At 43.5% G+C, this 244541-nt stretch overlaps 1 protein-coding gene across 2 annotated transcripts; it reads right to left on the reverse strand.

Annotated features, from left to right (window-relative positions):
• Window positions 1-61837: 61837 nt before the first annotated feature.
• Window positions 61838-241302, reverse strand: LOC130282380 (transmembrane protein 150A-like). 2 transcript variants are annotated; one of them, XM_056530572.1, is made up of 8 exons: window positions 241276-241302; window positions 166001-166145; window positions 165124-165171; window positions 140330-140401; window positions 105798-105865; window positions 92572-92699; window positions 84256-84433; window positions 61838-63604 (listed from the first exon to the last, which is right to left on the reverse strand). In XM_056530572.1, the coding sequence occupies exons 3-8, from the start codon at window positions 165162-165164 to the stop codon at window positions 63360-63362; spliced, it is 732 nt and encodes a 243-aa protein (XP_056386547.1). In that variant the 5' UTR covers window positions 165165-165171; window positions 166001-166145; window positions 241276-241302; the 3' UTR covers window positions 61838-63359. The 2 variants fall into 2 exon arrangements, with proteins under 2 accessions (XP_056386547.1, XP_056386546.1); XM_056530571.1 differs by lacking the exons at window positions 166001-166145; window positions 241276-241302 and adding an exon at window positions 217776-218187.
• Between the last annotated feature and the right edge of the window lie 3239 nt (window positions 241303-244541).

The following is a 244541-nucleotide window of genomic DNA, read 5'->3' on the forward strand; positions in this document are numbered from 1 at the left end:
TTGTTGGTCCTACTACCTAAACTGGTCCTATGTACCAACTCCTCAGCCCTGATTTTACTTTGTAAGTAGTCGGGGTTCTCCCCACTAGATGGAGCTGAAGCTCTTCTGATGCTTTTTCAGCGGATTTACTGTTCTTATTTTGTTCATATGTTTTGTCTTCTCTCCCCCATGTCACTAGGGGGTTTGTTTTGTTTCCCTGCATGGACTCAGCGGTTCACTGCTACCTCTTTTGTACGTTGCTACCTGTCTTTTTTCTGTCTTTGTGACTGTTCCTACATGTCTATGTGTGTTATTAGGACAGACACTGATGTGTTTCTTTTATTTAGACTTTTACTATGGCTGATCTCAGAGTGATGTCAAGGAACATCAGAGGAGCCCATACCCCGTGTAAGAAAAATTCCAAAATTTTATGAAAAAATTGAAAATTTTGCATTTTTTTTTACTTTGAAGCTCTCTGCCATATTCCAAATAAATGATATATTGATTCACATATACAACATGTCTACTTTATGATTGCATCATGAAGTTGACATGTTTTTACTTTTGGAAGACATCAGAGGGCTTCAAATTACAGCAGCAATTTTCCAATTTTCTGTTTTGAAGTGGATTTGAAGGGCCTTCTTTTTTAGAAATTCCCCACAAATGACCCCATTATAAAAACAGCACCCCTCAAAGTATTCAAAATGTCATTCAAAAGGTTTGTTAACCCTTTAGGTGTTTCACAGGAATAGCAGCAAATTGATGGAGAAAATTCAAAATCTTCATTTTTTACACTGGCATGTTCTTGTAGACCCAGTTTTTGAATTTTTACAAGGGGTAAAAGGAGAGAAATCTTCCTAAAATGTGTAACCCAATTTCTCTTGAGTAAGGAAATACCTCATATGTGGATGTCAAGTGTTCGGCGGGTGCACTAGAGGGCTCAGAAGGGAAGGAGCTACAGTGGAATTTTGGAGAGTGACTTTTTCTGAAATGGTTTTTGTTGGGCATGTTGCATTTAGGAAGCCCCTATGGTGCCAGAACAGCAAAAAAAAAAAAAACCACATGGCATACTATTTTGGAAACTACACACCTCAAGGCACGTAACAAGGGGTCCAGTGAGCCTTAACACAGCACAGGTGTTTCACAACTTTTTGTTAAACTTGGATGTGTAAATGATTTTTTTTTTTTTTTTGAAATGCTAGTTTTCCCCCAAATTTTAAATTTTTACAAGGGATAATAGGACAAAATGCCCCCCCAAAATTTGTAACCCCATCTCTTCTGAGTATGGAAATATCCCATGTGTGGACGTCAAGTGCTCTGCTGGCGCACTACAATGCTCAGAAGAGAAGGAGTCACATATGGCTATTGAAAAGCGAATTTTGCTGAAATGGTTTTTGGAGGGCATGTCGCATTTAGGAAGCCCCTATGGTGCCAGAACAGCAAAAAAAAAAACACATGGCATACTATTTTGGAAACTACACCCCTCAAGGAACGCAACAAGGGGTAGAGTGAGACTTAACACCTCACAGGTGTTTGACGTCTTTTTGTTAAAGTCGGATGTGTAAAGGAAAAAAAATTTTTTTCACTAAAATGCTAGTTTTCCCCCAAATTTTACATTTTTTACAAGGGGTAATAGGAGAAAATGACCCCCAAAATTTGTAACCCCATTTCTTCTGAGTATGGAAATACCCAATGTGTGGATGTCAAGTGCTCTGCTGGCGCACTACAATGCTCAGAAGAGGAGGAGCGCCATTGAGCTTTTGGAGACAGAATTTGGTTGGAATAGAAGTCGGGGGCCATGTGCATTTACAAAGCCCCCCGTGGTGCTAGAACAGTTACATTTTTCATTTTCACGGACCACTGTTCCAAAAAACTGTCAGACACCTGTGGGGCGTAAATGCTCACTGTACCCCTTATTACATTACATTACATGAGGGGTGTAGTTTCCAAAATGGGGTCACATGTGGGGGGGTCCATTGTTCTGGCTCTATGGGGGCTTTGTAAACACACGTGGCCTTCAATTCCAGACACATTTTCTTTTGAAAATCCCAATGGTGCTCCTTCTCTTCTGAGCATTGTAGTGTGCCAGCAGAGCACTTTACATCCACATATGGGGTATGTTCTTACTCAGAAGACTTTTTTCCTATTTTTCCTTGTGAAAATGAAAAATTTTGGGTAACACCAACATTTTAGCATTTTTTTTTTTATTTTTCCATCCAACTTTAATGAAAATTCTTCAAACACCTGTGGGGTGTTCAGGTGCACTATACCCTTTGTTACGTTCCGTGAGGGGTGTCGTTTCCAAAATGGGGTCACATGTGGGTATTTCTTTTTTTGCGTTTATGGCAGAACCGCTGTAAAATCAGCCACCCCTGTGCAAATCACCAATTTAGGCTTCAAATGTACATAGTGCGCTCTCACTCCAGAGCATTTTACGCCCACATCTGGGGTATTTCCGTACTCAGGAGAAATTGCGTTACAAATTTTTGGGGGTCTTTTTTTCCTTTTAACACTTGTGAAAATAAAAAGTATGTGGCAACACCAGCATGTCAGTGTAATTAATTTTTTTTTTTTTTTACACTAACAGGCTGGTGTAGACCCCAACTTTTCCTTTTCATAAGCGGTAAAAGGAGAAAAAGCCCCCCAAAATTTGCAGTGCAATTTCTCCCGAGTATGGAAATACCCCATATGTGGCCCTAAACTGTTTCCTTGAAATACGACATGGCTCCGAAGTGAAAGAGCGCCATGCGCATTTGAGGACTAAATTAGGCATTGCATAGGGGTGGACATAGGGTGTCTCCAGCTGTTGCTAAACTCCCAGCATGCCTGGACAGTCAGTGGCTGTCCGGAAATGCTGAGAGTTGTTGTTTTGCAACAGCTGGAGGCTCCATTTTGGAAACACTGCAGTACAATACGCTTTTCATTTTTATTGGGGGGGACAGTGTAAGGGGTGTCTATGTAGTGTTTTATCCTTTATTATGTGTTAGTGTAGTGTAGTGTAGTGTTTTTAGGGTACGTTTGCACTGGCAGAGGTTTACAGTGAGCTTCCCGCTAGAAATTTGCGCTGCGGCGAAAAATTTGCCGCAGCTCATACTTGAAGCAGGAAACTTACTGTAAACCTGCCCGTGTGAATGAACCCTGTACGTTCACATGGGGGGGGGGGAGGGGGGAACCTCCAGCTGTTTCAAAACTACAACTCCCAGCATGTACTGACAGACTGTGCATGCTGGGAGTTGTAGTTTTGCAACCAGTGTGCCTATAGCTGTTGCAAAACTACAACTCCCAGCATGTACTGATGCTGGGAGATGTAGTTGTGCAACAGCTGGACCTACGCAACTACAACTCCCAGCATGCCGAGACAGCCGGAATCAGCACAAATCGCAAGTGTGAATTCACTTGCGATTTGCACCGATCGTCAACATGGGGGGGGTCTGATGACCCCCCTGGGCATTTGCGCGGTGTGCCTGCTGATCGATATCAGTAGTCACCCCAGTCCGGTCCCCGCCCAGCGGGGACCGAAATTCCCACGGGCGTACAGGTATGCCCTGGGTCCTTAAGACCCAGGTACAGAAGGCGTATCCATACACCCTGGATCCTGTACGGGTTAAGGGGTCAAAACAGACAGCCCAGAAAGGATGGGTGAGAATGCTACCCTTAACCAGATTATAGTGACAGCCGTTTCAAACCACTAAGGAATTTTATCAGACCAGCAGTCTGATGAAACACCTTAGTGGTGTGAAACAGCTGTCACTATTGTCTGATTAGGAGTAGAATTCTTACCTGTCCTTGCTGGGCTGTTTGTTTTGAACTGCATGAAGATGAAAGAAACCACTGCTACACATCAATGGTGAGTGCTCTCATATTTGATCTACTGAACTCTATGGTAAATAGCTTGATTTGTTCCTGCACAATTTTCTAAACTGACAATTTTGGGATTCTCTAGCTCAAGTGTTACGTTAAGACTGACTATACAGATACAGGAGACTTCCAGTTTTGTTCAGGGGTAAACTATGTAGGGGTTCCACATCAATTACTTTATATGGCCTTACTGTGATGTATTGTCTTTGTGAAACAGGCATCTCACCTGAATACACTGACAGGTGACTGGACAAGCACTGTAAGCCAATGTTGCCCAGTTTGTGTGCAATGGAGTCCGCAGAAGTCCTCCGTCCAATGCTACCACTCTTCCATCCTTTCAGCAAGGATTGGGTATGAAGGAATTGCAGATTGTAATACTCTGTTTGGACTCAACAAAAATATCACTGAAAAATGGGACCAAAATCAACCAAAAAAAAATAAATCACAGAGAAGAGGCCACACTTACTGGTTACTGGTACATGGGCAGATTAGGCAATTATTTCCACTATGATGCAGATCAGCCACAATGCTATATAAGGGGAGTTTGCACAAGTGCAACATACTGATGAACAACCAAGGGGGGTAGCTGCAGGTTGCACACAGATAAGGCATACTCAGGGCGCAAATTAGCGTGTAGTGCACCATTCTGTCTTAGGTAGGTAGCCAAGTAGCTAGGTAGATAAGTATATAGGTAGGTAGCCTGATTGGTAGCTATGTTAGTAGCTAAGTAGTAGCTATATAGATAGATAGCTATGTTGTTTAGGTAGCTAGGATGATTGGGTAGCTATGTTGGTTAAGTAGCCAGGTATGTAGGTATGTTAGGTAGCCAGCTGCATCCTTTCCCCCAAGATGCCAGGATAAAGGGGGGAAAAAGGAAAGAAAAACAAAAAAAAACTAAATTATTCTTACCTCATCAAGTACCACTTGTCACGATGCCGGCTGGCAGGTAGTGGATCCTCTGTGCCAGAGAGGGATTGGCGTGGACCGTGCTAGTGGATCGGTTCTAAGTCACTACTGGTTTTCACCAGAGCCCGCCGCAAAGCGGGATGGTCTTGCTGCGGCGGTAGTGACCAGGTCGTATCCACTAGCAACGGCTCAACCTCTCTGACTGCTGAAGATAGGCGCGGTACAAGGGAGTAGACAGAAGCAAGGTCGGACGTAGCAGAAGGTCGGGGCAGGCAGCAAGGATCGTAGTCGGGGGCAACGGCAGGAGGTCTGGAACACAGGCTAGGAACACACAAGGAAACGCTTTCACTGGCACAATGGCAACAAGATCCGGCGAGGGAGTGAAGGGGAAGTGAGGTATAAATAGGGAGTGCACAGGTGAACACACTAATTGGAACCACTGCGCCAATCAGCGGCGCAGTGGCCCTTTAAATCGCAGAGACCCGGCGCGCGCGCGCCCTAGGGAGCGGGGCCGCGCGCGCCGGGACAGGACAGACGGAGAGCGAGTCAGGTACGGGAGCCGGGATGCGCATCGCGAGCGGGCGCTACCCGCATCGCGAATCGCATCCCGGCTGGAGACGGTATCGCAGCGCACCGGGTCAGTGGAGCTGCCCGGAGCGCTGCGGTAGCGAGAGAGAAGCGAGCGCTCCGGGGAGGAGCGGGGACCCGGAGCGCTCGGCGTAACAGTACCCCCCCCCTTGGGTCTGTAATAAAATCCATACCAATCAGAGACCAAGGCTGTTCGGGGACAGGCAGAGGATGAAGAAAACCAGCGGGCTTCTGGCGAGGAGTCTTATCCCGGGCACAGACAGTGCAGGCTCGCACAAAGTCCACGACATCCGTCTCCAGAGTCGGCCACCAATAGAAGCGAGAGATGAGTTGCACAGATTTCTTGATGCCTGCATGACCTGCGAGATGGGAGGAGTGACCCCATTTGAGGATTCCGAGGCGTTGGCGTGGAGAGACGAAGGTCTTTCCTGGAGGAGTTTGCCTGATGGAGGCTGGAGAAGTGGAAATCAGGCAGTCAGGAGGAATGATGTGTTGCGGAGAGAGTTCAACTTCCGAGGCATCCGAGGAACGAGAGAGAGCATCGGCCCTAATGTTCTTATCGGCAGGCCGAAAGTGAATTTCAAAATTAAATCGGGCAAAGAACAGAGACCAAGTATCCTAGGAAAGGAAGAGATTGGCATTCAAACAGACATTTCTCTATCTTGGCATAAAGTTGATTGTCACGAAGTCTCTGAAGAACCATACGGACATGCTGGCGGTGTTCTTCTAGATTGGCAGAAAAAATCAGGATATCGTCCAGATATACAACAACACAGGAGTATAAGAGATCACGAAAAATTTCATTAACAAAGTCTTGGAAGACGGCAGGGGCGTTGCACAGGCCAAAGGGCATGACCAGATACTCAAAGTGTCCATCTCTAGTGTTAAATGCCGTTTTCCATTCATCCCCCTCTCTGATGCGGATGAGATTATAAGCACCTCTTAAGTCCAGTTTGGTAAAGATGTGGGCACCTTGGAGGCGATCAAAGAGTTCAGAGATGAGGGGTAGGGGGTAGCGGTTCTTTACCGTGATTTTATTAAGACCGCGGTAGTCAATGCAAGGACGTAGAGAGCCATCTTTTTTGGACACAAAGAAAAATCCGGCTCCGGCAGGAGAGGAGGATTTACGGATAAAGCCTTTTTTTAAATTTTCCTGGATGTACTCCGACATAGCAAGAGTCTCTGGGGCGGACAGAGGATAGATTCTGCCCCGGGGTGGAGTAGTGCCCGGGAGGAGGTCAATAGGACAATCATAAGGCCTGTGAGGAGGTAGAGTCTCAGCTTGTTTTTTGCAAAAAACATCCGCAAAGTCGATATAGGCCTTAGGGAGACCGGTTACAGGGGGAACCACAGAGTCACGGCAAGGGGTACTGGGAACCGGTTTTAGGCAGTCCTTGAAACAAGAGGGCCCCCAACTCTTGATCTCCCCAGTGGACCAATCCAGGGTTGGGGAATGGAGTTGAAGCCAGGGTAGTCCAAGGAGGATTTCGGAAGTGCAATTGGGGAGGACCAAAAATTCAATCTTCTCGTGATGAGGTCCGATGCACATTAGAAGGGGCTCCGTGCGGAAACGTATGGTACAGTCCAATCTTTCATTGTTTACACAATTGATGTAGAGGGGTCTGGCGAGACTGGTCACTGGGATGTTGAACCTGTTGACGAGAGAGGCCAAAATAAAATTTCCTGCAGATCCGGAATCCAAGAAGGCCATAGTAGAGAAGGAGAAGGCAGAGGCAGATATCCGCACAGGCACAGTAAGACGTGGAGAAGCAGAGTAGACATCAAGGACTGTCTCACCTTTGTGCGGAGTCAGCGTACGTCTTTCCAGGCGGGGAGGACGGATAGGACAATCCTTCAGGAAGTGTTCGGTACTGGCACAGTACAGGCAGAGATTCTCCATGCGGCGTCGTGTCCTCTCTTGAGGTGTCAGGCGAGACCGGTCGACCTGCATAGCCTCCACGGCGGGAGGCACAGGAACGGATTGCAGGGGACCAGAGGAGAGAGGAGCCGGGGAGAAAAAACGCCTTGTGCGAACAAAGTCCATATCCTGGCGGAGCTCCTGACGCCTTTCGGAAAAACGCATGTCAATGCGAGTGGCAAGATGGATGAGTTCATGTAGGTTAGCAGGGATTTCTCGTGCGGCCAGAACATCTTTAATGTTGCTGGATAGGCCTTTTTTAAAGGTCGCGCAGAGGGCCTCATTATTCCAGGATAATTCTGAAGCAAGAGTACGGAATTGTACGGCGTACTCGCCAACGGAAGAATTACCCTGGACCAGGTTCAACAGGGCAGTCTCAGCAGAAGAAACTCGGGCAGGTTCCTCAAAGACACTTCGAATTTCCGAGAAGAAGGAGTGTATAGAGGCAGTGACGGGGTCATTGCGGTCCCAGAGCGGTGTGGCCCATGACAGAGCTTTTCCAGACAGAAGGCTGACTACGAAAGCCACCTTAGACCTTTCAGTAGGAAACTGGTCCGACATCATCTCCAAGTGCAGGGAACATTGGGAAAGAAAGCCACGGCAGAATTTAGAGTCCCCATCAAATTTATCCGGCAAGGATAGTCGTAGACCAGAAGCGGCCACTCGCTGCGGAGGAGGTGCAGGAGCTGGCGGAGGAGATGATTGCTGAAGCTGTGGTAGTAGCTGCTGTAGCATCACGGTCAGTTGAGACAGCTGTTGGCCTTGTTGCGCTATCTGTTGTGACTGCTGGGCGACCACCGTGGTGAGGTCGGCGACAACTGGCAGAGGAACTTCAGCGGGATCCATGGCCGGATCTACTGTCACGATGCCGGCTGGCAGGTAGTGGATCCTCTGTGCCAGAGAGGGATTGGCGTGGACCGTGCTAGTGGATCGGTTCTAAGTCACTACTGGTTTTCACCAGAGCCCGCCGCAAAGCGGGATGGTCTTGCTGCGGCGGTAGTGACCAGGTCGTATCCACTAGCAACGGCTCAACCTCTCTGACTGCTGAAGATAGGCGCGGTACAAGGGAGTAGACAGAAGCAAGGTCGGACGTAGCAGAAGGTCGGGGCAGGCAGCAAGGATCGTAGTCGGGGGCAATGGCAGGAGGTCTGGAACACAGGCTAGGAACACACAAGGAAACGCTTTCACTGGCACAATGGCAACAAGATCCGGCGAGGGAGTGAAGGGGAAGTGAGGTATAAATAGGGAGTGCACAGGTGAACACACTAATTGGAACCACTGCGCCAATCAGCGGCGCAGTGGCCCTTTAAATCGCAGAGACCCGGCGCGCGCGCGCCCTAGGGAGCGGGGCCGCGCGCGCCGGGACAGGACAGACGGAGAGCGAGTCAGGTACGGGAGCCGGGATGCGCATCGCGAGCGGGCGCTACCCGCATCGCGAATCGCATCCCGGCTGGAGACGGTATCGCAGCGCACCGGGTCAGTGGAGCTGCCCGGAGCGCTGCGGTAGCGAGAGAGAAGCGAGCGCTCCGGGGAGGAGCGGGGACCCGGAGCGCTCGGCGTAACACCACTCATCAGTTTCCTCCACAGTACAGTACTCTTCCAGAGTGCAGCAACCAATGAGGGACATCATCAGCACCTTTATTGCGCGGAGACAGAGGTCTTGGGCCTACCCTCAGTGTAGGCCATTGGAGCTACATTTTTACAGAGAACAGGGCCACAGACTGGGTACAGTATATGAGTAAGTGGCTCAATTTCTAGATTGCAGAGCAACAGCTTATGATGGAACTATGTGAGTGACAATATGGAACACATTGAATAGTGCTATATGCAAAACAGGAGTCCTGCATACAGCGGGCATGCTAAAAACAAGGGGTCCTACGTATATGGGGAAAGCCAAGAGAGAGTCCTACCTATAGATGGCAAATTACTGACAGAGGAGTCCTATCTATATAGGGGGCAAACAACCTACGGGGGGGGGGGGGTCATATCAACTTTTGACATGTCTGTGACAATCAAACCTTTTTACATATACACACAGTGCAGACCACAACTTTGGACACACCTTCTCATTCAGAGTTTTCTTTATTTTCATGACAATGAAAATTGTAGATTCACACTGAAGGCATCAAAACTATGAATTAACACATGTGGAATTATATACCTAACTAAAAAGTGTAAAACAACTGAAAATATGACATATTTTAGGTTCTTCAAAGTAGCCACCTTTTGCTTTGATTACTGCTTTGCACACTCTTGGCATTCTCTTGTTGACATTCAAGAGGTAATCACCTGAAATGGTTTTCACTTCACAGGTGTGCTGGTGTGGAGGAGGAGGTGTAATGGTGACACTGTTGGGGATTTATTCAAAATTGAAGGCATACTGAACCAGCATGGCTACCACAGTATCTTGCAGCGGCATGCTATTCCATCCGGTTTGCGTTTAGTTGGACAATCATTTATTTTTCAACATGACAATGACCCCAAACACACCTCCAGGCTGTGTAAGGGCTATTTGACCAAGAAGGAGAGTGATGGGGTTCTGCGCCAGATGACCTGGCCTCCACAGTCACCGGACCTGAACCCAATCGAGATGGTTTGGGGTGAGCTGGACCGCAGAGTGAAGGCAAAAAGGGCCAACAAGTGCTAAGCATCTCTGGGAACTCCTTCAAGACTGTTGGAAGACCATTTCAGGTGACTACCTCTTGAAGCTCATCAAGAAAATGCCAAGAATGTGCAAAGCAGTAATCAAAGCAAAAGGCTAGAACCTAGAATATTACATATTTTCACACTTTTTTTGTTATGTCTATAATTCCACATGTGTTAATTCATAGTTTTGATGCCTTCAGTGTGAATCTACAATTTTCATAGTCATGAAAATAAAGAAAACTCTGAATGAGAAAGTGTGTCCAAACTTTTGGTCTGTACTGTATATATATATATATATATATATATATATATATATACACACATACAGTGAAGGAAAAAAGTATTTAGTCAGCCTGTAATTTAGAGGCCTGTAATTTTCATCATAGGTATACTGTAATGCTGTAATTTTCATCATAGGTATACCTTATGAGAGACACAATGAGGGGGAAAAAAATCACATTGTCTGATTTTTTAAGAATTTATTTGCAAATTATGGTGGAAAATAAGTATTTGGTCACCTACAAACAGGCAAGATTTCTGGTTCTCACAGACCAGTAACTTCTTCTTTAAGAGTCTCCTCTGTCCTCCACTCGTTACCTGTATTAATGGCACCTGTTTGAACTTGTTATCAGTATAAAAGACACCTGTACACAACCTCAAACAGTCACACCCCAAACTCCACTATGGCCAAGACCAAAGAGTTGTCAAAGGACACCAAAAACAAAATTGTAGACCTGCACCAGGCTGGAAAGACTGAATCTTCAATAGGCAAGCAGCTTGGTGTGAAGAAATCAACTGTGGAAGCAATTATTAGAAAATGGAAGACATACAAGACCACTGGGGAGGGGGAGAGTTAGTGAATGACCTGCAGAGAGCTGGGACCAAAGTAACAAAGGCTACCATCAGTATCACACTACGCTGCCAGGGACTAAAGTCATGCAGTGCCAGACGTGTTCCCCTGCTTAAGCCAGTACATGTCCAGGCCCATCTGAAGTTTGCTAGAGAGCATTTGGATGATCCAGAAGAGGATTGGGAGAATGTCATATGGTCAGATGAAACCAATTTACTTTTTGGTAAAAACTCGTCATGTTTGGAGGAGAAAGAATGCTGAGTTGCATCCAAAGAACACCATACCTACTGTGAAGCATGAGGGTGGAAACATCATGCTTTTGAGTGAAAACCTCCTTCCATCAACAAGGGCATTGAGGATGAAACATGGCTGGGTCTTTCAGCATGACTTTGATTCCAAACACACCACCCGGGCAATGAAGGAGTGGCTTCGTAAGAAGCATTTCAAGGTCCTGGAGTGGCCTAGCCAGTCTCCAGATCTCATCCCATAGAAAACCTTTGGAGGGAGTTGAAAGTCTGTGTTGCCCAGAGACAGCCCCAAAACATCACTGATTTAGTAGATCTGCATGGAGGAATGGGCCAAAATACCAGCAACAGTGTGTGAAAACCTTGTGAAGACTTACAGAAAACGTTTAACCTCTGTCATTGCCAACAAAGGGTATATAACAAAGTACTGAGATGAACTTTTGTTATTGACCAAATACTTATTTTCCACCATAATTTGCAAATAAATTCTTTAAAAAACAGACAATGTGATTTCATGGATTTTTTTTTTCTCATTATGTCTCTCATAGTGTAGGTATACCTATGATGAAAATGTCAGGCCTCTCATCTTTTTAAGTGGGAGAACTTGCACAATTGGTAACTGACTAAATACTTTTTTGCCCTACTGTGTGTGTGTGTGTGTGTGTGTGTGTGTGTATATATATATATATATATATATATATATATATATAGTGACACATACCTAGCTATTTAAAATTGTCCCCTCTTCCCTTATCCTTCACATTTTACTGCTATCTTTATGAAGTGCTGTCTGCCATCTCTTTAGTGAAAGGTAAATTTTTGCTATATAATGCTCACTGCTGATGGCAGACAGTAGAGATGAGTGAACTTACAGTAAATTCGATTCATCACGAACTTCCTCTTTCCTAGGAATGTATCTACCTTTTCCAGCCCACCGGAGCACCTGAAGGCTGAACTAATTTACGCAGGATAAGTCATCAACTGCCGAGCCGAGAAGTTTATGACGAATCGAATTTACTGTAAGTTCGCTCATCTCTAGCAGACAGCAATAAATATATACTGATAGCAATAGGAGGAGAACCATGGAGAAATGTAGACATATGGGAAGAAAGAAGTGGTTTAAACTCCATAACAGCCCTTTGTGTAGGTCTATGTCTCAGTTAATCAGCTGTTTGGGCCCTCCCAGAAATAAAAAGTGAACCGGAAGCCTCATTTATGTACTTTGTGTAGTGGTGTCGCTGGCTTACTTTGACCTTTAGGATACTAGGGGGAGCTGTTGTACAACTAAACAGCGGGCCAAGTGTCGGCAGCTCAGGACAGGTGAGGGACACCAGGGGAAGGGGGACAGGTGATGGGCCACTGCAGACTCCTAGCAGAGAAGTGTGTGTCCTGATTCCCGTGATCGGGACACACACCTTGCTGCTCAGGATTTATATGTGCAGAACGCTGTCATCAGCTGGTCAGATTTGACTAGCTGATAGGAGAGATCGCTATGGGACGAAACCCTCCTAGGTCCCGAGGCAAGATGGCTGGCTATTAGTGATAGCCACCATCTTACTTGGTGCGGCGGGATGCCAGTAGCGGGCAGACGCATGAAGTACATGTACGTCATAGGTCAGGAAAACCTTCCTGGACATGACGTACATGTATGTCATGGGTCCGGAAGGGGTTAAACAAAAATACCCTACACTTACTTCTCATTTGGTCCCTGTAGCCTTCAGTATCTCTGCTCCCGGGCCCTTGTATGCTCTACTTTAAAGTGCTGGCCACACAGATGTTCCACCTTAACCAGTGCTTGGCAAAACAGCACACTGACATATCAAATTCCGGAACCAGGACCACAGTGGAGACCGTTTTGTTTTTCCTCCTCGTCTTTTAGGAGGCGGAGGCATCCTTTTTATTTTCCCATCCACAGAGCCAAATGAGAGATTGTTTTTTGCGTGACCAATTGCACTTTGTAATGACACCTTTCATTTTACCATAAATGGGGGGTGCGGTTGAATTAAAAAACCCAGTGCACTTTAAAGGGGTACTCCGGGGCTTACACATCTTATCCCCAATCCAAAGAATAGGGGATAAGATGCCTGATTGCAGGAGTCCCGCAGCTGGGGACACCCATGATCATGCATGCGGCACCCCGTTTGTAATCAGTCCCCGGAGCGTGTTCGCTCCGGGTCTGATTACGCTCGACCGCAGGGCCGGCAACGTGTGACGTCATGCTCCGCCCCTCAATGCAAGCCTACGGGAGGGGGCGAACACGCTCCGGGGACTGATTACAAACGGGGTGCCGCGTGCATGATCTCGGGGGTCCCCAGCTGCGGGACTCCCGCGATCAGGCATCTTATCCCCTATCCTTTGGATAAGGGATAAGATGTGTAAGCACCGGAGTACCCCTTTAAGGTAAAACTGACATGTTGAAAAATTTTAACAAAATACCTATTTCTGACATCTATAACTTACTAAATTTTTTGTATACGGGGCTTTATGAGGGCTTATGTTATAAAGCATGATCTGTAGTTTTTATCACTAACACTTTTGCATCGATGTGTCTATTTTATTCTGGGATGTAAGGTAACCAAAAATTAGCAATTTGGACATTTTGTATTGTTTTACTTTTAGACCTTATGGGATCATTGACATTATACTTTAATAGTTTAGAAATTTTTTAATAGTTCGGAGATTTTTTTAAACTTTTTTTTTTTTACATTAAAAAGTAAAAAGGGAAAAGAAGAATGATTAACATTTTTATTGGTGGAGGAGCTTATTCACATTTTTTTTTTTTTTACTATTTAACCAGCAACCCACTGTGTTTTAAGTGATCACAGCTTCTGCACTCGCTTGATGTGCATGACATAAATGTACATCATGATGTGCAAAGTACCATGGCACCACAACGTACATTTTCTTTGTGTGTCCTATAGGGGTTAACCTGGCACCACCACAACACAATGGAAAATTTAGATTTTTTTTGACAGTTTATCAATATGACCTTTTAGGTTATTTAGAGCCTCGTAGTACTGAGAAAATATTTCAGATATTTGTGCTTGATCATAAGTATCTACTTTGTCAAGGTTTTAATTTTAGGAAACAAAGTCACCTGTTCCCTCAATATATTAGTCAAGCTAAGGACTGCCCGGATTTGTGAGGGTTCAGGCATATATCTGTAACAAAATGGATTTAAGGATTTCTATTGCAGAAAATGGCAGGAGAGTGATTGTTAAGGGTCCCTTCACACTACGTATTTTTCGAGTGGAACTCCACTCCAGAAAAAATATGGTGCAGCAGCCTCCAGTTGTTTTCAGTGTGATTCTGCTCCATGCCCCATTCAGGCTACATAAATTCCATACCCCTTAGACTCCTGTTCATTCTTTTGGCAAAATGAGCTGGAAAATGCATTGCCGTCTATGGAGACAGCGCATTTCTGAGTGGTCCTAGCACTGGCTTCTGCCTGTACCCACAGATAGAATCTCTGCTTACTGATGATTTCTGGAGCCTTTACCCACTTAAGGCAGACTCTGCTTTGTATCAAAATTTCTTCATGTTTAATACAATCTCAAAATCTGTACCTTATTTATTTTGCAAGGAGCAAAGATAGTTAAAGTATAGTAATAAGAGCAATAAATTAAAATAAATAGCAAGTCTAGTAAAACACACATAATAAAGCAAAGTAGTTGTAGTGTGTCTTTTTCATCCATAGATGGCAGCATTTGCAAGTGTACATTGAACAGGGAAGAAACCAGTAGATGCTACTTTACATTAACATCACCCCACCTCCAGTTATATGAAATAAATATCTATATACTATATACTTACTGTGTAATGGTGATGTCTGCTTATCATGACAAGGTTAGCCAACTATAAAAACAGAAATAAATACACACATGCCTTCTAGGGTATATTCACACACACACATCAGATCTGCAATTACGGATCCACAGTTGCTGATTTGAGCCACTGCGTTTTTTTGGCGAATTATTTTCTGTTAAGGAAAGTGGGCTGCAGAACACCCGCAGCAGAAAATATGCCCGTAATCCACCCGTGATGCACAGGATTTTCTGCTGCAGATTTCAATGTAAACTAAATAACTGGGCACAGCTTTCAATCTGCAGTTACAAATCCTGTGCATCAAATCTGTGCAGGATCCTATACATGTGAAGGTACCCTTAGGGTACATTTATACACAGGATCTGCAGCGGATTTGAAGTTGTAAAATCTGCAATTGCCGATCTGCAACTGCGGATTTTACAAGGCACTTCTTATGTGTTTTTGATTGCCTTGGAAATTTGCAATTGTGGATCTGCAAGTTAAAATCTGCAGTGGATTGGTGTGTGTGAAAGCACCCTTACAAAACTTTAGTGAAAAAACGAGTTGTTCTAGAGCTCGCTGGATTCAACCTTTGTACTGAAGTAGGATACCACAACTACAAGGCGCATGACTGGAGTGATTTTAGATACATACTCCGGGTATGGCCAAATAACCTGTTGGAGAAATAACCTGTTGGAGAAAAATGGGCTTTCAGACAGTTTATTTAACACACCATTATCACATATAAATAACAATATAAACAGTATCAACATTCTATACATAACATGACCAAAAATGACAGAATGGGTCCCTGGAGGTCTCAACTGTATTCTGAAATTTCACCAAACCGAAGGCACTAAATTTTCCTTTTACCCTTGGCCGCAACTCCCTGACCCAAGGGCACCCACACAGCTCAGTGCCTGTTTCCATCCAAAACTCCTGGGGCCCCTACACACCACCAAGAGGCCCAGTCCAGCTGTACCATAATAACTGTCCAACTCGCCTCCATTTCCATACTCCTAACAATATTTTTAAAACCTTACACACCTACAAGGACCCATAGACCTGCCACAGATGAAAGAGAGAGACACCTCACAAACTTTCATCCCGCCACACCCGAACAGCCGTTTCAATGCCCTCCTGCAGTGCCAGAGCCCATAGATCTGAACCAATCGCACTCAGATGCACACCATCATCCATCAAAAACTCACCCGGCTCGCCCTCCAACTCCACATGTCGGACCACAATCCCCCCATCAAGCCGAACAAAATGGCCCACCTCCTTATCCAACTTCACCCGGTCTTTGTTTAAGCGGACCACCAATGGCGTAACGCCAAACCCTCTTAGCCACCATATCTGACCACAACACCACCATACCTGGGAAAGTGGACGACAAATGAAGAAGGTCCATCTTAATATTGTGAATAATCTCGCGAGAGGGGCGTAAACCTGTATCGTCCCCCCCCCGCATGCACCACAAGCACATCCGGAGAACGATCAAGCGCCGCATGAAACTGAACCTCCCTCAACAACTGACTCCATAACATACCCCCAACCCCAATCCAACGCAACAAAGCCACAACCTGGCAAACCCCAGCTGCATCCCGTCAGGGCGAACTGCCACATGCCGTGCTCCGCAATCCACACCAAACAAGGCGAAGGATCTGTAAAACACAAAAAGAAAGAAGATTCAAGCCACCTAAAAATTACCCCAGTTCACATAAATCCCACCAAAAGAACAGACCCCCTCCCCCCTACAGCAGGTGAAGACGCACATACAGGCGGGACTGATCAGATTCCCACCTCCCTATCTGTCTAATGCGATCAGCCCCCAAACCCCACCTCGCCACTTCCGTAGCATCGCCAATCCTGAAGGAATGGGAACTATAATCCCTTGGCACCAAACCCTGCACTGCCAGACACGGCCAAAAAACGGCCACAAACTGATACCGGGACATGAACCCATGCACCAACAACACAACTGGACCCACTGGACGCACCTCCAAAAAAGCCCTCAAACACCCCACCAGACAAACCCCCGAACCAGCCAACTCCCCCAACACCAACCAACGACCCCGTCCAGACTGATCCGTCTTTGACCGACGGATCCGACACCGCACTTCATCGACCCCCAGCTCCACATTCCCAAACAACAAACCACCCACTGAAGACCGACTGAGCACCACCAATTCAGACACCCGAAAATCACCAAAAAAGGCCAAAGAAAAAGCCAAACGGAACAAAGAAGCCTCGTAAGCATCCCTACATTCCAACACCACCCTGCCAGCCAAAATCACTAGAAGGTCAAAAGACACCAGACGCCAAGTATCCGACCTCACCCTCCCGTTCTGATAGCCCCGCAGAGCCCACATAACTAAAAAATGCTTGTTCACATCCACTAACCCCCTGGACGCAAACCAAAAGACCAAAGCTGACATGTGCACCGTAATTCCATATACAGACAACCCCAACTCATACAACATGCCAACAAAGTACAACACCATCGAAACCCAATCATCCGCAGACGTACCGGCGCCCACCCTAACCAGCAGCCGCTCCCACCAAATCTTAGAATACGCATCCCATGTGCGGTCAGACAACGACCTCCGAATCAAATCCGCTGCTGATCCCAGGCCACGCCCCACAGCCGCTCGGAACAAGGAATCCCGCACTGCTCTGCATCCGGTGCCAGTCCTTGAAACCTTTCCCACTGTTAACGAGAAAGAGAATCAGCAACCTAGTTGACCACCCCGGGAACATGCACCGCCACAAACTGAGCATTTAAAAGCAGACCATGCAGCACTAAGTGTTGCAGCAAGCGCAACACAGGAGGCGAACTGGATGTTTGATTATTAATAGCATGCACGACCCCCATGTTAGCGCAACGGAAGTGCACCCGCCGAGCCTTCAAATGGTCACCCCAAATCTCAGCGGCCAGGACTATCAGAAATAATTCAAGCAAAACAAAGTTAGTCAACAATCCTCCAGGAAGCAGGCCAGATGCCCGCACTCTATTGCCCCTGAAAAAAGGCCCCAAAGCCCACTGACCCAAGGGCATCAGTAAACAACTCCAATTCATCTGTCTCCACCACCTCAGCCATCGAAATCGACCTACCATTATAAACTGACAACTCCCACACCAACAGATCCTCCCTCACTTCCAGGGATAAGCACACAAAATGGTGCGGAACTGTAACCCTAGCTGTAGCCATTGCCAAGCGCTGACAGAAAACCCGCCCTGTGGGCAAGATCCAACAGGCAAAATTCAACTTGCCCAGCAAAGATTGCACCTCACGTAGATGCACTTTCCTACGCTGTCGACACTGAGCCACTGACTGGCGCACATCCTCCAACTCATCCTCCGGAAGCCGGCACTCCATGAGATCACAGTCAATGATAATCCCCAAAAATATGACCACCGACACCGGACCTTCCGTTTTGTCAGCCCCAACGGCACCCCAAAACCTCGGGGCACCGCATCAATAGTGTGCAACAAAACAGAACAAACCCTCGAACCCCCCCCAAAAAAAATCTACCATTTCAGTGAAGCACAGAAGACCAGCCGGCCTCACGCTTCACCACCCACTCCAAAAAGCAACTAAACGTCTCAATGTAAGTACATGAAATAGAACAACCCATGGCCAAACAACAATCCACATAATACTGCCCACCCCAACAAACGAAAACTATCCGGATGAACCAGTAACAAGTGAAACGTCGATTCAATATCAGTCTTAGCCAACAAAGCCCCTTGTCCAAACTTCCGCACCCACCGAACCGCTGCATCAAAGGACATGTACGAAACCGAACAAATATCCGCATCAATACCATCGTTTAACGACGACCCAGCAGGGTATGACAAATGATGGATCAGCCTAAATGTACCCGGCTCCTTTTTGGGAACCAACCCCAGAGGCGAAACCACCAGGTCACCCAAGGGGGGGGCTCGCAAACAGGCCCACCATGTGACCCAAAGCGACCTCACCCGACAACTTCTCACAATCCTCGTCACAATCTGAGGATAACGGTAGGCCGACACCAGATTTCATCCCTCCGCCCCCGACGCCACAACCGTACTAGGGATACGAAACCCTTCACGAAAATCCAACTCTAACAAACCTGCCACTGCCCTATCTGGATACAGCCTTAGAAATGGGAGCATCTCGGCCACTTTCACCTTGCCCCGCCTAAAACAACGTAAGCGACTATGGGCACCCCCACATCCGGAGCACTCATGTTTAAATTTACAGTCAGAGAGAAACTTGCAGTATCCCTCACTGTATTGCCAGCAACAGCCCCGGTGCATACCGGCCTACTGCTCTGCTGTTGAGGAGCCGCCAGCCACCCATTGAAAGGGCTGCGACCCGCCACATGGCGCCGACATCAAACACATCCATAAGCTAATATCTTTGTGGTCCCAGCGCAGTGACAGACGCACCGCCTTGCATTGACGAAACTGTTCATCATACTGCAACCATGCAATGGTTATGGGGGGCATAAGCTTCCCTAACAGAGTCAAAATAACAAAAAAGAGCCGAACAATGTTCAGGCGCCTTTTCACCTATCACACTGGCAAAAATGGAGAAGGCCTGCATCCAATTAGAAAAAGTTCACGGAATCAACCAATACCGGCGCTTGTCCTCCCCCTCCTTCTTACTCTCATCTGGCTTTTCCCTATCCAGGTTGAATTTTTCTAACAGAAGCAAAGAAAAAATTTCGATATACTCGTCCTTCCAATTTTTTTCTTTAACTTCAGGCTTCAAATGCGCACCCAGGGGGCCCTCAAAGCACACATAAACCTCCCCTTTAGCCGCATCAGCCAAACGCACTTCATCAACCTCCTTAGAGGCAACCGCAGGAGCCCCAGACCCACCGCCCGCAGTCACCACCGACACAGGCCTACCTGCAGCACTCGCAACAGCATCCACCGGAGACATCACCCCTTCAGCACCCACCGGAGAAGGCCCTGACCTTGCTGCCCCCCATACAGACACCGGGGACCCACGAAGGACCCGCCCCCCCAACCCGCTGCGTCAGAACCCCCAACAGCTGGACTAATAAATGCCTAACTGGAGCATCTCATCCCCCAATAACCCCAGAGAAAGCGCACTCACCAAGCCGACCTGAGCCAGCCGACCCAGCAGAGTCCTGACGTCTGCCAACCGGAACCGCCAGCTCCAGTCCTCTGCGCTGAAATGGAGGAGTCACCAGAAGAAGCAGGCATGCTGTCAGGCACCGAGGGACTGGCTGTCACCTGTGCCGAAGAGGAATGTGACTCGGAGTCCTCTGAAGCAGAAGAGGGGGGGCGGGGCTAACACCCCCCCCCTCCGTCATCCATCAGAGTCCTGCTGTTGTTTCGCATCTGGTCAGCAGGGGGCGCAGGCACACAGAGCCCCTGAGGCAGCCCTGCCTCTCACTGCAGCCAGCACAGCCCTGCTGTCATGCCGCATCTGGTCAGCAGAGGGCGCAGACACACAGAGTCCCGGAGGCAGCCCTTCCTCTCACTGCAGGCTCCTGTGCCCGTGCAGTGCAAGAGCAGCAGGGGAAGAAATGGGGCCGGCCCTACATCCAGAGTGAGCCGCCCCGTCATCAGACACCGCAGCAGAGGTCCCAGCTCCGCTCTCTGCCGCACAAGTAGTTCGAGGATGGTCTGGCCGCACTCTAGCCCCGATCCCTAGCAGGGGGCCTGGCCGCAGCAGTAGTCTGGGAGCTCTCGACGATCAGAGGATGAAGAGCTGGCAGGCGGGCCCGCCCCAGCCGCATCCCTGCCACTAGCCGCAGATGGCCTCTAGAACACCTTTGGCTCAGTAGTCTCCACAGCAGCCACAGGTACCTGAGGGCCCTGGCTGGGACTCCTCACCTGGTGCCGGGATCTAGGAGCCAACTCAGGACTGAGGCGCTCCGGTGCTCGGGAGCGCCACATCCTGTACCGCTGACCAGAAGGGGGACACCTCACCCCCTTTGCTCCCCAACATCTGTTGAATCTGCCCCTGAAGCCAGGCTTCACCATGGATGATGACCGCTGAACGGAGCCGGAGCAGCAAGTCGTCCACTGAAGACATGGCGTTAGTGTTCCCACAGACACGTCCATTTCTTCACCTAACTTTCTCGACGCTGGCTCCTCCCCCTTCCAGCCCTTACATACCCCCATTACTCCACCCCCTGGCTACTGCGCCCCCCAATAGCAAACCCCACTAGGAAAACTGCCCATTTAACCGCCAAATGTTGGTGAAACCTTTTAACCCTTTAAATACACTAAAACCCCTGTCAAGCTCCTACTCCGCTAGGGTGTTCCGCTAGGGTGTTATCTAGCTCCATAGGCTCCCATTCACACTAAAGAGTCTCCAGCTGGAAAAAATCAGGGCAGAGATTCTGAGGGCGGATAGGATCATGCAGATATTGCTGGTTCTTTATAGATGGCAATGTATTCTGTATGGTGCTTCATCAAAAGAATGGACATGTTTATTCTTTTAGTAAAGAAATTTCAGTGACGGAAAGCTCCGCCACTAAATTTCCTTGTTCCCCAGAATCCAATTGACAGTACCACACTGGAATTTGCAACGGAATTCTGCTTGGAAATTCAGTAATGGAAATGTGCCATAACAAGTCAGTTACTGAAATCACTTCCCCTCTCAAAATGCAAGCCTTACAACACTAAGCACAATGCAAGCATCAGATGGAGTGGTATAAAGCCACTGGAATCTGGAACAGTACAAATGTGTTCTCTGGAGTGATGAATCGCGATTCTCTATCTGGCAGTCTAATGGATCAGTCTAAGTATGAAGAATGCCAGGAGAAGGTTACCTGCCTGACTGCATTGTGCCAACTGTAAAGTTTGGTTTAGGAGGGATAATGCTATGCGGTTGATGTGCAGTGGTTGGCCATAGCCATTAGTTCCATTAAAAGAAAACTGTAATGCTTTTAGAATACCAAGTCATTTTGGACAGTTTAGGAGAGTTTTGTGAGACAAAAGCTTAACTGACCTCAAAAACATCCAACATCTCTGGGGTGAACTAGACTTCACAAATTCTCTTTAGATGAATGTTCAAAAATTCACACAGAATAAATACACACATCAGAAGACCCAGTCTAGGTACTGATCTCTTTCCCACCGTAAACAACACTGAACAAACTGAAAATACTGGGGTCCGTCTTTGTTCAATTAGTAAAGAAAAATAAAACTTAGCCTTTATTTATTAAAGGCTATCAATTAAAATTAGAATAGCAAAATATCAATGTGCATGAGGACTAACAAACATATAATAACAAAGTGCATAATGCATAGCAGCACCTATATAGAATGGGTATGAAAAATGCTAGTAGCAGATATTGCTGGTAGGTAAAACAACTGGCAATGGCCAATAGGAATTAGGGTGTAAAGTGTAGACCAACTCTATGGTACCTACTAGGATCCTTAGGGGGTTTAAGGTGTGGGCCCCCAATAGCTGGCCTTACTTCTTATCTTCCCCTAACTGTTTGATACGTAACTGGGGCACTCGCCCTAAAAAGGGCGACCCCCGTATCGCTGGTACCTGGCCCCTACTCTGTCAAGCAGGTCTAATGATACAAATGCATAATTCATAAAGCCCCAATATACAAATATAAGACAGAGTGTGTCTTGTACATTGGAGGTTATCATATTATACACACTACAATATGATCTTGCTCTACATCTCTTTATATTGCAAGTGAAGTTCAGTGGATATGACCACTCTAACATTTATCATAAGACATGTATAATTGTGAAGAAAACTCATTGTATTTTCATCACAATACACAAAAATCTAAAAAGTGGGACTCCTGTCAGGCATCTATTAAATCTATGGCAAGTCCTCTGAAAACTGGTGCACTGTTTAAGCACTATGCCAGCATCTCTCCTGCATGCAGTCTGCACCAGATTTGTCAAAAGATTGCACATCCTCTTAAAGAATCAAGCATAGGCTAAATCAGTGACAGCACTGATCTAAATATGTCTAAATACGTTGACAAATCCAATGTGCTCTCACACTATTTATAGAATCCTGGTAGCAGAATGAGTGGCTGCATTTAGCCACTCATCTCCCCTACAGCAGCAAGTGAATGGCCATCCATGTGAATGCCTAGACAAGTCACATGCAATGTCACGCACCTGAATGCGGGCGGTCTGGAACAGGATGTGGATCCTCCACCTGTGTGACTGATGACTCGGACCGTATCAGGGAGCGGAGTCTAAGGTGCCGCTGGTCTTCACCAGAGCCCGCTGCAAAGCAGGATGGATTTGCTGCAGCAGGTGACACTCAGGTTGCTACACCCAATACGGCTCGACTACACAAGTAACTGGGCAAGGCGAGGTACAGGAGGATGAGATAGAGGCGTAGTCAATGTAGAAAAAGGTCAAGGCAGGCAGCAAAGGTCCATAGTCAAAAAACTTAGCAAGGAAGTCTGGTAACACGGGTAGGCAAAACAGGCAATGGGAATGCTTTTTCTTAGGCAATGAGCACTGAAGATGTGGTAGGGGGGTGTGGGTGGTGCAGGAACTTATAATGTGGTGTCAGGTGCAAAGACTAATTATGGGCACACTGGCCCTTTAAATTTCAGAGCTCCGTCGCGCGCACCCTAGGAGACGGGGACGTACGCGGCGGAGCTGAGTTAAAGTGGAAGCAGAGCGGGGTAAGTGACGGGCTGGGATTCGCATGCGGGCGCGTCCCGTGATGCGAATCCCAGCCCCGCCGACAGATGGGGACCCCGGTACACTGCGCTCATGGCCGGAGCTTGTGGCCGGAGCACAGCGCGTGACAGTACCCCCCCCCCTTTGGTCTCCCCCTCTTCTTATTGCTCAGAAACATTTTAAGAAGAGCTTGGTCCAGAATATTGTCCTGAGGCTCCCAAGACCTCTCCTCAGGACCAAATCCTTCCCAATCCACAAGTAGCGTTTCCCTCTGACCAGCTTGGAGCCAAGAATTTCCTTTACAGCAAAAACATCAGAGGTACCAGAGATGGAGGAAGGTGTGATGTGTTTTTGAGAAAAACGGTTGTGTGATAGCATCACTATGATCCCATAGTAGAGTAGCCCAGGCCAAGGCCCTACCAGACAGGAGACTGATGACGAAGGCCACCTTTGCTCGTTCTGTGGAGAACTGGTCCGCCATTAGTTCTATGTGCATGGAGCACTGCGTCACGAAACCCCAACAGGACTTGGGATCCCCCTCAAACTTCTCAGGAAGCAACAAACGGAGTTTTGATCCGGAGGAAACTGCAGGAGTGGAAGGCTGTACTGGAGCTGGAGGAGGCTGTGGCGGGTTCTGCTGGGCAGATAGCAGCTGCTGCATGGAGTATATCTGGTATATTGATTATTAAATAATTATTGATTATTACTTGTGTTTTTTTTCTGTAGGAATCATCTCTCTAAGAGGGGGGTGGTATCTGTTGGTTAAGGTTGCAATTAGAGATGAGGGAGCTGAATCTGGCGAACCTAGATTCGACCCGAATTTTTGGATTTTTCCATCTCACCGAACACTCGAGCTATTACCTTTATCGGCTCACGCGAGCCGGTAAATAGCACAAAACAAGCAGGGTGGGCAGCGGGCGATGAGATGATGCAGGGAAAGCAGAAGATCACATGATAACCCAGGTCTATCATGTGATTTGCGGATTACTGTGTCAATCAAGCTCAAAGGCCAATAGGACACAGCCAGGGACACACATAAAATGGCACTGACGTCACCCACAGCGTTCACAGCGCTCGGAACTTCTGCAGAGAGGATACAGAGAGAAAGGGAAAAAGCCAGACATAGGGACAGTTAGTGGTTAGAAAGACAGAGATACAGATTAAAAAGAGAGAGAAACATAGATAGATACAGATTAGAAAGAGAGACCGTGGGGGAGATTCATCAAAACCAGTGTAGAGGAAGAGTGGTGCAGTTGCCCATAGCAACCAATCAGATTGCTTCTTTCATTTTTAACAAGGTCTTTGAAAAATGAAAGAAGCAATCTGATTGGTTGCTATGGGCAACTGGGCAACCTTTACTTTGCACAGGCTTTGATAAATCTCAGTACTTGTGTGTGTGAACAGGAGTAAATCCCCATACAAGAAACCTACAGGGGCTTCTATACAGCAGATAAGGGGACATCCTTCTCACAGCCTCTGAAGGACTCCTCTTTTGCCACCACAAATCCAAAGCCTTTTTCAAGGTTCATACCTACAACTACCTAAATTGAATAGTGTACCTGAACCAGCTACAGTAGCCATTGCCGTGATTTGTATTTAGCCTGTAGTTCTGTTGCATTTTATATAGTTCCACAGACACTGTCCGTACGCATGGTGCAGTAATCTCAGCTAAGCGTGTTGATAAGTTCTACGTATCTGCTATCTAGCCTGTAGTTTTAATACAGGTCTGTTGCATTTCATACAGTTTTACAAACACCTTTAGTATGCATTGTGCCGTAATTTCAGCCAGTCAAAAAGTGTGTTGAAAAGTAATATGTATCTGCTATCGAACCTGTAGTGTTATTAGAGGTCTGTTGTATTCCATATAGTTCTGCAAACACCATCAGTGCGTATTGTGCAGTAATCTCAGCCAGTCAAGAAGCGTGTGGATAAGTAATATGTATCTACTATCTAGCCTGTAGCATTCATAGGGGTCTGTATTTCATACAGTTCCACAAACACCTTCAATACTCATTGTGCGGTCATCTTTGCAACACAAAAAGCGTTCAAAATGCTGAAACTTAGATTTGACAAGTAGGTTCGCAAAAATTCACCCAAAAAGGATAAAAGTTACCCATAAAAACATGTCTGGAAAAGGAGTTGGTGGACAGGGTAGAGGGCAGAAGAGCCCCAAGGAGTTTGACGTTGATGATGGTGTGGTGTTGGACAGGACATGGGAACCACCTGTGCATGAGCTGACGTGTTACAAGCAGGAGGGTAGTGCAGTGTCAGCGAAGAAGAGCGTAGCTGAGGTAGGGGAAAAACCTGGGAAACGAAACATGCGTAGGGCTGCTGGTCTGATTAGCTCGGGTGACTGTGACGCTGCTGCATGCTCGGGTTCTAATAAAAAACCATCCCGAGGAGGGCACAGTCAGGTGGTGCAGTCTCTGTACGATATTCTCACGTGTGGAACTTAATCTCCACCTAACCTGATGCAGAGAACGTGGCAATAGGTCATGTCTGCAAACAGAAAGTAAGCTGTGGCCAGGGTGTGAGTGTAGTGACTACATCTCTACACAGGTATACTGTATGGAGCGTCACCACAAAGCAGTGTGGGACAGTCGAGACGCCCCAGAACGTGAGGAAAACACTGCTGCTAGTGTTGATCCTCCAGATCCCTCCCAACTGTCTAACAGCCAGGCCTCTTCCACAGGCAGCACATTTTCGGGATTTGCCTCATCTGTGTCGTGCCCTCCTCCTCCCCAATCCCATCAGTTATTCATTGGGGAATCCATGTCCTCCAGACAACAGTATTCTCCCAGTCACCCTGTTGTAGTGCGTCTAAATTTGTACCTGGACAAGTTGTTGGTGGTGCAGGCCCTCCAATACCATTTTGTGTACTCCACAGCCTTCAGGCAACTAATGAGGTGTGCCCAGCCCAGGTGGTGCATACCTAGTCGCCATTATTTTCCAAAAAAAAGCCATCCCCACTTTGCACAATCATGTGACGAGAGGGTGGGCCACTCTATGAACTTGTATAGAAGTAGAAAGGCAAAAAAGAACCGAAAGGCAGCGCCTCGTGTATTACCCTCAGAAGGTAGGGAGTCCAACAATAAGTGTGGAATATAACACCCGGAATTAGGATCTGGGTGGCCGCTCACCTTACTGCAGAAATAATGCGCATATCACCCCTTAAGGGTACTCAAATTGTGGGATCAGCTGCTCAGCCTGATGGTCGCAGGAGGGGGTAACCCGTCCTGAAGAAACCTGAACAGTAATAAAGAAAGAAGAGACCAAAGTATTCAGAGTCGCAAAGAGGATATTATCCAAAGGCTTTTATTCGGGTTACAGGAATACAAGGTTATGATGCGCTTCGGGGCATGTTACCCCTTCCTCAGACAACCTAATGCACTATAGGCACCAGCAGGCTTTATATAGCACAAGATGGAGGTTTCTAGACACTTGATCACACACCATCAGTCCAATTGATCCCCCTTGGTCTAAACGAGATGGTGGAAAATGCCCTATAATGACTCTAGTAATAATGTGTATCTGTAGGTCCATTTATAATCCCACGATTCACGGTATTTCCTTGTAAGGGACTGCGTCCTGGAGGTACGTTATATTGATTATATAAATTTTAGATTATGTACTTTTACCTATTCTCCATTGGCACACAACCTTCTGTTACCATGAGTGTGCTTTTAATGACACCTTTTTATGCAATTTTTATGTATTTATCTATATATTCCTATTTTGGGTCATCTCTATTATTAACCATTTTAAATGTACATGCATTTTTTGTATCTATACATTTTAGCCATTTGTATTTATATATGGGTTTATGTATTTCTTTTACCTATATCTAAATGTCCTTATTAAGCATAGTGAATACAGACTGAGTATTAGCAACTATTCTCTTGCTTTATTATTGCATTCACCTCTGGTTTTGTATACCCTGCTGGTCGTATTAATTATACTTACATCTGACTGCCTCCTGATTAGCTCGTTTTATTTATGTGGACTAATATGTGCTGTTTCTGTTCATTTAGGACACTCTCATATTCTGCCTGCACTGATCGCTTTGTTAACAAATATATGGTTACCTACGATCTTGTTGCCAGTCCGTGATCCTGCTCTATGCCGCACAGCCTCGGACCTTAGCAACGCGTCCCTAGCGATATCTGTCAAAGGACGCCGTTGCCGCCCGCTGCCCACGGAGCTCTGCGCTGATAACACAGCTCGACACAGCTCGCCTGTTTGTTTATTAAAAAAACACATGGCCAGTTTGTTTACTATTTGTTATAAAGACTTCTATAGAGCCTCGCTTTGAGGTTTTCACTACCGGGATGTGCTGTCTTCATACCGTTAAGATCAGCAGTTGTTTCTTAGTTATATGTATGTATATACAGTGGATCAACATATGTTATATTATACTAATAGTGAATATGCTGTTTGTGATATATTATTACTTGTTTTTTTTTTTTTTTTTTAAACAAAGAATTTTATGCTGGATGTGACATCATGTTAACTCCACCCCTTGACCTGTACTTACCTCCATCTTATGCTATATAAAGCCTGCTGGTGCCAGTAGTGCTTTAGGTTGTCTGAGGCAGGGGTAACATACCCCGAAACGCGTCATAACCTTGTATTCCTGTAACCTGAATAAAAGCCTTTGGATAATATCCTCTTTGCGACCCTGAATACCTTGGATTAAGCAGCGCCTGGTTCCAGTGGTCTCTTCTTTCTTTATTACTCTATGAAGTTGTCTTTGAGCAGAACCGTGCACACCACTGTTGATACATGGGCAATACATGTCTTTTATGGCCCACAGGGTCAACATCCTGCAGAATGAGGCTCCACTGCAACAAGGCCAGCAAATTGTTATCACACCTCCATGGTTGCGCTAATCGGGTTCAACTGCTATCACCCCCCACCTGTCCTCCCTCCTCCACAGACATCTTGCACCCCATGGGGAAGGGCTTAGCTTATTCTCCTCCTCACCACCCCCCCACCCCCCTTCTTTCATGCTGTGTTACACCTGCTGAGCCTGGGTTAGAAAAGCCACACAGCAGAGGAGCTGCTGCTCTGTCTGCAACAAGAGGTTTCACACTGGTCTTCAAGTCATGAGCTGACACCAGCTGACACTGGTTTCCAAGGCGTGCGCTGCATGTAGGTGACATGACACACTCTCCCTGTTTGGCACACGTGCTAAACCTTGTGATCAAATGTTTCTTGACAACTTGTCCAGGTGTCAAGCCAGTGGTGTCTGAGTACAGGAAAATTTGCTTCTGGTTTAGCCGTTCGTATGCTTTTAAACATGACTTGCTTCACCTATAGCGCCAAAACAGTGTTCCCCAACATCGCTTTATTTGCGACATACCAACAGGTTGAACTCAAATTTACACATGTTGGACCACCTCTACCAGCAGCGCAAAGTGGTGACCAACTTTCTCATACAACAGCCAGACAACTTCTGGTGCCAGTGTGATCTACAGCTCAGGGATTGGCAGCTAATCAGGGACACTTGTCCATGCTCATGCCTTTTGAGGAGGCTACAAGATATGTCAGCAAGGAAAACAGTGGCTTTGGTGATGTAATGCCTCTGATATTCCTTTTGGAGCAGATGCTGATGGTGATGATGGAAGAAGGAGGGATGGAGGAGACTTCACATCTTGATAGCAGCAGTATGGATGTTCTCATTGAGGACGAGTTGGATGAGGAGGTTGTGGGACCCGAGGAGGAGGATTTGGAGATGGACTCTATGGAAGAGAGAGGGGACAAGGACCTTACTCAAAGCGACACGGATGAGAACAAGGAGGAGCATGACCAACCCTGGCAGTATGGGATGGAGGTGAAACAAGCTGGCAAAGATGGCTAGGTGTATACTTTCCTGCTTGCACAATAACAAGCATATTGTGGGAAGAGTGGAGAGGAGCCTCTTGCTGGGGTCCACTAGAGGCAGGACCATCAGCAGCAGCAGTGGCAGCATCTTGACATTTGAGCACATGATAGCAAAGTTTTTGCATCCTGTATGCTCCCGACATGAGTCATCAAAGGGATGTAAACCACCACTTTAACAACCAGGTTGAGACCTACCTCAGAAGTGCCCTTTCTCTGACAGACACCATGAGCCCAGACCCCATGGACTTCTGGCTCACCAGATTAAACAATTGGCCAGAACTTGCCCAGTTTGCCATCAGTGTTTTTGTCTTGTCCACCCTCTAGTGTGGATTCGTAGAGAGTGTTCAGCGCAGCAGGTGGCGTGGTCATGACAAAGTAAACAAGATTGTCAGCCAGCAGTGTCGAAAACTCACTTTTACTAAAATAAATCAGGCATGGATCAGTAAGGAATTTAAACCTCCTGTGCCAGACGCCTCTGATTAGGCAGTACAACCAACACCCCCTGCTGCTGGATGCTAGTGACATGTGTCCGCCATCTCATGCTGTACACTAGTGACATCTGTTCGCCATCTCATGTTGTACAATAGTAACATCTGTCAGCCACCAGCCCACCACCTTCCTGCCACTACCAGTCCGCCATCTCATGCTGTAAGCTATAAACATCTGTCTTCCATCTCATGCTGTATGCTATTAACATCAGTCAGCCACCACCTGCTGTATGTGGGCTACAACTAGTAACACCAATCCACCATCACCCTACCAGCCAGGCCTACATATACACAAGCCATCATCCCCAGAAAAGGGATAATTTTTTCGGCTTTTCATACAAGATCTATTTCTTTTTCAGTCTTCAAAATGGGCAAGCTGGAATAGTTACCATGGGTTACCGCATGTCACCATAACTGATCCTAAAAACACTTGAAACCTCTGTGTAACATTGTATGGAGTGTATTCAAGTCGTTTTAGAGCTGTTAGGCAGTGTTTTAACCCCTTCAGGACGGAGCCCATTTTGGCCTTAAGGACCGGAGCGTTTTTTGCACATCTGACCACTGTCACTTTAAACATTAATAACTCTGGAATGCTTTTAGTTATCATTCTGATTCCGAGATTGTTTTTTCGTGACATATTCTACTTTAACATAGTGGTAAATTTTTGTCGATACTTGCATCCTTTTTTGGTGAAAAATCCGTAAATTTGATGAAAAATTTGAAAATTTAGCATTTTTCTAACTTTGAAGCTTTCTGCTTGTAAGGAAAATGGATATTACGAATACATTTTTTTTTGGTTCACATATACAATATGTCTACTTTATGTTTGCATCATAAAATTGACGCGTTTTTACTTTTGGAAGACACCAGAGGGCTTCAACGGTCAGCAGCAATTTTCCGATTTTTCACAAAATTTTCAAACTCAGTATTTTTCAGGGACCAGTTCAGGTTTGAAGTGGATTTGAAGGGTCTTCATATTAGAAATACCCCATAAATGACCCCATTATAAAAACTACACCCCCCAAAGTATTCAAAATGACATTCAGTCAGCGTTTTAACCCTTTAGGTGTTTCACACGAATAGCAGCAAAGTGAAGGAGAAAATTCACAATCTTCATTTTTTACACTCACATGTTCTTGTAGACCCAATTTCTGAATTTTTACAAGGGGTAAAAGGACAAAATTTTTACTTGTATTTGTAGCCCAATTTCTCTCGAGTAAGCACATACCTCATATGTCTATGTAAAGTGTTCGGCGGGCGCAGTAGAGGGCTCAGAAGGGAAGGAGCGACAAGGGGATTTTGGAGAGTACGTTTTTCTGAAATGGTTTTTGGGGGGCATGTTACCTTTAGGAAGCCCTTATGGTGCCAGAACAGCAAAAAAAAACCACATGGCATACCATTTTGGAAACTAGACCCCTCGGGGAATGTAACATGGGATAAAGTGAACCTTAATACCCCACAGGTGTTTCACGACTTTTGCAAATGTAAAAAATAAATAAAAAATTTTACCTAAAATGCTTGTTTTCCCCAAAAAATTTTATTTTTAAAAAGGGTAATAGCAGAAAATACCCCTAAAAATTTGAAGCCCAATTTCTCCCGATTCAGAAAACACCCCATATGGGGGTGAAAAGTGCTCTGCTGGCGCACTACAGGTCTCAGAAGAGAAGGAGTCACATTTGGCTTTTTGAACGCAAATTTTGCTCTGGGGGCATGCCGCATTTAGGAAGCCCCTATGGTGCCAGGATAGCAAAAAAAAACCACATGGCATACCATTTTGGAAACTAGACCCCTCGGGGAACGTAACAAGGGGTTAAGTGAACCTTTATACCCCACAGGTGTTTCACGACTTTTGCATATGTAAAAAAATTTTTTTTTTTTTTACCTAAAATGCTTGTTTTCCCAAAAATTTTACATTTTTAAAAAGGGTAAAAGCAGAAAATACCCCCCAAAATTTGTAACACAATTTCTCCCGAGTACGGCGATACCCCATATGTGACCCTAAACTGTTGCCTTGAAATACGACAGGGCTCCAAAGTGAGAGCGCCATGCGCATTTGAGGCCTAAATTAGGGACTTGCATAGGGGTGGACATAGGGGTATTCTACGCCAGTGATTCCCAAACAGGGTGCCTCCAGCTGTTGCAAAACTCCCAGCATGCCTGGACAGTCAACGGCTGTCCGACAATACTGGGAGTTGTTTTGCAACAGCTGGAGGCTCCGTTCTGGAAACAGTGGTGTACCAGACGTTTTTCATTTTTATTGGGGAGGGGAGGGGGGCTGTGTAGGGGTATGTGTATATGTAGTGTTTTTTACTTTTTATTTTATTTTTTGTGTTAGTGTAGTGTAGTGTTTTTAGGGTACAGTCGCACGGGCGGGGGTTCACAGTAGTTTCTCGCTGGCAATTTGAGCTGCAGCAGAAAGTTTGCGGCAGCTCAAATTTGCAGCCCGATACTTACTGTAAGCCTCCGCCCATGTGAGTGTACCCTGTACGTTCACATTGGGGGGGACATCCAGCTGTTGCATAACTACAACTCCCAGCATGCCCGTTGGCTGTCGGTGACTGCTGAGAGTTGTAGTTTTGTAACAACTGTAGGCACACTGGTTATGTATCACTGAGTTTGTGACCTAACTCAGTGTTTCACAACCAGTGTGCCTCCAGCTGTTGCAAAACTACAACTCCCAGCATGTACGGTGCATGGTGTACGGTGACTGCTGAGAGTTGTAGTTTGCAACAGCTGGAGGCACACCGGTCGTGAAACACTGAGTTAGGTAAAAAAAAAACTCTGAGTTTCACAACCAGTGTGCCTTCAGCTGTTGCAAAACTACAACTCTCAGCAGTCACCGACAGCCAACGGGCATGCTGGGAGTTGTAGTTATGCAACCAGCAGATGCACCACTACAACTCCCAGCATGCACTTTAGCTGTTTGTGCAAGCTGGGAGTTGTAGTTATACAACAGCTGAAGGTACACTTTTCCATAGAAAGAATGTGCCTCCAGCTGTTGCAAAACCATAAGTCCCAGCATGCCCATAAGGGAATGCTGGGAGTTGTGGTGGTCTGCCTCCTGCTGTTGCATAACTACAGCTCCCAGCATGCCCTTTTTGCATGCTGGGAGCTGTTGCTAAGCAACAGCAGGAGGCTGTCACTCACCTCCAACGATCCAGACGCTGCAGGTCAGTCCCGCCGCCGCAGCTGCTCCTGGGGCCCCGATCCCAACAGGGACGCCGGGGATCGGGGTCCCCAGCACCGGGGGTCGTCTTCCCGCACCCGCTCACGTCCTCCAGAAGAGGGGCGGAGCGGGTGCGGGAGTGACACCCGCAGCAGGCGCCCTGATTGGTCGGCCGGTAATCCGGCCGACGAATCAGGGCGATCGTGAGGTGGCACCAGTGCCACCTCACCCCTGCAGGCTCTGGCTGTTCGGGGCCGTCAGAGACGGCCCCGAACAGCCAGTAATTCCGGGTCACCGGGTCACCGGAGACCCGATTGACCCGGAATCGCCGCAGATCGCTGGACTGAATTGTCCAGCGATCTGCGGCGATCGCCGACATGGGGGGGCATAATGACCCCCCTGGGCGATATGCCGGGATGCCTGCTGAACGATTTCAGCAGGCATCCGGCTCCGGTCCCCAACCGGCTAGCGGTGGGGGCCGGAATTCCCACGGGCGTATGGATACGCCCTCGGTCCTTAAGGACTCGGGATTCAGGGCGTATCCATACGCCCTATGTCCTGAAGAGGTTAAACATGTTTAGGGGCTTATTTCATTGCCGGTTCAAGTCGAACCGAGTTGAACTGAACTTGCAATTTTTTGTCGAGTCCGTCAAACCGAACTTTTCAAAAGTTCGCTCAACTCTAGTTGTAACCATGGATTGGGTAACTAAATATATTTTTTATATTGTTAAAAATCTCAAAAAGAGAATTATAAAAATATAAAAATATGAATAACAATAACAATGGATAATACGATTATACTAGAGGGAACAACAGCACCAGCTAAATTGTGCTGAAAAGAAAGCACTTCCTGGTTCTATGGTTTAAAAGTAGCGACATTAAATATACACTGGTTTTGTTTGTCACTTTTGCGGCTGTTTGCTGGTTTCAGTTACATTCATTATGAAGACTCTATTAAGGAATCATACAGTTGAGGCTCTGTTCTCATTTGCATTGGATGCCCTGTTCTGAGCATCCATTGTAGATTTAGTCATATTTAAAGGGGTACTCCGGTGGAAAACTTTTTTTCTTTTTAGATCAACTGGTGCCAGAAAGTTAAACAGATTTGTAAATGACTTACTAAAAAAAAATCTTAATCCTTCCAGTACTTAATAGCTGCTGAATACTACAGAGGAAATTCTTTTCTTTTTGGAACACATTTACATTTACATATATAGAGAAGAATAACATGTCATTTACTGAGCAGCATGGAGTCACCAAGATTTGAGCTGGAACAATTCATTCCACACAGATGTTAACTCAAGTGTTAAACTGGCTCAAAATCAAAAGGATTTATCAAAATCACATGCACAGGCATTACTGTGGATTGTAATAGAAATTTGGGGACTTAATATCGGTGGAATGTTATTAAACCAATCTGGCTGTCCTAATAGGTTTACAGAGTTTAATGCCATGGTAACTTTTATCACCAAAAAATGCTGCACCTTCATACCGACCAGAGCCTTATTTGAAGTAGCACCATGTAATTCATTAAATCTGGCACCTGAGTAAGATGTGGACATGTTAAACACTGAGAGGCACTTAGGAATGTACACCATTGCTTAGCACTCTCTATGTGGAAGGAAAGAATGCAACACCACTTTCTAGAATGTTAACCCATCAGATCCTGGTGGAACAGTCATTTCCAAGATCATTTGAGGCATTTGAGTTACTAGCCCCAAAGCACTAGGAATAGTTAAAATACAAATAATACATTAATGAATAATACATTATTCATGTACATCTTTCCCTGTATTCTTTTTATTGTATTTGAATTATATATTTATATTTATTTTTAAAGGATCAGTAGCATAAAACTTTCCTTAAACATTGTATAATGCGTGTGAATATATAACTATGCATTTTATGAGTTGGACTTAATGTTTTCATTAGATAGGCTAATTAACGATACCGCAGCTAATTACCACATGTGTTTTTGACACAAATTACTAAAATCACAGCAAAAGTGGCCCATTTTATCATAATTATGAATATGTTGATCCTCTGCAGCAAAACCTCCATGTGATAACTAGCTGCGGCCCTGCTATTTAGCTGCAACATGTGAAAACAGCCTAACCTAGGAGTGATACAAGTGAAGAGGATAACAAGACTTTGCTTTAGGCTTTGTCTGGATGTAGTGGGTCAGGTGTAGCTCTTGCCACAGGGATGGGTACCACATGGCAAAAATGCAACTTTTGTAGCAAAGGTGAAACTTTTTAAGAATGAAACAGAAAAAAAATCAGAACAAAAAGGTAGGTCACTAGCAGATTTTGCTGTACATTTAAACAATTTTCTCAGAATTTATACAAATACTGTAGAGCAAACTTCAAACATAAGTGAGGCTTATCACCAGCCTTAGGTTTATGCCCCATTCACATTACGTTGCCGCCGATCAGGACATACAAGAAGTATTATGGTCTAATTTGCTAATGTTGTCCTTCAGAAGTTTGTGGTTCGGAGTTGTTGGTAGAAGACCCCCTGGAAAATGGATTTAGCTGCGCTCACTATTGGCAGACAGGATTAAGCGATCCCACAGTTGTACTCACTATTTTATTGAGGCAACAAGTAACAAACAGAACTATAGAAACACATAAATAGATAGGTTTTTTTTAGGGGTAGACCCCCCCCCCCCCCCCCCCATATTGTCAGATCAACCTTGTATGACAAATTTGCATTCTCCGTCAGCCAAATCCTCCTTTTTAGGGTGCGTTCACACGCTGGTAACTAGTAGCGGGTTTCCCGCTGTGGGAAACCCACTGCAAGTTACGCTACCATTCATTTGAATGGGTCCGTGGACAGTCCAAAAATCTGACACTATTGCGGACTGTTTGTGGACCCATTTAAATCAATGGTAGTGTAACTCGCAGCAGGATTCCCACAGCAGGAATATCGTGTGAACGCACCCTTAATTGGGATTAATTGCACTATATTAGCACCTTCTGAAGTTTTTTTTAGTTTTCTTTACATAATGCTGTCCTTTGCGCAATGGAGGGGGAGCCAGCATGCAGAACTTCCCTGCCTCCTTCCTCTCTGCTCCCTTATGCCCACCCACAGTGCAGTCATATCATTGAAGGGTCTTCCATGAATATTTATGGGGTGGGGGCGGCAGTGGCGTTGCTAGGGTTGGTGTCACCCGGTGCGGTAGAAAATGGTGTCACCCCCATACCTCCCCCTCCCCCCAGTAAGTTTTTAGCCTGTTGTAGCGCATTGTGAGAAATTCCAGTATAATAATCAGATATACCAGCTGCCACAGAATAGGAAAGTGTTAAAGAAGTTTTCACCATTGAAATATACAGCTCCCAGAATTACTTAAAGGGGTACTCCACTGGAAAACATTTACTTTTATATCAACTGGTGCCAGAAAGTTAAACAGATTTTTAAATTACTTCTATTTAAAATCTTAATACTTACAGTACTTATAAGCTGGTGTATGCTCAACTGGAATTTGTGTAGTTCTTTCCAGTCTGACCACAGTGCTATTTGCTGACACCTCTGTCCATGTCAGGAACTGTCCAGAGCGGGATAGGTTTGCAATGGGGATTTGCTCCTACTATGGACAGTTCTTGACATGGACAGAGTTGTCAGCACAGAGCACTGTGATCAGACAGAAAATAAATTAAAAAAGAAAATTACTTCCTGTGAATCGCTTATACAGCAGCTAATAAGTACTGGAAGGATTAAGATTTTTAAATAGAAGTAATTTACAAATCTGTTTAACTTTGTAGCACCAGTTGATTACATTTTTTTTATTACAGTAGAGTACCGCTTTGAGCAGTGGTGAGGTTATGCTGGGAGTTGTAGTTTCACTGACCTAACTGTAGAACTGACAAGCGACTACAGCTCTGATAGGACATAGAGAGGACAATGATATCAGTGACTACAGGTGACGTCTTCTCTATAGTCTTCACTTATCTAATTCAGATGGTACATACCACTTGTTCCAGCTAAAACTTCTCTCTGCAGAATGTGACGCCCAGACGTCTCCTCACTATGTCAGCGAATTCTCATCCTCTATATGAAAACAATAATTATTATAAACCTGCCAGACACTGTATCCTCTAAATATAATACTACTATACACTATACTCTTTGATTATAAACCTTCCATACACCATACCCACTGAATATAATACTACCACACACTGTACATTCTGGATATAATACCAACACATACTGTACACTCTGAATATAAATCTGTCACATACTGTACCCCTGAATATAATACTATCACATACTGTACCCTCTGAATATAATACTACCACACACTGTACATTCTGAATATATTACCAACACATACTGTACCCTCTGAATATAAATCTGCCACATACTGTACCCCTGAATATACCGCCATACACTGTACCCACTGAATATAATACTATCACACACTGTACATTCTGAATATAATACCAACACATACTGTACACTCTGAATATAAATCTGCCACATACTGTACCCCTGAATATAATACCACCACACACTGTACCCACTGAATATAATACTACAACACATTGTACATTCTGAATATATTACCAACACATACTGTACCCTCTGAATATAAATCTGCCACATACTGTACCCCTGAATATAATACCGCCACACACTATACCCTCTGAATATAATACTACCACAAACTGCGCCCTCTGAATATAATACTACCACAAACTGCGCCATCTGAAAATAAATCTGCCACATACTGTACCCTCTGAATATAAATCTGCCACATACTGTACCCCTGAATATAAATCTGCCACATACTGTACACCTGAATATAATACCGCCACATACTGTACCCTCGGAATATAATACTACCACCCACTGCACCCTCTGAATATAATACTTAGAGATGAGCAAACTACAGTAAATTCAACTCGTCACAAACTTCTCTGCTCGGCAGTTGATGCCTTATCCTGCGTAAATTAGTTCAGCTTTCAGGTGCTCCTGTGGGCTGGAAAAGGTCGATACAGACCTAGGAGACTCTTTCCTAGGACTGTATCCACCTTTTCCAGCCCACCGGAGTACCTGAAGGCTGAACTAATTTACGCAGGATAAGTCATCAACTGCCGAGCCGAGAAGTTTGTGACGAATCGAATTTACTGTAAGTTCGCTCATCTCTAATAATACTACCACAAACTGCGCCCTCTGTATATAATACTACCACAAACTGCGCCCTCTGAATATAACGTTGCCATACACTGCCCCCTCTGAATATAATACTACCACCCACTGCGCCCTCTGAATATAACGTTGCCATACAGTGCACCGTCTGAATATAATACCACAACCAAAGTAAAACCCCTCAACATCCGTTAGCTGATGCTATTACCACGGTAGGGGGGGTATTGGTGGTGTTGCTAGTGGATGATGGGGGTGCTACTACTTGGGGGTGTTGCTGGAGGATGATGAGGGTGCTACTGGCCATTCCCCCTGGCAGTATCACCCCCATCATCCATCGGCAGGATCATCCTCCTGGCAGGAGCACCTCCATCATCCACCATCAGGATATGTTGATGGAGGTACTGCTGGGGGGGGGGGGGTGTTGCTGGTGGATGATGAGGGGGCTACTGCCAGGGGGGGAGCATTAGGTAGGCAGCAGTGCCCCCACATTAAGTAGGTCGCAGTTTCCCCACATTAGGTAGCATCTATTCCCCACATTAGGCAGCATAGATTCCCCACATTTGGTACCATTTCCCCCACATTAGGTAGGTACCAGTTACCCCACATTAGGTAGCAATTTCCCCACATTAGGTAGCAATTTCCCCACATTAGGTAGCACAGATTCCCCACATTCGGTAGCATAGATTTCCCACATAAGGTAGCATAGACTTCTCACATTTGGTAGCACAGATTCCCCACATTAGGTAGCATAGACTCCCCACATTAGGTAGCATAGACTCCGCACATTTGGTAGCATAGACTCCCCACATTAGGTAGCATGGACTCCGCACATTTGGTAGTAGTTTCCCCACATTAGGCCGCAGGTTCCCCACAATGGGTCAAAGTCTCCCCACAATAGATCGCTGGTTATACCCCCCCCCCCCCTACACACACACACACAATAAATAAAAAAACACATACAACACAGAGAGACAAACAAACAAACACACACACACAGTCAGAGAGACACACTCACAGACACACACACAGAGTCACACAGTCACACACAGTCACACACACACAGAGTCGCACAAACACAGAGTCACACACACACTCAGAGAGTCACACAAACACACACAGTCACATACACACAGTCACACACAAGCATAGATAGAGACAGAGAGACAGACATACACACTCACCCATCCAGCGCAGCGCTCCTTCTCACCGGGCGCCGTGTGAGTGACGTAACTCACGTCCTCCTGCGCGGCCATGCGGCGTGACGTCAGGCCGGCGCAGACATAGGAGCGGAGGACCGGCACAGTGCTGGTGAAGGTGAGGGGTGTGATGACGGTCGGGCGCACAGTGAAGGTGAAAGAGGGGGTTTGCTGACGGACGGGCGCACCGCACACACAGCGCAGAGGAGGGGGGTTGCTGACGGATGGGAGGCCGGTCGGGCACAGATTGGGGGGGGGGGGGGTGCTGCAGAGCGTCTTGGTGTCACCCCATTAGGTTGGTGTCACCCGGTGCGGGCCGCACCCCCCGCACCCGGGTCGCAACGCCACTGGGGGGCGGGAATATGGGGGCAAAGTGGAGGAAGGCAAGGAAGCTCTTCATGCCGACTTCTGTCTCCATTGCACAACGTAGTTGTAGTCCATTGCACGAAGGACAGCATTAGAATGTTAACAATAGACCCTAATACTTTTTGTACCTCGAACCGTGGCACCGATTGAAGTTATATTTTATTTTAATTCGGTTCACCTGCACTATAACCCTGTGTATTGGGTTTAGTTTGGGTAAACCATATGTCAGTTTCCCTTTAAGCGTATCTATCATATCACAGAAAAAAAAAATGCTTCTATATGTTACATACTAGGTCATGCAGATTCTTTACATGCCTTTTTTTATGTGTCCAGCTTCTGTATTTGGCTCACAAAGCCCTCCATTCTGCTGCTCACTAATTCTGACATCCACTGCTCAGGAAGGGGCATGTCCTAGGCAAGCATTGAGCTTGCCCTCACTCACCATGCATTCACTTCCTCCCCGAGTTTTCATTCAATCACTGCAGGCTACTCTGTAATCCCTCCTCTCTGTCTTCAGACAGGAGTCTTATAAACAGGACAGGAGTGAGAAACTGAGGAGTGCTAGTCCCACCCTCCCTTACTGGTCTTTGTTATAGCCTGTACTTCAGCAGGGACTAAAATGATGCGGCAGCTGGAGAGGATTATGTTCTGGGTGGTATGGGGACCCCTATTTGTCTTGCTAATATGTACAACATCTAAAAACTTTTAGAATCTGACAGTGCCCATTTAAGATTTGATCTAACCATAAGTCAAATGAGATGCAGTCGCATGAAACTTATGTTGAGCTCTGTCTGAGGATTCACTTGCAATGTGAAACCAAAAGTTCAGTAGGTTTGGATATTTCACAACTAGGAGGTTGCAGTTATACCACATACCATGTAGTAACACATCCACATTAACAATCATTACTGACATGATGATACATTATGTGGAAATGAGACCTTGCAATCTTAGCATTCAGTGACCAAATCGCTACATTCAGGATTAAACTGCATTAGGCTAGATTTCCACCAAGGTTTTTGTCCTGCTTTTTATTGGCTTTAAAACACCAGAAAAACTGCCACTGTTTTTCCATGCATTTTGGCGTTTTTTCTGGCGTTTTTACCTTTGTGTCAAATTTGCCTTTTTTGGCCCCTTTGGCGTTTTTTGTACAAAATAATTTGAGTACCAAAAAAAAAAAATATGCAGTAGGGATGTAAACAAATGTATTTAACTAAATGCTTTTTTTTATAACGAAAGTTTTTTTCTAAAGTGTGTGTGTGTGTTTAACTTTTTTTTCTCTTTTTATTTTTTAGGTAGTGCTACTACTCCCTGCATGGAACACACTGTTCCATGATGGGAGTAGTACCTGTAGACATATTTCCCCGGATGTAACTCCTGACACCCGATGTGATCGTCCATAATATGGCAGAGATGCGGAGCGGCTCTATACAGTGCTTGCATCTCTGCTCTGTACTCTGGCCAGTGATGTGAATAGAACATCACTAATTCATATTTTCCGCCCAGAGTGGTGATTGGCTGGATGGTTGCAGCCAATCACAGCTCTCAGAGGGAAATATGAATGAGTGATGTTCTATTCATATCACTGGCCGGAGTATAGTGCAGAGATGCGGAGCACAGGAGAAAGCAGCTCCATCTCTGCAATAGATAGGCTGATCGCAGTAGGTGTCAGGAGTGACATCCGCTGTGATGTGTCCTTAACTGCAAGTACTATTACTCCCAACACGGAGCACACTCTGCTCCATGCTGGGAGCTGTAGTATCTGCATTAATAGACAGATCACAGCAAGTGTAACTTCTGACACCTGTTGCGATCTGTCTATTAATGCAGGTACTACAGCTCCCAGCATGGAGCAGAGTGTGCCATATGTTGGGAGTAGTAGTACTTGTAGTTAAGAACAGATCACAGCGGGTATCACTCCTGACACCCGCTGTGATCCTGCTGTATAATATATAGATGGGCCGGCCGCTCTTCTATGGTCCCCTGCACTGACGTATATACACATATTCCAATTTTCCACAGAGAGTTGTGATTGGCTGGAACCATCTGGCCAATCACAGCTCTCTCTAGTACTCCCATCATTGAACAATGTGTTCCATGCTGGGAGTAGTAGTACTACCTAAAAAAATGTTGAAAAAAAAGTGAAAAACACACACACTACATCTTTATTATTGTCGGCTACATTTTTAGTGCTTTACCCGCCCGCCCACATAAATTGATCCCCGTTTAAAAATTAATAAAAATTTCATAATAAAAAAGAAAAATTTTCATTAAATACAATTTTTTCCCATCACTACTGTATCTTTTTTATTATTTTTTTTAAATGGTACCCTACAAAATTTTTATAAAAAAGGTATCTCCATTACTTTTTTTTGGATCGCTAAAGTCCAAAAAAAGAATAAAAACTGCCTGCAAAAATGCAAAAGTTGAAACCAACATGGCGTTTTTCTTGGCGTTCTTGCTCTCCCATAGACTTCTATGGGAGGAAAACGCCACAATTTCTGTGCAAAAAACGCCAAACTAGGTTTTGTCGGACGTTTTGAAAAACCAGCCTCTGAGCCCAAAATTGCTGAAAAACGCCAAAAGGATGAAAAAAAAACCAAACTGAAAAACGCCAAGTGGATCTGACATTTTGCAGTTTACTATTGACTTGCAGCTAACATCTGGTTGCTGCGTTTTTTTTCGCTGAAAAATTGGCATTTTTTATGGTGTTTTTGCAAAAAAATCCTCCTCAGTGAAATTCCAGCCTTACCAGGATTTATTTTTCCTATTAAATGACCAGACACAGTTGAGTGTTTTAGTGTTTGAGTGTTTGACACCTACATGTTAATTTATCCAAATTATTTCTGTATTTTTCTCTACAACACACTGGGCTCGGATAAAGTAATAAAAAACAGGTATTTCCCATCTTATTTTTGGTAGTATAAAGTTTTATCGTGGTTTGCGTGTTTCAATTTCTCAGAAAGAAAAGTGCATTTTTATTTATTTACTTATTTATTTTTTAAATGGGCACGGTCATTAAAAATGATTTTTAATATTGGGTTGCTTATGCCAAATACATAACTTTTGTAATTGGCTTGAACGTTCATATACTTATGTTGTGTGGCTGGTTGTAAGCTACCTTTATAGACAGGGAAGAGATCTATATAGTTAGTGCTGGACAAGCAGGATTTATTTTGGGTGAAGGCTGTATTTTAAAAAATTTTGGCTCAAAAATAAAAACATGAAAAGCCCTGTTATTTGAGTGGCTGGGTGGAACAAATGGAAGGAGGGGGACTGGGTGGAGTCACCCAGACAATCGGTATTTGATGACCAAGCCGTAACATAGATCAACAATCATGCCAGCTCCCTTTAAACTGAAGCTGATTAGCAGAAGGAAAATGTGTAAAATATATACATCTATAGAGAAAATATTCCCCACTCATTTAAAATGTGCTACTAAAGCACAAAGCAATTAGAAAAATAAAAATAAGTGTAAGGCTGGGTTCACACATAGCACTCCGGTTAGTTTTTTTTTATCCAAAGCCTGGAATGTTACTAGCCCCCCCCAAAAAAAAAAAACACCTTAAAAAGAAAAACTGACAGTTCACCCGCACTAAACCCAGTATACTGGGTTATAGTGCAGGTAAACAGCATTAAGTTGTGGGGTCACTAACTTGAAATAATGAAGGATTGCAGGAGTTAGGGGTCCTTTATCTTTCTGCTGCATTACAAAGCTTTGCGCCACAGCTCGCCTTGCTTCCCTGTCTTCTGCATATTCCCCACCCCAGTAATGAACATTGAAAACTATTCACTCATGTCGCTAGTAATGTGAGAGGGACTATTTATCTGATTCATTACTGGAGCAGGCCAAAGCGTAGAATATGGAGAAGGCAGGGGAGCACAGCAAGCCGACCCCCCACCTCCATTGTGCACAGCTGGAAATTAAGGACCACTAACTCTTGCAATTCTCCATGATTCATTCCTGTTCACCCGCACTATTGCCCAGTATACTGGGTTTGGCGCAGGTGAACAAGCTGTCAGTTTCCCATTTAAGTTTTTTTTCCGGGCTAGTAAAATTCCAGGCTTTGGCTAAAAAAAAAATAAACAAAATGGTATGTGTGAAGCCAGCCTACATTTCTTTTTACTTTTCTAATTGTTTAAACCGTATTTATTACAGTTTACATGGGTGTTTTACGGGCGCATATACACATTGATATTCTAGCCTCAAGTCGCATATAAGTCTGTGTGAAGCCAACCTAAGCATGAAAAGCTTGTCCGACATCTGTTGTCAGTCTGCTCAGCTCTAGTAACTGTAGCCTATACTCCGCACCCAGATTACATGATTTATTAGTAACCGAGCATTATCCGTCACTGATCTCTAGTTATCCGGCCATCTCTTCTCGCCCTTATTTCACATTTATCCTTGATAGTGACTCTAAAGCACTGTTTATGATATAGCCCTTTACTGACATTATACACATTTGGCCTTTACAATATAATATTGGTAAAAGATTAATTTTCATTAAAAAAGGACTCTATGATGACTCTAGAAAACCCTATTAGGGTAGGGTCACATACAGCGTATATACAGTGTATTTCACTATGCGCAAAATATGCTTCATATTCTCCTATGAGAAGTCCAGTGAGGTTTGAATGGGGACCTGTGTATCAGTCACTTTGGCACGCTAGGCCACCTTCAAAACGTACTGCACACACAGGGCTGCTGCCAGGTAGCCCTGTGTGTCTGTTCATAGGAGATTAGCCGGCATATTTCCCGCTGCACAGGGGATTTCACACAGTGTGAAATATGCTGCGTATTCGCTACGTGTTACCCTAACCTTAGGGTCTATTTATACATGGCAGATTTGCTGAAGAAATTTCTGCAACTGTCCCATTCATTTAATATATGGAACAGATTTTTAGTCTAAACCAATTTTTTTTAGCAAGAAATCTAAAAAACATTTTTTTTATTTTTTTAATCTTAACATCCAGACAGTCAAAAGTTTTCTAAAGTGACAAGAAAATTAAGTTATCTCACACTTTACTACAGTGTCAGGTCCAAAATGGAATAGTTTTTAATGTGTATCCTCTGCTGATGGCACACCCCGCACTCATGAACAAACTGGCATTAATAAATCTCCCCCAATGTGATTTTCTGCCATGGAGTACAAAGAAGCCCATAGAAAACACAACAAATAAAAAAAAAACTACAAAAACAAAACAACAAATCGCTTACTTTACAGCAGCAGGCCTGGTACAGAGAACATTTGTCTAAGCTAACATGGTTTAATGACCATAAAATGGAAAAACAGGACATAGGAACATATGAGTGCAGAATAGTGATCAGTAATCCGGTTAGTGTCTGGATTAGTTTTTTTTTAACTCTATCATGGATATTTAAGGTCTCATATTAGGAAGGAGAATTATATAGAAAATAGAGAGGTACACTATAAGGCTAGGAATAACTGCACAGTTAATGTTTCTTTACAAAAAAAAAAAGCCATCATGGACCGTCATTTAAATTCAACCATAGACCATTGCATGTCTCTGTATAAAAAGGTCACCACTTTCACAATAAATATCAATGTACAAACATGTTGATACAACTAAATCTGTATCTCTATTGTGTCTGTGTAAGAACATTTTGTGCTGTTCTTGCACAACAATGATCATGTGGCGGTCTTCACCAAAAAACTCACCTAAGGCCTCAATAACAGCAGTGTGAGCCCCAAAAAACACTCTGAAGTTGTACAGGCCTGCTCGGTATAACCAGGGCTCATTTTGGGTATATAAAGCATACCTGTACTTTAAAAAACTGTTTTGGGCTCACATTGCTACTATTGAGGCCTCAACCCCTTAAGGACTCAGCCCATTTTAGCCTTAAAGGGGTATTCCAGGAAAAAACTTTTTTTTTTTATATATCAACTGGCCCTAGAAAGTTAAACAGATTTGTAAATTCCTTCTATTAAAACATCTTAATCCTTTCAGTACTTATGAGCTTCTGAAGTTGAGTTGTTCTTTTCTGTCTAAGTGCTCTCCAATGACACCTGTCTCAGGAACTGTCCAGAGTAGAAACAAATCCCCATAGCAAACCTCTTCTACTGCAGTTCCCAAAACAAGCAGAGATGTCAGCAGAGAGCACTGTTGCCAGAGAGAAAAGAACAACTCCACTTCAGCAGCTGATAATTATTGGATGGATTAAGACTTTTTAATAGAAGTAATTTACAAATCTGTTTAACTTTCTGGGGCCAGTTGATAAAAAAAAAAACAAAAAAAAAAAACGTTTTTTCCTGGAATAAGAAATTTTTTTTTTTACGTTTTAGTTTTTTCCTCCCAGTCTTCTAAAAATCAAAACCCTTGTATATATTTTCATCTACAGATGAGTATGAGGGCTTTTTTTTTTTTGCGTGACCAGTTTTACTTATTTTACCATAAAATGTATGGCACAACCAAAAAAATACTATTTGGGTGGCGAAATAGAAAAGAAAAGGTTTTGTTTTCACGCTGTACAATTTACGGTAACAATGACATGTTTTCTTTATTTTGTGGGTCAATACGATTAAAATGATACCCATGACTGCATACTTTTCTATTACTGTTGCGCTTTAAAAAAAATGCAAACTTTTTAATCAAATTAGTACGTTTAAAATCCCTCTATTTAACTGACCTATAAAATGTTTCCGTATAAGAGGTGTTATGAGGGCTAATTTTTTGCACCATGATCTGCACGTTTTATTGATACCACATTTGCATATATAAAACTTTCAATAAATTTATCAAATTTTGGGGGGAACAAAATGATACAAAAAGAAAAAAAAACAGTAATTTTGGACTTTTTTACGTTCAATGTACGGGATCATTAACATTATGTTTTAACCCCTTAAGGACCAAGGGCGTACAGGTACGCCCTTGGTCCTGCTCTCCTGATATAATGCGGGGTTACACAGTAACCCCGCGTCATATCACGGCGGGCCCGGCATCATAGTGAAGCCGGGACCCGCCTCTAATAGCGCGCAGCGCTGATCGCGGCGCCGCGCGCTATTAACCCTTTAGCCGCGCGCTAAAAGCGAAACCGAAAGTGGCCTGCTAGCTCAGTCGGGCTGTTCGGGATAGCCGCGGCTAATTGCGGCATCCCGAACAGTTTAGAGGACAGCAGGAGGGCCCCTACCTGCCTCCTCGCTGTCCGATCGCCGAATGACTGCTCAGTGCCTGAGATCCAGGCATGAGCAGCCATGCGGCAGAATCGTTGATCACTGGTTTCTTATGAGAAACCAGTGATCAATGATGAAGGTCAGTGTGTGCAGTGTTATAGGTCCCTATGGGACCTATAACACTGCAAAAAAAAAGTGGAAAAAAAAAGGGAATAAAGAACATTTAACTCCTCCCCTATTAAAAGTTTGAATCACCCCCTTTTTCCAATAAAAAAAAAAAAACACAGTGTAAATAAAAATAAAAATAAACATATATGGTATCACCGCGTGCGGAAATGTCCGAATTATAAAAATATATCATTAATTAAACCGCTCGGTCAATGGCGTGCGCGCAAAAAAATTCCAAAGTCCAAAATAGTGCATTTTTGGTCACTTTTTATATCATTTAAAAATGAATAAAAAGCCATCAATACATCCTATCAATGCAAAAATGGTACCGTTAAAAACTTCAGGTCACGGAGCAAAAAATGAGCCCTCATACCGCCCCATACACGGAAAAATAAAAAAGTTATAGGGGTCATAAGATGACAATTTTAAACATATTAATTTTCCTGCATGTAGTTAGGATTTTTTCCAGAAGTCCAACAAAATCAAACCTATATAAGTAGGGTATCATTTTAATCGTATGGACCTACAGAATAAAGATAAGGTGTCATTTTTACCAAAAAATGTACTACGTAGAAACGGAAGCCCCCAAAAGTTACAAAACGGCGTTTTTTTTTTTCAATTTTGTCGCACAATAATTTTTTTTTCCATTTCACCGTAGATTTTGGGGCAAAATGACTGATGCCATTACAAAGTAGAATTGGTGGCGCAAAAAATAAGCCATCATATGGATTTTTAGGTGCAAAATTGAAAGAGTTATGACTTTTTAAAGGCAAGGAGCAAAAAATGAAAATGCAAAAACGGAAAAAACCCCGGTCCTTAAGGGGTTAAGAGTTCAGATATTTATGCACACGGCGATACCAAATATGTTTATTATTTTTTATTATTATTATTTTACACTTTTTGGGAGTAAAATGGGAAAAAGGGACATTATACATTTTTATTGGGGGAGGGGATTTTTCAAATTTTTTAATACTTTTTTTTAACCTTTATTTTTAGTCCCCATAAGGGACTATTTATAGCAATCACTTGACAGCGCAACAGCTGTCACCCATTCTGATGCCGAGGAACTTGTGAACTGTCCTGCTATCTGATGTGATTTTATGCACCTCTGAAATAAAGAAACAGCACGGTTTGCACCTTGAACGCTGGTGAGTGCGGCCCATTCATTCTTTATGTATGCACTTGACGGCCGGAGACAGGTGAGGGGACCTCTAGCTGCCATTATGGATGATCATTCATATTAGTAACCGCACTGCCGCAGATGCCGTGATCTGTATTGATCACGACATCTGAAGGGTTAATGGCACACATTAGCGCGATCGCTGATGTGCTCCATTACCGGTGGGTCCCTGGCTGCTGATAGCAGCCGGGACCTGCCGTGCATGACTCGAGTATCGATCTGAAGCTCGCGGTCATGTACAGGACGTAAATGTACGTTCTGGTGCTTTAAGTACCACCGCACCAGTATGTACATTTACGTCCTGCATCATTAAGGGGTTAAAGGGGTACTCCGGATGAAAAAAGGTTTTCAAATCAACTGGTGACAGAACATTATACAAATGTGTAAATTGCTTCTATCTAAAAATCGTAAACCTTCTAGTACTTAGCTGCTGTATGCTCCAGAGGAAGTTGTGTAGTTATTTAGCAGAGGATCTTTTGGGGACATATCTCAGGACCTACCCTATATATTTTAGTATGTTACTCCTCGGACTCCTGTTCACCCACACTAACACAGTATAATGGGTTTAGTGTGGGTGAACAGGCTGACAGTTTTCCTTTTAACCCGTACAGGACCTAGGGCATATGGATACGCCTTCTGTACCTGGGTCTTAAGGACCCAGGGCGTACCTGTACGCCCGTGGGAATTTCGGTTCCCGCCGTGCGCCGGGCGGGGACCGGACTGGGGTGACTGCAAATGCCCAGGGGGGTCATCAGACCCCCTCATGTCGGCGATCGGCGCAAATCGCAAGTGAATTCACACTTGCGATTTGCGCCGATTCCGGGTCATACGGGTCTATGGTGACCCGGTATATAAGGGGGATCACGGTTGTCTAAGACACCCACGATCCCCCTGAAGCGATAGGAGTGAGGTGGCAGAGGTGCCACCCCTCCTATCTCTGCTATTGGTGGTCTAGACGCGACCACCAATAGCAGATCGGGGGTGGGAGGGTTTACTTTCGTTTTCCCCGTCCTGCCCACCCACAATAGGCGGGGCAGAATGGGGAACCGAAGGGGATCGGGCGCGGAAGATCCATTTACCCGTCGGTGGAAGCTGTGGGACGGTATCGGCGGCGGTGATCGACGCGGGCGGCGATGTCGTGCGGCAGAAGAGGACGGCTCCCTGGATCCGACGGAAGCCGGTAAGTTGCCTAGCAACATCTAGAGGCCTACAGTCTGAGACTGAAGCGCTCCAGATGTTGCAAAACTACAACTCCCAGCATGCCCAGACAGCTGCTGGGCATGCTGGGATTTGCAGTTTTGCAACAGCTGGAGGTCTACAGTTTAGAGACCACTGCACAGTGATCTCTATACTGTAGCACTCTAGATCTTGCAAAACTACAACTCCTAGCATGCCCACACAGCAGTTTGCTTTCTTTGCATGCTGGGATTTGTAGTTTTGCAACATCTGGAGGTCCACAGTTTGGAGTCACAGTGCAGTGGTCTCTATCTGTAGCCCTCCAAATGTTGCAAAGCTGCAAATCCCAGCATGCCGAAACAGCTGTCTCAGCATGCTGGGAGTTGTAGTTGCGTACCTCTAGCTGTTGCATAACTAGATCTCCAGCATGCCCTTCAGCGATCAGTACATGCTGAGAGTTGTGGTTTTGCAACAGCTATAGGCACACTGGTTGGAAAATACTGAGTTAGGTAACAGAACCTAACTGAAGGTTTTCCAACCAGTGTGCCTCCAGCTGTTGCAAAACTACAACTCCCAGCAAGCACGGTCTGTCAGTACATGCTGGGAGTTGTAGTTTTGAAACAGCTGGAGGTTTGCCCCCCCATGTGAACGTACAGGGTACATTCACACGGGCAGGTTTACAGTAAGTTTCCTGCTTCACCGCAGCGCAAATTTCTAGCGGGAAGCTCACTGTAAACCTGCGCCCGTGTGAATGTACCCTAAAAACACTACACTACACTAACACATAATAAAGAGTAAAACACTACATAAAAACTCCCTTACACTGTCCCCCCCCCCAATAAAAATGAAAAACGTATTGTACAGCAGTGTTTCCAAAACGGAGCCTCCAGCTGTTGCAAAACAACAACTCCCAGCATTTCCGGACAGCCACTGACTGTCCAGGCATGCTAGGAGTTTAGCAACAGCTGGAGACACCATGTTTGGGAATCACTGGTGTAGAATACCCCTATGTCCACCCCTATGCAATCCCTAATTTAGTCCTCAAATGCGCATGGCGCTCTCTCACTTCAGATCCCCGTCGGATTTCAAGGAAACAGTTTAGGGCCACATATGGGGTATCTCTGTACTCTGGAGAAATTGCATTACAAATTTTGGGGGGCTTTTTCTCCTTTTACCCCTTATGAAAAGGAAAAGTTGGGGGCTACTGACAGCCTGTCAGTGTAAAAAAATTAAAAAATTTCCACTAACATGCTGGTGTTGTCCTTTACTTTTTATTTTCACGAGTGTTAAAAGGAAGAAAAGACCCCAAAAATTTGTAACGCAATTTCTCCTGAGTACGGAAATACCCCATATGTGGGTGTAAAATGCTCTGCGGGCACATAACAAGGCTCAGGAGTGAGAGCGCACCATGTACATTTGAAGCCTAAATTGGTGATTTGCACAGGGGTGGCTGATTTTACAGCGGTTCTGCCATAAACGCAAAAAAAAGAAATACCCACACGTGACCCCATTTTGGAAACTACACCCCTCATGGAAAGTAACAAGGGGTATAGTGAGCCTTAACACCCCACAGGTGTTTGACGAATTTTCATTAAAGTTGGATTGAAAAATGAAAAAAAAATTACTAAAATGCTGGTGTTACCCCAAATTTTTCATTTTCACAAGGAAAAATAGGAAAAAGCCCCCCAAAATTTGTAACCCCATTTCTTCTGAGTAAGAACATACCCCATATGTGGATGTAAAGTGCTCTGCGGGTGCACTACAATGCTCAGAAGAGAAGGAACACCATTTGGATTTTGAAGATAAAATTTGAAGGCTACGTGTGTTTACAAAGCCCCCATAGAGCCAGAACAATGGACCCCCCCGACATATGACCCCATTTTGGAAACTACACCCCTCACGTAATGTAATAAGGGGTACAGTGAATATTTACGCCCCACAGGTGCCTGACAGATTTTTGGAACAGTGGTCTGTGAAAATGAAAATGTTCTGGCACCACGGGGGGGGGGGTGTCTTTGTAAACGCACATGGCCCCCGACTACTATTCCAACCAAATTCTGTCTTCAAAAGCTCAATGGTGCTCCTTCTCTTCTGAGCATTGTAGTGCGCCAGCAGAGCACTTGACATCCACACATGGGGTATTTCCATACTCAGAAGAAATGGGGTTACAAATTTTGGGGGTCATTTTCTCCTATTACCCCTTGTAAAAATATAAAATGTGGGGGAAAACCAGCATTTTAGTGAAAAATGTTTTCATTTACACATCCGACTTTAGCAAAAAGTCGTCAAACACCTGTGAGGTGTTATGGCTCACTGTACCCCTTGTTGTGTTCCTTGAGGGGTGTAGTTTCTAAAATAGTATGCCATGTGTTTTTTTTTTTTTTTTTTTTTTGCTGTTCTGGCACCATAGGGGCTTCCTAAATGTGACATGCCCTCCAAAAACATTTCAGCAAAATTTGCTTTTCAAAAGCCAAATGTGACTCCTTCTCTTCTGAGCATTGTAGTGCGCCAGTAGAGCATTTGACGTCCACACTTGGGGTATTTCCATACTCAGAAGAGATGGGGTTACAAATTTTGGGGGGCATTTTGTCCTATTATCCCTTGTAAAAATTTAAAATTTGGGGGAAAACTAGCATTTTAGTGGAAAAAAAAAATAAATCATTTACACATCCAACTTTAACAAAAAGTCGTGAAGCACCTGTGGGGTGTTAAGGCTCACTGGACCCAAAATAGTTTCCAAAATAGTATGCCATGTGTTTTTTTTTGCTGTTTTGGCACCATAGGGGCTTCCTAAATGTGACATGCCCCACAAATACCATTTCAGAAAAACTCACTCTCCAAAATCCCATTGTCGCTCCTTTGCTTCTGAGCCCTCTACTGCGCCCGCCGTACACTTGACATACACATATGAGGTATTTCCTTACTCGAGAGAAATTGGGTTGCACATTTTAGGAAGATTTCTCTCCTTTTACCCCTTGTAAAAATTCAAAAACTGGGTCTACAAGAACATGCCAGTGTAAAAAATGAAGATTTTGAATTTTCTCCTTCAATTTGCTGCTATTCCTGTGAAACACCTAAAGGGTTAACAAACCTTTTGAATGTAATTCTGAATACTTTGAGGGGTGCATTTTTTATAAAAATTTTATAAAATCCACTTCAAAACAGAACTGGTCCCTGAAAAATTTAGATTTTGAAAATTTTGTGAAAAATTGGAAAATTGCTGCTGAACTTTGAAGCCCTCTGATCTCTTCCAAAAGTAAAAACATGTCAACATTATGATGCAAACATAAAGTAGACATTTTGTATATGTGAATCAATATATAATTTATTTGGAATATTCATTTTCCTTATAAGCAGAGAGCTTCAAATTTAAAAAAAATGCTAAGTTTTCAATTTTTTCATCAAATTTTGGAATTTTTCACCAAGAAACAATGCAAGTATCGACAAAATTTTACCACTAACATAAAGTAGAATATGTCACGAAAAAACATTCTCGGAATCAGAATGAAAGGTAAAAGCATCCCAGAGTTATTAATGCTTAAAGTGAAAGTGGTCAGATGTTCAAAAAATGGCCGGGTCCTACAGTCAAAATTGGCTGGGTCCTTAAGGGGTTAAGGCCAAAATGGGCTGTGTCTTTAAGGAGTTAAAGGGGTACTTCAATTATACAGTTTTGTAAATGACTTCTATATAAAAAAATATTTTTCCTTCAAGTACTTATCAGCTGTATGCTCCAGAGGACGTTGTGTAGTTCTTTTCAATCTGACCACAGTGCTCTCTGCTGCCACCTCTGTCAGGAACTGTCCAGAGCACAAGTAAATCCTCAAAGCAAACCTCTCCTGCTCCAGACGGTTTCTGACACAGAGGTGGCAGCAGTGAGCACTGTGGTCAGATTGAAAAGAACTACACAACTTCCTCTGGAGCATACAGCTGATAAGTACTTGAAGGGAAAATATTTTTTTTTATATAGAAGTCATTTACAAATCTGTATAATTGAAGTACCCCTTTAACTCCTTAAAGACACAGCCCATTTTGGCCTTAAAAGGAAAACTGTCAGCCTGTTCACCCACACTAAACCCATTATACTGTGTTAGTGTGGGTGAACAGGAGTCCGAGGGGCCACTTACTTAAATATATAGGGTAGGTCCTGAGATATGTCCCCAAAAGATCCTCTGCTAAATTCAGTAAATTGTGACAAGGATGTGGAGTCACAAACAATAAATATGTAATAAATATATATCTATATCAGGACCTACTGGACATATTTAAGGAAGTGACCTCTCATTGGACTCCTGTTTACCCACACTATAACCCAGTGTATTGGGTTTAGTGTGGGTAAACCGGCTGACACTTTTTCTTTAAGGACACTTCCAGCTTTATTTTAGCATTTTAATTTTTTAACTCCTTGCCTTCTAAGAGCTAGAATGCTTATTTTTCCATCGACAGACCCATAAGTGCTTGTTTTTTTGCCTAACCAACTGTACATTGTAAGGACACCTTTTATTTTATTTTACCATACAAATGTATGGCATAACAAAAAAATATTTAGTGGGGAAACTGAAAAGAAAAATGCAAATTTAGAAGTTTTTTTTTTTAAAGCAGTACACTTTACAGTAAAAGTGACATGTTCTCTTTATTCTGTAGGTTAATACGATTAAAATGATATTCATGCTTACGTGCTTTTCTATTATTTTTAACTCGATTGCTATTACTGTTCAGTGCTATGCATAGACTTGCATGGGACTTTTAGCCTAACCCGCCCCCATTTACAAGGGTCAGGTTTTTGTCTAATTTACCTATCCTATATTTTTTATTGACATATAAGTAACATGTGTAGTTAGTTCAAAATATCTCCAGCCCTTTTGATGTGTTGCTGGAATGCAGATACACACACACAGTAGAATCTCCCAATAATCTCCCTCTATAGAGAGATGTCCCCTATTGGCAAAAAGGGCTCAACAGTCTTTCTAAGTGACTGAATACTGTACTGTACTCACTACAGAGTGTAATTACCAATAATACACATTAAAAAGCGATATTACAGGGCCGTTTAATCACCCCTCATCACCCTCCAGTACCATTTCATTCCCCCATGCCATTTTATTTCCTCTCTTGATCACCCGGGCCACTTCATTCCTCCCTTCTTGAACCCCCTGTGCCACATCATTTCCCCTTGACCACCTGTGTAATTTCATCCGCCCTTTATTCACCTGTGCCAAATCACCCCCCTTTACCCATGCCACATAATTTCCCCTTGATCCCCTTGTGCCATTTCATTTCCCCTTTATCCCCGTGCCACTTTATTTCCCCTGTGCCAAATCACCCCCCTCTTGCCACCTGTGCCACCTGTGTCACATAAATTTCCCCCCCTTTGTCATTTCATTCCTACTTCATTACCCACTGTGCAAGCTCATCACCCCCTCTTTACCACCCCCTGTGCCATTTCATCCCCCCTGTGCTATTCCCCCCCCTTTATCCGCCCCGTGTTCTGTGACAAATCATCCCCCACTTAGCACTTGTGCCAATTACTTTTCCCCTTCCCTCCTCCCCCAGTTGTTCTTCTTACCTGGCCTGCAGGCTCAGGTGCAGGAGTTTGAAGTTCTCCTGCTGTCTCTGCGCTGCAATTGCTGAGAGCAGCGGCGGCTGCCAATAGTGACAAATGACGCTTCTGACATCCTGTGCGCTGCACTCCCTGAGAGGCTGTGAGCTCCTTGCATCACTCGTTAGTGTCCGAAGCTGCTGCTCTCAGTAATTGCAGTGCAGAGGACATCATGAGAATGCCAAACCCACTGAGAGCCTCTGCACCTGAGCCTACTAGCCAGGTAAGAACAACAGGGGGAGGAGGGAAGAGAAAAGAGATGTGGCACAAGGAGTAAGGGGGAGATGATTTGGCAAAGAGCACAAGGGAATAAAGTGGGGTGGTGCTCGGCCTGCTCCAGAAGCTTGACCTGAGTCTCAATTTTATCCAAAAAGCATGTAGATAAGCAAAGACAGCACTCCAGCGATCCGGAATAGTGAAAAGATGTGGTTTGTGTTGGGTGAATAAACCACTTCTTTTCACCACTCCGGATCGCTGGAGTGCAGTTTTTGCTTAAATACATGCTATATACTAGCTGAGTACCTGGCGCTGACTGTTTTTTCCTACCTTATCCTTGTGGGGGAGGAAAAGCAACAAAGGAGGAAGATTTTGTCCTCATATCCTGTCCCCAAATCCTGACCCCATATCCCGACCCCAAATCCACTCCTCCTATTTTGTTCTCATATCTCAACCCCATACCCTGTCCTCATATCCCATCCTCATAGCTAATCCTCATTTCTATTCCTCCTATCCCGTCCTCAGGTGGGGCTGCATTGTGGTAAAGATATTGTAAACTGGAAATAAAAGGTGTGTGGATTAAAAGGTGGGCGTGTCTTTGTGAAATGGAACATGGCATTCAGGGAGGGTGTGGCTTACCAGCCGGAATGACGCATTAACCAGGAGAAGCAGAGCGGAGCTTGTGGAGTAAGGTACCAGAAGTCCTATATTTTTGCATGGGACTTGAAACAAAAAACCCATCCTTCACATATAGGGGCAGGTTAGGGGTTAATTTAACTATTATATATTTTTATTTGACATATAAAGTAACATGTGACCAAGTATTATCCAAATATCTCCAGCCGTTTGGAAGTTTCCCATAGACTTGTATGGGACTTTAAATAAAAACCCTGACTCTCGTAAATGGGGGTGGGTAAGGGTTAAATTACCTAACCGATGTTTGTTGTTGACATGTAACATGTGTGCCAAGTTTCATGTTAATATCTTAAGCCGTGTGGAAGTGATGCTGGAACATACACAAATACACACACATTCATGCACACATACACACACACACACACACATATTCATGCACACACACACACACATATTCATGCACACATACACACACACATATTCATGCACACATACACACACATTCATGCACACATACACATTCATGCACACATACACACACACATTCATGCACACATACACACACACACACATACAGTAACCCCCCGACATGCGATGGCCCCGACATATGATAAAATCGACATACGATGGCCTCTCAGAGGCCATCGCATGTCGATGTCAGCATCGACATAAGATGCTTTTATATGTCGGGGCCATCGCATTAACTGCTATCCGACAGCGCAAAATGCTTAAGCTGCTGTCGGATAGCAGTTTAAGCATCCCGGACAGGTTCGCTTACCTATTCCCGCTGCTCCGGGTCCACTTCGCGATCCTCCGGCGTCTTCTGTATCTTCTCCAGGGTCCGGGCCTCGCTTTCCGGCGTCGTTATTACGTCACTACGCACGCCGCGCCGGCGCAGCAGCATAATAATGTCACCAGAAAGCAAGGCCCGGACCCTGCAGAAGATGCGGAAGAAGCCAGAGGATCGCGAAGAAGACACCGGAGCAGCGGGACAGCATCGGGAGCCCCTGGGACAGCATCGGGAGCGGTGAGGACGCGGTCCGGAGCGACGGGGACAGGTGAGTATAACTTCCTATACTTTACATTGCACGGATCCCTCAACATACGATGGATTCGACAAATGATGGGTCGTTTGGAACAAATTACCATCCGATGTTGAGGGACCACTGTACACACACACATTCATGCACACATACACACACACATTCATGCACACACACACATACACACACATTCATGCACACATACACACATTCATGCACACATACACACACACACACATACACACACACATTCATGCACACATACACACACATACATGCACACATACACACACATTCATGCACACATACACACACACATACATGCACACATACACACACATTCATGCACACACACACATACACACATTGAGTTTTATATATATATATATATCATGTATGTAAGCAAAGACATCACTCCAGCGATCTGGAATAGTGAAAAGATGTGGTTTGTGATGGGTGAATAAACCACATCTTTTCACTATTTCGGATCACTGGAGTGCAGTCTTTGCTTACATAGATGCTATCTATCTATCAATATATTATATCTTTCTATCAATATATTATATCTATCTATATATCTATCTATCTCTAGCGAGATAGAGTGTGTGCGTGTGTTAATAAATTCTTTTTATTAACAGAGTTAAGTATTTTTTATTTAGCTTTTTGTTTATATTGTTAATTTGTAATAAGATTTGGGAGGAAACCATTTTATGAATTTTTGTAATCCATACTTTGTTATTCATAGGCTTATAATCCCCGACTGCATTGACTGAACAGGCAGGAAGAATTCACAGTGTACAACTAAAGATGGCATTCGGAGAAAGAAGGTGGTTATTGATGTACTAGCTTGGCAATGTGTTATGTAAGCAAACATAAAAGAAAGTGCAATACTACAGCAAAGAAGGGGCTTGGCACTGAACTGCTGCTGCTGAGAGGGGATTACAACAAGGAAGGGGTTACACCACAAAAGGAGCCCAAGTGTAAGCAATGAACTGATGCTGCTAATGATATGCTGCACAAAATATTATGGCTGGTCAGAGATAGTAAGGAATCCTTCATTTTACTTTTCAGTTAGTCTGGGAGGAGGCAGGCAGACTGAAGATGCATTCCAAATTCCTTCCTGGCTTCCAGTATATAGTCAAACACTGGATCCACCACCATTCACAGCAGAGGTCAGCATCCCCCCAATTCCTGTAGAATTACCTCTTAAAAAGTTAGAGAATTCCCAGTAGCATTTCAAATTCTGAAAGGAACATGTCCTGTTCAGGCCAGCTCAGGCAAGATGGCCGCTCACATAATAGGTTAAAAATGAAATAAATAAAAAAAATTGCAATCAGAAAATAGAAACCGATCAGAAAAAAAAATGAACATGTTTTAGTATCCCACTCTAATCAGTTATAAAAAGAATAATAATTATAATAATCTGGTTAATATATTTCTTTAAAGATAATGAATAGAATTTTTTGGGTGAGCACTCATGCTATTCGATGAGGACAAGTTGTGTAAGAGTTAGTGTTTACTCAACTGACAAATTAATAGAGGTATTGTATTTATCTAACCAAAACCAAGGGCAAAGAGGGGAATTCACCAAGCTGTTTAGTGAAGTGCTTTAGACTAGTTTTATGCAGTGGGCACTAATTTATTATCTGCGACTTTTCTCTGAAAGCCTCAAAAAAGTCGCAGCACCGCGATTTACACACAAACTCACAACATGTCATTTCAGCCCTGGAAAACTGTCTAAACGAGTAGCATGGGTGTAGGAGCCGGTTAATTTATCAAGTGGTGCGCGACCTTTGGTGAATTTGGAGCAGGAAGGTATATTCTTAGGTGACTTTTCACATCTATAACAGCACATATACTGGTAAAATATTGATGAATGCCCCTCAAAGTATCTAAAAGAAAAGCCATTTTTGTAACAACACAAAAACACTCGACAAATGTGTAGTTGGATACAAATTTTTCTTTGGTCATTCTTTAAAAGATAATACATTTGGTTGATTCACAAAGATAAAGGATGACTGTTCAAGTGTAACCAGAATTACAGAGCCAAGTTGGTCCTATGACATTATAAAGTATACTTTATCATATTGTTTTTTTACCAATCAAACTTCAAGGATAAACTATACAATATATGAGGCCTAATTGTTTATATGGATGAAATTAAATACAAAACCTTAGGATTTTTCTAATACAGATCATTTCATTTTAACATTGCAGAACTAGTATGTCCTCTTCACACTGCAGGATCTCTTACAATGTGAACACAGATTGGCACAAAAAATGTAAATGATTCCAACAGTGAACATGCTTTCAGTACATTGTTATGCTTTTACATATGTTTGATACACCCAAAAGAGGACCGCACCCATTGCATATTTAATAAACTTCTAAAATAAAGCTGCATATTGGCTTGACATGGAGATATGGCTGTTTTCTTTTTAAGCCTCATGCAAAACCTGAAAATGTATTTGTCTGTTAAACCCAATATCCTAATTTCTATTCTGTGCAATACGAAGTGGATCCAGGATAAATACATTGGCTTGATGTTTTAGAATGACAATTTTTTGAATTTTCGAGTGAAATGTGCAAGCTGAAATTTTTTACTCTTCCCTGCATAGACACCATTATGCTAGTTATGAAGAATCTTTGTATTTCCTACATGCCAGTTATGCTGATATATTGATATTTAACAGTCATCAAAAAGCCCCCTCATAGTACTATATCTTGGCTTTTTGAAATCAGGCAACATTACGGGAGGAACAAGATATTGCCGTTAAATGGGTTTTCTGACCCCAGGGTTAAAAATAGCAAAAAAAAAAAAAGCTTACCCAGCTTTCAAATCCACTGCTGCTCCAGTGGATTGCAACACATGATAATAGCAGCCAATCACCAATCATAGGAGGGAAATCCATGGAAAGTCTCTGCTGTGGCCAGTCATTGGCTGACGCAGTTATGTGTCAAGAAGGCATGTCATCACCACTAGTGGCGGACCAGAAATGGTTGGTATTAGAGTGAGTGTGTTTAAAAGGCAAGTGTAACATTTTGTTATTTTAGCCCAGAAACTTTAGAAACTACTTAAAAAAAAGGTGCACAGATAGAACAACACATTGCAACAAAGTTTTTTTATGCATACATTATTATAAAAATAAGCAGTTCTGCATAGTAAAGGAATTTAGTAAGGCACCTCCTGTGTAGAAAGCTTGTTTTGCTACATGGTCTAACAGAATTTCATATCTTAACCTGAAATGTTCTGTATTTTTTTTTTAAATTAACACTCTGGGGGTAATTTATAATTCCCTGTACCAGTGCAGTGTGGCAAAATTGTGTAGAATTGTTGCACAAAAAATTGGCAAAATTGTTGCAAGCTCAGTTCCTGCTCACTGTGCACTGGTTCAGGGAATGACAAATCCCTCCTTTCTGCTAGGAAAAAGTTCTATTGGCAGAATCCTGTCTATGCGAATATAAAGGCAGCAGCTCTGTGTATTGTAAACCTGTAATGACTGCTTAAAATGTTGTACTGGGGTAACATCTGAATAATAATTTCATGTATACGATATCACTTGTGACCTTTCTTTCAATACTGTATGAGCTGTCATATTGAGTTACGTTGGTAACAAATAGACTAGATTAAGTTGAGAGCGTTTGGGCTTTTGTTAACAATTCTGTAGAATACATACACTGTCACGATTTTCCATATAACAAGACTAATTTGCTTCAGTTAAGATATAAACTGCATAATGCAAATTGAGTGCGATAAGAGAAAAGAGGCATGGTCTAGATCTGCAACTAAAGTAACATCTATAACAGATAATGGGCCTCATTTACTAAGCTGAAACCGACCAGTTTTTGTCTGGTTATTTTGGCGCAGAGTGTCTGCGCCAGTCTGCGCCTGGAAAATCCGACAAACCTGACATTGCACTCTGAAGAGCCAAAAAAGGGGCATGGTCTGTCGCAAAGGGGGCGTGACTGGCCAGAAAGGGGGTGCGGTTTCACAACCCAACCAATTTACTAATGAATACACAGAAAATCCTGTGGATAAATAGTTGGAAATATCCACCTAAAAAAGCTGGTCAGAAAATGTTCCCGACTTTTCCCAATAGTAAATAGAGAGGAATCCTGCAAGTCTGAAACAACTTTTCCCACTAGTAAAAACCCAACACTCTTAGTAAATGAGGCCCAATGTGCCAGTTTTAGGCTATGTTCACATCTGCATCAGAAACTTCATTGGGGGCCTTAGTTGCGGATTCCAGAAAATTACCAGGACAAAAGAAAAAGCAAGAAGTATTTTTTCTCTCATAAATTCCAGTGAAATGACAGGTACCATGCTGGAAAACTGACAGACCCCATTAGATGGAGTCTGTTGGTCTCTATTGGCATCCATCGTGCAGCAAATTCTTGAGTCTATAAAAACAATTGCATGTTAAATTATATTAAGTGTTAGACTAAATGGGAATCACAATACCCAATGATGGGAATCCAAATCAGTAGATAGCGGTATACCATGAATTGCTTTAACTAACTTTAACAAGTTAAGCACTACTCCATTAGAATGACTTTAATGTCATCAGTTAAATGTGCATTATCAAAAACTTTTTATATGTTGATCATCTTGGCAAAACATTAAAGGGGTTATCCAGGAAAAAACTTTTTTTTATATATCAACTGGCTCCAGAAAGTTAAACAGATTTGTAAATTACTTCTATTACAAAATCTTAATCCTTTCAGTACTTATGAGTTGCTGAAGTTGAGCTGTTTTTTTTCTGTCTAAGTGCTCTCTGATGACACGTGTCTCGGGAACCGCCCAGTTTAGAAGCAAATCCCCATAGCAAACCTCTTCTACTCTGCTGACATTTCTGCTTGTCTCGGGAACTGCACACTGTTGCCGGACAGAAAACAACAACTCAACTTCAGCAGTTGATAATTATTGAAAGGATTAAGATTTTTTAATAGAAGTCATTTACAAATCTGTTTAACTTTCTGGAGCCAGTTGATATATAAAAAAAAGTTTTTTCATGGAATACCCCTTTAACCTTTTTAATAAACTTCATAAGACCATTTTATTTCCTTTTTATAGAAATGATGGCTTATTAAATCATGGTTTTGTCCAAGCTGAAGCACAGGCATGGACAAAGTCCAGTAAGTGAGGGTGGGCTAGCACTCCTCTGTGCTCTCCCCTGTCTGAAGCGAGCGCTAGCCCACCCTCACTTACTGGACTTTGTCCATGCCTGTGCTCCATGATTTCTATAAAAAGGAAAAATGATTTTCTTATAGAAGTATATTAGAAAGGTTAATGTTTTGCCAAATGTACAACCTATAAAACGTTTTTCTATCTGACAGTGCCCATTTAAATGCAAAGGTTAGGTTAACCACTTACTGAAAAAAATACAGACTTATTTCACGTTCACATTGACAAGGTTACACTATTATCATTGCTTGAACCTTTAGACACTGAGGTTAATTTATTGAAGAGCTTTTGCCAGTGCTCTGTTTTGCACAAGAATTTTCAACATTTTTGAACTTTATGTCACTCTTGCCAAAATGAAGTCAGGAAGAAGGGCTTGGCCTCCCATAGCGCAGTGGGCTTCTTATATTTACACCAAAAAATGACTTATGTCACAGCTCAAATGTATGTAATAGCTAGCATAGATCCCCATTTATGGTACATGGGCAGCTACAGATGCACGCCCCGCTTAATAAATGTGTTGCCTCTTACTACAGTGCAGTTTTCAAGACCATAGGAAATACTGATCTTAGTAAATTACCACCTCAGTCTATAAGGACATAGCAGAACATGACATTCATTGGTTTCTTTCACCTATCCATGCCTAATAAATGGCTGCAGAAGTAACATTGAAGCAACCAAGCCAGAAAATGCATTAGAAGGTTTATGCACTCTCTACATTGAAGCAAACTAGACCTATTCCTAAACCCTCAAAGAATTAGTTTAATACATTCTAGGGGTAATACAGGGATATATGTGTAATGAGTCTATGAATGATAATCTAGTTTTATTAAGGCAGTCTGGTTTTGTTGGTCCTACATTTCTTGTTCAATTGATAAGGCCCCCTAGGTAGCATAATGCCTATAAACCCATATCACACCTGAAATGCCAGAATGTACCATTTAGTTTTCCAAGAAACAGTATTTTTGTGATAAATCTTCATATACTATATTATAGCTCTTGTATATCTGACATAAAATAACTTTGCCTTGGTCTTTTGTTGCAGAGTCTCTTGAATATAGAAATTACCTATATAAAAATATACATTTTTTTTATGGTCGGTTCCTTAATGTCCTGTACATATAATATAGACTTCATATGCTAGCCCACCAACTTCAGAACAGTCCAGGAGAAAAAATTATCAGCTTTTTCGTTGTTTAATTTTTTTTTTTTTTTTTTTGGTACTGTGATGAGCCCTCGAAGCCTCTACTACAGAGGGCAATGTCTTCGTGCTTGTAAGGATCATAAGGCGGCTCAGGGGGTGCATATGATGTCCATAAAAATACTGTGATGCGGTCAGATCATAGCCATGTTCTCAGATGTGCTGTGAGCATGAGGAGTTGTTGGAGTGCTGGTTCCTGCCTTATAGCTTTTTGGAGCCCTGCTTGCTTTTAGGAGGACCAGAAAGGTATCAGTAGAGATTGCCCCAAATTCGAAGGCAAAAGTCCCATAGTAAATTAGAACATTTATTATGAAGGTCCATTCACACAAAGCAGCCATGTGTTGAAGCACAAAGCCTTCCTGTATGAAAAGGACACCACCTGTAAAGTTAGAGTTAAGAAAATGTAACAAAATAAAACACAAATCGCATAGGTTTCTAACATTAGCACTAAACCCTAATGCAATCAAAGCAATAAACAATTCATTTGTTACCTACTTTTGGAAAATAAGGAAAAAGGTCTACAGGTTTGTCCATTTTGGGGAGTATTCATAAATAAAAATAAGCAAACATTTTGAACAAAAAATTGTGACCTTTTGAATTTTTCACCTTGATTGTCAAGTGTGGTGCAGAGCATGGCATAAAGTGGGCATGACAGGTGGCAAGGCTCCTGCGACACTTTATTTATCACAATTTACATTATAGAGGTTATATAAATCAAAGCAAAATCTACACTAGCTTAGAGCTAGATTTCAGAACGCAGCTGCCACTTAACCCCCTGATGTATTAATTGGTCTGTGCCTCCTAATAAACCAGGGAAGCGATAAGCAGACCGGAGTGTGAAATGCCAGTCTTGATAAATTCCCTCCTAAAGGTCCTTTTACACAGGCAGATAATGACCTGTTACAGGTGCCCATCCACCATATAAGTCGATCGGCACTTAAAAGACCATTCACACAACCCAGTTTTCAGGAGTGAATGGCCACGGATATTATTACTACTATCTGTAGCACATCCTCTGTTTATATGGGAAAATGCGTTGCCGACACTTTTTATGGCAATGCGATCAACCAATGAACATATTGGGTCATTTGTTGGCTGATTGCAGTGCCCTTTTACATTGGGCAATAATCAGAAGTGAATGTTCGTACAAACATTTGTTTGGCCAATAACCACCCCATAGGCATACTAAAGTGGGATAACAAAAAAAACCAGAATGAAATTTATGTCCTGGATGTACATTTATGTTATAGACTGTGAGTGACAGCTGCTATCAGCAGCCGTGCACTTGCTTTTAAACAAACAATTGCTGTGCAATTTAACTAACCCTGCAACACTCACATACTCTTTGGTGGAAAATATCAGCAAAATCCCAAGCCAAACTACACACGTAAAGTGGACTGTCCTTTACTATCCATTTTAAAAGGATACTTCGGTGTGACCAAAACATCATATATAACTGGGGCTGTACAAAAGTGAAGGGGGAGGAAAGGGAGTCTCCTACTGTTCCCCCACCATTCATCTATTTCACCTGCTTCCAAGACAAGAGCTTGGAGCAGGACCTGCCCACCTGCCACTGGATGAAAAGGGACACTGCTGTGGCCACTGATGGGCTGAGCAGGCAAGTCTTGCTCCAAGCTCTCGTCTTGGAAGCAGTTAGAAGGACGGTGGGTGAAGTGGACAGGGGATATGAAGAAGGAGAAATGCATGGTAGCAGGCTTCACACTCCAGTTTGCAGCAATCTCCATTCTACAGCCCAAGGATGGAGATCACCGCATATGCGTGCGATTCACCCTGCTTGCTCTCCTAATAAGTGGAGGTCTCAGCACAGAGATCTTAACCGATCAAAACTTTTGGCATGTCTCTGGCAAAAAATTTTTTGATAAGAGTCATAAGCCTATAAAAAGGTCCCCAAGCCTGACAAACCTAAAAGGTCATGTGAAGAGAATTCCAATGCCATTCTCGTGAACAGTCTCAGTAAGGAGCCTTAAGTCGTTTAAGACTATGTTCAAGTAAATCCAGTAAATTCCACAAAAAATTATTGTATTCACTTCAATGCAATTCCTGCAGGGGAAATTCTGCATCAGAAATTCTACTTTGTGAATGGGACAGTGGAATATCATTGAAAAGTATTGGCTTTAACCCCTTAAACCCTTCAGGACTCAGCGTTTTTCCGTTTTTGCATTTTCATTTTTTCCTCATCACCTTCTAAAAATCATAACACTTTCAATTTTGAACCTAAAATTCCATATGATGGCTTATTTTTTGCGCCACCAATTCTACTTTGCAGTGACAGTCATTTTACCAAAAAAAAATCTACGGCAAAACGGAAAAAAAGTTCATTGTGCGACAAAATTGAATCCTTTTGTAAATTTTGGGGGCTTCCGTTTCTACACAGTGCATTCTCTTTATTCTGTAGGTCCATATGGTTAAAACAATACCCTACTTATATAGGTTTGATTTTGTCGCACTTCTGAAAAAAATCATAACTACATGCAGGAAAAAAAAATTGCGCCGTGTTCTGAAGTTTGTATCGGTACCATTTTTGCATTGATCGGACTTTTTGATTGCTTTTTATTCATTTTTTTATTATATAAAAAGTGACAAAAAATACGCTATGTTGGACTTTGGAATTTTTTTGCGCGTACGCCATTGACCGTGCGGTTTAATTAACGATATATTTTTATAGTTCAGACATTTACGCACGCGGCGATACCACATATGTTTATTTTTATTTACACAGTTTTTTTTTTTATGAGAAAAAGGGGGTGAGTCAAACTTTTATTAGGGAAGGGGTTAAATGACCTTTGCTACCTTTTTTTTTTACCTTTTTTTTTTTTGCAGTGCTATAGCTCCCATAGGGACCAATAACACTGCACACACTGATCTTTTAACCTGATCCCTGCAAAGCCATAGCTTTGCATGGATCAGCGAGATAGGGGCTCGATTGCTCAAGCCTGTAGCTCAGGCTTGGAGCAATCAAAAGCCGATCGGACGTGACGAAGCAAGGTAAGGGGGTCTCCGCTCGTGTCCTAGCTGATCGGGATATAACTATCACTTTCAGATGTGGCGGTCAACTTTGATCGCCGCGTCTGAATGGTTAATAGCACGCGGCACAATGATCGGTGCCGTGCGCTGTTAGCCCAGGGTCCCGGCTATGACTAACAGTCATAGTCACGATCACGGTTTTAAACACCGTGACCGGGCTCAGGGCGCACAGGTACGCCCTGCGTCCTTAAGAGGTTAAGGACCAGGGGGTTTTCCGTTTTTGCACTTTCATTTTTTCCTTCTTACCTTTAGAAAACTCATAACTCTTTAAATTTTGCACCTAAAAATCCATATTATGGCTTATTTTTTGCACCACCAATTCTACTTTGTAATGACATTAGTCATTTTACCCAAAAATCTACAACGAAACAGAAAAAAAATATATATTGTGCGACATAATTGAAGAAAAAACACCATTTTGTAACTTTTGGGGGCTTCCGTTCCTACGCAGTACATTTTTCGGTAAAAATGACACCTTATCTTTATTCTATTGGTCCATAAGATTAAAATGATCCACTACTTATATAGGTTTGATTTTGTATTACTTACATCATAACTACATGCAGGAAAATGTATACGTTTAAAATTGTCATCTTCTGACCCCTATAACTTTTTAATTTTTTCGCGTACGGGGTGGTATGAGGGCAAATTTTTTGCACCATGATCTGAAGTTTTTAGCGGTACCATTTTTGTATTGATCGGACTTTATTGCTTTTTATTCATTTTTTCATGATATAAAAAGTGACCAAAAATACATTATTTTGGCACGTACGCCATTGACCGTGCGGTTTAATTAACTATATATTTTTATAATTCGGACATTTCCACACGCTGCGATACCACATGTTTATTTTTTTATTTTTTATTGACATGTTTTGTTTTTTTAAATGGGAAAAGGGAGGTGATTCAAACTTTTATCACGGATGGGGTTAAATGATCTTTATTTACTTTTTTTTTTGCAGTGTTATAGCTCCCATAGGGGGCTATAATACTGCACACACTGATCTTTTACATTGATCAATGATTCTGCCACTTGATTGCTCAAGCCTGGGTCTCAGGCACTGAGCAGTCATTCGGCGATCGGACAACAGGAATAAGGTAAGGGGACCCTCCGCAGAGATCCTGAACAGCTCCCTGAGCTAACTGGCATTGGTTTACTTTCACTTTAGACGCAGCATTCAACTTTAAACGCTGCGTCTAAAGGGTTAATAGCGCGCGGCACCACGATCAGTGCTGCGCGCTATTAGCCACGGGTACTGGCCGTTGTTAAAGGCCGGGCCCGACCCGCTATGACGCGAGGCCACACCCTGGCCTCTGCTTATAGTAAGGGAGAGGATTTAGGACGTACCGGTACATCCTTGGTCCTTAAGGGGTTAAATTCATGCAGAATGTTCATACATAATTCCATGCAGAAATTCTGGAGTGTGAACACAGCCTAACTACTCATTCTTTTAAAGCAACTTATTAGCATCAGAATGCAAAAGGTAGAATAATTTAAACATTACAAAAATCTTTAAAGGGGTACAGTCTTTAAAGGGGTACTCTGTCCCTAGACATCTTATCCCCTATCCAAAGGATAGGGGATAAGATGTCTGATTGCCGGGGTCCTGCTGCTGGGGACCCCCGCAATCTCCCTAGAGCGTCGGGTGCAGCACTGAAGACTCGTGAAGTCACAGCCATGCCCCCCTCCTGATGTCATGGCCACGTCCCCTATAGTCTATAGGAGATGGCGTGATGGCCGTCACCGCCCCCCTCTTATAGACTTTCATTGAAGGGGCATGGGTGTGACATCACGAGCCTCCGCCCTGCATTGGCAGTCTTCTGGCATGGAGCGAAGCTGCCTGGGATGCCGCAGCCGAGATCGCTGGGGTCACCAACAACGGGACCCCCCGATCAGATGGGCGGAGTACCTCTTTAACTCCTATATAGCTGTATTGCATGTCAGCTACTGCATTACAAATCTGTCAGTTTACATTAGACATAGATTAGCCTGATTTCCTGCTCCATTAACAGACTTGATCCATCTTGTAGAATAATTATAGAAATATATCTTACAGTGATAGCTTATGCAATTCTATACCATCGTCCACGAGAGGTTAACCTACACCTTAATGATTTGCTGCTAGTTCTAACACGTGTTCAGGTGTAACTGCATCACATGTAACACCACTGTGTATATAAATCATGTCAGAACATTATCCAATTGCACTAAAACAGTCAGACATTTCCCAATCATCTGTATCATATAATTAATGAAACCAGGTTTAATTGTTATTTTATTGTATTGTAATTTGGAATTCAAGAAGGTATTTGCTAATATAGTGCAACTAGTTGCCACCTCCTAAAAGTCTGCTTTCTTCTAGATCAGTGATCTCCAAACTGTGGCCCTCCAGCTGTTGCAAAGTTACACCCCAGCTGTCCAGGTAGCCAATGCCTGTCTGTGCTGTAGTTTTGCAACAGCTGGAGGGCCACAGTTTAGAGACCACTGATCTAGTTCAACAGAATAGAATAGCTGGGGAGGGGGGAGGGGTTGGAAGATCAGAAGCAAATGTGTTATTCTAGGATACATTCACACCTATTGTGTTTGCAGTGGATTTGATGCCATGTTTAATCATTGATTTACACAGAAATTAATATGTCCAGCACAAATCCAGTAAAATTTCTTTCAATCTTTATTATAAAGGCATGAAAACCAAACAGCAGATACCGGTAGATGGCACGAACGAGTTTGGGGCAGTCATATGCCCTTAGTCATAATGAGTTGCACTGAGCATATTGATTTCTGGCATCGACAGGCAAGGCTGTGCTGCAGATCTGTCTGAGAGTGGTCGTAAAGCTACTGGGTTAAAGGGGTACTCCACTGGAAAAAAAAATTTTTTTAAATCAACTGGCACCAGAAAGTTAAAGATTTGTAAATTACTTCTGTTTAAAAACTGTAATCCTTCCAGTACTTATCAGTTGCTGTATGTTCCACAGGAAGTTCTTTCTGTCTGACCCCAGTGTTCTCTGTTGACACCTCTGTTCATTTTAGGAACTGTCCAGAGTAGAAGTAAATATCCATAGCAAACCTATCCTGCTCCGGACAGTTCCTTAAATGGACAGAGGTGTCAGCAGAGAAAACTGTGGTCAGACAGAAAGGAAATTAAAAAAGAAAAGAACTTCCTGTGGAGCATATAGCAGCTGATAAGTACTGGAAGGGTTAAGATTTTTAAATAGAAGTAATTTACAAAACAAAACAAAAATATTTTTCAGGGGAGTACCCCTTTAATTGTATGCATGCAGACTAGTTAGACCATGTGGTCTTTTTTCTACTGAAAGTCTTTTGTGTTCCTATGATAACTTTGGCTTGATGACCCTCTGTCCGTTTTTAAGTTAATCTTTAACTATGGATTTCTTTTTGTCTTTTACATTTTCCTCCTTAGCAGGATTCTAGGATAACACAGACATTTCCAAATCTAATAGCAGAATTCAATTTAGATATTCAATTAAATCTAATGCAGCCCTATTTTTGCATGCTACAAATAAATATTCAGGATGAAGTACTATAACAAAAAGCAAAATGGAAAAGACTTCCGGTCCTGGCGCCACCATGAGGGGACTCCGCTAAAGGAGCTCCCGCTCCTCCCGGCCCTGACCGCATCTCTCTATCAGTCACCCTTGCCCCCCACCGCCCTCCCCGACAGCCTCAACACCTGACCACCTGCTCCTGGTGCTTACCTGGCTGTATGGAGCGTTATTTACTCCGCAGCCATCAGAAAACCCCGGCTCAAGATGGAGCTTGCTTGGCCTCTTCAAAGCGATCAGCAGCGCCATGTGGTCCCGCTGCTGCGAAACAGAAGCGCCAGCTCTCTCTCCTCTCATACCAGGCAGCTGCAGGATTACTCGGTGACTCGCCTGTGAGACCGCTTGCATCGCCCTCTGCTCCTCCACCTCTGCAGGTTAGAACTGTATCCGGGGGCTGCCTCATCCATGCTCCTCACTGACTCACACGACCTTAAGATGGCGGTGGGAAGGTCCCTGAACCTCCTCTCCAGTCTCCCTGCACTACTGAGGACCCACATGTCATTTTACCATCTGCTGCAGCTTCTAGCCAGCTCCTGTAAGGCTAAGTTTCCACTTGTTTTTTTTTCTGGCAGTTTTCAGAAAACTGCCATTGCAGTTTTTGAGCCAATGTCAGAAGTGGATCCACAAGGGAGGAGAAGTGTAAGTTCTTCCTTTATATGTCCTATTCCTTTTGAATACACTTCTGGATTTGGCTCAAAAACTGCAGTGGCAGTTTTCCAAAAACTGCCAGAAAAAGAACCAAGTGTAAACTTAGCCTTAGAGAGACAGCCAGCAGAAGCCCCTTCTTTACCCACTACAGCAGGCCAGCCTCTGTTTGATTTTAAAACGCTGGCGGCAAAAGTAATGTCCCAGATCGTGCCTCACTTGCAGAGGACACTGGAAGCAACCCTACAAGCTTCCTTTGATAAGCTTCAGACTGATCTCGCACAAACCCCCAGCTACAGTGGCAGAGGTTAAAACGCTGGAAAGGGGCCATGCCGATTTGTCTGCTTATGTATCGGCTCTCCAACAGGAAAAGGCTAGCCTTTGGGATAAACTAGATGACCTAGAAACTTACGCATAGTGGTACTCTCTGATCAAATACCGTCCTTTTATCTTCAGCGTGTCTGTGAAATGGAACTCTCTGATGCCCTGGGCCTTGACCATTATTGCAGGGTGGAACGGGCACACAGACTAGGTGCAGACCCTGGGATCCGCGATAACAACATAACATACATGCGATCTTCACAACCTGGGCAACAAAACCGACCCCACCATTATTGCAGTTATCTTTAAACTACTAGATTATAATGACCGCCCGGCCTTGCTACGGGCTTTCAGACAACGTTCCACCCCTCTAGTGATCCGTGACTGCCAGGTCTTAATATTTCAGGACTTCTCGGTGCCTGTGGCAAAGAGGCGCAGGGCCTTTAGTGGGGTGTGTTCTGAACTGTTCTGGCGCAAGACTAAATTTCGACTCCAATACCCTGCTGTCCTGCGTATCTTCCATGATGATGGCTCCTCTTTAGTCTTCAACAGCCCGGCTGCTGCGGAAGCCGCTGTGCACAGTCCTGCCGGATCCAGCTGCATGAGGGGGACCACACGCAGTTCCCAAGAGAAGTCCCCTTCCATCTCTCCTCGAGGCTCCGGTTCCCAGCGTGAGATCTTCTGATTCCTTGCGATCTACCCAGTGGTCACTTAATGGATGACCATTGGAGGCATTAACCGCTGACCCTCTAAATGCTGCCGCCATGGTGCCTTCTGATATGTTGTCCCACCATCCTGGTAAATACGAATGTTTGAGTCGGTCTGCTCTTGTACTGTTACCTACTACTACTCTCAGGGCCTGGGATTACTAGGGACCCCTTGTTTGGTGGGGAAGGATAGTATTTGTTGTTTCCATGTTCTTAAAAGGGGGTGTTTCCAAATGTATTTTTTTGGGGGTGGGGTTCTATGTTGCCTTTTCATACATGCATCCAGCCGGGAGGCTGCGTTCTCTATGCTGGTAGAAAAAAGTCCCTAACATGGTGTAGGATGCCCCTGTACTGTCCCTGTGCACTGAGTGTATCTTGTAAGGTTCAGTATTGCATTTTAATTTTGTCTTACTTATTTTGACCCCTAACTGTTGAGGCCTAGTACTTAGGTCTTGACCAAAGCAATGCGTGTGTTTTTTCGTGTGAGTGTGTAGTTCCACCTTCTCTCTTTCCCCATCCCCCCCTCTTTTTTTTTCTTCTCTCTCTTTCTCCCTCTCTCTATAGCCATGCACTTGATGTCCTGGAACATCAAGGGTCTCCATTCTCCCAACAAGCGAATGCAGATTCTGCGCCACCTGAATAGACTCCATCCTTATGTCGCTATGCTCCAGGAAACTCATCTGGCCACTGAGGATCTGACCCACATGGTCCAAGCTTCGGGTAGGTGCCGTTGTGGCTCCAACTATAGGAGGCAAGGCAGGCACTCTAATTCTCATACACAACAATTTTGGGGGTACAGTAATAGCCCAGGAGGTAGATCGGAAAGGCCTTTGGGTATGGGTGCATTTACGTTATGGGACTTTAACTTGTATAACTGTTATGCTCCTAATGGAGATAAATCTTATTTCCAATCTTTTGGGACAAAGCTTTTAGCTGATACTATTCCCAGCAAGGTAGTAGGTGGCAACATGAATGCTGTTGTGGTAACTGTAGAGGACAAGAAGGGAGGTTCTGCAGATCTTACACTTCCTCTACCTAGTGACAAGGTGTTTTCCATGTTTCTGGAATCCTCTGGCCTCAGGGACCCTTGGCGATTGATGCACCCGGACAGCAGAGACTCACTTTTCACATAGCCACTCTTCATGGTCCCGAATAGATTACCTACTGGTTTCCCGGGATCTATTAACTTGTGTAGCGACCTCAGATATACACATTATGATGGTTTCCGACCATTCACCTATTTCTATTTCCCTGCCTGACTCCTTCCTGTGGGGTACCGATTTTCAATGGCGCTTCCCCACCTATATGGTGAAGGATGACAATTTTACTGACTCTCTGAAAAGTTGGTGGACGGAGTTCTCCTGGTGAAACAGTGCTCATTCTTCCAATGCCCCCTTATACTGGCAATCAGCTAAATGAGTGCTTCATAGTCGCCTGATTGTCTATATGTCCACGGCAAAAAATCCCTCCACCACTTCCAAGAAGCTAGTAAGGCCTTGCAATCCGCCTACACCTCCTATATATCAGCCCTCAGCAGCAGTGTGTCAGGCATGGAAGGTGGTGGAAACTACCTATGACCTTTGTTCAGAGTGTAAATGTCTGGCTGCTTACTCTAGATTCTGTGCGGAATTGTTCCATTTCGGCAATAAGTCTGGTCGCCTCCTTGCACGTCTGGCTAAGGGCCGCAAACCTCCCCAGCACTTCTCCTCTTTGCATGACGATTCCGGGACGACACACACTGACCCAAAAAATGATTAACTCCTAGTTCTGCACCTATAACATGTCTCTTTACTCTTCTTCCCCTGCGGACATGGCTTCTGGTAAGGCGTTTCTGGAGTCGGTACACTTGCCCTCAATATCCCCTGATCACCGAGACGCTCTAAACGCGGACTTCACTGAAGAAGAAGTTCGCCGGACCATAAAGAGGGGTTCTCCGGTGAATTCTACAAAATCTTGGTTGATCAGGTGACGCCTCCTTTAACGTCTTACTTCAACCAACTCCTTCACTCCGGTTCCCTGCCCCTGCACTCTAATACTGCCACCATTAAGCTCCTACTAAAACCTGGCAAAAATCCGCTGCTACCTGACCGCCTCCATGTATTTCTATGGGTACATGGAGGAGCGTGTCAGCCGGCGCTTCGTGCGGGGTACGGCATGCCCCCCTTCCAGCCGACTGTCAGGGCCCCCGTGCAGGAGATAGCAGGGTGCCCAATGCTCGGACCCCCCGTGATCCATAACTTATCCCCTAAGTTATATTTCACCAGACTACTCCTTTAATAGCACAGTCTCATACAGCTCTGCATTCTGCTCTATAATTAGAAAATAAAATAACATTTGGGGCAGACCATTGGGGGGGGGGGTTAGGCCTTGAGCTGTGTAAGGGGCCCCGAAATTTCTGATGGCAGCCCTGCTGGAGAGCAACCGCTGTTACTGGCCCTGGACGCTGAAAAGGCATTTCATAATGTTAGGTGGGACTGGCTCGGGATGGTGCTGGACAAGATCGTCATCACCGGTCACTTTCAAACCTTTTGTATGCCTACAGGCACAAATTCATACCTCTGGCATTCTGTAACTGCCCTTTCCCCTCTTTAAGGGAAAGTGGCAGTGATGTCCCCTGTCCCCCCCTCTTAATCTGGCATCCGAACCCTTTTTACGGACAATGTTTTGATCTTTCTGAGCTGACCCAGGAGCCCATTATGCCCTTCTGATTTCCGCATTGGACCACTTTGGGACCTTCTCGGGCTATAAAATTTACCAACTGAAATGTGAACTCCTCCCACTAGGGCCCCCTAAACCTGCTTCTGGAGTACTTTGGGCATACCCAGGGATCTTGTTAAAACCTTTATGACCTACCTGGGGATTAAAATTACACATTGAACAAACCCCCTTCGTTTAAACAGACAGGACGAACTAAGTTGTTGGAGTCATTTACCAATCTCCTTTCTGGGTATATGCCATCTGATCAAAATGATCAGTTTTCCTAGACTCATATCATTACATACGTTGCCTATTGTGTTGAAACATAAAGATGTGATCTCTCTCAACTCAGTTTTTATGCACTTTATATGGGTGGGCCTGCAAATTGCTTTACAAAAATGTATGTTATATCGGGCCGATGGAGGAGTGGGATTCTGTGGAATTTGGTGTCCTGTTTACACACTCGCATTCCGTGCCTTCCCACCCATATAAAGCTCTCGACGATTAGGGACACCATCCTGATTCGTAAAGCTTACGGCTTCCCTTTTCTGCTGTCTGGGTGTCTCAATCTCTGGGGTCACCCGGAATTTACTCCGGGCAGGGAGGACAGTTTCTTTTAGACCTGGCGTCACAGGGGGATCAACTTGGCGAAGCAGCTGATGCATGCTGAGGAACGGCGATGGCTTGCACCGCGAGAATTATTAACTAACTTCTATCTGCCGCTTTCTCATTTTCTCCATGTATCTCAGTTTCTTTCTTTCTCTACCTCTAGACTTCGTAACCCATCCTCTGAAGTGTTTCCCTCCCTCTTTGAGGACATGGTAGGTCTGCAGCCTAGGAAGGCAACAATCTCTGCTTTATATACATACAGTCATGGCCGTAAATGTTTGCACCCCAGAAATTTTTCTAGAAAATGAAGTATTTCTCAAAGAAAAGGATTGCAGTAACATGTTTTGCTATACACATGTTTATTCCCTTTGTGTGTTTTGGAACTAAACCAAAAAAGGGAGGAAAAAAAGCTAATTGGACATAATGTCACACCAAACTCCAAAAATGGGCTGTACAAAATTATTGGCACCCTTTCAAAACTGTGGAAAAATAAAAAATAGTTTCAAGCATGTGATGCTCCTTTTAACTCACCTGGGGCAAGTAACAGGTGTGGGGAATATAAAAATCACACCTGAAAGCAGATACAAAGGAGAGAAGTTCACTTAGTCTTTGCATTGTGTGTCTGTGTGCCACACTAAGCATGGACAACAGAAAAAGGAGAAGAGAACTGTCTGAGGACTTGAGAACCAAAGTTGTGGAAAAATATCAACGAGCTCAAGGTTACAAGTCCATCTCCAGAGATCTAGATTTGCCTTTGTCCACAGTGTGCAACATTATCAAGAAGTTTGCAACCCATGGCACTGTAGCTAATCTCCCTGGGCATGGACGGAAGAGAAAAATTGATGAAAGGTGTCAACGCAGGATAGTCTGGATAGTGGAAAAGTAGCCCCAAACAAGTTCTAAAGATATTCAAGCTGTCCTGGAGGCTCAGGGAGCATCAGTGTCAGCGCAAACTATCCGTCGATATTTAAATGAAATGAAACACTATGGCAGGAGACAGAGGAGGACCCTACTGCTGACACAGAGGTATAAAAAAGCAAGACTACATTTTGCCAAAATGAACTTGAGTGAGCCAAAATCCTTCTGGGAAAACGTCTTGTGGACAGATGAGACCAAAATAGAGCTTTTTGGCAAAGCATATCATTCTACTGTTTACCGAAAATACAGTGAAATATGGTGGAGGTTCAGTGACGTTTTGGGGTTGTTTTGCTGCACTGGGTGCCTTGAATGTGTGTAAGGCATCATGAAATCTGAGGAATACCAACGGATTTTGGGCCGCACTGTACAGCCCAGTGTCAAGCTGGGTTTGCGTCTGAGATCTTGGGTCTTCCAGCAGGACAATGACCCCAAACATACATTAAAAAGCACCCAGAAATGGATGGCAACAAAGCGCTGGAGAGTTCTGAAATGGTCAGCAATGAGTCCAGATCTAAATCCCATTGAACACCTGTGGAGAGATCTTAAAATTGCTGTTGGGAAAAGGTGCCCTTCCAATAAGAGAGACCTGGAGTGGTTTGTAAAGGAAGAGTGGTCCAAAATTTCGACTGAGAGGTGTAAGAAGCTTATTGATGGGTATTTGAAGAGACTGATTTTTTTTTTCCAAAGTGTGTGCAACCAAACATTAAGTTAAGGGTGCCAATAATTTTGTCCAGACCATTTTTGGAGTTTGGTGTGACATTATATCCAATTTGTTTTTTTTTTCCTCTCCTTTTTTGGTTTAGTTCCAATACACACAAAGGGAATAAACGTGTATAGCAAACATGTGTTACTGCAATCCTTTTCTATGAGAAATACTTTCTAGAAATATTTCAGGGGGTGCCAACATTTACAGCCATGACTGTAGATGCTTTAATGACTGCCTTCTAAAGGTTTCCAAACATACACTTTTTGCTAAATGGGAATTGGTCCTTCAAGACTCTGATATACGTGAGCGAATACTGGAGGAGTGGGCAAAAGTCAGGACTACTGTCATCAACGAATGCGTCAAAACTTTTTTAAACTGATGCACTTTGGTTACCTGTGCTTCAATGTCTCGGCCACCCCCGCATTCCTGGACAGACTTACTTCCTGTCCAAAATGAGGTACTCCCGACACGGACTTCTACCATGGCATCTGGACTTATTCGAAGTCACAATTCTTCTGGGCACTATTATAGCTTACATTGCTATATATTGGTCCGTTCGGGTCCCCTTTACTCCTCAGGCCCTCCTGTTCCAGTCTGTCGACCCCTCTGTTGCGGAGGAGGTAGGTATGCGTTAAATCCCGAAATTCCTCCATCTCCTAGTGGCCAAACACATGCTCTTACATGACTGGCTTAAGACTGTCACACCAGCCGTGTCCGATGTTGTGGACGAACTCAAAGATTTTTTTGGAGGTGGGCAGACTGGACACAGAAAGGCACAGAGCGCACAACGTGAAGAAATACTTCGCAAAATGGCGTACCTTTTTAACTGCTTACTTCACCAATCCCCAAATAGATGCCATTGTCCTACCCTTCCGACTCACTGAATGGTATTCCTTAGCATCACTCAGTAATACTCTGGGTCCTCTCTGTTTGTCAGATGATTTTGGAGTGATACTTTTCAGTTGATCGACCTGAGACTGGAGACCTTCTTTCTTTTTCTCTCCTTCTTTCTTGAACCTTGCCCCCTTCCCGTTTGTACTGTGTCGTATGAGTGATTGGTTGGTTATATTATTTTATATCTGCTAGTCTTCTCTCTAGTTGAGATGTTGTGATTGCCATTATATATTGTTATGACCGGATGATCCTCTTATTGTGTATTTGCTTAATTGTGTGGGTACTCATGTTGCTCCTCTTTGGCCTTGTGGTTTAACTTATTTTATGCACTGTTCATCTAAAATTGAAAAAACTAATAAACAGAGTTTAAAAAAATAAAAAAAGCAAAATGGTATTAGCATATAATAGCCTAGCAGATGTTACTTTGGGTTAATATTCTGAGTACTGATACTTTATCTTATATCTATATTACATTTATGTTAATTTCCCTATCACAGGCCAATACAGCATTTACTATTATAACATTTGATACTTGCCGTCATCCAAAATGCATATGCCCTGAGTAAATATAGGTTGGAGGGCAATAGTGGATCACTTAGCTGTGCCAAGTATATATCAGCACTGCCTTGCTCTGTTAAGAGCTTCATGCTATCCAAACCACAAGTTGCAGGACAACGGGAAAGGATCTCTAATGACCTGTAAGGGGCCATATGAAATTGCAAGGGGGCTTCAAGGAATATCCATTCAAGTGAAATGGGTTAAGCTGCAGTACCAGGCACAGCTGCAAATTATTCATATGAAGCTGTTTCTGGAACAGTGTATACGACACCAGGCTTCAGCAGATGTCACAGGCCATTTTTTCCTCATGGTCAGAACCCCTCAAAGCACACACAGAAAATTCATGGAAATTCCTGGAAAACCCTTATTAGGGTCTATTCACACGGGCAGAATTTCCGCACCAATTCCGCTTCCTTGAATGGTTTCTGGCTTGTGCATATTTTGTGTGAAGTTGCTGTTGGATTGGTGCGGAAATTCAGAAGTATGGAATCACATTGAAGTTTATTAGGCTTCCATTTGAGGTGGAATTTCGCAAGCGTAAATTCTGCCGTGTGAATAGACCCTTAGGAGTCTAGTTTGCTAAAGTATTTGGGAAATACCTATTGAGTATTACGGGTCCATACCGTACCTTTGATTTTGCGTGAAGACACAAATTTGAATAAAAAAAAATTAATGCTTATTAAAAAGGAAATCTGTCACCAGTGTCACCTGCACTAACCTGTCGGTACAGACAGGTAGTGCAGATGACACTGAAGACAATGGTACTTACCTTGTCCCGTTCCATGGCGGGGATTTCCGGTAATCTTGTCTGTTATCTCCAGCTCCGGGCACCCGGCTTGGGGCATGGGCGGAGCTTAGTGATATCACCGCTGCTGCTCTCTGCTGGGTCCCACAGCTAAAGAACGCAGCGGTGACTTCACTAAGCTCCGCCCGTGCCCCAAGCCGGGCCTGGAGCTGGAGCTAACAGACAAGATTACCGGAGATCCCCGCCACAGAATGGTACTGACAGGTTAGTGCAGGTGACACTGGTGACAAATTTCCTTTAAAGGAGATATTCTCCCAAAGCAGGAACTGCTGTATATTGCAGGATTCCCTGTTCATGTACAGTATTGAGCAGCAGCCTGGTAAATGTCCAATGTAATATATGTCATTTTGCACCTCTAAGAATTGTGCACCCAGGCAACTGCCTCTGTACCAATAAGAGAAAAAAAAACATAAAAAAAGAGGGAAAATAAACTTATGCTGTTAAAGTCTTCCAAAAAATGCAGCGAGCCTAAACAGATTCAAAGTCTGTTTATTGTCAAGTTTCCTGGAGAAAAGTATTTGAGTCCTCTGATAAACCCCAGATAAATACTCTTATAAAATTCTTTAACCCACTTAATCCAAAGAGATTAGTACAGCCTGGTACTCCTGATGTTGTGTCTCCTGTATGAAGCCACATGCAGGGTGAACACCAAGCAGTTTCAAAAGGGGCTGAGCACTTGTTATGCATGCTATAAACCACTGCTATCTCGTAATCCATGATGCTAAAGTGGGGATATCAGTCCTGAAGTCTAAAACCTGGATTGACAGGTAGTTTACATACAGCATGTCACCCATTCAGAGTTATTACATGGGGTGATTATTGACTAAATGTCAGCTGATTGGATCCTTTTGGCCTACTTAAAGTTCATCACGCAGTTCCCTGTGTAATATGGGATGTGTTGTCCACAGGTTACTGCAGGAAGGGGCCACACAAATGATCCAGTGATCGTTCGCTTTGCCAACTCTGCAAGACAACATGGTAAATTTTTATTCTACTAGATCCAGCTCATGGAAATAGTGTAGAAGTCTCCAGTATTTTCATCCAGCCACCTCCAACTGATATGGATATGACAAGGAAGGCAAAATGACACTTTTGGCCTCCACTAACTAATGGCGTTGAGGCTATGGATCCGGGGCCTATTCTGACGCCTATGTTAAGCAGACACTGTTTAGCGCAGCCTTCAGCTAATATCAATCACTTACAATATACATGGGCTACAGCTTACGATGTCCAAGAAACAAAAACATACTAAAACTGTGTACTATAATGCCACCCTTATGGTACATAGCACAGCATTGCTAGCACAGACTTGCCAAAAGTTCGACATTAGACAGCAAAGTAGCATCCAAGTGGTGGGGAGTATACATTTTATACTCATCTCACTTAGAGATAAATGTGCTACCTATAGGAGAGACTGAAGAATCTGATCTATAAATACAGCCAGTCTTACCAGAAGTGATCTGAACATTCACCAGACTGCTTGCATACCATGAGAATCAAATGTGAGGCAGTCAATATTTTGTTGTGTTTCCCAAAGGATGTTCTATAAATAGAACATAAGTAGTCAGAATCTTACTGGGATGTAATATAATAATAAGACAGCTCTTTGTTAGATTACAAGCCTAGATTTAATCAGGACAATAGAATACAAGAGTGTATATTTAGAAAATCTACACAGGAATCACCTTTGGGGGTTTGGGATGCAAGTATCTATCTTAATTCAATTCTATATATTTAGGTTTTGATGACGTTTGGGTTTTCTAACTTAAAAAAAAAACATAGAAGATTGAGGTTAGAAAAAAGACCATCGGTCCATCTTCTCTGCCTTTATATTATGGCTGGGCTACTCGAATCAAAGACATTCAAGAAGTTGTCCATAAGCTGCTCCTGTGTTGTCTGGTCTGTGTGCTTGGGTCATTGTTGTAGGTGAACCTTTAGCCCAGTCTTGGTCACCTCTTAACAATCCCTTTTCCCAGATTACTTAGTTTGTTGAGGCAGCTAGCACTAGGAAGAGTCCTTATTGTTCTAATCTTTTTCTATTTAAGGAATTCTATTTTACCATTTTTCATTATGGGGTATTAAGTGAAGAATGATGGGGGGGGGGGGTATGTAAGAGGGTCTTAAAACTTTCTGAAAGATTTGTGTATTCTATATTCCAAGCATAATTACATTCACTTACTGTGGATTTACCAATCACATTTGTTAAAGGTTTTTCCCAAGCACTTACTAAAATAATTTTTGACATTACTTCTGTTCTTCCCCAGATCACCTCATCCCGCGTCCCCTTGTTTTTCCACATAACATTTATAAACTTTTATTTTTATTTTTTTATTTTTTTTACAGTAAAACTTACAAATGTATTTTAGTGTACTGAGCACCCTTATAGTTATTGCATGCTAAAGGAGTACTCAGGATCAAAAGTTATCCTCTTTCCACAAGATTATGAGAAAGCCCCTTTGAGTGACAGCTCTAACATCCAATCAGGAAAAGGCTAGAGCCAACACTCAGGAGATTTAGTATGAAGGTTCGACCTTTCAGGGACTTGCTAGATACTACAATACCTGTGTTTTTTGTAGTTTTATCTACATGACTGGAACCCTAGTTTTTTTTTACTTCTTTCCACATCATCTATATAAGGCTGTGAGAAGTTTGAGCATTCAAGGACTGACAAATGTACAAAAATGTCCAAGTGAGGAAAATGTCTTAATATCTGGTGACCAAGTAGATAGCAATTCTCATATTTCAAAGTTGAGACCTTAAAACAAACAGTTTTGCAACTTTAGATAACTTAGGCACCAGACTTTTGTTATTTTTCCCCAAATGCATTTTAATGTATTTCTTTATTGAGGCCAACTGAAGTCAAGCTGTAACTGTTCAGTTAAGCCAACACAGACTTTGGTCAGACAACAAGTGAGCAAAGACCAAACCTTAGTAGTTATGACACATTTTGATTTGCCCTGTTGCCTGCTGAAATATGAAGAGGATAAATAAATAGTTTTAAAATGGGTAATTTAGTAACCACTTTCCAGGTGAATATCAACCTTCTACACGCAGTATATTCTGTTACATGTCAGATATCTTTAATCATTGCCTAAGTGACTCCTGGAAAGTATTACTATGTATATGCAGGTGATGGGTCACAGAAAAAGATTGGATGTTTTATAAAAATAAAAATAAAACTGTGCAAATCTGTTCTCTACCCATTGACAAGAGTAGCAGACAGGGGAAAAGTAAAAAAAAAAACACCACCAGCTGTTTCTAATCTGGGACAATCCCACACAACATTGTCCAAACACATTAAGAGCAGCAGAACGATTGGGGCCTCTACAGGAAAAATCACTCTTCTTTCCAAGCTTATTGAATGGCATATCAGCCTGATTATGCATTAAATCTTATGGGTAACAACCGATGTGGGGGTATGGCGGAGACTATGTTTGTAGTTTATTCACAGTTCTGTTATAACTGTAGAAAGGCTGGGCAGATTTGCCATTCAGTGTCCCAGTAAAACTGGGAAACAGGATAATGTGGATTATGGGGATTGTTAAAGGGGTATTCCGGGCAAAAACATTTTATCCCCTATCCAAAGGATAGGGGATAAGATGTCTGATCGCGGGGGGCCTGCTGCTGGGACCCCCCGCGATCTCCCTGCAGCACCCGCATTCTGCATCTCTAGATTCGGAAACCTCCAGGTTTCTGGGACTGGGGACATGAAGTCACGCCACACCCCCTCCATTCATGTTTAGACATGAATGGAGGGGGCGTTGCGTGACGTCACGTCCCTAGTCCCGGAAACCTGGAGGTTTCCGAAACTGGAGATTCAGCACCCTCATAGAATGCGGGTGCTGCAGGGAAATCGCGGAGGGGTCTAAGCAGCAGGCCCCCCGCGATCAGACATTTTTCTGCCCAGAATACCCTTTTAAATACAAAATCGATCCAAATACATTTCTCTCTTCTTTCCTAAACTGTGCCATAGTTTTGCATTTTCATTTCTCAGAAAACCATGTGTAAACTGTAACAGATCTGCTGATTTCTATATCTACTTCAATAAATTCCCCTCCTTGATTTAAATTGTGCATACCTAGCCAGATTTAGCTTTCAGGAAGCTGAGAATGCACAAGGAAAAAGTATGTTTACGTGTGCCATTTTCTCAGTAACGCTAGGTTAAAGTTGCAATGTGCTAATTCAGAGTGTTTTTTTTTTTTGATCGGGGCCCAACGGGTGTCTTATTTTACAGGAATTGAGCAGAGAAAAGAAAAACAAGGACATGCAGCATTATTTTTTTCTCCGCTCAACTCCCTTCCTTCCGACAGACTCAGCTAGAGAGCTCCCTTTAGCGGAGCATGGCAACAACAATGAGCCTTTATTCTGCAGTAAGTTTTACACAAAAATACTGAAAATATAGCCATAGTTGCTCTACACAAACCAGTAAGAGAAATCAACTCCCCTATTCCAAATTCCTGATCCTCTGATGCTCTGTGTCAGGTCCTACAGGATTGCACAAATAATAGACTAAAAGAGAATCTGTGGCCAACCCAACAAAACTGAGATTTCACCATCAATAAATAGCTTAGTGTGATAAAACACCTTTTTACAGAGCTGACTCGAGCCAGGCCTTACCCAGAGATGGAGGGGTCTGGATTAGGGATCGACCGATATGGGTTTTTTAGGGCCGATACCGATAATCGGTGGAGGTTAGGGCCGATAGCCGATAACTTATACCGATATTCCGGTATAAGTTATCGGCTATTTATCCCCCCGCGACACAGCTGCAGATCATTGATTTAAAGTGGGCGCTTTAAATCAATGCACTGCAGTGGCTTTTGCGGTGCCATAGACCGCCGCCGCAACCCGCTTCTCTCCCCCTACTTGTCAGGGTGGTCCGGGCCATCCATCCTTCCTGTAGTGTCCGGCGGCATTCCAGGTGGAGGGTGAACCGGTCCGGGCTGTCCTTCTCCGGGGGTGCTCTTCTCCACTCCGGGCAGGCTCCGGCCTAGTAACGCAGCATAAATGCCACTGCGCAGTGACGCCCGTGCGCAGCGACGCACCTGACGTCACGGCATAGCGGCGTCTATGCAGCGTACTAGGCCGGAGCCTGCCCGGAGTGGAGAAGAGCACACCCGGAGAAGAAGGACAGCCCGGACCGGTTCACCCTCCGCGGTGCGGCGGGTCAGGGGGGCGGTCGCGGTGCGGGGCATTATCGGCAAGGTAGTTGCCGAAACCGATAATGCCCAAAATCGTGCTAACATCGGCCATACCGATAATCGGTCGATCCCTAGTCTGGATCCAAGGGGGTCCGCCAATGTCTGCAATGCTTCAGCCCAACTGCTTGATTCTGCAACTTGCTGAAAGCCTTACAAGAATATCTTCAGGGAACATTTTCATACGTTTTTTTGTTTTGCTATTTGATGTTTAATGTCCTTGTAAAATGTCATTTCTTCTGCAAGAAGAGTAATTCAAAGGATATGAATGTTAGCATACACATTAGCAACAAAAAACACAATAGAATTGATAGATTAACCTCTTCTACACATCTTCTAGTGACAAGCATATGAAAAGGATACTGAGCACTAATATAACCAGACCAAAGAAAGTCAAAAGGGAGCGAAGGTGACCAGTCCAGCAGTACCAATAGGCATGTGCCATACGGTATGTCAAAATAGACTGGAAGAAGATGAAGAGCATACTAGTTGGAAAGGCAACTCCTGCTCCAATGTAGTGAAGAACCTTGGCATGATCCACCTACAAAAAGAAAAAGCATGGTATAAGAAGGTGGTTGGTTACTGCAAGGACACTTAAGCAATGGGTTTCTAGCAATTTTGCTATCAATATAATTCAAAAGAAAGAAGGCAATTATCACTTTTTATTTTTTTTTAACCTGTTGTGATTTCCTCTATATGACCCATGCAACTAGAATGTATTCTATTCTCCACCCCACCAGGTAGAGTACAATACAAAACATGTACAGTTTAGAAAAGATGTGACTTTCTCATGTGAAACAATGCAGAATAGTGTTAAGTGTTTATGGTTTTGCATATACATTCAGAAGATAAATAAATAGACCACCTCTTTAAGACCACCCCCTTTTCCAGGCCAGATTTCACACAACAGATTTTCAGCCCATTTTTTCCTATTTTAGCAAATCACTTTATCGATTGGCTGTACTTGACACATAAGATACATAGCATGCTGATGATATGGGGTTTTTAAAGTGTTCTTCTTGTTGTTTTATTTCCACATACAACATGTACTCAGTTTACTTGACTACTAAGCCAATGAGAAAGGTCTATATTAACTAGACGACAAGCTATATACCCATACATCTGTCCTAACAAAGCTATACATCTGTCTTTAACACGCTGCCAGGAGATTGGACTGCATCTTCAATATGACAGGTTCCTTTTAGGTCCTGACATTTCTTGTTTTCCCAATATTTCAGCTTCTATACAGGCCTCCTGGTTAGCCTACAATGAAACCACACAGAGGTTGAAGCAGGCTGAAGTGTGATCATGCATCTAGCCAGAGGGTCGCAAAGGTTGTATATATCTACTAGTCATCTTTCTGTCGCTGTTCCCAATATATTTGTCTACCTATCTGCACATATTCTAGAATAGTCAGATGAGCTATTCAGGGAAAAGTGAACCAAGTAAACCAAATATTAGAGATGAGCGAAGTTACATTGATTTGATTCGTCACGAACCTCACGGCTCGGTGGTTGCTGCATAAATTAGTTCAGCTTTCAGGTGCTCCGGTGGGCTGGGAAAGGTGGATACAGTCCTAGGAGACTCTCTACTAGGACCGTATCCACCTTTTCCAGTCCACCGGAACACCTGAAAGCTGAACTAATTTATGCAGGCTAAAGTCAGCAAATGCCGGTCCGAGAAGTTTGTGACAAATCGGATTACTGTAACTTCGCTCATCTCTACCAAATATTGAAAACCCTATCTTGGGAATGGCAGGGTAGTATAGCAACAGAATAAAAAAACAGTGTTAGAGTCAGGGAACCTGAGGCTACAAAATGACATGAAAAACTAAAAGAATTTTTACGCCAACTGCAGGTCCTCTTTTAAAGAGGCTGGAATACCCTTAAAGAAACATACTAAAGGTTTTGTAAACTATCCTGGCAGTAACTCCACAATGCAGCCTATCACCACTGAAGCTGTCTATATGTCCTATTAGGGTATACAGATGCTTGCTCTGGTGGATTTGGGCTGTCCATGCATTATCAATTATCTACAGACAGGCTTCCCCTAGTGATATCAGCAGTCATATTGAAGGGATAGCCTGCGACGCGACTTTCCTTTTAAGATGCTCCACAGTTCGATCAAAAGGGAGTCAACCTCAGCTTGGACCTCTCTTCTCATAAGCTCCATAATAGCTGCATGGCTCATCACTTTAGCAAGTGCATCCTTGCATGTAATCCAAGCAGAAAATAATCAATGCTACATCACAGCAGACAAGGAGCTTTCTCTGTATCCAGCTACAATGGATGTTGAGCAGTTTACAGTGAATGACAGTCTAGGATACAGCATGAATGTACATCAAATGAGCTAATTCATATATTTTTAAGTAGCTATGTAGTCTACAACTGGGGACCTAATCAGAAATGTGTCAAGTGAGAAAGTGACAAAGCACTTTCTAGTTTTCTAAAAGCCTGTATCTTTCCATGTCTTAATTTTCCGTCTGCAGCGGTTAGAAAACTGCCAAGTCAGCAGTACCCAGCACACCAGTAAAATCGAAGACAGCTGGTTCTCTCTGTTCCTTTGTTTACTTGGCTGGGCCCATTTCACAAATTCCCATTTGTTAGCATAGACAAATACAGATCTATCTGGATAAACAGTTTTTGCTGACAGTTCTTCCACATCAGGCGGAAGAGACATTTTATATCTTCAGTCAAATACTTTCTCTGTGAAGTCACTGGGTCAGCAATGTGTGGATGATGACAGGTTGTACAGAACTATTTTTAGGTGCTATTAGCCATCTTTATATACTTTACAATAAATATGACTGCAGATATGGGTTAATATAAATTACAATGTTCTTAGCACCACCTTGTTTTACCATGTCATTTAATAGGTAAAGCATACATTTCTGACATATATGACCTTTATATAACTAACTGTAAGCATAGGCCATGTAGTGATGGGAGGTCAAGGAATTAACAAATACTTTTTTTTTAGGTCAGCACTGTAAAACGCACATCTCACGTACATAGCCTTTATGGAGCTGACCAGTGTCACATGATGTCCTTTTTTTAATTGAATTACCTTATAGAAATACCAAGACAGTTACATTTATCAAAGAATACATGACACAACAGCTAGCATCGGCAAAACTATAGGTATAGATTTATACTGTGTAGGGGATTTAACATGACTGCCATTTTTATGCCAGTTCAAAATAAAAGTGCACTGAAATAAGAAGTACCAAATAGCTTTAAGATGTACAAGCCCAATTTTATTGTGTCTATCAATGTCCATATGTACCACACTTTGCTATCTCTGTTATGGTAGCTCTATTAGTCCACCATGCTACTTTCTGCTAAGCCAAACTCAACCGGATAAGTAGCTAGAACATCGTAAAAAAGGGTAAAAAAAGAAAAAAAAAAAAGAAAGAAAGGAAAAAAAGTTGCCAAATTTTTACAAACTGAAGCTTTTGCATCTTACATTTTTTACCCCAATTAAAACTGGCATATATTAGATTAATAAATCCTCTATATGTTTTGCATTCTTTAGTTCAGGGCTAAGAACAAAGCTTTACCCTTCAAAGTTTACTCATGGTTAATGCTTAGCACATTGGGGGAGATAAAAGTGGGAACGCCAGAATTTTGGTTTCATTTGTGCCAAAATACTCGCACGTTTTATTATTAGATGCATTTTCAAACAAAATTACAAAAAAAAAAAAATTTGAGATGTGAGCCACACTCAACAAAAAGGGCGGGGCTTAGTGGAAAGCAGGTCAATGCTCACACAACATAGGCTTGGCTTAAATGCACACAGAGGCCCAGATTCATAAAAATATATATATTTTTATTTTTATTTTTATTAGCAGCCAACCACAGCTCAGATTTTTTTTTTTTTACTAGACAGCTTGATAAATCTAGGCCACTGTGTGCATGTAAGCCACGCCTACTTTGTGCAAACCTTCACCTGCTTTCCACTAAGCCCTGCCCCATTGTTGAGTCTGGCATACATTTTTATTCTTTTGGAGTACTTTTGTTTGAAAATGTGTTAATGTGTCATAAAACGTGCCAGTTTTTTTTTTTTTTTTTGCACAAATGACTCCAAAATTGGGCAGACTGATCAATCCAGGCTACTGTGTGCTAAAAATGGACCTAAATTCCTGTCTTAAAAGGAAGCCAACTTAAAAAATGGTCTAAAATTTAGACTTCACAGTTTTAAAGATGTACCAGGTTTGCACACACTCTTACATAACTCATAAACCAAATTAAAATGATCTGATAACTAGACTGTTTTATTAATCTCCCCACATCCATCCCTTTATTGTGGTTCAATATGGTAGCAATATTGACAACAGTGTGGTGTCCCGGTACTGGACTTGGTCCCGTACCTTTGTCGTAAGTCCCCACAGTCAGAGTTCCTCCACGCTGGTAGGGCCTTCCTGGTGGGTTAACCACTAGTCGCCTCACTGTGCTATTTAAAAGTGTATATATTTAATATATTTTATTATATTGTAGTTTATGTACAGGACCTTTGGTCACGTGATGTATGGAGAAGGTTCAAGGACATGTGTCATGTGATGTAACCATAATGCCTTGGTTTAGGACTGACAGGTTTGGGGACCAATAAGCTTTGATCCTGCCCCTTCAGTATATAAGGGCGCTGTATCCAATAATCTCTCTCTTGTATCCTGGATATGAAAGAAAGCAGATCTGTTATCACAGCTACAAGACAAGCTAGGCCTGAAGCCTTCCACTTCAGCGCATTCTAAACCGTGAATTAATACGACTCAAATCTCACCAATCCTACGTGACTACTGAACCACATACCCCTAAATTCAGTGGAACAGCGTACAGCAAAAATCAAAGCTTATTTTACCTCAAAGTCCTAGCCAACCTGTGCGGAGTCTAAGTCCCGGTCCTCCTGCAAAAGACTGTTATCATCATCTGCATAAAATCTGCAGTAAAGTTATTTCCAGTTTATTACTACTTCTGCTGTGGACAATCCTTTATTCCTCCCTATCGTTCTTGGGACGGGTGGTGGTAGGACATTTATATATCTAGAGGAAGCCCGCACCCTGGCGTCACGACAATCAAGGGTGAATGCCTACACCCTGCAACACCCCTGTTCACCCTACATCCCCCAAGCTCACCACAACAGCTTTGACATATAATGCAAACCCAAAATATCAGTGTAAAGAAAAGGCAGGCTTACTTAAAAGGGGCAAGGTGTTAAAATCAATATCCGTACGACAACAAATCCATTAAAAAAAAAGAAGCATAAAGACAGAGCCATAAACCAGAAGAAAGCAGAAGTGCATGTTAAAAATTCATGCCTAGGTTTTCTGGGAAATATTGTTGGTCTATTTATTAGTATGTAAAAAAAATCCAAAAGGGAAAAGACAGATGGTCAAAATGAAGATGTCTAAGAATATTTCCCAGATATGTTCATTTTAACATAAATGAATGCATTTCCCCTGAAATCATTAGACTTGCATAAATGTTGAGGCGCTGCATAATATCTTATTTGTTAAAGCCGCAATATGCCATTTCCACAGCTGAGCTTTAGAAAGGGCGGCTCCGAAAATATAGTCATGGAGGTCGTGGCACCAAGTCTTACAATGCAGTCACCCAGCTGCCTCACTGTACAGACCAGCTTATCACAACCAGGGCACCTCCAGCTGCTGCAAAACTACAACTCCCAGCTTGCCCGGACAGCCAAAGGCTGTCCGGGCATGCTGCGAATTGTAGTTTTGCAACAGCTGGAGGCAACTCGGTTGGGAAACACTGGTTGAGATAGATATATACCTGCTTATTCCTATGTCTTAGCCCCTCAATGTCCATTATGTATCTTACTCTAGTTATCACGTCCCTGTGTCTTTAGCAGGGCCGGCTCTCCCTATAGGCAAAATAGGCAGCCGCCTAGAGCGCCCTCTTGATGGAGGGTCGCCACTCTGCTTGCCACAAGAAAGTTAGACAACCAGCATCCAAAACACTTGCTCAGCCAGCAGCATGAGAAGGAGGTTTGTTACAGTGTGTCACCAAAGTAGCAAGCTAATTACATGAGGAGGGGGCTTGTTACAGTGTGTCACCCCCAGTAGTAAGGTGGGGCATGTCAAAGGGTGGAGTAAAGGAGGAGGTAATATTAGCTACTGCCTGGGGTGACAAAAATCCTTGCACCAGCCCTGGTCTTTAGTGACTACTACACCAGAGAAAGGAGTTTCTACTCCAAGAAAGGAATGTAGGTGATAGCTAACATGCAGGAGTGTATGCGGAAAGCACTGGCTGGGCACGAGAACTAAATCACACTAATATATCAAATCTATGGATTAAAATCGAATTAACAAAACAAATTAAATACATGAGCCATTCCCCTTTACAGAATGTGATTTCATCGGTGTTCTTAGTATTCCAGCCAAGTCAGCTCCCCTGCACTTTACACATAAGGGTGTGTGTTCCTGCCTCATCCTTTTACAAGCAGTCTCAGCATGCAGTCTGACAGACATACTTCCCCTTCCCTCCTGTGGTTAAGAATGCACATGGCTCCGCTGCTAGCTCACGCTGTGTATAATGAGGACCAAACACACCACACGTGCAGTGATCATAGGCTTTGATGTCTGACAGAAACAACTCCTTCTGCAGTATCCAATACACTCAAGAAAGTGCAATGACATGATATGGATATTGGCAGCCAACCACTTTTTACTCAGTGGGTTCCTAGTAGCTATGCTATATTATAACCATTTGCACATGGGATCAGCTGCACAGAATCCTGGACCTACAGTCATCATTTGTTAGATGAAGCATTAATGTGCTTGCACCCTGGTGGTATAAGCACAGAAGGCACAGATTTCACTCTCTAGTTTCCATTACGTATTAAAATGGACATCCTCTATGTACTGATATAGTTACTAACAATATGTACCTCTCCTCTCCTACACAAGCTCCCTGACCAGATTGGCACCTGTGCTAAAACCTAAAAAAGAGCATGTCCAGTCATCAGAGCATGGATATATGTCTAAGGTTAGAGTTACATATATCCGGCGTCTGGCTCCGGCGAAACTGGCTGAAAATTGCCACAACTGATGCACCCACTGTAGTGCCAGAAGTGCCTCAGTTGTGCATCATCCGGCATCCATTGTTTGTGATCGCTGGACGGGGGAACACAGCAAGATGCGTTCCCCTGTCTCTGCCAGTCCGGCGAGTCCAATCATCTGGCGTCTAAACTGAGACTAATAGCAAGAATAGAATTCCTAAAACAATGAGACAGATTTTCCGGTAAACATCCCTCAAATACTAAAGTAAAATAAGACCTAGTAAGATCTGCTCTGAATGGGTTCCCATTTAGATTAAATTTATGAAGTATCCCTGCACTTTCGATAGCTTTTCAGGAAAAAGTCTCGTCCACGCCAGCTTTGGAGCTCTCTTCAGGGGACTCTGTTCAAATGACAAGACATAAGCTGAGAAGAAAAAAATGCTGCAAATCAATTTTTTTCTCCATTCAACTCCCGCAAAACAACAAACACCAGATAGAAATCTGAAGGACCCAATTTAAAGCCTATGGGACCAATCGGTGTCCGTTGTGCATCTGTAATTTTCAGTTGCCTTAAGAAGAGGTTGCCCAAGTTTGCTACTTCGGGCTTTCTTCGCTCCTCCAGCCTGTTTGCAGGGGCCAGAGGTGGTCGGGAAAGCCGAAAGTAGCCAATGTGTGGAAGTCCTATAGACTTTAATGGAAGTTATGCAAACTGTGTAGCCACACTGTTTATGTAACTCCCTGAGTTACATAAGCAGAGTATCCCATGGGCCTACGTTGTTTGTGCAACTCTCATTAAAGTAACTTTAACTCACCTTCCTACATTCCCCCATTGCGCAGATATCGTAGTCCCAGTCCTCCGGGGCAGGTCTGCTTCCTGGTTCCTGGGCTTGGTGACTCATATTGAGCTCAGCATATCGCAGGCCCCAGTGATGTCCCACCCCGGCCGGTGATAGGCTGAGCGCACTGTCATGTAAGGAGCCTGGGCCCCGACTTTTCCCTGCTGCTCGGACTCCTTACAGGACAGTGCGCTCAGCCTATCACCGGCCAAGGTGAGACATTGCTGGGGCTGCGATATGCTGAGCGCAGTATGAGTCACCGAGCCCAGGAGCCAGGAAGAAGACCAGCGCTGGAGGCCCGGGATGCCGATATATGCGCAATGGGGGAATGTAGGAAGGGGAGTTAAAGTTAGTTTTAAAAAAAAATTTTTGCAGCCCGGGCACAGGAGAAATGGAAAATGTTACGCCATCGTTCTCCTTTAACTAAAATATCACCAGTGTTGGTAGAGAACAATAGACCTCAAATGTTATCCTAAATGTGGTCATTGTATTTAATGTTTATTTTTAGTTCATAGGTATTCATTTTGCATGATGATTCCAAATAATTGCGAGCAGCCAATTTCATGTACAAAACTTTGGGTCCTCATTAAAATATGCATGTATATCTCCTTTGCTACATTTATGTGGGTGAGGTGCTCATAAAATATGGATTTAAAAATGCCCCTGGTTTTTAGTATGGGTTGTAAAAGCTTCAGAAGTGATGATGGCTTTTGACCTTTCCCACTTTAGCAGTTAGCCAGTATGCGTAGATAGAATTTAACAGCACATACTGGCCGACATACAAAATAAACTAAAACAATAAAATGTGACAAGAACTGAATTACTTTACCTGAAAACTACCAACCATGGTGAGTCCAGCTGCACAAATCCATCCCAACACAAATGCTACAGTATTTAGCAACGAGGGACCATACCGTTCAATTACATGGGCGTATCTTAACAGACCGATGAGCATCACTGCAAAGCAAAAATTGCAAAGGTTAGCCAAACATGGAAAATATTTTTTTTATATGTGGAGAGTGGAAAAATTATGTCACAATCAGTCTCTGGGTTTAAAGCAGAGTATACATTTTCAGAATAACAAATATAACTGTTCTTGGCAGAGCTGTGTCATTCTTCAGTTCTCAAGATCAAAACTACTTTCATACAAGTTTTATGAAGTAGCTGTGTCTAAGTACAGTTTTTACACAAAAGGAGCCTAAACCTGAGAATGCTGTACATTATTATTTACATAATATAATAATACTCCACTATAGGCACCCACTTATAGGGGCATAGGTTTATATGCCCAATACACATTCACCAACAATATTATTGTTGGTCTACATTCACCACAAGGTTCACAAAACGATATTTGATTTTTGGTGATTTTCCAAGTCTGCTGATTTCCCTAGATTCAGACTTCACTATGAAAGCACAAAGACACACATAATTTAACATGCAAAAAGTCCAAAACAATAAGTCCTTATGCCCCAGGCCACATCACGCCACAAGCCTTTCTTTGTATATACACACAGTCTTCAGAACATTACAGTAAACACTAACATTTGCTGGGAAACTTGTATACGTTTTAACATTAAAGTATTATCAGAGACTTGAGCTAAAACTAATGAGATTCTAAAATGACTACAACAGATTGCTAAAAATCCATTTGTGTTGTATAGTCTCTAGCTGTCACATATATATTACTATTGGAATTGAAAATCAGACTTTTTACTATATACAGTCATGGCCGTAAATGTTGGCACCCTTGACATTTTTCTAGAAAATTAAGTATTTCTCACAGAAAAGGATTGCAGTAACACATGTTTTGCTATACACATGTTTATTCCCTTTGTGTGTATTGTAACTAAACCAAAAAAGGAGGAAAAAAAGCAAAAATTGGACATAATGTCACACCAAACTCCAAAAATAGTCTGGACAAAATTATTGGCACCCTTAACTTAATATTTGATTGCACAACCTTTGGAAAAAATTACTGAAATCAGTCGCTTCCTATAACCATCAATAAGCTTCTTACACCTCTCAGCCGGAATGTTGGACCACTTTTCCTTTGAAAGTTGCTCCAGGTCTCTCATTAGAAGGGCACCTTTTCCCAACTGCAATTTTAAGATCTCTCCACAGGTGTCCAATGGGATTTAGATCTGGACTCATTGCTTGCCACTTCAGAACTCTCCAGCGCTTTGTTGCCATACATTTCTGGGTGCTTTTTGATGTATGTTTGGGGTCATTGTGCTGCTGGAAGACCAAAGATCTCAGAGACAAACCCAGCTTTCTGACACTGGGCTGTACAGTGCGACCCAAAATCCATTTGCAATCCTCAGATTTCATGATGCCTTGCACACATTCAAGGCACCCAGTGCCAGAGGCAGCAAAACAGCCCCAAAACATCATTGAACCTCCACCATATTTCACTGTAAGTACTGTGTTCTTTTCTTTGTAGGCCTCATTCCGTTTTCAGTAAACAGTAGAATGATGTGCTTTACCAAAAAGCTCTATCTTGGTCTCATTTGTCCACAAGACGTTTTCCCAGAAGGATTTTGGCTCACTCAAGTTCATTTTGGCAAAATATAGTCTTGCTTTTTTATGTCTCTGTGTCAGCAGTGGGGTCCTCCCGCGTCTTCTGCCATAGAGTTTCATTTCATTTAAATGTCGACGGATAGTTCGTGTTGACACTGATGCTCCCTGAGCCTGTAGGACAGCTTGAATATCTTTGGAACTTGTTTGGGGCTGCTTATCCACCATCCTGTCTAACCTGCGTTGACACCTTTCATCAATTTTTCTTCTGTCAACACCCAGGGAGATTAGCTACAGTGCCATGGGTTGCAATCTTCTTGATAATGTTGCGCACTGTGGACAAAGGTGTTGCGGTTCTAGGGTGATAATCCTGTCTGCAGCTCCACTTATTTTGAATGTAAAAACACATAATTTCAATATCCATAACAAAAGGCAAATCTAGATCTCTGGAGATGGACTTGTAACCATGAGGTCGTTGATATTTTTCCACAACTTTGGTTCTCAAGTCCTAAGACAGTTCTCTTTTTTTCCTCTTTCCGTTGTCCATGCTTAGTGTGGCACACTAAGAAAAAACATACACCATTGAATTGCATGATAACTAATGCTAGAAGTCTGTCCAATAAAACTGATGAACTGGAGTGGTTGATGTCTGAGGTTGGATGATACATGTGACTGGGCGGTCAACATACAGGGTTATAGTCTATTCAGGAAGGATCGGACAAAACGGAAAGGGGGAGGAGTTTATCTGTATGTGAAATCAAGTCTGAAGGCCGCGGGAGGATATATGGGAGGGGGACGATAATGTGGAGGCATTATGGGTAGAAATATATGGAGATAAAAATAAAAAATACTGATAGGGGTTTGTTATAAGCCACCAAACATAACGGAAGAGGCAGAAGATCAATTAATGAGGCAAGTAAACAAAGCAGCAAATCAAAATGATGTGATAATAATGGGGGACTTTAACTATCCTGATATAAACTGGGAGACTGAGACCTGTCAATCTCATAAAGGAAACAGATTTCTGACTATAACTAAAGACAATTATCTGTCCCAAATGGTGCAGAGCCCGACCAGAGGGGGCGCCGTACTAGACTTAATATTAACCAACAGACCTGACAGAGTAACTAATGTGCAGGTAAAAGGACACCTGGGAAATAGTGACCATAATATAATACATTATAACTTGTTCTTCAATAAGGGAATCTCTTGAGGGGCCACAAAAACATTGAACTTTAGGAAGGCAAAGTTTGATCAGCTCAGAGAAGCCCTTAACAATATAAAATGGGATAATGTCCTCAAAAACAGGAATACTGACACTAAATGGGATACTTTTAAAGATATCTTAAATTATCACTGTAATAAATATATACCTTATGGGAATAAAAGGGTCAGAAATAAAAGAAAACCCAATATGGATGAATAAAAACATTAAAGGGGCAATAAATGACAAAAATAAAGCATTTAAAATACTAAAACAGGACAGCAGTGGAGAAGCATTAAAAAGCTATAGAGAAAAAATGTAAAATATGTAAAAAAAAAACAAATAAAAGCCGCAAAAATAAATACAGAAAGACTCATTGCCAAAGAGAGTAAAACTAACCCCAAAATGTTCTTTAACTATATTAATAGCAAAAAGGTCAAAAATGAAAGTGTAGGCCCCTTAAAAAATGATGAGGAAGAAATTATAAACAGGGATCAGGAAAAAGCAAATATATTAAACAAACTCTTCTCCACTGTATTCACCGAGGAAAATGAAATGCCAGGTGAAATACAGTGTGATAAGGTAAAATCCTCAGTACAGGTCACCAGTCTAAGGCTAGGTTCACATCACGTTTTTGCCATACTGTTTTCAATCCGTTTTTCTAAAGAAAACCGTATGGCAAAAAATGGATGGAACAGTATGGAAAAAAGTAAACCGTATGCGTTTTTAAACAGTATATTGTTTTTAAAAGTGCATACAGTTCCGTCAGTTTTTATAGAAAAAAAAAAACATACGTTTTTGAAATTTTTTTACGTTTTTAATGGGAGGGGTCTTGGGTGGGGACTTTAGGATTCGAATGCGCAAAGTAAAAACGTATACGTTTTTCCCGTATGGAACCGTATACATGAGCGTTTCCCATTGACATCCATGTTAAAAAAAAAACGTATGCGGTTGCAGTATGATTTTTAAACCGGAGACAAAATCGTGGTCAACCACGGTTTGGACTCCGGTTTAAAAACCGTACTGCAACTGCATACGTTTTTTAATATGGACGTCAATGGGAAACGCACATGTATACGGTTCCATGCGGGAAAAATGTATACGTTTTTACTTTGCACATGCGCATATGAATTAAGTAATGTTATAGACAGACCCCTATTTTTAATATTCCAGGACTCTATAGCAACAGGGACTGTTCCCCTGGACTGGCGCATAGCAAATGTGGTACCAATATTTAAAAAGGGAACAAAAGGTGACCCCGGGAATTATAGACCTGTTAGTTTAACCTCTGTTGTATGTAAATTGTTTCAGTGTTTTCTTAGAGATGCTATTTTGGAATATCTTGATACAAATAAATGCATGACTCCATATCAGCATGGCTTTATGAGGGATCGGTCCTGTCAAACTAACCTGATCAGCTTCTATGAGGAGATGAGCTCCAGACTGGACCAGGGGGAATCGATGGATGTCGTATATCTGGATTTTTCCAAAGCATTTGATACGGTGCCACATAAAAAGTTGGTGCATAAAATGAGAAGGATCAGGCTGGGGGACAATGTGTGCAAGTGGGTAAGTAACTGGCTCAGTGATAGGAAACAGAGGGTGGTTATTGATGGTACTTATTCTGATTGGGTGACTGTTACTAGTGGGGTACCACAGGGGTCCGTCTTGGGTCCTGTTCTGTTTAATATATTTATTAATGACCTTGTAGATAGGTTGAATAGTAAAGTAACAATCTTTGCAGATGATACTAAACTCTGTAAAGCGGTAAACACAATAGAGGACAGTGCACTGTTACAATTGGATCTGGATAGGTTAGAGGTTTGGGCTGGGAAGTGGCAAATGAGGTTCAACACTGATAAATGTAAGGTAATGCACATGGGGAGGAAAAATCCGGGCTGGGATTATGTATTAAATGGGAGAACACTTGGGAAGACTGACATAGAAAAGGACTTATGAGTCTTAGTTAACAGTAAATTTAGCTGTAGTGACCAGTGTCGGGCAGCTGCTGCCAAGGCAAATAAAATAATGGGATGCATCAATAGATGCCCATGACAAGGGAATAAATCTACCGCTGTACAAATCAGACCACACATGGAATACTGTGTACAGTACAGGGCACCAGTGTACAAGAAAGATATAGTGGAGCTGGAGAGGGTTCAAAGACGGGCAACCAGAGTAATACGGGGTATGGGAGGACTACAGTACACAGAAAGATTATCAGAATTAGGGTTACTTAGTTTAGAAAAAAGAAGGCTTAGGGGCGACCTAATAACTATGTATAAATATATCAGGGGGTCATACAGAGATCTCTCCCATGATCTATTTATACCCAGGACTGTATCTATAACAAGGGAGCATCCTCTACGTTTAGAGGAAAGAAGGTTTCAACACCAGCACAGACGGGGGTTCTTTACTGTAAGAGCAGCGAGACTGGAATTCTCTGCCTGAGGAGGTGGTCATGGTGAACTCTGTAAAAGAGTTCAAAACGGGTCTGGAAGCATTTTTGGAGAGTAATAACATCGCTGGTTATGTATACTAGATTTATAGGGACAGAACGTTGATCCAGGGATTTATTCTGACTGCCATATTTGGAGTCAGGAAGGAATTTTTACCTCTAGTATGAGGGTTTTTTGCCTTCCTCTGAGGGACTCAGTAGGGATATAGGTTGAACTTGATGGACCTTATACTCGAGTGAATAGGTTTTCCTAGGTTTTTGGGGTGAAATTAGGGGCCTCAGCTTATATTCGGGTCGGCTTATAGTCGAGTATATACGGTACATAGTATATTCAATACTGACCTAGATTTGTAAACTATACAAGTTCTCCAGCTTGTTTAACCTATAATTCCTTGATAGAGTTGTATAGTAGTGACAAGTGCTGATTTTATCAATCTGTTAAGAGTGGGTTCACACTGCCTTTTTGTTTCTGCTTAATGTATACATTTGGTACCTTGAAAAGGAAAATATATACGTTAACGGATGCTAAAAAGGGATGCTGCTGTATGCCATACAGCACTATCTGCTTCCTGTTGACGTACATTATAATGAAGGGAAAAAAAATGATTGCAACATATACTTTTTTTGGCGTACACAATAGCATAGTTGACGACGTTTTTGCATACAGCAAAATGAAACATACCATAACTGACACAGTGAAACAGACAAAACCGCAGTGCTAACTTACGCTTATATATCAACAAGCAGTTGTTTTGGAGAACTCACAGCAGGAGTTGAGAGTTGTGAGCTGCCTTTATCCACCTGTCACTGATGGAAAAACTGGAATCTCGTGAATACATTGGAACCCTAGACTACATACATCATGCTGCCAAGAGTGTGATTTTTCTAAAACGAATGCATATTCACACACAGGTAACCAACCACTGAAATCAGTGTCCATCACTGCTTAAAATGCAAATGTCACTTATTTGTCATCCTGGGATTAGTTTATGGGGGTACAAAGTTGTTAACAATTACAACTCATGCATACCTTTTGCTGCTTTCGAGCAGCTTTGATCAGGCAATAAAATGCTGTATAAGACGGTCAGCAACAGTCGGATAGGCATGGCTATGCCCCACGGCTGCCACACCTATACCCTGTATGTCAGCCATGGGACCAATGTGTGATTTACACACAGGTCCCAGCCCATAGGCCCCTTATTCTTCTTACATGCGGGTGGAGACTTTTCTACTGCAGAATAAAGTCTTTCTAGAGTGCACACCGGCGATGCGGGCGGCCAGTTTTCACACACTCTGTGAGCGCTCACTCCCGATGGCCCCAGTGCAAAGCGTAATGCTAGAAGCAGCGGAGAGAGCAAGCACTTGCTGTCAAAACTAGACTGTTTGAAAACTGTAGCTGAGAATCTGTTGGACATTTCCAACAAAACAATCCTCATAGCCTTGGAAGTAGAGTCAATGTTGTCTAGCAATGGGTTAATGGTTGGCTTTTGCATCCTCACACCGCCAAAGACGATCAATGATAAACTATTGTTTTCCATGGTTTTTCCTACATTCACACTGGCTTGTTATCACCATCTCTTAGACAGGAGCAAATCATTACAACAATTGGGCGGCGTAAAAAAAATGTGTGTTCTGGCTTGTGCCAAAGAGCAGATTTACATGAGATCACACACGAGTAGGGCCAGGCCTATAGAAGAAGCCTTCAGTATTTTCAGTATACCTGGCACACAGCAGTAACCTATGATATATACTACTACATTCCACCACCCTTCATTGTGTGTTCATACAGGAGTTTAGATGGCAAACTAATACATGTGGATCATGGTTCTCAACATATAAGGGAAGTAAAGTGATAAAACACGTTAGGATTTCCCTAATGTAAACCCTAACTGTCACATCTGCCTTACCCAACACAATGTTACAATAGCTGCCAACTTCCTTCTTCATATTACTTAAGCAATAAAATCTAATATGAATCACTGAAATTATTTACACTACATTGGCTGGATTGATTTGGACTGTACTACCAGACCCAAGTGTCTATCACGATCATAGGCACCAAAAGGTCCAGCAGAAAATAACCCCAATTGGAGTCAATCATTTGCCATTATCGTATATTTTTATGGATTGATTCACATATGACCTACTGACCTTATTACTAAGTACAGGCTATACAATGGTAACCTTTACTATGTAATTAACCCCTCACTGCCCTATGACAGAATACATCTTGATAATATTTAATTTGTACCGAAGGAAAACATGTAAAACAAAAACAATGCTAGAATTGTTGATTTTGTTCATCCCATCTCACTTTATTTCTATTAACTTTATGCACCCCACAAAAGTGACATAAAAAAAAAACTAGTTGTCTCAGAGAAACATGTTGGCATAGAGGTCCTATGTCTACTCCATGAATGATGCCCTGATGGCGAGTGGGCTTGGACTCCATTCTTATGACTGGTGGGGGTCGCAACAGTCAAATCCTCACTGATCAGTTAGTTAACATGTATCCTGTGGATATGTGATCACTTCATATTGAGATAATCCAAACTACATAAGTACAGGATGGGACTTAAGGAAATACCACAGACAGAGAAAATCTAGATGTCTTGCAGTGAAAGGGGTAAAACCCACAGCAAATCTGCAACAGTTAATAAAAATACACCACGAGTGGAATATCACAATATATAATGGCATCATCTGAAAGAAACCACATGCTCAATTCAAAAAAATACAAGTCAGGGAATACAAGGAGCCATTCAGAGTATTTCTTCACTTGTTGATCACATGCAATACAAGTAATGCTTATCTTCTATCACGGCGAGGACAGGAGCCTATGGCTAGTTCTCTTATGTACATTTAAAAGCAAAATGCTAAATGTCACACAACCCTTCCCCTCTACAAGCTGGGTGGTATGCGGTAAATTGAAGAAATGAATCTTTGTGATTACCTCAATTACTTATAAAAATAAGAAACTTAATACAAAACAGTATAATATGCCATCAACTAAAACATTTACCAAAGCTATGATAACTGCACTTTGATATGAAGAAATACATCTACAAAAACATCTGCAATTTTTTTTTCCATCCATAAAATATGCCCTTTTTTTAGGATACTTTTTCAGACATTTTTAGCTCTAGTAAAATCTATAGCACGAACAATTGCTCTTAAGTTTGGCATGTAATTTGGGGCTCTAAACAGCAAAAAGTATGTCCTTAGTGCAGCCATATTTTGGCAGGTAAATGGCTGTAAAAGTTGACACTTATTTTAAGACGGTAACAATTACGACCATAACATTTAGTATCAGTGTATTCAATACAATGTAATAGTTTAAAAAAAGTTAAAGGGGTACTCCACCCCTAGACTTCTTATCCCCTATCCAAAGTACCCCGCTGTCATTACTGCACAGAGCCCATTAGCCCCCTTAATACAAATCTATTGGAGGGGGTGTGGCTGCCGTCACACCCCCTTCCATAGACTTGCATTAAGGGGGAGGAGCCATGATGTCACGATGCTCCTGCACATCATTACGCACTGAGCTAGTTAGCTCTGTGCAGTAATGACAGTGGGGTCAGTGGCGTAGCTATAGTGGTCGCAATCGCGACTGGGCCCGTAGCCCGGGGGGCCTGCGCGGCCCCCCTGCCACTATACTATGCTTTGCTATGCTACAGCAACAGGTCCCGGGCCCGCCACTGCCAGCAAGTCGCCCGGGCCCGCCGCTGCAAGCCGCTCTGCCTCCGGCTTTCATTCATTGTGCCGATCTGGCGTCCCCAGATTGATTGCATCAGACAGAGCATGAAATACCTTTCACTGCTGCGCAGAGGCTCCTCCCCCAGCTTACGAGCGGTGCGCGGCCATACAGATACGGTGGCTGCGTAATGACGTTCCCACAATTTAGAGCAAGGGGGCGTCAATAAGCTCTACGTCATTACGCGGCCGCCGTTTCTGTATGGCCGCGCACCACTCGTCATCTGGTGGAGCTGCGTAAGTTATCTCAACTTCGATGCGAATGGACCCGGGACACTGAGGAGCAATGAATGACCAGAGGCGGTGTATTTTGCCTCCGACTCCTACAGCAGCAGCATCGTCGATGAAATGTGGTGCACTGCTGGATGCAGCCACCTGGTAAGTGAAGGGGACTGTCTACTGCAGTGTTTCCCAACCAGAGTGCCTCCAGCTGTGGCAAAACTATAACTCCCAGCATGCCAGGCATGCTGGGAGTTGTAGTTTTGCAACAGCTGGAGGCACCCTGGTTGGGAAACAATGGTCTACTGGAGGGGAGGGAGGGAGGGAGGGGGGGGGGGGCGTCCTAATATAAAAATCTGACGAGACTACCTGACTACTGGGGGGGGGGGGGTGATATGAGGATATGGGGTCCAGAGGAGAGGAGTGGGGGGGGGAGGGATGATATGAGATATGGGGTCCAGAGGAGGGAGGGAGGGGGTAATGATATGAGATATGGGGTCCAGAGGAGGGAGGGAGGGGGGAATGATATGAGATATAGGGTCCAGAGGAGGGGGGGAGGTATGATATGAGATATGGGGTCCAGAGGAGGGGGGGGGGGTGATATGAGATATGGGGTCCAGAGGAGGGGGGGTGATATGAGATATGGGGTCCAGAGGAGGGGGGGGAGGGATGATATGAGATATGGGGTCGGGATGATATGAAATATGGGGTCCAGAGGAGGGGGGGATGGATGATATGAGATATGGGGTCCAGAGGAGGGGGGGGGTGATATGAGATATGGGGTCCAGAGGAGGAGGGGGGGAGGGATGATATGAGATATGGGGTCCAGAGGAGGGGGGGGGGATGATATGAGATATGGGGTCCAGAGGAGGAGGGGGGGGGGGTTATATGAGATATGGGGTCCAGAGGAGGGGGGGGGGTGATATGAGATATGGGGTCCAGAGGAGGGGGGGGTGATATGAGATATGGGGTCCAGAGGAGGGGGGGTGATATGAGATATGGGGTCCAGAGGAGGGGGGGTGATATGAGATATGGGGTCCAGAGGAGGGCGGGGGGAGGGATGATATGAGATATGGGGTCCAGAGGAGGGGGGGGGAGGGATGATATGAGATATGGGGTCCAGAGGAGGGGGGGGGGAGATGATATGAGATATGGGGTCCAGAGGAGGGGGGGGGGAGGAGATGATATGAGATATTGGGTCCAGAGGAGGGGGGGGAGGGGAAGGATGATATGAGATTTGGGGTATAGAGGAGGGGGGGGATTTGGGGTCTGGAGGCAGCGTGTGTATGAATGATGTGTGTATATACTGTATTTATGTTGTATGAATGATAAATGTTGTGTGTAAGCTAGAAGGATATATGTATGATGTGTGGACATGTATTTTGTTGGGGGATCTGGAGGCGGCGGGTGAATGTATATGTATGATGTGTATGTATTATGCATGTGTGGGGGGTCCAGAGGCGGCGTGTGTATGAATGATGTATGTGTACTGTATGTATGATGTGTGTGTATAAATGATAGATGTGTGTAAGCAAGATGTATATGTATGATGTGTGGACATGTACTATGTTGGGGGGATCTGGAGGCGGCGGGTGTATGTATGATGTGTTTATTTATGTGTATGTATTATGTATGTGTGGGGGGTCCAGAGGCAGCGTGTGTATAAATGATGTATGTGGATGTACTGTATGTATGATGTATGAATGATGTGTGTGTATAAATGATAGATGTGTGTAAAGCAAGATGTATATGTATGATGTGTGGAGATGTGTGTAAGCTAGAAGGATGTATGTATGATGTGTGGAGATGAATTATGCAGAGGGATCTGCAGACGGCGGGTGTATGTATGATGTATGTGTATGTAAGATGTGTGTGTATGTATGCATTATGCATGTGTTGGGGGGGGGGTCCGGAGGTGGCATGTGTATGAATGATGCGTTTATGTACTGTATGTATGATGTGTGTATGAATGATGTGTGTGTGTATGAAAGCTAGATGTGTGTAAGCAAGATATATGTATGTATGTATGTATGTATGTATGTATGTATGATGTGTGGGTGGTTACAGTGTATAGCATGGTTATTTTTGAGGGTTGATATTCAGGGGCACAGTGTGTGGCAGTATTATACTCAGGGGCACAGTGTGTGGCAGTATTATATTCAGGGGCACAGTGTATGGCATTATTATATTCAGGAACACAGTGTGTGGCAGTATTATATTCAGGCGTACAGTGTGTGGCAGGATTATATTCAGGCGTACAGTGTGTGGCAGGATTATATTCAGGGGTACAGTGTGTGGCAGGATTACATTCAGGGGTACAGTGTGTGGCAGGATTACATTCAGGGGTACAGTGTGTGGCAGGATGATATTCAGGGGTACAGTGTGTGGCAGGATTATATTCAGGGGTACAGTGTGTGGCAGTATTATATTCAGGGGTACAGTGTGTGGCAGTATTATATTCAGGGGCACAGTGTGTGGCAATATTATATTCAGGGCCACGATGTGGGGCAGTATTATATTCAGGGGTACAGTGTGTGGCAATATTATATTCAGGGGTGCAGTGTGTGGCAGGATTATATTTAGGGGTACAGTGTGTGGCAGGATTATATTCAGGGGTACAGTGTGTGGCAGGATTATATTCAGGGGGGTACAGTATTTAACAGAATAATAATGATTATTGTCTTCATACAGAGGATGAGGATCTACTGACAAAGTGAGAACCTATGATGTCCGGGTGTCAGACTCTGCAGAGAAGATGGAGCTGGAAGATGTCCTGACGTCTGGACCAGATGGAGAAGGAAAGAAAGACAACAGAGAAGACGTCACTCAGGTCAGTGATATCATTGTGTTTTCTCCTGACTGTCCCATCAGAGCTGGAGTCAGTTGTAAGTTCTGCAGGGATGATGGGTGACGCTGTACCCTAATCTATGGCTCTCCAGCTGTTGAAAAACTACAACTCCTATAATGCCTGAGGCTCTCTAGACATGATGGGAGTTATAGCTTTACAACAGCTGATTAGTGATTGGTGGGGGTCCCAGCAGTTGGACCCCCACCAGAAAAATTGGCGTATTATTCTTCAATGCCTGTTTTGTCTGTCTGGCCCTGCCATTTAGTCACTTAGTCAGGAGAATACACAACTATATAAGTGACTAACAGGCAGGGACAAAGGGGCAAAGATATCAGTGACTACAGCACTGATGGGACACAGTCAGGAGAATACACAACTATATGTGTCCCATCAGTGCTGCAGTCACTGATATCTTTGTGCAGCTGAGTAAGGGGTCGTCCGGGATTGGGGAAGAGGCTCGTCAGGCGGTAGGGGGGCCCAAGGCAATTTTTCGCACCGGGGCCCTGTGGTTTCTGGCTATGCCCTTGAGTGGGGTGCTGCAGCAGAGATCCCGGGGGTCCCCAGCAGCGGGACCCCCGCGATCAGACATCTTATCCCCTATCCTTTGGATAGGGGATAAGATGTCTAGGGGCTGCGTACCCCTTTAAGTCTATTTTTAAAACACATTTTTTTTACTCCTAAAATAACTATTTTTAGGCCACCTTTGGCACAAAAAACTTTGCACAATTTGCAACAATAACAAGTCTAATTGTGAGCCATGAAAAGAAGCTGTTATTTGAAGGGTCTTCCAGGATTAGAAAAACAGCTGATTTCTTTAAAAACACCACCACACCATAATGGGCCCCCTTCCTAATGGGTTCTATGCAGCTGCACATTTGCTATGCCTGGCACTAATGGAGATGCTCTTTTAATAGGCCATATACAGTATACTGTACCATGTGTTCTATGGAACATCGCATTTTTCTCTTAATTTTTCAATTACTACCGCCCCTGATGATGTCATACATACATTAACACACCACACATTACTAGATTTTTTGGAACATATCCACTTACCCATAAATGCCCCTAGACTGCATATAAGGCTAAAGAAACAGCTCTCTGGAGGAAGGTTTCCACATTTGCTAGAAGAAAAGAAGAAAACAGCAGTTTAATGTATGCAAATAGGTTTCTGACAGCAGCACCATGGAATTTTTCTTACAATAAATGTAATCTCTGGTTTTAAGCTGTAAAGAGTACCATTAGTAGATTTCCCATATATTACAATCATTTGCTGTGGTTATAATAAGTTACAGTTGTATTGTCAATTAGCTCTGACAAAGTATGAAGGAAGACGAAATTCTTCTAAAGTACGGTAGATGACGACATTTTAAAGGAATACCGAACCTGAATATTAAACTTTCCTATAACATTTTTTCAGGGCCATACAGAAAATCTGATTATAAAACAATCTTGTAGAAATTTTACAGACAACACAAATAGTAACTCCCTTCTGCTGGCAAACATCTGAGGGTGGTGCTTTAAGGGGTAAAATTTTATTTATTTTAATCACTATATGTGAGGGATGACAAAAAAAAAAAAAAAAACACACACACACACACCTTCCTTATCTCACACCACTGCCCAGTTACTGCAGATATCACACTCCTGTCCTCTGGGCCTGGTCTTCTTCTTGCTTCTGGGGCCTAACATGTCACATTGTACTCAGTTAATCAATGGTCGCAGCAATGTTTCACCTTGGCCGGTGATTGGCTGAGCGGTAGAGTGATGTATTGAGCCTGTTTTTTTTTTCTTATGCCTGAGCCTGGCATATCATACTGCCTTTCAGCCAAACACCGATCGAGGGGGCCAATGATTAGCTGGGCACAGTGTGACATGTTGGGCCCCAGTAGCAGAAAGAAGACCGGGGCTGAAGGACGAGAGAGCAATATCTGTAGCAACGAGGGAGTGGTGGGAGGTAAGTTAAGGTTTATATATATATTTTTTATATTTTATTTGCAGCATCCTGGGCATGTAGTGAGGGGCACCCTGCTGGAAAACTTTTATTTATTTATTTATTTTAAATCAACTGGTGCCAGAAAGATAAACATATTTGTAAATTACTTCTATTAAAAAATCTTAATCCTTCCAGTACTTATCAGCTGCTGTATGCTCCGGAGGAAGTTCTTTTCATTTAGAATTTCCTTTCTGTCTGTCCACAGTGCTCTCTGCTGACACCTCTGTCCATTTTAGGAACTGTCCAGAGTAGGAGAATCCCCATAGAAAACCTCTCCTGCTCTGGACAGTTCCTGACGTGGACAGAGGTGTAAGCAGCGAGCACTTGTGGTCAGACAGAAAGGAAATTCAAAAAGAAAATAACTTCCTCTGGAGCATACAGCAGCTGATAAGTACTGGAAGAATTAAGATTATTAACTAGAAGTAATTTACAAATCTGTTCATCTTTCTGGCACCAGTTGATTTACAAATTATTATTTTTTACAGCGGAGTACCCCTTTAAAGGGGTACTCACAATTTTTTTTAAATATAATTTTACTCTTGCATACAGAGAAGTTGGGGAGGCTCCTGTTGCAGTTAGTTGTCATCAAACCAGACACAGTGGGGTTTTTTTTTTGTTTGTTTGTTTTTTGCACAACAAAAGAAGGATTCATACTTAAATGCCTTGGTAATTTTTGCAATTATTAAAAGATTAAATTACATTTAATGAACATTTCTTGATAACACATTATAAGCATGTCATAATGGGCAATAGTATAGTCCAATATAGTAAAAGATAGAATGGTTTATATTAACTGGCAGCATGGCGTGTATAGAAATTGCTGATAAAAAGTTGTTATTGCTACTTTAAGTCTAAAAAAAAAAAAAAATAAGAAAAACGGTAAGATCGCTTGACAAAATCTGGTTATGTACAGCTTTAGCCATGTAAAAGGTAAGAGAACAATTATACATTGGTGTGTTACTTTGTGTTGTTTAAAAATTCCCCCAAAAAATATTTCACAAGGGAGTTCTCCCATCAACCTGCTGTAAATCCTGTACTAATCCAGAAAAATGCGAGAAGCCAGTCTAAGCAGGTTAGATATTTTGTGGAGCAAGGCAGTGCCAGTATCACCACCAGTACAAAATTAAATAAAATATTTATCTTCTTCAAAGCTTTTAGCAAGGAGGATTTTTATTGCAGAAGATTAACCTTTCACCTAGTTTCCATGTGGTGGAGACAGGAAGCCGAGGACCCTCGTTCCAAATATAAAGTTAACACTTTCATTGTCCAATTGCAATGTTAAAATAATAAAATTAAAAAAATCTTACAAAAAAAATACACAGATTATGAATTCTTTATAAGCATATAACATAAAAATGTGACTGTTCTTTTAGAGTGAAGCAGCAGCTCTACGTGCAGGTACACTGGAAAAACGATACAAGAGTGGTTGCAAATCAAGGCAGCAAACTAAACTATTAAACACCGATAGAGGCACCATTGGGGGAAGGGGGTTGTTCACAAGCCATGTTTTCTGACTTTCCCCCACTCCCATTGAAGACAATAGGAACAGGGTTTAAGCAATGAGACAGCATATTTGTTGCTGCAAAAACAGTACTTTTGGACCATGTGAACATATTGCTACAGTTTCAACAGGAAGCGGTCACCTGGCTTAACCCCTTAAGGACCCAGCCATTTTACACCTTAGGACCCGGACATTTTTTGAACATCTGACCACTGTCACTTTAAACATTAATAACTCTGGAATGCTTTTACTTATCAATCTGATTCCGAGACTGTTTTTTCGTGACATATTCTACTTTAACATAGTGGTAAAATTTTGTGGTAACTTGCATCCTTTCTTGGTGAAAAATCCCAAAATTTGATGAAAAATTTGAAAATTTAGCATTTTTCTAACTTTGAAGCTCTCTGCTTGTAAGGAAAATGGATATTCCAAATATTTATTTTATTTTATTCACATATACAATATGTCTACTTTATGTTTGCATCATAAAAGTGACGTGTTTTTACTTTTGGAAGACACCAGAGGGCTTCAAAGTTCAGCAGCAATTTTCCAATTTTTCACAAAATTTTCAAACTCACTATTTTTCAGGGACAAGTTCAGGTTTGAAGTGGATTTGAAGAGTCTTCATATTAGACATACCCCACAAATGACCCCATTATAAAAACCGCACCCCCCAAAGTATTCAAAATGACATTCAGTCAGCGTTTTAACCCTTTAGGTGTTTCACAGGAATAGCAGCAAAGTGAAGGAGAAAATTCACAATCTTCATTTTTTACACTTGCATTTTCTTGTAGACCCAATTTTTGAATTTTTACAAGGGGTAAAAGGAAAAAATTTATACTTGTATTTGTAGCCCAATTTCTCTCGAGTAAGGACATACCTCATATGTCTATGTAAAGTGTTCGGCGGGCGCAGTAGAGGGCTCAGAAGCGAAGGAGCGACAAGGGGATTTTGGAGAGTACGTTTTTCAGAAATGGTTTTTGGGGGGCATGTTGCATTTAGGAAGCCCCTATGGTGCCAGAACAGCAAAAAAAAAACACATGCCATACCATTTTGGAAACTAGACCCCTTGAGGAACGTAACAAGGGGTAATATGAACCTTAATACCCCACAGGTGTTTCACGACTTTTGCATATGTAAAAAAAAAATTAAACATTTTCACTAAAATGTGTGTTTCCCCCCAAATTTCACATTTTTGCAAGGGTTAATAGCAGAAAATGCTCCCCAAAATTTGTAACCCCATCTCTTCTGAGTATGTAGGTACCCCATAAGTTGGCATGAAGTGCATTACGGGCGAACTACAATGCTCAGAAGAGAAGGAGTCATATTTGGCTTTTTGAGAGCAAATTTTGCTCGGGGGCATGTCGCATTTAGGAAGCCCCTATGGTGCCAGAACAGCAAAATAACCCCCACATGGCATACCATTTTGGAAACTAGACCCCTTGAGGAACGTAACAAGGGGTACAGTGAGCATTTACCCCCCACTGGTGTCTGTCAGATCTTTGGAACAGTGGGCTGTACAAAATTTTTTATTTGCACAGCCCACTGTCCCAAAGATCTGTCAGACACCTGTGGGGTGTAAATTCTCACTGCACCCCTCATTACATTCCGTGAGGGGTGTAGTTTCCGAAATGGGGTCACATGTGTTTTTTTTTTCTTTTTTGCGTTTGTCAAAACCGCTGTAACAATCAGCCACCCCTGTGCAAATCACCTCAAATGTACATGGCGCACTCTCCCTTCTGGGCCTTGTTGTGCGCCCCCAGAGCACTTTACGCCCACATATGTGGTATCTCCATAGTCAGGAGAAATTGCATTACAAATTTTGGGGGGCTTTTTTCCCCTTTACCTCTTGTCAAAATGAAAAGTATAGGGCAACACCAGCATTTTTACACCAACATGCTGGTGTAGACCCCAACTTCCCCTTTTCATAAGGGGTGAAAGGAGAAAAAGCCCCCCAAAATTTGTTAGGCAATTTCTGCCGAGTACGGAGATACCCCATATGTGACCCTAAACTGTTTCCTTGAAATACGACAGGGCTCCGAAGTGAGAGAGCGCCATGCGCATTTGAGGCCTGAATTAGGGATTTGCATAGGGGTGGACATAGGGGTATTCTACGCCAGCGATTCCCAAACAGGGTGCCTCCAGCTGTTGCAAAACTCCCAGCATGCTTGGACAGTCAACGGCTGTCCGGCAATACTGGGAGTTGTTGTTTTGCAACAGCTGGAGGCTCCAATTTGGAAACAGTGGCGTACCAGACATTTTCATTTTTATTGGGGAGGGGGGCTGTGTAGGGGTATGTGTTTATGTAGTGTTTTTTACTTTTTATTTTATTTTGTGTTAGTGTAGCGTAGTGTAGTATTTTTAGGGTACAGTCACGCGGGCAGGGGATTACAGAGAGTTTCCCGCTACGAGTTTGAGCTGCCGCGCAAAATTTGCTGCATCGCAAACTTGCAGCCTGATACTCACTGTAAGCCCCCTGCCCATGTGAATGTACCCTGTACATTCACAGGGGGGGACCTCCAGCTGGTGCAAAACTACAACTCCCAGCATGCACAGTCTATCAGTGCATGCTGGCAGTTATAGTTTTGCAACAGCTGGAGGCACACGAGTTGGGAAACACTGAGTTAGGAAACAGACAATGTTTCCCAACCAGTGTGCCTCCAGTTGTTGCAAAACCACAACTCCCAGCATGCCCAGGCAGCCGAAGGGCATATTGGGAGTAGTGGTTACGTAACAGCTGGAGGAGAACAGTTTGGGGACCACTGTGTAGTGGTGTCCAAGCTGCAGCCCCAGTATGCCAAAACTGTCCAGGCATGCTGGGAGTTGTAGTTCTGCAACATCTGAAGGGCCAGATGTTACAGAACTACAACTCCCAGCATGCCTGGACAGTAAGGGCATGCTGAGGATGTGTAGTTTTGCAACATCTGGAAGGGCACAGTGGTCTCCAAACTGTGGACCTCCAGATGTTGCAAAACTGCAACTCCCAGCATGCCCAGACGCCAAGGGCTGTCTGGGCATGCTGGGAGTTGTAGTTTACAGGGTCCCATTACAGCAATGCATGTCGCTTTACGGCGACGTGCATTGCTGTAAAGGGCCCGACCGCGGCTGAAGATCAACTCACCTGTCGCCGCCGCCGCCATCTTCATCGCCGGGATCCGGGTCTTCAGGGACGAGGTAAGTACCGGGGCCGGTCCCCAGCACTCCCCCGTCCCCCGCCGCGTCCTCCGGTCTTCCTCCCGTCCTCTCCGGACTTCAAGGGGCCGGGCAGGACGGGAGGAAGTAACCGCCCCCCCCCCTGCGATTGGTCGGTTAACTAACCGACAGATCGCAGGGGATCGGAGGAGGTGGCAGGCTTGCCACCTCGCTCCGATACTTCAGCATGGTCCTGGCTGTCTGTGACAGCCGGGATCATGCGAAATTACCGGGCGGTCGGGTCCCAGAGACCCGATCAGCCCGGTATCGCCGCAGATCGCAAGGGCGATTTCCCTTGCGATTTGCGGCGATCGCCGACATGGGGGGCCTACATGGCCCCCCCTCGGCGTTTGCCCTGGATGCCTGCTGAAGCATTTCAGCAGGCATCCGCTTCCGATCTCTGCCCGGGGCGCGGCAGAGACCGGAGAAACACCAGGACGTACTAGTACGTCTTGGGTCCTTAAAGCCCAGGGTGCCAGGACGTTCTAGTACGTCTTGGGTCCTTAAGGGGTTAAAGGGGTATTCCAGGAATTTTTTTTTATTTGACTATGCTACAGGGGCTGTAAAGTTAGTGTAGTTCATCATATAATGTCTGTACCTGTGTGTGACGGTTTTCTCAATTCTTATGTGATTTTCGCTCCAATATTTATTTTTGCCAGCATACAAAATGACTGTTGTCTCAGATTTTTCCCAGCTTGCAATGCGGCCGAGACCTGACTCACTAGTCAGCTGATGACAGGGAGCCTGTCTGCTTCAATGATTGGAGCGATCGCTTGGTGGGAGAGAGATCAATCTGCAACTAATGCAACAGCTGCAGGCACCCTGAGGAGACGAGGATGGGGTACATGGAAGTGTATGAGGTGAAGAGGAGACTGAGGATGGGGTGCCAGGGGGGGGGGGGGGGTGACAGTGTTTGAGGTGATGAGGAGATAGAGGATGAAGGTGGGGGAGTGCATTGGGTTGATGAGGAGGCCTCAAGAGGAGGATAAGAGAGGTGGCATGAGAAGAGCAGAGGAGCCTGGAGGAGGACAGATGGGTCTGGAGGAGGACAGTGCAGTGGTGGGATTAAGCTGAACTGAGAAAAAACACTGTGTGACAGTATAATTATTATTATTATGCAAGAAGAAAATGTCTGCACTCACCACTTAACTTCAAAGAAAATTCAGACTTTATTCAGCATAGCAGCAATGTCCATAGAAAAATCAAAAAATACACCCAGGTGAACAAGGAGGGGGAGCAGCTCGCGGCCGAAGTGTTAAGGAACTACAGCATTGTTTCTCGTCTGTGACGCTTCTTCCGGAAGAAGCGTCACAGACGAGATACAGTGCTGTAGTTCCTTAACACTTCGACCGCAGAGCCGCGAGCTGCTCCCTATCCCTGTTCACCTGGGTGTATTTTTTGAATTTTCTATGGACATTGCTGCTATGCTGAATGAAGTCCGAATTTTCTTTGAAGTTAAGTGGTGAGTGCAGATATTTTCTTCTTGCATAAAGATACCGTTGTACATGCTTGCTACTACTGTCTAGCACCCCAAGACTTCTTACTACACCTAGGAACTATTTGTAGCTTCCTTTAGCTCATTGTGCACAGCTCAGTTTATAGGTGTTTGCAGTGCCCATCCTATTCTTTGTGTATTCCTATAATTATTATTATTATGGGCAGAGTGTGTGGCAGAGTTATATTCACAGGGTACAGCGTATAGTAGGGATATGTTTTGAGACTACAGCATGTGGCAGTATTATATTCATGGGGTACAGTGGGTGACAATAATATATTTAGAGGGTACAGTGTGTGGCAGTATTATATTTAGGGGCACAGTGGATGATTGCAGAGTTATATTCAGGGGGTACAGTGTGTGGCAGTATTATTTTAAGGGGGTACAGTTTCTGGCAGTATTATTTTCAGGGGGGCACAGTATTTGGCAGGATTATAATGATTAATGTCTTAATACAGAGGATGAGGATCTCCTGTCAATGTGAGGAACCAATGATGTACGGGTGTCAGACTCTGCGGAAGATGTAGCTGGAAAAATACCTGGTGCCCGGACAAGAGAGACGTCACTCAGGTCACTGATATTGTGTATTCTGTCTGACCCAATCTGTCGCTCTCCAGACAAAGTTGTAGCTAGACAGACACTTGAACCAAGGACCCCCACCATGAAAATGGGCTGCTTATTTTAAAATCCCCGAACCTATTTTTGTTCCCTGTTCGGCCCTGCCTATAAGTCAGTATTTCAGGCCAAAACAGTGACGTCACTCGTCATTGTGCCGCGCAGTGCATAGCAACAACGCAGGGGACGCCACACCAGAGGCCAGAAGCAGCGCGGACCCGACCCCGGCAACAGGTAATTATACAACCGGGGATGGGGGAGGCAACGGGGCAGCGGCGCCGGCAATGGGTGCCGCTGCCCCTTCTCTCCCCCTGGCTATCGGCACCGCTGCACCGATAGCCAGGGGGAGAGAAGGGGCAGCGGCCCCGATAGCCAGGGGGAGAGAAGCGGCAGCAGCAGGGCTCTCGACCCCAGGAAAGGCAGGGGGAGAGAAGCGGGCAGCGACAGCCTCTCTCCCCTGCCTTTCCTGGGGGCTTCTGCGGGGTCAGAAACAGTGTATCGGGGTATACACATGCACACACACGCACCCTCATTTTACCAAGGATATTTGGGTAAAAAACTTTTTTTACCCAAATATCCTTGGTAAAATGAGGGTGCATTTTGTAGGCCGGTGCGTGGTATACCCCGATATATAAATGCCTTTTTTCTGGGATTTTTTCAACAATTTATGGGCCAAAATACATCCATTCTTTGGGACTCAAATGACCCTCCACCCCATAAAAAAGTGTCATTGGCCTAAAGCTTTTGCCAAGTAAAAAAATAAATAAAATATATATTATATATATATATATATATATATATATATATATATATATATATATGTCTGAAGTTTCGTGCACATAGTCTACACTGAATCAGGAGGTGGATGACAATACCCATGTTTCTTGATTGCATAAAATATATACAGGCTTAAACCACTGGATTATTATTGTGTTTTCTGAACAGTATTGGTGGGTAATACAGTACTTTAAGAAATCTGCCCCAACATACCGGTATAACGTGTTAATGCAGCCTTAGGGTAAGTTTAGACAGTCTGAATTTGATGCAGATTTTTTTTTAATAAGCTTCATTAGCGAAGGCAAAATCCGCAGCAAATCTGCAGTGTATCTGCCACGTGTAAATATTTATAACAATTTTTTTGCATTGCAGTGAGATCTGTAGGACATGGATAATTATACATAGACAGTATGTTATCTATGTTTTCTGCACTTCTAAATTTGTGGTATGCTCACTGTTATATAAACCATTTCATAGTATGAGATTTATGGGGTTTTCCAGTATCACAATGCTTGAAAAATGTCTTACTGACACAGAGTATGTCCCACATGTAGCCTTTACATGTGAAACTTGGGGTAGAGACTATGAGCCACATCACCAACAGATCTATCACACAGTCATATGCATAAGCCTAACAACAAGACGTGTGTTCTTATTTTAAACTCATCCACAAACACTTCCAGGAATAGCGGAGTGTGCAAAGTAAAAGAAGTCACACTCACATTATAGTAGCAAATCCATGCAAAGTGAACAAAACTAACAGCATAAGAAGTTGGATATATCTGGTATCAAGTAAACTGTATTTATAATTATTTTATGATGCAGCCCGAGCCCTGCTTTCAGCATCCTTGAAAACATCATATTCTGCTGGCAGGAAGCCACTGTCAGCCAGGCATTTCCCTTGCAGCAGAGGGAATGGAGTATTACAAAGTAGCCAGTTAGATCAATGGACATCCATATTAGAGAAGAATGGCTCAAGTCCACCCCAACAGATCATATTAACAGTGGCCATATTCATCAGAAGTGCCTAGTCCACTCCATTTATCAGAAATGGTGAAAAGGGGACATGTGGCTAAACCCCGAAAAATTAGATTGCATTATTATATAGCTTAGACTGCCCTAATCACACACTTTTTTTTACAGTTGGGTGTGAACATAATTTTAATAATGGGAGTGGGATCAGGTGATGGGCGGGATTATACAGTCAGGGGTTGTGTTAGCCATACACGCCCCTCAATGTACAACATTCACAACAATAATGCTGATGTCCACCATAAACCCTATAGATGCTGTAATCAATGTCGATCGCGACAACTATAGTAAAAATAGAGGGTCTGATGCGTTAGGGTGGACTGAACAGACCCCCTTTCCAGGAGTCCGATGAGTGCAAATGGCCACCAGAGAGAGGTCTCTCACCTTCCTCTGGTGTGCAGGATGGCTGTGCAGCCTGCAAAGCCAAGAATATCGCAGATAGTACTGATCAGTACTATGATATTACATAGTACGCACCTAACTACATAATCTTATAATTGCTATTAACAGTACGCTATGGAGACTAAAATATATAATAAATAATGTAAAAAAAAAATGTATATATACATATATATATATATATATATACACATACATACACATATACATCAAAACAAACCCACCAAAAAGAAGGGGAAAAAAAAGGAAAAGTTGCTCCTTAACCACTTAAGGACGCAGGGCGTACCTGTATGCCCTGAGTCCGCTCCCTTTCTATAACGCGGGGCCACAGCGGCGGCGGTCCAAACAGCTGGAACACACAAGAAGGGCCCCTACCTGCCTCCTGCGTGTCAGATCGCCTAATGACTGCTCAGTGATTGAGATCCAGGGATGAGCAGTCAAGCGGCAGAATCCTTGATCAATGTTATCCTATGGGATAACAACGATCAATGTAAAAGATCAGTGTGTGCAGTGTTATAGCCCCTACCCTAATAAATGTTTGAATCACCCCCTTTTTCCCATTTAAAAAAAAGTGTAAATGAAAATAAAAATAAACATATATGGTATCGCCATGTGTGGAAATGTCCGAATTATAAAAATGTATTGTTAATTAAACTGTACAGTCAATCGCGTACGCGCAAAAAAATTACAAAGTCCAAAATAGCGTATTTTTGGTCACTTTTTATATCATGAAAAAATTTGTAAAAAGCGATCAAAAAGTAAGATCAATACAAAAATGGTACCGCTAAACACTAAAGATCAAGCCGCAAAATTAGCCCTCCTACTGCCCTGTACGCGGAAAGAAAAGTTATAGGGGTCAGAAATTGACAATTTTAAACGTATTAATTTTCGTGCATGTAGTTATGATTTTTTCCAGAAGTACGACAAAATCAAACCTATATAAGTAGGGTATCATTTTAAATTGCATGGACCTACAGAATAAAGAGAAGGTGTCCTTTTTTCTTCAATTTTGTAACAAAATGAGTTTTTTTTCCATTTTGCCGTCGATTTTTGGGTAAAATCTGTTGTCATATGGATTTGTAGGTGCAAAATTGAAATAATTATGATTTTTTAAAGGTAAGGAAGAAAAAACGAAAGTGCAAAAACGGGAAAACCCTAAGTCCTTAAGGGGTTAAAGGGGTTATCCACCATAAGGTGATTTTAGTGCTTACTTGCCAGCACTGGGTATTTCCTGTTTGATTTTGTTCTCTAAACTACACATCCCACAGTTCCATGCTTGAAAGTTTGAGGTCACTTTCCTTCCTCCCACATCAGCCACCCCACCCATTGAAACACAGTGTTTTCTAATCAGGGGGCCTACAGCTGTTGCAAAATTGAAGCAGGACAGGTTCCCTCTAATCACCTGACTAGTGGTGTCAGGTCTCGACACACTGCAACCTGGGAAATCCTGAGACATGAGTAATTTAGTATGCTGTTAAAAATAAATATTGGGGCAATAATCACATTAGAATTGTGAGACCACTGTCACACATAGGTACAGACACTATATTATGAACTACACTAACTTTACAGCCTCTGTAGCAGTCAAATAAAAAAAAATCCTGGAATACCCCTTTTTTTGCAATGAACAGAAGTAGAACGGTTCTATTGACCGGTTCTGTGGACTTGAATGGGGAGCAGTCGGGGAATCTGCTATTTTACAGGAGTTGAACAGAGGAAAAAATATATATAAGACATGCAATATTTTTTTCTCCGCTCCACTCCTGTTTTTCCGATGGATTGGCCAATGGAGCTCCCTTTACCAGAGCACAACGACCATGTGAACGAGCCCTAATCAGTTTGTATTTTCTGACGGTAGGTTTTTTTTTTTGTTTTCTGTACCTCATTTTATTTTTTTGGGCCATTATTATGGGAAAGCCATCTTGCCGAGCTCTTTGCACAGCATTTAAGATGTGCTTTACAGCTAGCCCCATGTACATAGGAAACAGACTGGAGATGACTTTAATTGAATTCTTTGGAAGAGTTCGAGCCCTGCTCTGTGACCTGCTCTGTGACCTGTGCAGAGTACAGGGAAGGAGGGGAGCTCCAACTATCGCCTATTGTGAATAATAAATAGCATGAACCTGTCTAATGTATATACCGTACCTTTTACTGTAATCCTTTCTATCATAAGGAGGAGAAGTTTTAGATTATTATGAGGCTAAAGTTGCCAGAAAGTCTTTTCTCTTTTTCTATAATAAGCCTTGACCTGTTTTATGTTTCCCACTATTTGGTATGTGTTTGTTTATTTGTATGTTTTCTCTTTAAATTCAATAAAAAAAAACATGAAATAAAATTTTTTTTTTTTTAAATGCAAGATTTCAGCATGTTTTATATTATAGGATCGTAAAATAAAAATGACCAAAACTTCTGGATTTTTAATCATTTGTTTTTATTGCTTATACAGAGCCAATATATATCATAGTGCTTTACAGATGTCGTCCTAACTCACATTAGCTCCTGTGTCCATTTGGACTCAGAACTAGAGTCTTTATTTAAACACCATGGGGGAAAATTATCAAAACCTGTCCAGAGGAAAAGTTCCCGATTTGCCCATAGCAACCAATCAGATTGAAAAAATGAAAGAAGCAATCTGGTTGGTTGCTATGGGCAACTCAGCAACTTTTCTTCTGGATAGATTTTGATAAATCTCCCCCAATGTTTATTGCAAGGATCTACTGGCCATTACAAGTAGGCAGTTGTGTGTGTATGACAAGCATTTGACACTGTTTTTTCCCTACAAAAACATAGGTAATAATAAAACTATATGCATATATATCCCACACTGCAATTCTGCTACTGCTGGCCACCACCCACAAACTGCAACTAGTGCCAAGCGCCATACTTGTGGTGTCAAGTGCATGTAGTCTTATTAGTTATCTCAGGGCAACTGTGCCATTCCATGGCTGGTGGTGTACACTGGACGCAGGCCCTTTATTGGACTTAAAGGGGTACCCCGGCCCTAGACATCTTATCCCCTATCCAAAGATGTCTGATCGTGGGGGTCCTGCCGCTGGGGACCCCCGCAATCTTTCCTGCAGCACCCACTTGTCAGCCTCACGGAGCGAAGATCACTCCGTGTCCCATGACTCACGATACAGGGGCAAGAGTATTGTGATGTCACGCCCTGCACCCTCAATGCAAGTCTTTTGGAGGGGGTGTGGTGGCCATCACGCCCCCTCCCATAGGCTTGCATTGAGGTGGTGGGGCATAACAAGGGTGCGGAGCCGTGATGTCACAATATTCTGGCCCCTGTATCATGAGTCATTAGGCACTGAGTGATCTTCACTCGAGGCTGATGACAAGTGGGTGCTGCAGGAGAGATTGCGGGGATCCCCAGCGGCGGGACCCCCGCAATCAAACATCTTATCCTTTATATAGGGTATAAGATGTCTAGGGCCAGAGTACCCCTTTAACTAACAAATAAATAAAACCGAATATGCACTTCTCAAAAAAATAAAGGGAACACTTAAATAACAAAATGTAACTCCAAGTCAATCACACTTCTGTGAAATCACACTGTGCACTCACAAAGCAACACTGATTGACAATTTAATTTGCGGTTGTGCAAATGGAACAGACAACAGGTGGAAATTATAGGCAATTAGCAAGACATCCCCAATAAAGGAGTGGTTCTGCAGGTGGTGACCACAGACCACTTCTCAGTTTCTATGCTTCCTGGCTGATGTTTTGGTAACTTTTGAATGCTGGCTGTGCTTTCACTCTATTGACAGCATAAGACGGAGTCTACAACCCACACAAGTGGCTCAGGTAGTGCAGCTCATCCAGGATGGCACATCAATGCGAGCTGTGGCAAGAAGGTTTGCTTTGTCTGTCAGCGTAGTGTCCAGAGCATGGAGGCGCTACCAGAGACAGGCCAGTACATCACGTGATGCGGAGGAGGCTGTAGGAGGGCAACAACCCAGCAGCAGGACCCCTACCTCCGCCTTTGTGCAAGGAGGAGCAGGAGGAGCACTGCCAGAGCCCTGCAAAATGACCTCCAGAAGGCCACAAATTTGCATGTGTCCACTCAAATGGTCAGAAAAAGACTCCATGAGGGTGGTTTGAGAGCCTGAAGTCCACAGGTGGGGGTTGTGCTTGCAACCCAACACTGTGCAGGACGTTTGGTGTTTGCCAGAGAACACCAAGATTGGCAAATTCGCCACCGGCGCCCTCTGCTCTTCACAGATGAAAGCAGGTTCACACTGAGCACATGTGAAAAAGTGACAGTCTGGAGACGCCGTGGAGAACATTCTGCTGTCTGCAACATCCTCCAGCATGACCGGTTTGGCGGTGGGTCAGTAACAGTGCGGGGTGGCATTTCTTTGGGGCCGCACAGCCCTCCATGTGCTTGCCAGAGGTAGCCTGACTGCCATTAGGTACCGAGATGAGATCCCCAGACCCCTTGTAAGACCATATGCTGCTGCGGCCGCCCCGGGGTTCCTCCTGATGCAAAACAAAGTTAGACCTCATGTGGCTGGAGTATGTGAGCAGTTCCTGCAAGAGGAAGGCATTGATGCTATGGACAGGCCCGCCCGTTCCCCAGACCTGAATCCGATTGAGCACATCTGGGACATCATGTCTGTCTCCATCCACCAACGCCATGTTGCACCACAGACTGTCCAGGAGTTGGCAGATGCTTTAGTCCTGGTCTGGGAGGACATCCCTCAGGAGACTATCTGCCACCTCATCAGGAGCATGCCCAGGCATTGTAGGGAGGTCATACAGGCACGTGGAGGCCACACACTACTGAGCCTCATTTTGGATCAGCCTGTAGTGTGACTCCATATCCAGACCTCCATGGATTGATAAATTTGATTTCCATTGATTATTTTTGTAATTTTTTTTTGTCAGCACATTCAACTATGTAAAGACGAAAGTATTTCATACGATTAGTTCATTCATTCAGATCTAGGATGTGTTATCTTAGTGTTCCCTTTATTTTTTTGAGCAGTGTAATTTATTTTTTAACTTAGAAAACTCCTTTAAACAAAAAGATAAACTGTTGCATAACTTTTCATTTTGCTTCATTCCCCAATTCCTTCTTGGTATCCTTGCATATTGGTGTGTCATATGAAGTGCAAGACCTTGTGTTATTGTGATCCGAGACCATTGTCTGCCAATGTGACAAATTTTTTCAAAAGGATAAAAGATCCCTTAATGTCCCCTTTGGCACAAACTGTCACCTTTGAGGGACTGAAGCCCAGCATCAATCCTATCGTAAAGAGTCTAGAACCAGCAGACAGCTCCACTTCTGTGTTGGCATCAATTAAATACCCTTATCTACATTATTCTAGTGGGTAATGACTAGCGAGATAGATCCTCTGTCTGACAGAGGTGATCAATGAGGTGATCGGTTCTTCAAGGACAACATCTCTTAGTAGATTTGCCAAGAGGGAAGCATTGTAGTAAGAACTTTTATTACACACTCGTGCCACTGGACCCTTAACAATATTAGACTTCTACATCAGCTCTCATAATACTCGGACCCTGAAGACCAGATACTTTGGCTTCTGTACTACAAGCACTTTTTTGTGACAGCTGTTTTAGTAAATATTCTAGGGGATTGTTTCAGATGTCCTTAGAGCTGGAAGCACCACACTTTTCCTCTAAATGTGACAAGCCTGAACGAAAGCACAAATCTTAACTTCTGTACTGCACTAAATGAATACACACTTCTCTGGAAACAAGTACATAAACAAGCCTATGCTGGCCTGGATTAGGTACAACACGCACTCATGGAATTTTGGCTGAACAACTCCAAAATGTGCTCACCACTTTCCAGAAATTTCCTCCCACACATCCCTTCTCTGTATTTGCATTTCTCACAGAACCCTAAAAAGGTTAGCAGTGTACAGGCACAGCTTGTCGGAAAGATAGGCCTCATTTACAGAAAGCAAGTCTGCATAATTCAAGAGCTGCCAGGGATGGGAATTTCAGTGGTAAACATGGAATTTTTAGTGGGCTGAGGCGGTTATAAAACAGACTATAGCTCCCTCAAAAAGCTGCTTTATCTATGATCTGCATAATAAGAATAAAGATTAATACAAGATCCAGTTATGGGAAAATTGTATTTTTCCCCCCAAAAAAATCCATAACAGGATTTAATCCCATTTTTTTTTCCAAGCCTTAAACATACAGCTCCTGTAGCATAACACATTTGTATGAAAATAGATCAAGCAGAAGACACAAGATATAGATCATTGGTTAAGAAGCATTGTTGCATTTTAGGGCAACTGGGTATTGAGCACTGGAAAAGCAGACTGCTTGATGATGTAGGAGAAATTTTAGTATATGCTTGAATGGAGAAAAAATGCCTAGACAGGCATGTGAGATGGTGGTCAGTCACCACATGAGATGCATGCGAGTCATTACCTAGATTAGTAAGAGAAGTACTGAGGTGAACAGAACTGTAGGCAGGGGCTAGTCTCCTGTATATTATTATTTATTTTTCGAGCACCGTTTCTTCCAGTGCATACAGTGCATCGTGAAAGTATTTGGCCCCCTTGAACTTTTTGAACTTTTGCCACATTTCAGGCTTCAAACATAAAGATAAAACACATTTTTTTGTGAAGAATCAACAACAAGTGGGACACAATCATGAAGTGGAACGAAATTTATTGGATATTCCAAACTTTAACAAATAAAAAACTGAAAAATTGGGCGTGCAAAATTATTCAGCCCCCTTAAGTTAATACTTTGTAGCGCCACCTTGCTTGGGGTATGTCTCTATCAGTTTTGCACATTGAGAGACTGAAATTTTTGCCCATTCCTACTTGCAAAACAGCTGGAGCTCAGTGAGGTTCTTTCCACAGATTCTCGATTGGATTCAGGTCTGGACTTTGACTTGGCCATTTTAACACCTGGATATGTTTATTTGTGAACCATTCAGGTTTTCTTCCAGAATGGTCCTGTATTTGGCTCCATCCATCTTCCCATCAATTTTAACCATCTTCCCTGTCCCTGCTGAAGAAAAGCAGGCCCAAACCATGATGCTGCCACCACCATGTTTGACAGTGGGGATGGTGTGTTCGGGGTGATGAGCTGTGTTGCTTTTATGCCAAACATAACATTTTGCATTGTTGCCAAAAAGTTCGATTTTGGTTTGATCTGACCAGAGCACCTTCTTCCACATGTTTGGTGTGTCTCCAGGGTGGCTTGTGGCAAACTTTAAATGACACCTTTTTATGGATATCTTTAAGAAATGGCTTTCTTCCCACTCTTCCATAAAGGCCAGATTTGTGCAGTATACGACTGATTGTTGTCTTATGGACAGAGTCTCCCACCTCAGCTGTAGATCTCTGCAGCTCATCCAGAGTGATCATGGGCCTCTTGGCTGCATCTCTGCATCAGTGTTCTCCTTGTATGAGCTGAAAGTTTAGAGGGACGGCCAGGTCTTTGTAGATTTGCAGTGGTCTGATACTCCTTCCATTTCAATATTATCGCTTGCACAGTGCTCCTTGGGATGTTTAAAGCTTGGGAAATCTTTTTGTATCCAAATCCAGCTTTAAACTTCTCCACAATAGTATCTCGGACCTGCCTGGTGTGTTCCTTGTTCTTCATGATGCTCTCTGCACTTTAAACGGACCTCTGAGAATATAACAGTGCAGGTGCATTTATACGGAGACTTGTTTACACACAGGTGGATTCTATTTTTCATCATTAGTCATTTAGGTAAACATTGGATCATTCAGAGATCCTCACTGAACTTCTGGAGAGAGTTTGCTGCACTGAAAGTAAAAGGGGCTGAATAATTTTGCACGCCCAATTTATTTGTTTAAAAAAAAAAGTTTGAAATATCCAATAAATTTCGTTCCACTTCATGATTGTGTCCCACTTGTTGTTGATTCTTCACAAAAAATTACAGTTTTATATCTTTATGTTTGAAGCCTGAAATGTGGCAAAAGGTCGAAAAGTTCAAGTGGGCCGAATACTTTCACTATGCACTGTATATGTGCACATATGTAGTCATCTCTGTGTAATGTGTATGCAGACAAGGTAGTATTTGCGACACTCAAAATAGCTTAACCCCTTAAGGACGCAGGACGTAAATGTACGTCCTGGTGAGGTGGTACTTAACGCACCAGGACGTACATTTACGTCCTAAGCATAACCGCGGGCATCGGAGCGATGCCCGTGTCATGCGCGGCTGATCCCGGCTGCTAATCGCAGCCAGGGACCCGCCGGCAATGGCCGACGCCCGCGATCTCGCGGGCGTCCGCCATTAACCCCTCAGGTGCCGAGATCAATACAGATCCCGGCATCTGCGGCAGTTCGCGATTAAAATGAACGATCGGATCGCCCGCAGCGCTGCTGCGGGGATCCGATCATTCATAACGCCGCACAGAGGTCCCCTCACCTTCCTCCGTGCGGCTCCCGGCGTCTCCTGCTCTGGTCTGTGATCGAGCAGACCAGAGCAGGAGATGACCGATAATACTGATCTGTTCTATGTCCTATACATAGAACAGATCAGTATTAGCAATCATGGTATTGCTATGAATAGTCCCCTATGGGGACTATTCAAGTGTAAAAAAAAATGTAAAAAAATGTAAAAGTAAAAAAAAAGTGAAAAATCCCCTCCCCCAATAAAAAAGTAAAACGTCCGTTTTTTCCTATTTTACCCCCAAAAAGCGTAAAAAACATTTTTTATAGACATATTTGGTATCGCCGCATGCGTAAATGTCCGAACTATTAAAATAAAATGTTAATGATCCCGTTTGGTGAACGGCGTGAACAAAAAAAAATTTAAAAAGTCCAAAATTCCTACTTTTTTAATACATTTTATTAAAAAAAATTATTAAAAATGTATTAAAAGTTTTTTTTATGCAAATGTGGTATCAAAAAAAAGTACAGATCATTGCGCAAAAAATGAGCCCCCATACCGCCGCTTATACGGAAAAATAAAAAAGTTAGAGGTCATCAAAATAAAGGGATTATAAACGTACTAATTTGGTTTAAAAGTTTGTGATTTTTTTTAAGCGCAACAATAATATAAAAGTATATAATAATGGGTATCATTTTAATCGTATTGACCCTCAGAATAAAGAACACATGTCATTTTTACCAGAAATTGTACGGCGTGAAAACAAAACCTTCCAAAATTAGCAAAATTGCGTTTTTCGTTTTAATTTCCCCACAAAAATAGTGTTTTTTGGTTGCGCCATACATTTTATGATATAATGAGTGATGTTATTACAAAGGACAACTGGTCGCGCAAAAAACAAGCCCTCATACTAGTCTGTGGATGAAAATATAAAAGAGTTATGATTTTTAGAAGGCGAGGAGGAAAAAATGAAAACGTAAAAATTAAATTGTCTGAGTCCTTAAGGCCAAAATGGGCTGAGTCCTTAAGGGGTTAAGAGACTTTCTGACACAAAGGCGGTGTCAACGAACTATAAGGATGGCAAGCTGTGGATTACAGTGTAAACAAGGACATGGCAGACATGTGATATGTGCAACAGGGATCCAGCAGGCCAAGGGGTTTTCTTGTCATATTAAAAATTTAAAATAAAAATAGCGGTGTCTAATGTCTATTAGTGGACATGTAAGGGACTACACTCCTTCCTACCCATCAAACAATTACTGTTGGATAGATAAAGCAGTGTACTAAGTGCCTTCTGTGTTGGGTCTCCAAAATACTCTCCCAGCAAGGCTAGTCAGATGAGCTGCTGTGACATCACAAGTAAGGTTAAGCCAGGCAATGTTCAAACAAAAATAAAGGAACAGCAGCTCATACAGCACAGGATACTAAAACTTAACTTTAGACACAAAACAGGAGCAAGCTGTTTCATGACATGGAGGCCTCTGTCTGACAGGTTTCTGCCCTACTGGGACTTAATCGTAGATTCAGTCTGGTGATGTGCTATGACAACACAACTGTTTCAATTAAGCTGCTGTGACATCATCACAAGTAAATGTCAGCCAGGTGGCATCCTATGACATCACAAATGGTTCCAGTCAGGTAAGCTCAGAAGATATAAAAGTAGAGTCAAATTAGCAGCTGGAAATCCAGGATCCCATATTGTTCTCCGGGACCTGGGTTCACTGTTTGTGTGAATCTCTGACTGCAAATATCCATTAGTAGTAACTAACTCCTTTACACAATACAAGTTGTACAGCAGAAGTGAGGAGTACACTGCATTTTATTTTCTCTGCCAGCATGTGTGTCATAAGTTCTAACCAGTTATGAAATGTACAAATCCTCTAACTGATGATCCTTTCCTTTCATAACTGTTGACTTAAATGTGGTATTTCAGTGGGTTTCCCAAAAAAAGGGTCCTTTAGTAACTAAAAAAAAGAATGTACTATACTGACTGTGGTGGGAACAGCAAACATAGCAATGGTTCTCTTACACAGCAAATTCAAAAGGATATTAATAAATTCCGCTGAGAGCTTGACAAGAAACAAATTTAAATGTAGCAAGCCAAAAGCTCTACTAACTACTCAATGGGGAGAATTTACTAACAAGGGTCTAATTCTTAAACAGTGCAAACTTAGACGGACAGTCTTCAAATGCGCCAGATTTATCACAACAGCGCCGGCTGATTGATAAATCTAGCGCATCTATAGACTGCCTTGTCTATACAGTTGGCTTACTTCATGCACAGGGCCAATATGTGGTGCCTGATGCAAAAGTCCTTTAACTTTCAGTTCAGAGAAGACTGTTTCCAAGTCATTTTAGGAGTTGCCCTAAGGGAATATCATCCAGCTTCTTGCAAATCAGAGTATTGAAATGTTGGGTTACAAACCATATGGATGGTGCAATGGTGGCCACATTGGTGGTCAGGCAAGGTAAAAGCTAAAGCTCTTTACAGCAATAGAGGGGAATTGGCCAGGGTGACTGACGCCCTTATGTTGTATGTTCTAACAATGCCTGTAATCTCTAATGAATATTTATATTGCAGATTACTAATTTACTTTAAGCTCATATAAATATGCACCATACTATACGTAACTGAGTCATAAACTGCTGTAAACCACCTCTACTGTGTATTCTTACTGATTCCACCTAGACATTCTACAGCCATATAAAATAGGCTTACCATAGATGTACTATTTTACTACAGCAGAATACTGCAATGATTAAAGGGAGTAATAACACATAAAAAAACGTAAATGTGGGTAAAAAGTCAATTTACAAGTAAAATACTTCCCTCAGCTTTTTGCTAATTCTTTCTTGTCTGGGTTTTCATGATGCAGAGATTTCAGACTCCATTATGATGAATCATATAGGCATTTGCCAGGGAAAAGCGGACAGCACAGAACATCTGAGGAGGTTTACATCGATGCCCAAGTGATTCAGGAGGAGCATATTCTGATAGTCCCTTCAGGCAGCAGAGAAGAAGAACCACAGAGGCCTATGTAACATGGCAAAGCAATGGCCCTTTAACATGGAGCGATTATCAGCCAAACAGGCAAAATACTGCCCTGTACAAAAGGCCCAACAATCAGCTGATCTTATACTGTGTATACCCCTATAAAGCACTGTTTGTTGGCAGCACATCTTTATGTGTAGAGCTGCAACGATTAATCGATAAATTCGATAACGGGATTAGTTGTCGAGGAATCCAGTTATCGAATAATAGCCCGATTCGTTGTCTGCGGTCAGGAGGCTGCTGCGGGCAGGCGGGCAGTCAGGCGCGAGTCCCGAAAATCCTGCAGCAGCCTCAGTGACAGTCTCAGGCTGAGATTCTCAGCTCCACCCTCCGATCAGTGTTACCAGTTAGGAGGCTGCTGCTCCTCCTAACTGTCTCCTCCCCCACCACCATTTTACCTGTATTTCCCCCACTCAGCCCATGAGGATCAGTGACCCTCCATTTTCTGCCGCAGTCATCTGCTGCCGCCTCCAGGGTAGGTTGAGGTTCCAATACAGCACACACACTGTGCTGCGGCCCTGGCGGCCGGTGATCCTCCCAGGGCCTCCGCCCGTGAGTGTCTGCTCTGCACTGAACTGCTATACACATGGGGGGTATGTGCAGAGCAGACTGCAGACAGAGCAGTGCACCCTAGTGTCTTCTATAGACCTTAAGGTGCAATGCTCTGCAGCCTGCACATACCCCCATGTGTATAGCAGTGTGTGTACATTCCTATACAGGTGGGAGTATGTGCAGAGCATTGCACCCTAGTCTGTACCACAGACACAAGGGTGCAATGCTCTGCATATACCCCTATATGTATAGCAGTATATGCAGAGCATTGCACCCTTGTGTCTGTAGTACAGTGTGCAGTGCACACCGCTTTACCCATGGGGGTATGTGCAGAGCATTGCACCCTTGTGTCTGTAGTACAGACACTAGGATGCAATGGCCTACACATACCCCCATGTGTTTAGCAGTGTGTGTGTGTGTGTGTATGTGTGTACTACATACACACTGCTATACAAATGGTAGTATGTGCAGAGCATTGCATCCTAGTGTAAGTACTACAGACACAAGAGTGCAATGCTCTGCACATACCACCATAGCGGTGTGTATATAGTACATATACACTGCTATACACATGGGGGTTACTGCAGAGCATTTGCACCCTAGTATTTGGTAGTACTACAGAGTCTGTACTACAGACATGGGTCAGGTGCAATGCTCTGCAGTCTGTATAGGAGTGCTATATAAAAAGAGTAAAGTAAAAAAAAAGTGAATCATTAACATTTTACTTTAATAGTTCAGACAGTTACCCATGCGGCAGTATCAAATTTACACTGGTTTCTGTACAGGATCATTAATAATGATCATGTATGGCAACCGGCGTAAATGTAAAAAAAAAAAAAAAAAATACATTTGCTGCTGTTTGGTCACGTCACATGCTAGAAGCTTTTAATATGGCCATTGTACATAACTTTTCAAGTAGAATCAGCTGAAGCCCTTTTTGGGGGAATTTTGAATTTTTTTCCGATCGATTAATTGATAAAATAATCGACAACTAATCGATTATTAAAATAATCGTTAGCTGCAGTCCTATTTATGTGTAAACAGAGAACGTGCTGCTAGTGTCTGACTGGAATACCTTTAGCCCACCAGAGGAATTCATTCTTGGTGCCCATCATTTAGTTGTTCCCTCTGTGACATAATTTCTAGGGAGGGTCCATCATTTTGCCAATGGGCATTGAGGTGTCTAGCGGCTCGGTCAGTGCCTGGACACACCGATGTGTAAGCCCGACACAGTGTACTACTAATAATAGAAGTTAACAGCTGTAATAGCAATCCAGTGATTGTTCATGCAACCCTTCATTCCCAATAATTGGGCTGTGGGAAGGTTACCATTTTTATTGGGCTGCCAACTACTAATACATAGATCCATACTTTGTTCAGCTTTCCTATAATATACAGAGTGTATATGTATATTGGGGGAATTCAAACTGTTTAACTGTTTGATTTATTTGCCTAAACTTGTCTCTAAATTGTCGCAGCCAGTTCCTGTGTGACTTTTCTGTGACAATTTAGAATCATAACCACATGGTGGACCGCTTTAGAAGAGTTTGCCGTGGTTAGGGACTTATCAAGTGTAACCTTTTGCAAACAGTCACAAAGTTGTTGCACATGACCTCTCTTACACACAAACAAAGACTGTCTCCCACCAGCCCTACAAAAGCATCTAAACTGGCCATGCTGACCTGATGTGGCCGTGCATCATTTGATGAATCTGTTCAACGCACATCAAAATCACTCCAACATTTGTGTTCAAAACCTGAACGGAGGAGAGTAGATCATAAATAAGTTCGTCCTATTGATACAAAAAAAGCAACCCTGAAACTTCTTATAGCTAAAAAGTGGAAATTCCTTTAGGCCGCGTTCACATGCCGGAAAATCTGCATGAATTGTTCGCGCAGAATTCCATGTGAATGTATTGCCCATTAAAGGGGTTATCCATAATAAGGTGATTTTAGTAAGTACCTGCCAGACAGTAATGGACATGCTTAGGAAGGAACTGCGCTTGTCTTGGGGCTAAATGGCTATGTTGTGAGATTACCATAACACTGTGGCTAGCTTTTGGGGAACTGGTATTTCCTGTTTCACTTTTCTTTTTTGACTACAAATCCCATAATTCCATTTTCCTCCCTCCCACACATCAGCCACCCCACCCTTTGAAACATAAATGAGCTGCATCCATTCAAAGATCTGTGGTTTTCAATCAGGGTGCCTACAGCTGTTGCATTAGTTGCAGATTGATCTCTCTCCCACCAAGCGATCCCTCCACCCATTGAAGCAGACAGGCTCCCTGTCATTAGCTGACTAGTGAGTCAGGTCTCGGCCGCATTGCAAGCTGGGAAAAATCTGAGACAACAGTTATTTTGTATGCTGTTAAAAATGAATATTGGGGTGAAAATCACAGAAGAATTGTGTGAAAACCGTCACACACAGGTACAGACACTATATTATGAACTACACTAACTTTACAGCCCCTACATAGTCTAATATAAAAATCCCTAGAATACCCCTTTAACTTTAATGGGACTACGCAAGTTCATTCAGACAGCAGAAATTCCGCATCCGGAATTCCGCTGCTGAAATTCGGCATTCGGGACCGATCTTCGGCTGCAGAATCCCATTGAAGTCAATGGGGCCGACTTTTTTCCCGATTTTGCGCGGAATGCATGAAGACTGCAAGCAGATTCCACACGGAATCTGCACGAACTATTAACTTTTTAATTTAATAAAATCTATATTTTTTACTACTCTAGCACTGGTACTACTACTCACATCATGGAACAGCGTCTGTTCTATGTTGGGAGTAAGTAGTACAGAGGCTGAGGGATTGATCACATTGGGTTTCAGTTGAGATCAAAAGTTATCAAATAGGGGAGCGGGTGGCATGCCAGCTGCACCACTCCCCAGCGATGTATATTTTTTACTGTGAAAACATCAGATTCAAATACCCAGCCGGGAGCCCTGAATGGCTGGTATCAAGTAGCCATTCAGGGCTCCCGGCTGGGTTTTTTAAATTCTATGGTGCGGATCAGGTTTTTAATATAGATGGCTGGCCAAGGATCTCGGCGCAATGCCACCCTCTTCCCTGGCAGGAGGGGAGCTGTAGGAGAGATGGCTCCTGCCAGGAGCCCTGTATAAAGGGGAGAAAAGGGAGAGCGCTTCTTGGTGTGATAAAAAGAGAGATAATCAGTATAAAAGTGAAATAAGACCGCAGCTCACCAGGTGTGGTTGTGTAACGTCATACACAACAATGGTAAGCGCATCAAGAGGTAGTGTATCCGCAGCCCTCCGGGTAGGCAAGGTATTCAATCGGTCTGGCTTCAAGGAGAACGCCACTCCACATGGCGCAGGATACAAAAGGAATGGAGATCAGATAAAATCGAGGTAATTTGTTTCCCAAGATGCAACACGTTTCACTGCGGGAGAGCAGCTTCATCAGGCATCTTATGAAGCTGCTTTCCCGCAGTGAAACGCATTGCATCTCGGGAAATAAATTACCTCGATTTTATCTGATCTGCATTCCTTTTGTATCCTGCGCCATGTGGAGCGGTGTTCTCCTTGAAGCCAGACCGATTGAGCAGCCCAGTATGGCTACTTAGTGCCAGCCATTCAGGGCTCCCAGCGGGGTATTTGAATCTGATATTTTCACAGTAAAAAAAATATACATCGCTGGGGAGTGTTGTGGCTGGCATGCCGCCCGCTCCCCTGGTTGTTAACTTTTGATCGCATCGGGTCTCAGAAGTGAAACCTGATGCGATTCATCCCTCAGGCCCTGTACTACTACTCCCAACGTGTAACTGACTCTGTTCCATGATGGGGGTAGTAGTATTACAGCAGAAGTCCCGGGTGGCTGTGGATAAGATGCGGAATCATGTAGAATCAGTGCAGAATCTGTGCGAATTTTTCATCACAAATTCCCCATCAATTCTACATCTGTTTAACATCTGCAGTATTCAGCACTGAACTAATGCAGAATTCATGCAGTTGTGTGGATTTTCTGCCGTGTGAATGGGGCCTTAGGGTGTATTCACATGAACAGTATCCTGCACATTTGAAGCTGCTGATTTGATGCTATTTTCAGTCAATTAGGTTACATTAAAATCTGCATCTTAAAATCCTGTGCATCAAATACACGCAGGATACTGTACTTGTGCGTACACCCATGTACAGTAAGTCATCTGACCTCAACCTGGATGAGCATGTTTTGCACTTGCTGAAGACAAAGTTGAAAGCAAAAAGCCCAACAGACAAGTAGAAATTGAAAGAAACGACAGTAAATGACTGACAAAGGATATATATATTTTTTTCTGCTGCTTGAAATTTTGCTAATTTATTAATACATATTTACACAGGGATCTGCCATGTGTAATAACCTCTCTGTGTTTAATAACAAAGATTCTTTATAAATGTTGGAGCCGCACTAGCACTGAATTAGGCATGACAGACAACATGCGCAATTCAGTGATCTCTTGTAGCGGTAGAAGGAGCCAGTGTCATTCTAGCTCCTGAAAGCCACTGTCATGGAGGCATGAATGGTGACTTGGTACTTGCTTTGACAAGACTGTCCTCTCCCCCACGCAGCGCCATTACCAGGATGGGGATGTCACACTGACCGCTCCATCCTGTAACTACAAACTCACCAGGGCAGTGCTCTTATTGCCAGGGTGCCTAAATGCAGAATTGTATAGCGGGCACAGCAGGGAACTCATAGAAATATGTGCCCTGCTATCATATACTGCGACAATAAAGAAAATATATGTAAAAAGAAATTTTTTTAAATGAGAAAACAAACATAAAAAAAGAAAGTAAAAGAATATAAAGTATGTGTATTAATGACTGTGATGTGTGTTCATTTGTATCCCTGACTGCACTGAGAATACATGTGCATGTGTCTTTGACTGTGTTGAGCATATGTGTACGTGTCCCTAACTGTCCTGAAGATACACGTGCATGTGTCCCTGACTGTGTTGACATTTGTATGTAGCTGACTGTGCTGAGTATACGTGTGTCCCTGACTGTGCTGAGCATACGTGTATGTGTCCCTGACTGTGCTGAGTATACGTGTATGTGTCCCTGACTGTGCTGAGTATACGTGTGTGTCCCTGACTGTGCTGAGCATACGTGTATGTGTCCCTGACTGTGCTGAGAATACGTGTATGTGTCCCTGACTGTGCTGAGCATACGTGTATGTGTCCCTGAAAGTACTGAGCCATGTAAATGCAGGGTGCCAGGTGGTTAACATGTTTGGCATCACTGTGTGCATAATTGTCTGAACTAATAAAATTTAACTAATGATTGCATATGGACAACTACATAAAACATAAAGAAGTACCAACCAAACAAACCAGAATTATTTTTTTTTTTATTTTTATTTTTTTTTTAATAAAAAGTGATTAAAAGCTCTTATCTATGCAAAAGTGGTACAGATAAAAACTTCTCTGGCTTTATAATACAATAATGGCCGATATTTATCAATCAGCCTGAAATCCTAATTTTATGGCAGACAAGAGGCTCGTATCAAATGCATATCCCTTTGTTTATTATGCCCAATAGCAGAAAGAAAAATGCAAATACAAGAATAACATTTTAAGAAGAAAAAAAGATGCATGTCACCTAGCGACCATATGCGACTCCCCATAATCTCCACTAATCACATCACTATGTGCCCCAATATAAACTGACTCCGGCACCACCTCCTCCTCTTTCTTTCTGCTCAATAGCATGGAGGACAGATAAGTTTCAGGTCTGAACTGTTTTATATGGTTGCTACGATTTGGGGTGCTACTGTGCCCCTGGTTCATATCATTTGCATCTGGGCTTCTTCTGAAGCCTCAGTATACTGCTCCGTCCCTTAATAGTGTCCTTTTCGTTCTTGTACCTGGATGCCGGTGTAGATATTTCATATGCCGGCATCCGCAGTTTTTCTGTCCTGCTGCCTACCTATTTCCCTATCCATCCCTCTCTCTCTCTCTCTTTTTAGAGGGTCTCGTCGATAAGGCATCTCTTACCTGTGCCCTTATCCTTCCCGGCGGTGCTCCGCCATTAACTGTGACATCAGGCATTCTTCTTCCCTGCTCTCTCGCGTGGCCGGCTCCGCGCCTCTTGCGCACTAGTGTGGGAGTGTCGCGTCGGCGCAGCTGGTCTCACGAGACCTACTGCGAGGTGTAAAGCTGCGCCCCCTGTCGGCGGCTGGGATAAACTTCCTGGCCGGCGTTGCTTGTGCTGCACTGGTGTTTATAAACCTGCGCTATTAGAGGGGGTGATGAATGTCAGTGGCAGGGTTGGGTTCTCCTGCCCCTGCTGCTGTGCACTGTTAACTGTTTCTGCTCCAGTTTTTTATTACATTCTACTAGCATTGCGAGAACTTTTAACTGTTTATAGGCCAGATTTTATTAAACTCTGCTAGTATTACTTGAATTTCACACTATGTTTTTCCCCTGTGTTCTCTCCACAGCCTCTGTTGTGCATCTATTACCCACACTATAGAGCTACTTGCACACATATATTCCCTTTACCTTCACATTTCAGTATGTCTGAGGAAAAGATGGAGATGGCAATTGGGGATGTCCCCTCTTTAGGGCAGGAGGCAGAGTTTCTCTCCTCTGACATGCTTCAGCAGCTGGTAAATAGATCTGAGCATTCCGCATTAGCCTCGGCCATGTCTTCCATGAACAAGAACATCTCAAGATCTGTGTCCATGGCTCTTTCACAGCCGTGCCCGGATGTGACGGCGATACCTGTAGTGCCACTGGTCTCTCCGCACATGCCATCTCAGGTCTCAGGCCTGACAAGACCAGGTAAGTCTGACCGGAAGAGACGTCACTGTTCAGACAAATTGACCTCTCCTGCTTCCCATCCATATGCAGGATATGGTGTAAAAATTCCCACAACCACATTGCCTCATGAGGATTGGAATGGGAAAACCATTTTCAATTCCAAACTGGATTTGATAATAGAGTCAGATGCCAGCCTCAGTGGCTGGGAAGCCCGATGCGGTTAGATCTTCCACGGGGGGGGGGGGGTCTATGGTCAGAAGCAGAGTCGCAGTTACACATCAACTGTCTGGAACTCCTCGCAGGTTCCTTTGCGCTCAAAAGCTTCACTTCCCACAGATCGGATTGTTGCATCATGCTGCGCATGGACAATGTGGCCGCAGTTCAGTATATCAACCACCTCGGGGGAACGCGGTCGAAGGTATTGGTGGACATCGCGACAGAGTTTTGGCACTTTTGTCTTCAAAAGAACATAATTCTCAAAGCGGAATACCTTCCGGGGATATCCAATTCAATTGCAGATTGGAACTCCCAACACCTCACGGATTGCAGTGATTGGACTCTAGACCCTTCTGTCTTTCAGGCAATCCAGTCCTTGTGGGGTCCTCTGAGTAAAGATTTGTTTGCCTCTCGGCTCAATCATCAACTGCCCCTGTTCTTCAGTTGGAGGCCGGATACGGAGGCCATGGCAATGGATGTGTGGTAGCCCTTGGGGGGTAATAGTAGTTGGAGTATTGATTGCGGTAGATGAGGGGTTAATGTTAACCCTATAGTTCGTGACGCCAGGCTGAGGGCTAGTATGCTGAGGTAATTCTCCGGCCTATCGCCGTCCTTTCCAGTAACGATAGGTGCATGCATAAAATGACTGAGGTCCACAAGGTAGTTGAACTTGGATAACTTTACTTAAAGGCTTGCGGTACATCAAATGAACAGTAACAGTCTCGTTAATACAGTCTCTATACAGTTCAATGACTAACAGTTGTTGAGGACCTTGACTTCTGATACAAGTCTCTGAATTCAGGGTAATTTGCGAAGATCCGTCCGGATTTAGGGGATAGATAAGGTCCGGTGATCTTGCAGAGTGTTTAGGGATTGATACATTCACGATTCTGAATAGATCAGCCATTGCCGCAAGTCTCGGGCCTAACTCACTGCGGAAAATAGCTGCGCAGATCCTGCTCGTTTGACAGCCCGGGAATAAGAGAGAGAGCAATGGCCGCCGCTCCCTTATATGGGCAGGGCCGTTTTGGATTGGTCCGAGTAACTGTCACTCACTGTTACAGGGAGTAATGGGAGAAATACGTCATAGGGACCTCCAAAGGTCCTTAAGCAATAAACCATACAGTTCACCTTGATCACGTGACCCGCAGGTCCTGCTACAATATGTAGAGGTAATTAACCATTTATATACATTTGTACAATCCTATATATATATATATAAATCCTAAATAATTACTAGATAACTAATATCTAGATGAGAGGTGACTAGGGGTGGACTAGACAATAAGGACCCCCACGTCCTAGGGACTCTGGCTATGGGGACCTATACACACAGGTACCGGATAGGATGCGGTACCAGGACACCACAGATGCGTTCCTTCAGCATTGGCCGCAGGAGACCCTGTACGCTTTACCACCGTTTGCAATGATTCCCAGGGTGCTATGGCAGATGGAGAATCAGAAGTCGACCCTGGTGTTGATCACCCTGTGGTGGCCGACTCAATCTTGGTTTCCCCAGATCTTGGGGATGGCCATAGATTATATGAGGCTTTGTCCTCAATTTCCTGCAATCCTCCGGGGTCCAGCAGCAGAGTTCCATCCGTTAGTACTCTCCGGTCAGTTACCTTTGATAGCATGGTTGATTTCGGGTCATCAACAACTGGGGGCTGTATTTCACAGTCGGCTAGAGACCTCATCCATGAGGCATGGGCTCCGGGTACCAGATCGGCTTACCAATCAGCCTGGGGATTTTGGGTACATTGGAGCTCACAACGGCACCTGGATCTCATTCAAGCCCCTATATCAGACATTGTGAATTTCTTGTCAGAAGCATTTGATTCAGGTAAGGCATACCGAACTATCAATGTCTATAGATCAGCAATTTCGGCTCACCATGTGGTGGTGGATGGTCTGGCCGCTGGCCAGCATCCCTTGATATGTCGTCTTATGAAGGTGATACGGTTCAAAAGACCACAGACTTCTCGGCATCAGATCACTTGGGATGTTTCTCTTATTATTCGCATGTTTTCTACCTGGGAGGATAATGACGCGTTATCTATTAAACTCTTATCTTACAAATTAACTATGTTCCTTTGCCTCGTTTCCATTAAGCGTTTCCATTAAGCAACTATGTTGCTTTGCCTCGGTTCCATTAAGACAATATACTCCTAAGGGAGTTCAATTCTCCATTCAACGGCGCATGAAGACACACCTAAGATAGGGCCAGGGACTATTGGTAGGATTCAGATTATTGGGCAGACTAGATGGACCAAATGGTCACATTCTATGTTTCTATATCTTCTACCCGATTTTTCCCACACATCCAAAATTATGTGTGGTGCGCTGTTTGAAATCATACGAACAAAAGGACAGCTTTGTTACGGTCTTCCCAGTTTTCTCAACTTCTCATTTCTTTTTGCTCACCGCGTCTGCCCGTTTCTTCTACAAGTTTAGCGCGTTGGGTGAAGCAGACTATGTCTTTGGCGGGTATTGATGTGTCTATTTTTAAGGCGCACTCCACTAGGATCGCCATGTCTACCAAATTATTTCAGACAGGAGGTTCGCTTTCTGATATTTTAAAGGCGGCTGACTGGTCATCAAAGGATACTTTTAGAACGTTTTACTTTAGACCTGAACATCATGTTTCAATTTCAAATTTATAATGTCTTCTTTCAGTTGTTGTACTTAATTGTGTTTAAACTTGCATTTGATATGAGCCTCCTGTCTGCCATAAAATTTAGGATTTTCCTAGTATTATGACAGAAAATGTTGATTTTATGAAGACAGGAGGAGAGTATCATCCCTCCCTGGTTCCCACCCCTATTTTGTGTCATGTTTTTCTTTTTCAGGTTATTGAAGGGTCGATGAAGGTCTGGATTGCAGTTTACTGAATCACGATGTTGGTGGTTTCCCGTTGGAAGTTTTGTTGGTCCCTTGAGGTTCCTCTTGGTTCTTGTGGTTTGACATGGTAGCCAGAGAGTGTGATGGTTGTTGGTCGATACCGCTGTTTGGATGTTCCTTCCTTGTTTGAAGTTCTGTCTAGTTTACTGATCAGCATAAAGAAAGAGGAGGAGGTGGTGCCGGAGTCAGTTTATATTGGGGCAGACAGCGATGTGATTGGTGGAGATTATGAGGTGTCGCATATGGTCGCTAGGTGATCATGCATCTTTTTTCTTCTTAATGTTATTCTTGTATTTGCATTTTTCTTTCTGCCATTGGGCATAATAAAGAAGGAATATGCATTTGATACTCGCCTCCTGTCTTCATAAAATCTATATTTTCCGTCATAATACTAGGAAAATCCTAAATTGCCTGTTTTTTCCAAGCACAGCTCAATTTTCACTTTCCAAGAGCTTGTTAAGACATGAAAGTTGAGCTGTGATTAGGGTTTCAGGCTGATTGATAAATCTCCCCCAATATGGTAAAATAGTGGGTAAAAACTCAAACTCTGCAAGATATACGGTAATAATAAAAAGTTTATTTGGATAACATATATTGAAGGCTCCGTGGATGAAGAAACAAGTTGTCTAAATAAACCTTTATTTCATCTATATTTTGTCTGTTAATTCTTCTGGACTTGCCTGTATAGCTTCTCAATATTACAGGAGACACAATTATTGTGTCCCATAAGTAGTAGTATTACACAGTGATGCTGCCTCCTGCTGGTATGAAACGGGAGCTGGCGCTGGGCAGTACCGTTCCTGGTAAGTAAAGGAGGAGAAGGGGAGAGAGGAGGAGGGGGTGGGGGGAGTGTTTAGAATGCCTCCATCCCGCCCTACAACCAGAAAAAGCTGCTGGTAGGAGACACTCCCCTGCAATGCTGAGCAGACTTCGGTGGCCAATAACATGGCTGCAGAACGTTAACACAGCAAAGACAATATTCATCTGTTAAATTCGATTTCTCAACCTTCCAGTGTCGATGCTTCCATAACTCCCTGCAGCCAATCACTTTACAGAAAGTATCTGATGCGGTCAGTGATTGGTTGCAGTGGTCACGAGGCAATATGTTACTGCTGCTGCCATATAAACAAAGACTGGATGGGGACTATGGGAGCAGCAGTGCTGTAGTGGAATGGAATTTACCAACTGATTATTGTATGTTTGGGCATTTTTACATGTATTAGACACCTGTAGCATATTAGAGAGCTCTAAACCAAATATCTTTGTGCACACGTGCCCTTTGCTGTCAGTGTCTCCCTCTGGTTGAGACACATGAATGTAGAAGCCTAACAGCATACATTCACTTAGTAGGTGTGTGTCCAAATAAAACAAATTCTTGATACAAAGCTGCATAAATCATCTTCTGTGTATACCAACCTGTACATCTGGTCCATTGTGTTTTTTCCAAGCCAACATGGATTATACCACACTACACAGGTTTAGACACTCAGAAAAATGTACCAAGCCAACAATTATTTGGAAGAAGATTGATTTTAATAAGGCAACTTAGGTCAGCAAATAAAACATATTTGTATGTAAAAAGAAAAATGGTTCCACCTTGTTTGCCTCCATTATTTTATAAAACTTTATTATTTGCAAAATACCAGATAAATGTTTTATTATATAGGTTAAAATCTGTCGACCCTTTTCTAATATATTAGGGAACTGGGTCAATGACATATCCACAATTGTTATGTATCTGTTTATCTCCTGTTAATAGTGGGGATATTCTTAGAATACTCAGACAGGGTTTCCTTTTGGCAGAGGGGTTAAAACTTTCCACGAACTTCTTACCTATTGTGTCAAAAAGCTACAGGCAATTTTTTTAGAGCTCCTGTTTATGGCATTTTATGAGGGTGCTGAATCTCCAGTTTCTATATGGACATGAATGGAGGGGGCGTGGCGTGACGGAGGTTTCCGTAACTGGAGATTCAGCACCCACATAGAATGCGGGTGCTGCAGGGAGATCGCGGGGGGTCTCAGCAGCGGGCCCCCCCGCGATCAGACATCTTATCCCCTATCAAAATATTTTTGCCCGGAATACCCCTTTAAGGCTTACACATTTGTTTTTAATTTAAATTATATACAATACATAGCCAAGAATAGTTAAAAAAAAGGACACATATTAAAAAAGGGAATTCTGAGAGGTCTCCTCTTTCCAAATCAGTTCCTGGCTTTGTATTTAATACTTGCAAATAAAAAAAAACTGAACATGTGAACACACTCTTCAGCTGAGTAGTTCTAGTTAGCAGTATACAGACTGGAATTATATTTGTTAGGGATCGACCGATATCGTTTTTTTAGGGCAGATACCGATAATCGGTGGAGGTTAGGGCCGATAGCCGATAACTTATACCGATATTCCGGTATAAGTTATCAGCTATTTATCCCCCCGCGACACCGCTGCAGATCACGGATTTAAAGCAGGCGCTTTAAATCAATGCACTGCAGTGCCTTTTGCGGTGCCATAGACCGTCGCCGCCACCCGCTTCTCTCCCTCTGCCTGTCGGGGGGTCCTGAGACCTATCACCATATCGGCCATACCGATAATCGGTCGATCCCTAATATTTGTTACAGGTAAAAAGGAGATAGACACAATTCAGCTACTGAACCAACTTCTTGGCCCAATGTCCTATGTAATTAGAAGCTAGGTTAGTAAATATTAATCTGTCACCAAGGCTCTTACCTTACAAGAGGGATGTGATCCAACGTGCAACAACTTCCATCATTTAGTGATTCACAGGTGTGATTGTATACCCTGCCAAGGAAATACACGGATTACATAAGAAACAGAGGAAGCACAAGTTCAACTAAAGAAGCTACTACATAAAAGTGCTTAGAAATGAATTATACAAAACAAGACAGTTTACACTATAGTTACTGATTTTTTTTTTACAATCACATTATTCATATATTTCATTACATTCTCTGCAGTGATGATTTTCCACAAACCTTCGTTGCAGAGCATGCTGTGTACAGACAGTAAGGAACCTGAGAGCTGTGAGGTCTGTTATGTGACACTCATAATTTGGTTCAGGACACACAGATAAAGTAAAAAATTCCCAAATTTCCCTTTAAAATAAAAAAATTAAGCACTGCTCATACCAGAGTTTACCAACAGAAAACTGTGAAACATTTATGTTCATGACATTAAAGGGGTACTCCACTGGTCAGCGTTCTGAACATTTAGTTCCAAACGATTTGTGCGCTACGGGGGTCGGCCACACCCCCTCGTGACCACACGCCACGGCCCCTCAATGCAAGTCTATGGGAGGGGGCGTGGTGGCCTTCATGCCCCCTCCCATAGACCTGAATTGAGGGGGCGTGGTGTCACATCACGAGTGGGCGTGACCGACCCCCACAGTATGCACACAGCATTTGGAACTAAATTTTCCGAACACTGACTAGTGGAGTACCCCTTTAAAGAACCAAATGGTGCTTTTCTGATTAATAATTTTTGTAAGCCCTTTATATTCCTCACACAACACCAACACATAGTTACAGTGGTGTGTAGTATGGTGGAAACCAGAGTACCAAGAGACATACACACAAGTCTGAGAACCTAAAACTGGGTCAGATTCAATCTCCGGATATCAAAGCTAACCACTGAGAAACCATGATACTACATCAAGACTTCACACCCCCACCTTAAGGGAACATTCACATGAGTAGACCCAAAGCGTATTTTACACTGCAGATCCACCGCTGAAGGACCCCTGCATTGTAGCTTTACATGTGCCTGCTCGGAGAGGCAATACACCGCTACGAGCAGACATACTGCGATGTGTGAGTCACAGTGTGCATGTGAGATATACTCGCACATCACGGCAGCTCTCAGCCTAGCTTATGGAGCAGTGGGAGTGGCTGTGATGTGTGCGCGAGTACATCGTGCATCATCGTGCATGCACGGCAACTCGCACATAGCAGTGTGTCTGCTCGTAGCGGCATATTGCCGATCCGAGCAGGCATATGTATAGCCACCATGCAGCGGTTCTGCAGTGGAGGATCTGCAGCGTATAATACGCTGTGGGTCTGCTCGTGTGAATGTACTAAGGGTCTATTCACACGTACAGTATTCTGTGCAGATTTGATGTGCAGGATTTCAAGCTGTGTTCAGTTTACATTGAAATCTGCAGCAGAAAATCCTGCGCATCAAATCTGCACAGAATACTGTACTTGTGAATAGACCATAAAGGGGTATTTTTTTCCTGATTAAAAGCAGGATACTAAAACATGTTTTTTTCTTCTAAATCTGTCTCTTTTATTTCATTTGTTTGCATTATTTAGGGGGACTGCCATGAGCGGTTTTGAACAGCATTTAGTGATATGCTTTACAGAAGGACCAATTGACCACGGACAACAATAGACCAGGCAATCCTGGGAAGTTACCTGTACAGAATAGGAAGTCTCAGCTTAGTTTTAGGTCTAGTGGCCAGAATAGAAACAGCAAGATTTCAGGATTATTATACAATATTAATAGTAAAAATTTAAAATTAGAAGAAAAAAATATATATATCACCCAAAAAAATTACAAAATTATATGGTTAACATAACCATACACACTCTTCATTTAGGGAATTTATATTGTCTCAAGGAGGAAAAGAAGCCACACAGATATGCCATGGTTCTATAACACAATGAAAGTTTACCATATGAATAAGTAACAGAAAAGTTAAGATTAACACTACAGGATTTCTGACAAGCAAATATTTAACTAATACTGGGAACTAAACACTGGCAAATGTGAGCAAAAATATTAATTGTTAAACTACAGACAAATTCCTGTTTTCACACTTTTTTTGGCATCACCATTTGCAGACACTAGAAAGGGATCTAATTCTACAATGTCTTCTCCATCAGTGAGACAGCTCAGAAGTCATTTAGCTCACAGGGATCACCATGAGATGGTTGGCGCATCAAGGAACCTGACAGAATAGGTTTAAACAAGTCCAATCCAGGTTCTTTTCAAAACATTACAAACATGGCACAGTTCCCATAACAGAGAAAGGAAAATAAATCCGCCCTTTAACTGGCTGTCAGTCCCGAGCCTAACACTCAGCACAAACACCATGGGGGAGATTTATCAAAACCTGTACAGAGGAAAGTTGATCCTTTGCCCATAGCAACCAATAAGATGGCTTCTTTTGCTTGCATTATTATTATAATTTTTTTTTTTTTTTTTTTTTTTTTTTTTTAAAGGTCTGTGAAAAATAAAAGAAGTGCTCTTATATCTATAGGCAACTGTTCAACTTTTCCTCTGTACAGATTCTGATCCAAAGGATAGGGGATAAGATGTCTGATCACGGGGGTCCCGCCGCTAGGGACCCTCGCAATCTCTGCTGCGGCACCCCAGACATCCAGTGCACGGGACAAACTTCTCCGTTCCGGATGACTGGTGATGCGGGGCGGAGACACGTGACGTCACGGCCAGGCCACGCTTGTGAAGTCACAGCCACGCCCCCTCAATGCAAGTCTATGGAAGGGGGCGTGACGGCCTCCCCTCCCATAGACTTTCATTGAGGGGCATGGCCATTACGTCACGGGCCTCAAGCGCTGCACCAGATGCTCTAAACCAATGCCGGGTGCAGCAGGGAGATCAGACATCTTATCCCCCTTCCTTTGGATAGACAGATTGTTCAGCACTTGCGGTAATGAGACAGAACAGAAAGCTCTGCCCCCTAAAGAGCACCTATGTGAAGCCAACAGTACAGACCACCAATGCTCCATGCAAAAAAACTAGAGTTTGTACTAATGTATAAGTGAGTTACTGGTGGATCTGCAGACCCACGAAGTCATTGGGTGGCAAATCCACAGCAGATGACACACACACACACACACAAACACACACACACAAATCCACAGCAGATGACACACACACACACAAACACACACACACAAATCCACAGCAGATGTCACACACACACACAAACACACACACACAAATCCACAGCAGATGACACACACACACAAACACACACACACAAATCCACAGCAGATGACACACACACACAAATCCACAGCAGATGACACACACAAATCCACAGCAGATGTCACACACACACACAAACACACACACACAAATCCACGGCATAAAATCTGAAACATGTGAAACTGTAATGAATGGTATACAGTGTTAAGGGGTATTCCCAGCATGAAAAGTTATCCCCTATCCACAAGATAGCAGATAGGAAGCTGATCAGTAGGGTCCGTTCGCAGCAAGTACTCCCTCTATAGGGCTTCTGAAGATTACTGAGCACTAGCTGGAGTTTACCCTCCTCTCAGTTCTGAATACAAATACTCCGATGAGCCAAGCATATGTGTATTGGGGGAGGTATAAGGAGAAACCGCTGTCCCTCAGCCAATAGCTACTGCATATGTATGAGTACCTTTACATATACATGGACCTGTTAAACATTATCAAAAGGCCGTTGACATAACCAGTAATCCTGCTGTTATAGGGAAATAGATTAATGAAAATATTAAGACAACCTTACAACATTTTTTCTACAATTTTATTTTCTAGAGGGGATTAGAAATTGTTATTACTTATTGTATTTCTACAACAATAATCTGGGTATTACACACTGCGACTCTGTAGAGGAAAACACTAAGCACCAGAAATCTGTGTCCCTTCATGACATGTCTGCAGAGGTCATGTGCTGCTCGCCATCAATCTCCATTGTCTGTTGTATTGTCAAGTCCGGTTGTGACAGAAGAACTGCCTGGATAATTCAGCCCATGACAGCCTGTATGTCTCCAAACAAAGTCTAACAAGACTCGTACAAAGGTGGAGGAGTCCGGCTGGATCTGATCATTCAGGTCTGACTGCAGTTAGAGAGAACTTTTCATAGTTTACTGACACAGAAGGGGGGGGAAAAAAAAGAGTGTTTCAGATGTCTATCTTCTTTTTATCGAAAATATTGGAACCAGTGATGTCATCAGTGTTGCAAAAAGAAAGGAATTTCCTCTGTAGCATACAGCAGCTAATAAGTACTGGAAGGATTAAGATTTTTTAATAGAAGTAATTTACAAATATGTTTAACTTTCTGGCACCAGTTGATTTAAAAGAAAAAAAAGTTTTCACCGGAGTACCCCTTCCCGACCTATGACATACCTGTACGTCATGGGTGGCAAGGTGTTCCCGACCCATGACATACAGGTACGTCATGGACATTACTGCCGCTACTCGCGGCACCCCGCAGCGCCCGGTAAGATGGTGGCTATCACTGATAGCCAGCCATCTTACCGTGCGACCACGGGGGGTTTCGTCCCCCACCCCCCCCCCCAGCGATCGCTGCTATCAGCTGGTCAAATCTGACTTGCTGATAGCAGCGTTTCGCTATCAGAATACTTAGCAGCGCGGTGTGTGAGTCCCGATCACGGGGATCGGGACACACACCGCTCTGCTAAGTGTCCCTGACCCGTCCCCCGGCGCCACTTACCCGTCCGAGCGGTGTCCCGAGCGGTCCCGGCGTCCTCCGTGCGGTCCCGGCGTCCTCCGTGCGGTCCCGGCTGCGCTGCGTCCCCGAGGTGAGTTTCCGGCAGCAGTGCGGCATCTTCATTGGCAGCAGTGAGATCGCCGTAAAGCGATCTCACTGCTGCCTCTGAGAGTTTCAAAACTGCAACTCCCAGCATGCCCAGACAGCCTTTGGCTTTCTGGGCATGCTGGGAGTTGTAGTTTTGCAACATCTGGAGGTCCACAGTTTGGAGACCACTGTATAATGGTCTCCAATCTGTGCTCTTCCAGATGTTGCAAAACTACAAATCTCAGCATGCTCAGTCTGTCCAGGCATGCTGGGAGTTGTAGTTCTCTAACATCTGAAAGAGCACAGATTGGAGACCATTATACAGTGGTCTCCAAACTGTGGACCTCCAGATGTTGCAAAACTACAACTCCCAGCATGCCCAGACTGCCCAAGCATGCTGGAAGTTGTAGTTCGGCAACATCTGATCCTTCAGATATTGCCGAACTACAACTTCCAGCATGCCTTGGCAGTCTGGGCATGCTGGGAGTTGTAGTTTTGCAACAACTGGAGGCACACTAGTTGGGAAACATTGTCCGTTTCCTACCTCAGTGCCTCCAGCTGTTGCAATTGTTGCAAAACTATAACTCCCAGCATGCACTGACAGACCACACTGGTTTGGAAACACTAAGTTTGGTTGCAAAACACTTGAAAGTTTATTACTTAACTTAGTGTTTCCAAACCAGTGTTCCTCCAGCTGTTGCAAAACTACAACTCCCAGCATGCACGGACAGCCAAAGGGCATGCTCGGAGTTTGCAACACCTGGATGTTTGCCCCCTCCCCCCAATGTGAATGTACAGGGTACACTCACATGGGCGGAGGTTTACAGTGAGTGCTGCAAGTTTGAGATGGCGCAAATTTTGAGCTGCAGCTCAAACTTCCAGCGGCAAACTTGCTGTGAACCTCTGCCCATGTGACTGTACCCTAAAAACACTACACTACACTAACACTAACCTAAAATAAAAAGTAAAAAAACACTACATATGCACATACCCCTACACAGCCCCCCTCCCCCCAAAAAATGAAAAACGTCTGGTACGCTACTGTTTCCAAAACGGAGCCTCCAGCTGTTGCAAAATAATAACTCCCAGTATTGCCGGACAGCCATTGACTGTCCAGGCATGCTGGGAGTTTTGCAACAGCTGGAGGCACCCTGTTTGGAAATCATTGGCATAGAATACCCCTATGTCCACCCATATGCAAATCCCTAATTCAGGCCTCAAATGCGCATGGCGCTCTCTCACTTTGGAGCCCTGTCGTATTTCAGGGCAACAGTTTTGGGACACATATGGGGTATCGCCGTACTCGGGAGAAATTGCCTTACAAATTTTGGGGGGCTTTTTCTTCTTTAACCCCTTATGAAAAGGTGAAGTTGGGGTCTACACCAGCATGTTAGTGTAAAAAAATAAATTTTTTACACTGACATGCTGGTGTTGCCCTATACTTTTCATTTTCACAAGAGGTAAAAGGGAAAAAAGACCCTCTAAATTTGTAACGCAATTTCTCCCGACTACGGAGATACCCCATATGTGGGCGCAAAGTGCTCTGGGGGCGCACAACAAGGCCCAGAAGGGAGAGTGCACCATGTATATTTGAGGCGATTTGCACAGGGGTGGCTGATTGTTACAGCAGTTCTGACAAACGCAAAACAATAAATATCCACATGTGACCCCATTTTGGAAACTACACCCCTCACGGAATGTAATAAGGGGTGCAGTGAGCATTTACACCCCACTGGTGTATGACAGATTTTTGGAACAGTGGTCTGTGAAAATGAAAAATAAAATTTTTGATTTGCACAGTCCACTGTTTCAAATATCTGTCAAACGCCAGTGGGGTGTAAATGCTCACTGCACCCCTTATTAAATTCCATGAGGGGTATAGTTTCCAAAATGGGGTCACATGTGGGGGGGTCCACTGTTCTGGCACCATAGGGGCTTCCTAAATGGGACATGCCCCCCAAAAACCCTTTCAGAAAAACTCACTCTCCAAAATCACATTGTCGCTCCTTCCCTTCTGAGCCCTCTACTGCGCCCGCCGAACACTTGACATATGCATATGAGGTATTTCCTTACTCAAGAGAAATTGAGTTACCAATTTTAGGGTGATTTCTCTCCTTTTACCCCTTGTAAAAATTCAAAAATTGGGTCTACAAGAAAATGCGAGTGTAAAAAATGAAGATTTAGAATTTTCTCCTTCACTTTGCTGCTATTCCTGTGAAACACCTAAAGGGTTAAAACACTTACTGAATGTCATTTTGAATACTTTGGGGGGTGCAGTTTTTATAATGGGGTCATTTATGGGGTATTTCTAATATGAAGATCCTTAAAATCCACTTCCAACCTGAACTGGGCCCTGAAAAATTACGATTTTGAAAATCTTGAGAAAAATTGGAAAATTGCTGCGGAACTTTGAAGCCCTCTGGTGTCTTCCAAAAGTAAAAACTTGTCAATTTTTTAATGCAAACACAAAGTAGACATATTGTATATGTGAATCAATATGTAATTTATTTGGAATATCCATTTTCCTTTCAAGCAGAGACTTTCAAAGTTAGAAAAATGCTAAATTTTCTAAATTTTCATGAAATTTTTAGATTTTTTACCAAGAAAGGATACAAATATCAGTGAAATTTTACCGATAACATAAAGTAGAATATGTCATGAAAAAACACTCTCGGAATCAGAATGATAAGTAAAAGCATTCCAGAGTTATTAATGTTTAAAGTGACAGTGGTCAGATTTTCAAAAAATGCCCAGGTCATGAAGGTGAAAATGGGCTGGGTCATGAAGGGGTTAAGCTTCTAAAGGAATCAGTCGGTGACTTATCAAGACTGTAAGAAACCAAAGAGCAGATTTATATGTACTGGAACACAGCACCCACCTTATAGAGGTGTTCTCAACACTGGAAGTCCATTACACTAGAAGTGATCTGTATTCTAACATTACATAGACAAGCTTTATAAGAGATCGTGGAAACCAATTATCGTATTTCTTTCTAGTACCAGCGAATGGTGTTCCTAACATAGCTAGTCATAACATATAGTTAATGTTACTCCCCAATTTACCAACCCCCCTCCCAATCACACTTTTAATGGAGCTCCACATCTGTGTTTACTTCCCCAGGGACTTATCATTTTTACTTATTTTACAAAAATAAGGTACAAAAAAAAAGCCTGCCTCCTTATACAGAAACATGGGAAATATTAAAAGGGCAGACTAGATAAAATGGGTGGTCTAAAATAAATAAATAAAAATAAATTCTAATGAATACATGGAAATAAGTTCCAGAATGGTACTTTCTCCTCTTAAAGGGGGTGCCCTGGGGGAAAACATTTTATTTAATATTTTTTAAATCAAATGGTTTCAGAAAGTTAACCAGATTTGTAAATTACTTCTATTAAGATATTTTAATTCTTTCAGTACTTATAAGCTGCTGTATGTTCCAGAGGAAGTGGTGTAGTTCTTTTCTGTCTGACCACAGTGCTCTCTGCTGCCACCTCTCTCAGTGTCAGGAACTGTCCAGGGCAGGAGAGGTTTGCTATGAGGATTTGCTCCTACTCTGGACATTTCCTGACACAGACAGAAGTGTCAGCAGAGAGCACTGTGGCCAGACAGAAAACAACAACTCAACTTCCTCTGGAGTATACAACAGCTGCTAAGTATTGGAAGGATTAAGATTTTTTATAGCAGTAATTTACAAATCTGTTTATCTTTCTGGAGACAGTTGATAAAAAAAATAAAAATTCTCTACCAGAGTACCCCTTAGATACCTGTATTGTTTAGTTCCAATAAATTAAAGGGGTACTCTGGTGGAAAACAATTGATTTCTAATCAACTGGTACCAGAAACTTTAACAGATTTGTAAATTACTTCTATATAAAAATCTTACTCCTTCCAGTACTTATCAGCTGCTGTAGGCTCCAGAGGAAGTTGTGTAGTTCTTTCCAGTCTGACCACAGTGCTCTTTGCTGACACCTCTGTCCATGTAAGGAACTGTCCGGAGCAGGAGAGGTTTGCTATGGGGATTTGTTTCTGCTCTGGACAGTTCCTGACATGACAGAGGTGTCAGCAGAGAGCACTGTAGTCAGATAGAAGATAACTTTACAACTTCCGCTGCAGCATACAGCAGCTGATAAGTACTGGAAGGATTAAGATTTTTAAACAGAAGTAATTTACAAATCTGGCACCAGTTGATAAAAAATAAAAAAGTTTTCCACCTGAGTACCCCTTTAACCCCTTAAGGACTCAGGGTTTTTATTATGGCTTATTTTTTGCGTCACCAATTCTACTTTCCAGTGACATTAGTCATTTTACCCAAAAATTCACGGCGAAACTGAAAAAAAATCATTGTGCGACAAAATCGAAGAAAAAACGCCATTTTGTTAATTTTGGGGGCTTCCGTTTCTACGCAGTGCATATTTTGGTAAAAATGACACCTTCTCTTTATTCTGTAGGTCCATAAGGTTAAAATGATACCCTACTTATATAGGTTTGATTTTGTCGTACTTCTGGAAAAAATCATAACTACACGCAGGAAAATTTATACGTTTAAACTTTTAACCCCTATAACTTTTTTATTTTTCCACAAACAGGGTGGTATGAGGACTCAGTTTTTGCGCCGTGATCTGAAGTTTTTAACGGTACAATTTCTGTTTTGATCGGACTTTTTGATCACTTTTTATACATTTTTTAATGGTATAAAAAGTGACCAAAATACGCTTTTTTTGGACTTTGGAATTTTTTTGTACGTACGCCATTGACCGTGCGGTTTAATTAATGATATATTTTTATAGTTCGGACATTTACGCACGCGGTGATACCACATATGTTTATTTTTTTTTTAATTTGTTTTATTTATTTTTTTATGGGAAAAGGGGGCGATTCAAACTTTTATTAGGGAAGGGGTTAAATGACATTCATTAACGTAGGGACCTATAACACTGCACACACTGATCTTCTACACAGATCACAGGCGTGTATTAACACGCCTGTGATCAGTGTTATCGGCGCTTGACTCTCAGGCACGGAGCAGTCATTCGTCAATCGGACACCGAGGAGGCAGGTAAGGGCCCTCCCGGTGTCCTGTAAGCTGTTCGGGACGCCGCAATTTCACCGCGGCGGTCCCGAACAGCCCGACTGACTAGCCGGGATACTTTCACTTTCACTTTAGAAGCGGCGGTCAGCTTTGACCGCCGCTTCAAAAGGGTTAATACCGCACATTGCCGCGATCGGCGATGTGTGGTATTAGCCGCGGGTCCCGGCCGTTGATGAGCGCCGGGAACGACGCAATGTGATGCGGGGTCGCAGCGCGACCCTGCTTCATATCGTGGGAGCCGGCGCAGGACGTAAATATACGTCCTGCGTCGTTAAGGGGTTAAGGCTACATTAAACGGGCTTTCCCATCCAGTTCTTCTGTTCATATCTCAGAAGATAAAATGCAACAATAATATTAACATAATATTATGGTTCTAATACGGTCATACAACAAGACATGACCTTCCTACTGCAGAACCACAATTTGTAGCATCTGAAATTTGTGCAAGCAAGGCTATAAATATATTCATGTATGGTAATAATATAGTCAAGCGAGATAAAGCCATGTCATTTCTACACAGATCAGTTCTCCGAAAGTGCTCTGTAATATCTCGTGATTATTTGTGGCTTTACAAATGCAGTTTAAACAGAAAAGATGCTCCTATAATGAAAGCCTTAGCTTTGCCATACACAACAGATTCAATTGTACCTAAACTTGTATTCAACTTCTGACATATCAAAGCAAAAGCAGAGCAGAAATGAAGGGGCAAATCACTCCGCCAAAACATCTGTCCCTTCATTTGGGAGGGTCCCAGCATCAGGAGCCCCGCCTATCACAACTTCAGCATATCGCCACGACATGTCAGAACTTTAACAAAAGTTCCGGCACATTTTAAAGTCTGCTGAACCAGTTGAGCTCATCCAACCATCTAATGTGCATGAGGACTCCAACTCTCCATGATGGATTTCAAAATACTTTTTTCTACAGGGATATAAGTGACTGCCAGAGGTGTCTGGCAGCAGCTTTCTCCTTATTCCTTATTTAGACTAGCTAGAGAGTTACTGCAGGAATACCATACTCAATGTATGTTATCACAAATGTGCATAGGTCTGCATAGAAGGCAATGACAAAAAAAAAGGGGTTGAGCAGAGAATTATTTTTATATTTTAACAGACTCAGGGAGGGATTAATAAAATAGATATAGAAATGCTTACAGAAGATTTATCTGCTTAACTGTTTTATTTTTATTTAGGATAAAATGAAGCTAGCGTATATAAGCCGAGTTTTTCAGCACGATTTTTCGTGCTGAAAACACCCCCCCTCGGCTTATACTCGAGTGAACTCTCTGCCCTCAGTGGTCTTCAACCTGCGGACCTCCAGAGGGTTCAAAACTACAACTCCCAGCAAGCCCGGACAGCTTGCTGGGAGTTGTAGTTTTGAAACCTCTGGAGGTCAGCAGGTTGAAGACCACTGCGGCCTTCGACATCATCCAGCCCCCTCTCACCCCCTTTAGTTCTGTACAGTACTCGCCTCTGCTCGGCGCTGGTCCGGTGCTGCAGGACTGTCCGGTGGGGAGGTCGTCCGGTGGGATAGTGGTTCCGGGCTGCCATCTTCACCGGTGAAGATGGCAGCCCAGAACCACTATCCCACCGGAAGACCTCCTCACCGGACAGTCCTGCAGCACCGGACCAGCGCCGAGCGGAGGCGAGTACTGTACAGAACTAAAGGGGATGAGGGGGGCTGGATGATGTCGAAGGCCGCAGTGGTCTTCAACCTGCGGACCTCCAGAGGTTTCAAAACTACAACTCCCAGCAAGCCCGGACAGCCGATGGCTGCCCGGGCTTGCTGGGAGTTGTAGTTTTGAAACCTCTGGAGGTCCGCAGGTTGAAGACCACTGAGGGCGGATAGTTCACAAGAGGATGATGACAAGGGGATGATGAAGGGGGGTGGGGATGATGACAAGGGGATGATGACAAGGGGATGATGAAGGGGGGGTGTGGGATGATGACAAGGGGATGATGAAGGGGGGTGTGGGATGATGACAAGGGGATGATGAAGGGGGGGATGATGACAGGCGGTGATGATGAAAGGGTGATGATGATGAGGGTCTGGATGATGACAGGGGGGGGGGATGATGTATTTCCCACCCTAGGCTTATACTTGAGTCAATAACTTTTTTTCCTGGGATTTTGGGGTGAAATTAGGGGCCTCGGCTTATATTCGGGTCGGCTTATCCTCGAGTATATACGGTAAGCTTGTTGCAAAAGTGGACATAGTCATTAAAAAGGTGTTATATGGCGGGAGGTTTGGGTTTTTTTTCTCTCTCAAAACTATGGCCGTTGTGTGGGATATAAAAAAAATAAAAAAACCTTTACTGAGGGGGGCGTGTCCTGCTATGGTGCGAGCAAGACGCTGAGGCACAGAGCTCCGTCACCCAGGCCGTCAAATCGGGGGATATTGCCACTATAAATGGTCGGCAGGAGATCAGGAAAGAGGGGACATTCCACCAAGACACCCCAGAACGCAGGGACCCTGATCCGGAACTTCTTCGGCCCGCTGAGTGCCCTGCAGGAGCCACCGCAGAAGATGCCGGCCCAGTCCAAGATGGCGCGGGACCAGCAGGGCTCCACTACTCCCACCCACTCCCCTCCAGCCACGAGGCAACGCACAGCGGGGACCGGAACGGCGCCACATGGGACCCCGCTCCCGACACTTCTGGACTTACCGACCAGAGCCCCTCGCAGCTCCATACAGCCTCCGCTGCCACCGGGGACTGTGGAAACCGGGCTCCGGGTACCTCGGCAACTGCCGGAAGAGACGGGTGAAGGTATATGTGCTCCACAAACGCACCTCATGGACTGCCCCACAGAGGATGCCTGCGAGCAGCCGGGGACCCACGCTGAAGCTGCGCCCCGAAGGTCTTGGACGGAGGTGAGTGCTGGAGGGGTCCTGAGCACGCCACCACCCCGGGCCCTATCTCTTATGCCCTCTACTGCCATGGAGGGATGCAGGGCTCCCTCTCCATCCCCTAGCATCCCCTCCATATTTGGAAGCCAAGAGGGACCCCCCTCTCCATCCTCCCCTCTCCACCCTCCAGAAGAAGAAGGGGCGCATGATCTGCCTACCCAGGACGACCCCCACTTTAGCCAGAGGTCTCCCACTACATCCCCAGCCTGGCTGTCGCCCTCCCTGGCCCATGATCCGACTGCCATGTCTGAGGGCCTGGCCTCTGGGGGGCCTCCACAGAGGGGACAGGGTGTGCGGGGCCAGGGGTCTCATCGGGTGCCTGCTGGCTCCCCGGAGTACATGAATATTGCTTCCACCCTCCCACCACCTGCCCAAGCCGTGGCTCTCCTTAAGGGGCACCCCGAATTACAAGCACTGCTGGCACTGCTACCCACGAAAGCTGATATGTCTGCGTTGGCCTCAGATCTCAAATTTGCCTGGCGCCAGGACCTGCAACCTGTTAAACGCGATGTAGCCGACATGCAGGGTAGGATTGGAGCTCTGGAGGACTTTAAAGACTCTGTTACTGTCTCACTAAAGGACATGCAAACTGCTCTGAATGCTCAAACTTCCACACACCACGCCTTTGCGGATCACTTAGACGACATTGAGAACAGAAACCGGAGAAATAATGTTCGTATACGGGGCCTTCCTGAGGCCACCAGAACGCCTGACCTGCTTGCCACGGTTACCGGGATTTTCAACCTGATACTGGGACACCCACCAACTACTCATATTGAAATTGACAGAGTCCATCGGGCTCTTAGAGCTCCCAGCACGGACCCTTCTCGACCGCGAGACGTTATCTGCCGTATCCACAAATACACAATCAAGGAGCAGCTCATGCAGAAAGTGCGACTACAAGGGGACATAGACTTTGATGGAGCTATTCTACAAATTTATCCTGACCTGTCCCGCCGCACACTGAGACAGAGGGCTCTGCTACGCCCATTGCTGAGACACCTGCAGGAACGTAACATCCCGTATAGATGGGGATTACCGTTTGCCTTATATGCCACCTCTGGAAACCAGACAGCCTCCTTACGTCACCCGGGTGACCTTTCATCCTTCCTGACTACATTGGGACTCCCACCTTTGGCGCTACCTGAATGGATCACCTACCTGAGGGACCCTTATGCACCCCCCCCAACCCTGAGACCTTCACAACGCTCCCAGAACCGGCGCCTGGCTGATGGGGAGCCGCTCCCTCAGAGACGCCGGCCTACCAGATCGGAGTCGAGGGGAATGGAACTGTGATTGAATGGAACTGTGATTAAGTTTCGCATTAACGACAAATACTGTTTCCGAACCCCCTTTTGACCACTTATATACCCTCCAATGGGCCACCTGATTTTCTGCCGACCCTATCAATGACTATACTCATGTCATAATCTAACTCCCACCCACTCTCCCTTCCCCCCCCCCTTCCTCTCAACCACCTCTTACTACCCCCCCCCCCCTCCCTCCCTCTCTACCACCTACTCCTTCCCCCCGCCCTCTTCTTTACTCCCTCCCCCCCCCCCACCCCTCCCTCTTCTTGCCCCCTCCCCTACACCTTTCCCCCTGCCCCCTTCTCCATCTCCCCTCCCCCCCCCCCCTCCCCCCCCCCCCTACACCCCCTCCCCCCCATCGGTAGCATTTCTCCCACGAGCTGCCACTGCTCCCCCCTTATCTTGAGTTTAGACGGTGGTAGCACGAACTGCCGCCGCCTTTATTTAGCAGTTATAGAGGCCTGGGATTGACGGACCCAGCCGATAGTTCTAGTTGTTCTCTGATTTCGTTGCGCGTTTTTAGAACTAGCTCTGATACTTTCACATCGTACCCTTCCCCCCACTAGGGTAGGTGTAGTTTACATACACCAGACACGCAGACGTCTAGTGCTGCAGGTAGATTTATTTGCAAGTACACTTGCTTTTTCTTTTACAGACCTTGTATTTTTGTTTATCTTTCCTTTTCCTAACTTTCTCTACTTCCCTTGTGTGTCTTTTTTGCCCCCCGATCTAGGACTTGGGACTTGCCGCTGACCCCTGCGCTCCGGACCCCCTCCTCCGGACCCAGTGACTACTAGCATCATGTCGGACATTAAGGTAACCACTTTAAATGTCCAGGGTTTTAATACCCCGGAAAAGAGGTCCCAAATTTTATACCACTTACACAAAAACCGCACAAAAATTTTGTGTCTCCAGGAGACTCACTTTAAGACAGGCCACATGCCAGATCGCCTGGGTCGATACTTCACCACCTGGTTCCATAGTACAAACTCTGAGTCTCGTTCGAAGGGGGTTTCGATTGGTTTCCATCGTTCCCTACCCTTCTCGGTCCTGGACGTCAGAACCGACCCTGAAGCCAGATTTCTGTTTGTTAAGGGGACGGTTTTGGAGCAGGTGGTGACTGTAGCGACGATTTATGCCCCTAACTCACTACAAATCCCATTCCTCACACGTACGCTAGAGGAATTGTCCTCATTCACACAGGGCATGTTGATATTGGGGGGCGACTTGAATTTAGCTATACAACCCCTGCTGGACGCTTCCACGCAGCGCTCTGCTGTCTCTTATAGACAACTTAGTACACTCAGGAAACTTTTGCACTCCATGCAGCTGTGCGATGTGTGGAGGCTCCAGCACGCCACTGACCGAGACTATACGTACTACTCTAGCCCCCACAATGTTTACAGCCGACTAGACTACATATTCCTCCCTCACTTTTACTTACCCAGAGTGACATCGTCTCAAATTGGGAACTTGTTCCTATCTGACCACGCACCGGTCCACTGCACAATATTCTTCCCCACCCTCACCAGACCGCAATATAACTATTAAACGAATCTCTACTTCTTGATACGCTCTGTCTGTCCGATCTCAAAACCACCATCGCACATTTCAGAACTGATCACGTTTCTGATGATACACCACTTCCCACCCAATGGGAAGCACTTAAATGTGTGTTACGGGGTGTGCTGATCAGACATGGCTCCCGCCTCAAAAAGGAGAGATCGGAGAGACTGCGGCGTCTTCTAGAAACATTGTCTTCCCTGGAGGCACAACACAAACGGTCTCTACAGGAATCCTCTTTACGTGCCCTCATCAAAACCCGCCACGACATCTGTACCCTCCTTAACGACGGTTACAAATACTACCGACAACACTGCTCGAAGACTTTCTATGAGTGGGGAAACAAACCCGGGAGATTCCTGGCCAGGGCACTGAGAGACAAGAGAGCAGCGCTCTATATCCCGTCAATCACCACGTCCCAGACTGGGAGGTCCTTCCTTACGAAGGACATCGTTGCCGCATTTGAGTCTTACTATACCAATCTCTATAATCTCCCATCACCCGCCGACACCCTAACATCGACCTCACCTCACCTCTCCTTGACTGACTATATTACCGATACAGCCCTCCCCAGACTATCTGGGGAGGACATTGAGCTCTTGGAGGCCCCGTTTGGAGAGGAGGAGCTGGCCACGGTGATTAAGAACCAGTCATCGGGGAAAAGCCCCGGTCCGGATGGATTCACAGCCAAGTTTTACAAGTCCCTGAGGGATGACCTGCTCCCCCTCCTGCACGGGGCGTTCAATGCTATCTCCCTCGGCTCTAATTTCCCTCGAGACGCCCTAAATGCCCATATTACAGTAATACCTAAGGAAGGCAAGGACCCCAATTTATGTGCCAGCTACCGCCCCATCTCCTTGTTGAACGTTGACACCAAACTGTTTGCCAAGCTGTTGGCGAATCGCCTGACCACTGTTCTTGGTCCCCTAGTCCACCCTGACCAATCTGGCTTTGTTAAATCGAGGGAAACCAGGGACAATACTGTCAGAGCATACTCTATCATACACCAGGCCAAGACATCTAGCCAATCATTAATGTTGCTGTCACTTGACGCCGAAAAGGCATTTGACAGGGTGGACTGGGGGTTCATGAATGCTGTCCTCGAGCAGATAGGACTGGGCCCTTCAATGCTGGGACGAATCTTGGCCCTATATGATAGCCCCCAGGCGAGGGTGCGAATTAACGGCTCCCTTTCATCTCCCATTCCAATCCGGAACGGTACGAGACAGGGGTGCCCTCTCTCCCCCTTACTTTATGTTCTGTGCATGGAACACCTACTGATTGCCCTAAGATCGAACCCTGCGATTACTGGGTTTCGACAGGGGGTGGAGAGTCACACCTGCTCTGCGTTCGCGGATGATCTGCTCCTTTACGTCGCGGACCCTCTGGTCTCCCTGCCAGCTATATTGCAGACCATAGAGACGTACTCTCACTTTAGTAACCATAAAATCAACCTGACCAAAAGTGTTGCCCTCAATGTGACCCTCCCTGAGGAGTTAGTGACTCGACTTAAGGAAGCCCACCCTTTCAGATGGTCCTCCACATCCATCACCTATCTGGGTGTCCAGGTGCCCGCGAATCTATCGGACTGTTATGCCCTTAACTTTCAGCCTTTACTGTCTACGATTGAGGGGGACTTACGGAGATGGACGAGGGATACCTTTTCGTGGTTGGGTAGAGTGAACATCCTTAAAATGAATGTTCTCCCGAGACTCCTCTACCTATTCCAAACTGTGCCTGTCACCCTCCCCCCCGCATTCTTTAAAAAGATAAACAAGCTGTTTAGGTACTTTATCTGGGCAAACAGGCCTTCAAGGATAGCCAGGCAAGTTTTAATGAGAAGTAAACGGGCGGGAGGCCTGGCGGTCCCAGACAGTCAGGCCTATCACGTAGCAGCCACTCTGGTGAGATTCCTAGACCTCTTTCACGGTCACGCATCCAAGAGATGGGTGGGATCCGAGTTGGGGACTGGCAAACAACTGGCCGCCTTCCCCTGGTTGCCCCCAGATGCCCTGTCCTGGGAATCCATCCGCACTCTGCCCTGGGTGTTGAGGGAAATGGTCACGACATATAGGCGCTATATAACGAAGACTGAACTAATCATACCGGGTGGACCCCTGACCCCAGTCGCTGGCAACCCCCTCTTCACTCCTGGTTTACACCGTACTGACTTTTTAGGGGTGACAGGACGAGGGTTCCTCCCGATTAACACTTTCTTGGACGGCACGAGACTGAAACCCTATGAGACACTAGTCCCTGAACGCTCCCGTACACCGCTAGTCCAGTTGCAATACCTACAATTAGATCATTTTATCCGGACCATGGGACAGACACTGTTCCTGGCAAGACCTCTCTCGCCTTTGGAACAGATGTGCGTCTCTGACTCTGCGCCCCTCAGGCCTGTATCACAAATTTATCGCTTACTTATGGATAGGGCTGAGCAATCGCTTCCAAGGTATGTGGGGGCGTGGGAGTCGGAGCTACGCACGACCTTTGCTCCCTCGGACTGGACGACTGCTTTTACCATGTGCCACCGACTGTCGGTATCATGTAGGGCGCAGGAGACTAACTTTAAATTACTATCCCGGTGGTACAGGGTTCCTTCTACTCTGCACCGCATGTACCCCACTGTACCGGACTTATGTTGGCGTTGCGGCACACCTGGTGGAACAATGACCCATATTTGGTGGTCGTGCCCCTCACTGACCCGTTTCTGGGAGGTGGTGGTTGCCCGCATCGCCTCCATTACTGGTGTGACCTACATGAACCACCCAAAAGCCCTCCTACTTTCCATACTACCCGCCACTAGGAGAACCCCCTCTAGGGCACTGGCACACTTCCTCCTCATGGCTGCGAGAACTGTCATACCCAGACATTGGAAAGACCCTTGCCCCCCGACCATTTCTGAATGGTACAGGGAGATACTCTTCTTGTGCCGTATGGAGGAACTGATGGCAGACTCCTCGGGTAGACAAGAAAAATACACTACGATTTGGCTTCCCTGGCTCACTTTTGTTAACTCACCCTTCTACGCGGCGGATGATGGTATTTGAGGGAGGTGAGGTAACCCTCTCGTGGACCGGGACCGGAGTGTTGGGGTGGTGGCTGCACCCTTACGTAGCGATTCAAGTGAGTACCCGAGTTCTGATGTTTCTCCTCCCTCCTCTTCCAACTCTCCTTACTTCTCCCCTTGTCGTCTTCCCCAGCTCTTTCCCTTTACCCCTTTACTTTATTTTATTTAAATTTTATTTTATTATATCACTGACTTTTATCTCTTCCTAAACACATAAGGATATAGAGACATGTTTATCGACAGTTTAACTACTTGTTTGCCCTGGTGCAACTTGTTAGTATCCACGGCATTGTATATTGTCCCCAGATGACATTCCTTTCCTATTGATACTTTGTACCAGATGTTCATTGCCTTATCTTTTTCATGCTGTTTTTCCTATTGACTCGACTGATGAAGATTCTCATTGAGTACTCTAACAATGCTCTTTGCTACTGTTTGTATACTGCTCAATTAATAAAACTCTTCTGAATAAAAAAAAAAAAAAAAAAACCTTTACTTACCTTCAACGCTCCTGCAGTGCTTCCGGTGTCCTACTTTGGTCCCCTGCATAGATCATCTTTCTGGGCTACAGTGTGACTGTCGTTTACGAGAAGCACTGGGCCCAACGTTTCATACTGCAGCTGAGGAAGGACATCACTGCGGCCAGCCATTTGCTGAGCGACAGTATGACACATTGTGCCCGGGTGTTTCCTGGGGGCGACACATCACATTGCAGCTTAGGAAGACGATAGCAATGGGGGACCAAAGCAGGACACCAGAGGCACCTTAGAAGCGCTGGAGGGGAGTAAAGATTTTTTTTTATATAGTGAAGTATGGTAGCTGAACCTCAGAACACAAATGAAGCCTGAGAAGGTAGAGGCTCTAAACACAATCCACTATAGCAGAATTCCCATGGGGCAAATCACGCCAAGACATATTTCATATGAATTTCTTTTAGTAATCTTAATTGAGCAATTCATCAGAATATATCAAATAACTATTTTCTGCACTGTACAGCACCAGGTGTTCTATATTTTTGGAATTTGATATATTTTGATATATTGCTGGGCTAAGATTACTAAAAAAGCTAAACTGAAACTATACAAATCTTTGTGTTATTTTCTCCATGTGAACACTTATTTTTTTCCATAGCCTACCTTTTGTTTATTCTTAACATTCACTTTTTAACTTTAGTGTACTGTATGTAGAAAAGATTAGCTAAGACAAATATACATTTTTTTCTTTGGTGCAAAATATTTGAGTAATTTTGACACACACAAGGGCCCTCATTTACTATTGCAAACCCGACATGTTTTGTCGGGTTGTGCGCCAGATTCTGTCGCATTGCGCCAGAAATTGTGTCTGTGCCAGAGTTTGCGCCAGAATTGAAAGACTCCCGACTAACTCTCCAGTTTGCTAAGAAAACCCGAAAAAGGGGCTGGGCCACTGGGAAAAGGGGCGTGGTCTCCGAAAAGGGCAGTGTTCCCGACATTTTCACAAAAACCCAACATATTTACTAAGATTTCCACAGAAAATGTGATGGATTTGAGCTGAGGAAAACCCGACAGATCAGAGCATGTGTAAATAAAAAAGGAAGTGGCCAAGAGAGAGTGGACAGTACCAGATTCTACATGTTCTGCTGGTCTGTGACAAAGTGTCAGTTTTTGCAGTAGTGATCAGTTTGTAGAACATATCTACATATGCATTTTCCTTCTTGTTGAGGGTGTAGTTGGCAGTTTGGTGGGCATATCATGTGGATGTGTGCATATGTACATAAGAGAAGAAAAGTCGACTGGTACAGAATTAGAAGACTACATGTGTTCTTCTATTTTAGCTATATATAGCCTTGTACATAATCACAGTTACAATATTTCCAGAGACATTTCAAGCTGATCTGGGAAGGGAACGCTATGTCTGCTAAGCTGTTAACATCAAGTTTGAGTAAAACAGTTCATGGATGTAAAGCTAACAAGAAAATGAATGGCTGTGGTTGGAATTTTGTGGCTAACAGTGTAAACCACTCATGTTTAAGGCTTAGCAGACCAAATGGAATATCTCATAGAAGAAATAGCTTTTAGTTATACACAGGCTCTTACAGTACAGCAGTATAACATCACTATGTTCTGATGTACAATAAATAAATTATATATATTAGATGGCCCTACTGCACAGGGACTGTTTAACCAATGATTGACCCTGGATTCTAACAGGGCCCTTACACAGAAGTAGAAAAAAAAAAGATGGAAGTAGTAATAAAAAGAAAAGTGTGTATAATTCCTATAAAAAACGAGTACAGGATATTTCTGAATTCATGTATTGCACAATTCAATGGTAGTAAATGAACAAAATAACTAACTTCTCAATCGCTGCTGTGTGTATGTATTACAGTGGTATTTATGATTCAGCAAATTATTGTTATTGGCATTATTAAACAATTCTGTAATTAATTTTATGTATCAATTACTTTTAGTTTTCAAGATTTCTGCTTGTTATCAGTTGGGACAGTTTTTTTATCCATTGGAAATAAATAAATCAACGAATAGATAAATAAATCTCTTGGTCATGGGCATGTGATGGATAAACAGGGTTAATTTGTTATAAACAGATTAGAGATGTGTAAGTAGAAAAACTATTTAAAAGGGAAGTGAAATATAATGGGTAGTTTAACCCCTTAACGACCACGGACGTAAATGTACGTCCTGGTGCGGCGGTACTTAGCGCACAGGAAGCACATTTACATCCTGTGTATGGCCACGAGCATCGGAGCAGCGCGTCATACACAGCAGGTTCCGGCTGCTAGCAGAAGTCAGGGACCTGCCGGTAATGGCCGACATACGCGATTGCACAGATGTCCATCATTAACCCCTCAGATGCCATGTTCAGTACAGATCACGGCATCTGCGGCAGTGCGCATGTTAAAATAGATGATCAGATTGCCCGCAGTGCTGCCACGGGGATCCGATCATCTGTAATGGTGGACGGAGGTCCCCTCACCTGCCTTCGTCCGTCTCCCGGCATCTCCTACTCTGGTCAAATCGAGCAGAAGATCGCCGATAATACTGATCAGTGCTATGCCTTATGCATAGCACTGAACAGTATTAGCAATCAAATGATTGCTATGGATAGTCCCCATTGGGGACATAAGTGTAAAAAAAAAAAAAAGTTGAAAAAAGAATAAAAAGTACAAAAATAAAAAAAAGTTTAAAATCCCCTCCCCAAATAAAAATGAAAAGTGTCAGTTTTTCCCATTTTGCTCCCAAAAAGCCTAAAAATTTCATTTTTTTAAAAACATATTTTGGTATCGCCACATGCATAAATGTCCAAACTATCAAAAAATAATGTTAATGATCCGGTATGGTGAACGCCGTAAACGTAATAAAATAAAAAAAAGTCCATAAATGCTGCTTTTTAGTCACATTTTATTCCCAAAAAAAAATCATAAAAAATTATCTAAAAAAAGTTTAATATATGCAAATGTGGTATCGATAAAAAGTACAGATGACAGCGCAAAAAATGAGCCCTAATACCGCCCTATATACGCAAAAATTTTTACAAAAATTCTAGGTGGTCAAAATAGGGCGAATTTAGATTGCTGATTTTGTACAGAAAGTTTTTGATTTTTCTTAAGCGGTACAAAAATATAAAAGTATCTAGCCATGGGTATCATTTTAATCGTATTGACCCATAGAATAAAGAACATGTCATTTTTACCGTAAAGTGTACAGTGTGAAAGCGAAACCCTCCGAAACCCTTCATTACAAAGTACAATTGGTCACGCAAAAAACAAGGCCTTATATGGATCTGTAGATGGAAATATAAAAGAGTTATGGGTTTTAGAAGGCAAGGAGGAAAAAATTTAAAACGCAAAAATAAAATTGGCCTGGTCCTTAAGGTTAAAATGGGCTTGGTCCTTAACCTATTAAGGACCAAGGACGTACCGGTACGTCCTGAGTCCTTTCCCTTTCTATAATGCGGGGCCACAACGTGGTCTAACAACGGCTGGGACCCGTGGCTAATAGCGCGCGGCAGTGATCGCGGTGCCGCGCACTATTAACCCTTTAGACGCAGCGTTCAAAGCTGAACGCCGTGTCTAAAGTGAAACCATGCCGGTTAGCTCAGGGAGCTGTTCGGGATCGCCATGGCGAAATCGCGGCGTTCCGAACAGCTGTAGGACACGAGGAGGGTCTCCTACTTTGCCTCCTGGTGTCCGATCGCCGAATGACTGCTCAGTGCCTGAGATCCAGGCATGAGCAGTCAAGTGGCAGAATCATCGATCACTGGTTTCCTATGGGAGCTATAACACTGCAAAAAAAAAGTTTAAAAAAAAGTGAATAAAGATCATTTAACACCTCCCCTAATAAAAGTTTGAATCCCCCCCCCCCTTTTCCCATTTAAAAAAACGGTGTAAATAAAAATAAACATATGTGGTATCGCCGCGTGCGGAAATTATAAAAATATATTGTTAGGCATTGTTAGCATTGCTCTGTCTGCTAAGTGTCCCTCCTCCTGAGGTCCAGGTTTGACAGTCTCTTCTCCACTGTACGCCACTACCTATCCTAGATAACTGCCTAGGGTGTTAAGGCCATTAGTAGATCAATAAGCTCCCCTGATGACCTTTCACTGGTTCATATAACCCCATACTGTGGATTTGACCGGCTACACGTCTCTGGTTTCTCCCGTTTGTATGGACTCTTTCTGGTTCAAAAGATTGGCTTATTGAGACTGCACGCAATGTCATTGTGAATGATAATGGCCTCTAAGTGAGGTGACGGGACCGTGTGGGACACTTAACCCCTAACCGCTAAAAACTTCAGATCACGGTGCAAAAAATTAGCCCTCATACCGCCCCATAGACTGAAAAATAAAAAAAGTTATAGGGGGTCAGAAATGACAATTTTAAACGTATACATTTTCCTGCATGTAGTTAGGATTTTTTCCAGAAGTACGACAAAATCAAACCTATATAAGTAGGGTATCATTTTAATCATCTGGACCTACAGAATAAAGAGAAGGTGTCATTTTTACCAAAAAAATTTACTGCGTAGAAACAGAAGCCCCCAAAAGTTACGAAATGGCGGGGGGGGGGGGGGGGGTTCAATTTTGCCTCACAATGATTTTTTTTCCATTTCGCCGTAGATTTTTCGGTAAAATGACTGACGTCATTACAAAGTAGAATTGGTGGCGCAAAAAATAAGCCATCATATGGATTTTTAGGTGCAAAATTGAAAGGGTTATGATTTTTTTAAAGGTAAAGAGGAAAAACGAAAGTGCAAAATCAGAAAACCCCCATGTCCTTAAGCTAGATAGAAATGTAAAATGTAAGATTTATGTTAACCCCTTATTTGGAAGGCCCTGCGTTTAAATTCATCACAAACACTCTTCCAACATTCTGTCATGTAAGCTTTCCCTTGAAATAAAAAGGATGACAGCCAACATCAGCAAAGTCGTTTTATGTTGCTGGATTATTGCATCATAAAAATAGTACAAGATAACAGTGCTGCTGAGGGTGAGAGCATATAAGGGAAAAGGCTTCCTACAAAAGAGATATACAAAAGCCAAAACACATATATTTCTTTAAAAGAAAAGCAGTAAAAAATACTGAATGTTTCACAATTACACCAGCAGTGTGTGTTTTTGAAAGGACCCTCATTCTGAGAATAACTAGTAGAGAAATAGAGGGCCTGACCGACATACTATTTTTTATTTTTATTAACAAGAACTGACCATTGATTAAACCCAAAAAAAGGAAGATCACAAGGGGCAGCATCAGACTTTGCCTTCATGCACCCCTGCATTTAGTTTGCAGCAATTAAAATCTTTTACCGCCACAAGACATTCAGTTTAGGAAAAATGAAGCGGCAGCAAATTGTTTACGACATGAAAACCAATCCCATCATCAGTGGCAGTAGGCAATTTATGTTCTCTTGAGGGTTCCTTCAAAATAGAACGTTTGCAGGTACATCACCAAGCATTGCACATATAAAACTATGTTTATAAAAGACAATAGAAGCAGCTGTGAGTTATTCTTACCAGTTTGACACAGGGCAAATGTGGTTGTTAGACAGTGCCATGGCGTACCTGTAACACAAGATAAACTACATTAGATTTTCTATGAGCAGAAGGGAAGGTTTTTTTATGCAAGTATATGACCGTCCACTTATCTATTTCCAGTAACTCCTCTACATTTTCTTTGTTCTATTTTCTAATTAATAAATTGGCAAGTTTAGTTATATTCCAATATAGGTCAGAAAGGTCTTAGAATGCCAGACAGAATAAAGATCGACAAGTTTGTAAACAAAATAAACAAAACTGGAAACGTCACATGTAAAGAAACTCTTTGTTAATAGGGAACACATAAGGCATTAGATTAAAGGGGTACTCCGATGGAAAAAAAAATTTTTTAAATCAACTGGTGCCAAAAAGTTAGACAGATTTGTAAATTACATCTATTAAAAAATCTTAATCCTTCAGTACTTATTAGTTGCTGTATACTACAGAGGAAATTATTTTCTTTTTGGATTTCTTTTCTGTCTGAGCACAGTGCTCTCTGCTGACACCTCTGTCCTTTTTAGGAACTGTCCAGAGCAGCATATGTTTGCTATATATATATATGGATATATATGGATTTTCTCCTGCTCTGGACAGTTCCTGACATGGACAGAGGTGTCAGCAGAGAGCACTGTGGACAGAAAGAAAATAAATCCAAAAAGAAAAGAATTTCCTCTGTAGTATACAGCCCCTAATAAGTACTGGAAGGATTAAGATTTTTTAATAGAAGTAATGTACAAATCTGTTTAACTTTCTGGCACCAGTTGATTTAAAAAAAAAACACAAAAACGGAGTACCCCTTGCAATCAATATACATACGTGTTACACACACATTTTTATAATACTTCTCACTAATCACCTAAATCAAGTTTACACCTTCTTATTGGGGCCTTCAGATTTCACTTGGTTGGCATTAGCAGCCAGGGGCATCTCTTGCAGTTTTCCGCTTGTGGGCTACACATCCACTTGCCATTGTTTCAAGGTGCAGCCCAGGTGAAGCACAGCTATTAACAAGTAAATAACAAGTGCCATCAGTGCTGCTTGTATGCTGCCTGCATGTAATGCTGCTTGTATGATCATCCTTAAAAAAACATGTACAATTAATCGATGCCCTAACAAAGTGGCCCTAAAAAGTGTGTGCGCGCTTAGGATTGGGAACTTATATTCCGGTTATGTAATAGGTCTCATAATATGGAACATTTAAGTAAAATTAAAGAGTAGTAATTCCCTGTGTTGAATCTATAAATGTACACTGGTAGTACAAAACAGCTGTCATAGCTACCCCCCCCCCCCCCCCACTCCTTCACCAATGTCTCACATTGACCACCCCACTAATCAGCTGCTAGTCTAAAGTTGTACTACTGTGTATTTTGGTAGTTTGTCCAAAAAACAGCTGAAAATAAAAAACATGCTAATTGATTTAAAGGGGTACTCCGCCCCTAGACATCTTATCCCCTATCCAAAAGGATAGGGGATAAGAAGGTCCTGCCACTGGGAACCCCCGTGCTCTCTCTGGCAGCACCGCGTCATCTATTGCATGAAGAAAGCTTCAATCCGTGCCTGATGACTGGCTATGCAGGGGCCGGAGGATCATGACGTCACGCGGTCGACACGCCCCCTCCGATAGACTTGCATTGAGGGGGCGGGGCATGACGTCACAAGGGGGCAGGGCCGTGATGTCACGATCCTCTGGCCCCTGCATCGCTAGTCATCAGGCACGGAGCGAATCTCGCTCTGTACACAAGATGACAGGGGTGCTGCAGGAGTGATCGCTGGGGTTCCCAGCGGCCGGTCTGTGCTGGCAGCTCTGCTGACTCAGCACTTTCATCAGCTGATCGGGACACAGAACTTGTCAAGACACAGAATTTCTCATTACACCAGACCCCCACGATCAGGGATGAGATGTCTAGGGGTGGAGTACCCCTTAAATGTCAAATGAAGTAAGAGCTGATGTTTTTCCCTTGTGTGCACACTACATATACAATAGGCAATGACCATTTCACAAATTCTCAACTTTCTCCAAGGCCAAATGTGTCAACATTAACCCCTCCCCTTAAATCCCTAATAAACACATACTAATAAACAAAAACTTCAAACAATGGTAGAGAAGAAACCCACCCAGAGGGGAGAACTTATAATTGTCTATGTAAATAAAGATCTTTGTTCTCCCTATTGGACTTCCCCCATATCTATCTACGTGGTGCACGTTCTTAAAAAACAAAAACCCGGCCAGACCAGGTGGTCCAGGCTGATGTGAAATTGCACAAAAACTGTGCATAAAATTGTGACAATATTAAAAAGTCATAATTGATAAATCCCCAACCACTGCCAAAAGCTAATCATGCTACATTACATTCAGGTTGTGGGTGTAAATGCACTGCGCAAAAAACCATTGCTAAAGAATGTATGACTTACCAACATAAATAAATAAAAAGTGTAAAACCAATTAATCCCCCCCAGTGAGAGTACAGAAACACTTAATTCTATTAAAATTATTTTAAAAAGCGATGAGATTGATGCATTCATTCAAAGTCAGTGGCCCCATCGCTTCAGACTTAAAAATTCCCTAGGTGTTCTCTCTTACACAATTCCTTGTGGGATCACCTCCAAACCTAGGAACTTATACACACTGCAAGCCTGAAATATGAACTGATGTAGAATTTCTATCTGCTCTCACATACGTGTCTAATTACCTACCTAGGAAACACTCATGTTTGTATTGATGTCACATGTTCACTTAAAAGGGGAACTCTGGTGGAAAACAGAGGTTTTCAAATCAACTGGTGCCAGAAAGTTATACAGATTTGTGAATTACTTCTAAATAAATAAAAATCTTAATCCTTCCGGTAGTTATCAGCTGCTGTATTCTCCAGAGAAAGTTGTGTAGTTCTTTCCAGTCTGACCACAGTGCTCTCTGCTGTCACCTCTGTCTGTGTCAGGAACTGTTCAGAGTAATAGCAAATCTCCCATAGCAAACTTCTCCTGCTCTTCTTATTTTCTGACATGGACAGAGGTGGCAGCAGAGAGCACTGTGGTCTGACTGGAAAGATCTACACAAATTCCTCTGGATCAGATAAGTACTGGAAGGATTAACATGTTTAAATAGAAGTCATTTACAAATCTGCTTAACTTTCTGGCACCAGTTGATCTGAAACATTTTTTTCCCATCAGAGTACCCCTTTAATCTTCTATATAGCAACCTTAATTTACCTATGTATAGTTGCAACAATGGCACTGACTACTGATATAATTATCCTTGGGTAGCAAATAATTGACCATTTACATTTGGCTGCAGTTTGGGTGCAAAGCCCTCTACCTTGGTGAGTGCTGCAGTGTCTATATATAGGACCATCCATAAATGTGGCTTCAAATTCCGGGCATTTGTATAAAAACCGAGCTTCAGTTTTCCAGATCTCTTCTAATGTTTTTGACATTAGCATGTTCCTAGATTGTGATTACTTTTTCTTGAAAAACTAAAATAAATGGAATATAATTTTGGCACTGGAATGTCTATTGGACAAACCAACAAACCTTCAATCAGTATAGCGTCAGCTAACATTAGAAACACAATAACCGAGGTCAGGCAGCCATTCTGCAGGAACAACAGGAAAGCTGTGCTGCTTTAGGATAGGAAGGAAAGGGGCCAAGGAGTCAGCACATCTAGGATTTGTAAATAATATTTTAGCATCTACATATATAAAAAATAAAATAACAGCATGGGAAATGTAAATAGTATTGTAAAGAAAAATAAGATTATTAACGGGTTATTTCTGTCTTGTAAAGTGCTGATGTATCATTAGGCTATGGTGGGACTCCAACTAAGGCCCCTTTCACACTGGCAGTATGCTCCGGCAAATTCGTCTGGCAAACTCCCTCTTTTTATTTTTTTAAATTTTTTTTGCATGTATTCAATAGCAGCCGTTATTTTTGGAGAGAAAAAAAATTTGAAAAAGACGATGCAAGCACTATTTTTTCTCTGGCTTTTCTCGATCCTAAAATAACGGTCTTCACACTGCTGGAGACAGCCGGCAGTGTGAACGTAGCCTAATTCTTAAAATTAAAGGGGTCACAGTGCTAATTCAGCACAATCCCCCCTTTCAAGGTTTTTCTCTAGCACAGCTGCATCAATTTAACCAAAATGCTAAATATAGATTAACACTCCTGTTACAGTTTTATGCTATTAAAAGGAGATCTTTCATTTGCAAAAACATCCCCTATGTGTAGGATAGAGAATAAGTTTTAGACCGCGGGGGTTTGACCGCTGGGATCCCACCCCCTCCATATACTTTACAGAGCCTGGCTCTCTCCGGGAATGTCCAGGGACGTGTCTGCCCCCGCAAACTGACTCAACGGTGTAGTACATTATCAACTGGAAGGAAAAATGTATAAAATGACAAATACATAGGTTTCCATTCATGTTTGAACAAGTTTCATGGATAACCCTTTTTCATAGTTTTTTCTTTTTCAGGTTTTGTTCAAAAGAATATAAAATGTTAAAGGGGTTATCCACCATAAGGTTATTTTAGCATGTACCTGGCAGGCAGTAATGGACATGCTTAGGAACGATCTGCACTTGTCTTGGGGCTAAATGGCTATGTTGTGAGATTACCAAACCGCTGTGGCTAGCTTTTTGTGAACTTGTATTTCCTGTTTGACTTTTCTTTTTTTTACTACAAATCCCACAATTCCATTTTCCTCCCTCCCACACATCAGCCACCCCACCCATTGAAACAAAAGTCCTGTGGTTTTCAATCTGGGTGCCTACAGCTGTTGCATAAGTTGCAGATTGATCTCTCTCCCACCAAGCGATCCCTCCACCCATTGAAGCAGACAGGCTCCCTGTCATCAGCTGACTAGTGAGTCAGGTCTCGGCCACATTGCAAGCTGGGAAAAATCTGAGACAGCAGTCATTTTGTATGCTGATGTATGTATGTATGGAAAGAGTCTCCTAGGACTGTATCCACCTTTTCCAGCCCACAGGAGCACCTGAAAGCTGAACTCATTTATGCAGGATAAGTCATCAACTGCCGAGCCGAGAAGTTCGTGACGAATCGAATTTACTGTAAGTTCGCTCATCTCTAATGCTGATACAAATAAATAGTGGGTGAAAATCATAGAAGAATCGTGAGAAAACCATCACACACAGGTACAGACACTATATTATGAACTACACTAACTTTACAGCCCCTGTAGCATAGTGAAATAAAAAAAAAATCCTGGAATACCCCTTTAACATTGCCAAGTGTCAGGGCCATAAAGCACAAGCATAGGGTTAGTGCTGCTTTCAGGACAGGACCTAGTCTTAAGACCAGACTTTCCACAAGGCAGTTTGCTGCAAGAAAGAAACCTCATGCTGTTGGCATGAATAGTCTATACACATGAAGCTTCCTGCCAGAAGAGGTACAGCAATAGGAAAACATATACATTGAATAGACGTAGACTTGTGGTGTCCAAGAGTGGGGGGAAGGAGGGCTCAAGCTACTACCATGACTACTGAGACAAGCATTGATGCATGCAACATTACTATGATCCAGATTTCTACCTTACAGTGAAGAAAATAAATTATTTCATCCCCTGCTGATTGGTGCGTCTGCCCACTGACAAAGAAATAATCCATAGAAAATTGTTAGTTATTATTTATTCTTTCTTTTAAACAGTGAGGCAGAACAACAAAAGAATCCAGAAAAACTATTTTCAAAAAAAATATTTAACGGATGCTAACATTTGGCAACTTGAACCTTCAGCTCCCTTCATAGATTTTTTTTTTTTTAAACAGAGTTATGGAGACCGGCTACTTCACAAGCTGTAACTACCAGGAATATTCCCAAAACTACTTAGTAAGTTTTACAGAGCGGGCAAGCTCCTGTGCCAGACGCGCCTGCGCACATACACATTCCCCGGGATCGGTCATTTGATGACTGTAGTCCAATGATATCCCTGATAGTTACGCTGGTGTAACTACCAGGGATATTCTAGTAACAAGTTAGTAATCTTCATATCGTAGCCGGGGAATGGAGGGGGAGGGAGACACAGATGATTGGGGTGGGTTTAGGGGCATGGGCGGCGTTACTATTGAAATTAATAGGGAGTGGAGAGCAGGAGGGAGGAGAGGGGTTGAGGAGAAGGGAGGCACAGAGGGACAGGAACTTGCAGCAAAGCAGCATGGGGGATGATGATTTTTACGTCATCTTCCACACCACTATAACTAGGAAGTGCCATGAAATAGGGAGCGCTGCACCGGAAGAACAGCTGGACCGATTGGAGCAAAAAGTGCATGGCCAAAGAGGTACAGCCATGGGGGACTGTCAGGATTCGGCAAGGCTGGAGGTGGATCCTCTGTGTCAGAGAGGGATTGGCGTGGACCGTGTCGGTGGAACGGTTCTAAGTTGCTACTGGTTTTCACCAGAGCCCGCCGCAAAGCGGGATGGTCTTGCAGCGGCGGTAGCAACCAGGTCGTATCCACCGGCAACGGCTCAACCTCTCTGACTGCTGAGATAGGCGCGGTACAAGGGATTAGACAAGAGCAGGGTCGGACGTAGCAGAAGGTCAGGGCAGGCAGCCAGGATCGTAGTCAGGGGCAACGGCAAGAGGTCTGGAACACAGGCTAGGAACACACAAGGAACGCTTTCACTGGCACAATGGCAACAAGATCCGGCAAGGAAGTGCAGGGGAAGTGAGGTAATATAGGGAAGTGCACAGGTGAAGACACTAATTAAAACCCATGCGCCAATCAGTGGCGCACCGGCCCTTTAAATCGCAAAGACCCGGCGCGCGCGTGCCCTAGGGAGCGGGGCCGCGCACGCCGGGGCAGCACAGACGGGGAGCGAGTCTGGTAAGCGGGTTGGGATGCGCACCGCGAGCGGGCGCGTCCCGCATTGTGAATCGCATCCCGGCTAGAGACATTATCGCAGCGCACCCGGTCAGCGGGTCTGACCGGGGCGCTGCGAACAGGAGAACGCTGTGAGCGCTCCGGGGAGGAGCGGGGACCCGGAGCGCTCGGCGTAACAGGGACATTTGGGGGGGGGGGGGGGGTAAAATTTTTAAATCAGAATACTCCTTTAACATGATTTTTCTTGAGCCACTTCTTTGGTTATGTGTTTCGGGTCATTGTTATGCTGGAATATCCATCCATGACCCATTTGCAATGCACTTGCTGAGAAAAAAAGGCTCTTCCCCAAGATTCGACAATACATTGCCCCATCCATCACCCTTGGATGCAGTGGAGTTGTCCTGTTCCCTTAGAAAAAACGCCCCCTAAGCATAATGTTTATAAAACTATGTTTGACGGTGGGGATGGTGATCTTGTGGTCATAAGCAGCATTCCTCCTCCTCCTCCAAATACGGCGACTTGATGCCAAAGAGCTCTATTTTGGTCTCATCTGACAAAAACATTTCTACCCAGTTCCTCTGAATCATTCAGAGGTTTATTGGCAAACATCAGATGGGCCTGTACATACACTTTTTTAAGCAGGGGGACTATTCAGGCAGGTCAGGAATTTAGTCCTTCACGGCATAGTGTTTTGCCAGTTGTTTTCTTGGTTCCTATGGTCTCAACTGCCTTGAGACCATTGACAAGATCCTCCTGTGTAGTTTTGGGTAATTCCTCACTGTTCCCATGATCATTGAGCTCAATGAGGTGAGATCTTGCATGGATGACTGAGGGAGATAAACCGTTATTTTGTGTTTCTTCCATTTGTGAATTATCTCACCAACTGTTGTAAACCTCTCACCAAGCTGCCTGGCAATGGTCCTGTAGCCCATTCTAGCCTTATGTAGGTCTACAATCTTGTCCCTGACATCCATCTCTCTGGTCTTGGCCCGGTGGAGAGTTTGAAATCTGATTGATTGCTTCTCTGTGGACAGATCTTTTATACAGGTAACAAGCTGAGATTCGAAGCACTTTCTTTAAGAGAGCGCTCCTTATTTCCACTTGTTACCTCTATAAAAGACCTCTAGAGCCAGGAATATTGCTGATTGATGGAGTAAAGTGCAAATTAATTCATAACTTCTTAAAATTATAGACGGATAATTTTTTGTCAGTGGGTGAATGTAAAAAAGTGGGATCAAATTTTGTTTTCCCTTTCACTGTTCACATAATAGGAAAATGTGGCAGACATTCCGCACATTTGAAAGTTCTAGCCGGCACTAGGACTGCTCAGAAATGAACCGTTGATGGCAATGCATTTCTAACAAAGATTAGGCTTGTCTATTTGTCTATTCTCTCTGCAGATGCCAGAATATGGATTTCCATGACACAAACATCTGCCTCAGAAATGCAGAATCCCGTTGAAATCAATAGGACTCTGCTGCCGCGGAATGTCCGTGTGGAATATGCCAGCGGAATTCTGCACGGACATTTCGCTGTATGAACACACACCAATACTCTGCCTTGTTGATTCTCCCTAACACCAATCTCCCTGACAACACTCCCCCCCCCCCCCCCCCAATGAGGTGAAAGCCAATTCCCTCATCTTAGGTAAAGTTCCCAGAACCATTTCCAGAAATCTAGTACAGCAACTTGCATTATTACTGCACTCCAGGCCCACGACGACCTCTGGCAGAGAGTTTAAGAGGAAGACTGATCTCAATATGTCCAGTGCTTTGTTTCGAAGCTATAATCTTTCAGGGGTGTGGAAATTTAAAAAAAAAAAAATACTTGTCCACAGGACTAAAACGGAGCAAAATCTACTTGTCCCTCATGACGAACGATATATTTGTCTGGTTCCAATTTTTGCTTTTACACTCTCGTTTTTTTTCCTCCTTGCCCTATAATAGTCACAACTAACTATGATAATGATACCTTTTAATTTTTCAATCACATTCTCCAACCCCCCCCCCAAAAAAAAAAATAATTACACACACACACATATATATATATATAAATCGGTGAAGTGAAATTGAAATAGTAAAAGTAAAATTTAGCAAATTTAGTGGTTTTCTTTTCTACGCCTTGTGGTTGAGCTAACATGTTAGTTTCATACTTTAGGTCGCCTGATTACAGCAACACCAGATTTGTATACCGTATTTATCGGGGTATACCACGCACCGGCCTATAACACGCACCCTCATTTTACCAAGGATATTTGGGTAAAAAAAGTTTTTTACCCAAATATCCTTGGTAAAATGAGGGTGCGTGTGTGTGCGCGTGTGTATACCCTGATACACTGTTTCTGACCCCGCAGAAGCCCCCAGGAAAGGCAGGGGGAGAGAGGTAGTCGCTGCCCGCTTCTCTCAACCTGCCTTTCCTGGGGTCTAGAGCCCTGCTGCCGCCGCTTCTCTCCCCCTGTCTGTCGGCACCGCTGCCCCATTGCCGGCGCCGCTTCTCTCCCCCTGGCTATCGGTGCCGGCAATGGGGCAGCGGCAAAGATAGCCTGGGGGAGAGAAGGGGCAGCAGCACCGATAGCCGGGGGGGGGAGAAGGGATAGCGTCGACGATAGCAGGGGGAGAGAAGCCGACAGCGACGGCAGGTCTCTGCACCTGCAAAAGCCGCTGCAGTTCATTAATTAAAAAATCATTGAGCTGCAGCGGCTTATCGGCGTATAACACGCACATAGACTTTAGGCTAAAAATTTTTGCCTAAAAAATGAGTGTTATACGCCGAGAAATACGGTAGTTTCCGTCATATTTTACTAATATAAAAAAAAATTCAGGACTTTTTCGAAAAAAAATTTATTGCCATTTTTTGACCACTGTAGTTTCCCCCCCCCCCCCCCCCCCCCCTGGCTGTATGCGGGCTCATTTTTTGCGGCACAATCAGGTTTTTTTTGTATTGGTACCATTTTGGCATTGATCTGACTTTTTAATCGTTTAACACTTTTTTTTCTGGGATATTATAAAAATTGCAATTCTGTGGTTTGGTATTAATTTTTTTTTACATTTACCATATGGGATACATTATGTTATATTTTAATAGTTCGTACAATTATGCACACAGCGATACTAAATATGTTTACTTTTATTATGTTTACATGTTTTTATATAGGAAAAGGGGGTGATTTGAACTTGCAACATGGAAGGGGTTAATGTGTCTTTTAAACTTTTATTAAAACTTCTTATTAGACTTTTAGGAGGAATCATTAGATTCCTCATACAGGTCAATAGAGTTCTATTGAACTTCAGTGATCTGTGTGCTCTGCGATCCATTGATAGAGCCTAGTACAGCCAGACTATCAATGACAGAGCCATCGACACCAGGGAAGAGCGGTAAGCCCTCTGTCCACCTCTATAGTCGATCGCCCCCTCGAGATCGTGCTCCGGGGGGGGGGGGGATGACAATCCACCCCACTGGATCACCAGGGTAGACGCCGCTATCAGCTTTGACAGCGGTGATCTAAAGGGTTAATAGCCAGCCGCGGTATGGAGCGGGAAGGAGTCCAGAGCCTGCTCCATACAGACTGCTGAGCGCCGCCATGCTTATAAGGTCCCTGTTAAGGGCCGGAAAAATTCACCAGCCTTTCATTTTTAACAAGGTCTCTGCAAAATGAAAGAAGCAATCTGATTGGTTGCTATGGGCAACTGGGCAACCCCTCTGTGATTAGGGTTTTTTTATGCAGCTTTTGTAGTGTCTTTTCAATATAGAGGCCCAGATTTACTATTGTGAAATGGACATGCTTTTGTCAGGTTGTGCACCAAAATGTGTTTGCTCCAGAGTTTGAGGCAAAATGTGCCAAAATACACCTACAAACCCAGGCAGGGTGTTTACTATTAAATTCAAACAAAATCCTATGAACACATAACTGGAAATTCCCACAAAAAAAACTAAATTAAATAAAATAAAAAAAATGTCACAATAGTAAATAGAAAGGAATCATGCAAGTCTGAAACAACATTCCGCAGGGCCAGTGTTTTAGTTCATGCCATTGTTGTGGCATTTTTTTCTGTTACAAATCATGTGATTCACTGATCATGTGATTCAAAGATCTGTCATGAAGAATGTGAGAAGGCCAGCATTTTTCTGGTAAAAAAAAAAAAAACACCACCCACCACATGTGAAACAACTAAGAAAAAGAAAATTCTTAAAGGGAAACAAGTGGATTATGAAATATGGCTGCACAAATGGTGGACTCTAAAGTCTATTCCTTTCACTTATTGTTTCCGGATGCTCTTTGTTGTTCTGCCACCTGGTGTAAGAGACTGCGAATTCTGCAACATGTAGCAGCTGCTATACTTGAAGAGCAGAAGTTATTCTGCCTTAAAGTATTTAGGTCACTGACAAGGTCACCTTGAAATGTCAGATAACATAAAAATGACTAAAAGCACACAAAGCCCTATGATGGGGACCTAATTTAGATAACATTGAAAGAAACATTAACCCCTTAAGGACCAAGCCCATTTTAACCATAAGGACCAGGCCTATTTTATTTTTGCGTTTTCGTTTTTTCCTCCTCGCCTTCTAAAATCCATAACTCTTTTATATTTCCATCTACAGACCAATATAAGGGCTTGTTTTTTGCGTGACCAATTGTACTTTGTAATGAAACCTCTCATTTTACCATAAAATGTACGGCAAACCCCTCCCAAAATTTTTTTTAGGGAGGACATTTGAATAAAAACCACAATTTTGCACATTTTGGAGGGTTTTGTTTTTACACTATACACTTTACGGTAGAAATGACATGTGCTCTTTATTCTGAGGGTCAATACGATTAAAAATTATACCCATGGCTAGATACTTTTATATTTTGTGCCGCTTAAAAAAAAATTTTAAACTTTTTGTACAAAATCAGTAATCTAAAATCGCCCTATTTTGACCACCTATAACTTTTTCATTTTTCCATATATAGGGCGGTATGAGGGCTAATTTTTTGCGCCGGCATCTGTACTTTTTATTGATACCACATTTGCATATATAAAACTTTTAGATCATTTTTAATTAATTATTTTTTCTTTATAAAATGTGACAAAAAAAGCATTTTTGGACTATTTTTTATGTTTACGCCATTCACCGTACGGGATCATTAACATTATATTTTGATAATTCGAACATTTACGCATGCGTCAATACCAAATATGTTTATAAAAAAAAATTGGGGGGGGGGGGGGGGTAAAATGGGAGAAACTGACAATTTTCATTTTGATTGGGGGAGGGGATTTAAAAAAAAAATTTTTATTTTTCAACGGGAGACATCTGGAGGGGACCTCCGGCCACCATGCTGGATGATCGGATCCCCGAGGCAGCGCTGCGGGCAATCCGATCATCCATTCAAAGTACCGCACTGCCGCAGATGCCGTGATCTGTATTGATCACGGCATCTGAGGGGTTAATGGTGGACATCCACTCGATCACAGATGTCGGCCATTACTGGCGGGTCCCCGGCTGCTGCTAGCAGCCGGAACCTGTCGTGTATGACGCCAACACCGTTCCGATGCTCGCAGTCATACACAGGACGTAAAAAAATGTACGTCCTGGTGCGCGAAGTAGCGCCAAACCAGGATGTACATTTACGTCCGTGGTCGTTAAGGGGTTAAACATTAAAAAATAAGATAAAATAAATTATTCCATTATTCCATTTATCAGTGCTCTCCTGAATAATGAAGAATCAGACTTTAGTATACAATTAATTCACACTGTGAAACCCTTGCAATGAAAAGGGACAGTAACATTAGGTAACAGAAGAAAGTGTGGTCGCTAAAAAGGATAAAAAAATTATATTATATATATATATATATATATATATATATATATATATATACACACACACACACACACACAGTGGGGCAAAAAAAGTATTTAGTCAGCCACCAAGTGTTCAAGTTCTCCCACTTAAAAAGATGAGAGAGGCCTGTAATTTTCTTCATAGGTATACCTCAACTATGAGAGACATAATGAGAAAAAAAATCCATAAAATCACATTGTCCTGAAGGAGTTAAAAATCAGACAAAGGGCGTACCTGTACGCCCCTCGCCCGGTCCCGGTGTTTAAAACGGGGTCACACCGTGACACCGCATCACACCAGGTCAGTCCCGGCTGCTAACGATAGCCGGGACCCTGGGCTAATAGCATGCGGCTGTTCTGGCACCATAGGGGCTTCCTAAATGTGACATGCCCCCCAAAAACCATTTCAGAAAAACTCACTCTCCAAAATCCCATTGTCACTCCTTCCCTTCTGAGCCCTCTAGTGCACCCACAGAGCACTTTACGTACACATATGAGGTACTTCCTTACAAATTGGAAGAGAGAGATTGGGTTACAAATTTTAGAGAGATTTCTCTCCTTTTACCCCTTGTAAAAATTCAAAAACTGGGTCTACAAGAACATGCGAGTGTAAAAAAAATGAAGATTTTTAATTTTCTCCTTCACTTTGCTGCTATTCCTGTGAAACACCTAAAGGGTTAACACACTTTCTGAATGTCATTTTGAATACTTTCAGGGGCGCAGTTTTAATAATGGGGTCATTTATGGGGTATTTCTAATATGAAGGCGTTGTGCCGCGCGCTAATAACCCTTTAGACGTGGCGATCAAAGTTGATTGCCGAGTCTAAAAATGAAAGTAAACGCTTCTTGGCAGCTCAGTCGGGCTGATCGAGACTATCGAGATAAAATCGTGATGTCCCGATCAGCTAGGACGCGAGCGGAGGTCCCCTTACCTTGCTCCGTCTCGTCCGATCGGTGTTTGATTGCTCCAAGCCTGAGCTACAGGCTTGAGCAATCGAGCCCCTATTTCTCTGATCCATGCAAAGCTATGGTGTTGCAGGGATCAGGGTAAGAGATCAGTGTGCGCAGTGTTATAGCCCCCTATGAGAGCTATAACACTGCAAAAAAAAAAAGTGCAAAAAAAAAAAGTTAATATAGGTCATTCAACCCCTTCCCTAATAAAAGTTTGAATCACCCCCCTTTTCCCATAAAAAAAAACTGTGTAAATAAAAATACATATATGTGGTATCGCTGCGTGCGGAAATGTCCGAACTATAAAAATATATCATTAAAGGAGTTCTCTAAGCTAAAACTTTTAACCCCCGCTGTGCCCGGGCTGTAAAACTATACATAATAAACTTTCACTTACCTGCCTACGATCCCCCGTTGTTCCGATATCGCCGTCCCGTTCTCCGGTCCCAGTCTCTTCCACTTCCTGCGGGTCAGTGACTTCACTCTGCGCTCAGCCTATCAGCGGCCGCAGCAATGTCCCATCGCGCACGTGCACAATATCGGAACAACGGGGGATCGTAGGCAGGTTAAGTGAAAGTTTATTATGTATAGTTTTACAGCCCGGGCACAGCAGGGGATAAAAGATTTCAGTTGGAGAACTCCTTTAATTAAACTGCACAGTCAATGGCATATGCGCAAAAAAATTCCAAAGTCCAAAATAGCGTATTTTTGGTCACTTTTATATAATGAAAAAATGAATAAAAACCGATCAAAAAGTCCGATCAATACAAAAATGGTACCGATAAAAACTACAGAAAATGAGTCCTCATACTGGCCTGTATAATAAAAAAAAGTTATAGGGGTTAGAAGATGAGAATTTTTTACATATAAATTTTCCTGCATGTAGTTATGATTTTTTTTCCAAGTACGACAATATCCAACCTATATAAGTAGGGTATCATTTTAACCATATGGACCTGCAGAATAAAGATAAGGTGTTATGTTTACAAAAAAAAAATGCACTGTGTAGAAACGGAAGCCCCCAAAAGTTACAAAATTAAATTTTTTCTTCAATTTTGTCACACAATTAATTTTTTTTCCGTTTCGCCTTGGATTTTTTGGTAAAATGACTGATGTCCCTGCAAAGTAGAATGGTGCTACAAAAAATAAGCCATATCATATCGAATTTTATGTGTAAAATTGAAAGCGTTATGATTTTTAGAAGGTGATGAGGAAAAATGAAGATGCAAAAAAGGAAAAACCCTGCGTCCTTAAGGGGTTAAAGAATTTATTTGCAAATATGGTGGAAAATAAGTATTTGGTCAATAACAATAGTTAATCTCAATACTTTGGTATATACCCTTTGTTGTCAATGACAGAGGTAAAACGTTTTCCGTAAGTCTTCACAAGGTTTTCACACACTGTTGCTGGTATTTTGGCCCATTCCTTCATGCAGATCTCCTCTAGAGCAGTGATGTTTTGGGGCTGTCACTGGGCAACATGGACTTTCAACTCCCTCCAAAGGTTTTCTATGGGGTTGAGATCTAGAGACTGGCTAGGCCACTCCAGGACCTTGAAACACTTCGCACGAAGCCACTCCTTCATTGCCCGGGCGGCGAGTTTGGGATCATTGTCCTGCTGAAAGACGCAGCCACGGTTCATCTTCGGTGCCCTTGCTGATGGAAGGTTTTCACTCAAAATCTCACGATACATGGCCCTATTCATTCTTTCCTTTACACAGATCAGTCGTCTTGGTCTCTTAGCAGAAAAACAGCCCCAAAGCATAATGTTTACACCCCTATGCTTCACAGTATGTATGGTGTTCTTTGGATGCAACACAGCATTCTTTCTCCTCCAAACACGACAAGTTGAGGTTTTTACCAAAAAGTTCTACTTTGGTTTCATCTGACCATATGACATTCTCCCAATCCTCTTCTGGATCATCCAAATGCTCTCTAGCAAACTTCAGATGGGCCTGGACATGTACTGGCTTAAGCAGGGGGACATGTCTGGCACTGCATGATTTGAGTCCCTGGCAGTGTAGTGTGCTACTGATGGTAGCCTTTGTTACCAGCTCTCTGCAGGTCATTCACTAGGTGTGTGTCCCCCTCCCCCCCCGTGTGGTTCTGGGATTTTTGCTCATTGTTCTTGTGATCATTTTGCCACCACGGGGTGAGATCTTGTATGGAGCCCCAGATCGAGGGAGATTATCAGTGGTCTTGTATGTCTTCCATTTTCTAATAATTGCTCCCACAGTTAATTTATTCACACCAAACCGCTTGCCTATTGAAAATTCAGTCTTTCCACCCTGGTACAGGTCTACTATTTTGCTTCTGGTGTCCTTCTTTGGTCTTGGCCATAGTGGAGTTTGGAGTGTGACCGTTTTAGGTTGTGGACAGGCGTCTTTTATACTGATAACAAGTTCAAACAACTGCCATTAATATAGGTAACGAGTGGAGGACAGAGGAGACTCTTAAAGAAGAAGTTACAGGTCTGTGAGAGCCAGAAATCTTGCCTGTTTGTAGGTGGCCAAATACATATTTTCTACCATAATTTGCAAATAAATTCTTTACAAATCAGACAATGTGATTTTATGGATTTTTTTCTCAATATGTCTCTCATAGTCGAGGTATACCTATGATGAAAATTACAGGCCCCTCTCATCTTTGTGGGAGAACTTGCACAATTGGTGGCTGACTAAATGCCTCACTGTATGGTTATGCATCCAGTATGTACCACTTGACCTAGGTTAACATCCATGTTAGCACAGTGTTTTCCAAACAGTGTGTCTCCAGTTGTTGCAAAAATAAGACTCCCAGTATGTCTGGACAGCCTTTGGCTTATTTCTTCAAAATTAGCCAAGGATTGTATAACCCCTTTAACAAGAGCAAGTAAACAACAAGTAAACACCAGCTCTCTTTTGCCTGCAGCTCACACCACTTGTTATGCTGCAGGAGGGATAGCTCACGTTTACTGTACTACGTCTTCACTATCACTTTACTAGATACTGTTCCTCTTAGCCAAACCAGTCTTATCTATCAGACTTCACTAGATAGAACACTCAGGAGTCTGGGCAGCCCGTTTTTCACTGAACAGTGGCCTTGCCAACTCTGGATTGGTCACACTAACACAGCATTAGCTTCCAGAGTGTCTCAGATCTCCCATCAGCTCACTGACTTGTCTCATGGTAGCTGCTCTCAGGCCTTGCAGCTCAGCAACTCTTAGGCTCCCCAGGTCCCCCGTTTTCTGTACAGAACACTCTGGCTAACTTATAAAAACTTTATTAATCTCTTTGCAAAGCACTTAAGTTCTCTCAGTCTTTGCCTTCAGTCTATTTGACTTTATGATGGCAGCTGTACTTGGCGGTGCCTGCTTAATTGCACCCCTAGCAGGTCCCTCAGACACTACACATGGTCAGCACTCCCCTTTAAGCGCTCTCCTGCCCTCCTATGATCAACATTTTTTACGCAATGTTTAGCATTAGGCTCTGAAAGGGCCCACATTGATGCTCAGCATCTCCTCTTAACAGATGCTTGCAAACAGGAAACGCTATAAGGTTTTTCTTTTTTTAATAAAGGATGAAAACCCCCTTCTAACTCTACACTATAGTTACATTTTATCTGAATACAAAGTGTTATATAGTACATTAAAATAAATGCAGAAGAGTTGTGCTAGAGGTCCTACTCTGTGTGAGTAGCAGTCTAAAAAAGTAAAAATTAAAAAATTAAATAAAATAAAAAACACAACAACATACATACATGCATTTCTGCAGATGGACACACTTTTTTGCATTACTGCAGTTTTCATTCTCTGCTTCTTTTATTTGTAATTTTTCCTTAACTACTCAAACACGTATTCCTAAAGCCACACTTTACTTCCTTTCCATGACAGTACAACAGTACAGCAGTAAGTCATGGCTGGCTTGGCTATTATTTGTCTATGTATACATCCTAAGGGGTCAGATAACTTAGACGCTGCTAATAGCAAGGCGTCTGGTGACCTTACTGCTACAGTTGTATATAAACATGGAAATTCGCCATCTCCTGCTGCAGATTGTATCTGAGGATTTACAAGTGTCAGGAATGGCTGCACCACAATAACTTCTGTCTAGTGTGCAGTGGATTGCTTATACCGTACCATTTCTCATTCAGCTATTGGGAGGATGCCTGGAGGCATGTGAAAAGTTCAGGCAAATATATTGTCACGCACAGCAGAGGTGAAGTGTGGACCGGCCTGGTCTAGAGAAAGCAGCATAATGTTAACTATTAGGACTAAATATGGAAATAAACTGTGGGAGAATACAACGAGGCACTATTTTTATTTAATTTAAGCTACAGCTTCTAATAACCATGAAATAGTTCTACTATATATATTTCTTTCTTTCTTTTTTTTTTTTACCTGGAATAAGTATATTATAACATTTGCCTGCATTAGCCATATATACCCATAATTCAAAGATAATTATAGAGAATATAACCACAGTTAACACTGTTTTCTAAACAGTGTGCCTTAAGCTGTTGCTAAACTACAACTCCCAGCATGCTTGGACAGCCTTTGGCTGTCCGGACATGCTCAAAGTTGAAGTTTTGCAACAGCTGGGAACACACTGTTTAGAAAACACTGTGCTAACAACATTGATGTTCATCTAGGCCAGTGATGCGAACCTATGGCAAGCCATCAGCCCATTCGGGATATCCCTGTGTCCCAAAAGATCTTTTTGGGACACAAGGATGTCCCTGTTACCTCTCTGCGGCCCAGCATTAACTTTAAAAACACAGGGTCCGCAGGGAGGTAGTGCACGTAGGGACGTCAGTGACGTCCCGTGCGTGCGACCATAGCAACAGCCGAGCGGAGCATCGAGGAGGAGGACGCGCGGGCATGGTACGTTACCTGCGCGTCATCTTTAGTGTTCCGACCAGTGCTCCTCCGGTTCTGTAGGCCATAGCAGTAGATTGTGACCCCTGACCGGCGGATTGGTGGTCTGAACACTGAAGTGGGGCAGTACACAGGCATACAGCCACCAGCCATACACTGTACATGGCTGGAGGCTGTATGTCTGTGGGGGAACTATACTGCACCTAATGTGGGGGGGAAACTATACAGCACCTAATGTGGGGGGGGCGACGACTATACTGCACCTAATTTGGGGGGGGGGGAACTATACTGCACCTAGTGGGGAGGGGGGAACTATACTGCACCTAATGTGGGGGGGGGGGGGGACTATACTGCACCTAGTAGGGAGGGGGAACTATACTGCACCTAATGTGGGGGGGGGGAACTATACTGCACCTAATGTGGGGGGGACGGACTATACTGCTGCACCTAATGTGGGGGGGGGTAACCTATACTGCACCTAATGTGGGGGGGGGGCTATACTGCACCTAATGTGGGGGGGAACTATACTGCACCTAATGTGGGAGGGAACTATACTGCCAACCTAATGTGGGGAGGGGGGGGAACTATACTGCCAACCTAATGTGGGGGGGAACTATACTTCCAACCTAATGTGGGGGGGGGAACTATACTGCACCTAATGTGTGGGGGACTATACTGCACCTAATGTGGGGGGAACTATACTGCACCTAATGTGTGTGGGGGGGGGAACTATACTGCACCTAATGTGGGGGGGGGAACTATACTGCCAACCTAATGTGGGGGGGGGACTATACTGCCAACCTAATGTGGGGGGGGAATTACACTGCCAACCTAATGTGGGGGAGGGGGGACTATACTGCCAACCTAATGTGGGGGTGGGACTATACTGCACCTAATGTGGGGGGGGGGGACTATACTGCACCTAATGTGGGGGGGGATCTATACTGCACCTAATGTGGGGGGGGATCTATACTGCACCTAATGTGGGGGGGGGAACTATACTGCACCTAATGTGGGAGGGAACTATACTGCCAACCTAATGTGGGGGGGGGAACTATACTGCACCTAATGTGGGAGGGGGAACTATACTGCCAACCTAATGTGGGGGGGGGGGGGGACTATACTGCCAACCTAATGTGGGGGGGGGAACTATACTGCCAACCTAATGTGGGGGGGGGGGGGAAACTATATTGCCAACCTAATGTGGGGGGGGGGGGGGGAACTATACTGCCAACCTAATGTGGGGGGGGGGGGAACTATACTGCCAACCTAATGTGGGGGACCCTGCTGCCAATCTAATGTGGGGGAACTATAAACTATCAATAAAAAAAAAACAAGTTTGGATCATTGAACTCTGTTGTGTTCTTCTTTTAAAACAAAAGATGTTAATTAGTTATGGCAACTGTATGCATTGTTTTTTCTGAACTTAAACCTCAGTATTCTGATTTAATTGCTGTGCTGGCACTTTGAGGGGAAAAAAGTTGGCGTGCATTACGGTTTGGGCCCTCGAGTTCAAAAAGGTTCACCATCACTGATCTAGGCCAAGTGATAGATTACATTAACATGAAATGTAATGACTGAGGAGGTAACAAATAGCAGGGATATAGCTTACATTACACACACACACACACACACACACACACACACACACACAGTCAAGGCTGTAAATGTTGGCACCCCTGAAATTTTTCTATAAAATGAAGTATTTCTCACAGAAAAGTATTGCAGTAACACATGTTTTGCTACACACATGTTTATTTCCTTTGTGTGTATTGGAACTAAACCAAAAAAGGGAGGAAAAAAGCAGTTGGGTCCTCCTGGGTCTCCTGCCATAGCGTTTCATTTCATTTTATCGATGGATAGTTTGTGCTTACACTGATGCTCTGAGCCTGCAGGACAGCTGAAAATTTTTGGAACTTGTTTGGGGCTGCTTATCCACCATCTGGACTATCCTGCGTTGACACCTTGCATCAATTTTTATTTTCTGTCCACGCCCAGGGAGATTAGCTACAGTGCCATGGGTTGCAAACTTCTTGATAATGTTGCACACTGTGGACAAAGGCAAATCTAGATCTCTGGAGATGGACTTGTAACCTTGAGATTGTTGATATTTTTTCCACAATTTTGGTTCTCAAGTCCTCAGACGTTTCTCTTCTCCTCTTTCTGTTGTCCATGCTTAGTGTGGCACACACAGACACACAATGCAAAGACTAAGCGAACTTCTCTCCTTTTTATCTGCTTTCATGTGTGATTTTTATATTTCCCACACCGGTTACTTGCCCCAGGTGAGTTTAAAGGAGCATCATATGCTTGAAACAATCTTATTTTTTCACAATTTTGAAAGGGTACCAATAATTTTGTCCAGCCCATTTTTGTAGTTCGGTGTGACATTATGTCCAATTAGCTTTTTTTCCTCCTTTTTTTGGTTTAGTTCCAATACACACAACGGGAATAAACGTGTATAGCAAAACATGTGTTACTGCAATCCTTCACTGTGTAGGGAGACATGTACACATATGTCACCTGTCCTCTAGGGATTTAAAAGGGGTATTTCAATGTCAGGTAAGAAAAAAGAAAATATATATTTATTATTTTTTTATATAATAATAATAATAATAATAGAATGCTGCAGAAGCATATGGCATTGCATACTTGGCTGCCTCAGTTCTGAAACCACCAAAAATAATTTTGTTTTGTAGATCTACCTACTTTAAATAGATATCACTATTTAATAAATGCTGGTTGAGCAGTTGCTCATTACTACAATTCCCAAAATGCATTGCTTTCCCTTGGCTTTTCATCACAGCACTCCTTCCAGAACTGTGGCTTCAGTGCCCTGCCCGCAGCTGCTGCAGATTCTCTCTTTGGGTAGGGTAGCATGGGAGCGCATCCGCATCGTATCTGTCACAGAGCCCCGGCAGAGCGAGCTCCCTGCTGCTGCACCTCTGTGTGTCCGCTTGTATCTGCGGATTTCCTGATGGCAGTCGCGAACTGACACACAAAGCTAAAGCAGCAGCAGAGAGCTCTCTCTGCCGTGGCTCTGTGACTGCCGGCAGTGCATACACTGCGGATACACTCCAGTGGGTCGTCGGCACTCACTCTCCATTCAGCTCTAAGGGAGAGCCTAAGAATCACTGTGCTTCTCCGTGCCATCAGAACCTGCTTTACAGATAGATGTCCTTTTCAATAGTAAATATGAATAAATAAATAAAATGGTACAAAGATTAAAAATAGATGGAAAAAAAAAAGAGAAACAAGCTGTACTAAGGGATTGGAGAAAGCATAACAGCTTTACTGAAATCACACCACTTTAGGGATATGAGCAAACACTACGAAAGCCTGGGAGTGATCCAGCTCTCCACCACCACAGTTTTCCCCATTTAGATGTACAAGATGCTTTTTGCAGAGTTCAATACAAGGCTAAATAGCAATCAGGGAATCCTATGACTCAAGTAATGGACGCGGAAGACACTTTTCTAACAACCAAACCAAGTCAATAGAGTCTGGAAACACAGAGCATCAATTAAGTAAACAATTTGCTAGACAAGAATACAGAACATGATCTACGGAGATATGGGATCCGCTACAACAGGAGAACTGTAACCATGTATAGAAAGATATCTTTTCATAAAAAATAATGAGATAAATGTTTTATGTAAAGTTTCACATATATGGTATTAGCGAAAACCATGCACTGGTCAAAAAACAGCCCCCATTTTTTATGGCTTTGTTGGCAGTGAAGTAGTTTTCATTTGAATGGGTATGAGCTGTAATACCAGACACATTCCATGAACAAATATGGCGCTGTCATTCTTTAATTCATTAAATAAAATTCCCTAAACTTTTTAGTGAGTACCTGTCACCATAAAACTTTGAATATAGTCTTCCTTGTGTAATTAGCAGACACTTTCCCATTCACTTGCTTTTAAAATTATCAACATATATATGTTCAACCTCTTAAGGACGCAGGGTTTTTCCGTTTTTTGCACTTTCGTTCTTTCCTCCTTTCAATTTTGCACCTAAAAATCCATATGATTTTTTTTTTTGCACCACCAATTCTACTTTGTAATGACATCAGTCATTTTACCCCAAAATCTACAGCAAAACAAAAAAATAAAAATAAATTGTGCGACAAAATTGAAGAAAAAACACCACCATTTTGTAGGGGGGGGGGGCTTCCATTTCTATGCAGTCCATTTTTCAGAAAAAATTACACCTCTTTTTTCTGTAGGTCCATACGATTAATACTTACCGTATATACTCGAGTATAAGCCGAGTTTTTCAGCACGATTTTTCATGCTGAAAACACCCCCCTCGGCTTTTACTCGAGTGAACTCTCCACCCGCAGTGGTCTTCAACCTGCGGACCTCCAGAGGTTTCAAAACTACAACTCCCAGCAAGCCCGGGCAGCCATCGGCTGTCCGGGCTTGCTGGGAGTTGTAGTTTTGAAACCTCCGGAGGTCCGCAGGTTGAAGACCACTGCGGCCTTCGACATCATCCAGCCCCCTCTCACCCCCTTTAGTTCTGTACAGTACTCGCCTCCGCTCGGCGCTGGTCCGGTGCTGCAGGACTGTCCGGAGAGGAGGTGGTCCGGTGAGATAGTGGTTCCGGGCTGCTATCTTCACCGGGGGAGCCTCTTCTAAGCGCTTCGGGCCCGGCCCCAGAATAGTCACGTTGCCTTGACAACGACGCAGAGGTACGTTCATTGCCAACGTACTTCTGTGTCATTGTCAAGGCAACGCCTCTATTCTGGGCCTGAAGCGCGGAGAAGACGCGCCCCCGGTGAAGATAGCAGCCCGGAACCACTATCCCACCGGACGACCTACTCACCGGACAGCCCTGCAGCACCGGACCAGCGCCGAGCGGAGGCGAGTACTGTACAGAACTAAAGGGGGGTGAGAGGGGGCTGGATGATGTTGTAGGCCGCAGTGGTCTTCAACCTGCGGACCTCTGGAGGTTTCAAAACTACAACTCCCAGCAAGCCCGGACAGCCGATGGCTGCCCGGGCTTGCTGGGAGTTGTAGTTTTGAAACCTCTGGAGGTCCGCAGGTTGAAGACCACTGAGGGCGGATGATGACAAGAGGATGATGAAGGGGGGGTGTGGGATGATGACAAGAGGATGATGAAGGGGGGGTGTGGGATGATGACAAGAGGATGATGAAGGGGGGGTTTGGGATGATGAAGGGGGGTGGGGATGATGACAAGGGGATGATGAAGGGGGGGATGTGGGATGATGATGATGACAAGGGGATGATGAAGGGGGGGATGTGGGATGATTACAAGGGGATGATGAAGGGGGTGGGGATGGTGACAAGGGGATGATGAAGGGGGGGGGGTGGGATGATTACAAGGGGATGATGAAGGGGGGTGGGGATGATGACAAGGGGATGATGAAGGGGGGATGTGTGGGATGATGACAAGGGGATGATGACAGGTGATGATGATGAGGATGTTAATGACGGGTCTGGATGATGACAGGGGGGGGGGATGATGTATTTCCCACCCTAGGCTTATACTCGAGTCAATAACTTTTTTTTTTTTTTTTTTTTTTTTTTTTTTTTCCTGGGATTTTGGGTTGAAATTAGGGGTCTCGGCTTATAATCGGGTCGGCTTATACTCGAGTATATACGGGGTGTGGAAATTTAATAAAAAAAAACTACTTGTCCACGGGACTAAAATGGAGCAAAGTCTACTTGTCCCTCATGACGATCCACTTGTTCGTACCAATTTTCGCTTTCACAGTCTCCTTTTTTTTCCTCCTCGCCCTATAATAGCCATAACTACCTACTATAATGATACCTTTTAATTTTTCAATAACATTCTCCGAAACAAAAAAATTATATATATATATATATATATATATATATATATATATATATATATAATCGGTGAAGTGAAATTGAAATAGTAAAAGATAATTTAGCAAATTTGGTGGTTTTCCTTTCTATGCCATTTACCTTGTGGTTAGATAATATGTTGTTTTGATACTTTAGACCGGCCTGATTACAGAAACACCAGATTTGTATAGTTTCCGTTGTGTTTTACTAATTTAAAAAAAATAAAAAAAAATTTTTTAATTGCCATTTTTTGACCCCTGTAGCCTTAAAAAAAAAATAAAAAAAATTTAGCATACCAGGCTGTATGAGGGCTCATTTTTTGCGCTATGATCAGTTTTTTATATCGGTACCATTTTGGTATTGATCCGACTTTTTAACTTTTTTTTTTCTGGGATATTATAAAAAATTGCAATTCTGAGGTCTAACACCCCCCCCTCCCCTACCCCCCCCCCCCCCACGATCGCGCTGCACTCACCCCGATCCTCCCCACTAGCGATCTACCCCACTAGCCCAGCAGGGAGCATTCACATGTCCCTTTAGACGCCACTGTCAGCGGCAATCTAAAGGGTTAATAGCCAGCCGCAGCGATATTAGGCTTCTGAGAACAACGGGGGGCTGCAGAGAATGGAGCGGGCACGAGTCCGGAGGAGCCCGCTCCATACAGACTGCTAAGCGCCGCCGTGCTTGTTAGGTCCAGCTCTGCTTGCCTAAAGCGGGGCTAAGGGCCGGAAAAATTCACCTGCCCGGCGCCCGGATCTGCGTGTTCCAGGCATCGGGCGATAGGAACTCCACATCCCTGTTATATAGGTTTGATTTTGTCGTACTTCTGGAAAAAAAAATCATAACTATGTGCACGAAAATGTATACGTTTAAAATTGTCATCTTCTGACCCCTATAACTTTTTAATTTTTTACGTGTATGGGGCGGTATGAGGGCTCATTTTAGCGGTACAATTTTTGTATTGATCGGACTTTTTGATCCCTTTTTATTAATTTTTTCATGATATAAAAAGTGACCAAAAATACGCTATTTTGGACTTTGGAATTTTTTGCGTGTACACCATTGACCATGCGGTTTGATTAACAATATATTTTTATAGTTCAGACATTTACATGGAGATACCACATGTGTTTATTTTTATTATGCTTACATATTTTTTATATGGAATTTGGGAAAAGGGGGGTGATTTAAACTTTTATTTTTTTTAAACACACACACTTTTAGACCCCTTAGATTCCTCATACAGATCAATGTGGTTTCATAGAACCACATTGATCTGTGTGCTCTGCACTCAATTGATAAAGCTTGGTTCTGCCAGGCTTTATCATTCTCAGCGCAGCAGCCAGCATAGGATGAAGTGGTCCCCCAGCAGGCTTCAGTGATGTCATGCCTGCTGGAAAACGCCCACTTTTTCCTGCTGGGAAATTGTACTATATGAGCAAGAAAAAAGGTATTGATACACAGCTTTTTAAAGCTCTGTAAGGGCTGGCGGGGTGTTTATTTGGTGACAGGTAATTTTTTAAGTCAGATTATCTCAGTTATGGGGGGTGGGGGGGGGCATGGTAGCTCAGTGGTTAGTACTGCTGCCTGTCTTAGATTTAAATCCCACCAAGGACAACATTTGCGAGGATTGTAGGTTAACCCATTGCTTGCATGGTTTCTTCTAGGTACTCCAGTGCCCTCCCACACTCCAAAACACTACTGATAGTTTCATTTGGAATTCAGATCATGAGATTGATTGGGTGCTGAGCAATATGTTGGCACAATATAAATTAAATATTAATAAATACATAATTACTATTAAAATTTTACAAATTATACACATAACAGGCACCCCCACCCCCCACAATGTCAAAAGAACAATTATAGACCGATCCCACATGTATCAAAACAAAAGATACAATGTAAAGGGACATTTGAAACCTGAGAACAGACAGCATACATACAAATGGAATGGTACAGTGTTCTATATACATATCAGACAACTTTTCAAGGTGAATACATATGACAATCAACGTCAAAGATTATCTATTGAGGCCATGTTTGGGGCCTCAGTCGCAGATTCTGTTTAAATAATGGGGAGAGGAAAAAAGAAAGACTGTTTTTCTTTGTAATTTTGCCAGATTGTAAAAATACTGCATTCAAACTTGACAAACCCCATTAAGGATACAGGCAAACGCTCTTAAATAGCAGCGGGTTTCCCACTGTGGGAAATCCACTGCGAAGTAAGCTACCATTCACTTGTAAGAGTCCACGGATACTAAAGAGCAAGGCTAGGTTCAGACTACGGAATCTCCGGGCAGAAAATTTCCGGCCAGAGATTCCGAGTGCGGCCAGCGCTGACTGAATCAGTCGGCGCTAGGACCGCACGGACACTGCAGTCTCCAATAGACTGCAATGTGTTCCGCTTGAAGAAAGAGCACTGCCATTCTTCAGGCGGAAATTTCTAAGCGGATTTTCCGTTGACAAATTACGCTTCACAAATTCCAAAGTATGAATTTGTGAACCGAAACCCATTCACTACACTATACATTTTAGCAAACGGAATTTCCGCCTGCAATTTCAAAGCGGAATTGCAAGTGGAAATTCCGCATGTGAACCTAGCCTAAGGGTGCATTCACATGGTAACAATTTCCGCTTTCGGAATTCTGCCTCCAATTAAAGCCCATAGACTTCGTTGGGATTCTGCACTCCCATTCACACTTCTGAATTTCCGCTTGCGGAATCCCGCAAGTGGAAATTCAGAAGAGTGAATGGGAGTGCAGAATCCCATAGAAGTCTATGGGCTTTATTTTAAAGGCAGAATTCCGCCATGTGAATAGACGCTAAGAATGCCCTCTTTGGTAAACAGAAAAGCAAAAAAAACTTTATTTGTATATGCTGTTCTAGCAAATTGTTAAACATGTGACTGTCAAAGCCTTTTCTTCATTCATCAGTCAAGAAATTCCAGAGATAGACACATTGCCTGCAAGAACATTTCTACCCTTTTATGAAGTGCCAAAATCTTATCCGAAGGAAGCCGCAGGCATCTCAGAGAGCAGAGACTGTCAGAAACTGTATTAGAGAACTATTAGCCTTTGTCGCTATCCAGAATATTCAGCCATTCACTTTGCACAAGCTATGAGAGGTAAGAGTCATCAGGGGTTCAGCTGCCTGCTGTTTCAGAGGGGTGGATCGCACATGGCCTTCTTCCTTATTCTGGCCCCTTCCTATAAACCCATCCAATAAAAGCAATAGAAGAAGAAAAAAAGATTTTTTTTTCTAAAGAAACAAACAAAAAAACAAAAAAATACAATTTTTGGATTGTTGGTTTTAAATGGGAACAGGAGTTCATTTTTTATTGCAGTAAACTTACTTTAAATGATGGAAAATTCAATTTTACATCAGTTTTGAGGTATAGCTAATGTCATTGTTTACATTAACCACAGCAGTGAAACCACATTGTGATCCATAGGTGCGGGTCCTCCACTCCAACATAGGTGCACAACTGCACTTGGGGTTGGGCACCTTGTATCAACCTTGGATCACATCAATTTCTGTGATTGTTTAGTCATATTTAATACATCCACATACACATTTATCTGGTGTCAGGATGCTATTGTGGTACTTGTGACCGTTTGCAGGCATCCTCCATTGTATGCAAATTTATGCTGGGGATCGCCCTTAGCAACGGTTCACAAGAGCGGGACCTCCGCCCCAGCAAAGGTGCACAACTGCACTTGGGGTTGAGTTTTCATGCTATAACCATGTTCATGCAAATATAAGCCGACATGTCTTTGCTTAAGGCTTATACTAATGCACCCTTTTATCTTGCTGGGTAGCATTAGGGTTTCACCTGTGAGGCCTGCTACAAATGAACCAACCAGGGGTGGGGCTTGTAGTTTGTCTACTCCCTCCCATTGTATGTGTGCTTAGATTCATACTGGAGGTGACTGAGGAGCAATCTGCAAGTCAGGCCTATGGCTGCCGTATATCGGTTCCTGGTTTTATTTATCTGGCCAGGTAGGTTAGTTGATAGGACCCGCATCACTTGAGAAACCTTGGCGTGGTATGCGGGCTCAAGTGTGTCCTTCATATAAGGATATACTGGCTAATGTCTCAATTTTACATCAGTTTTGAGGTATAGCTAATGTCATTGTTTACATTAACCACAGCAGTGAAACCACATTGTGATCCATAGGTGCGGGTCCTCCACTCCAACGTAGGTGCACAACTGCACTTGGGGTTGGGCACCTTGTATCAACCTTGGATCACATCAATTTCTGTGATTGAAAATTCAGTTTTCTAAGAAAAACAATACTAAAAACTAAGGCTCCCAATCACAAGGTTCCTTTACCATCATGACAGCTATACTTACAGTACTATACCATAAACTGTATCTGCCATTACAGCTCATCAACATATAAATCAATCAAACCTACTTTTCTAATCCCAAATATCCCTTCAAGTTAAGCACAAAGAAAACGGAATTGTGCGAAGTTCTGGAGGCATTAGCCCATCTAGCTACCAGTAATACAAACAAAAGTAGTACGTATAAAGCATTTTCCCAAACATTGCGCATCCTGTTTAGGGCATCATAACTTTATCATCAGTGGGTGGCCAACATTTGAGACACCCACTGGTCCTGAAAACAAAGGGGCTGCAACAATCTAAATAGTATTATCATTAACCCCTTAACGACGCAGGACGTCAATGTACGTCCTGGTGAGCTGGTACTTAATGCACCAGGACGTACATTTACGTCCTATACATAACTATACTATATTATCAGCAGCCGGGACCTGCCGCGCATGACGCGAGCATCGCTCCAAAGCTCGCGTCATGTGCGGCAGGTCCCGGCTGCTGATAGCAGCCAGGGTCCCGCCCGTAATGGCGCACATCCGCGATCGCGGATGTCCGCCATTAACCCCTCAGATGCTGTAATCAATACAGATCACGGCATCTGCAGCATCGCGGTCACTAAAATGGATGATCGGATCGCTTGCAGCGCTGCCGCGGTGATCCGATCTTACAGCATGGCAGCCGGCGGTCCCCTCACCTGCCTCCGCTGCCTTCCACGGGTCTTCTGTTCTGGTCTGTGATCGAGCAAACCAGAGCAGAAGATGACTGATAATACTGTCCTATAATATGTCCTATGCATAGCACTGAACAGTATTAGCAATCGAATGATTGCTATAAATAGTCCCCTACGGGGACTATTAAAGTGTAAAAATAAAAGTAAAAAAAGTAATTTAAAAAGTTTAAAAAAATTTGAAAAAACCCCTCCCACAATAAAAATTTAAATTGTCCAATTTTCCAATTTTCACCCCCAAAAAGTGTAAAAAAAAAGGTTTTATATAAATATTTGGTATCGCCGCGTGCGTAAATATCCCAACTATTAAAATAAAATATTAGTGATACCTTACGGTGAACGCACTGAACGGCATGAACGTAAAAAAATAAATAAAAAAAAATAGCAGCTATTTTGGATTTTAACATTTTATTCCCCAAAAAAAAAAAAAAAAAAAATGTATTAAAAAAAGTATTAAAAGTTTTATATAAGCAAATATGGTATCAATAAAAAGTACAGATCACGGCGCAAAAAAATGAGCCCTCATACCGCCGCTTATACGTAAAAATGTAAATGTTATAGGTCTTCAAAATAGGGAGATTTTAAGCGTACTAATTTGGTGAAACAGTTTGCAATTTTTTTAAGCACAACAGTAATAGAAAAGTACATTATCATGGGTATCATTTTAATCGTATTGACCCAAAGAATAAAGAACACACGTCATTTTTACCGTAAATTGTACAGCGTGAAAACGAAACCTTCCAAAATTAGCAAAATTGCAGTTTTCTTTTTAATTTCCCCACACAAATAGTATTTTTTTTGGTTGCGTCATACATTTTATGATATAATGAGTGATGGCATTACAATGGACAACTGGTCGCGCAAAAAACAAGCCCTCATACTAGTCTGTGGATGAAAATATAAAAGAGTTATGATTTTTTGAAGGCGAGGAGGAAAAACGAAAACTTAAAAATAAAATTGTCTGAGTCCTTAAGGCCCAAATGGGCTGAGTCCTTAAGGGGTTAAATAGCCCTGATCACACACCTTTTTACAGTTTCCTGATCTGCCTTTCTGTTCCTGTGACAAGTGGGTTTGTAGTTTGACTATTCAGGAAATCAAACAGATGGGGGTGAATGGGACTGTATAATCCCGACTATCACCTGATATTCACTCACATTATTAATCCTTTAAAAGGGGTATTCTAGTAAAAACATTTTTTTTTCTTATCAGCTGGTTCCATGAAGTTAAACAGATTTGTAAATTACTTCTATTACACAATCTTAATCCTTCCAGTACTTATCAGCTGCTGAAGTTGAGTTTTTCGTTTCTGTCTAACAACAGTGCTCTCTACTGACACCTCTGTCTGTCTCAGGAACTGTCCAGAGTCGGAGCAAATCCCCTTAGCAAACCTCTCATGCTCTGGACAGTTACTGAGACAGAGGTGTCAGCAGAGAGCACTGTTGTCAGAGAGAAATGAACAACTCAACTTCAGCAGCTGATAAGTACTGGAAGGATTAAGATTTTTTTTATAGAAGTCATTTACAAATCTGTAACTTTCTGGAGCCAGTTGATATGGAAAAAAAAATGTTTTTTACTGGAATACCCCTTTAAAGGACACAGCCCATTTTGGCCTTTAGGATGCAGACAATTTCATTTTGGCATTTTCATCTTGGCTCATGTAGAAAAAAAACCTGGGCAGCTGAATGTGCTGATCCACCCCCCATCCTCTCCTGGCCACAGGTAAGAAACAGAGTGTGTGCAGTATTACAACTCAGCCCGATTACCTTCAATGGAACTAAGATGCAATACCCCACACAACCAGAAGACAGATGTGGTGCTGTTTTTGTGAAGAAATTGGCTCAGTTTTTTTTTTATTCCTAGATAATTTCCCTTTAACTACCTCTCACCCATCGGTACAGACCCCTCATTAATGATCTCTTGTTTTTGATGATCTATTGTTCTTAATCCGATTAATTGAAAAAATAAATGGCCAATTAATGAAAATAAATTGGTAGTTGTAGCTCTAGATAGGATACCCAGTGATCAGACATATCACCTATCCTGTGGGGCACATGGTATTGTAGAAATCGGGCAGAAAAGACTAGGGACCATTTATTTTTGATGGGTACTAAATACGGAAGGTTTTATCCACATGGAAGCCTGTCAAAGATTTTATTGACAAAAGACCAAGAAAACAGACAATATCATGGAAATTGTATTAGTTTATTTGGGGCTGTCTCTTTAAGCGTTATAGACAAGGTTATGTCATTGCGTAATCTAAGTGATAGCGGAGTGATTGGGAAAGAATGTAGATTCAATTTTAAGCAGCAGGTAAAATTCCAAAGTGTAAGCAAGATAAGTAGGCCAAAAACAAAAGGAGTGTAAAGACCAAGGACAAAAACCTCAAGTCATATTTTGACTGAAGTGAAGTACCATATAAGACTAGGTGCACACCCATACAGCCTTTAGAAACACATTGGCCCAGATTTATAAAGCTGTGTGAGAGAAAAAATAGAGAGATTTTCCCACATGAACCAATCACAGCTCAGCTTTCACTTTACCTCAACTAGTTACCTGAGCTGTGATTGGTTGCTGGGGGAAAATCCCTCTATATTTTCTCTCACACAGTTTGATAAATCTGGGCCATAGACCGCTATATGTAGTGTCTACGTTTCTGTATATGCAATGCATTATTTCAGAAACATCAACAGGTTGTCTGTTGCACCTGGACAAGCTATTACTTCTAACTATCGGCATTTAGCTCCTCATTCCGACAGAAATCTGATCCTAACTATTTAGTAGACTACAATCAGCTGGAAGTCTTCAAAACGGTTCCCATTCAAGAGCAGACGGCACAGCCTGTAGGCGATTCCTCTCACAAGGACCCCTTTCAAGTTTCCAATTAAACAGCTGCATGCGAATATCTCAGCGCACCTAGAAGTATGTTCAAGGATAGTCAAATTACACAGGACACAGAGAAAGGGATGCTCAGTTTAAAGATTTGGGCTCTAAGCTCATGTCCAGACATGATAGCAGACACCACAAAAAGATAGGCTTCCGCTGTGCCCATATTCTTCAACAGATCGCTCACAAAGTGAATATGATGTACACAATTTTCCATTCTTCAGTCAACCATAATGAAATGAAAGCCGTACAACACTGCAATATCAAACCTACATGTCTATAGTGACCTATCTGTACTTATATATCTATATATTATCTATATGCTTCTGATTTGAACAGTCTTTGTTGACTATTGAACACATGGGGTAAACACGACAGGCTCAAGCAGATAGATGCCTTTGAGAAGAGATCCTCCCCTAAAAAGAGTTACTTAAAAGGGGTACTCCGCCCCTAGACATCTTATCCCCTATCCTTTGGATAGGGGATAAGATGTCTAATCACGGGGGTCCTACGGCGGGGACCACCCCGATGTCTTTGCAGCACAAGGCGGTCGTTTAGAACGCCGGCTGCGGCACCGGATGCTAGTGACGTCACGGCCACACACCCTCAATGCATGTCTATGGGAGGGGGCGTGACATCACTAGGGGGAGTGGCCATGACGTCAGCGCTGCATCGCTAGTCATGAGGCACGGAGCAAAGTTTGCTCCATGCATCTGTTCACTGCTGTGCCACAGCAGAGATCACGGGGGGGCCCAGCGACTCTTAAGGGTCTATTCACACGTACAGTATTGTGCGCAGATTTGATGCACAGGAGTGACTGAACACAGCTTGAAATCCTGAGCATCTAATCTGCGCAGAATACTGTACGTGTAAATAGACCCTAAAGGGGTTTTTAAAGAGGTACTCCGCCCCTAGACATCTTATCTCCTATCCTTTGGATAAGGGATAAGATGTCTAGGGGCAGAGTACTCCTTTAAAGGTCATTACTTTCATGCTGCCTGAACCAAGTCCACAAGCCTTATTAGCTAGATCTCTCCCTATACCCAAACAGGGGGAGATCTATCAAGGTTCGTTGGGAAGAGAGAGGCCACCGGGGACCCCCCTGACCACCACCAGGGTTAAGGCAGCATGAAAGTAATGACAGGCTTCCTTTAGGGTATGTTCCCACGGGCAAATATCCACCCAGAATTAGAATATGTTGGCGCTAGGACCTCTTGGAAATGCACCGCCTCCACAGACGGCAATGCATTTCTGAGGGGATTTCGCTGAAGAATTGACAAGTCAATTCTTTCGGTAGAGGCCAGAATCAAAATTTCAAGGGCAGATGCTTCTGAAAGATGCAGCAGAATCCCATTAAAAGCAATTGGATTCTGCTGCAATGGAATTTCCTAGCGTAATTTTTCTGGCAGATTCTATTGGAAATTCCATCGTGTGAACATGCCTTAAAGAGAGATTATCTTTAGTCCATGTATAGGGACCATTGGGGGAAATTTTCATTGGTTTTACACAGTTAAAAAGACGGAAAACTTTGCACAATGCATTTAGACTCATTCAAGAAAACAACCTAAATGTCGTCTGGCTTGGTTAGCTTTTTGCAGGGGCCAGGGAGTTATCAATTGTGACATTTTAAAAATTGATGCAAATTTTTGTACAATGGGTCAACCATAGAATATTATGTACTGAAGTGAAAATGGAAATGTGTACTTGCACAACATGTATTATAAATCTTCTGCAACCATTTATACATTTGGGGCATGTACACATTAGCACCACACAAAAAAATAAAATAAATAAAGTGTATGAAAATCTTTCACTTGCACCAACATTGATAAATAATGCATTAACGCACAGGACTGTGTCCAAGCTCTGTGCACATGGCACAAGACCTTATGGCTGGAGTGATATGCACAACTGTCCCTAGTGTGTTACCTATAAATGTATTTATTTATGTATTCAAAACTGCAGAGAAATCCTGTATACTGTATATACTCGAGTATAAGCTGAGTTTTTCAGCACAAATTTTCGTGCTGAAAACGCCCCCCTCGGCTTATACTCGAGTGAACTCTCCGCCTGTCAATCCCTTCTCAGAGGTCTTCAACCTGCGGACCTCCAGATGTTGACAAACATCATGCCGGGAGTTGTAGTTTTGAAACCTCTGGAGGTCCGCAGGTTGAAGACCACTGCGGCCTTCGTCATCATCCAGACACCCCCTTTAGTTTTCTACTCACCTCCCCTCGGTGGGAAGGAAAAGTGATCTGATCTGGGCCTTCTATGCTGCAGGGAGGGTTAGTCGTTCCGGGCTGTCCATTTTGACGGGGGGGCCCTCTTCTTCGCGCTCCGGGCCCGGCCCCGGACTAGTGACGTTGCCTTGACGACGACACACAGGGACGCGCATGAACGTGTACCTTTTTCTGTGATTTGGACCCACTCCTGGTCTTAGCTAAACAGACTATGGCTGGATTCACACCACATTTTTGCAATACAGTTCCCTTATCAGGTTTTTGATATAAAACGGATTCCTCAAAAGCTGACTAAACTGTATCAAAACGTTTGTACAAATTTTAATCCATAATAAGGTTTAAAACCGTATACGGTTTGAAAAATTATGTCTGATTGCATCAGTTTAAGGGGAAAAAAAACCTTATAAGTTTAACTTTTCACTCCATTATGAATAAAGTTTCACTTGTTTAATTGAAATTCCAAGAAGGAAACTGTGCAAAGTTGAAAACTGTATGGTGAAAACCAGATAGAACAGTACGCACATACGGTTCTGTACGGTTCCCATTAAGCGTTTAAGGACCCATGACGTACCGGTACGTCATGAGTCCACTCCCGATCTATAACGCGGGCCACGGCATGGCCCCGCGTCATAGCAGGTCGGGCCCGGCCTCTAACAACGCCCAGGACCCGTGGCTAATAGCGTGCAACACTGATCGCTGTGCCACGCGATATTAACCCTTTAGTCGCGGCGTTCAAAGTTGAACGCCGTGTCTAAAGTGAAAGTAAAACCATGTCGGTTAGCTCAAGGAGCTGTTAGGGATCGCCGCGGCATTCAGAACAGCTTACAGGACAGCCGGAAGGTCCCTACCTGCCTCCATTCTGTCCGATCGCCGAATGACTGCTCAGTGCCTGAGATCCAGGCATGAAGCGGCAGAATCATCGATCACTGGTTTCCTATGAGAAACCACTGATCAATGTAAAAGATCAGTGTGTGCAGTGTTATAGCTCACTATGGGAGCTATAATATTGCAAAGTGAATAAAAGTGAATAAAAAGTGAATAAAAAGATCATATAACCCCTTCCCTAATAAAAGTTTGAATCACTCCCCCTTTTCCCATAAAAAAAAACTGTAAATAAAAATAAACATATGTGGTATTGTCGCGTGTGGAAATGTCCAAATTATAAAAATATATCGTTAATTAAACCGCACGGTCAATACACGCAAAAAAATTCCAAAGTCCAAAATAGTGCATTTTTGGTCACTTTTTATATCATGAAAAAATGAATAAATCAATAAGTCCTATCAATACAAAAATGGTATCGCTAAAAGCTTCAGATCACGGTGCAAAAAATGGGCCCTCACACCGCCCCATACACGGAAAAATAAAAAAGTTATAGGGGTCAGAAGATGACAATTTTAAACGTATACATTTTCCTGCATGTAGTTATGATTTTTTCCAGAAGTACGACAAAATCAAACCTATATAAGTAGGGTATCAATTTAATCGTATGGACCTACAGAATAAAGAGAAGGTGTAATTTTTACCGAAAAATTTACTGCGTAGAAACGGAAGCCCTCAAAATGTACAAAATTGTGTTTTGTTTTTTTTTTCAATTTTGTCTCACAATGATTTTTTTTTTTTCGTTTTGCCCTAGATTTTTGGGTAAAATGACTGACGTCATTACAAAGTAGAATTGGTGGCGCACACAATAAGCCATCATATGGATTTTTAGGTGCAAAATTGAAAGAGTCATGATTTTTTAAAGGTAAGGAGGAAAAAACGAAAATGCAAAAACGGGAAACCCCCCCACCCCCCCACCCCCCCGGATCCTTAAGGGGTTAACTCCCATGTTAAAAAAAAAAAAAAAAAAACTTAAATAAATAAAAGTATACGTTTCAATACGGTTTTTCACCCGGATCAAAAACCATAGTAAGCTCTTTTGAAAACTGACAAAATCGTATAGGATGCAAAACAGACACAACCAGATGCATCGTTTGACATACGTTTTTTTAGGGAGAGTCAATGCATACAGTTTTCAATAGGTTCCGTATGGTTTTCAAATTATAAAGGTATACGGGCGTTGTATTGCAAAAACGTGGTGTGAACCCAGCCTTACTAGACTACTGGGGGGGACATCACTATGACTGGAGACTCAGACGTCTATACCTTCTGTAAGCTGGAGTAGATTCCTGACATTACTGTCTGAACCCAGGCTAAGACAAACACTGCTGATGTGAAGCTGCGGGAAAGTCTTTCACACTGGCATCCATTCCTTCAATATATACAGCAGAGAACACATACAAAAAAAATTTTTACAACAGGCAAATGAAAACACAGATATAAATACCCAACCCAGTTCCTGGAAATATGTGGATGAGTCAAACGTTAGCCATGCATATGAAGTGTGTACGGAGAATGGTTTGAAATAACAGCTGGATTAAACTAAAGAGATGCAATTACACCTACATTAAATATCTGCTTGATAGCGCTGACACTCAGGTCACCTGACCTCATTTTAGAAGGGCGTTAGTAAAGGTTACACCCCAAACTAGGATTTAATGAAGTACAAATATGTATACAGTGGTCCCTCAAGTTACAATATTAATTGGTTCCAGCACGACCATTGTATGTTGAAACCATTGTATGTTGAGACCAGAACTCTATGGAAACCTGGTAATTGGTTCTGAAGCCCCAAAAGGTCGTCCAAAAATAGGAAAAAAAAAAGTGAGGATTAAAGATAAATAAGTAGATAACTAATAGAGATAAAGCAAATCCTTACATATAAAAGTAAGAAAGATCTGCTGGGAGCTGTAATCACTGTCTATGTCAGTGTTTCCAAACCAGGGTGCCTCCAGCTGTTGCAAAACTACAACTCCCAGCATGCCCGGACAGCCGTTGGCTGTCCGGGCATGCTGGGAGTTGTAGTTTTGCAACAGCTGGAGGCACCCTGGTTGGGAAACAATGGTTTATGTAGAGGACAGGAGCTTCTTCAGGGTCCTATACAGTACACACAGTGTCCCAAATGGAGCCGCCCTTACTTGGTGTCCAAAGGAGCAACTAACCCTGGCACAGGTAAGGAGTAGTACAGAACTTGTAGTTCCTTCCTGTACTGTAGGGGGCGCTACCAGACAGCCAGTAAGTGCCTGCACTTCAGTAATAGAGGTGGTTTACCAGTGAATGCCCATTCTAATTGGTCAGTTCCTCCAGATCTGGACTGTCTGTATATTGTAAGTTGAGTCTGGTTTCAAGTTACAATGGTCCAGAAAAGACCATTGTATGTTGAAACTATTGTATGTTGAGGCCATTGTAAGTTGAGGGATCACTGTATAACAAGGAATCAAGAACTTTTGAAGGTCGCTTTAAAGGATTGGTTTACCAAAAAAAAAACTAAAAACACAGGAGCATAATTCTAGGTTCACAGGTGCCCAAATGTACCCTGTACAAGTCAAAGCACAAGTGACACTTCAGTGTCTGACGGTGTTTTACAGGAGTGGAGAAAAAAAGAACATTTCCAACACCATATACAGACTTCTAGGACTTTTCTCTCTGTCTACAAAGTTGTGTGAAGACTTGTTTTTTAAGGGGTTGAGCTGTAAATGTTATTGATTTTGGGGGGTAAATATGACTTTTAGATCACTTTCCTTTATCCATGTTTACTTGAATGTAAGGTGAACACAACACTTCTGTCTTGTATAGCAGACAGCTATTTGACCTGGTTCCATCAAACACATCTATGTATTGTAATAAGGAGAGGACGATGCCGGCAGACACCTCTGGTCACCATCCACCCCGCAACTCGCCACAGGATACAAACAGTACAACTACATACAGGTATAATACAACGGGCCAGAGAGATAATAAAGAGAGACAAACAGATACATAGAAATATAGATGATAGCTAGATTACAGATATTAAATGGGCACTGTCATTTGCAAAAAAAAATAAAAAATAATAATGTAAATACTATTATATGTGTAAATACTATTATATGTGTAATATACACTTGTGTATATTTTAGGGTGAAAAAAAATGCTCCATACTTCTTACCACTATGGGTCCCTCTACTGTTCAGGACATGGCCTTGTCCCTGCAGCTATAAGCTGTGTGTCTCAGTACCGAGAGAAAACACAAGAAGCGTGGGTGGGACAAGCAGGGCTATGGGCCTGCTCTGTGAGCCTTGGGCATGTCACAGAGCCTCAGTGCACAGAGCAGCCAGTTGTCAGCTTTGAAGAGCGAGGGAGGAAGTACCCACATAAAATATGAGGTGTCACGCTGCCCAAGGGAACACCCCCTCCTTCTCATTGAACTGTATGCAGTGTAAGCAACATAAACAAGGGAATTACTTTGTGAGTGCACCTTACAGCACTGTTGGCACTGGGAGAAGTTATCTCAGTAGGTTATGGGCTCCTCTGTGGAGCTCACTTCCCCCAATCACCTGTCAGTATTCAGCTGTTTATGCAGTTAATCTGCAGGGCAGGATGCGCACAGGGTAGGAGCAGGACAGGAGCTAAAAGAAGAAGAACTTGCAGCTGCGATTAGACATCTTACCCCCTATCCTTTGCATAGGGGATAAGATGCCTTAGGGCCGGAATACTCCTTTAAAGGTGGCAGCAGGCTCCCTAGCTGCCTCCTTAGAACAGTTTCCTCACTGCCTGCCTACACTATCTACCTGCCAATCACCCTACCTACCTTCACTATCTACATACCTATACTATCTACCTGCCTGCAGAGCCAATCCACCTTCCTGCCTCTACTTCTACCTACCTGCACTGCCTACCTAGAAAGTCTACCTACATGCACACCTACCTAACTTGACCATCCACCTACCATATTAGCAGCATTGTCTACCTGCACTATATACCTACCAGGTGGCAATTAGCTATCTACCAGGGGGCAGTAAAACATTGGAAAAATGTGCTGAAAAGGTGCAGAGCCAAACATGTTTTTCTGGCAGATTTTGCAGAGTTAAAGGAGAACTATGGGATTGAAAAATGTATCTCCTATCCTAAGGATAGGGGATAAGTTTCAGACCGCGGGGGGTCAGACCGCTGGGCCCCCCCGTGATCTCCCGTACGGGGCCCCGGCTCTCTGGTTAGAGAGGGCGTGTTGACCACCGCACGAAGCAGCGGCCGACACGCCCCTCCATACACTGCTATGGGAGAGCCGGAAATTGCTAAAGGCAGCGCTTTGGCCCACCCATAGCAGTAAATGGAGGGCGGGTGTCAGCCGCCGCCTCATGCGGTGGTCGACACGCGCTCTCTATGCAGAGAGCCGCAGCCCCGTACGGGAGATCGTGGGGGGCCCCAGCGGTCAGACCCCCGCGATCTGAAACTTATCCCCTATCCTTTCAATCCCGTAGTTCTCCTTTAAGTTAAGTGTAGTTATGGTGTGATACAATTATTTGTACCTTGTATAGTGGTGTTATTGGTGATAATGGTTGGTGTATATTGGTTTTTATCAGTATGGTAGTATTATCCAGTCACTATATGGTGGGAATGGTAGTGGACATTGGGTGGTGCAATTATTTGTCCCTTATATAGTGGTGATTTTGGTCTTTGTATAGTGGGTTTTATTTAATAACATTATGATGGTATTAGTCACTGCGGTCATCCTGGTGTGGAGGTATTATTTTATGTTTCTAAATCTCAACCCATTATAAAATCCTTTGTGTGCCCCTGGCGAGCGCCAATGCATACCGTGTATGCACTAACATTCTCTTACATTTACATGCCAAATATTCTACCTTTTCCAGGTGCTTCCAACCTACCCAATGCCAGTGAATTGGGGGGGGGGGGGGGGAAGAGTATTGTGGTGCTAACCAAAATGCACCTCCACTGTTTAGACAAAAATCCTTGCACTGGCCCTAAAGTATACACATAGGGGGAGACTGATCACAATTTGTGCAAAGGGAAATGTTTATCAGTTGCCCATAGCAACTAATCAGATTTCTTCTTAAATTTTCAGAGACCTTTTAAAAAATGAAAGAAGCAATCTAATTGGTTGATATGGCCAATGTTTCCTCTACACAGGTTTTGATACATTTCCCCAATAGTATTTTAGTCAGCATTTTGCTCAGTATTTTATCCTGTAAACGTATGCAGGTGTACGGATTGGACAGTTCTGAATGAAAGTTACACGGCCTTCTGCATGTGTACTGAAAATGTATATACTCTAAAAGGGGAAGTCCACAAACCGCAGATTTCTTCACTATTAATACGTGGTGAATCTGTTGGTGTAACATGTAAAATAGTCAAAAGAAAGCCATATACTGCTCATTTTAAAATCTGCAACACCGGAAAGTTTCAGGATGGAAATTTCCACATGCAATCCAGATGTGAAATTAACCAGTGAATCCACTAAGTGTGTATGTACCCCAAAAAGGGGTTATGTTTTGAAGACAACTATATCATATAGCCTATGAGGGTGCATGGATGTCAGAGATTGGTTTTCCACTCAGGACACCCTCCCCATCCAAAAACACTGTTTCCCCAACCAGAGTGCCTTCAGCTGTCGCTAATCTACAACTCCCAACATGCCCGGACAGCCAAAGGCTGTCCGGGCATGTTGGGAGTTGTAGATTTGCGACAGCTGAAGACACCCTGGTTGCTGCGCCATAACAAAGAGCTGCTTGAATGACGGTAATGTCCCCATTTATAATGTTTGTTAAGGGTGTAAGAGGCTTGACACGCAACGATCAGCTAACACTGTAGCTCCCAAAGGGGTTGTCTATAGTGATAGAAATATTATATCTGATATCTATCCTCCCATATGCAAAGATATGACCAGCATTTCTATATTTACCAAAAATAGAATAATATAGTCAATGGAAGGGCAATACTAGGCATTTGCAACAATGAGAATTTGTGTTCCTATATGGAAAAAGGTTTCTTTTTATTGGAAAAAAAAAATCTACTTATTTCCTTTGTTGCACGTGTATTTTTCTAAAGGAGGAGATCTACAGACATAGACACTTATCCCCTATCCGCAGGGTAAGGGATAAGTGTCTTTTCACCGGGGGTCCAAGCGCTGTACGGGGCCCTGGCTCTACCGCAGCTCTCCTGTGCAGGAGGCGCCATGGCCGACACGCCCCCTCCATGTATTTCTAATAGAGAGGCGGAGATGCAGTGTTTGTGCATCCCCGCCTCTCCCATAGAGTTGTATGGAGGGGGCATTTTCTCGACCTCAGTGAGGTCGCGACACGTGCATTAGCCGCGCAGAGCCGCTTGATCCCCAGACGGGAGATCGCAGGGGGGGGGGGGGGGGGGGTCCTGCAGATAGGGCATAAGTGTCTATGGCTGAATTACTCCTTTAATAGTGAACGTGTGTTAACTGTTACTGATCTAAAAATGGCCTTGCACGTTGCCTTTTACTATGAATTTAAACAGATCTTATTAGTAAAATATGCCTGTTTTGGGGGCTGTTTTGAAATGTTAATATAGTCTGAGACTTCTCTTTTTAAACCCATTCCTGGCTTTGTATTCAGTAATTGCAATTAAAAAGCTGAGCACCTTTAGCTTAATTATTAGTTATTCTGAAGCTAAATATTGAAGTCTATTACTTGACAACAGTCATTTTACCCTTGTAAATATTGCCATTATGGTAACATCTATGGCCACACTAGGAATATTGATGACCTTAAAGGGGTTATCCAGGAAAAAACTTGTTTTTATAGATCAACTGGCTCCAGAAAGTTAAACATATTTGTAAATTACTTCTATTAAAAAATCTTAATCCTTTCAGTACTTATGAGCTTCTGAAGTTAAGGTTGTTCTTTTCTTTCTAAGTTCTCTCTGATGACACGTGTCTCGGGAACTGCCCAGTTTAGAAGCAAATCCCCATAGCAAACCTCTTTTAAACTGGGCGGTTCCCGAGACACATGTCATCAGAGAGCACTTAGACAGAAATGAACAACCTTAACTTCAGAAGCTCATAAGTACTGAAAGGATTAAGATTTTTTAATAGAAGTAATTTACAAATATGTTTAACTTTCTGGAGCCAGTTGATATATATAAAAAAAGGTTTTTCCTGGATAACCGCTTTAATAACAATTGATGAGATCGGGGTGGGTCATAGCCATTCAGACAAGCAAGACAATAGCTTTCAAGACTGAAGTGGTCCAGCCTTTCAAGACTGGAGCTTCATCCGTATCTGTATGGGTCACACATGTCGTATTTTGCTGCGTATTTTGCTGCATATTTTCCTACTCATTAAAGCCAACTGGTAGAAAAATACGTGGCTGATTTTGCTACCAGGAAAATATGCAGCAGCAAATACGCAGCAAAACGTGTGGACACTGTCCCTGAATGCGGAGTGCCGGCATAACATGCTGGTGCTAGGACCGCTCGGGAATGTGCCATCTCATAGACTGCAATGCATTCCATGTGGAGTGCGGAGAAAGAATAGACATGTCTATTCTTTTTGCTGCCACCGTAATTTGAATTTACGCGCCTGGTGCTTCCGGCATGGAAATTCTGCTATGTGAACATAACCTAAAAAAGTCTATGTACTTTATGTCCACACTTGACTGAGACCCTTCTATTCTTTAGGCCGCCGTCAGGGCAACTACGATGTGTGTGGTCAGTTACTCTGGAAATTCCATCTACAAGCAATAGACAAATCTGCCCTGATTTGGGTCATTTCTCAGGTTCTACCAGGCGGACAGCTGCACAATGTGAATCCCTTTATTTGTTTTTCTACATTCCTTGTGCTTCACACACTCACTTGAGAGCCGTCTCTATTATCATCCCATGGGGCTTATTTACCAACAACTCCATGTGGAAATGTATATTTGTACACACAATGCATATGTCAACAGCAACGACACTGCTATATTCTATGCTGGCTTTATATACAAAGATTGTTGCCAATAGCTGGAATTTGCTCTAATAAACCTTTAGATTTTAAACAAACAAAGTGTCAAAAGCAGAGAAGTAAAAAGAAAAAAATATATATCACAATTGAGTATTTATATATATACAGAAACCTCACTAAATATAACAAAACATGGCATGTGTTCAGAGGTATACTTCATTGAAAGAAAAAATCTCCACACACATATATATATATATATATATATATATATATATATATATATATATAGGGGCAAGAACCCCGAAACAGCTGTCTGCAGATGGGTAGAAACTTCCCTTTTGGGGAGTAGTCTGGCTTGGCATTAATCCCGATCAGTTTTTTATATTCTGGAGCTGAGCTGATACCAGGAAACATCACCTGAGAAGGTGATGTAATGAGCTGCTTTGCATATTTCCCTACCCAGAAGGCCCGCGGAGTGCTAAGTGGCCCTTGAAAGATCCGTCACACCAGGAGTGGTGGACTCGCCCTGAGTTAAATACTCATATATACACGAAAACCTGTGTCCAAATACCTGCATATATACTTACCCTCTCCATACTCTCATTCTATGCAGTAGTGATCCACATAAGACATATGGGGGGGGGGGGGTTTATCAGTTGTCTATTTTCCGGATCAATATAGACCAACCTACAGAATGTAAGGGTGGTCTATTGTGCGCCTAATTGATCAAAAGTTGCACGGCTCTCAATAAATTCTGCACATGGACTTCGGGATCTATGGTTTAGACTATGTTTAAACCTGCTCCAGTATGGTCTGACATTTCAGCGTAGTTTTGCCCGATGCAAATTTTTGCCAAAAAGTCGCTATTGATAAATTCAGCACCAATGCATTTTTCCATCTAAAATAGCCTAGAATGCATCATGTATTAAAAATCCTCTAAAAGAAAAAAAAAATAGCCCAAAAAAATAAAATTAAATTGCACGTATTTAGACTGCGACTTTCTGTGAGACAATTTTAGACGGGAAAAAAACAGTCTAAATCCTTTGATAAATCTCCCCTATGGACACATATCTGTAGTCCTATACTCCAGACACTGTATATATGTGTTTATGTATACACACACACCACACTGTAAATACTTACACTACTTTGTATACCACATCTGTATATTGACACTATCATTGTTTGTTCCCCCCTCCCCTTTTATGACTTTATGTTTGATATGATTTGTCATGAATTTCCAGTCGTTTGATGACACCAGTCATGTACCTGTAAATGTTGTCATCTTCTACTGATATTTGTCTGAGACCCTTCTATTCTGAGGACGGTCCAGGGGGACCCAAACGTCAGTAAAATTATTCTCTTTGTGGATTGCAAAATAAATATTCTGAATTATCACACAGCAATATGAGTGCCAAGTGTTTCTATTACATGGTCTTATAAGGAGTGGGATCCTACTTGAGCACCACAAAGTGAGAGTGCCGCAATTTGCTTCTCTACACATATATACACACGCCTATGCACACTAAGGAAATACCTTGCAAGATACGTTCTGCCTGGAATCTAAGCTTTTTTGCACAGAATTCTTAAGAAGCATCAAAAATTAAAGTCCAATTGATAATTGGAGAATTCCACCAAAACAGTGGACATGCTCATCTTTCATTATAATAAAGCTCCTTATCAAACATTCCGCTACCGAATCTCTAATGTGTGAAATAAGCAGCAGACTCCCATTTAGACCAACAGGACAATGCTGCAAGCAGATTTGAAGGGGTATTCCAGGATTTATTTATTTTTTTAAATAACAACTGGTTCCAGAAAGTTAAACAGATTTGTAAATTAGTTCTATAAAAAAAAAATAATAATAATTTTTAATCCTTCCAGTACTTAACAGCTGCTAAAGTTGCGTTCTTTTCTGTCTGACCACAGTGCTCTCTGCTGACACCTATGCTTGTCTCAGGAACTGTCTAGAGTAGGAGCAAATCCCCATAGCAAACCTCTAATGCTTCGGACAGTTCCTGAGACAAGCAGAGGTGTCAGCAGAGACCACTGTTGTCAGACAGAAAAGAACAACTCAACTTCAACAGCTTATAACTACTGGAAGGATTAAGATTTTTTAATAGAAGCAATTTCCAAATCTGTTTAACTTTCTGGCAGCAGTTGATAAAAAATAAATAAATAAATAAATAAAAAAGGTTTTCCGGGGGGGGGGGGGGGGGGACCCCTTTATGCATGGCACTATAAAGATATAGGGATCTTTCAGTGTGTTCATTCACCTGTGCTGTTGATTACCGGCAGAACTGCTGCGTGTAGTGTCTTTTTGGCACTTGCCGGGATACATGATATACCAATTATTCTGCACATATTTCTCAAGGAAAATATATTGGTAAACCTTGACAAAATAATCATAAAGCCAAGGGTATAATCATGTTTAGGCTATTCTAAAAGAGTCACTCTACAACAAATAAGTGATATCTTTCTGATCATGTAATTTCTCTGCATGTTTACACAGGACAATTATGTGTAAAGTATTACTTTACCAATAAAAGTTCTCAATCTCTCTATGCCAGAGTTTCCCAACCAGGGTGCCTCCAGCTGTTGCAAAACTACAACTCTCAGCATGCTCGGACAGCCTTTGGCTGTCCGAGCATGCTGAGAGTTGTAGCTTTGCAACAGCTGGAGGCACCCTGGTTGGCAAACACTGTTCTATGCAAATTCCCTTAAAGTTAGCCTTACGTACATTAGATTAAAGTCAGGCACATAAATACCAGACAAACTCAAGGTCCGAGTAGAGATGAGCGAACTTACAGTAAATTCGATTCGTCACGAACTTCTCGGTTCGGCAGTTGATGACTTTTCCTGCATAAATTAGGTCAGCTTTCAGGTGATCCGGTGGGCTGGAAAAGGTGGATACAGTCCTAGGAGACTCTTTCCTAGGAATGTATCCACCTTTTCCAGCCCACCGGAGCGCCTGAAGGCTGAACTAATTTACGCAGGATAAGTCATCAACTGCCGAGCCGAGAAGTTTGTGACGAATCGAATTTACTGTATGTTTGCTCATCTCTAGCTCCGAGTAAACAGCAGCCACTTTGCTATTAGAGATGAGCGAACTTACAGTAAATTCGATTCGTCACGAACTTCTGGGCTCGGCAGTTGATGACTTATCCTGCGTAAATTAGTTCAGCCTTCAGGTGCTCCGGTGGGCTGGAAAAGGTGGATACATTCCAAGGAAAGAGAGTCTCCTAGGACTGTATCCACCTTTTCCAGCCCACGGGAGCACCGGAAAGCTGAACTAATTTACGCAGGAAAAGTCATCAACTGCCGAGCCGAGAAGTTCGCGACGAATCGAATTTAGTGTAAATTCGCTCATCTCTATTTGCTTAGCACTAGCTCCTGACACTACATTGTTTACAGTCCCAGTCCCATCTTTTGCACCTCCCCTGTCCTAATTCCTTGCACAATGTAGAGTGCGTTTATGACACTCAGCTACATGATCTCACGGTGGAATACTATTTAGAGCCATGTTTGTGGAGCCGGCTTTAGAACAGCAACATCAAACACAATTACCACTGCAAATATTAAGAGAAAAGAAATCTTGATGGGAATATCCTAATAAACCCTGTGGGACATATGAGAAAGACACATTGTGACTTGAAGAAGGCTTTGTGCTTGCTATACATAGTGTCAGCAAACTAACACCAGAAACAGTCTGCAGAACAACTCCTTAAAGGGGTACTCCGGTGGATTTTTTAAAAATTATTATTATTATTTTTTTTTTCAATCAACTGGTGCCAGAAAGTTAAGCAGATTTGTAAATTACTTCTATTAAAAAAATCTTAATCCTTCCAGTTCTTATTAGCTGCTGAATACTACAGAGGAAATCATTTTCTTTTTGGAACACAGAGCTCTCTGCTGACATCATGACCACAGTGCTCTCCGCTGACATCTCTGTCCATTTTAAGAACTGTCCAGAGTAGGAGAAAATCCCCATAGCAAACATATGGCTGCTCTGGACAGTTCTTAAAATGGACAGAGATGTCAGCAGAGAGCACTGTGATGTCAGCAGAGAGCTCTGTGTTCCAAAAAGAAAATAATTTCCTCTGTAGTATTCAGCAGCTAATAAGTACTGGAAGGATTAAGGATTATTTTTATTAGAATATATGTAGAGTAATGAAAATGGAGCGTGCACTCCCTGGCGGTGTATTTCACTCCTTATAATGCTCAATGGTCCGTATATACACCTAATGGGATGGTAGGGGTAAATGCAGTAGCCCTCGGAGAAGTCTGGCTGACACAAATGCACAAATACTTCTAATAAAAATAATCACAAAAAAAGAGAAACAAGTGTGCACTCACCGCAGGGAACGTCAAGCAGTGCCGGAGTCCGGGTCACAAGCAGCAGGTTACCGAGGACGCATCACGGGAAGCGCTCAGAGGCGATGCCAACCTTTCGCACGATAGAGCGTGCTTCTTCCGGCCTCTTGAGGCCGGAAGAAGCACGCTCTATCGTGCGAAAGGCCGGCATCGCCTCTGAGCGCTCCCCGTGATGCGTCCTCGGTAACCTGCTGCTTGTGACCCGGACTCCGGCACTGCTTTACGTTCCCTGCGGTGAGTGCACACTTATTTCTCTTTTTTGTGATTATTTTTATTAGAAGTAATTTACGAATCTGTGTTTAACTTTCTGGCACCAGTTTATTAAAAAATAAAATTAAAATAAAAGTTTTCCACCAGAGTACCCCTTTAAGCTTGCTGGGTGCAGTGGTTCTCCAGTCTACTGTGGACTGCCACAGTCTCCAACATGGAGAGCACAGGAAAAAGAAGTCTGGAACTCCTTCGAAATGTGATCCAATAAGAGGTTTTAGAGGAATCCACTAGAGTTTTCCTGTGGTCTAAGTATCGAAGACTGTGACATCCCAAGGATTGGACAACCACTGCACCCAGCAAGCTTCTCGTTGCAGTCTGATCCTGTTTTTTTATTTTTATTTTTTTTATTTATTATTTTTTAATGACACTTCTCTCTCGGTGGTAGATGCAGTGGATATTACAATCTGAGTACTACATAGAGTTGTGCCTATCCATGCACAACTACAAAAGGTTAGTGCACACATATGAAGGCACTTTTATTCTCGACTTGGGAATCTACCGCCACCCGCCATGTTTCTTTTGCCTTGTCAGTATATGCTATACATAAAAACAGCAGCCATGTCAAGAATTCTGATATCAGTCTTCAGCATGAAAGGATTCCAGGTCATTTTTCCAATATCAGTGCATATGGCCCAACAAGACAATAAAAAGGTCAAACAACAAAGGTCAGGCCATGACCCCGGACTAAAACACTATTACACAAGAGCGCTCAAATATTTATATTGACCCTCTCCATTTAGAGATTGACTAACAAAAAAATCTGTTGTGGAAAAATCCTCAACAAAAGTAGCTTGGTAGACAATTCCACTAACTAAATAAACTCCAAAGTCTCAAAGAGGGTAACAAAAAGAAGAAAAAAAAACTTCTGTGCGGACATTTCACCGACAGAGGAGCTAGGGCCAAATGTGTCAACTCAGAACGGCAATGCATTTTCTTGCAGACATGACTATTCATTCTGCGTAAACCGTAATCTTAATCAGTGCCAGGTGTTTCTGCCGTGTGAACAGTGAAGCAGAATCCCCCTGAAATCAATAGGACTCTGCTGCTGCAGAATGTCCGTGCTGAATATTCAAGCGGAATTCCGTGTGAACATGGCCTCAGAAACCAGACCTACATCTACTGCTGGTTATTTCTAGATGGTTCAAAACTTTATTTTTTTGAGTTAAAAAGGCCAAGGCTCCACACTGACATGGTGTTGCCCTTGAATCTCTGTAACAACTTGGCATTAAAGGGGTACGCCGGTGAAAACCTTTTTTCTTTTAAATCAACTGGTGGCAGAAAGGTAAACATATTTGTAAATTACTTCTATTAAAAAATCTTAATCCTTCCAGTACTGATTAGCTGCTGAATGCTACAGAGGAAATTCCTTTCTTTTTGGAACACTGATGACATCACGAGCACAGTGCTCTCTGCTGACATCTCTGTCCATTTTAGCAACCATGCATAGCAGATGTATGCTAAGGGCAGCATGGTGGCTCAGTGGTTAGCACTGCTGCCTTGCAGTGCTGGGGACTTGGGTTCAAATCCCACTAAGGACAACAATAAATACAGCGTTATTATTATTATAATAACGTCAGCAGAGAGAACTGTGCTTGTGATGTCATCAGAGAGCATTCCAAAAAGAAAAGAATTTCCTCTGTAGTATTCAGCAGCTAATAAGTACAGGAAGGATTAAGATTTTTAATAGAAGTAATTTACAAATATGTTAAACTTTCTGCCACCAGTTGATTTAAAAATAAAAAAGGTTTTCACCGGAGTACCCCTTTAAGGCAATACAATGTTCCTCAGCTTTGCAAGACAGAAAGGAAGCTTATATGCAACTCTCTTTCTAAACACTAGAAACCACCTTTGATGTTGTGCTGTAAAACAAAACACAGACACCATAGATCAGTAACACGTAGTGTCCACTTACATTGCAGTCATCCAGCTTGTCAGGGGCAGAGGTACAACAAGCGTGAAACAACAGTAGCAGTCCTGGACAAGTTTTTTTTTTAAATGTCCACAGTTCTGTAAGCCTGAGACTGTCATTACCTACTAAAGGTACAGTCCTATAACTAGTGTGTACTGTATATAATACGCCATAACAAGACAGTTCTAGAAAGATATCAGGGTCCTTGAAAGCTACACCAGTGTTTTATAAATGTTCCATCTTACATTAATGACAAATGTCACATACACATACTGCTAATATTTACCCATGACAACCATTAATGATAAATTTTTCACCCAATTCCAATTGGTCTCTACAAGCTTATTGGTAATAACAGCTGTTTATACCGTACTAGGCAAAGAAAAAAATTGGCATCTGAATTAGGGTATGTTCACATTCTGCTGCAACAGAGTCCATTCATTTCAATGGGATTCTGCTGCACTGTGGAATTTCTGCTGTGGAAATCCCAATTTCAGTGTCTGTAAATGGAATAGACTTGTCTATTCTTTTTGTGGATTTCGCTTGGAAATGCATTGCTGTCTATGAGACGGAACATTTACAAGCAGTCCTAGCGACATTAGATTATTCAAACATGCGGAATGTCCACCTGTGTTTTCCAGGTGGATATTCCACACATTTTACGCCGTGTGAACATGGACTTATAATCACAAGCCCCAGCCTGACCACGAGTCTGATGAACCAAACTGACACATGTAAGTTCGTGTCAATAGGCTATGTTCACACTTTGGAATGTCCGCACAGAGAAACTCCACCCGAACATTCTGCAAACTGCGCGCACGAGCATAAACACGCATAGCTGTCTATGTGCATCCCGTGTGGAGTTCACAGAAAGAATGAATATGTTCTTTCTTTCTGCAGACACGGAAAATCGGAATTTCCATGCCGGAAACATCTGGCACGGAAATTTCACTGTGTGCACAGTGCAGCAGAATCCTGTTGAATTCAACGGGACTCTGCAGCAGCGGAATCAGCGTGTCGAATTCCACTGCAGAATTCAGCATGGAAATTCTGACGTGTGAACATGGCCTTAGACTTATGGGCAGCCCCAGCCCTTGCAGATGTAAGAAGAAAGCATACATGAGCCATTAGTACCTTCATTAGGTTATGTTCACACAATTATTAGTTTTTATTTCCCCTAAATCCATCACTTTCACATCTACTTTTTTCCTACTGAATTAAAGAAAATTGAAAGCAAAGACCTGACTTTCACCCAAAAAAATAAAATAAAAATTATAATAAAATAAAAAAACAGTAAAAGTATAACAGTATGTATAAAATGCCAAAAACACTCCACAAAACAGTGTGCACAAAAACCTGTGAGACGGAAGGAAAAAACCAAAACATTTGAGGCTCATTTTGCTTGTAAAACACATTTTGTTTAGCCTCAAAATACACTGTGAACATAGCCTTAGGAGTTTGGTACTACAGTGGTCCCTCAAGTTACAATATTAATTGGTTCCAGGACGACCATTGTATGTTGAAACCATTGTATGTTGAGACCATAACTCTATGGAAACCTGGTAATTGGTTCTGAAGCCACCAAAATGTCATCCAAAAATAGGAAAAGGGGAGGATTAAAGAAAATAAGTAGATAACTAATATAGATAAAGCAAATCCTTACATATAAAAATAATAAAGATCTGCTGGGAGCTGTAATCACTGTCTATGTTAATGTTTCTCAAGCAAGGTGCCTCCAGCTGTTGCAAAACTACAACTCCCAGCATGCCCGGACAGCCGTTGGCTGTCCGGGCATGCTGGGAGTTGTAGTTTTGCAACAGCTGGAGGCACCCTGGTTGGGATACAATGGTTTATGTAGAGGACAGGAGCTTCTTCAGGGTCCTATACAGTACACACAGTGTCCCAAATGGAGCCACCCTTACTTGGTGTCCAAAGGAGCAACTAACCCTGACACAGGTAAGGAGTAGTACAGAACTTGTAGTTCCTCCCTGTACTGTAGGGGGTGCTACCAGACACCAGTCAGTGCATGCACTTCAGTAATAGAGATGATTTACCAGTAAAATGCCCATTCCTCCAGTTGTGACAGGTATCACAGATCTGGCCTGTCCGTACATTGTATGTTGAGTCTGGTTTCAAGTTACAATGGTCCAGAAAAAAACATTGTATGTTGAATCTATTGTATGTTGAGGCCATTGTAAATTGAGGGATCACTGTAATAGCCTTATACATAAAACACACACAATTCTAATGCCAGGGAAGGGGGGCATAAAGGTTGTTCTTTTAGGTTGTATACAAAACTGTGAGCAGGGGTCAGTCAATAATATAGACACATGAACCCAGGGTATAGAGTATATGTTTACACACAACAGGGGGCACAATTACAAGTGCCATGTCATCTACCTAAAACCCACCATCTCACCTATGTTCAGTGTGAATTGGTTGATAAGCTGCTAGAAATCGTGTCAAGACTACAATGACATATCTGATTACTCCTCTGCAGCCCATGTGGATGTACTGGTCCTATGCCATGGTTCTGGTGCCACTCAGGTATCAGGCTGGACCAGTCTGTGCCCGGTTGGCATATAGCAGCCAAGTACATAGCAGGCTTATCTGCTGCTGACAGAAGATGAAGCACTGATGAGGACAGGACATCCCTAGGGACCCCAGGGGCAGTGCTGGCCCCATACCTCCCGCACACATGTCACTACCTTCTCTACAGCACAAAGCCTCCTTTGATCACAGTCTCGCAGCTACCTCCCCCATCAGGAGCGCAATCCCCAACCCTGCACAACTTACACGATCCACATCCCGGTAATGGTTATGGCTGGCAGCGAGATGGGAAGGATCACCCAGCCTGGCATCTTGGATAGAGGCATGATAGCAGCAGCGCCTGTGCCCACAATGCCCAGGCTGACGGCTCTTAGTAGTGAGGTCTGGCAGGTCCGGGACCAGGTGGAGGCTTCTCCCAATAACTCCAGAAAAGTTTCAGCTGCTCTTCTCCCATAGCCCAGGCTAGTGCCCACCCCTGCCCGCTGCCCCGCTCTCCACACATGCACGATCCTCTCCGAGGGGCAGGACGAGGCTTCACTGGTCCCTTCCCCGGGCCAAGGCGCCCAGCATCCTGCGGGGCCACAGACCAAGATGTGATCAGGACTGTGATCTCCCGACCACTCAGTGCAGGAGACCTCCCCGCACAACACAATGTAACAACCCGTGTGAGAGAGCCCCGCCCCGGAGACTACAAGGCCCCGCCCAGAGGTGGGGGAGAGTCTGTACGAGATGTCTGAGCGCTCACTGCTTGTCTTACACTCTCCGCTATAAGGACTGTACATTATATACCGATTATATACTGTATAATCTCCCTCTAAGGACTGTACATTATATACCCATTATATACTGTATAATCTCCGCTATAAGTACTGTACATTATATACCCATTATATACTGTATAATCTCCCTCTAAGTACTGTACATTGTATACCCATTATATACTGTATAATCTCCCTCTAAGGACTGTACATTATATACCCATTATATACTGTATAATCTCCGCTATAAGGACTGTACATTATATACCGATTATATACTGTATAATCTCCCCCTAAGTACTGTACATTATATACCCATTATATACTGTATAATCTCCCTCTAAGTACTGTACATTGTATAGCCATTATATACTGTATAATCTCCCTCTAAGGACTGTACATTATATACCCATTATATACTGTATAATCTCCGCTATAAGGACTGTACATTATATACCGATTATATACTGTATAATCTCCCCCTAAGTACTGTACATTATATACCCATTATATACTGTATAATCTCCCTCTAAGTACTGTACATTGTATACCCATTATATACTGTATAATCTCCCTCTAAGGACTGTACATTATATACCCATTATATACTGTATAATCTCCCTCTAAGTACTGTACATTATATACCCATTATATACTGTATAATCTCCCCTCTAAGTACTGTACATTATATACCCATTATATACTGTATAATCTCCCCTCTAAGGACTGTACATTATATACCGATTATATACTGTATAATCTCCCTCTAAGTACTGTACATTATATACCCATTATATACTGTATAATCTCCCCTCTAAGTACTGTACATTTTATACCCATTATATACTGTATAATCTCCCCTTTAAGTACTGTACATTGTATACCCATTACACCAAAATAAAAGGGTTTAGAGAGCTACAAAAAGGTAATTTTTCATGCAAAAAAATCTTTATTAGAAATAATGAATCAATAAACTATACATAAAATAGAACTGGCACAGTATAATAGCAACATGGATGACAATGACATGGGGAAGGTTGGACATGGAACAGCCTATCATGAATTCATAAGTAAAATACAAGTGTACAAAATAATCAGATAGGGAACATAAGTAAAGAACCAGTACCCACATATATAGAAACCCTATCCAGGTCAATGTCTTTCGCCGGCCAAGTCGGAACTTCACTGCGGCCGGTGATTGGCTGAGCGCAGTACGAGTCCGAGCACCGGCAACCAGGAAGAGGATCGCGGCGGAGGCCGGAGCCGGTTACCGGAGGCCTCATGGGAGCGGAGGAAGGTATGTACATCTTTATTTTTTTACTGCCGGCAGTATGAGGGACAATTTTTATATTCTGGAGTTCTTCTTTAAGGACATCCCATGCCCCTGTTAACCCTCTGCAGCCCTCGCAGGGATCGCCGGGAGGTAGTGCACGCCGGAAAGCAACGCGGCCGGAAAGCAATGCAGCGTGCGCCCATTGGAAAGCAATGCGGAGGAGGGGAGCAGCGAACAGGATATGCGCTGGCCAGCATGGTAAGTGACCAGCGGCACATCAGCTTCAGTGCTCCGTGGGGGAACATACTACACCTAATGTGGGAGGAATATACTGCACCTAATGTTGGGGAACTATAGCCTAATGTGGGGAGAACTATACTGCACCTAATGTGGAGAACTATACTGCACCTAATGTGGGGAACTATACTGCACTTAATGTGGGGAGAACTATGCTGCACCTAATGTGGGGAACTATACTGCACCTAATGTTGGGGACTATACTGCACCTAATGTGGGGGAACTACAGCCTAATGTGGGGGAACTATACAGCACCTAATGTGGGGAACTATACTGCCTAATGTGAAGGAACTATACTGCACCTAATGTGGGGGACTATACTGTACCTAATGTGGGGAGCTATACTGCACATAATGTGGTGGACTATACTGCACCTAATGTGGGGGAACTCTACTGCACCTAATGTGGGGGACTATACTGTACCTAATGTGGGGGAACTCTACTGCACCTAATGTGGGGGAACTATACTGCACCTAATGTGGGGGAACACTGCTAGCCTAATATGGGGAGAACTCTGCTGCACCTAATGTGGGGGGAACTCTGCTGCACCTAATGTGGGGGGAACACTGCCTACCTAATGTGGGGAGAACTCTGCTGCACCTAATGGGGGGGGGAACTCTGCTGCACTTAATGTGGGGGGAACTCTGCGGCACCTAACGTGGGGGGAACTCTGCCGCACCTAACGTGGGGGGAACTCTGCCACACCTAACGTGGGGGGAACTCTGCCACACCTAACGTGGGGGGAACTGTGCCGCACCTAACGTGGGGGGAACTGTGCCGCAACTATCGTGGGGGGAACTGTGCCGCACCTAACGTGGAGGGAACTGTGCCGCACCTAACGTGGAGGGAACTGTGCCGCACCTAACTTGGGGGGGAACTGTGCTCCACCTAATGTGGGGGCCTCGTATCAACGTTCGCTCATGTCGCGCTCCCACCAGAAATCAAGGGCCGGCGTTACTACGTCCTGACGCCAGCCCTAGAGCGTGATGTGAGTTAACATCAAGGGGGGGGGGGGGGGGGGCCTCCATGTCCAATTTGCTTGGGGCCCCCAAATTCCTTCAAACGGCCCTGCATACCCCCTACATACTGTATGCCTCCATACACTGTATAACCTCACCTCCAAGTACTGCAAACTGCATACCCTCATATACTGTACACTGTATACCTTCACATAATGTATAACCACCCCTCGTAGTACTGTACACTGTATACTTGCCTACATAACTAACTAGCCATCTACCTACCAGTCTACATACCAAACTTCCTTCCTGGCTACCTACTTACTGTATCTAGCAGACTAACCAGCTACCTACCTGGTGAACTACCTAGCTACCTGGCTACCTACATAGCTGGCTGCCCACTTACCTGGCTACCTACTGATGCACTTATCTACATGGGGGGTGTTCTACCTACCTACATACCTACCTAAGGACGTATTTACCTATTGGGGGACTACCTACCTGCTTATGGGGGAAACTACCTAATAGGGGAACTAACTACTATAGGACATCCCTACCTAATGGGGAAACTAATGGTCACCATGACTTCCCAAGGCATCCCAGCTGATTTGTTTCAAAATTAGACCCCATAGCCCCCATAAACGGAATTTGAAAATACAGTTGAGAGCTGAAAAAGACTATACACACCATGAGACCTTGCACTTGTTTCCGTGTAAGCTGAAGAAGGGGCTGCCTTGAGAGACCTGATACGGTCACATGGTTAGCAAAGCAGGGAATACAGATAAGGGAGGTGTGTGTGCCTCAGTGATTTAGAGACAATTACACCCTGTACACTTAAGCACAGCTGAGGAGAATGGATTGTGACAAAGTGTTGGGCACAGGAAAATGGTGCCAGACAGTCATCATGTGTTATAAGGACTAATAGACTTCCTGCATGCAGGGAAACTAAGAGAAACATTGTATGTGCTCAGCAAAGATTACACTTATACATTGCACAGTTATATAACTTTAACATGTGCAGCAACAGAAAGGTCATGTCATTTGTTTGAAGGTTCTCCTTTAACCACTTAAGGACCCAGGCGTGCAGGTACGCCCTGACGCCCTGATAATTAAGGACCCAGGGCATACTTGTACGCCTGTGGGAATTCCGGTTCTGCTCACGGGGCGGGGACAGGACCGGGATGCCTGCTGAAATCGTTCAGCAGGCACCTCATCCAAACCCCTGGGGGGAGTCAATTCAGACAGGCAATTAGCGGCGATTCTGGGTCAATCGGGTCTCCAGTGACCCGTAAAAAAAGGGTGATAGGTGGTGTCCGAGATGCCACCTATCACCCTTTACCAGTGAGAGTGAGGTGGCACCAGTGCCACCTCACGGTCAGCGTGATTAGTCGGCCGAACTGGCTGACCAATCACCCATCCTGCTGGATGGCATTAGCGGGGCATCGGCAATGGAGGGAGGGGGTGATCGGCGGTGGGGGGTGTGGGGAGGCTTACCCGGGGGTCTGGTGTAGCAGCAGTCCCCAGCGGCAGTGTGGTCCCAAGGCGGCGGTCCTGGTGGTCTTCGGTGCAGGGGTCTAAAAGCAGGTGATAAGTGCTGTTTGCCTCCTGCTGTTGCATAGCAACAACTCCCAGCATGCACAGCCCAAGGGCATGCTGGGAGTTGTAGTTTTGCCACAGCTGGAGGCCCAACTGCAACTCCCAGCATGCCCTTTGGCTGTCTGGGCATGCTGGGAGTTGTAGTTATGTAGTTATGAAAAATTGTGCCTCCAGCTGTTGCATAACTACAACTCCCACCATGCATGGACAGCCAAAGGCATGCTGGGAGCTGTAGTAGTGTGCCTCCAGTTGTTGCAAAACTACAATGCTCAGCATGCCCTTCGGCTGTCAGTGCATGCTCAGAGTTGTAGTTTTGCAACAGCTTAAGGCACACTGGTTGTGAAACACAGATTTTGTCAACTAACTCAGTGTTTCACAACCAGTGTGTCTCCAGCTGTTGCAAAACTATAACTCCCAGCATGCATTGACAGACTCAGTTAAGTTACAAACTCTCAGTGTTTTGCAACCAGTGAGACTCAAGCTGTTGGATAACTACAACCCCAAGCATGCACGGACAGCCAAAGGGCATGCTGGGAGTTGTAGTTTTGCAACAGCTGGAGGTACAGAGTACATTCAATTGGGCAGGGGTTTACAAGAAGTTACTTTCTAAAAGTTGGAGATACAGCAAATTTTCTGCTGCAGCTCAAATTCCCAGTGGGAAACTCGCTGTAAACCCCCGCCCATGTGATTGTACCCTAAAAACACTACACTATACTAACACATAATAAAAAGTAAAAAAAAACACTACATATACACATACCCCTACACAGTCCCCTACCCCCCCCCCCCCCCCCCAAAACAAAAATGAACATCTGCATCTGCGTATGGCAGTGTTTTCAAAATGGAGCCTCCAGCTGTTGCAAAACAACAACCCCTATGTCCACCCCTATACAAATCCCTAATTAAGGCCTCAAATGTGCATGGCCTTACTCTCACTTCAGAGCCCAGTCATATTTCAAGGTAACAGTTTAGGGCCACATATGGGGTATTTCCGTACTCGGGAGAAATTGCCTAACAAATTTTGGAGGGTTTTTTCTCCTTTCACCCCTTATGAAAAGGTAAAGTTGGGGTCTACACCAGCATGTTATTGTAATAAAATTTAATTGTTTACACTAACATGCTGGTGTTGCCCCATACTTTTCATTTTCACAACACTTAAAAGAAAAAAAAAGCCCCAAAATTTGCAACGCAATTCCTCCTGAGTACGGAAATACCCCATATGTGGAGGTAAAATGCTCTGCAGGCGCACAACAATGCTCAGGAGTGAGAGCGTCATGTACATTTGAGGTGATTTGCACAGGGGTGGCTGATCGTTACAGCGGTTCTGACATAAACACAAAAAAAACACCCACATGTGACCACATTTTGGAAACTAAATCCCACACGGAACGTAACAAGGGGTATAATGAGCCTTAACATCACACAGGAGCTTGAAGAATTTTTGTTAAAGTTGGACATGAAAATTAAAAATTTTAATTTTTTCACTAAAATGCTGCTATTATCCCAAATTTTTCATTTTCGCAAGGGGTAATCGTAAAAAAAAAAAAGCCCCCATAATTTGTAACACCATTTTCTTCTGAGTATATAAATACCCCATGTGTGGATGTCAAGTGCTCTGCTGGCGCACTACAGGGCTCAGTAGGGGGGAGCGCCATTGGGCTTTTGGAGAGGTAATTTGGCTGGAATTGAAGGCCATGTGCGTCTACAAAGCCCCCATGGTGCCAGAACAGCGGAACCCCCTACATGTGACCTCATTTTGGAAACTACACCCCTCACGGAATGTAATAAGCGGTGCAGTGAGCATTTATGCCCCACTGGTGTCTGACAGATTTTTGGAACAGTGGTTTATGAAATTGAATTTTTTTTTTTTCATTTGCACAGCCCACTGTTCCAAAAGTCTGTCAAACATCAGTGGGGTGTAAATGCTCATTGCACCCATTGTTACATTCTGTGAGGGGTGTAGTTTCCAAAATAGGATCACATGTGGGGGTCCACTGTTCTGGCACCATGGGGGCTTTGTAAACGCACATGCCCCCCCCCCCCCCCCCCGACTTGAACTCCAGACAAATTCTCTCTCCAAAAGCCAGATGGCGCTCCTTCTCTTATGAGCATTGTAGTTCTCCCCCAGAGCACTTTACATCCACACTTGGGATATTTCCATACTCCTATTTAAAAATGTTAAATTTGGGAAAAAACTGCATTTCCATTTACACATCCGACTTAAACGAAAAGTCATCAAACACCTGTGGGGTATTAAGGCTCACTGTACCCCTTTTTATGTTCCTTAAGAGGTGTAGTTTCCAAAATAGTAAGCCATGTGTTTTTTTTGTTTGTTTTTTTTGGCTTTTCTGGCACCATAGAAGCTTCTTAAATGGACATGCCCTCCAAAAACTGTTCAGCAAAATTTGCTTTCCAAAAGCCAAATGTGACTCCTTCTTTTCTGAGCATTGTAGTGCACCAGCAGAGCACTTGACGTACACACATGGGATATTTGCATACTCAGAAGAGATGGGGTTACACATTTTGGGGGGCATTTTCTCTTATTACCCCTTGTAAAAATGTAAAATTTATGGAAAAACCTGCATTTTAGTGAAAAAAAATTTAATTTACACATCCAACTTTAACAAAAAGTCGTCAAACACCTGTCGGATATTAAGGCTCACTGGACCCCTTGTTACGTTCCTTGAGGGGTGTAGTTTCCAAAATAGTGTGCCATGTGTTTTTTTTTTTTTTTTTGCTGTTCTGGCACCATAGGGGCTTCCTAAATGTGACATGCCCCCCAAAAACCATTTCAGAAAAACTCACTCTCCAAAATCCCATTGTCGCTCCTTCCATTCTGAGCCCTCTAGTGCACCCACAGAGCACTTTACGTACACATATGAGGTACTTCCTTACTCGAGAGAGATTGGGTTACAAATTTTAGAGAGATTTCTCTCCTTTTACCCCTTGTAAAAATTCAAAAACTGGGTCTACAAGAACATGCGAGTGTAAAAAAAATGAAGATTTTTAATTTTCTCCTTCACTTTGCTATTCCTGTGAAACACCTAAAGGGTTAACACACTTTCTAAATGTCATTTTGAATACTTTGAGGGGTGCAGTTTTAATAATGGGGTCATTTATGGGGTATTTCTAATATGAAGGCCCTTCAAATCCACTTCAAAACTGAACTGGTCCCTGAAAAATTCAGATTTTGAAAATTTTGTGAAAAATTGGAAAATTGCTGCTGAACTTTGAAGCCCTCTGATGTCTTCCAAAAGTAAAAAACATGTCAACTTTATGATGCAAACATAAAGTAGACATATTGTATATGTGCATCAATACATAATTTATTTGGGATGTCCATTTTCCTTATAAGTAGAGAGTTTCAAAGTAAAAAAAAATTCTAAAATTTCAAATTTTTCATCAAATTTTGGAATATTTCGCCAAGAAATTATGCAAATATCGAGGAAAATTTACCACTATGATAAAGTCGAATATATCATGAAAAAACGGACTCGGATTTAGAATGAAAAGTAGAAGCATCCCAGAGTTATTAATGCTTAAAGTGACAGTGGTCAGATGTGCAAAAATGCTCGGGTCCCTGCGCCCGGTCCCGGTATAAAATGCGAGGTCACGGCGATACCCCGCGTCATACCGATTCGGTCCCGGTAGCTAATGACGGCACCGATCATTGTGCCGCGCACTATTAACCCTTTAGACGCACCGTTCAAAATTGATCACCGCTTCTAAAATGAAAGTAAAAGCTTCCCGGCAGCTCAGTCGGGCTGATCGGGACCATCGTGGTGAAATCGTGATGTCCCCATCAGCTAGAACGCGAGCGGAGGTCCCCTCACCTGCCTCTGTCGCGTCCGATCGGCGATTGATTGCTCCAAGCCTGAAATCCAGGATTGAGCAATTGACCACCGATTACACTGAGCCAAGAAACGGTATGCAATAAAGGAATGTCCACGGCAAGGGTTTTGCAATAACTGGAACTTTTACTTGGAATATTCAGGAAACAGTCTTTACAGTAATGCAGTTTCCACGGAGGCAGCCGGGACACAGGATACCTTGCAGGCTTGTTTGGACTTGTAGTTATGAGGATATTTAGGCAGGCCACTGTGCTACAAATATATTCCTAAGCTGAGTAGTAGTCACTGGATTTGTAGAGAGAATTGTAACTCACATTTTAGAAGTGGCTGCTGTTTCTTAGGCTTTGGTCTAGATGCAATTATGCAGGAATTGATGCTGCTTTAGTGTACAGGATGAGAAGCAGGAACTAAGAGAGTGCAGGAACAAGAGAAAAGAGACCTAACTGAGAGACTACAGCCCCTTATATACTAGGGAGTTGGACTAAAGCCCATTGGTTGCTAATGCCTGGGGTTCCTGTGCCCATGGAACTCTGGGTATATCACATGACAGTAGGTCACATGACCAAGGAAGGTCCTATACATTTTATACAAACTGTACAACTTTATACATGTGAACGAACAATAGATACACATAATGAATATACATTGCATTTATATGAGACAACAAAGGGGGGAGCCCAATGGACCTAAGGGACTCTTCCTGAGGGGAATTAAGGATGGTACAGGACAAATCCTGTACCGGAACACCACAAACCCCCTTACTTAATGAAAGTCGCCCTCAACGTCTGTCCCCTTAGGGAGAGGAGCGAAATGGCCATTGCCAGAGACAGTCCTGAAGCATTTAATTATAACGTCCAATTTCAGGCTGATGAACGAGCAGATAATAATGAAGAAGTGTAGAGTCTCTGTACACATTCAAATGTCCATATATGCTCTATAACTTTGCGAACAGGATGATATGGGATACATTTTAGGACTTGCTGGATATACAGATTCATTTTAGAATACAACCATGAAATGGTTGAAATAAGATCCCTACAGAATATGACCATAACCTCCATGACTATGGTACATTACTTTACATTTTACATCAATACCTTTTTTTTTCTTTTTTTTGTATAGATATATCTACATATTGTTATGCATCTCTAATGACTATGCACATACTATGAGTACCATCACATTTGACTATGACTGACAATTTTACTGACATTTGACTGCTATATATGGTATGCATGATGACTGCAATGCTTATACATACTTGACATTATCTCACTGTTACTTTTTTGTTTCTAGATATTTGACATTATACCACTGGTTATTTCTCCTGTTATACACTGGTTGCGGATTGGGTTGCCTGAGGCTTTCTGCCCAATGCCTTGGCTACTAGGGTCTATCGGTACTACACACTTACCCCTAGAACACTTTTTATTCTAGATAACATTTACACATTCTGTTACCTTACTTTTGTGCGTGCACGTGCATTTAGTTAGCTACAGGAATACTTTCTGGCCACAAAAGTACCCTGGACACACAAAGACAAGGAGAAATACCATTAGTTGCATGACATTTAGTGCATAACAGTCGTATGGACTGGCATAAGACAGGTTACAGTCCCTAATATACCTTTAATTGTGTACTTGTGAGATAGGTACATGAATTTAGAGCACTATGTGTACTAAACTTGTGGATGCACACTAATAAAGTTTTGTGTGTACTGAATTTATATGTACACTAATGTAGTCAGTCTTGGTATCTGACTGGTAATTGCCCTTGTGTCGACCTTTGAGACCGACGCAACATCACCTCTTGGGTCTCAGGAGTGCCCTCTTCTTCTGGAGCTCTTGCTGTTCCTAACATAGAAGGACCGGTTTGAGGGCTGGATTCAAGAGTTGTACTTGGTCCTGGATTGGTGGGATCCATACGAACTGGCGAAGCTGGATCTTGATTGGAGGCAGTTGCCACAGGAGACATACTAGTAGCAGGTGAGGAAATCAGAGATGGCTGTGTTGGTGCTGGGTACGACATCCCACAGAAAACTGCAGACTGATAAGATGAGAACCTCAGTATATCCATTGACCGATGGATTCCTTCTCCTGGGACATATTCCCTCACGGGTCTAGCAGCTGTGGGAGAAGGAGGAGGAGATTCAGGTAGGTCCTCTCTGAGGCATAATTTCATCATATCCGTATCCAGTCTTCTGAACCTTGTAGACATCTGAGTCTGGGTATGGCATTGGGGTAATAGTGTAAGGTTCCGTCTCCCAGATGGAATCCAACTTATGTGTCCTGGGGAATTTCCGCAGCCAAACTCTGTCTCCCAGTTGTAACGGCTTAGCAGAGGCATGGCAGTTGTAGTTGTTATGATATGCGCTCCTGCCTCACACGCTGGCCGTGAGTGCATGGTCCCCTTACCTCCTGCTGCCGACGGGGCAGGGACTCGCATTGCGGGATGCACCCGCATGCGAGCCACAGTCCGTCACTCTTTGGGTGTCTCTCCTGCCTCTGCCTCTCTGCTCCGACGTGCGTGTCCCTGTCCCTTAGGGTGTGCACGCGCTGGAGCTTTAAGATTTAAAGGGCCAGTACGCTAATTAGTGTCTCCACCTGTGTCTTGTTTATAAATTCCTCCACCCTCCTCAGTTCTCTGCCGGATCATTGTTGCCCTTGTGCCAAGTGAAAGCGTTCCTTAGTATTGCCTTGCCGTGTACCAGATCTCCTGCTCTTGTTAATTGACCTTGCTTCTCTGCCGCCTGCCTACTGAACTTCTGCTACGTCCCGACTTCGCTACTTTGCCGCCTGCCCTGACCTCCAGCTATCCTGACTACGAGTTGTCTCATCCCTTCTGTGCCTCGTATCTCCTCAGCCGCCTGTGTGGTCGAGCCGTTGCCAGGGGTAGCGACCTGGGTGTCGCCTGCATCTGCAAGTCTATCCTGCTTTGCGGCGGGCTCTGGTAAAGACCAGTGGCACCTTAGATTCCGCTCCCTGGCACGGTCCGAGCCATCTGCCACACAGGTCCAGCGGATCCACATCCACCGGAGTTCCTGTCTACTGAAACGTGAGTGTTGCAGTAAGATCCAGCCATGGATCCAGCTAAGGAACCCCTGCCTGAAGTTGCGGATCTTTCCTCCATTGTGATACGTCACTTACAGCAGTTGTCCCGACAGGCGCAGCAATTTTCTCAACTTGCAGCCATGATGCAACAGCTTTTGGCCTTGCAACAGCAGCAGGTACCACAATCTGGCCCACAATTCCGGAAAAGCCCTGGCTTGGGCTACACCCCTTTGGGACCGTGGTGATCCTGAATCCTCCAATTTGTCACCATTCTTGGCAGAATTTCGCAGTGTCTTTGAGGAACCCACACGTGCCTCTTCAGCTGAGACGGCGTTGCAGAATCTCTGTCAAGGAGATTCTACCGTTGGTGACTACGCGGTTCAGTTCCGCATTCTAGCCTCAGAACTTGCCTGGAATGAAGAGGTCTTGTGTGCCATATTTAAAAAAGGTATATATTCACAAGAAGATAGAAAATATGTCCGCACTCACCATGCTGTTATAATAGGTAAGCTTTATTGAAACCTTCAGAATTTCATGTAGAAAGCCAGTATCAAAAATACCCGAGTGCAAGGAGGGGGGAGCAGCTCCATTCACGGAGGCTAGGAGCAGCTGTCAGGAACAACAGCACCGTTTCACGTTATCCACGCATCTTCCGGTTCTGGAACCCTGGTTACACCGTCTGGACTTCAATCTGGACTTCTCCTCAGCCTACCACCCTCAGTCCAACGGTCAGGTGGAAAGGGTCAAACAAATCCTTGAGACTTATCTTCGGCATTTACTTTCAGCTCGCCAAGATGATTGGGTCAACCTTCTCCCTTGGGCTGAATTCTCATATAATCTAAAGGATTCAGAGTCTACGAGGTCGTCTCCCTTTTTTGTCATCTACGGACTCCATCTCTGTCCTCCTCTTCCTCTCCCAGTCTCCTCCGGTGTGCCTGCTGTTGATGAGCTGGTCCGTGACTTCTCCACCATCTGGCAAAAAACCCGACAGTCGTTGTCCCAGGTTCTCGCATGAAGGCACAAGTGGATAAAAGTAGAAGAACTCCTCCGTCCTTCTCTCCTGGTGACATGGTGTGGCTTTCATCCAAATACATCCGCTTCAAAATTCCCTGTTACAAGCTTGGTCCCCACTACCTTGGTCCCTTCCAGATTCTACAAAAGATCAATCCTGTCTCCTGCAAACTCCATCTACCTGCTACGTTACGCATTCCCAATTCCTTCCATGTCTGTCTGCTCAAGCCTCTTGTCATAAACCGGTTTTCTCAGAAGAATCCTGTCCCAACACCTGTTTCCGGCTCTGCTGATGTCTACAAGGTTAAACAGATTCTTTCTGCAAAAACTGTGAGAGGTAAACCATTTTTTTTGGTCGACTGGGAGGGTTATGGTCCTTAGGAGAGATCTTGGGAACCTGAGGAGAATATCCTGGACCGTGATCTTCTCAGGAGTTTCCTCTCTCGTAAAAGGAGGGGAGACCAAAGGGGGGGGGGGTACTGTTATGCTATGTGCTCCTGCCTCACACGCTGGCAGTGAGCGCATGGTCCCCTTACCTCCTGCTGCCGACAGGGCAGGGACTCGCATTGCGGGACGCACCCGCATGCGAGCCCCAGTCCGTCACTCTCTGGGTGTCTCTCCTGCCTCTGCCTCTTCTCTAGCGTGCGTGTCCCCATCCCTTAGGGTGTGCGCGCGCTGGAGCTTTAAGATTTAAAGGGCCAGTATGCTAATTAGTGTCTCCACCTGTGTCTTGTTTATAAATTCCTCCACCCTCCTCAGTTCTCTGCCAGATCTTTGTTGCCCTTGTGCCAAGTGAAAGCGTTCCTTAGTATTGCCTTGCCGTGTACCAGATCTCCAGCTCTTGTTAATTGACCTTGCTTCTCTGCCTTCTGAAGTTCTACTATGTCCCGACTCCGCTGCTTTGCCGCCTGCCCTGACTTCCAGCTATCCTGACTACGAGTTGTCTCATCCCTTCTGTGCCTCGCATCTCCTCAGCCGCCTGTGTGTGTTACAGTAGTCTCTCTGCTGTGTTCCTTGGGCTTCGCTAATCTCCTTAGCTTCTTGAATTCTTCTCTGATGATCAGAGATCCAGTCCTGCTAAAAGGTGCTTGTAGTCTGAATGCTCGGTCTTTTGGAAGTTGTCCATGTCTTCCCATCATTAGGATGAAGGGATTGTACCCCGTGAAGCAATGAATGGTGTTATTGTAGATCTCCAACAGTTCAGACAATAGCCGGGGCCACTCTTCATGCTTGGATACTGACGCTGCTCACAGCATATGTATGAAGACTTGATTGATGCACTCACATAATCCATTCCCCTGGGGGTGGTAAGCTGTCATCTGGAGCTTCTTGCAGTCATGAAACTGACACAATTCCTGGAACAGCTGAGCTTCAAAGGCTGTTCCTCAGTCCGTGAGGACTGACTCCGGACATCCCAGGGTCTTGACCCAGTTGGAGTAGAACATCTGTGCAACAGTCTTCGCTGTGAGGTCCTTGACGGGTGCTACCACCACCCACTTGGAGTAGTGATCTACCATGGTGAGGGTGTAGGTGTATTCAGACCGAGTAGGAGACAACTTGACATGGTCCAAGGCGACCAACTGGTTAGGCCTTTCAGTTTGGATGGAATGAAGGGGTGCTCTCACGTCCTTGCGGAGATTCTTGGTGACGTTACAGATAGTACATTCACCGCACCATTTTTCCTCTCATCGCGATCCAATAGAACCTCTGTCTGATGGTGGAATCGGTCTTGTGTATTTATTCCAAAGTGTCCCGACTGATCATGGTAAGCATTTATGACCTCTTCTGGGAATCAGGAGCTGATGGAGTCGCTCACCAGAGACTGGATCCTAAGAATTCCTGTACAACAGTCCCTTGTGTACAAACAGTTGATTTCTTTGTCCCCACAACCTTTTCAGCTCATAATCACATTGAGACCGGCGTAGACGGGTTGGTATCTTCTTCAATAATAGGTAGAGTCTTCCATGTGTAGAGGTCTTCCTGAACCCTTGTGGACCTGGGTTCACTATCTTCCCGTGTAGTCAAGACACTCTGACTCACGAACCTCTGATAAAATGGGGGCATCTCCACGTCTTCCCACTCGTCCTCGACAAGTGGTTCCTCGCCGGGGGCCATGTGGGACAGCACATCCACATTCACATGAGACTTGCCACTTCGATATTTGATGCTGAAGTCATAGTTGGCTAGTCTGGAGGCCCAATGCTGTTCAATGGCTCCCAACATGGCAGTGTTAAGATGGGCCAACGGATTGTTGTCCGTGTAGACGGTGAAAGGGGTAGCTACTTGATAGTCCTTGAATTTTTTGGTCACTGCCCAGACCAAGGCGAGGAGCTCAAGCTGGAAGGAACTGTAATTGGAGTCATTCTTCTCTGCTCCTCGCAGATGTCTGTTGGCATAGGCTTTCACCCTTTCTTTACCTTCTTGAACCTGGGACAGGACAGCACCCAGGCCTTCAAAGCTGGCATCGGTGTACAATCTGAAGGGCTGACCATAATCAGGATACGCCAGGAAAGGCGGTTCAGTTAGCAGGTATTTCAGAGCCAGGAACGCTGTTTCCTGCTCTTCGGCCCACTGGATAGGGAGTCTTCCGTTTTAGTTTTCCTTCGCGGTACCCCAGAGTAGAGCTGTAAGGGGTCCAGCAATCTGTGCGAAGTGAGGGATGAAGCGGTGGTAGTAGCCAGCGAATCCCAGGAAGCTCCTAATATCCTTCACTGTGCGTGGAGTAGGCCAGTCCTTGACAACACTCACTTTTCCTGGATCAGGCTGAATTCCCTCCGCGCTGACGACATGGCCTAGATAGTGGACCTGTGGTTTTAACAGATGACATTTAGAGGGTTTAATCTTCAATCCATGACGGATCAAGACTTGAAATACCTCTGTCAAGTGGTCAAGATGCTCTTGATAAGTCTTGGAGTAGACAATGACATCATCCAGATATAATAACACGCTTTGGAAGTTGAGATGTCCTAGGCATTGTTCCATTAGGCATTAAAAGGTAGCAGGGGCATTGCATAGCCCAAAGGGCATACTCTTGAATTCATATAACCACATTGGAGTCACAAAAGCCATCTTCTTCCGATCTTCTTCAGCCATCAGGACTTGCCAATATCCACTGGTCAAGTCCAGAGTAGAGAAGTATGTGGCTGATCCCAAGGGAGTCAGAGACTCTTCAATCCGGGGTCAAGGGTAGGCGTCTTTGTGCGAGACGTTATTCAGTTTCCGGTAGTCCATGCAGAAACGGATAGTCCCATCTTTTTTCTTGACAAGGACCAAAGGAGCGGCCCAGGCTCTTCGACTTTCCCGGATGACGTCAGCCTTCTTCATCTCAGTCAGCATTTTCTTGACTGTCTGGTACATACCCAGTGCTACCAGGCGGTGCCTCTCCTTGATTGGAGAACTATCACCTGTTAGGATCTGGTGCTGGATCATTGTGGTCCAGCCAAAATCAGTGGGGTGCTTGCAGAAGGCCTCCTGGTATTGTTTGGCCACTTAAATGACTCCACCAACCCGTTCTCTTGGGGTATTCTCATCCCCTATTTGAAGCTGGGTCCACCACGGCTCCGGATAGCTGCTGTCGGATCCGTGGCCTGGTTTCCCGTTCCCTGACATCACTTTAAAGTCAACGGCGTTGTTACGCCGAGCGCTCCGGGTCCCTGCTCCTCCCCGAAGCGCTCGCGGCGTTTCTCTCCCTGCAGCGCCCCGGTCAGACCCGCTGACCGGGAGCGCTGCACTGACATGGCCGGCGGGGATGCGATTCGCATAGCGGGACGCGCCCGCCAGCGAATCGCATCCCAGGTCACTTACCTGTCCCGGTCCCCGGCTGTCATGCTCTGGTGCGCGCGGCTCCGCTCTCTAGGGCGCGCGCTCCAGCGCTCTGAGATTTAAAGGGCCAGTGCACCAATGATGGTGCCTGGCCCAATCACCTTGATTAGCTTGCACCTGTGCACTCCCTACTTATACCTCACTTCCCCTGCACTCCCTCGCCGGATCTTGTTGCCCTTGTGCCTTGAGAAAGCTATTACTGTGTTTGTCCATACTGTGTTCCTGACCTCCTGCTATTGCCTTATTGACTACGAACCTTGCCGCCTGCCCCGACCTTCTGCTACGTCTGACCTTGTCTCTGCCTAGTCCTTCTGTCCCACGCCTTCTCAGCAGTCAGCGAGGTTGAGCCGTTGCTAGTGGATACAACCTGGTTGCTACCGCCGCAGCAAGACCATCCCGCTTTGCGGCGGGCTCTGGTGAATACCAGTAGCATCTTAGAACCGGTCCACCGGCACGGTCCACGCCAATCCCTCGCTGACACAGAGGATCCACAACCAGCTAGCCGAATCGGGACAGTAGATCCGGCCATGGATCCCGCTGACGTGCCGCTGCCAAGTATCGCTGATATATCCACGCTGGTCGCCCAGCAATCCCGACTGATCGCCCAACAAGAAAACCAGTTGTCGTACTTGACCACCATGACACAGCAACTTCAGTCACAGCTTCAGCAACTTCAGCCACAGCTACAGCAACTTCAGTCACAGCTACAGCAGCTGCAACAGCAACAACCTTCTCCTCCGCCGGCTCCTGCACCTCCTCCGCAGCGAGCGGCCGCTCCTAACCACCGCTTGTCCCTGCCAGACAAATTTGATGGGGACTCTAGACTCTGCCGTGGTTTTCTGTCACAATGTTCCCTACATTTGGAGATGTTGTCGGACCAATTTCCTACAGAACGGTCGAAGGTGGCTTTCGTGGTCAGTCTCCTGTCTGGGAAGGCTTTGTCTTGGGCCACACCGCTCTGGGACTGCGATGACCCTGTCACCGCCTCTGTACACTCCTTCTTCTCTGAGGTTCGCAGTGTCTTCGAGGAACCAGCCCGAGCTTCTTCTGCCGAGACTGCCCTGCTGAACCTGGTCCAGGGTAATTCTTCAGTAGGCGAGTACGCCATCCGATTTCGTACTTTCGCTTCCGAATTATCTTGGAACAACGAGGCTCTCTGCTCGACCTTTAAAAAAGGCCTATCCAGTAACATCAAAGATGTGCTGGCCGCACAAGAGATTCCTGCCAACCTGCATGAACTTATCCATTTGGCCACCCGCATTGACATGCGTTTTTCGGAAAGACACCAGGAACTCCGCCAGGAAAAAGACCTTAATCCCTGGGCACCTCTCTCTCGGTATCCCTTGCAATCTACCCCTGTGCCTCCCGCCGAGGAGCCTATGCAAGTAGATCGGTCTCGCCTGACTATTGAAGAGAGGTCTCGCCGTAGGGATAAAAATCTATGTCTGTACTGCGCTAGTACCGAACATTTCTTGGTGAATTGCCCTATTCGTCCTCCACGTCTGGAAAATGCACGGACGCAACCTGCTCATGTGGGCCTGGCATCTCTGGGTACGGAGTCTGCTTCTCCATCTCTCTCTGTGCCTGTACGGATTTCTCCTTCTGCCAACTCCTCCTTCTCTGCTGTGGCCGTCTTGGACTCTGGTTCTTCTGGAAATTTTATTCTGGCCTCTTTGCTTGATACGTACTGCATCCCGGTGACCCGTCTCATCAAGCCGCTCTATATTTCTTCGGTCAACGGGGTCAAGCTGCATTGCACTGTGCGTTATCGCACAGTGCCCCTGCTTATGAACATTGGACCGCATCTCGAGGAAATTGAATTTTTGGTTTTGCCCGGCTGTACCTCTGAAATCCTCCTCGGTCTGCCATGGCTCCAGCACCATTCTCCCACCCTTGACTGGACCACCGGGGAGATCAAGAATTGGGGTCCTGCTTGCTGCAAGGAGTGCCTCACGTCTGCTCCCAGCCCCGTCTGTCGGTCCTCAGTGTCCCCTCCTGTGCCTGGTCTCCCCAAGGCCTGTCAGGACTGTGCCGTGCCCCCTCATAGTCCCCGTCCTGGTGACACTCTGCCCCGTGTCAAGCCGGATTGGCAGGACGGGGAGTGGGTTTTCTAGGTGGATGTGTCTCTTGGATTGGTGGGCTGGACCGGCTAGTAAGTTCTTTAACAGCCTTAGTTAACTGGTCAATGTCCTGCCTCACACTTTGTAATTCTGAGGCCGCAGGGATTGTTGGGGCAGGTGGTAGCGGTGCAGGAGCAGGTGGTGATGGTGGCACTGGCTTGCAGACGCTCCTAACGTTTCGGAGGAGGAAGCGCTGACTTCTTCAGCCCCAGACTCAATAACTTGCATGGCTAGTCTTTTGAAAGCAGGAAAAGACAAACTAGGATTCTGCACTGCGAGCATTCTAAGTTGGGCCTTGTCCCACTTGTTGTGAGCCCCATCTATAAATCTGTCCATGAGTACTTTGTAACCCTGCTCGGACGTGATACCGTCTTATCTCTGTACAGTCTCTAAGGCATTTTTCAAAGCTACAGCATAGGCCTGGAGAGACTCACCTGGTTTCTACCGTCTCTCGTATAGGCGGAGGTATACCTCAGATGGGGAGTGAGACTTGAACACTTGGCACAGTCCCTCAAAGATCTGCTCCACTGTGGCCTTCTCGGAGGATGGCCAGGTGCGGACTTCTTCCAGTGCTGATCCTTGTAGCTGTCCAATAAGCAACTACACCTGCTGATTAGGGGAAAAAGAATAGAAAACAAAAAGACTCTGTATCTTCTCCTTGAAATCTCGCAAAGTGAAGGGGTCCCCATTATAGGTGGGAAGAACGGGGTTCCCCAAGAAGACTGGTGCAGCCACAGGAACTCCTAAACTGTTGCGCCGAGCTGGAGGTGAAGAGGTTAGAAACCTCGAGGTAGAAGGTGGTGACCCCACTGCTGGAGTCAGAGGAGTACCTTCGTCCGGTGATCCAGGAGAATTGGGTGCTGACATCTTGCAGGCTTAATTGAGTGTGCAGTCACTTTAAGAAATTTGGGGTGCGTTGGCCCTTTAATAAAATTTTGAGTGCGCTGACCTGTAGTCTTGATGGGTGCACTGTCGCTGCAAGCAGGTTAGAGTACGCTGGTTTTGTAGCCTTGGTTGAGTGTGTCGTCGCTGCAGGACAGTTAAGGTACGCTAGCCCTTTAAGAGAAGTTGCAGTGTGCCGCAGTGGCTTGGGCGGCCTGCTTCTGAAGTCCCTGGTATCTGCTGCGCTGCCCGAATCCTTCTTCTGGCCGGAACTTTTTGTGTTTTACTGTGCCCGGAGGACTTGCGGTGGGATCTGGGTAAGAAATCCTTCCCCACTGCAACACAGGGGGAAACTTTTAGTTCCTTCCGGCTGGCACTGGAGGCGTGACTCCGGAGGACCAGCGGGGCGGAGCTGCGGCCGCTCACGAGCACTGGAAGGTCCGGGATTGACTTTAACCCTAGGTATTTCAGCAGCAACACAATATTCTTCACTTCCCCCTTACTTTTTCTAGCGCCCCGGCAAAGCACATTTTCAGCAACAATGTCCTGTACACTTTTGGGCGCAATTTCGGTCGCGGCTTGCGACAATCCTGGACAGTTTTGCAATACTCAATCCTGAATAGGGGGAGGTCTAGTGGCACTTGCAATAACGGTATACACCCGTTTTTTGTTGCGGGTGGCTGAATTATTAAAGGCACACACCCGTATCCTGTTCGTAGGACGCCAAAAGCTATGTGTTGACCACAGGTTGTTGCAGCATGTAGCAGGGTCTGGTGGTAATTACCCTGGGGGCAAGATGTTGTTAACCAAATTGTGTTCGTGGTGCCACAATGCAGTTGCTTGGTTGGACTTGTAGTTATGAGGATATTTATGCAGGCCACTGTGCTACTAATATATTCCTTAGATGAGTAGTAGTCACTGGATTTGTAGAGAGAATTGTAACTCACGTTTTAGAAGTGGCTGCTGTTCCTTAGGCTTTGGCCTAGATGCAATTGTGCAGGAATTGATGCTGCTTTAGTGTACAGGATGAGAAGCAGGAACTAAGAGAGTGCAGGAACAAGAGAAAAGAGACCTAACTGAGAGACTACAGCCCCTTATGTACTAGGGAGTTGGACTAAAGCCCATTGGTTGCTAATGCCTGGGGTGCCTGTGCCCATGGAACTCTGGGTATATCACATATCAGTAGGTCACATGACCAAGGAAGGTCCTATACATTTTATACAAACTGTACAACTTTATACATATGAACAATAGATACACATAATGAATATACATTGCATTTATATGAGACAACAAAGGGGGGAGCCCTGCAGGAGAGCCCAATGGACCTAAGGGACTCTTCCTGAGAGGATTTAAGGATGGTACAGGACAGGTTCTGTACCGGGATACCACAACGGCAAAAAAAAAAAAAAGTGTTAAATAATTAAGAAAAGTAAGAATCACCCCCCTTTTCTGTGTGGTATCGCCGCGTGCAGAAATGTCCGAACTGTAAAAATATATCATTAATTAAACCGTACGGTCAATGGTGTACGCACAAAAAAATTCCAATGTCCAAAGTAGCGTATTTTTGGTCACTTTTTATATAATGAAAAAATGAATACAAAGCAATAAAAAAGTCCGATCAATATAAAAATGGTACCGATAAAAACATCAGATCACGGCACAAAAAATTAGTCCTCATACCGGCAGTAATACAAAATCATACCTATACAAGTAGGGTATCATTTTAACCGTATAGACGTAAAGAATAAAGATAAGATGTAATTTTTACCGAGAAATGTACTGTGTAGAAACGGAAGCCCCCAAAATTTACAACATTTTTTCTTAAATTTTGTCGCACAATGAATTTTTCCCACTTCGCTGTGGATATTTTGGTAAAATGACTGATGTCACTGCAAAGTAGAATTGGTGGTGCAAAAAATAAGACATAATATGGAATTTTAGGTGCAAAATTGAAAGCGTTATGATTTTTAGAAGGGGATGAGGAAAAAAGGAAAATGCAAAAATGGAAAAACCCTTCATCCTTAAGGGGTTAATGTAGGACATAGTAACCTACCCACTTTTTCTGTGCAGGGCACCAAGAGGACATTATTATAGTTTGGAGGCCTATAGATGGGGGAGATTGTGTGGGGAGGGCACTGGAAAATGTAGAGTCTAAGATGATTGTCCTGCAGATTTTGAAGAAATGAGTCATGGTTGAGAGAAGTCGGTCTGAGACAAAAAAGGAAATTGGAGGACTGCGATCAGAGAAGACATTACCTGTGAGTCACTGGATGTAACAGTAATTACTTGTACTTACATGGTATACAGATCCTGTATACAGCTTGTATCTACCTTTATATGGTCCTGTATATATTAACTTAAAGATTACCTGTCATGATCTTGTTAAATTTTATAATCCTCCCAGTTCACTGCCCCATCATGATAAACCACCCCCCTGCCTTTATTTTTATTACCTTTTAGTTTTCTTACTTGATATTGCTCTGTATTTTCTGCTCAGTCAGATTCACAGACTAGGAAGGGGGGTCCCCAGCAGGCATGACAGAATCTGAAACCATACAGGGGAGAACTTCCTCCCTCACTCTGCTACACACAGCCAAAAGCAGTTCAGTGTGAGATGAGCTATGATTGGCAAAGGTTGCCCCCCACCCAGGGCCGGATTAAGAGCGTCATGGGCCTGGTGCTGAGGATTTTGGTGGGCCTATAAGTGTCAGTGACCCAACAGCTGGGTTGCAGCCATTTGTGGGTTGCAGTGCAACTCCATTAACTTACATTATGTGCGACATGTACGACAAACATATGACATAGGTAGGTAGCCAGGTAAGTAGCTTGCTAGTTGGATTGTTGGATTTAACTTGGTAAATAGCCAGATAGATAAGTAGAAGCAAGGTAGAGCAGCACATCCGAACAGCGTCAAGGTGATGTGGGTACAAGCGGGCCCAATCGCAGCCTGGTCGCTGGCGGCAGTAATCAACACAAATAGAAAGCGTCCCACAGCACTCCAAAATAAGGTGAAAAGCAGTGTATTTCCTCATATGTGGCAAGCAATGTTTCGACTGTCTGCACAGTCTTTATCAAGCATACAAAAGTGATCAGAGTACTGGTATTTATGTGTGAACACACACAAAATCAATTACAGGGTAATTATAGCAAATCAAAGTAAAAAGGTTAAAAAATAAAAATAAAAAAAATGATCCAGTGCAAAAAATAACATACACATACAGTGATCCCTCAACTTACAATAGCTTCAACATACAAGGGTCTTTTCTGGACCATTGTAACTTGAAACCAGACTCAACATACAATGTTACAGACAGTCCAGATCTGTGAAACGTGTCTATAGCTGGAAGAACCGACCAATCAAACTGGTAAAACCCCTGTATTACTGCAGTGTATGCACTGACTGTCTGTCTGGTAGCGCCCCCTACAGTACAGGAAGGTACTACATGTGCTGTATTACTCTTTACCTGTACCAGTCAAAGCTGTCTATAATAGCTGAACTATATGATAAGCAAATATGGCATTCAGGAGTATGAAAAAGCTAGGTGAGAAATTGTCATCTAACTTTTCTGTGTACCTGAATGGCAAGTCAGTTCATGCCTGGTGGATTAGTGATACCTTTGGGGGAACTCCTGGGGCAGAGGCAGCAGGACCTCAGGCAGGTGGCAGCTACAGCACTACAGTTTTTTAAACTTGGCGGGCGCTGGCCGAACGGGGGGAGGAGTCTCATACGCTACCCTGATGTCATGTGGGGCACGCAGGTCAGCAGGTTACGTAGTCATATCACCAGGGCTGCCCCTTACACACTGTGGCACACGCTAGATTTTAGAAACATAAAATAATATCGCCACTCCATATTATTTCTGCAGTGACTAAATAATACCACCATACTGTAAGAAAATAAAAACCACTATACACAGACCAGTATACCTAATAACATCACAATACAAGGGACATATACATCCGCCACACCATGACCACTACCAATACCACTGACTAACACTGCTATATTGTTATTGAACAAAAACCAGTACAGTATACAAAAGATCAGTAATCCTACACAGGAATAGATTTGAGCTGTACACAGGGGCTGCAGACCATATAGGTTATTATAGTTATATACTCACAAGGGCGTCTTCTCTGTTCGGAATCGTTCACTTTTCTCTTTCTTCTCCATCTGTCCTGGGTCATCATGAAGATTTCTCCCAATCACAAATCGTCTTCATCGAATCTGCCGGACAAACATTTTAGGCTTCTCGCTACAGCAAAATCCTCAACTCTATACAAACTCCCTATATGTATTACACTGCCCCATATAGTAGTCACTTCTGTGCCCTTAATAGTATTCGGCCCCAACATTGTCCTCATACATTATAATGCCCCCTCTCATTGCCCCATATAATATAATGCCCCTGTACATTGCCCTCAAATATAGTAATGCCCTCTCACATTGCCCCCATATATAGTAACGTCCCCGTACACATCCCCCATACATAATGCCCACTCACATTGACCCCATATATATTAATGCCTCCTCACATTACCCCCATAGATTATAATGTCCCCTCATATGGTCCCCATATAAGTAATGCCCCCTCACATTGCCCCCATATATAGTAATGCCCCTTCACATGACCCCCTCCCCCTGTCAGGGGCGGACATATCGCCTGTGCAGCCGGTTCAGCTGCACAGGGGCCCAGCGTGAGAGGGGGCCCGCTGCCCTCTCCAGCTCCGGCCCCAGAGGCGAGCATTAGGCCACATACCACCGCATACTCCCCGACCACAGCAAGTTTGACAGCACCCGGATGGACGCTGCGTTCAACCACCCCTGCAGCCAGTGGCGTCTCTGGGGGGGGGGTGGGGTTAGGGGGGCCAGAGGGGGCCACGGCCCCCCCCCCTACATCATGATTGCCCCCCCCCCCCTTGTGCCCCCCCTAGCAGCAGTAGGTCACTAGCAGCTCTCATGGCCACCAGTAAGGGGCCCGAGCCCCCGCCCCCTAAGAGCCCCCGCCCCCCTGAGCCATCTACTCCGGCATCCTTTTTTTTAAATAAATCTTCAGCCAGCAGCCCTGTCACCACGCAGGGGCCGCGCTGTGCAGACTGGGAAGAGCAGACAGGAAGCTCCTCCCCCTCTCTCACTCCCCTGTATGCTGGACCTTGTGGAGCAGGCCCGCTGTGTGTATACAGGCCCGGACACCACCAGTATGGAAGACTTACCTGCCCAGTGCCCACTGCTGATGCTGCCCTTTTAAAGTAAGTAACTTGCTTGGGGGAGAGGGGGGAAGTTGTAGGAGACAGTTGGAGGTAGTTCAGTGTTTCCCAACCAGGGGGCCTCCAGCTGTTGCAAAACTACAACTCCCAGCATTCCTTTGGCTTTATGAGCATACTGGGAGTTGTAGTTTTGCAACAGCTGGAGGCCCCCAGGTTGGGAAACACTGATCTATCTATCTATCTATCTATCAATCTATTATATATCTATCTCCTATCTATCTATCTATCTCATATCTATCCATCCATCCATCTATCTATATCCATCTATTTATGCATCTATCTATCTATCTTTCTCATATCTATCTATCGATCCTCATATCTATCTCATATCTATCTATCTCATATCTATCTCATATCTATCTATCTATCTATCTATCTCATATCTATCTATCTCATATCTATCTATCTCATATCCATCTATCTATCTCATATTTATCTATCTATCTATCTAACTCAGATAGATAGATAAATAGATATGAGAGATAGATAGGTAGATGGATGGTATATAGATAGATAGATATATATATATATATATATATATATATATATATATATATATATATAGATAGATATGAGATAAATAGAAAGATAGATAAATAGATGATATATAGATAGAGAGATGATATATAGAAAGATACATAAATAGATGGATAGATAGATGATAGACAGATCGATAGATAGATGATAGATACATAGATATGATATAGATAGATAGATGATAGATAGATATGATATAGATAGATAGATTAGATAGATTGATAGATAGATAGGAGATAGATGGATATGATATAGATAGATGGATATGATATAGATACATTTATATGATATAGATAGATAGATCAGTTTCCTAACCAGGGGGCCTCCAGCTGTTGCAAAACTACAACTCCCAGCATTCCTTTGGCTTTATGAGCATACTGGGAGTTGTAGTTTTGCAACAGCTGGAGGCCCCCCTAGTTGGGAAACACTGATCTATATCAATCATCTATTATCTATCTATCAAAAAAAAAAAAAAAAAAATCAAGAGACCAGCAGCACACAGAAAAATTAGTGCAAAAAAGGTGGAGATTTATTGCATTATCCCAGTGTACAAAAGAAGCGACGTTTCAGCGACCTCTCGTCGCCGTTCTCAAGGAGCTTGAGAACGGCGACGAGAGGTCGCTGAAACGTCGCTTCTTTTGTACACTGGGATAATGCAATAAATCTCCACCTTTTTTGCACTAATTTTTCTGTGTGCTGCTGGTCTCTTGATTTTTTCTAGTACAAGTGAATCTCTCACCAAGGTCCACACCCAGCGTGCACCATTGCATTGGTTTTCTTAATTTTGTTGTGCTGCTCTTCTGGAGTTTTTTTTTTTTTTTATCTATCTATCTATCTATCTATCTATCTCATATCTATCTATCTCATATCTATCTATCTCATATCTATCTATCTCATATCTATCTATCTATATCATATCTATCTATATCATATTTATCTATATCATATCTATCTATCTCATATCTATCTATCTATCTCATATCTATCTATCTATCTATCTCATATCTATCTATCTATATCATATCTATCTATATCATATCTTTCTATCCATCTATCTCCAATCTATTTATCTATCTCATATCTATCTATCTATCTATCTATCTATCTATCTCATATCTATCTATCTATCCATCTATCTATATCCATCTATTTATGTATCTATCTATCTATCTTTCTATTTATCTATCTATCTATCTATCTCATATCTATCTCAGATAGATGAGAGATAGATGAAAGATAAATAGATATGAGAGATAGATAGATGATATATAGATAGATATGAGATAGATAGAAAGATAGATTAATAAATGATAGATGGATAGATTATAGATATGATATAGATAGATAGATAGGAGATAGATGGATAGATAGCTGATTGATAGATAGATAGATAGATAGAGCAGTGTTTCCCAACCAGGGGGCCTCCAGCTGTTGCAAAACTACAACTCCCAGTATGCTCATGAAGCCAAAGACATGCTGGGAGTTGTCGTTTTGGAATAGCTAGAGGCCCCCTGGTTGGGATACACTGATCTATCTATCTATCTATCTATCTATCTCATATCTATTATCTATTTATCTATATATC

This window comes from Hyla sarda, chromosome 7, assembly GCF_029499605.1.
Source record: "Hyla sarda isolate aHylSar1 chromosome 7, aHylSar1.hap1, whole genome shotgun sequence".
Classification (NCBI taxonomy): Eukaryota; Metazoa; Chordata; class Amphibia; order Anura; family Hylidae; genus Hyla; species Hyla sarda.

Bases quoted from the DNA above. Each gene is read 5' to 3' on its own strand.
- LOC130282380 (XM_056530571.1), bottom strand. From the start codon at position 217,855: ATGCCTCTATCCAAGATGCCAGGCTGGGTGATCCTTCCCATCTCGCTG. The intron at 165,172-217,775 runs GTAAGTTGTGCA...CTTGTGTTACAG, and splicing joins ATTACCGGGATGTGGATCGT to GTACGCCATGGCACTGTCTA. The intron at 84,434-92,571 runs GTAAAGTAATTC...TTCTTTTTGTAG, and splicing joins CCATGGTTGGTAGTTTTCAG to GTGGATCATGCCAAGGTTCT.